This window comes from Lissotriton vulgaris, chromosome 4_1, assembly GCF_964263255.1.
Source record: "Lissotriton vulgaris chromosome 4_1, aLisVul1.2, whole genome shotgun sequence".
NCBI lineage: Eukaryota > Metazoa > Chordata > Amphibia > Caudata > Salamandridae > Lissotriton > Lissotriton vulgaris.
This window is the reverse complement of record NC_141691.1, coordinates 1,866,358,185-1,866,646,542: the sequence shown is the minus strand read 5'-3', so window position 1 is coordinate 1,866,646,542 and position 288,358 is coordinate 1,866,358,185. Positions and strand designations below refer to the sequence as shown.

At 45.1% G+C, this 288,358-nt stretch overlaps 1 protein-coding gene across 1 annotated transcript; it reads right to left on the bottom strand.

Annotated features, from left to right (window-relative positions):
* Positions 1-139,726: 139,726 nt before the first annotated feature.
* NTAQ1 (N-terminal glutamine amidase 1) lies at positions 139,727-287,530 on the bottom strand. The gene is made up of 6 exons (XM_086966185.1): positions 287,369-287,530; positions 247,852-247,951; positions 218,595-218,645; positions 201,120-201,268; positions 157,046-157,170; positions 139,727-142,771 (listed from the first exon to the last, which is right to left on the bottom strand). Exons 1-6 carry the CDS (start codon positions 287,461-287,463, stop codon positions 142,665-142,667), a joined length of 627 nt encoding a protein of 208 aa, XP_086822311.1. The 5' UTR covers positions 287,464-287,530; the 3' UTR covers positions 139,727-142,664.
* Positions 287,531-288,358: the final 828 nt, after the last annotated feature.

Here is a 288,358-nt window from a genome sequence, read left to right as displayed (position 1 = left end):
ATACAAATACCACATACATACATACATACATACACACATGTGGAGGGTAGAGCGTTTCTTCTACATTTTGAGCATCCTAGAGCAACTGAAGGTATCACATCATAATGATGTCAGTAAATGATGTATTGGGGATGCTATATATACGTGTGTGTCCTTCCCAATCTTGATTTCTCTCTGTTATTCATGCCAGTTTCACAAGGCATTTGAGGGGGATGGCCAACCTTCCAAAAAATAATTTCCTCTTTTTGTTGCTAAAACTAATTCAGAGTACAGTGGGTTTGTCGGGCACACAGTGGGAAGGCCCCGAACATTCATCTGCAATTTTATGCCTTCCCTAGTGACACATACCAAGTTGGATGAGTATGGTTCCCTACTTGCAGAGGCACTCTATACAGTCAGTGTAATTGGCTGCAACTTTATTGTTGTGGTGGAACAGATCTTGCTGACTGGAAGGTTACATTAGGACTAAGTGGTGCTTGGTAAAGTTAAAACCCTCATGCTAGGGCCATTTCCCTTTTTTTCTGAGTCTCATTGGTCCTTTTCTCGACTGGAGTATTTCTTTGTACTGAACCCAGACCTCTCCAATGTGGCCTTTGAGTACCTACCTCTATAAATACGAATACATCACACTGGGGTACAAAGAAGTGCACCAGGCACAGAAACACCAGGCCGCTGAGTGATGCTGACTGCTCAAACTATAGGAGTGAAGAAGCAGAGACTTATTTCCATTTCATAACTGGCTTGGTCTAGTCAACCCGTGTGCTCTAGTTGCCATTAAGTCTGTTATTTGTGTGAACGTCCACCTCCAAAATCAGGAAAGTTGCAATGAAAAGATAACAGCCAAACTTGTAAGTGAGCTCCTTCGCTTGAGGCAAGACTTTCCACTCACCAGCGATAAGTCCATGCTCCGTAAAATTGAGGCATGAAAGTGGCACATGTGACTTCAGTAACTTCACAAAGCTTCAACTACACGTTTGATGACAGGGCCAGCAAGCTGATGCACAGGCTATTTTGTGAGCTCCCATTGCAATACCTTGACAGTATTAATTGTACAGTTCTTGAACTCCCTTGAAGGTAAAGGAGTTGACTGAAGGCTTATCTTCTATGCAGTCTGGGAAGACAACTGGACCAGATAGCTTTTCTCTGGAAATGTTCAAGTTTTTAGCTCTATTTCAATAACTCAACTTTGGAACATGATTAACAAAGCTGCCAAGAAAGGAACCCTTTTTGATGACCTTTGTACTGCAGCAACAGCAGTTGTACCAAAGCAGGGACACTGTCCAGATAGATGGGACTCTTTCTAACCCATTTTAATCATTAGTGAAGGCACCAAAGTTCTGGTTAAAGCTCCTGCTGATAGATTATTGGGGGGAGCCACAACAGTGGAACCGATTGATGAAAATGCTTAACAAGAAATTAGAAAATGTCCCCTCCCCCCAGAAAATGTAGTAGGAAATTCGTCCTGCTTGGCTTGCTATTGCAAAATGCCAGATAACTATAAAATGGGCACCCTCTAGATATGGAGATTGGCTCAGGGATATCTCTGAGTGGGCAACAGCGGAGGAAATCTGGATGACACATGTCCGCATGGACAACAAAATATACGATAATTTGAGACCTTGGGCAGCCATGCTATCTGCTCTAAAGGAACCCCCTACGGTTGTATCATCAACTACCTGAGTGAATTGAGAGTGGGAAACAAATACATAAGACACAAATACATAAAAAACTATCCCCTCATAGACAGGCTATGAGACTTACTCTTTTGGAAACAGGGGACCCCTATATATCTAATGAACAAGATATATGGGAAGAAAATGCATTAAATAAAGGTCTATAGCTAGTTTAAATCAAACAATGGACAAAACCTATTCAAAATCTTTCTGTAGAAAGTAACCACTAATACAAAAAATATATATACACTAATAAATCTAGAAAAATATATTTCATTTTATTATTCAATGCAACTTATTATTGTTTTAAATTCTCATATTTTCATTATTTTAAAAAAAAGAATTTGTTCATCTCACAGAATACATGTAACAAAAATCACATAAATAAATTGATTCAATAGATGGATACGATAGACGTGGAGTTGATGGAGGCAATGCGGTAGATGTGGACTACGAGCGTTCGGCATTGCTGCCTTCATCAGGTAACCGTCTATTGCACTAAAATTTGGTGTTTGAGCTGGATTCTTAAAGGGAACCGTAGTTTATATTGACAGCACAGGATGGAATAAACTTCTATGTATAGGTGGACTATAGGGGCAACGATATATTTAGGAATTGATGTCCATGATCATCTTAAAATGGTCCATAAGTGCCACCATTGAAGACCTTTGTATGTGGTTAAAGGCAAGGAGGGATAAAAATGATAGATGGCACAAAGTCAGTCATCCGAATATGGTGGTATATGGACGTGGACACTTTTTTAAAAACAGTATTCAATGTCTGATAGGCATGGAAAATAGTGGACAATATATGTCACGAAGTCTATAATCTTGATGTATAGGTTCATAAACAGGGCCACATTGCAGGCATACACGATTTCCTTAAATGTAGGTTTCTTTCATCTTCGTGTGCATCCCGTATAGAGAAACATGTCCTTATGGTGTCGAGGGCTGCCGAAATGCAAACGGTCTTCACAAACATGATTATTTTAAATCTCCCGAGAGTACGTGCCATGACGTTTTAGCCGTCATGGCACTTACTCTTATCACAACATAAAAGTCTTCAAGTACCAAGCTAGTGCATGCAGAAAGGCTTCTGTGGACCTATGAAGGACTCAGAAATATACAATCATCAATGTCTGAGGTTTAACTGGGAGTTAAATGACAAACCAAAGATGACCAGAAGCTTCAGGTTCACCAGGAAAGCCAATGATCTGAAGCTAAGCAAGAACCTATGAGATGTGAAACTGAGGAGGTGTTTTAATGGCCTAAACATGAGCAGGAACCACAGTGACCTAAAGAGAGCAGGAGCTTTAATCATCAATGTCACTGAGAAGGAAACCCTGGAAACCTTGGCAGTGAGAAGGAGCAGCACACAACACATGGTGAGCAGGAGACACTGGGGCAAGCCAGAGCCTTTGAGAGTGAACAAGGTTTTGAGGAAAAGGCTTTATAAAAGGGTGTCAATTAGCTGACCTTACGCACGATCTAGTCAGGGCCATAGACATTGCCTCTACCTTTCTCTCTTCATTTGGCCACCCTCACTTTGGACGCAACCAAGGCCTTTGATAGGGTGAACTGGCCTTATCTGGCTGCGGTCATGAAAAAACTCAATCTAGAAGACAGTTTCTGTTGAGTTATAGCACTCGTGTATAAGGCCCCAACAGCTAGATTGCTTGTTAACAATGTTTTGCCGGAGGCCTTCAAAATTACAAGGGGCACAAGGCAGGGCTGCCCGCTTTCCCCCCTCCTCTTCAACCTTTATATCGAGCCTTTTGCTCAGGTTCTTAGAGAGGAGTCTAATATTCCCTCTTTTAAATTTGGAGGGTGGGAAAGGCGGGTAGCCCTCTACGCAGATGACATTCTTTTTTTTACATCTGACCCTGATCTAGCATTTCCTACAGTTATTAAGAGGGCGGAGGAGTTCGGCAAGGTCTCGGGTTACGAGTTAAACGCAAATAAAACTGAAATAATGGCCTGGAATATCACTAATACACAACTTGATATGGCTTCCTCCATGCGATATCTTGGAATTAGAATTATCCAGGAGGTTGGCAAAATCGCAGAAAACAATATAGATCTGGTCTCTAAAGAATGTCAGAAACAGTTAAAGTCTTGGGCCTACCTCCCCTTATCCTTCTTGGGGAGGATAAGTTTAGTGAAGATGTCTATTCTCCCTAAATATACATTCCTTTTTAATACCATCCCCTTGGCCTTTGATACTAAACATTTAGATAAATGTCAACGGGAGATTAATTCCTTCATTTGGAAATATAGAGCCACTAGATTAACGGCGGAGAAGTTAAGGCGGAGGAGGGAAAAGGGAGGGCTGGCACTACCTGACCTGCAATATTATGCATGGGCCTTTCAGCTCTTGCACTCTAGAATGCTTTTGAAAATACCCTCTAATACATCGAGAGGAGGAACTTTTTGGGCCATGCTAGAAGGTGCTGATCTACCAACTGACGGTTTCCTGTTTAAGTTCGGGGACCAACATTTTTTTTTAAAAGTTAAAATTAAAAATTCTTCAATCTTTGGCTAGAGCTTGGTAATTAATCAGAAAGAAAATAGGGCTTTGCTACTTTTCAAATCTTGCACCTTTGTGGGACTCCCCAGGTACACCATCTTGTCTTCAGGGCAGTCTGGCGATTCCCGTGAAGGACACCGGGATTTTGAGGTGGGGAGACTTGCTGGCAGGGGGCTTAATGTTGTCTTGGGAAGAGTTACGGGAGAGAGTAGGCCCCGGCCTATCGAGGTTTAAACATTTGCAGCTTAATAGTTGGGTTCTGGCTCTGAGTAGAAAAGGTGTCCCCCCGGGGAAAGATAGTAACTTGGAAAGTCAGCTGGTGGTAAGGTCAGGGGATGGCAAAGTGGTTTCACTTTGGTATTGGATGATTTTGGAGGATATAGATGGGGATTTCAAACTCCCAGATTAGTTGTGGGGAGGTGAGTTGGGCTTTCAATGCAAGCTGTTGTGGATGGATTCATTCACCCTTCTGCATAAAATAGTTAAACCAGCATGGCTGAGGCGCAATCACCTCTTCACGGCACATCGTGCTTATCTCTCTCCCTTAAAACTATCAAAATTCCAGCTAGGGAAAACATGTAACAAATGCGATTTGCCAGAAGCATCTAACATGCATATGTTTGAAGACTGTCCTCCTATTTGTCTTTTTTGGGAAGAAGTGAAGGCGTCGCTGGACTCAATTCTTAATACTTCATTGAATATTACCCTTCCAATAATTATTTTTGGCATTGATGAAAATATTCTCGGCCATGCAAGATCTTTTCTTTTTTAAGCAATCCTCTTGGCAAGAAGACAAATGTGCAAGTTTTGGGTAGACACTGCTGCACCAACACACTCAGGCTGGCTGACGTTCCTATATGAACTATCTAAAGTGGACTTGGCCAGATCTTGCAGCAAAAAAAAAGTAGCATTTTGGGACTTATTGGTACAGTGGAGATAGGATTCCTGGGTTTTTTTTTTTGGTTTTTTTTCCCAGGGTCCTATGATTATGCCTTCTCTACTCCATGGACCTTTGTAACGGATTTCCCATGTCATTATTATGGTCCAACAGGTTGTAAGGTACCTGGATGGAGTAATCTAGCTAGCCCTCCATCTTTCCTTTTGGATGCTTCCTCTGTCAATTAGTCACTCATGTCCTAGTATGAGGAACAACTCAGATTCCTGGATTTGCCAACTTGAGACACGTAAGTTGGTTGGTGTTTCCTAAAAGAGGGTAAAGGCAAACGAGGACAAAAAAAAGGCTTGAAGGAACTGAGAAAGAGCACAAACATCAGATGACCTAAATGAAGCACTGCTCCTGAAACAAATATCTCCCCATTTCGACTGGCAGGATTGAGGGATAATAATTGTTTCAGGAGCATTCCTGTAAGGATTGAGGGTAAGCAGGAGCATCAACGTTCTGTCGGTGACCATGAGCCTCATGACCTTAGGGTGAGCAGAGTTAAAAGGGAACTACACAGAAATATGAGCTTTACAGAATCTCATGGTGAACACTGTCTTCAAGGAACTGAGGTTAAGGAGGGAAATTGGATGACCAGACGATGAGCTGGAATCCAAAGGCACCTGAGAGAGGGCTGCAGACTCAGGTATTTGGGCCTGAGCAGGTTCCTAGGGAATCGAAGAGTAGAAATGGGCTTAAGGGTCCTATTGGTAAGGGGCTAGATTATAGGCCAATAGATGGTGAGTAAGAGCCTCAAGGCCTTAGGACGAGCAGCACCAATGAGTCGTTGAATGTGAACAGAAGCCTACAGACTTGGGATCAAGTGTGAACCACTGGGGTTATACTAGTCAGTGGTAACTGAGATTCCCTAAGAATGACCAGACGTTGTAGGACCTGACAGGGAATTCAGAGATCAGCGGGCTAGGGGATCCAAGAGTGAGCAATGGATTCAGGGACCGCAGGATCGGAAGATTTATTGACCTGAAGGTATGCGTTAGAAGACCTGTAATGGAAGAACGGAGTTTCCATTCTTGGATAATGCAATGGGCCCTAGCACCTCCAAAAAGCTTGATTAACTGCAAATTCCTTGCCAAATTAATGCTCAGATACTAACCATGTGATGTTTCATAAAAGGCTGCGATCCACAAATGTAAGCAACTTTTTCTTTTGCATGCCCGGGTCAATTTTTCATAGCAATCTAAGCTTACCTCCCTCTGACAATAAAGTGCAGTGCACAGCATGAGCAGGCGGATGGCGCTCTTTTGCTTTGGGCACACCCAGGTGAAAGTCAGCCCTTTCTGCTTCTGTGGTCTTCCAGCAATGATGGGTGGTGTGTGCTGCTGGGATGTATCACTAGCAGTACCTACAACCTGCCTCTGACAGCCATTGTTTTAATGGACATTAACACGGGCTACCGCCTACAAGATCAGTGTGCAGCCAAATACATATCCAGGGCCATGGTGTGTAATGAACACTGTCACAAGGGCTTAGCAGAAAGCCCAATTTATACTTTCACGAAAGCTGATCACTTTATGCACACTTGAACAATTCACAAATAAGATGTGAACTCGTGACAATAGTTGCTTTCCCTATTGTCACCATTCCCCATCTCTGAAAAGGCTATTTGCCTGCCAGTCTGTTGCTCATGCCAGCCCGGCCTCTACCCATCGTGCCAGGGCATGCCACTGGCACTTCCAGCTGAACTGCACTGTGAATGCCCGACCTTGTTTCAGAGAGCGCCCGCCACGGGGAGGACTCGGGAAACACGGCCAAACTTCTATTTCAGCAAAACAAAATGGTTCACAAGCTTTCTTTTTTGTTTTTCATTCTCAATGTTTTTCTTATTCTTTTTTTTTTTTTTTTTTTTAAAGACAAGAAATGAGTCGTTCATTGCACGGGTGGTATTGGGAAATATCTTCTTGACAGACCGGAAGATGTCACATACATGCCAGTCAAAGCAGATGTTGTGACGTCACACTATGGTGTTTACTTTGCTGACAGTTCATTACATATAATGCTATGGAAGTGATGCGACATTCTGGCAGCTTCCACGGAGCTTTGGACTTGCAGATGGGCACAGTAGTATATTTATTTCCCTGACATTATAACAAGAATGATGTACTGTCAGACCCACATCCTGCCACTTAACATTTGTCAACAAAGCAAGATGGGCTGCCAGAGGCTTGGCCTGAGAGCCTCACTTCTATGCACAGGTCGGAAATGAAAGCAAAATATTATGTTTGTTTGTTGTTCTCTGTTCATGCGCTTTAACGCGAGTCCAACGAAGCGAGGAGCGTCACTCCCCCTGCCAGCAGCCTCAACAGTTGAAAAATAAAACGATAATAAAACAGGTTTATTAAAGTTTTATTTTTCAACTTCTAAATTGCTACGTTTCCACAGCGGGGCCATTGCGGGGGCAGTGACTGGGGGCGAGTGATGGGCACTCCGATTAGTGCGCATGTAAGTTTGGCCGGCTGTCATGCGCACTGAGCTGTCTCCAACCCGAGCTGCGATGCCGCGTTGCAAAGAGCAGGCACAGGATCCCAGTCTCTCTGGGAGCGTACATCCAGGCTGGTCTAGGCAGTCCTGACGCTGCTCTCATGCTGCTTCTTTTTATGTATAAACAACATTGTCTCAACCGGTATCATTGAAGAAGGCAAGTATATATGCATGTACAAGACATTACAAAGAAAGCGAGAGAGAGAGACTCGTGGCATGTTTTAACAAGCATTTGCAATGCAACAGGTCTCGCATTTACGCGACTTCGAGCAAATGGCATTGTAAATGACAATGCCTTTTAGTTATGGTTTGGTTTTTAAAACATAAATAAAAGGCATTGTCATTTACAATATCAATAGCTCAAAGTCGCGTAAATGCTGGACCTATTGCATTGCAGATGCTTGTTTTTGTTAGGCACAGGGAGACTAAATGATTTGCCCAGAATCACAGAATGTTGAGCATCCCTGCCGAGACTCGAACCCAGTTCCCCAGCTCAAAGATCGACCACCCTAGCCATTAGGCCACAGCACTTACTATATCCTATGCTGAATGTAAAAAAAAAAAAAATACAGTTTAAAAGTATCTTCACTCTATTTCAAGCAATCAATGACTTCCGACACAAACATATTATTTTTCTTTGGGTGGCACATACATATTGGAAATACTAGCACCACAACCACCTCCCAGCATGCGATATTTTTCTACATATAAGAAATATGTCACCCTAAAATGTGCCACAATGAAATTGACACTTTACTTACAAAAAAAATAAATTTCACACTGAAAGAATAGGAATTGAGTAGATTTACGGAAAGCATGAATCAATATAAACTTTAGAACATGGCCACAACTCTTAGTGTGTTAAGGAAGACCGCCTTCTATGGAGCATTTGGCATTGCGTACATCATGAGACACTGCATACCTAAATAATAATTTTAAATACATGACGGGACGGCTCATCCACATTCCTGACTAGTGAAACATGCCTTTCACAAAAAAGAACTAACTATAATATAGCAGTATAAATCAGAATAAAACGAGAAGTATGGATTTGGCAAAACCTGCTGATCAGAACACCTTGGATGCAATTTTTACAAACCCTCTCCTCTCAGAGTAGACCAATATGTGATTTGGAAAAAAAAAGTTGTTTCCACGTGACTTGACACACGTATGTGCGGAGAGCAATGCGTCTCTACAAGCCTAAACTCTCACTAAAAGATTTGCCACATCACTGGTACGTCTTACCACATCCCCTCAGCGTTTGTTTATGCTGTTGCTAGTGGCTGCCGTTCCTTGCACCTACTTTCTTAAGCACGATATCTTGGCACAATTACGTTTACTCAGAGGCGGGAGCAGTTATAAATCCAACAAACAACATACAGCGCATGCGCTCGTACAAAGAAGGGCGAGTTCGCCAGGGAGAGCCCATGGACGAACAATGATTCATGATGCTCATGACCAACTCTGGGCTATAATTATAAACTTACTCTAGTTGTAATGAACAGGCACGAGGACACGATCTATGATATTCTATTCAAAGGGAAAAAATGGGCTCTAGAGCAACGCCCAAAGGTATTATCGATATTAAAAGGAATTATTTTTATACAATGACACAAAGATCTGATTTTGCAGACCAAATGTGGGGATGTTTTCATTAACATTGTTTTTACTTCTAAACTTAAAGCCGCTTTGCTGAGTGCTAGAGGCAAGAGAGCGCAGAATCTAGGCTTTGCAATACACGTAGAGAACTGATTTTTGCCCCACTACATAAAGTGCCATTTTCTCCCACCTTCCGACTTCCATCAGGCACGAGGATTTCTCGGCCTTCCGGTGACACACAAAGTAGCTAGCTAGACGGGCCTTGCTCTACCACAGGCTGTAGTTTGTCAACTTCAAAGAAGAACCTCTCTCACACCAGTAGTCTAAAACAAGTTTTCTCCGCGTTCACATCTCCTGTCCGCGCAGGCACAGCGAGCAGGAGACAGGGAGGGTTAGGAGATGTGCACACGTGCAAGCGGCATCGAATGAAAGTGGGAAAGTGAAATCGTGGACATCGCCTGTCCGGGCGCGTGTGTGCACGCCTGTCTGGGCACTTGCACATCTCCTGTCACCCTTCGCTAGCAAAACCAACGACAATTGTTCTCGCGAAGGCGAGCAGCACATGCGCTGCGTCGCTAGGCGAGACCTAAAAAGTGCTCATGGCATCATGTATTTGAAGATACAAATTATACAGAGCAGTTATATCAGCAATGTGGGCAAAAAAATGCAAAGGCAACCTGAAATGAACTTGGTGCACTAATGTGCTTGTGACAAACAAGGGTGATGGCGCAAGTGACAAGTGTGAGAACAGCAGAAGGCGCATTGTGACAAGGTGAAAAAATATGTACAGAAATATATGGTTCACCAAGGAATATTTACAATAGTGATCATGATTTGGCTAGACATTTTATGTGAACCAAAGTTGAATTTGCGCCGCAGATTGTGCTGAAATGTCGACGGCGTTTCGATCCTATTTATTCAGGATCATCTTCAGGACCGGGTTGACAAGTAAGGGGTGCTGTACAAGGGAGCTAGAAGGGAGAGATTTCAGCCCTTCTTCCCTTTTCCCAACCCTCCCTCTCCACCCCTATACCCCCTCCCCTCCCCGCGAGTCCACACTTATTGTTTGCTTGGTGTGACCCCTTGGGTGCTGCGTCACCTCACCTTCTTGGCCACGCCCCCAGGCACCATGACTCAAGATCACATGACGCTCTGCACCCAGAAGCGCAGCGTCTATTACCACGAGCGGCCAATTCCCCTCAGTTGGACACCGGATTGGCCGCACATGAACGTGGCGGCTCGGCGCTGATCGGAGCGTCCTTTCTGTCCCCGGATTTTCTCCCTGAATCACCTTACAGTAAGCTTCGTGCTTGATCATGCTCCCGGTCATTGTGAATTTTTCAGCTTTTCCCTGACTAAACTAGTCGCCGCCGTGTTTCGCCCTCACTTAGGACTTTAATCATGGATTGTATTCTTCCCGCCTATCCCCACACAGTGGATCGGGGTTCTGACCCTGCTAGATGGGTCCTGACCTCTGATTTATCTCACTGCTAGATAAGTTGCATGTAGCACCAGGCACCCCCTTACACGGTCTCCCACCACTACTTTGCCTAATTTCCCCTTTCAGTTCTAGGAACCACCACTTACCACCGGTAACTTCCACCGCGATGACGCTCCTCGCTGCGGGGTCGCCCGTAGTCCCCAGCTCCCCTATGCTGGATCAATAATGATAGTTTAATTCCATTGGGGAACGCACACTGCCCCTTGGCGCTCGCCTCCTGCTTCCTTCAGGTAGGCTACCCTTGGCCCTTCATGCGCATTCCTCGCTTATCTATGTGCATTGCTTCCCTGTTGCCATCCCTCCCTGATCTCTCCCCTCTTCCTCCCTTGTACAGCACCCCTTACTTGGCAACCCGGTCCTGAAGATGATCCTGAATAAATAGGATCGAAACGCAGTCGATATTTCAGCACAATCTGTGGCGCAAATTCAACTATGATTCACATAAAATGTCTAGCCAAATCATGACCAACAACTATTTTAAATAATCCTTGGTGAACCATATATTTCTGTATATATTTTTTCACCTTGTCACATTGCGCCTTCCACTGTTCTCACACTTGCCACTTGTGCCATCACCCTTGTTTGTTACGAGCACAGTAGTGCACCAAGTTCATTTCAGGTTGCCTTTGCATGTTTTGTCCACGGTGCTGATATAACTGTTCTGTATAATTTGTAACTTCAAATACATGATGCCATGAGCACTTTTTAAAACATGCCACGAGTCTCCCTCTCTTTTTCTTTGTAATGTCTTGTACATGCATATATACTTAAACAACAGGGGGTGGTGATGGACAGAGTTTCTGAATTAAGCAGAATACTCTCACCCAGTCAAGAGATCAGGGCTTAATCCAACACCGTTTTTTAGCTCACTGCACCATCCCAGCTCAGAACCTGGCTATATGCAAATTAGTCTGTCCCTGGCCCAGTGCATCATGGGAACAGGGCAAACCAAACTACCAAGCCAATTCTTTCACTGGGAAGGAAACAAGCTTCCGGGGACCGGTTTCTGGCATTTCAGCCGTCTTCGGAAGGGTATACTCAGACGTGAGTCCCTTGCTCATTGCACCATCAGGATTCAAGCAAGCCGGGCCGAAGACGGCTGAAATGCCAGAAACCGGACTCCGGTAGCTTGTTTCCTTCCCAGTGAAAGAATTGGTTTGGTAGTTTGGTTTGCCCTGTTCCCATGATGCACTGGGCCAGGGACAGACTAATTTGCATATAGCCAGGTTCTGAGCTGGGATGGTGCAGTGAGCTAAAAAACGGTGTTGGATTAAGCCCTGATCTCTTGACTGGGTGAGAGTATTCTGCTTAATTCAGAAACTCTGTCCATCACCACCCCCTGTTGTTTAATCATGCATATATACTTGCCTTCCTCAATGATACCGGTTGAGACATTGTTGTTAGTTTTTGCTTACTTACACAGATCTCAACCTGGTATATGGGTTATACTCCTGTTGTTTTCTACTACTCTTTTTATTTATATTCGTCATCTTCATCCCCCACCCATCCCACCACTCTGGCCTGGCACCAGCCACTACTGACTGTAACCTTGCAGAATGGAATAAACTCCGAAAAGAAGCAGCCACAACAGACATACACCAGGGCCGGACAGGCCTTTTATTGCACCGGGCATTTCCCAAGTGGACTGGAGTCGTCAGAGGCCGGATTTGAAAGCCCACATCTGTTCCCTAGTGCCTCTGTCACTTTCCCCAGCAACAGACATGGGAGACCTCAAGAGAAAGAATGGGATGGAAAGTGGGAGGGAGCTGGAAGGTAGACATACGGAAACCAGTAAGACAGAGGAGAGGTGATGAATGGAAAGAGAGAGATGGTGAGAGGAGGCAAAGAGAGCAGGTCTGATTTAAGCTTTTTTGCCGGCTCACTTGCAACCGCGTCATAAGGCAGATCTTTTAAGCGACTCATTAGTTAAAAATTTGCATCACACTAGGGATGAAGAGTCTTAAATCACTCAAGAGCCCAGATGAGCTTATTAAGGGCATGTTGGATTTGAGGAAGTTCCGTACCTTGGCACAATTCTCCCCGGCAGTTCCCTGAGATTTGACTCACTGAGCTCTGGGTATCTACTTCAAGAGCAGCAACCATAAAGGACCTGAACCGCCTCCTGTTTAAATGTAAAACGCTCATCCCTGTCCTCATAAAGTGTTATCCTCATGCTTGTTGCAGTGGTGTTTGGCATTCCTTGTTTGTATTCCAGTGCCGGCACTTTCTGCCATATGTTATTTTACGTCTAACCCACTGTTAGTCTGCTTATGTGTTAAATTGTTTGAGGGACAGCCTGTCTGTACCTTACATTTTTGTTTCCATGTGGGATGTGTGACTGTATATAGATTTACCAGAATGCACTGCTTTAGAATACAGTCCAACTCATCATTGGACACCACCACACAAGCCACTGAGGTCACCATAGAATGCTCAGGCCGGTCAAGATTGCTTTTTCTGAGGAGAAGGAGGTCACAGTTTCTGGGTCACAAAAGAGCCTGCCCAGGCCATGTGATAGAACAGGCTGTCTTGTCAGGCGATTTTCTGAGGAGACGTTTTCTCAGGGACAATGTATATTCCTTGCATTAAGGTACCAGCCAGGCTTGTTTCATACTTAGCATAGGAGGCGCCTGTTGCACATAGTTCTGGTCTGTTGGAAATGTTGCCCTTTCTGCAGTGTCACCCTGGATTTGATTTGCCTTTTACTGATCCCTGTTTTTGCTGGCTATAGAACCCATGTGCACCTCACCCTGCTTTCCAATGAAGCCTGCTTGGCCTCATCCTTTCAACGTGATGAAACTGGGTTACACCTGATTGGAAGAGTTAACTTGCCTATAAGACCCTAGTATATGGTACCAAGGTGTACCTAGGGTCTGTAGGTTACATGTCACAAGTGCACTGCAGCCCCCATTGTACCATCCACTATCGTCAGAACGTAGAGCAATATTTTACACAGTCCTACACTCTTTGGCAGGTCTAAAGGGTACATGCTAGTGCCGCCTGGAAAACCACATTGAGGGGGGCAGGCATTTTCTTTCTTAAATTAAGGAAAGAAAGTGCATCCCTCCAGGGTCAGAAAAGCAGGCTGAGCTGAGGTTTATTTTATATGACACGGGCAAACTTCAAAGATGCCATCCCTGTCACAGGTAAATGTTAGTTAGATCCCAATAACCTATTTTTGACATTGCAGAATGACATCCTGTTTGCCCTACCTGCTGGGTTTACATATACAATTTGGGGTGCACTTCAAAAGTCGAAGGCAGGATACCAAAACAATCCTTATGAATCTCATGTCCCAGCTATGTTCTACCAGACTTCTGTCTCTGAGGTTTTTGCTGTAGAAGGGACTGCCTTGAACTGGAGTTTCGTGTTAGACGCGAGAGGGCACTAGGATTACCACAGTGTACTCCCTACTCACTTCAACAGCCCTCAGACCCCAAGCTGAGTATGCACAATCACTTTGACCATCTTGAAAATGGATAAAGTAGTGAGGGTTAGCCCTGGGAACCTTTACCCCATTGGTTACGATGTCCTAAGGGGTCATTCCCACTTATTAGCTTGTACCAGGCATAAATGTCTTTCTCCTAGCACTCACTGTAGAACACTCCCAGTCCTGTGGGAGATCAGAAGAGGGCTGAACCTGCTGTCTGAGACCTTTAAGAAGAGTCTAGAAGACTGGACCTGCTCTCTCCCTTGTACCCAGAACAAACAAGTGGACTCCCAGGGGCATAAGGCTGACCTTATGGTAAAGCTACAGGGAAACCGCAAGCTACAAAAGGCCTTTTCCTGCAACTGCCCAGGTCACCGGTGACAACTAGAACTGGACTGGGTTCTCCTGTTGACAGCCTGCCCTTCTATGAGTCTCTAAGTGCCTCCCCTGAGGTCCTGGGGAGCTTTGAAAGTGCACTCCTTTGGTAAATAGGGAATTAAAAGACTAAAGTCAGAAGGTTAAATCTTTGACCAGAATGAACCTGGGTAGTGTATCTGACCTGCACAATATTATGCTGTGTCACATTGCACCTAGGTACTGTTCTACTGCGACCATTGACTTTCAATGGCCCTTTATGCTTCTTAGCACTATATCTACTCAACATTTAAAAAAATCATATCTCTAGTTCCCCTTATTGGATTCTTTTGTAATTTTGTTTAATACATTGTAATCTATTTTTCTAATCAGTTTTGGGATTGTTATTGTTTTACATTTTAACTTCGTTACTGTTTTAGTACTTCATAAATTGTTTACACATTGCCTCTAAGTTAAAACTATGTTCTCTGTGCCATAGATACCAGGAGGCTGAGCTCAGGTTTATTTGGGAGGTTTAGTGGTTCATCCTAACAAGGAATATGGGGCATATTATCAAGGGGGTTTATCTCCGCTTTTTTGGCTTTAAAAGCCAAGAAAGCGGAGATAAAATTATCTCCCTATTACCTAACTGTCGCTAACACCAGTTAGCGACAGCTAGTAGGAGATAGCGCCCATCTTGGGCCCCACTTTGCATGTCAGTGATATTTATCACTAATGACATGCAAAGTGGGCGTGCCAAGATGTTAGCGACTGAAAACAGTCGCTAACATTGCTATCTCCTATTATCAACTTTTGGAGATATTCGCGCTAAGCGCGAATATCTCCAAAAGCTAACACCTGCCCTGAGCAGTTCTTAGCCATGTTATCCAATGGGAGGTGGATAACATGGCTAAGAGCATTAGCTCGGTAATGCATGAATATCGCTGACTTTTCAGCGATATTCATGCATTGCGGCGATTTTTATCGCATTTGCGATAAACCTTGGTAATACCAAGGTTTATTTGCGGTAAAAATGGCCGCAGCTCAGCGGTAAATTTTTGTCTCTCTAACCAAGCAATAGCGATAATTATCGCTATTGCTTGGTAATATGCCCCGTGATTATTAATTCAGGTGGTTACTAACCCCCTCCACTAATAATCCACTTTCTTACAAGACCCAAATAACTAGGCCACTCTTTGGGACAGTGAATTGCCAGTTGAGAGATAACACCTAGAGGCTCAGGCTTCTCGGTGAGTCATCAAGATCATAGTAGGTGCCGCTGTCTCAATGAGCTACTTTGATGGTCAGTGACTAATGTGTGGAAGAAAGCCAAGTGCTACCCTCATGGTATCTGGGACAGGGTTTGGAGAAAGGTCTCCAAACAGTCTCACAAACATTCCATACTGGAGTAAAATGGTCTCTTTGTTTAGTGAACCACCCGAATAAGAGGATCCCATTCGACTGAGCACCTTTATCACACGATGCATTGGGGGTAAAGCTGGAAACTAACAGGGCTCCATAACTCCAAGGAATAGAAAAAGTCAGCCTCACATGCTTGAGAGGTGAGGGAACCCCTACTGGGAGCCAGGAGGGCAATAATTCTTTAAGCAGGTACTCACTGAGGCACAGTGACAAGAACATTGTTAGAAGAATTAATCACAGACTACCTCAAGTGGGTAGTTCACTGGTGGGCTAATACTGGCTTACAAAGAGATAAATTAGCAAGGTTTACGATATTTCATACAATGGACAAATGGCATATCCGATATCCGAATTCAGCTAAATGTGGAAAGTGAAATCCTGTGTTATGGGGCTCTGCTCACATAGGGGTGTCAATGGGAGGGAAATTAACTGGAATCATACATTGTACCAGGGAAACTCTAGCACTTTATGAGAAATACAGACAGCTGCAAGAACATCTACTTGCAAGGTACTCAGTAGAAGAAAAGGAACATGTACCTATGAACTAAAGATTTATCAAATTTGGAAAATATTTTGAAACAGGCGTACTTCTGCCATATACATCATTTGTATACTTATGCAATTAAAACGAAACCAAGTATTGTGTTTCTAACCATAAAAATGGACATTGATTTTGTTAGGTGGGATCAGGGTCCATGACGAAGAACTTTGCTCTTTCTTAAGAATGCTGGTGGAGTGGAGGCACTAGGAGCTATGCAGTTCAATAGACACATTGTTATGGGCGCCACTAGTGGTTCAAACAGGTAAATGCACATATATACTACACTTCTGATATTTGATGTCAGGAAGTAAGATCTGCATACTCAACAAGAGTAGTGATCCACACCATGGTCGGAAAGTGAAACCTTCTCTCCTGTTTGCAGATATGGCATTTAACCCCTTAGAACAATCCACAGACCAAAAGGACACAGAGTCTTACGTTGTAGTTCCCTACAGAATCATCAGAATCTCACCAAGGTTTAGGGATGTGCTGCATCACAGTCACAAATACTGAGGGAGCTATTGAAGACCCAGTCTGCGTCACTGAGTCTTGCACCCCGCAACATGGTGCAAGTGCGATGCAAACCTTTAGTCCGATTTTTTAAGCCACGTTGCGTGGCTATGAATGGCTTAAAAAATCTGGAGTAATGCAACGGAATGCAAATTGCTGCATTACTCTGCGCTAGGGAGGCATTGCATGGGCATTGCATGGGCATTGTGTGGGCATTGCATGGGCGTTGTGTGGGTATTCCCATGCAATTCTCATAGTTTTTAATGCATTCCCAGATTTACCAAACTTGGTAAACCTGGGTATGCGCCAAAATGATATGCCTGCCCAAGAGAGGCGTAACAGGGGGAAAATATATTTATTTCTCTTTGCTGTTTCCTCCTTATGTGTGAGCTGCATTCTGAAGCACACACAGAAAAAGGAAAATACCTCTCAGGATTGCTTTTGTGCAGGAAGGTGCCCCTTCCAGCACAAAAATAATCCTGCCTACAACACAGGCACTCTTGCTCCATTGTGCAAGGGGGCCTACGTTGGCGCTTGGCTGCCAAAATGGCCCCAGCGCAGCGGGAAAAGACAGGAATGCACCGTATTGGATAAATAGAGCCTCCAGTTGAGACCCCGATTAACATCTATGGTGATTCCACCCTGCACGTGCTGCCCCCGCTGACATCTGAGGGGTTTGACCTTCTGGCTCTGCAGGTCAAATCAGGGTCCCCCGCTGATCCACTTACTGCGACTCTCTTTAGGGAGCCGTCGTTTGTGGGACGGGTCGTGGTTCACTCCCTGATTAACATCTCTTTGGAATCAGGCACGGTACCTGCTAGCTGGAAGCGGGCAGTGGTCTCTCCCATTTTGAAGAAGCCGTCTCTGGATCCAGATAAGCCTGAAAACTATCGGCCCATCTCCTTACTCCCATGGCCGACCAAAGTGTTGGAGGCCCATGTCAACAAAGCTCTTTCGGCTCACCTTATCCATGCTAACATCTTGGATCCCACCCAGAATGGGTTCCGTGCTGGACACAGCACGGAGACCGCCCTCCTCTCCATGGCTGAACACCTTCGCACGGTGATGGATGCGGGCCAGACAGCAGCGCTCGTCTTATTAGACTTGAGCGCTGCGTTTGATACTGTCTCGCATCCTATCCTGTTGCATCGCCTGGAGGAGATTGGGCTGGGTGGACCTGCCCTCCAGTGGTTCCGGTCTTTTCTAGACGATCGTTTCTTTAGCGTTGCTGTCCCACCGTTCCAGTCCCAATTCCATCCTTTGAAACAGGGGGTGCCGCAAGGATCCTCGCTGAGTCCCACGTTGTTTAATATCTACGTGAGACCGCTGGCTGAGGTCGTCAAGCAATGGGGCATGACTATGGTCTCATATGCTGACGACACTCAGCTAGCGGTTACGATCAGCGGGGATGCGGACCGGGATGCCCCCAGGTTTCAGAGCGGACTTAGGGCGGTGGCGAGCTGGATGAAGAACAACTGTCTCCAGCTCAACGCTAAGAAAACAGAGATCATGATCGTAGGCAAGAGATCGGAGCTTTGGGGGGACAGATGGTGGCCCACGGAGCTGGGGCCGGCCCCCCTCCCGGTCACGGAATTAAAGAACTTAGGAGTATGGATGGATCCTTCCCTCAGCTACGTTGGCCATACGAAGAAAATTGCGGCCTGTTGCTTTGGTATCATACGGTCGCTTCGCCCGGTTTTGAAGTTCTTTGACCATCGCACCAGGCAGCTGATAGTCCAGGCTACAGTGTTATCCCGCCTGGACTATGCCAGCTCTCTTCTGGTAGGGTCCAACGTGGCTGAGGTTACCCGCCTCCAACGCGTCCAGAACGCTGGGGCGAGAGCCATTGTTGGCCTTCCCCGTACTTGCTCTGCCTCCAGCACTTTGAGATCACTGCACTGGTTGCCTATCAAGGCCAGAATTCAGTTTAAAGTGCTGTGTATGGCGTTCAAGATTTTGAAGGGAACAGGTCCCCCCATTCTTGCGGACCTTCTGTCATGGTATGTGCCTACTCGGCCCCTGAGATCCTTGGGTCATGCACTTACTGTGGTTCCCCGATACAGGCTGTGTCGGGTTGGTGGCCGTTCCTTCCGGGTCAGAGCAGCCGAGCTCTGGAACTCCCTTCCTGTAGAGTTGCGACGGTTAGATGATCTGCTAGTCTTTCGTAAAGCCTTGAAAACCGTTTTGTTTTAATAAATTCACTTTTCTCCCTTCTGTTCTGTTTCCTGTGGTGTTGCATTTTTACCTGCCATGCGCCTGGACGCCCCTTAGCTGGGGCAGCAGTGCGCATTACAAATGTATGTAACATAACATAACATAACATATGACCCTATCCCTGTGAAGCAAGGCAGAGCGGCAAGGTGACTTGCGGAGCTGGCCAGCGCCACAATGTTAATAAATATGCCCCTTAGTATATGAGGTCAACAGTTTATTGTAATCCAAGAAATGGACAGTTACTTTGGAATGGGGAAAATGTGTCCCTCCACATGTGAAAGAGGTGTGGCGCAGTGGCCAGGGCTACTGACTTTGGAACCTGGGGCTTATGGTTCGATCCCCGTGGCCTGTGACAGAGCAGCCCAGCACCAGGTGACTCTGGGCAATAGCTCGCTTAATCTTCCCCCAGCGCCTTGACACCGTTGGGTAATTGTTCGCACTTTACAAACACTGGACATTTACATTTTACACATTAGAATAACAGGGGGATAGTGCAGTATTGCTGATGTAGTTCAGCAGTTCATAGCGCCTCTCTGGAATTGAACTCCACCATTGCTCCCAGGCAGGAGACAAATGGTAACATGAGGCTGCCTGGTAGCAACCTAAAAAAACAGTACTTGGCCAAGAGATCCGAAACAACACGGGTGGTTCTGAAATGGTACACAAAATTTAATGAAAACATTACCTGAGGCAGAACAGATGTCAAGCCAAAGAGGCAAGCTGTCTTCTTCTGCACAAAGAGATCAAATAATAAAAGAGCACTTTAATCCATTTTATGAAATATATTAATGTCTAAAAACGATGGCAACACCCCAAACTGAGACATCTCATTGGATGAATGAAAGATATTTGTATGATGTACATTTAAAGAATTATTTCATGGTTGCATGGAAAATATAATTAAACGTGATGCAACCACAAGGGGGCCTTATTGGCAGATGTCTACATAACCTAGTGTGAGATCCACAGGACAGGTGACCTCAGGTCATCCACCGAGCTTAGAAGACCCATTATCCACCATGAATTAGACAAGCAACGATGCAACTGTTTAAAATCCTACTAGAGGTGACAGAACCAAATACAGTTAAGAGCTCTCCAGATGCTATATTTTACCCCCGTAAATACCTGCTAACAGTCTCCAGTAAGAACAAAACAACCCATGTCAACTGAGAAACCTTCACATTTTCAATCATTTTTCTACCCAAACATCAACCAATCCTCTTAGAATTCTCTTTTTTAAATGTAGCACAAGTACATGAAATTGTCCAACCAAACGACGTGCAACATCAAAGACAGACCTTTGGTCCCTCACAACACAAAACTAACAAACAGGATATCACAAGTTAAAAGCAATTAATTCCTGTCTCTGTGTGCTTCAGTGCTGTGTGGCATCTTCAGGGCTCGACTTTGTCATCCCTCTTATTGAATATTTACATGCAAGGGTTTACTGTGGAAGAGGTGTGGCGCAGCGGCCAGGGTGCATGACTCTGGACCACGGGGTTCACGGTTTAATCCCTGGCACTGGTGGCAGGTCAGCCCAGCACCATGTGACTCTGGGCAATAGCTCGCTTAATCTTCCCGAGGGTCTCAAGTGCTAGGAAACCACTTCGTAGGTAGCTGTGTGCTTTACAAATTCAAGATTATTATTTACATTCCTTGCTTGTAGTGCTGGGTAACTTCCACATGTGCGTGGATGAGACCCAGTTTATTTTCCCCATCTCAGGAGGTCTAGACTGGGATTCGGATATCTTAAACCATCTGGTACACTTCATGCAGTTCTGGATAAAAAATCTAAATGTAAAACAGAGCTGATGCTAGTTAGACCCAGAACGGATTTGCCAAAGCCTGCTTTATTTTATGACCAACTATCTGTAGGGGAACTCCCTGAAATCCTAAAACTTTGATTCCATTAGTGGAATTCCCCACAGGTCACTATGTCCAGGCTCAAGTTGCACCACATTGATGAGGCCCAGCAAGCCTGGAAACTGCCTAGGGTGGCTTGGGTTCCCATTCAGACAATTCTGGTAGCACTGTTCCTATTGGAGTAGGACCAAGGCTGCTTTGCATATTGCTGGTCCTTGAATGTAGTGACAGTGAGCAGAAAATAATGAACCTGAATGTGGCCCAGAGTAATTAACAGGAGCTGAAATGAAATCAGGTGTCACACCCAAGTCAAGCATTGATTCCATAGCCCGTTGTGCATAGGGCTCGGGGTGCACCTCACTGATGAGGCCCAAAAAAGATGAAACTCCTCTGACATGGATTGTGTTCCTGTTGAGAGAGGACTTGGCCTAGCAGTTCAGGCTGAATCTGAAGAAAAGCATTGTTTATCATCTCTCTTAACAAATATACAAGAAAACCACTCCTCGTGCCATATACTTCATATATTAACAAGGTATAAAATATACAGTTTCCTTTTTGGGATTTGGTGTGACCCCAATAAGTTTAGGAGACATGACAGGAAGAATCATTCTATTATCCCCAACTACTTTGCCATCTTGACATTAAATTAATTTCTCCACAAGCAAAATGTAGTGTTCTTCCTATCCCTGTCTGTTGGCCTTCCATTTTTTAACTGATGTTTAACCTGTAGTAAGACATTGTGCTCCTTTACAGCCTGTTACCATTTCTCCTTTTTCATAATGCCCATGCCACTTATGGTCACACCTCCTATTTACCGTCTTCAACTTCTTCCACCTTATCTACTATCATTCGAGAATTAAAATCAGCAACCATATTTTTAACCCCGGGATTTAGGAACATTGGCACAGAAGTTAAGGAAGAACCTTGATATAACTTAATTTAAATTTGTCAAAATTGGTCATTTGATAAAACTTTACACTTATAATGTACTACTACTTACAGTTGAGAGAGGGAAACATTCCGTACTGATATCTGGGGAGGGTTGGTATGTTTAGCGGCTATAAAACAACGTAAAAAAATGAACGTGATGCAATGGCAAATGAGGGAGATGGAGGGAAAAACTCAGGGTAACTCCCAAGGATAGGTACTTGGGGCCAAATATACCCAAATGGATTAAAGATCTATATCAAGTAAATACAGAAATATAGGACACAATTACAAAAGTATTAGAATACAATCAGCAGTTATTATTAAGCTTCTTCAGAAGAGTGAACTATTTAAAGATGATAATGCTCCCCAAGCTCGTATTTCTGTTCAATATGTCCCCATTCATGTTCTCACATCCCTCAGTAACATTTAATGTAAAATAGATAGATTTTAGGGCTAATTGAGGCATACATGTTTCCCACAAAAAGCTTTTTTATTATTTCTCTATAGGTTTAGGGACAGTGTCTGTGGTTTGAAATTTCTGGAACTGTTGTGTCATACTGTATCTACTGCACATTTGTTGTTTAATTTCGGGCCTCCAAAGTTGTTTTAAAAAAATGTGCCACAAGATCCATTTGGGGTTTTACGCTCTGTGGAGTGAGATCAGAAGGGTCTTTCGAACCCCACATTTGTGCAGGATTTCTCAAGGGATGGTGAACTCCGAATTGCCTTTCATGGGAGGATTGGTCTAGACATCAATTCAAGATGGCGTGATAGCCAGGAGCTCCGACGGACAGGGGAGCCTTTCTTCATGTTGGATAAATTACATGTGCCACCTTCAAACTTTTCTCAATGCTTTTTTATTCTTTTTTAGTGCTTTTGGCAAGTCTCTTTATAAGATGACACATTTTTATTTTTTGAAAACCTTTTTTTCTCCTCAATAATTCATCTCTGTGGAACAATTTCTTCAACTCACGACGGATATCTCATTGGCTGTTATCACATGGACACTTGTGACTGATTACTGAATCCTCACCTCAACTATTGACAAGGGAGGTCCACCCTGCGGTTTCCTTTTATATTTCTGGAATGCTCTTTGGTTGCGGTTTTTCTCCTCCATTCTATGTGACTAATTTGCTTTACATTTTTGGGGGTATTGACTTCTGTATATGGCTTGGGCAGTTATTTTACCTCTACATGGGGAGATTGAGAAATCTTGAACTTTCAGTTTCCTCCAAACACATTGCAAACTCGGACTCAGATTCCACTCATAACAACATGGAGGATACATCTCGTCATAAATCTGACCCTACCTCAGGCGCCATTCCAAAAATGCAGCTTTCAAGCACGATGCCCGTGGGAACCTCTAAACGATCAAAAATAGACCCTCTGTCCCCAGTGGACACCTTGTCAGCTTCCATGGATATGATTTTGGAAGAACTTCATGCACTAAAACCCTTCATGGAGGAAAACTACTAAAACTCTGCAACATCAAGATAACAAATAGTCTTATTTGGAATCACGTGTGCTGGTTGTAGAACAGAGGACAGAATCTCTTGAATATACTTGCTCTCGCATCTCTTTTTTGGAATCTGAGATGACTGTTCTTAAAAAGCAAGCTGAGGACTTGAAAAATCGAAACTGCAGAAATACCCTCCGCATTTACGGACGCCCAGACAATATAGTTGTCTTTCAGACTTTTTTGTCCAAGCTTCTGGATATGTCGACTACTGCTCCTCTCAACATACAACGGGCTCATAGACTTGGTCCCAAGGTCTAAACGAAACCACCTTGTGTTATCATGTTTTTTCTGCAATATACTCACCTACTATAAGTCTTGTCGGCTGCCAAATCCCCAAAACAATTTCATTGGGAGGGACATCGATTGTTTTTATCTCAAGATGTTGCTAAAGCCACCGCGGGCGGTCGGAAAAAAATCCTGGATTTTCGTCCTCAGCTAAGAACTATAAATGCCAGATATGGCCTAATCCCCCCTTGCCTCTTTAAAGTCACTTATAAGGAGAAGACTACTACTTTTGATGAGCTAGCTGCATTACAGCAATTTCTTCAACAACATGGAGCAGATGTCATGGATACTCCAAAGTCTACTTGACTGTCACTTTGTTTGTTTTATATGGGTGTTTTTCTTTCTGTATGATTCTTTAATTGTTGTTTCACTCTCGATTCACTTTTAAGCTGTTTATTCAATAATCTCTTTTCTCCTTTTTCTCTTATTTTCATATCTTTTTATAAAATATTACCTCCTACTATCTCCCTTCTTCTTAATACAGATGTATTATCATACTCCATCTCCCAAATGGTCTCCTCTATTGTTGATATCCCTACCCATCCAAGGTTACCCTGAAGTCTGTGGAACTCGAGTGCTCCTGTCACTGTCATCTTCTGGTGTCACCACCCCCATATTGTCTTTGTGTTTTGTAGGTATGTTTTTCAGTCGTCATTCGTATGACTTGTACTGTCTTTTTGTTTCCTGTTTCATTTCCCCTTTGTTCATGCTTTTCTATGTGGCTCGTTTGTATTATCTTCCTCCTTCTATTGTCCACTTCATCATTCCTTCTTCTTCTTTTTCCTACTAAACAAGCGCTCTATTTCTATCTTTTTTCGCTTTCATATCTGTTTTATTCTAATCTTAATCTTGCTATTGCTGGCATATTGATTGTTCATGTTCTTACCATTAAGTTATATTCCGGGTTACTACTTGGAATGTCAAAGGGCTAGGTAACCCTATCAAAAGACAATGGATGTTATCTCATTTACCCAAATTAAAAACTGATATTGCATTGCTGCAAGAGTCACATCTTTATGAGCCTGAAGCTTCCAAATTGAAGATATGTTGGGTTGGTTATGTGTTCAATTCTCCTGCTTTAGGTAGGAAAAATTGGGTTCTGATTCCTTGCCATAAAAAGTTGCATGTTTCGGTTCAATTTGATATTGGAGGTCGGTAGTTTGTTGTTAAACTCCTCATTGATAAGATACCGTTAGTTATTTTCAATGTATATAGTCCAGTTACTGATGATAAGGTTTTCTGGACAAAGATCTCAACAAACTGCTTTTATATGATGATGATTATATTATATTTGGTGGTGACTGTAACCAAATTCATGATCCCATATTGGACAAGCATTCAACAGTTAAGATTGTTCCCAAAAAAATGCACTCACATTTTACTTCCACTATACGCCATAGATCGTTAGTTGATATATGCCGACTCTGGCACCCAGGCCTTCGGGAGCACAGTTTTTATTCAGCTCCACACCACTCACAATCCCGTATTGATTATCTTTTTCTGAGCAAATCATTAGCTTAACATGCTCTTCAAGCTGAGATAGGGTCAATTCTAATATCTGAAAACACTCCAGTGTAGGTGGACTTAGACCTCATTACTTTTTCTCCGCACTATAGCAGAAGGTGCTTTAATAACTCCTTACACTTAGATTCTAAATTTAGCCAACAATTTACTTCCTTTGCCTACGACTTTTTCGCTATCAACTCAATCCCAGAATCATCTTTTGTAAGGATATGGGACTCTTTCATAGCAGCCGTAAGGGGCTTTATGATAAACTTCATCTTACAAAAGAATAAATCCTTAGATGCCCAATCTACCCACCAACTTAATAAAATCAAACCACTTGCATATACTTACTATCACTCCAATGATGAGTCTTCCTTGAAAAATCTTAGCGATGCTAATCTCACTTTTGACAGATTATCTACGGATGCTGCAGCCTCTCATTTATTGAAAAGTAGTACTGTGTACTATGGGGGTCAGAATAAAATGGGGAATTTGCTAGCTAATTATTTAAAAGTAAAAAGTGACAGAACTAGGATCAAATCTTTACAGGGCCCTGCGGAGACTCCTCTTTTTAAAGATAACATTATTTTAAATTAATTTGTTTCTTTCTATAAAAACTTATATTCTCCAGAAGTGTAGCCAGTATAGTCTGATCTATCTGCTTATTTTCAGTCCCTAGCTTCTCCTCCTTCCCATCACATTGATCTTGACTCATTAGAAAAGGATATGTCATTAGCGGAAATTACCCATGCAGTCTCAGTGTTACGTCGAGGGAAAGCCCCTGGTCCTGAAGGTTTTACAATTGAATTTTACGATCATTTTGCAAAATATCCCCTACCCAATCTTTTACTTCTATTCAATTCATTTACTCATAGAGGTATATCTCAAGGGACTTTCCAAGAAGCCATGATTTGCGTAATACTCAAGGATCTCTCTTTCTGTAAGAATTATCGTTCCATCTATTTAGTTAATACTGACTGTAAGATCTTCGCCAAGATTCTAGCATTGCGCATTGACCCCATCTTGCCCGATCTGATAGGTCCTGAAAAATCCAGCTTTGTTAAAGGACAATTAACGTCTGTTAATTCTCGAGTCTTTTTCAATCTCTTAGCAAGGCTCTGCTATATTCACGCCCCACAGCCTCAATTTGTGTTAAATGCAAAACCTCAGATTACTTCCCTTTACTTAGAGGGGTTCGGCAAGGGTGTCCTTTATCACCTCCATTGTTTGTCATCGCGCTGGAATCCTTTCTAAGTAAAATCAGGCAGGATGCTCATATTTCAGGCTTTCAATTTGGTCCTCATCAGGTTATAATGTCTGTTTACGCTGATGACATTCTCTTATATTGCTCTAACCCTCCAACCTCTCTCCCCCCTTTTTTGCAACAAGTTAATACGTTTTCCCAGCTATCAGGTTATCGGCTTAATACTGATAAATGTGAATTTCTACCTTTGAATGTTTCATGCCAAAAATCATCTTTTTAATCACTCTGGCTTCTTTTGGCAACCTTCTAAAATAAAATATCTGGGCCTGTGATTTTCGCCGACAATTCCTGAAATATTAAAATAAAATTTTGATCATATTAGCAAAACCTCAAATGATACTATTACACGTTGGCATCCTCTTTTTCTCTCCTTGTGGGGCCGAATTATGCTCATCCCTCGGATAACATATATTATTTCTATGGTTCTACATCAAATTCCATGATATTATTTAAACAAAATGTATTTCCTCAACCAAATTCTCATGGAAAAACAAACCCCCTCGTATTGCTTTAACTTCTTTAAAAAAGGATGAATCTAACAGAAGTCTTAGATTCCCCAATTTCAAAGCATATCATTCTGCTTTTTCTCTAAAACAAGCTGCCCGGTGGCTCACTTCAGAGCTCCCCACATATCCTCACTTGTGGGTACAAAAAGAGAAATCTCTTATTTCCCTCTTTGATTTTCAGAAGATTATGGCTTTTACTACTAATATATCATTATTACATTCTCCTATTATTTCTCACTCCTGTAAACATGTGGCTCCTCTCCTACCATTATTTTATCTCTCACTAAATTCTTATCAACAACAACCCATTTGGAATAATAAAGCTTTATAAATTAAGAATCGCAATATTTTTGGGAAAAATTAGCATCCTACGGGTTTGCGATGGATGTCTCGACTTCTACTTGATGATCAACCCCTTTCGTTTACTGACCTTCAAACAAAGTTTTCTTTAGCAGCTACTTTTAAATCTCAACATGATCTTTTATGTCCCTCTCTCAACCAATATCTTCTTGCGCTACAGAGTACTTCCAATCCCCCTGCAAAATGTACTACTCTTTCTCCATTATTAAATACCTCCCCTTCTGCTTCCACTATTTACAAGACTTTACAACTACACTCGGACAGACTCAAATCAAAGACCAAACTAACCTTGGAAAAAGATTTATCACAATGGTGGCCAACTGAAATATGGGATAAGCTATTGTCCAAGCTTCCCAAAACCTCTTGAGATGCTCACACCACACAACCCTTTATTTTGTCTACCAACGATTGTTATTTTCTCCAATGACTTTAGCATCTTTTTCAGCAAATACATCTTCTACTTGTTGGCCCTGTCCCGGCTCTAATGCTGATTTAAAACACATAATATTTGAATCCCCCCATATTCATCATTTTTGGCAGTTTGGACCTAAATTAAGAAGTTTTTCCAAGTCAATGTCCCCTTCTCTCTAACTAATTTATTCCTAGCTCTTTGTCTCCGCAATGGTCGCAGTCGCCATCAAGTTTTAAGTTGTTAGACCTATTGTTAGCTGCTGCTTTAAGCGGATAAAGTCTCTTTTAGATCCTGGTGGAACGCTGTATGTTTTCATCATAGATTAGACACTAATTATGTCTCCCCCATACCTCTAGCGCTTAAAAGTGATCTCTTATGGCTTCCATTAACTACGCATTTATCTTTATCTGCCTCTTCTGCTGTTAAAGCCATTACTGTATCAGATGATGTACGGAAGCCACCTTAAACTCACCCTTTGCCTCTCTCCCAGATGATCAGTGGATATTTGGACCCTTACATCCTTACCATGTTTTTTTAATTTTTCTTATTGCTATGCTTACAGTGTAAAATCATTTATTATTCATGTTCTTATTTTTTTTCATAAAGTAATTATATATTGTTTTCCTCCCCATATCCCTTTCCTTTATTGTTTATATAGTATATATATTTTCTTTATATACAGCTTGATAGTTATAGCTTGATAGTTATATCTTTCATATTTTTTTCTCTCCCTTACAATTACTATGTTAAATATGCCTTGTTGTATACATTGCCTTACTGCTCTTCTTCTTGTTCTCAATAAAGTAAAATAAATAAAAAATAAAAAGAATTTCCTTTTATTCAGAATTATCAAAGGCAATAGAAAGCATAGGGAATCTATTTTACTTACATGGCATACTTCACTCTTTTCTACAGCAGTGGATAAAGACGGATCTATAACTGACATTTCTGCTTTATGTGCATCTTAGATCTTTTTTTGTGGCTGGCGAAATAAAAAGATATGTGTAGGAACTGCTTTATTTAATAGATTCCGCTATGGGTCCAAAAGAGTTGTGAGCTATCAAGTGTAGTGATGGTTTAAATTCATGAATGAATCTTCAAAAAAAAGTGTAACTCATTGGCCATACCCGATTATCAATAAATGGGCTTGTTAAAAGTTAAATTTTCTGAAAAAAAGATATGGATAGGTTAGTGTAGTATAAATGTACACAAACTGAGAGTGGGATTACAGCTGTTGGACACAAACAACTGCTTTCCATTAAGCTAGGGTAGTGTTTCCCAAACTGTGGGTCAGAGAGCCAATTTTTTGGTGGGTCCTGACTTTCCAAGCAATACATAAACATGCCTTTTATAACTCTGTACTTACCTTGTCACATTTGTTGCACTTCAAAGACAGAGGTCAAATGTCAAGCTAAGTCTTATGACAAATTGCAGCTTATTTTTAAAACACAGAGATTGGTGCTTATAAACTCCTCTCACTTTACAGTCAGAGAAAGAAAGGTAAAATGAATTATGTGACAATCTGCCTGTAGTACAAAGAGTGTGAGTGGAAAGGCTGTAGGATATTTTTATTTTAAAACACACATTAAAATGTAAATACTTGTAAATAAAGTGTACACATTTAGCAGTTAGGAAAGCAGAAAGTAGGCAATTTTTTTTTGTAATTCCGAAGTGTGATAGTAACAATGTTAATATGATCAGAACAAATCAAGACACTTTACTTGGTGATGCGCAAATTATAACTATTCAATGAAAGCCGGTTTCCACGCATTTTCATATGTGTTCAATATTCTTTTATCAGTAACACTGCATGTCTGTGCAAATTTCGTGGTCATTTCAATAAGAAATGTGCTATCTCTCAATGAGAGTGCACTGCCACATAAGGCTTTAAGGGCCAGATGTAGGACCCACCAATTTGAAACTCCCAAATTGCATCGTATTTGCGACTCACAATTTGCAACACGCAAATTGGGATGTCTAATAGTGTCTCATACACTGTTTGAGATTCCCAATGGGATCACAAAATGCATGCCTCATAAACATTAATGAGGCAGGCACAATTTGCAACCTCATTAGAAATGGCTAGCACTCCCAGGAATGATGATGGCCTGCTGGGGTCAGCAGAGCACCATGTCTGGGACTGCTTTTAAATAAAGCAGTCTTTTTTTTTTAATGCATCCCGTTTTCCCTAAAGGAAAATGGGATGCATTTAAAAAGAAAAATTAAACTTTTCAGTTCCATTTTTTTTTAAGGGCAGCCAGTGGTCCCTCGGACCACTGCATGCCCTTAAAAATATTTTCTCACATACTCACAAAGGGGAAGGGTCCCTTGGGGACCCCTTCCTGTTTGCGAGTGGTTTACCACCTACTTGAAGTAGATGGTAAACGGCAAGTGTTTTACTCCTGCAAATGCAGTCACAAAACAATTGTAGATGGTATGGTGACTCGCTATTAGGAAGGGACGCCCTTACCTAATAGCAGGAGTCACAAATGCTATTTTGCGAGTCAGTGACTCGCAAAATAGTATTTGTACATGCCATTACCGGTTTTTGCAGTGGCAAACGGGAGGATCTCCTATTAGCGGCCTTAAAAAAGGGTCGTACATCTGGCCCTAAATACATTAAAATCGCCTGCCTCATGGCCATTAAACCTAGGTGGGTTGCAAAAGTTTGCTGTTCTAAAAAGTGGGTTGTGGTTCTAAAATGTTTGGTAAGCACTGAGCCAGGATATAAATTAAACACAATCTGTCAGGGAGTAGCTCCTCTTATATTTGTTTCAACATGAGGGGAGTTGGAAATAGTTCATCACCATATGTTTAGCAGCTGTTCTCTGCTCCAAAATGTTTGGGGAGACATTATTGAATACCTTAATGGGACTACCATGCCAATGTCTAATCTATGGGGGAAATGATAGTGCTGACACTGACAGACACTTATGCTTATGTTTACGAAAGGATTTATGGAATCATGAGTAACATTAATGGTTAATGCAGAGATTTATTTTAACTACTTGGTAGAGCTAGAAAACAGAGAGAGATGGATGGACATTTGAAGCACAGAAGTGGGCTGATGAGAGAATGTGTTCTTACACAAGCTTCTCACTAACCTTCAAGACTATGGCTACTGATATCCAAGATGTCCAGTTAGAATATGCCACTTGTGTGTGAGAAAAGGTTGAATACCTTCAGTCTTATGTACAAGGCCAGATCAGTAATTTAGAGTTTTTCGTCTATATGGCCCATACTTAGGTTGTCTTGACCTATGACCCTTATTCTTCTGTTTATGTTACAAAAGAACAAGTCCTGCAACAAAGTGTAACCGTGCTGTTATTTTTTATAATGGCATTTTCACTTGCGCGTAATATTTTTGTAAGCACATGTTTAATCATTTAGGCTTGTGAACTCATGTATACGCCTTGTGAGAGGAAAATTTCTTATTTTTGATTTCTATTTTCATGTAAAAGATTCCCATTCATATGTTACTCCCACCACTTATTTCTGGCAATATCTTGGGAAGCAGGGATTTTGCAACAGTAAGAAACATGTTTTAGTCATCTACACTTTGAAGGGGGTTGTTAAATTGGGACTCCTTTGAAGTACAAAAGAACTAACGCTGATGAACCTATTGACTGAGGAGAATAGAAGGTCTGAGAAGACTGCATAGGAGGAAGTCATGGGGTTCTTTGGAATACAATCCTTAGTACTGAAGTATCATGTGGTTTCAGGGAAACTATTATTCCTCAATTTGAAGAATATATGTTCTATTTAGTTTTCTTCTGTTAACTTGAGCTGTCAATAGTCAATTGATTGCTGTATATATGAATAGTGTATAATAAAAACATATAATGTATAACCTGTGTTCTTTACTAACTTATCTGACCCTGTGGGGGGCTATATGTACAACACCCTGCACACTCTGGCAGGACAGCGGCAGTGTCTATGCTGGCCCACCTTGTATCATAGCCCACAGGCGGGGCCAGTGAGGCACAGTATGTTCCTTCCAATCCACGACCCCACAATATCAAATGAATGTGTAACTATTTGTTTGTGATTGATTAGAACTAAAAAAACAAATCTGTAAATATAATACAGTAAATTAAACATCACTGCCGAATCCTGCCTTTTATTTTCCTTTGATTCTGTCCATATTTATACAGCTGTCGACCCCCTTCATACTCTTTCCCACAGTTAGCACACATGTGACCATTGCTCTCTGCAATCTGTAGAGAGGCCAAGGTTTGGATGTGCATGTAGTCTGCACACCTTTATGACCCACTGATAGGCCCTGAGAGAAGCTTGCACTGCCTTCAGCCTCAGCTCTAGTGCTCTCAATGGTGCCTCATCGGTGAGACCTACCAGCAACGCGACTTCACCCAGACAGCTGGGAGCGACAAAGTTCACTCCATGCACTGGAGTTATATATTGCATTAAAAAAAATACAGAAACCCAGCTGGAAAAAAACGTATAATATGAAATGCACGAAGAGCACGAGAAAGAAAAGAAAACGTGGACAGAATTGCTGACATGTCTTGCCTTAAAGGTGTTGACAGTCATTGTTGAGAAAGCGAACATCATTTTCACCATTAAAGTTAGGGACATGATCCGTTTCCAAGTCAGTTTTTAATTACAACTGGATCTCAGACCAGGCCAGCCCCGGCCCTCTTAGGTCCCTTGTTTCGTATCATTTGCGGTGCTGGAGCAGTTACTGTATGTAGAATTCATGAAGAAGTCTGCAAGCGTGCCCCTGCTGAGCGGTATGGTGCCCAAATGGGAGATTCTGTACCCCCATGTGTCTCTGCTGGTGGGTCACTGCTCTGGTCTTTCTGTGACTACTCCCTTCCCGATTTTTACCTTGTTCATATACATGTAACTTTCACTTCATAGTATGTATGGAATAATATCTCTGTATTAAGCTCTACTGCCAGCAGTTTATGTGGGTGGAGTTCACCTGAATTCTGGTAGTGCATCTATAATGGTTGGAATGTATTTATACCTGTGTTGTGTTTTTACTTATTTCCTTTAGTGTTGGTCAGTTCACATTTCTGGGACTGTAATGCCTTGTAAATACGCTGTTGCCTATACTATTGAGCTGTAAGGTAATTTGCGGTTTTGTTTGCACTTGCACTGTCCTTTGTTTATTTCGCCCCTTATTTTTGTATCCCTGTTGTTCAGAGAAGCTATGTGTGGCTTCTCATGTTTAGTTGGTGTGTGTGTGTCTGATTTAGATGCATTCTTGAGGGAGTGTGGGGTTATCACAGGTTCTATCCTGCTCAGGTGCTGTCTTGTCAGTCATTCGCATGGCTTTTGCTCACCTGTATTTTTTAACATTTGAGCCCCCTGGGTGTGCTGATGGCTTTAAAAAGGGTTAGCAATATTAATTTTTCCCATCATGACTTCTCATCCGTGGCCATTGTACACCATCCTAATGGATTCATTTGATCTTTTGTTTGAATATGGGTTTGAGCATTTGTGATATATGTTGACTTTTTCCATGCAATAAAGTAAGATGATGAAGTCAGATGAAAGCTGTGCTGCAAGAACAAAATATAACCTATGAAACACCTACCAAATTAACATACCTTTTCAGAAACAGAACAGCAAGAAAAGGAAAATAGCCTTCAATGTCAAGACATTCACTGCAGTCTACTACTCATAAGCATCTGAAGATGTAAATGTTTCTCTAAAATTTCCTTTTTACAATATTTTATTGTTGTAACTTTTTACTAAGGAAGTGGTAGAGCCATTTACAGACACATGGCCGGAAAGATAACTTGAGGCTTAAGAAGTCCTCACAATAAAACATGCTTGGCCAACCCAGGTCAACAAAGGAAGGGTTGTGATGGATGCAGAGCGCCTCCCCAATGAAGAGGTACACGTTGAGCAGTATGATTGTAGGCAGCATGTACAGTGTTTGTTCTTTGTATTTTTTGTACAGCAGCTGCACTTGATCTACAGATTACTGTTGAGTAAAAGGCCAGGTGGTGTCAGTTAGACCTGTAGGAATAATTCATTTTGTACATTTTGTGAAAGTTGCCTTGGCAGGCTCTCCTCTGCTTGGAATACCCTGACACTTGGACGAGGGGGCCAAAAGTGCTACAAAGACTCAGTTTAGGAGAGAATGGAACATGGGATGGTGCCAGAGGAACATGTCTCGCGAAGCCGATATTGCAACAGAACTGTCTGCAGATACATTTTCTTCTCTGCAATAGAGAGAAGGGTCTTAATTACGCCCATGAGTGGTCTTCTACTTTTAATCAACGTTTGGCACAGCCTGTGCACAGGTGAAGAACAGACCCAAGATAAACACTAAAAAAGAAAAGAAAATGTTGAGGATAGAATGTTAAAAAGCGTCGAAAGTACTTTTAGCATTTGCAGAGATATTCAACCTACATTTCCATACAGTCTTTTTGTTTTAGGTAGATTTATGTGTGTTGGAGGTTGCTGTTTTGTCTTTTTATGAATTCTGGTTTACCAACCTTAATAAGTGGATAATGGTATTATTTATGTTTGTAGAAGGAAAGTTAACTACTTAATTTATTATGACGTCAATGAAAAACCGTGGAAAGTATGAAACTGTACCTGAAAGGAGTAATCCGCGATTGGATTTAAGTGTGTCATTTAGATGTCAGAGGAATGGTGCATCCACCATAATATTGTGGAAGTAACATTCCATCAAACTTGTGGTTCTCTCGCTCCGTGAATGTATGACATTATAACTAATGTTATTACCACACATCACTTTACCATGCATCCATTGCAACGCAATGCCTTTACCACGCATTGTCTGTACCACGTAAGTCTTTACCACGCTTATGCCTTTACCATGCTGTTAATTTGATCGGTGGACATGTAAGTCTAGTAGTTTGATTGAATAGCATAAACAGTGGCGGCTTCTCTGCTAAGGCGGAGTAGCGTTGCCCCACTGCTTTTCGCAGTGGAAAAAAGGAAAAATAAAATGATAATAACTCTATATTATTATCATTCTATTTTTCCTGCTGCAGCGTCTCAGCAGTGGTGCGGGGCAGCTCAGCTCTGCTCTCAGAGCAGGGGGAGGTTGTTCTTGAAGAGCAAGATAGTTGGCAGAGTCAGTGCATCAACCATGGCACTTGCTGGGCAAGCAATCGATGCCTTCAATAGAGCCGCTACAGTGGCAGCTTCACTGAAGGCAAGAGATTCCCACAAGACATGCAATCTCTCTAAGACTGTGGGCAGTCTCTACTGGGGGGCAATGGTCCCCGTGGAGTGGCATGGATCACTGTTTTTTTTGTAGAGTCTACATGGAGTACTGGTGATCTGCAATCAATGGTCTCCCAGCATCTACATTGTTTAGGAACGGTGTCTGTACGGCAAATGAGGTTATAAAGGTAATGTACTTCATTTAAAAACAGTATTATAGTATTATTTGATAAAGTATGTGAATAATGAACAAGAATTGTTTTATTAATGCATACCTTAAAGTGATGACAAGTAATATTATCACCAAGGTGAAAGTCATTCTGAATAGGACGGTGCACTACACAATTATTATCCACTCCTCCTCTTGTTCTACCCCAGTATTTTAAGTGTAGTGGATGGTAAATATTGCTATAGTGGAAACTGCAACACCTGTGCCATGGGAAGGCACCACACAAAAAAGGACAACTCCCGCAGCACATTACTGAAGGCCGTGCTTGGTGCTGGGTTTGGTGTATATTGGGGGTTGGCCCTCTTGCACTGCTAATTACCCCACATATTACATTACCAATGGCATCTCCTATCAAATAGTTAATAATATCACTGCAACGTTTGCAGTAAAATTATTCATGAGAAAAGGTTGTATGGCTGGGGCATGAGTTATAGTTACCTTAGGGCATGAGTTATAGTTTCCTGAGATAATTATAACTATAAGTGTTGATTTTCTATGGTTTCTAAGCGTGTAAAAGCTACACCTAACTATAACAGTCTTCCTGCTTCAGCCCACTGGGAGTGGACTTACTGTTTGTTCCCATGTGGCGGGAGCTGTAAAAGCTCCCACCAAGTGAGCAGAAACAGGTATGCCCTGGGTGGGCACACTAGAACATAGGAAGACAACCCTAGGCAGTGGCAGTCCCCAGGGCCACTAATGGCTGCAGGAGGGGGGCTGTACAGGTCCTACTGGTGACTGCCTTCAGGTAATACATATATATATATATATATATATATATATATATATATATATATATATATATATATATATATATATATATATATATATATATATTCAATACCAAAAACAAAGGTAACAGGGACATTACAGTTAGGCTCAGATTTCACTCATACAAACCATAAAAAATTAGTAGTTATAGTTACCTGAGCAAGTGGCTGTGTGATTCACTGTATAGGTGAGTGAGTGGGTACGTGAGTGGCTGGATTGGTGGGTGTGTGGGTTTGTGAGTGACTGTATGGGTGAGTGAGTGGGTGTGTGAGTGAGTGTCTATGTGAGTGGCTAAATGGGTGAGTGAGTGTGTATGGCTGCATGGGTGGGTGAGTCAGTGTGTGAGTGGCTGTAGAGTGGGTGAGTGACTGTGTGAGTGACTCTATTGACTGATGAGTGGGTGTGTGAGTGCCTGAATGGCTGACTGAGTTACGTTGTGAATGCTCTGTGGGTGAGTGACTGGGTTTGTAAGTGCGTGTTTGAGTGAGTGAGTATGTATTGCACAGCAAGTGTCTGTGTGAATGGCTTTGTGAATGAGTGGGTGTGTGAGTGCTTGTATGGATGTGTGAATGGATATGAACGAGGTTGTGTGGGCGAATGAATGGGTGTGTGAGCGGCTGTATTGGTGAGTGAGTATTGCTCAGCAAGTGTCTGTGTGAATGGCTTTGTGAATGAGTGGGTGTGTGAGTGCTTGTATGGATGTGTGAATGGATATGAACGAGGTTGTGTGGGCAAATGAATGGGTGTGTGAGCGGCTGTATTGGTGAGTGAGTAGCTCTGTTAGAAGCTAAATGTGTGAGTGAGTAGCTGTATGGGTGAGTGAGTGGTTGTATGGGTCTGTGAATAGGTATGCGAGTGGTTGTGTGGGTGTGTGAGTCAGAGTATGAAGGTTTTATGGGGGTGTGAGTGGTTCTGTAGATGATGCCATCAGTGATATAGATTGAGATGTCATCAGTGATGTCACTGATAATGTCGTGAGTAATGTAATGTGTGAGGTCCTAAGCAGTGCATTGCGGGGGGGTAAGTTATAGTTAGCTAAGGGAACTATAACTGCTGAATTTCTATGGTTTTGTACCTTTGAAATCTGAGACTAACTATAACATCCCTTTAACCCTTGGTTTCTTCAGTGAATTTCTACATTTTGTAAATATTATTTCATAACTTTAACCTCCCCGTAACTTTTGTTTTTCAGTGAATTTCTACTGTTTTTTTAATGTTGATTCCAAACTATAATGTCCCTCCCTGTAAACTTTGTGTTTTTGGGTGAATTTCAAAGTTGTTTTATAATTGTATTCCCCGACTGTAAGCTGTAACCTTTGAGAGTGTGTGTGAGTAGCTGTATAAGTCAGTGAGTAGCTGTATTGGTCTGTGACTAGGGGCCCGATTCACAGAATGAACTTAAGACTCAATCCTAAATTTACTACTATTTTGGTATTCACAGAATGAACTTACTACTTTTGGCATTCACAGAATGCACTTACTACTTTTGGCATTCACAGAATGAACTTACTACTTTTGGTATTCACAGAAGTTAGGATTTTGTCTTAAGTTTGTCTTAAGACAGACTTAAGACAGACTTAAGACAAACTTAAGACAGACTTAAGACAGACTTAAGACAAAATCCTAACTTCTGTGAATACCAAAAGTAGTAAGTTCATTCTGTGAATACCAAAAGTAGTAAGTGCATTCTGTGAATGCCAAAAGTAGTAAGTGCATTCTGTGAATACCAAAATAGTAGTAAGTTTAGTATTGAGTCTTAAGTTCATTCTGTGAATCGGGCCCTGGGTGTGTGAGTGGTTTTGTGGGTGTGAGTGGCTGTATGGGTCTGTGAGTGGGTGTGTGAGGGGCTTCATGGGTCTGTGAGTAGGTGCATGAGTGTCTGGGTGGGTCTGTGAGTTGGTGCATGAGTGTCTGATTGGGTGTATAAGTGTCTGAATGGATGTCTGAGTGGGTGCATGAGTGATTGTCTGAGTAAGTCTGTGAGTGGATGTGAGAGTATCTGAATGGGTTTGTGAGTGGCTCCATGAGTGTGTGAGTCAGTCTGTGAGTTTGTACATAAGTGCCAGGATGAGTCTGTAAGTGGGTGTGTGAGTCACTGAGCGGGTGTGTAAGTCAGTACGGGAGTCTCTGAGTAGGTCTGTGAGTGAGTGTGAGAGAGTATGAATAGTTCTATAAGTAGGTGCATGAATGTCTGAGTGGGTATGTGAGTGGGTGTACATGTCCGAGTGGGTCTGTGAGTGGGTGCATACGTGTCCGAATGGGTCTGTGAGTGGCTGTGAGACTGTCTGAGTGGGTCTGTGAGTGGGTGTCTAAGTGTCTCTGTGGGTGTGTCAGTAGCTGTGTAAATGACTGCTCCACAAAGGAACTGCACCTGCCCCATTATCCAACAAGAGTCCACAGTTTTGCACAAAATAGCTACTCAAGTGAAGAACTTTCTTCTGGTTAATTAGAAACTGCTATCACTTTGGTTAAATGCCCAGTGCATATTCTGCACTTCATCTGTGTAATGGCCGACAAGGAAATGTCTCCAGTGACCTTGTGTGCATTTCGGCAATGTGAATGGTCTTCGTGCGTCTTCATCCAGAAATCTGTGATAAAATGAATCCTGCTATAGAGAGGACAACAAGGTTACAAAGAGGCCAATCTCCACCAAACAAGAGTACTATCTCTTAGCTATATCCAGTAAGTGCTTCTTTGTTTGAGGGAGATGTCCTCATATTCCTCAGCATGAAGGATGCGTCACCAAAATTGGCAGGAAGCGTGCTGGAGGCCCTTTTGGCAAGCTGTCCATCATCCTGGCAAAAGGTAGGTACCTTTTGCATATTACTAAGGCAAATTATTAGAAGGGGAGGGGGCCATGCGGGTCCTCTCCCTGGGATGATTTCTGCCCCCGGGACCCCATCCCTTGGGCCCCCTCCACAAATGAATGGGGAAAGGAGGACCTCTCCATTGTGAATTTGGCCCTGGGGACCACATCTCTCGGCCTTGGTATGCTGGGGGCCCTGGAGCCCACAAAGTCTGCACCATTGGGGACTACGATCCCCGCATCTAGCAGGAGCCGGCATTGCTCCCAAACACATATGCATCTCCCTTTGTACGGGAGCAATCATTTTATCTGTTTCCCTGCCTGCTTGGCAGCGGGCAGAGAAACGGAGGAAAACTTCACTCCCAGCAAGCGGCAGCAGTTTGACAGCTTCCGCTTGCTGGGAGCGGAGTTAGTGTTTGCTCAGACTTGCTGGGAGCTATCAAAGCTCCCATTAAGTAGGAGCAAACAGCTATGTCCTGGGGGTGGGAACCCCAGGACATAGGGAGCCGGCCCTGAGGGGTGGTGGTATCAGGGCCATTTATGGCTCCAGGAGATGGGCCTACGGCTTCCCTCCTTCTTTGTTCTGTGTTCTGCGTCTTAGGCTGGTCCCAGGGAGTTGGTGGGCCCTGGGGACGTATATGGCCCCCTTCCACTTTAAAATCTTATTGAGGTGGTAGTACCAGGAGATTGGGGGTGCTCATTTAATTAGGCCCAGGGAGGCGGTGGTCGCCGGGCTCATTTGAGCCCATGAAGGGGGTACACATGGCCCCCCTCTTAAATTATTAATAATCCCTGGCAAGGTGGTAGTCCTCGGGGATTGGGAGGTCCATTTAGTTAGCCCCAGGGAGGTGGTGGTACCCCGTGCTCATTTGAGCCCATAGAGGGGGTCCACGTGGCCCCTCCTAAATTAATAATAAGCCCTGGGCAGTTGGTGGTCCCTGGGGCTCTCAAGAGCTCAAGGAGAGAGCCCCGTGTGGTCCCTTCCTTTTTTAAAAAAAAAGTCCCCTGAACCTGGCCTACCGAGGGGCTCTTTTCAAAACACGAGGCTCTGCTACAATTTTTGGCACAAACCTTTTTTTAATGGATTTTTGTCCTGGCAGTGTCCCTGCAGGACCCCAGCACCGGCTGAGACCGAGTCCCAAAATGGCTGCCAACACTTCCTAGTTGAAGTGTTGGCAGCCAATCAGATCTCAACTTGAGATCGGGAGGGTACGCGGAGCCCTCGCTTCCCTGTATATACAAATTTGGTTTTATTTAAATATCTCAGAAACTACTGAGCACATTTACACCAGATAACAAAAAGCACTTTTTCTGGATCTAGGGCTAGCCTTCTGCCAAATTTGGAATGATTCCCTCCAGCAGTTCAGGCTGTAGTCGTGTCTTGACCCAAAACTTTCCATGTTCAACTAGAATCACCAGCACACTTTAAAAAAAGAACATTGTGAAGATTTGTCAGACGGCACTAAAGATATAGGCATGTCAAAACAGGCTTTCCTATGGAAACATGGTTGTATCTATAACTACCTACTGGCAACCACCAGTAGGTAGTTATAGATATAAAAACTTACCTGCATACTGGGCCACAGCAGGAGTACACAGCACTTTGCCGCCACCGCCAGGAGTCACCGGACGCGCAGACTCGCGCCGCCGCCCCGGCGCGCTCCATCGACGTCCCACCAGCGCCAGGAGGCGCATTTAAACAGCGCTTTGCCCGGCAGGAGCGGGGGGAAACTTACCTGCATACCGGGCCACAGCAGGAGTACACAGCACTTTGCTCCCACTGCCAACAGTCACCGGACGCCCAGACTCGCGCCGCCGCCCCGGCACTACAATTCCCGGCAGGCTCAGCGGCGGCGCGCTCCATAGACGTCCTACCAGCGCCAGGAGGAGCATTTAAACAGTGCTTTGCCCCGCGTCGTGGGACGAGCCGGGCGAAGCCTGGACCAAGGGCAGGCCCGTTTAAGCCAGTTCAAGACCGAACAAGGACGGGACGGGCCACCCCCATAACATCTACAGTCTCAAAGGTCAGTGTGTCCCTGTATGTCCCTGTATGTTCTGTCAATCAACGTCCAAAGTGTGGTTAGGATCTACATCCATTTATCAAAGAGGACAGTTGTAGTGGGAAACTGTAGGAGAAGTACTGGCGGGTCTCTAATGGGTACTTTAGACAATTTCTTGATAGGAGTTTCTACCGCTCTGGCTAAAGATATCGAACTTACTGAAAAGAGACTATCGCTAGATTCACTCTTTGATAAGCGGTCCTCATTGGGTAGTCTGGCAAGGGCAAGATCGCCCCCTCCCCAAGAGACCTATTTGCATGACCTCCTCCTCTACTGAAGGGACGGAAGGAAGTGTTATTACACTGCAGGAAGCAAGCCCTGAGGCTGGACTTAATCCGAGTAACCCTGCCAATAAGCGGCCTTCTCCCAATATGAAAACCAGGTCAGCCAGATGCGCAAAGGTCGGAGTGGCACAACAGTCCCAATATCCAAAAAGAAATGCACAGGGGTGCAACAGCAAGCGGCAGATGGAAAAGGGAAAAAAGCTAAGGAGGTTGCGCCCAAAGAGAATTTGTTAACAAGTGCATCACACACACCGCCACCTGCAAAGGAAGAGGCAAACACATTGCGATCTAGGGATGGATATGCCCCACTGGTCTCGGATCTCGCCTTTTGGAAAAAATTGGAAAGCACTGTACATAAGCTAACCCTTCCGATACACGATAGACTGGACCGTATTGAAAATAGACTGGTGTGTCTGGAACTTTTGCTCGCATCAGTACAGGCCAGGGGGATTCAGGGGAGGGATCCAATTCGCATGCAGTCAAATGGGGGGGCAAGGCATTGTGGGCACAAGTTCTAATGCTCCAACTAATTCTAATGTATTCCCAAAAGGTAGTCAAAGCCTTGGAGCAAATAACGTATCGGCTCCCAGTGCCACTTTCCCCCTGAGAAACCCTGCAGGGGTACCTCATATAGAACAGGCAAGCAAGGATAAAACGGTGAAGGCTATCAGCCCTTTAGTAAAACCTCAGATAACACACACACCCCCTATAACTCACGCTGTGCAGAGTCAACAAACAATTGATCTCCCCCCAGATTCATCCCCGTACGTGGTAGTACTGACAGGGGTGCCATCGTTAGAACATGGAAAGAGGGAGACCTATAGGGAATTAAAAAATAAGTGTATTTTTTGGTTGAATGCCAACCGGCCTCTACCTAGCTATATATGCCCAGAGATATTATTTGCTAGGAGAGTACACTGGGTGGGAAGACGGGCAAAGTCGACTGAAGGTGATTGTATTATTATTAACTTCATGGACACAAGATGTGCTGAATTAATTTGCAATGGGGCACAACTTGGCTCAAGATCTCGAATCCAATCACTTCCCCTAAAGTTTTTTTATGCCCCTGAACAGAACACAGAATGGGGTACCCCATCAGGAGGTGCGGCCCGAACTACTACAAACCACAGAACTTCAGGTTACAAAATAGGTTTGGGGTCTTGTCAGGGTTGGAAGATTGTGACAGACAGTTAAGCATGGTAGAAGGGGAAACTAGAAGCAGTTTATCACAAGGATTAATAACTGTGGGGAAAGTTATTGAGGGATCTCCGCCAGTCAGGAGATCAGTAAAACTGAGTGAGTGGAACACTGTAGACCTATTGTCATGGAATGTGGCTGGACTTTCAACCAAATTCTATAATAAGGAATGGCTGGACAATGTAAATAAATTTAACGTAATCTGTGCCCAGGAAACATGGGAAGTAGACCCAACAAATTTTAATCTTGAGGGATATAAGCTGTTTGGGACCCCGGCTTTAAGATCTAGGGCAGGCAGATCAAAAGGGGGTCTTGTTTTGTGGGCACGTCTGACTCTAGATGGGACCTGGATGGATCTCAACTGGAAATCAGACTGTATGCTTGCAGTTCAGTTTAAAACCAGGGATCTTAAACTAATTATAGTTAATTTTTATAATGCAGGGGGTTGTAGAGTGAAGGAGTTGGAGGATCAACTGGGAATCCAGAGAGAGAAGATGAATAATGCCCTCGCTCCTTTAATTTTAATTGCAGGGGATTTTAATTGCCATTTATGTCCTCAGCTGATTCCCTTTATGGAAAACTGGGCGTCGTGTAATTTAGTGGAGGGCGCCCATTTTGACCACACAATAGATGGAGCCAAACTCAATACGATGATGAATAAGTTTGATTTGTCTCATTCCATGGATCTTTTATCTCTCAACTGCAACAGTGGGGTTAATCCAACCTTTAAAGGCAGAGGGTGTAGTTCATACATTGATTTTGTTATTGTTATTACTTAAAAAGAGAGTCTTAGCATTTAACATCGACTGTTAATGTTAATGTTAATGTAAGCCAAACTTTTTGAGCGCACGGCTACCCCAAAGGGTGTCCCGGCGCTTTAGCAAAGAGGCCCCTAGAAACAGGAGAAACCAAAGGCAAACACACTACAGTTATCGCGGGTTACTTGGTGAAGAGCAGAGTCTTCAACTCCTTCCTGAAAGCCAGGAGGTTGTTTGCTTTCCGAAGGGAAAGTGGGAGCTCGTTCCACAGGCATGCTGTCACGTGTTGGAAGGAGCGACCTCCCATCCGGACACGTTTGACCACAGGCACCTCCATTTTGGCCAGTTCCGCCGACCGCAAAGACCTCCGTGGCACATAGAAAGCAGTACGCTTCCTCAGATAGTAAGGACCAATCGCATGGAGAGCTTTAAACGCCAAAGTGAGGAGTTTAAATCTAATTCTCCCAGCGATTGGCAGCCAGTGCAGCCTAGCTAAGAGCGCTGAGGCACTGGCTCTCCTGGGCAGGCCATAGATGGCTCTGGCCGCCGAATTCTGTACAATCTGCAGCCTAGATAACAGATACTTAGGTAGGCCCGCAAAGAGCGCATTTGCATAGTCCAGGCGTGATCCCACCAACGCCTGAACTACATTCCTACGGTACTGCAGTGAAAGCAGAGGAAGAAATTTCCTAAGCATCTTGAGGATGCTGAAACATTTCCCTGCTAATCCCAGGATGTGTGGACGAAAAGAGAGGTCATCGTCAAACACCACTCCGAGATTTTTTACCTGAGCAGATGGTGTCTCTGGGGGGAACATGTCCTGGGGCCACCATGTCTTCCAGCCCGGGTCTGGGGCACAGCCGAAGAAGAGCAGCTCAGACTTGTCTGAGTTGCATTTCAGGCTGTGCCGCTGAAACCACGCAAAGACTGCGCTCAGACAGTCCTTGATTCTGCCGCCGTTGAAGACCTCTCCCTTCCTGCAGGTGAACAAGAGCTGGGTGTCATCAGCGTATGAGATGACCCGGGCCCCAAACGCCTCCGCTACCTCCGCTAGAGGGGCCATATATATGTTAAAAATGGTGGGGCTCAAGATAGATCCTTGAGGCACCCCCACCTCCAGCGAAGGCATTTCGGCAGAGAACGGCGGAGCCCAGATCACCTGTCGGCGGTCGGCAAGAAAGGATTGAAACCAGTCCAGCACCGTCCCTCGCAGACCAATCTCCCTGAGTCTTGATAGAAGGCCTACGTGTGGGACGGTGTCGAACGCCGCCGATAGGTCCAACATGACTAACATCGCCTTTCCCCCATGATCGAGTGTCTCCCTGATGGCGTCAGTAACCTCTACCAGAGCGGTCTCCGTGCTGTAGTTTGCACGAAAGCCGGACTGGGAGTCATGCAGCAGATTGTTGTTCTCAATAAAGGTGGATAGAGTATGCTGAACATGTTTCTCCAACACCTTCGCCAGAGCAGGGAGGAGGGAGATCGGACGGTAGTTAGCCCATTGCAGGGGGTCAAGCAGAGGCTTCTTAATCAACGGCAGAATGAGTGCGTGTTTCCACTGTCGTGGGACCACCCCCGAGCTCAATGATAGATTCAGCAGGGGGTTCAGCAAGCTGTTCAACGCTGAGGCCACCCTGCCCAGGCATTTCGCCGGACAGGCATCCAGTGGCGAGCCAGATTTCAGCCGAGATAGCAGCTCCAGCGAAGTTTCGCAGGACAGCTGGGGAAAGACAGATAGTGTGGGCCCTGAGTCAGCCTGAGAGGGATCTAAATAGGTCGGCTTACCCCCTAAAGCGGCGTCGGCCATGCGGGAGTCCACAGATGGAAAGGTGTCCTGAATCTTTAGAATTTTGGCCACAAAAAAGTCGGCCAGCTGTTTGATCCATTCCTCCGTGTGTGAATGGACGGGGGAACCTACAACTGGATTGACAAACTCCTTCACAATTCTAAAGAGTTCCCGGCTGGTATTATCGGCTTTGTCAATTCTCTGTTCGAGATAACTCTTTTTAGCTGCGACAATCTGTTTGTAGTATGCCTTTATCGTGTCGCGGTATTTCGTTTTCTCCACAAGATCATACTTGCGCCGCCAGCGCCTTTCCAACTTCTTGCAGTCTTGTCGCATTATGCGTAGAGTGGAGGAGAACCAAGGAGCAGAGTTAAGGTCAGGGGCTGTTCTAGCAGCCCTCAAAGGGGCCAGCTCCTCGAATCTTGCCTGCATCCAGTTCTGGACCAGGATTAAATCGGCTTCCAGAACCCCGGTCAATTGACACGGGTATTGGCCAAGAGCATCGGAGAGCATATCTGCTGTCACTAGATGGAAAGCTCTGGACTGCCGGGACCCTACCTTCGGAGCCCTTTGGTTAGGTTTAGAGTCAAGCATTAAGGCAAAATTTATCAGATAATGATCTGACCAAAGGACCGGGAGTGGAGGGGACGCCTCAATAGGCATAGAGGAAAAGATTACATCTAACGTGTGGCCTTTCACGTGAGTGGGGCTGTGGATAAAAGGGGCTAGCCCTAACATCGCCATGATATCACGGAGTTTGTCAGCTTCAGCGTCAGTAAGACAGTCCATATGCAGGTTTAAGTCGCCTAATAGCATGCAATGCGCAGAACGCATGCATGGTACTGATAGGGCCGACTGCAGATCCTCAAAAAAGGACCCAATGGGACCAGGGGGTCTGTAGAGGAGAATGCCTGTACAGGTCTGGGACGCCGATAGGTGGAGCGTAAAACCTAAGGCTTCACAGACGGCAATGTTGTCCACCGCAAAGGAGGAACAATCAAAAGCCTTGTCCACTATCAGAGCCACCCCGCCGCCTCTTCCCTCAGTTCTATCCCTCCTTAAGATGGAATAGTTCGGCGGAACGGCACAAGCAATGTCGGGTTCCGAACCCACTCCCAACCAAGTCTCAGTTAAAAATAAACAGGAGATCTTGGACTGCGTGAGAAGATCCCAAATATCCGAGGTGTGACGAGGAAGGGACCTGGTGTTAAGCAACGCGCACTGGCAATACTGGGGAGGGGTAGATGGAACACAGGTAGGTGGTACTGTGGGGTGCCAGTTACACACGGGGCAGCCCTTGCCTAGCCGGCGACCGCCGGGGAAAAGAAGTGGGGAATGCCCGCTGCGCTGACACGGTCAAGAAGAATGTTGTGACCGACCGTGTCAAACGCAGCGGACAAATCGAGGAGAACCAAAGCTTGGGGAGAGTTGGTGTCAGCCTTAGCTTTCAGCTCGTCGAGGACGGCGAGCACCACTGATTCGGTTGAGTGGCCCGAACGGAAACCTGCTTGGTGGGAAGCAAGAAGATGGTTCTGCTCGATATAAGAAGAGAGACAGGAAGTGACGTAGCTTTCAAGAATTTTGGCAAGATAGGGAAGGAGAGAGATAGGTCTGAAATTAGAAGGGAGGGAGGAGTCAAGACCAGGTTTTTTAAGAATGGGGGAAACAATAGCAGATTTAAATGAAGAAGGAACCAATCCAGTAGAAAGAGAAGCCTTAAGAAGGGAAAGAGGGGTGGCAGGGCAAGAAGAAAAGAGAGTTTTCAGGATGCGAGCGGGGGCACAATCGGTAGGAGAGCCAGACTTGATTTTTGTGAGCAGAACTAAGAAGGAGTCCAAGGAAAGAGGCGGGAAAGAGGAAAAGGAAGAATTAGACACAGAGGGGGCAGGATGGAGTGGAGTGAAAGGAGTGATAGAAATGTTGGATTTAATTTTGACGATCTTCTCTATGAAGAAGTCGTTTAAAGAGGAGCAGAGGGCTTGGGAAGGAATAAAATTAGGGCAAGCACGATCAGAGGTGGCCAAGTTGTTAACCAAGGAGAAGATCTCTTTAGATTTGTTAGCAGATAGGGTTACCTGCTCGGAAAAGTACTTGGTCTTGGACACAAGAATTTGTATTTGGCCTTGAGGTCGGGGCAGTAGCTGCGGCGTCAGAGGCGCTCAGAGCGTCTAAGTTCCAGTTTGAGGACCTTAAGCTCAGAGTTGAACCATCGGTGTGCCTCGTGTGGACGAATGGACTTGACTAGCTTAAGGGGGGCGACTAGATCGCAGGCGGAAGATAACAAGTTGCTAACTGCAGCGGCCTGTAAGTCAAGGGGAATGCCATTGAGATCAGGTAAGGAAGAGGCAAGGGAATGAGAAAGAGAGAGCAGGTCAGCGCGATTCCAGCTGCGTGTAAGAACATTCTTGGGACGAGGGGATTTGTGAGGGGAGCCGAGGTTGATAGTAAAGAAAATAAGGGAATGGTCGGACCAGGTGCAAGGAAGGATGCTGGGGGGGAAACTATGTCCTGGGATGACCAGACTTGGTCCAAGATGTGTCCAAGATTATGGGTAGGAGTCGATACATGAGACTTGAGGTTAAGGCACAAGAGAGTGGCCGTGAAGTCCTTGGACGCTAAGTCCTCCCTGGGGTCACCAGGCCAATAATTAAAGTCGCCTAGCAGGAGAACAGAAAAGTTATTAACTACGAGCGTAGCAAGGAGTTCCTGCAGGGAGGCCACAAACAGAGGCATGCTCAGGGGGGGGCGATAGACAAGGACGACTGTGAGAGGTGCAGAAAGATTAGTGGAGCGGGCAACCAGAAAATCCACCCCAGCTATAGAAGGTTGGGAGAGAAGCTGGAATTGGAGACAGGTCCGAGCAATCATGGCTACACCCCCCCCCCCCGGTCTTGCCGTCGGGGCGGTCGGCCCGGAGGGCATAATAAGAATCGGGGAGGATGGCTAGAATGTCAGGGAGAGAGGCCTCAGAGAACCATGTTTCCGTTAAAAACAGAATATCAGGGGAATCTGTGGTTAGGAGGTTGAACAGTTCTAATTGATGCTTGCCTGCCGAGCGAGTGTTGAGAAGGCAGGCAGAGGCAATGTGTGGTGGTGAAGGTGTAGTGGGAGAAAGTCTGGTGTCCTGAGTGGGCAAGGAGAGCGTGGGCCGCGGAGAAGTGATACAATCTGAATGGGGGACATAGATACCTAGAGAGGTAAGGTGCTGCGTGAGAGAATGAGATAGGGCACATCAGCAGTGCAGGAGAGAAGTTGTGCAGGTGTGTATGCCAATGAAGAGGCAGGGGGTGTGGCCCCTGGTCCCGGCCCGTCGCGGACGGGCGCAGACGGGCTTAACTTAGGCGCAACTTCGGCGCGCCTTCGTCGCGCCCGCTGCGCTCGTCCGCTGCGCGGTCAGGATAGAAGTGCCATAAAGTAGGCAACCGGTAGTAGTAGGGGCGTGGCAGGGGGTGGAGGGACAGAGGAGCTGCCCCGCCAACCACAGAGCAGCCCGAGATGGTAGCCACGCCCGTCCCCGCCCTCGTGACCTGCCCGTCAGAGGGGGAGGGAACGCTCAGCGTGGGGCGCTCTGGCGGCGGCAGCCAAGGGAATCCGGTGGCGACGAGGGGTGCGCGATGCCTTACACGCAATAAAGCCCCTGGGATCCCGCTGGACCTTTTCTTAAGTAACATAGAACTATGGGGCCCGTTAGTCACAAGAGTTATAAATGTGGCCATAGCATCGGGCTTACCCCGCTCATGGTCAATGGCTATAATAGTACCAATTTTCAATAAGGGTAGCAGAGATAGCCCCCAATGCTACAGGCCCATCTCTTTAATCGATTTAACAGCTAAAGTAATGGTCAGGGCTATCCTGAACCGCCTAATGGATTGGGAAGCAGAAAACGGCATCCTCACAGAAGTACAGTATGGCTTTCAGGCCGGGAGGTCCACGACAGACCTGTGTTTAAATTTATATTTACTGGTCACCAAATATACTGTTGCCAGACAGGAGTAAGTTTATTTAGCCTTCATGGATCTGGCAGCAGCCTTCGATTGCGTAAATCGATCGAAGCTGTGGACAATATTGTCAGATCTGGGGGTTGATGCTGGCCTCATTTCTATTTTGAGGAACCTTCATCAGAACACTACCGCAAAAGCGAGGTATAACCTGGACGGCGACCAGACAGCGTCCTTTCAATGAACGAGCGGGGTTAGGCAAGGGTGCATACTTGCACCCTTCCTATTTTCCATTTATATCAATGGGCTTGAACATTTTTTATTGAATCTGAAAGCGGACACACCCAGAATAGGAAGTAGATCTGTCCCAGTTCTGCTTTATGCGGACGATGCAGTCCTGCTGGCCTGAACGCCAGTAGGACTGCAACGTCTGATCGACGGGTTTGTGGAGTTTATGTCTAGCCTAGACTTATCTGCCAACATGACAAATTCATATGTAATGGAGCTGGGCCCAAAACATAAAGGTAAACATTTTAACTATAGAATAGGCGCTACAAGTCTGGCAAAAGTGCATACTTTTTTATACCTGGGCATTTTATTTGATAGGAATCTGAATTTCAAAAGAACATGGTAATAAGTTGACAGCGAGCTCAGGAGCGGTTATGAATTTTGGGCGCAGATTGGGCCGCTGGGCCCCTGAACAAATGCTGACCATGCACAACTCGATCACTGTTGCTAAGGTTGTGTACGGGGCAGAGTTATGGGGAATGGCAAATGCAACCAGTCTACAGACCAAGGAAAACAAACACTTAAGGAGACTGCTTAAAGTCCCCCAATCTGTACCGTCATATATAGTACATGAGGAACTTGGCTGTAAGAACCTGGAGGACAGGGTGAGGAATAGACCCCTTATGGCCTGGCGAAAACTTTGGGTTAATCAGGAAGCTAATTTGTCACGGCTGGTCTTTACAGATTGTTTGGGGAGTGAGAAAGGTATGTCTATTCCCTTGCTGAAGTATGTGAAAGGGGCTTTGGAGAGCATTGGATGTGGAAACCTGTTTTCAAACCCACAGAGTATCACAAAACAAGACCAAGCAAGAGTAAATGAGAAGCTCTTCAAACTTACCGCCAGGTCACGAGAATTGAGGGAAAGAAATAAGCACACTGTACAGGCCTACATGACAGTGAAACCCTCTAGTGGGCTGGAGCCCTATCTCTCCCTTGTATACAACCCGCACCATAGGTTTTTATTAACGCGTTTTAGACTCAACCTGTTTCACCACCTCTTAGCTGAACCTGTGGGATTCACTAATGCAGTTGAGTCAAAGGGTCTCTGTGGCTGCGATCCTCGATCTCCACAGGATACCATTCATTTTGTATTACTATGCCCATTTTATCAAGTACCTAGACACTGTTTTTAATACATCTTTTTAAAAAAGCTAATTTAAGATCAGAAAGAGATGACCTTGTTTTTTTAACAGAGTCTAGAGATCCCCTGACATTATTTTGCGTGATAAATGTTTTAAGGAAATCAGAAAGATTAAGGTCACCTAGATGAATTTGATTTTTTGATACCGTTAAGAATGGAGAAAATGAGGATGTAGTTGTATATTATATATTTTATTAGTCTATTCCTGTTTCTCTTTTAATGAAATGTTTGTATAGCTTGAATAATGTACTCTTATGGTGTTGTTGAAATGCCGGATGAAGAAACTTTGAATTTGAATTTGATATAAAACACAGTAGCGATTGCCACTGGGTGGTTATAGCTAAGATTGTGTTTCCATAGGAAATGCATTTATTGTGTTGCTAACAACTTTAGTGCCATTTGAGGAATCTCCGCAAAACTTTCCAAACACGTGCTACCTTTTATGAAAGGTTTTGCAGTAATCCGGCAAGTGGGGGCTGAGAAAAAAGGAGAGTCCGAAAAGGCGTTTTCCCCAATAATTTTTTCATACGATCTTTAGACACAGCTAAAGCCTAAACCGCTGAATAGATTTATACCAAATTAGGCAGAAAGCTAGACTTTGGTCCAGAAAGAGAGCTGTTTGTGTGTTGTATACCTTGGGATGCAGAGCCTCTGTGGATCCTGACAGATCATAAGCTGAGATTGGATTTGCTGACACCACATCAACCTTGAAGTGGTGGCAGCCATCTTAGGATTTGGGACGCAGTCCAGAGTCCTAAAAAAGAATATAGAAGTGAGTAGGGTTGTGTATGGGGGAAAAAGCTATGACCAAAAGAAAAATCTAAAGCCTAGGAGTGCAATTGTGGTCTTGTACTAACTTGTCATGGGCTGCTGCATTTTATTCTGAAGAAAAAGTGATTGTCTTGCAAAGGCAGCAGGATAGAGCCTTATTTATTGAAATAAAAAAATATCCCATCTGGAGCCAGCCCAGGATTGGGGGACCACTGGTGCGCCTGGTTACAGCACACCCACTGTTATGGGTGGGAAGGGAAATTTACCCTTTTCTTTATATAACCCTCATCCACTCTAGTAGTGGCATGCTTCATCATCAGGCTCACACTGCACAAATTAGTCAAAATGTGCACCTTTTTGGAAGGTTTTGTGGAGATTCATCCAATGAGGCCAAGTTATGAGCAACACAAAATGGCATTTCTTATGGAAACGCTGACCTATCTAAAGCTACCCATTGGTGACTGCTACTGGGATATGTTTGCATGTATATATACAAATGAATGTTGAAAAGAGAACTGTTTAATATATATATATTACCTACTGTTGGTCGCCAGTAGGTAGTTATAGTTACGACCTATTTTCCATGGGAAATCCGCAACATTCTATTTGGAATAACTTTGGCGCCGGTTGACGAATCTTCACAAAATTTTCAAAACTGGTGGGGCGCTCTGGTCCACTCCTATCCTGAAAATCTTGGAGTGATTCGTGAAGTGAGGGCTGAGAAAATAGGGGGTCCCAAAACGTGTTTTCCCATGCTATTTTACATAGGAACCGTTCATCACAGCTACAGCCCGAACGGCTGAACGGAATTACACCAAATTTGGCAAAGAGTTAGTCCTTGGCTCAGACTCGTGCCTTTTGCTTAAATGGGGTAAATCCGTTCAGTAGTTCCTGAGAAAATTACAATTAAAGGTACATATATATCTATGGCCTCGTGGATCCGTGCATCTTGCGCGCAATGTAAGCGCACCATCCTGATCACCGCCTGAATGCTAATTGGCTTGCAAGTGATTGTCAACATTCGAAACCAGGAAGTGTTGGCAGCCATTTTGTGCCTCGGTAGAAGCGAGGATCTAGAAATTAGTGGAACAAGTGTTCAAAACGTATAAAGGGTGCAGGTAAGAAATACATACATATATTTTTTTTAAAACAGAGAAATGTGCGCTGGGTGCATGGATCCGCCGTAAAAAAAATAAAAACGAAGCGCGGGCTCCTGTGGTTGTTTAAAAATTAGCTACCTGGGAGGGAAAAATCCGGGGGGGGGGGTCTAAAATATTACATTTGATGGGGGTTCTGAGGGGCCCTGTTGCCCAGGGACTGCCATTCCTCGGTGCTACAAAATAAATGGGTGAGGGAGCTCAAAGGTCTGTCTAAGCCCCGGGGATTACCACCCTCCGGGTTTTTTTTATTTTGGGAGGGGGTTCCGTGTGGTCTGCATTCTGGAGCAGTCGAAAGCCTTGGGGAACACCACCCCTGAGGAGCGGCTCCTGCTGTGTCTTGGGGTTTCTCCCCCGGGACACTGCTGTTTGCTATGGCAGGGCGGGTGTCGAGGTTCCCTCGCTGTCATAGCAGACTTAAGGGCATATTAACAAGTGCCATTTTGCAGCAATTTAATATTCATTTAAAAAATGCTGTGAAAATTATGCCCTATTTACTAGCCGAAGCTAAGATGTATTAACGCATATTAGCAGCCGGTTTGCTAACAGCTGGCCTCGTATCTTCAATGAGATGCAATGTAGGTGTTCCCAGTGGCAAGGTAAGTGTTCCTATGACAATAAAATATGGAAGAGGTAGGTATAACAACAAGGTTAGTATTTACAAGCGGCCCTGGATTTGAGGATCGATAGCAAAACTCTTGGTAATTGCGGTTTATGTCGGATTGTAACATCTGTTCTGAAGTAGACTTAAGCATGTTTATTATGCGAGGTGGATCGATACGTTATGTCCACAGTCTTATATTAACAAGCTTTTCACTTGCAAACATGAATTTTATCATTAAAAAATATATCACTAACTACTAATTTTTATTCTTCCTCGGGATCCCATCCCATGGGCGTATTTTCAACGTTGAGGACTGTGGGTGGAGGCCCAATGTCCCTATGGTGCCAGTCAGCTCCCTGCGTCCTGCGGAAACTACCATCACTTTTCCACACGGAGACCTGCTAATATACAGCTCCCCGTGGGGAAAAGCATTCTGCTTTGCATTTTAAAAGACAGAGTAGGTTTTTGTGTTCTCTCTTTTAAAATGCAAATTAGGTTTGTTATGGAAGGGTGGGAGCCTCGGCTCTCACCCTGCCATAGCAAACAGCAGTGTTGAAAAAATCTTCCAGTAAGAGAACAAAGGATTTTGAAGTCCATTTTCGCCGTTTTAGCTGTAGCTTGCTGCTGTTAAAGTGGCAATAATTTTAACACCGTCCTTGGAAATATGCCCCTAAGTTTTGTAATGTCAACAATCCTGTCTCCCATCTAAATAGGCCCAAAGTATTTAGTGGAGTGGATACTGTGAATCGTGAAGCAACACTGTCTAATTGTGATCGATAAAGAATTGCCCATTGTTGAGTAGAGAGTAGGTAAATTGTACATGGGGTTTTGTAACGTCAGTGGCTATTCCTCCAGCCCTGTCTTGAGGTTAATGCGGAGTTGTGTACTTCTTTTGCTCGTAATGTACATAGGAGCAAATTTACAAGTCCCATGCGCCACTATTGCGTCACTTTTAACATGGGAAAAGTGACGCGAAAGTGGCGCAAGGGGCTTGTAAATCTGCTCCACAGTGTTCTGTCGTCTCAGTTTGCTTTCCCCTCTGTCATGTAGAGGATCCTGGGTAAATATAACGGTTTCTGTACAGCCAGTACCTTTCAACCCTACCCCCAAACTGCTTACTGCCTGTTACCATAGTAACAGTTCATGGAACACTTAAGTGAGCACACAATGTTGTTAATCCAAACAGTAACTGTGCTGGGGTTTTTAAAATTTTACATAGGAACCGTTAATTGCAGCTACAGACTCTGTTAAAGAGCTAGTAAAGAGTTAGTCTCAGTATTATACTTCCAGTTATAAACATCATTTGTACTTTTTATTGTTAAATGTTCTCTAAGCATATGATTATCACACTAAATAATAGGGAAATGTTGTCAGAAAAAGAAGACGTATACACTCATTTTTTTAATTAACTTTTATTACAACAATAATAAATAACTAGAAACGTAACTTTAACATAACAATATAATAAACAAAATGAGATGGATTCCAATGGTAGGATGGTAGGTAACCTGCAAAACAAAAGTGACAATAAGTTTTTAAAATTAGATCGATGTGACTGAATGAGGTCAAAGATCACAAATTAACATAACACTTGGCAATATTGGTTATTCGCATGTGTGCAGTGTGCCTGATACATCCCACCCCTCTCATAGGCTCGCGTTGAAGAGCTGTCTGTAGGGAAGTGCCTACTGGGTCAGATCTACAGTATGGTCCAGCAGGTCTTTAAAATGATTCAGAGATGAGACAGAATTAGGTGAGAGATCCCATCATTATGCGAGACAATATTTGCAACACATTAAATTGGAGACATTGTGTATCTAGGCCGCTCTGCTTACCTTTTGTAAACCCTGTGTTCAACAGAGCTCACAACTTGAATTCTGCTTTGTGTCTACACTGCAAACTGTATTAAATTCAGTCTTGATTTATTTATCTGCACAGTGGACAGCAGTGTCCATAACTTGAAAGGAGAAAGAGAAACAATGTGAGAGAGAAAAAATTACATTGAAAGTGTGAGAGAGAGAAAGTAATGGATGGAGCAGGAGAGGTAGTCTTAATACTGGAAAAAATATTCGTAGCTTACCTTTTTGCCTACGTTGTGTGTCCAAGCACGTGCCGGTTCATAGTGCAGCCTCAAGTTTAGTGATTTGAAAGATAGCATAGAGTTAGTAATAGCAGAGTACATACAACTGCACAAGTATATTTCTGCTTTATGCCTTTGGACACTCGGGATACGGTATTACATCAACTTCCACGGCAAGGTGGTGTCTGTGCGCTCTTTTTCTCCCAGAGTACTATACCCCATGCACTCCCACTGCATAACGTTGAGTTCTTATTACTGCGTACCCAGCCTGTTGCACCCCATTGACTCCCAGAGTCCGGAGGTGAGAGCCTTTTCTTGAGCACCAAGACTATTCCAACCTATCCATTCTCACTACCCGGAGGTAATTGTACATTCCTAGGCAGTCAAGCTGCTGCACACTTTCCACTCTCTCCGCCCACAGGTGACTTCTCGTTGCTTCGGAAACAAGCTTGTTTGCTCACCTTATGCCATTGGCGTGATTCAAAGATGGTCCACAACGTGTTGAAGCAGCCTTCTTATGCATTGTTACGATGGCCAAGCATCATCGCAGAATCCTCAAACGTTGAGCATTGGAGGTGTTGGGGGGGACAACAATTTGTGAAATAGTAAAAGAAAGATGTTATGATTGGTAATTGTCACTATCTTAATGTGGAGTAGAATAACATCGCCCTTTCACACACCTTAACTCCTGCATTAAAAATACAACTATTTGTACAGTTCCAACTTGTTTAATGGGCTTCAATTTATGAAGAATTAGTAGAGTAGTAATGTTTTCCATCCGGTTGTGAAAACAAGTGGTGCGCAGTGATACACGTGGTTTCAATCATCACAAGCGACGGACTTTTGACCAACTATAAAAACTTTCCTGCTTTAGGAGGAAAAAAAATGCAATAAGATACAGTATAAAGGACTGCGTACGCCTAAATCGCTGCGTCGCCTTTTTGTATCCAGTCTGCTGCTCCCCATCTACTCTCTCCGCTTCGCACCCAGGCCCCACTGCTCACCTTTTAGCGGTCAGGGTACGTTCTACATCATGCAGTCCTGCTCTGCCACCAAGAAGTGTCACATTTGGTGCTGAGTCTTGATATCACTATGGAAAAGGACATACTTGTGCGCCTATCTTCATCGCAGGTTCCTCACCCGCTCAGTCCTTGCGGTTCCACTAACTCAGTGACCAAAGAGGCCGCGCACGTTGTGGTGGGCCACTGTTTGGTAGTTCAGGCCTACATGCAGCGTCCGAACCACTAGGACGGGCCATCACAGCGCTTGCGATGGGAGCAACTCTAAAATGGCGTAGAGCATGTGCCCCGTCTTTATTATTGGAAGGGTCACGTGTGTATGGATGCATGTGCTGGATGGGTGTAGTGTGGGTGTATACCAGCCATGAGGGAGAGTGTGTGTGCCGTTCTGACAACTAGACCTGGAAGTAAGAAATCACTAAAATGGAAATCTGGGACATGTAGCGTTGTTGTGTTTTCCTGGTAGCGTAAGTGGAGTGGGCTGAACGGATGTATGCCAGTGCTGCGCGAGGCTGTGAACGATGACTCCGAAGCTATGGGCGTGGTTCCGTCGTGAGCTATATGAGAAATCAACTGATTTGGGTGTCCGTGTTGTAGTGCTGCCGTCACCCGGGTCTTAAAAGCAAATCTGTCATAATGTCTGTTAAGTCCCACAACATGGCAACATGGAAGGTACGCTGTATCACTGACCCAATATTCATCCATAGTTGCACACATAAAAAATGGTGGACATGACGTATTTCTGCGAATATGAATATTTGTTGTACATTCAGTGGAGTGTTGTAGCTGTAGTAATACAGGGCTGTGAAAGCTTTAGGTTGCAGTTTTTGGCAGATGAAGAGAAGTTTATATATATATATGTATGTGGTCATTCAAGTATACTGTCGAACTTGGTGCTGGAAATCAGTGTTCGAGGCGCGTCCACATCCTGTTATTGTAGAGAAATGACGTAATCTACGCCTGCCTGAAAATGTTCTATAAATACGGTGCTCATGTAAATTGCTGATATAGTTTTGGGTTCGACTTTGCGCTATATAAATATGCTTAAAAAGAAAACGAGAAATAGCACACACTTATAAATTTACTATACACTTTCTTTGCAGTATTGTTTGGATACAGTTTGTACGTTCGTATTTGTAGAATGAGCGCGAGAAAGTTGTATAAACTAAGTTTTTGTTACTGGCAGAGGTAAGATGGTTGCATTAGCTGTTTATAGCACAATATAATGTGATAGGGCGCAGAAGCAGCATTTTACAAACATAATAAATACACAGACACAGATAGATGGTTGAAGTGGGTATGGGCACGTGTGTTCGACTCCCTTTTATTACCTTGCTGTTGGTAACAAGAAGAATAGTAATCAAGATATCATGCACAGATATTCAATCATAAACGGTTTATGACTTCTGCTGTACAAATGTAGGAGCACTATATGTGAAATAATACACAGAAGATTCTTTTGTAAAGAGTTCATGAGTTGTGGTGCACTAAGGTAGGGTCAGTTTCTGTGGAACCTGCGATGATGCGTGGTTCAGGCAGACTGCACTAGTAAGAATGTCTTTTGGCTACTGAATTTTGCCTTAATAAAGCCATGTGGTGATTATTTATGATGTACTGAGTTAGTGGTACGTCTGGTGTTTAGCGTGTGCTCACACTGCGATGATGCGTGGTCTGAACTTGCGCACTCAAAGCATTGACTGTTGCATACTGGACTGCATGTACTTTTAGGGGAAAAAAAACCTACCATCGATGGTTATCAATTGTTGTGCAAAATATGTCTACTGATTGCTCCCCTTGACAAATTAAACGATTGCACTTCACACAGTGCATTCTAACGTTCTCAAAATGGGGAAGTATGTCTTGTGCCGACGTTGAAGGTGATGCCCCGATGTACTTGGTATTGCCGGTGGTGGAGGTACATTTTGGCGCAGTGTTCTACATTCTTTGTGAGCATAGTTCACAGGATGCAGGGATTGAATGTGCTTGCATGTAATAGCAGTGCCTCAGGAGTATTTTTTGTCTCTGTCTTAAATTAATCAAGGCTGAATTCCTTACTGTCTGTAGTGTAGATCCAAAGCTGAATTCAAGTTGTGACCTGTGCTGTCCGCAGTGTAGACTGCCATTGAGTGTGCCTTTGCACTTGCCGTGTGAATTTTGTTTTTCAACTAAACCTAGAACTGATATAAAAGAAGTTTTTGAAGGAAGGCTACTAAAGGGGATATTGTATAGGTTTGATAGGTGTTATACTTAGTTTGGTATTGTACTCTGCAAACAATGAATCAACAGCCTATTTAATTGTGAGCTCTGATGACCGCAGTGTAGGCAGGAGGCAGCGTTTAGCAAGAGCCCACGGCCATGTGGGGTTTGACTAGAGCTGAACAGTATTGGCAACTTAGCGTGTGCTCAGCCAGCGATGATAAGTGGTGCACTGAATTTGTGGCACCTGAATTAACAAGGTTCTGTGGAGCCTACGATGATGCGTGGTCCGGGCAGTCTGTACTGATAGTGATGTTTTATGTCTTGTGAATTCTGCCTAAGTAAGGCCATGTGGCGATGATTTTTGGTGCATTGAGTTAGTAGTACCTTTGGCGCTTAGCGTGTACATACCCAGGGATGATGCGTGGTCGGTGTCGGGCGTGGTTGTATATCCAGGCAGAATCCCAATCTCCTCGGAAGCGATGAAAGTATCACTCTCCTTCAGAAAGATACCACCCTCTAAGTGATTCAAGGAACACCAAGGAGAGAGTATCTATCTCACTAAAAGAGAGAGACCAAAAAACATAGGTCTGCCAAGGATGTGGGTAGTGGTGCAGGTAGGGTACAAATCAACTCAGCTCACTCAGCTCACTGCAGTGTGGAGAAAACAAACACATATAACAATATTTAGTGTACTTGCAATAGTTTAACAGACTGAACTAAGACATGACCACTCGTAATGTGCTGTCCCACACTCACCTGACCTGATGACCCAAGATGCATAAAACGATGTTTATCGACTCTTGAAAATAACTTCGAGTAAGGACTTTTTAGATGATCTCTCTTTGAAAAGAAAAACAGGGTAGCCGCTGTAATCTGTAAAAGTGCCAGTAATAGGAAAAAAGCTTCTTCGGCTTTTTTATATCCTTGTGGCCAAAGTAATCACGCAATTGCATTTTAAATATCCTTCTCACTATATCCGGCAGAAAGATGTGTCCTGCATCTTGAAGAAAAGAGGCTTGCACGCCTTTTAACAATGAAACGAAAATAAACGCGTCCTCGCGTTTTGAAATGCAGTGGCTTTGTTCACACAAGCAGGTCTCGGGGAATAAACGCGTCCTTGCGTTTGAGCAATAAGCGGCTTGTTCTTTGGGTGCAGACTCCCGTATGCATGCAACGCGAAACAATGGCTTTTCCCAAGGCTTTCTGATGGCGGCAGACACAGGTGATTCAACAGGCGGCACTAACCACGTAACAACGCTGTTGAAGAGGTCAAGACTGCAGGGTTTGTTCAAATCAATAAAGTTCCCTTGAAAAAAGAAGCAATGCCTCGTGGGGTCAGGTTGTTCTTTAAGAAGCAGGGGAGAGGGGAGAAGGGAGACTTCCGTAACAACACCGACAGTTCCAATACTTTGGAAAAGGAGTTCCAGGGAGGAAGGTGTAACAGAAAGGGAATACACGGTTCTTCTGGCACCAAACACGGGAAACACGGATCACAGGACGAAATACAGGGAGAGGCTTATGAAAGGTCTAAGGAGGGTTGAGCAAGAAAACCCAAGCACCGCCATATTGGTAGAAGAGGCTTATGAACCTCCCTTCAGATTACATGACGGTCTCAATGGCAGTGTGGGGCAGCACACTACCTCCCTCTCTGGTAAGGCATTATGGGACTTGTAGTGCGGGAAGCACTTACATGCTTCTAGTCCTAACAGTCGGGGGAGAGGGGAGGCACAGTAATTGGAGTAATGTATTTTGTTGATTGAATTCTGCATGAATTCTATTTGAAAGTGATAATATGACTCATTGCTGACATAAAACTGTTCTCTCTTCTTTTCGATTATTTATGATGCACTGAGTTGGTAGTATCTTCGGCGCTGAGCTTGCACGTAGCCTACGATTAGACGTGGTCAAGGGGGGCCGCATTTGGACCAATGTCTTTTGTCTATTGAATTCTGCCTGAATACGGCCATGTGGCGATGAATTATGGGGCACTGAGTTAGTAGTAACTTTGGCAGTGAGCATGTACGTAACCTGCGATGATGCATTGTCAGTGCAGGCCGCACTGGGAGCAATAATTTTTGCCTAGTGAATTCTGCCTTAATAATGCCACGGGGAGATGACTTGTGGTGTCGTGAGTTAGTGGTACCTGAAGAACTCAGCGTGTGCGCACCCTGCGAGTATTCGTGGTTCGGGTGGGTCGCACTGGTACAATGTCTCTTGCCTACTGGAATGCGTCATGTGCAATCGCCATTCTACCTGAATCGTGAGCCCTCACAATGTAGATCGAAGGCAGTAGTCAGCACAGACTTTGAGGAATATTTTTTGTCGCATTATTTAACAAAATCTGAGGACATAGAGTACAATTGTCTCTGCCTTAATTAAATCAAGGCTAAATTCAATGCTGTCCGTATTGTAGATCCAAAGCTGAATTCAAGTTGTGAACCCTGCTGTCCTCACTGTTGTTCGAAGGCAGTAGTCAGCACAGACATCAAGAAATTCTTTTTGTCATATCCTTTTACAAAATCTGAGGACATAGAGTACAATTATCTCTGCCTTAAATAAAACAAGGCTGAATATCATGCTGTCCGTAGTGTACATCCAAAGCTGAATTCAAGTTGTGAACCCTGCTGTCCACACTGTAGATGGAAAGCAGTAGTCAGCACAGATATCGACGAATGATTTTTGTCACTTATTTTAATAAAATCTAAATACATACAGTACAATTGTCTCTGCCTTAAATAAATCAAGGCTGAATTTCATACTGTCCGTAGTGTAGATGCAAAGCTTAATTCAAGTTGTGAACCCTGCTGTCTGCAGTGTAGATCGAAGGCAGTAGTTAACACAGACATCGAGGAATGCTTTTTTGTCACATACTTTAACAAAATCTGAGGACACAGTACAATTGTGACTGAATTCAATGTTGTCTGTAGTACTGATGCGCAACTGGTATCAAGTAGTAAGCTCTGTTGATCGTACATTGAAGGCAGTAGTCAGTACAGACATGGAGGAATGTTTTTTGTGGCATCCATTAACAAAGTTGTCTCTGCCTTACATAAATCAAGGCTAACTTCATTGCTGTCCGCAGTGTAGATGCAAAGCTGAATTCAAGTTGTGAACCCTACTGTCCGCAGTGTAGATCTAAGGCAGTAGTCAACACAAACATCGAGGAATGTTTTTTGTCACATACTTTAAGAAAATCTGAGGACTGAGTGCAAATGTCTCTGCCTTAAATAAATCGAGACTGAATTCAATGTTGTCTGTAAGGCTGATGTGAAACTGGTATCAAGTTGTAAACTCTACTGACCGCACTATAGACCGAAGGCAGTAGTCAGCACAGATATCGCTGAAGAATGTTTGTCTCTTATTTTAACAAAGTCTGAGGACATTACAATTGTCTCTGCCTCACGTGTAGATCCAAAGCTGAATTCAAGTTGTGAGGTGGGAGGTGGGAGGGTAAACAGATCGTGTTTGTTGTTGTCTATATCCCCCCGGGACTGCAGGCTACCACTTATGCTGATATTGGCAGGACTCTCCTTGGGCTTCCGGACAGATTGTTGATCCTGGGAGGGGACTTTAATTCTGTAATGTCCGGTGAATGTGATCGACTTCCCCCTAGGGTACTGTTGCAGTCCCAGATGTGGCTTAGTGAGATGGCTGATACTTTTGGCTTGGTAGATGTCTGGCGCTCACTGCACCCCACGCTCCAGCAATACACCTTTCACTCTGGAGCACATGGTAGCCTCTCCCGTATCGATTATTTTCTTATGTTGGCCTCCACTTTGCCCACTGTTCGAGAGATACGTCATCTTCCCCGGGGTATCTCGGACCACTCTCCCTTGCTGATTACGATTTCTGTGGGCGGTCTACTTGGCAACAGGGTCCCCCCGATTCCTCCCTGGCATTTCCGAAATCCCCGGCTCCGCTCAGATTTGGTTAAGGCAATAGATTGCTACTTTGCTGAGAATGTGGGCTCGGTCACTTCCCCTACTGTTCTTTGGGAGGCCTTCAAGGCGGTTATTAGGGGTTCCGCCCTATCATTCATTGCCTCAGAGCGTAGGGTCAAGAGAGAGGCTGTTGTGGCCCTTGAAACCGAAATTACTGCGCTTGAGAGTGAGCTGGGTGGGAATGACACGCCTGCACTGCTGCACACTTTGGAATTGAAGCAGGCAGACTATAAAGCCTGTGTCACAGATGCTGCTAAATTGATGCGGGCGAATCAATTGGGCCGACTGTATGATGTGGGTGACAAGGCTGGCAAGCTCCTTGCGTGGCTGGATAAGACTGAACGTGCGAGTCGTGTTGTTCCTGCCATTGTTCGTGAATCTGGTGAGAATGTCTCTGATCTGGGTGAAATTGTTGATTGCTTTGTGGACCACTTCCGGAAGGTTTACACGCCTGTTAGCGATCGAGATGAGGCCGATTCCAGGCTGCTTCTACGTGACATCGCACTGCCCACTGTGTCGGATCAGGACTGCCTTGCCCTGGAGGCCCCTTTTACTGTCGACGAGATTGCCCTTGCAATCCGATCCCTTCGCTCGGGAAAGGCGATGGGCCCTAATGGACTCCCCATTGAGCTTTACAAACTTTGTCCCGACAAGATGGCCGCCCACCTGCGTCAAATGTTTCTCGAGGCGGTTGAGGCTGGATGCCTCCCCCTTGAGCAGCGCCTCGCTACCATAGTTGTCATTTATAAGGACGGCAAACCTCGTGACCGCTGCGCCTCGTACCGCCCCATTTCCCTTCTTAACGCGGAACCCAAAATCCTCGCTAAGGTACTGGCCAATCGGTTGCTTAAGGTGATTTGCGACCTGATCCACCCGGATCAATCCGGTTTCATCCCCCATAGGAACACTGCCCTCAATCTGCGTAGACTCCATAGCGTTCTCGCGAGAGCTTCGATCCTCGCCGAGCCGGCAGTGGTCGCTTCCCTGGACGCCACAATGGCATTTGACACTATCGAATGGCCCTACCTATGGGCGTCCCTCACTAAATTTGGCTTTGGCCCTAATTTCATCGCATGGGTCAAGCTTCTTTACGAACGGCCACTTGCTCAGGTCGCGGTAAATGGAAGATGCTCGGACCCCTTCCCCTTAGGCCGTGGCACGCGTCAGGGCTGTCCGCTCTCCCCGCTCCTATTTGCATTGGCGCTCGAACCCCTTGCCGCATGGCTCCGGTGGGAACCCTCTATCAAAGGGATCCGATGGTCCCCAGACCTCGAGGATCGTGTCTCCTTATACGCGGATGATATCCTCCTTTATCTTACTTCCCCTCAGAAGTCGCTCAACGTTCTCTTCGACGTTCTCACGTCTTTCGGTAAGAACTCGGGACTTGTCATCAACTGGAACAAGTCCTGTGTCTACGTCATAGCTGGTTCGCTGCCGCCTCTCCCCCGCAGGTTTCCCATTCTGGTAGCGGCCGACGGCTTTAAGTATTTGGGGATCTATGTATCCACGACCTCATCGGTCCGCTACGAGCGAAATTTGTATGCTCCGCTCCGTAGACTGAAGCAAGACGTTCGACGTTGGCGCGATTTGCCTCTATCTCCATTGGGCCGGGCGGCACTCTTTAAAATGATGTCGCTCCCCCGATTTCTTTACGCCCTGCAAAATTTCTTCGACCCTGTTCCAGCTCGCTATTTCCGTGAAGTCGAGAGTTTACAGCGACAACTTATTTGGGATGGCCGGGCCCGCATTGCCCTATCCAAGCTCACGCTCTCCTGGTATGATGGGGGTATCGCGTTGCCGGATATTAGACGGTACTACTGGGCCTCACACCTGAGCGCCATCAACCATGCGACCTATGCCCCGGAGCCCGCTCCCGCCTTTGCCTTGGATAAATTATTGTTGCCTGGTGGCAATTTTAATAGGGCTCTGTATTCAAAGGCACCCTTTCGACTCCTTACGGGCCCGACGAAATGTGCGGTGCGGGCATGGAGGGACGCTACCGTGGCCACGGGCTGGGGTGGTAGGCTGACACGTAAGACGCCACTGTATGATTCGGAGCGGTTGGGCAACCTGTGGAAGACGAAAGGGTTTGAGAAATGGGATATGATTGGGATCAGCACGGTGGAGGACCTGTGGGCAGGGGGCGCGGTTAAGTCCTTTGAGTCCTTGAAATTGGAATACCGGCTCGATGATAGAGAACACTTCCGGTACATGCAGGTGAGGCACGCCTTGTCTTCCGTCTTTCCACCTGGTACCGATATTCCGCAGTCCTCCCCCCTGGAAGATCGAGTTCTAGACGGCCATGTCCCAGATAGTACCATCTCCTTAATCTACAAAAAGCTTATTAACAACAGAGCTGACCAGCTTGAGAAGCTCCGGGCTGCCTGGACGGCTGATGGACTCGAATTAGACGACGAGGACTGGCAGTCAGCTGTTTCCTCCCCTAAGGAGGTGGCTATTCCGGCACGGCTTCGCTTTGTCCAGTTGAAGATCCTCCACCGTGTATATCTGACTGGGGTGCGTCTGGTGCGAATGGGTCTGGTTTCGGATGGACGATGCAGGCGTGGGTGTGGGATGGATGGTACCTTTTTTCATGTTCTGTGGGAATGCCCGATGATTGCAGCGTACTGGTCCAGGGTGCATGATGTTATGGGTCGTGTCACGGGGATCCCACTACTTCCCGAAGCACGTCGTTGTCTGTTGAATGTGTGGGAACCGTCTGATTGTAATGTTGCCCAGACACTTTGGGTTACCCTGGGCAACATGGTCGCGAAGAGAGATATCGCGCAGCTCTGGGGCTCCCCTAGATTACCATTGTTAAGTGCCTGGAAAGAGAACATGGACTGGTCCATGTTCCGAGAGAAGACTGTGTATGAGGCCCGAGGACGTCCAGGGAAGTGGTCCAGAGTTTGGGCTCAGTGGAATACTTATCGCGGAGATATCTGTTCTCCTCCGCTTGATTATGAGGTCCCTTTCCCCTCCTCGCCATGATTTACGTTCCTCTTCTAATTCCACTACGCTTTCTGTTTTCCCGCACGTGTCCCCCCCCCTTGCCAGTATCCTTTTTCCCACATCACTTTCCCCTCCCCCACCTCCAGCAACCCTTGCTATTATGATACCATGTGTTTGTGTGTTGGTGTTCTTTCGACAAAAACACAAAATTAAACCTTTCTTATCCTACTTGTATGATACTATGCTTTCACCGACAATGTGGACTTGATAGATTGCATCAGCAACGTGCTGCCTCGGAATCTATTTTTCATTCAGCCTGTTTATGTCATAGCGGCCGGCCCTGTGGGGTTGTAGGCAGACGCTGTGTATTGTGCATTCGTAAATAAAGGTTTTAAAAAAAAAAAAAAAAAAAAAATACTACATGCCCCAGCATGCATTGGGAGAACTATGTAATCGTAATGGCACACCGGAGGCCAATAAAAGTGATTGAAGTAGCATGCAGAGTGGACATGCAGGCAATGAATCGTGGTTCCTGATGTTAGCCTCTGAAGAGAAGCAGAAAGACTTCAAAACGTGTAAGGCTGAGGATTTGCATGACGAGATGGAAAGCTGGATGCTTTATTAATAAAGTGGTGGTACCGACCTGACAGCGGAGTGCGGCTTCGTATCTGAGCACCTTGGGATTGAAGAATAATCACGGCAGCTCCGGCCGTGGGGGCTACGCACCGCCTGTAAAGCAACTGAAGGTCCGGAAGAAGGATAAAGTTCCTTTCTGTAGCGGCGCTGCAGGGAAAATAATATTAAGCATGCAGAGTTCCATCTGGGGCCCACTGAGGGCTGATAAACGTATCCCGGAACTAATACATAAGAACAAAAAACCCACTGGAGGGTTAAAATATGCAAAATAACTACGGGCCCGATTCACAGAATGAACTTAAGACTCAATCCTAAACTTACTACTATTTTGGTATTCACAGAATGCACTTACTCATTTTGGTATTCACAAAATGCACTTACTCATTTCGGTATTCACAGAAGTTAGTAGTCCTAACTTTAGGACTCCTAAATGCCTTCTGTGAATACCGAAAGTCTTAAATTTAGGATTTTTCTCAGTTTAGTAGTAGTAAAGTTAGGACTCCTAACTTTAGGACTCCTAAATGCCTTCTGTGAATACCGAAAGTCTTAAAATTAGGATTTTTCTCAATTTAGTAGTAGTAAAGTTAGGACTCCTAACTTTAGGACTCCTAAATGCCTTCTGTGAATACCGAAAGTCTTAAAATTAGGATTTTTCTCAGTTTAGTAGTAGTAAAGTTAGGACTCCTATATATATATATATATGTTGCATTTGGCCACATTGCATTTACAAAATTGAGCTCAATAGGCATGAAACGGGATACTGGTTATGTGATCTCCGCATCAATTTTGTGTACTGCATGGTTTTTTTCTATGAAGACCCAAAACTGGTCGTTGGTATTTAACAGAAGGTCTTCTTGGTCTAAATCATCGAAATTGGGGTCATTAGCAGTATTGCATTTATCAGATGCAGTAGCCGTGGTATTTTAACTTTTGGAGGGTCAGCATGGACAATGTTAAATAAGCTGATAATGCCATTTATTTAAAGCACTTCTTTTATGTCCATGCAACACGTGATATGTTTAATACTACATAAGGTGAGCATAATATGGCACCCAGTTTATGTGGAAAAGGCCGGTGCCTTGGTTGAAATGCGTCATATTGGCTAAAGCATTGGAATAAATTCAGTGGTTCAAAGGAATTTGTACCTGTGCTGTGTCAGAGCCTGTTCTACCCATGGACAGGTCGTGGCGGGAATATATGTACACAAAGATGTATACATACCTAAAATAAAAAATTTACTACACACTTATAATTTACATGTTGTAATAAACTAACATATTAACATATTAACATTATATATAACATTATATATATATAAATATATATAGCAATACTGAGCCCTGGAAGGAGAAAGATTGGCATATTTTGCACATGTTCTGTTGTAGACAAAATACTTGACATTTTGCTTCTAATTGCGCATTTTGCGATATTTGCACATATTTAAAAAGACCATCTACAATGTATAGTTATGCACTTGCACTTTACTCTATATATTTCTCGTACGCCCTCATGTTTTTAACCATAGTCAAACTTGTTGTTTTAACATGTATTTTACAGTTATTGTTGTTGCCATGATTAATCTATGCATATTAGCATCCAGTTGTATATATTTATGACGTAGGTTCTAGCTTGGGTATTTTACCAATATTCAATGTGTTCCATATCAAAGCTAATTCTACTGTTTAATAGCGGAAAGTGTTTTTTTCCATGTCCATGCTGATGGAATTCACAGGTGAAACTTATTGTTTATCGTCACTAGCACTTTAAAAGGGCTTTTCTATGATCAAAACGTTGTCATGTGAACAAGGCTCCGTTGAGCCGAAACGTCTTTGACTGTACCTCTGTAATAAAGGAAACAGAAGCCTATCTGGTCCGCGTCCGAGTTTCCTTTGCTGGCTGGCGGAATTCGTTGCAGCGCAATTAGAAAGCGGGATACGTAATATATATATATATATATATATATATATATACACGGAAAACTTTCTTCCCTTTCTATTATTTTTTCACTATTTAAATAAGGTTGAAAAAAATGGTGGTCATGTAACCAAGAGCCCGTGAGCTCGAAACGCGTCTTGTTTATGCCCTGAAATAAACAATTTTTCCGGTACCTGGTGGTGTGGCTTGTCGTCCTTTTCCTGACTCGAAAGGAATCCGTGGATATATATATATATATATATATATATATATATATATATATATATATATATATATATATATATATATATATTAATTCGTTTGACGATCCCAAACTTCGGAAAGAGCCACACGGAGATGAAATGAAAGCTCCAATGTTTTAAAGGCGGCTTGCAAGCAGAGATAACATTCAGGACAGGCAGTTTCTTTCAATTTGCCAAACGCGTTTCAGGAACCTTAATCCTTTCATCAGTGGCTTTTGGAAAGACTCAGCACAGCGTTCTCTTCGTGCATTTTATGTCTCCCGCCCCGATGGGCGTGGCTTAACGGCATTCTGGGAGACGAAGTGCACTTTCATTCAAACCTCAGTGGGTGCTTATTTCCAGTCTTTATGTCCATAAAATAATCTTTTAGCACATATTCATGAAGGTCTCTGCCCCGCTTTGTAGCCGTCATCACTGCTTGAAACAGGCTCCTACCTGCAACGGAGCCTGCTTCACTCCGTTCCATTGTGGCAGCATCAGTATAATGCCGTCACGGACCCGCTGTAACCAGTGGTGAGCTCCTTCCCCGACCCGGGAAGGCCGTCAAAAATTAACTCGTTTGCAGATCCCAAACTTCGGAAAGAGCCACACGGAGATGAAATGAAAGCTCCAATGTTTTAATGGCGGCTTGCAAGCAGAGATAACATTCAGGACAGGCAGTTTCTTTCAATTTGCCAAACGCGTTTCAGGAACCTTAATCCTTTCATCAGTGGCTTTTGGAAAGACTCGGCACAGCGTTCTCTTCGTGCATTTTATGTCTCCCGCCCCGATGGGCGTGGCTTAACGGCATTCTGGGAGACGAAGTGCACTTTCATATATATATATATATATATATATATATATATATATATATATATATATATATTCAACCACAAGGTGCCCAAAAAAGACATCACACCCGCAGGAGTTGACACACAGCACTGCCAGCAGCAACAATAACGGCCTTCCCCACACCTCCATACAGAGTCGCCAGACGCGTTTCAAGCAATGTATTCGCTCTTCCTCAGTGGCTCAAACACAAATGCAGAAACAGCGGTGTTCAGCGGAAATAGTAATTTATTCAAAGTCACGCCCAATGTGAGCGCATGGCATCCTGGTAAGTATAGTCCATAAAATGGCTGCCACGACTTTATCAAATCCTTAATGAACCCCATTGGGTACCGCATGTTCTGCAAACGTGAATTCAATGTTTATCCCCCATTGGGTGGAGTTGAGTGGGGAAAAGCGGTCTTGTTCCCAATAGTATCCCGGCAGTCAGGCCTCCTGCGCTCCTCTTAGTGCCTGCGGTTGCGAGCACCCGGAACCGCCTTTCAAGCGGCGGGACATCTTGGCAGCCGGGCTAGCTGCGAAGTATTCAACCACAAGGTGCCCAAAAAAGACATCACACCCGCAGGAGTTGACACACAGCACTGCCAGCAGCAACAATAACGGCCTTCCCCACACCTCCATACAGAGTCGCCAGACGCGTTTCAAGCAATGTATTCGCTCTTCCTCAGTGGCTCAAACACAAATGCAGAAACAGCGGTATTCAGCTGAAATAGTAAATTATTCAAAGTCACGCCCAATGTGAGCGCATGGCATCCTGGTAAGTATAGTCCATAAAATGGCTGCCCCGACTTTATCAAATCCTTAATGAACCCCATCGGGTACCGCGTGTTCTGCAAACGTGAATTCAATGTTTATCCCCCAGTGGGTGGAGTTGAGTGGGGAAAAGCGGTCTTGTTCCCAATATTATCCCGGCAGTCAGGCCTCCTGCGCTCCTCTTAGTGCCCGCGGTTGCGAGCACCCGGAACCGCCTTTCAAGCGGCGGGACATCTTGGCAGCCAGGCTAGCTCCGAAGTATTCAACCACAAGGTGCCCAAAAAAGACATCACACCCGCAGGAGTTGACACACAGCACTGCCAGCAGCAACAATAACGGCCGTCCCCACACCTCCATACAGAGTCGCCAGACGCGTTTCAAGCAATGTATTTGCTCTTCCTCAGTGGCTCAAACACAAATGCAGAAACAGCGGGGTTCAGCGGAAATAGTAATTTATTCAAAGTCACGCCCAATGTGAGCGCATGGCACCCTGGTAAGTATAGTCCATAAAATGGCTGCCCCAACTTTATCAAATCCTTAATGAACCCCATTGCGTACCGCATGTTATGCAAACGTGAATTCAATGTTTATCCCCCAGTGGGTGGAGTTGAGTGGGGAAAAGCGGTCTTGTTCCCAATAGTATCCCGGCAGTCAGGCCTCCTGCCCTCCTCTTAGTGCCCGCGGTTGCGAGCACCCGGAACCGCCTTTCAAGCGGCGGGACATCTTGGCAGCCAGGCTAGCTGCGAAGTATTCAACCACAAGGTGCCCAAAAAAGACATCACACCCGCAGGAGTTGACACACAGCACTGCCAGCAGCAACAATAACGGCCGTCCCCACACCTCCATACAGAGTTGCCAGACACGTTTCAAGCAATGTATTCGCTCTTCCTCAGTGGCTCAAACACAAATGCAGAAACAGCAGTGTTCAGCGGAAATAGTAGTTTATTCAAAGTCACGCCCAATGTGAGCGCATGGCATCCTGGTAAGTATAGTCCATAAAATGGCTGCCCCGACTTTATCAAATCCTTAATGAACCCCATTGGGTACCCCATGTTATGCAAACGTGAATTCAATGTTTATCCCCCAGTGGGTGGAGTTGAGTGGGGAAAAGCGGTCTTGTTCCCAATAGTATCCCGGCAGTCAGGCCTCCTGCGCTCCTCTTAGTGCCCGCGGTTGCGAGCACCCGGAACCGCCTTTCAAGCGGCGGTACATCTTGGCAGCCAGGCTAGCTGCGAAGTATTCAACCACAAGGTGCCCAAAAAAGACAGCACACCCGCAGGAGTTGACACACAGCACTGCCAGCAGCAATAATAACGGCCTTCCCCACACCTCCATACAGAGTCGCCAGACGCGTTTCAAGCAATGTATTCGCTCTTCCTCAGTGGCTCAAACACAAATGCAGAAACAGCAGTGTTCAGCGGAAATAGTAATTTATTCAAAGTCACGCCCAATGTGAGCGCATGGCATCCTGGTAAGTATAGTCCATAAAATGGCTGCCCCGACTTTATCAAATCCTTAATGAGCCCCATTGGGTACCGCATGTTCTGCAAACGTAAATTCAATTTTTATCCCCCAGTGAGTGGAGTTGAGTGGGGAAAAGCGGTCTTGTTCCCTATAATATCCCGGCAGTCAGGCCACCTGCGCTCCTCTTAGTGCCCGCGGCGGTTGCGAGCACCCGGAACCGCCTTTCAAGCGGCGGGACATCTTGGCAGCCAGGCTAGCTGCGAAGTATTCAACCACAAGGTGCCCAAAAAAGACATCACACCCGCAGGAGTTGACACACAGCACTGCCAGCAGCAACAATAACGGCCTTCCCCACACCTCCATACAGAGTCGCCAGACGCGTTTCAAGCAATGTATTCGCTCTTCCTCAGTGGCTAAAACACAAATGCAGAAACAGCAGTGTTCAGCGGAAATAGTAATTTATTCAAAGTCACGCCCAATGTGAGCGCATGGCATCCTGGTAAGTGTAGTCCATAAAATGGCTGCCCCGACTTTATCAAATCCTTAATGAACCCCATTGGGTACCGCATGTTCTGCAAACGTGAATTCAATGTTTATCCCCCAGTGGGTGGAGTTGAGTGGGGAAAAGCGGTCTTGTTCCCAATAGTATCCCGGCAGTCAGGCCTCCTGTGCTCCTCTTAGTGCCCACGGTTGCGAGCACCCGGAACCGCCTTTCAAGCGGCGGGACATCTTGGCAGCCGGGCGAGCTGCGAAGTATTCAACCACAAGGTGCCCAAAAAAGACATCACACCCGCAGGAGTTGACACACAGCACTGCCAGCAGCAACAATAACGGCCTTCCCCACACCTCCATACAGAGTCGCCAGACGCGTTTCAAGCAATGTATTCGCTCTTCCTCAGTGGCTCAAACACAAATGCAGAAACAGCGGTGTTCAGCGGAAATAGTAATTTATTCAAAGTCACGCCCAATGTGAGCGCATGGCATCCTGGTAAGTATAGTCCATAAAATGGCTGCCCCGACTTTATCAAATCCTTAATGAACCCCATTGGGTACCGCATGTTCTGCAAACGTGAATTCAATGTTTATCCCCCAGTGGGTGGAGTTGAGTGGGGAAAAGCGGTCTTGTTCCCAATAGTATCCCGGCAGTCAGGCCTCCTGCGCTCCTCTTAGTGCCCGCGGTTGCGAGCACCCGGAACCGCCTTTCAAGCAACGTGACATCTTGGCAGCCAGGCTAGCTGCGAAGTATTCAACCACAAGGTGCCCAAAAAAGACATCACACCCGCAGGAGTTGACACACAGCACTGCCAGCAGCAACAATAACGGCCTTCCCCACACCTCCATACAGAGTCGCCAGACCCGTTTCAAGCAATGTATTCGCTCTTCCTCAGTGGCTCAAACACAAATGCAGAAACAGCGGTGTTCAGCGGAAATAGTAATTTATTCAAAGTCACGCCCAATGTGAGCGCATGGCATCCTGGTAAGTATAGTCCATAAAATGGCTGCCCCGACTTTATCAAATCCTTAATGAACCCCATTGGGTACCGCATGTTCTGCAAACGTGAATTCAATGTTTATCCCCCACTGGGTGGAGTTGAGTGGGGAAAAGCGGTCTTGTTCCCAATAGTATCCCGGCAGTCAGGCCTCCTGCGCTCCTCTTAGTGCCCGCGGTTGCGAGCACCCGGAACCGCCTTTCAAGCGGCGGGACATCTTGGCAGCCGGGCTAGCTGCGAAGTATTCAACCACAAGGTGCCCAAAAAAGACATCACACCCGCAGGTGTTGACACACAGCACTGCCAGCAGCAACAATAACGGCCTTCCCACCACCTCCATACAGAGTCGCCAGACGCGTTTCAAACAATGTATTCGCTCTTCCTCAGTGGCTCAAACACAAATGCAGAAACAGCGGTGTTCAGCGGAAATAGTAATTTATTCAAAGTCACGACCAATGTGAGCGCATGGCATCCTGGTAAGTATAGTCCATAAAATGTTTCCGTTACCACCAATGCCTTATTATCAGGGTCGGATTGGGATCACAATTCGGCCCGGGCACTGACGAAAAAAGTGGCCCACATTCAAGAGACGTGGCCCATATTTAAGGGGCGTGGCCCACATTCAAGGGGCGTGCCCTTTCATGAAACACTATTTGCACAGACAAGGAATGAAAGTGGGAGGATACTGTTCTTGCGCAGGACACAGGGCAAAGGTGCCAATGGCCTACATGCTGAGCAACTAAAAAAAATAGCAAGGCCCCTTTCTGTCCCAAAATTATTCCAGCCCTCCAGCACAGGAGCACCTGAAAAGCAGCAAAGCCCCTGCTATTACTAACCTACTTAGCCCTCCCCAGACCTTCAGCTCAGGAGCACATGAACAGAGGTAAGGCCCCTGCAATTAGTAAATTAATCAGCCCTCCAGGCCTCGGGAAAATGTCCTGGCAGCGGAGCACAAAACACAGCTTTCTGGGTCACCGTGTTAGCGTCTTGTTTAGCATTTGAGCCGTCTGTTTTGTTCTGTTTTTGTAAATCATTTGTGCTTGTTTTCTCAGTATTTTCTCCCCGTGTCAGTGTCTTGTTTAGCATTTGTGCCTGTTGTATTTTGGTCACTTTTGCCCGTATTCTCGTTCTCCTTCCTGTCTGCCCGCCTACCTCGCCGCCCTCCGCCTTCCCTCCCCGCTCCCCGCTTCCCGCCACCACCGCTGACCACGCCCCTTTTTCCCTTCTGTTCCCTCCCCGCTCCCGCCTCCCAGCTGCCCCGCCCACCCGCGCACTTCGCCTTAAATGGCGACCGTGCGAACGCGCAGCGGTCACGCGCAGCGGGCGCGCCGATTGTGCGCCGAAGGCGCGCCAAAGGTAAGCCCGTCTACGCCCGTCCGCGCCTGGACCGCGCCCAGTGCCAGGACCCCTGGACCCCGAAGACCCCGACATCGCCATCGCTATCCCAGAGGGCTACAAGATCGTCCGGAGGGACCGCAACGCCAACCAGATGGGAGGAGGCATCGCCATCATCCACAGGAACACCATCCGTCTCACGACCAGCACCGACAACACCCTGACCAGCGCCGAACACCTGCATTTCCAGATTCACACCGACCCGAACACCACCCTCAGAGGCACCCTGATCTACCGACCTCCGGGACCACGCACCCAATTCAGCGAGGACATCGCCGACTTCGTCAGCCCGCACGCCCTCCCCTCCGCTGACTACATCCTCCTGGGGGACCTCAACTTCCACCTGGAGAACAACAACGACCGCAACACCAGCACCCTGCTCGACAACCTCGCCAATCTTGGACTCAAGCAGCTGGTGTCCACCCCCACCCACCTCGCCGGACACACACTCGACGCAGTCTTCTCCTCCAGCACAGACATCGACTTCAGCCACGCCACAGAGCTTCAATGGACGGACCACAGCTGCGTCCACTTCACCTTCAAGAGAACGACGACCCACCACCACCAGCATCAGGCCGCCCGCAGAAGCTGGAACAAGATCACAGCAGACCAGCTCGCCGCTTCCCTGAGCCAGCACCCTCCCGCCAACTCAGCGAACCCCAGCCAGGCCGCCGACAACCTCACGAAGTGGATCAACAACTGCGCGGACGAACTCGCCCCGCTGAGAACCCCGCCCAGCAGATCCGGCAGCAAGAAAGCCCCGTGGTTCACCGACGAACTCAAGAGCTCCAAGAAGAACTGCCGAGCCCTCGAGAAAGTCTGGAGAAGGGAACCTACACCAGACAACAGGACCACCTTCAAGCTGGCCACCCGGAAGCACCACCAGCTGATCCGCGCCGCCAAGAAAACTGCTTTCAAGGACCGGCTGGACAACAACGCACACAACTGCAAAGAACTCTTCAACATCGTGAAAGAGCTATCCAACCCCAGCGCAGGAAACAACGACATCACCCCATCGCAAGACCTCTGCAACTCCCTCGCTTCATACTTCCACAACAAGATCGCGGACATACACAACAGCTTCAACAACCAACCAACGAACACCAAGACCGAACAGCCACCCCCCACCAGCACCCTCCACGCCTGGACCCCGATCAGCACCGAAGACACCATCCGCACGATGAACTCCATCCACTCCGGATCACCGACTGACCCCTGCCCTCACCACATCTTCAACAAGGCTGACGCTGTCATCGCACCCCACCTGCGAGACATCATCAACACATCCTTCGACACCGCCACCTTCCCTGAGAGCTGGAAGCACGCCAAACTCAGCGCTCTTCTCAAGAAACCCACAGCGGACCCCACCGAACTCAAGAACTACCGCCCCATCTCGCTCCTCCCGTTTCCAGCCAAAGTCATCGAGAAGACCGTCAACAAGCAGATGGCCGCCTTCCTCGAGACGAATGGATCCCTCGACCCCTCACAGTCCGGCTTCCGAGCCAATCACAGCACCGAGACCGCCCTCATCGCCGCCACCGATGACATCCGAGCCCTGATGGACAACGGAGAAACAGCGGCCCTCATCCTCCTAGACCTCTCCGCGGCATTCGACACTGTCTGCCACCGCACCCTAGTACAGCGCCTCAGCAACGTCGGAATCCAGGACAAGGCGCTGGAATGGATCATCTCCTTCCTCGACGGAAGAACACAGAGAGTCCGTCTATCACCGTACAAGTCAGAGGCCACCGAAGTCATCTGCGGCGTCCCTCAAGGATCCTCTCTGAGCCCCACCCTCTTCAACGTCTACATGAGCCCCCTCGCGGCCATCACACGCCAGCACAACCTCAACATAATCTCATACGCCGACGACACCCAGCTGATCCTCTCCCTGACCAACGACCCCGCCACCGCCAGAGCCAACCTGCACGAAGGGATGAAAGAGGTAGCCGAGTGGATGACGACCAGCCGCCTGAAACTGAACTCGGACAAGACGGAGGTCCTCATCCTGGGCTCCTCACCCTCCGCCTGGGACGACTCCTGGTGGCCTCCCGCCCTGGGCACCGCACCCAAACCGACAGACCATGCGCGCAACCTGGGCTTCATCATGGACTCCTCCCTCTCCATGACCAGGCAAGTCAACAACGTCTCATCGGCATGCTTCAACATCCTTCGCATGCTACGGAAGATCTTCTGGTGGATCCCCACCGAGACCAGGAAGACCGTCACCCAGGCCCTCGTCACCAGCTGACTGGACTACGGCAACGCCCTCTACGCCGGTACCACCGCCAAGCTCCAGAAGAGACTCCAGCGGATCCAGAACGCCTCAGCCAGACTCATCCTCGACATCCCACGAACCAGCCACATCTCCGGACATCTGAGAGACCTTCACTGGCTCCCCGTCAACAAAAGAATCACCTTCCGCCTCCTCACCCACGCACACAAAGCCCTACACGACCAAGGCCCGAGCTACCTCAACAGCCGAGTCAACTTCTACGCTCCCAAACGCCACCTCCGATCAGCCAACCACGCCCTCGCCGACGTCCCCCGCATCCGAAGAGCGACTACAGGAGGAAGGTCCTTCTCCTACCTGGCCGCCAAGACCTGGAACTCCCTCCCGACCGACCTGCGCCTGACCCAAGACCACCTCTCCTTCAGGAAGAAGCTGAAGACCTGGCTGTTCGAGCAGTAGCGGCACCCCCCCCGGACCCCCCCCCCCCCAGCGCCTTGAGACCCTACGGGTATGTAGCGCGCTCTATAAATGTCTTTGATTGATTGATTGATTGATCCAAGGTAGCCAGGTAGCCAGGGGGGAGGCTGAGGTGAAGCTGGTGCATGGGAAGTGCCTTCCCAGTGTGTTCTGGCAGTTTGAGTGTTTACCATTTACTGTAGTATTACCCTTGTACCTGTGTATGGTACCCTTTTGTAACTTGCACACGTCACTTTTCTCTGGTATCACACTGTATGCTACCTCTCACTTTTGTTTGCTTTAGATACTTGCACAAGTGCCACCATTGCCTATGTAATGTTTGTTCTTGTGCTGGAGTGTCTGCCATTTATTGCAGTATTATACCTCTACTTGTACTTTGTACGCTTTTGTAACCTGCACACATATCACTTTTTCCTCCTGTAATGTACCGATTGCTACCTCATGTATTTTGGTTGCTCACTATTGTCACTTTTGATTCATGTAACTTAACGTTTGCTTTTGTAATTTGTCCACTTGTAATTTTCCTCCTCATGTATTATTGCTGTTCCTGGTGTGAAGCGCTCTGACACCTTCGGGTAAAGTCTGCGCTATATAAAATTGCATAAATAAATAAATAAAATAAAAAAATTCCAACTATCACCTGGCCCCCACAGCAAGACCCATTCTTGCTCGTCCACTATGCCCTGAATGTGAAGGGCTGTGGGCGAGGTGCTAAGACTAACACCGTTTCTGGGCTGCATGGACCCCAGGGGGGCCGAGGTGAAAATGGCTCAAAGGCCTGAGAAACACCTGGCCCCCAGGGAGGCCGATTCTTGCAAAAAATCACCCCTCCCCAGCCCAGCCTCAGCTTGATTGCTTGGCAGGGCAGAGGAGAGGCCACAGCTGACAATCGCTGTCCGGCTGCACAGCGAGGCTGCTTTCATTTTTTCTGTCTGTCTCGTGCCCTCCGTGGGCCGTCTTTTTTTCTCCCCTTTCCTAGCTCACTCTCTGTGGACTGGGACAGGGGAGAAAAAAACGGCCCACAGAGGGCACTGAGGCACCGGCCCTTCGGCCCATTCCCGAATGCCCGCCTTGCCAATCCGCCCCTGCTTATTATAACCAACCACCGGTTCAGTGAAATTTCTATGTTGAAATGATCCGCGCTTTGCGCAGGCGCAGAGGACGCCCGGGGCTCGATTCCACTGCGCACACATGGAACATGGAGCACTTCTGCCTCTTTGGGAAGTATGCATCACCACACCAGCTCTCACAGTTATTGTGATTTAATCCCTGTCCCAGAACTCTGACTCATGGGTCAGGCCCATTTTGTGACCACGGAAACATGTCTATTATTTGGAGCATCATCGGGCACTGTCATGACGAAATGACTCCGCTGCAACCCATTTTACAATCGGGAGACACCCGCCCATTCCTTAACAATGTAATTACCTTTTAAGCACCTATTTAACGCCTTAACCACAGCGTTTTTTCCGCCATGGTGCGGGCGTTCTGAAGAGTGTGCGGGGCTGCATCAGCCTTTTGGCCAATGGCAGCACTAGGGAGGTAGTGCCGCCGTCGGCCAACGGCCGACGGCAGCACGCAAGGGGTTAAGCTGCGCTCACTTCACACGCCATTTATCAGCAGGGAAGCAACGAGGACAGACCATAGGAACATCACGAGGGACGCACCTTGAGGAAGGAAAAGGTTGCATGTACACCTTAGTAGGAAAAATAAACAAAGGAAGAGTGTCCGTCAGTATGGCGTTAATAAAGTGAAAATAGCACGTAAAATATGAGGCCAGCTGTATGTGGTCAAAGGACTGGACCAACTTTCAAGAAAAAATACATGATTTTTTCAGGAAACCCTCACTCACCCTAGTGGTGACATGCTTCATCATCGGGTCCACTAGGGAGATCGAGTACCTCCCCAGTGTGCTGCGACGCCAGGAGACTGCGGAGCAGGTTTGTGAGAGTGAAGAGTGAAAAAGTTAAGTGTGGTTAAAAATGTCAGAGGTTGTACCAAAAAATCATTTATTAGCTGGTCAACCTGACATATTAAAATTAAATTGACTATGTGCAGGGAAACTAACCAAAAGGAATACTGGTGTTTCCCTGTTAGGGGAAGGTCAACATGTTTCTGCCCTTTAAGTGTGTGAATTTACAAGGCTTTCATCAGGACCAGTATGCGAGTGTTGCCTCAACAGGTATGGGCGCGCTAAGGCCCACCCTGCCAAAGGCTGTGAAAGTTAAAAATAGCACTATGTGTAAAAATGGTGCGTTAAAAGTACAAACCAAAAGGCTAGGGGATTTACCTGTGTTGCGAGGAGCCCAGAAGTCTGTAGACAAATGATAGACAGACAGACAAACAACACACAAAACATATAAACAAAAACAAACAATCATTATTGATCATGTTTTATGGCCATTACACTAATATTGTGGCGTAATACGTGCTAACAAACCTATCAATGGCCCTGGCCGAGATGGATGACATTGCAGAATAGAAGTTGTGCCCAAGAACCAAGGTGATGGGCCTCAACTAGAACCAGAGATGAGTAATCTGGCACAAGGCGTTGCACAATTGGTGAAGCAATTTAAATGGAGGCTTGCAGTGCTAAGTCCATCCGTGTGGGAAGCCAGACGGCTGCCCGTAATTATAACACTACCTGTAGTATGGCGGCGGAGAAATAATCCCCGAGGTGTAGCGTAAAAAACAGTGCTACGTTGTGGTTACTCGTAGCCCTGCTGGCCGTGGAATTAGAGAACTAATTAGGCACGCAAAGTAATGAAACATAAAAGTGAAACAATCCTCACTTGTACTCAATGTGAACCACGCCCCATAGATTCAGGGGGGGGTGGGAGCGACAATGGCACACCCTATTAAGGTAAGGGGAAAAAACAAACACAGAACGGAGAGTTTAAGGGATCTGGCAGGATCTCACACACAAACACTTAACTTCAGAGGATGTCCAAAGAGTTGATCTTACGCCCGCAACGCTCAGCACCCACTCGGCACCTAGCTGTCCCCCGCTGGATCTCGTGGATCCCGAGCGAGGGGCAAGCCCAGCGCTAAGAGGGGGAGGCGTCGAGGCGTCCGCCAATGGGAGACGCTGATTTGACAGCGAGGCTTGGGAAGCAAGCCCTGTACTCCCGCGAGCAATGTACTCGAGGCGGCGAGCTCAAAACGAGGCTTGGGATACAAGCTCCTTTCGCATGCGCGCGCAAGACTAGAGGCAAGGATTATTTGGAAACGAGGCTTGACAAGCAAGCCTCAGAGAATCAAGTAATTGGGCTTTAAAACAGAGGTCCGTTTTAGATTTGCAATGCGGACTTTTTTGGCAATAGAAGTTCATGGCTGAAGAATAATTTCTGAAAAATAACTTCTGAAAAATGATTTCAGCAAGTTAAAAAGTAAATGACTAGTTAGGATTACAATGAGTAATGCACCAAGAGTATTATTATTAGAGATGTGGTACATTGTTTTCACATAGTTAAAGCTGCAGTCTAGGTGCTCACAGGCAGGTACCCTCATGTAGAAAAAATCTTATTTTGATCATTGTTACTGTTTCAGAACGCTGGCCCAAGGTATTTGATCATTTAGTCCCTGGATATGTGTATTGAGTCTATAGACCCAACGCTGCTCTTTTTCAAACAGGATGTTCTCTCTGTTCCTGGGGTTATTGACCTGTTCGATCACTGTCCAGGTCATTTCATTGGGGGTATGATTTGCCTGCAGAAAATGTTCGCTGAGTTTGGTGGTTACTTTCTTACAGCGCACATTACTGCGATGTTCGCCAATGCGTGTCTTGACTTTCCGGGTTGTCATGCCCACATATCTCTTGGCACACGGGCAAGTAATCAAATATATAACATTGGTGGAGTTACAGTTAGTATGAGATTTTTGGGTCCATACTTTGCCCGGTTCCAGTTTTAGCTGTTTGGTGTGGGTGGTTAAATGACAGACACTGCAGTCAGTACATGGAAAATGCCCAGTAATGGGGGGTAGGTGCCACGGTTCAGTGACAGATCTGGTAAGTGGTGACGGGCATGTTAAAGGTCTTGTATGAACCAGGGCATCCTTAAGACTCCTGCCCTTTTTAAAGGAAAAAAGTGGTTTTTCCCAATCGCCCATGCTACTGGTGATAATTCTCCAGTTCTTATTTATAGACTTTTTGACATTGTCTGAGAGCGTGCTATAAGTAGTCACACATGTTAGTGGTACATCAGTGTCATTTTTCACATTTTCTTCAAGGAGGGCATCCCGAGGTTGATTCCGGACCCTGGTCTGGCCTTTGTTGAGGATTCCTTGAGGGTAGCCTCTTTGCCTCAGTTTAACAGTTAGGTCCTTTGCCTGTGTTTTGTAGTCTGTAGTGCTGCTGCAGTTTCTTCTCAAGCGGAGGTATTGCCCATAGGGCAGGTTTTCACGCAGTGGCCTTGGATGGAAGCTGCTGAATTGCAGAACATTGTTCCTTGCCGTAGGTTTGTGATGGGTCACAGTAGTGAGAGATGTTCCCTCGATCCTTATCACTACATCCAAGAAAACTATTGATTCTTTGCTGTGATTGTGAGTGAATCTTAGATAAGGGTCAAGGGTATTGACCCAGCTCAGGAACTCAATGAGACTATTTTCAGTACCAGTCCATAGTATGAGAATGTCATCAATGTACCTCCTCCATAATCCTATGGAGGAGGCAAAGGGGTTGGATGTAGGTAGGATATGCTTGGTTTCGAAGTCGTATACGTACAACCCCGCTACGCTAGGAGCGAAGGTGCTGCCCATTGAGGTCCCTGTGCATTGGAGGTACAGTTGTCCCTTGTATTCAAAATAATTTTCTTTAAGTGCCATCCTTGCACATTGTAGGATGAAAGCCTTTGGCGTGGTTTATTCCCAGTTAACTGTGTCAAGTGCTTGTGCCAGTACCCGTAGTGTTTCTTCCTGGGGGATACTGGTGTACAGACTCTCTATGTCCATAGTGACCAGGATGACAGAGTCTGGTGCAAAAGAGATGTCATTCAGTAGCCTGAGAAGGCTTTTTGTGTCCTTCAGGTAAGTGCTGGAATTTTGCACTATCGGTTTTAGGTAGTGGTCGCAGAAAGTGGATAGGGGTTCCAGCACTGAGCCAATGCCAGACACGATGGGGCGACCTGGTGGCGGTAATACATTTTTGTGTGTTTTTGGCAATGTATAAAAATACGGGATCGTTGGACCCCCTGCCATAAGGTATGCCGCCTCGTGAGGTGAGATATGCTCGTTCAGCTCTGCCTCTCGTACAAAAGTGGCTATTCGTGCTTTCATTTCAGCAGTTGGGTCTGTGGTAAGAGGGGTGTAGTTGGTTCTGTCATTCAGAAGTGTCAAGCATACTGTATCGTAATCCGCAGTATCCTGGATGACAATCCCACCGCCCTTGTCGGCTGGTTTTATGACAATGTCTTTGTCATTTTTTAAGTTCTTAAGGGCTTTATGTTCTGCCTACCAGTGAAATGCAGCTGTTATAGTTAGGGAGCTAACTATAACCCACGGCCCCACAAAGCACTGCTTATGACCTCACATATTACATTACTCATAACATGGTCAGTGACATCCCTGATGACCTCTCAAATGACATAACTGATTACATCATCCAGTGACTGAGTGTTTAAAAAAAGTTAATGACTTGAATATATACCAAGGTGTATTGGTGAATCAGTGGATGAATGAGTGCCAGTATGGATGATTCAGTGGGTGCGTGACTGACTGTATAAGTGAGTGGTTAGGTGTCTCAGTAAATGTATGGGTGAGTGACTGGTTGTGTGAATGTCTTTATCAGTCTGCAGGTTGGTATCTAAGTGGCTGTATGGGTGTGAGTGGGTATGTGAGTTTCTGTACGGGTGAGTGATTGGTTGTCTGAGTACCTCTATGTGTGTCTGAGTGTCTGTGAGGGGGTGTGTGACTGCCTTTATGGAAGAGTGAGTCTGTAAGTGAGTGCATGTGTGAGGGGCTATATGGGTGCGTGATTGTGTGAATTGCTGTGTCAGTGAGTGAGTGCATGTGTCAGTGGTATATGGGTGAGTAACTGGTTCTGTGAAAGGCAGTATAGGTGAGTGATGGGGTATGTGAGTGACTATGGGTGAGTGAGTGAATGTGAGAGTTGCTCTATCGATGAGTGTTTGCTTGTGTTAGTGACTATAGGTGAGCGAGTACATGTTAGTATCTGTAAGACTGAATGAGTGTGTGTAACTGTATGGGTGAGTAAGTGGCTGTGTGATTGACTGTATTGGTGAGGGAGTAGCTCTATGGGTGACTGACTCAGTGTGTGAGTTGCTATATAGGGATATGAGTGGATATGTCAGTGGCTGTATTAGTGAGTGAATGGGTGTATGAGTGGCTGTATGGGTGAGTGAGTGGATGTGTGTATTGATCTATGAATCAGTGACTGACTGTACTGGTATGGGTGTGTGAAAGTGTTTGAGAATGTTAGTGTGGACGTTGGAGTGGGTGTATGAAAGGTTATATGGGGTGTGAGTGGGGGCATCAGAGATTCTGTAGATGATGTCATCAATGATGTCATGTGAGATGTCATCAGTGATGTCACTGACCATGTCATGAGTGATGTAATATGTGAGGTCATAAGCAGTGCATTGCAGGGGCACAAGGTATAGTTAGCTCACAACTGTAACAGCTGAATTTGACTGGTGTTGTATGAGTGAAACCTGTGCCTAACTATAATGTCTGTGCAACCTTTGTTTTTTTTAGTACATTTCCAAGTATTTCTACATTCCATTTCTGAACTATAACGTCCCTGTAACCTTGTTTTTTTTCAGTGAACTTCTGTGGTTATTTTAGTAGAAGTCACGTTTAGAGAGTGGTGGAAAAAGGGAGCGGGCCCCCAACCAGCACTCAGGAATCCTGCTAGGTTGGACTTACAGGAGGTACCAGGAGGTCTTCTTGGCCCCCAAGGCCCCTCAGTAGAAAAGTGGACTTTGTCCCCCAACTAGTAGTGTGCCAGTAGTCGAGTTTGCAGATTGGTGGAGAAAGGGGGCGTGGCCTCTGAAGACCTCTTAGCTCCCAAGGACTCTCTGGACCCAAGGGGACATAATCCCCCAACTGGCAGTGTGCCAGGAAGCACGTTTGCAGAGTGGTGGTAAAAGGGGCGTGGCCTCAGGCAACTCGCCAGAAGTTTTTTTTCAAAACTATTTTGTTTCAAAAAATTAAAGGGAGGTGTCTGCATGGCCCCTCTCCAGAGCCGATTTCGGCCCTGGGAAGTCCATTCCCTGAGTCCTAGCCACAATGCTGGGTGCCCTCATTCGGCCCAGGGCACCCAGTTACTCACCACGGAAACAGCGGGCGGAGCCTGAAGGCCCCCGCGGTCCCTGCCGGCTGGCTCCCTGTCTCCTCCAGGAGCTGGAATTGCTTTTGGACAGAGAGAGCTGTCTGTCCAAAAGCAACTCTGCTCTGCTTCATGCAAGCAAGAGCTTTTCACATGCTCTCACATGCACAAAGCAGAGCAGTGTATGCTATGGCTTGGCAAACCATAGCAAACTGCAATGTCTCTGGGGTGGGCACCCCGGGACATTGCTAGAGCCTCCCCTGGGTAGTGGCAATCCCCACCGCCATCTATGGCTCCACAAGGGGGGCCCTCCTCCTTTGTTTTGTATTGCCCCGGTGAGGTGGTGGTCCCCGGGGTCAGGGGTCCACAATGGACTCCCTTCTTTCTTTATCCAAATTTGAACCAGGGAGTTGGCGGTCCCCAGGGCAGCAGGGGAGCCACATGCCCCCCACATAATTTTATACAAGGCCCCAGGGAGATGGGGGTCCCTCGGCCTGGGATTGGTCCGTGCAACCACCCAGTAATTTTTTTACACTGTGCCCCAGGGAGGTGGCAGTCTCTGGGGCAGCCACCTGGCTCTCCTCATATGTTAATTACTGCCCCAGGGAGGTAGTGGGTCCTGGGGCTTCTTTAATCCCAAGGAGCGGGGAACCATGTGCCCCTTTCCTTTTTTTAAAGCCAAACTTGCCCCTGGGATTTTGCCCACCCGGGGTCTAATTGGATTGAAGATGAATGACAACAGTTCCTGGTTGAAGTGTTGGCAGCCAATAACATTTCAGTAGGGTTTTGGGCTACCAGATATGTATACTTTTTAAACTTATATATATCTGAAACTACTGAATGGATTTACACCAAAATACAAAACTACATCTAGCTTTCTGCCAAATTTGGTATAATTCTGTTCAGCGGTTTGGGCTGTAGTCATGTTCAAAATATAAAAAATCCCCATAGACATAACATAGGGAAAACGTGTTTTGGGACCCCCCTTTTTTCTCGGCTTCCGTTTGATGGATCACCCCAAAACTTTCAACACAGCAGCAGCTGAACTAAAAAGGGGAAGCGTTTTGAAAAGGTTGTGAAGATTTGTCAACAGGCCCCAAAGTTATTGGAAAAACAAAAAACGATTTACCTATGGAAACTTTGGTCCTAACTATGTCTACCTGCTGGCAACTTCCTGTTACCTCCAGTAAGCCCCACACAGCAGGATTGCTGAGAAGTTGTCAGAGGCCACACCCCCTTTCTCCACCACTCTACAAACATGCCTCCCGGCACACTACTAGTTGGGGGAGAAAGTCCCCTTGCCTCCAAAGGGAACTTGGGTGCCAAGAAGCCCTCCTGGTACATCCTATAATTCCTACACAGGGGTATTTCTGAGAGCTGCTCGGAGGCTCAGCCCCATTTCTCCACCATTCTAAAAACATGACTGCTAGTTAAAAAACGTAGAAATTCACTAAAAATGGCAAAGTTTACAGCTACATTATAGTTAGGAATTAGCATTTAAAAAACCTTAGAAATTCACTAAAAGAAACAAAGGTTACAACAACGTTGTAGTTAGCAAATACAATTTTTTTTTAAAAGTTAGAAATTCACTAAAAAAAAAGCCAAATGTTACGGGGACGCTATAGTTGAGGGCCGGTTTTTCCTCATACAAAACCAGAGAAATTCAGCCATTATAGGTACCTGAGTTAATAATAACTCGCGCCCCCCAATGCACTGCTTATGACTTCACATATTACATCACTCATGATATGGTCAGTGACATCACTCATGACATCTCAAATGACATCAGTGATGATATCATCCAGTGACTGTTTTTAAAAAGCTTATGAGTGTTAAATATATATACTATGGTGCATTGGTGAATCAGTAGGTGTATGAGTGTCTCTATGGATGACTCAGTGGGTGCATGACTGACTGTATAAGTGAGTGATTAGGTGTCTCAGTGAATGTATAGGTATAGGTGAGTGACTGGTTGTGTAAATGAGTGTATCTGTCAGTCAGTTGATATCTAAGTGGGTGTCTGAGTGTGTTAGTGGGCACATGAATGGCTATATGGGTGATTGATTGGTTGTCTGACTACATAAATGGTTGTCTGGTTGTCTGTGTGTGTGAGTTAGGAAGAGTGTGACTGCCTGTATGGATGATTGAGTGGGTGAGTCAGTAGCTGTATGGGGTACTGTGTGCGTGTCTGAGAAGCTGTATGGGTGAGTGAGTGTCTGTATGGCTGTGTGAGTGCATGTGTCAGTATGGGTGAGTAACTGGGTATGTGAAAGGCAGTATAGGGGAATGGGTGAGTAACTGGGTATGTGAAAGGCAGTATAGGGGAAGGACGGGGTACATGCATGAGTGAGTGAATATGAGAGTGGCTATATGGATGAGTGCATGCTTCTGTCACTAACTGTTTAGGTGAGTGAATATGGGTTACTATTTGTAAGAGTAAGTGGGTGTATGTGTAACTGTTTGGGTGAGGAAGTGGCTATGTGAGTCACTGTATGGGTGAGTGTCTAGGTGTGTGAGTAGTTCTATGGCTGACTCACTCAGTGTGTGAGTGCCTGTATGGGAGTATGAGTGGATATGTCAATGGCTGTATTGGTGAGTGAATGGGTGTATGACTGGCAGTATGGGTGAGTGAGTGGATGTGTGTGTATATCTATGAATCAATGAGTGGGTGTGTAAGTACTGGTATGGTACTGTGAATGGATTTGTGAATGATTGTGTGGGAGTGGACTGGGTGTATAAAAGATTCTATAGGGGTGTGAGTGAATGTCAGAGACGTGATAGATGATGTCATCACTGATGTCATCAGTGATGTAATTTGAGATGTCATCATTGATGTCATCAGTTATGTCACTGACCATGTCATGAGTGATGTAATATGTGAGGTCATAAGCAGTCGTTGCGGGGGTGCAAGTTATAGTTAACTATAATGGCTGAATTTCTCCGGTTTTATATGAGTAAAATCGAACCCTAACTATAACATCAATGTAACCTTTGTTTTTTGTGTGAATATATATATATATATATATATATATATATATATATATATATATATATATTCACTTTAAAAACCATAGGTTTCAGGCCATATATAGTTAGGAGTTAGCATTTAAAAAACCATTGAAATTGCTCCTATATCGTTAGTTGTACTAACTATATTTCGCGCACCCGCAATCCACTGCTGATGATGTCACATATTACATCATTCATGACATGGTCAGTGACATCACTGATGACATCACTGATGACATCTCAAATGACATCACTGATGACATCACTGATGACATCTCATTTGGACATCACTGATGACATCACTGATGACATCATCCAGTGACTGTGTGTTTCTGTAAAGTTTAAATATGTTTTACATATTGAAGAATGAGTGGATGTATAAGTTTCTGGATGGAGGATTTAGTAGGTGCGTGACTGACTGTATGAGTGAGTGATTAAATGTGTCTTACTAAATACATGGGTTAGTGACTAAACTGTCTGAATGTGTGCATCAGTATGTCTGTTGTTGTGTAAGCTGCTGCATGTGTTGATCAGTAGCTATATGAGTGGCTATATGGGTTATTGATTGGTTGCCCAAGTATTGGAATGGGAGACTGAGTGTGTGTGTGGGTGGCTGGGAGGTGTGTGACTCTGTGCATAGATGTGTGAGCAGTTGATTCACTAGGTGTATGCGTTCAAGAGTGCATGTTAAAACAGCTATATGGGCGGCTGACTGTGTGCATGGGTGTGTTGGTGAGTGAATGAATGAATATCTCAGTGCTACATGTGCAAGTAAGTACAATTGTAAAACACAGTGCATGTGAGAGTTGGCATATATAAATGACTATACATGAGAGCCAGTGAATGTGCGAGTGGCTGTATGGATCATTGTGTACTTGTATCAGTGATTGTATAAGAGAGTAAGTATGTGTTAGTATATGTTTGAATAAGTAAGGTGTTGTGTGTATAACTGTATAGTTGAGGAAATGGAAGTGTGATTGATTATTTGCATGACTGACTAGGTGTGTGAGTAACTCCATGGATGAGTGGCAGTGTGTGAGTGTCTGTATAGGTGTATGAGTACATATGATATTGTTGTATTGATGAGTGACTATATGTATGAGTGATTCTATGGGTGAATGAGTGAATGTGTGTGTAGACCTAGGAATCAGTGAGTGCGCATGTAGTAACTGTTATTGGTGTGTCAATGGTTTCAAGAATGGTAGTCTGTATTTAACAGTGGGTGTATCAAAGGTTATATTATGTGAGGAGGTGCATCGTATTATCACATGAATGATATCATCAGTGATGTGATCAGTGATGTCAAATGAGATGTCATCAGTGATGTAATTTGAGATATCATCAGTGCTGTCATCAGTGATGTCACTGGCCATGTCATGAATGATGTAATATGTGACATCATCAGCAGTGGATTGCAGGTGCGCGAAGTATAGTTAGTACAACTAACTATATAGGAGCAATGTCAATGGTTTTTTAAATGCTAATTCCTAACTATATAAGGCCTGAAACCTATGGTTTTTTAAGTGAATTTGCAAGGTTTTTAAAATGAGAATTCCTAACTATATAAGGCCTGAAACCTATGGTTTTTTAAGTGAGTTTGCAAGGTTTTTTAAATGCTAATTCCTAACTATATAATTCCCGAAAACTATGGTTTTTTAAGTGAATTTGCAAGGTTTTTTAAATGCTAATTCCTAACTATAAAAGGCTTGAAACCTATGGTTTTTTCAGTGAATTTGCAAGGTTTTTAAAATGCTAATTCCTAACTATATCAGGCGTAAAACCTATATTTTTTTTCAATAAATTTCAAAGGTTTTGTAAATGATAATTTTTAAATGTATTAATTGTTATATTTTTTATACTGATTTACCACATTATTTTAAATTATTTATTTTTAGATATTTTATTTTTTAAATTACATTACATATTTTTAATATAAATTGAAAAAAAATGTTTTTGCATCTCTCTGCAACGCAGCCCCCTGGCACGTTTGCAGGGGGGAACAAATTCCCCTTGCATACTGGGGGTCCCTGGGGGCCAACTAGCCCACCTGGAACCTGCAGTATGCGCCAGGGTGCTGCATTGCAGAGAGGTGTAATGAGGCTACACCCTTTTTTACACCTCTTCGCAACGCAGCCCCCGGGTGCGTTTACAGAGGGGGAATTAATTCCCCTTGCATACTGGGGGTCCCTGGGAGCCAACTAGTCCACCTGGAACCTCCAGTATGTGCCAGGGGGCTGCATTGCAGATAGGTGTAATGAGGCCACCCCCTTTTTTACACCTCTCTGCAACGCAGACCCCAGGCGCGTTTGCAGAGGGGTAACTAATTCCCCTTGCATACTGGGGGTCCCTGGGGGCCAACTAGCCCACCTGGAACCTCCAGTATGCGCCAGGGGGCTGTGTTGCTTTGCCCTGGGGGACGGCGGTCCAATGGCAGTGTGGGGGGGATTGGGGCCCCCCACACTTCTTTATCATGCCCCCGAGATTTGGTCCCCCAGGGGGTAATTTGAAAAAAAACAGACCAGGTTTAAAAAAAAATAATTGGGGCCTTGGAGGTCCTTGTGGGACCCCCTGAGCAGGCCTAGGGGGTCAGGGTGCTTCTACCCTGCCCCCTTTTTGAGTTCTATACGTTTGTTTTTCTGCTTTCTTGTGCCTCGGTCTACCGAGCACAAGATGGCTGCCAACACTTCCTGGTTTGAAGTGTTGACAGCCAATGAGCATGCAGCTTTCGCGGGAAGGTACGGTACGCACACGGTACGCTTATCCCGCGATTTTTTAAAAAAAAAATTCAAATTGGGGCCTTGGGGGTCCTTGTGGGACCCCCTGATCAGGCCTAGGGGGTCAGGGTGCTTCTACCCTGCCCCCTTTTTGAGTTCTACACGTTTGTTTTTCTGCTTTCTTGTGACTCAGTCTACCGAGGCACAAGATGGCTGCCAACAATTTCTGTTTTGGAGTGTTGACAGACAGTGGCAGCCAAGCAGCATGCAGCTCGTGCACGGGAAGGTACGCGTACTATGCGCGTACGGTACGCGTATGGTACGCGCACGGTACACGTACGGTACGCGTACCGTCCGCGCTTATGGATATATATTTTATTTTCCTTTCGATTTTCTCAGGAACTACTGGAGGGAGTTACACAATTTAAGCAAAAGCGAGATCTGCGAAGCAGACCCTACCATTTTGCCAAATTTCTTGTAATTCCGTTCAGCCATTCGGCCTCTAGCCGTGACTAATCGTCCTATGGAAAATAACATGGGGAAAACACGTTTTGGGAACCCCTTTTTTCTCAGCCCCCACTTGACAAATCCCCCCACAACTTTCAGGGAAGGAGTGGAGTGGAGCGGGCCATCTTCTTTGGGAATTTTGCGAAGATTCATCAACCGGCGCCAAAGTTATTTCCAATAGAATGTTGCGGATTTCCTATGGAAACTAGGTCCTAACTATAACTACCTACTGGCACCCGCCAGTAGGTGATATATATATATATATATATATATATATATATATATTTATATTGCTGCACGCTCGCTTATGTCCAAAGAAAGCAGACGGCACTCCAAGCTGATGATTTTGTGGTTTATTGACAGACCCCCGTTACCCCATCAAAGACAAACGCGTTTCGCCGTGAAACGGCTTCCTCAGTGTCAATGTGCATAACAAAACTTGCCATTTTATCTCCACCTCTTAATGGTTATAAAAAGAGGACTAGGCCAACAATAAGGTAGAATAGTAGCAGACATATTGTAAAGTGCAAATGCATATTAGTTCACCATGAAACACGGAAAAAGTGGCAATTGATAAAGTGCTTGTGCATTTAAAAACAACAAGGGAAGAAATCCCTATGCAATTCATTTGAATATTTTGTGACTTACTCAAGGACAAGAGAGTGTAAACATGTGACCGTAATAAATTCATATATATACACATATACACGCAGTGCAAATGTTACTGTGAATACATAGAAATGTTGAAATATCACAAGTTGGTATCATTGCGAGTCTTCTGCAAAAATTTACATGAAGCACTACATATTCGACTATCGACAGTTATATGTATACTCTACCCTTCATGTTAACAACATTCTATTAATATGCACCGTGTATATTTGGTCCCTCTCTCGTCATATTTGCATATGTGTTGTGTAAGTCAACTTTCTTAATAACGCCCTGGATGGGCATTTTTTTGTTTTGTTTTCGTACGTCTAGCCCTGTATGGGCATGAGACTCCCTAATGTAGATGTACAGATTTCATAATACTTTAAACATTGCGTATGGGGGAGAGTGTGGCAGATGATGGTACCTTATTATAGTTTCAGATGTTACATATCTATTCTTTTACAGTTAGCCCCTTATGTCTCAATCTAGGTGTACCCAGAGTTCTTCGTCATTGTTAAGACCTATCGGCTTCATGGTTTGGAGGTCGATGATATATCTTGACTCCATTGCTCTAAGGGTTCTGATCTTATCCCCACCTCTTTCCTGCCTTTCCAATTTATCTATCAGATAAAAGGACAGTAGATCTCTGTTACTGTTGTGGTGGGTTTCGAAATGGCGTGCCACCGGGTAGTTTTTATCCCTGTTGGTGATGGCACGCATGTGCTCCAGGATACGCTTCTTTGCTGGATTGATTGTACTACCAACATACCTCTTGGAGCACGGGCAGACAAGGCAATAGATAACAAATTCCGAATTACAATTCAGGAACTTGGTGATAGTTCTTGTTGGTCGGGGATCATTTGGCCTACCCTCATATTTGGTCTTCTTCTGACTATATTTGCATGCCTTGCAATGCATGCAGGGGTAAAAACCATGTATGGGTTTGGATCTGGGTGGTTTCGGGGGGTCCCTGTAATGACTCCTAGTGAGATGGTCACCTATTGATTGACAACGCCTATACGTGATCAATGGTCTGGGCGATATTCTGTTCTTTAAGATGTTGTCTGTAGTCAGAATATGCCAATTGTTACTGAAGATTTGAACCAGCTCTTTTGACCTCATGTTATAGGTCGTTATCATTCTTGTTACAGATTCTGTCTCTACTGCTTTGCTTTGGTTTATGTTCACCAGGAGATCTTTTCTGTTTTTCAGTTCCACTTTTTTGGAGGCTTCTAATAGAGATGTTTTAGAATAGCCCCGTTCTTGAAATCTGGATACCGCTGCTTCCTGCGCCTGTAGGAAATCGCTATGTTCAGAGCAAATCCGTTTTATGCGCAACAGTTCACCGTAAGGGATGTTTTTTACCATTGATCTGGGATGGTGACTGGCAGCGTGTAAGACGGCATTTCCTGCCGTCGGTTTGCGGTAGAGTTTGGTTTGGATAATACCTCCTGCCGCAAACACCTCAAGATCTAGATAGTGGACTGACTTCTCACTTATTTCACTGGTGAATCTCAGGTTGAGACTGTTGTCGTTTAGTGTTGCCACAAACCTCTCAGCCGAGGGCCTGTCGCCCCGCCACACGACAAACAGGTCATCAATGTATCTAGTCCAGACCATAATATGGTCTAGGCAGTGTTCGTTGGTCCCCTCCCAGGCCACGTGCTTCTCCCACCAACCCACGAAAAGGTTCGCGTAGCTGGGGGCGAAGCACGTGCCCATGGCGGTCCCCCTGATTTGACGATACAATGTGCCTGAGAATAAAAAGATATTGTTATAAAGAGAGAATTCAGTCATTTTCAATAACATGCGATTATGTTGGTGAAATTGCATGTTTTTCTTTTTCAAAACCAATCAATCAAATCCCCCCAAAACTTTCAGGGAAGGAGCGGAGTGGACCGGGCCATCTTCTTTGGGAATTTTGCGAAGATTCATCAACCGGCGCCAAAGTTATTTCCAATAGAATGTTGCGGATTTCCTATGGAAACTAGGTCCTAACTATAACTACCTACTGGCACCCGCCAGTAGGTGATATATATATATATATTACCTACTGGCGATAGCCAGTAGGTATATATAGTTAGGATTTTTTCCCTATGGGATTTCTGAAAATTCTATGTCTAATAACTTTGGCGTTTGTGGACGGAATCGGCTGAAATTTTCAGGAAAATGGCACATTTTGTTTCTGAGCAGCTCCTAGAAATTTGGGGGGGTTTCGTCAAGGGGGGGCCGAGAAAAAAGGGGGGTCCCAAAACGCGTTTTTCCCATGTTAATTTCCATAGGGCGGTTGGCCTCACTTTTAGCTCGAACGGCTGAATGGATTTGCACGAAACTTGGCAAAATTGTAGGGACTGTTAGCCCGATGTGCCTTTGCTAGGTCTCAATATATGTGCTTCAGTGGATTTTGAGAAATTAACGTTTAAATCAAGATATATATCTGTAACAGCGCTCCGGGCAGCGATCCGGTTCGCGTACTTTTCGCTTATCGGAACTTTGCGATGCGAAGCTGATTGGCTCTCCGGTGTCTGTCAACATTCTAAACAGTCCGGCGCGGCCGCCATCTTGTCTCTCGGTAGGATCGAGAGACAAGAGGAGGCCAAAACAAAGGGGGAAATGAAGGAAAGGGGGCAAGGTAGACCCCTTCTGATCCCCTAGGATTGATGAGGGGATATTATAGAGTCACGCTGGGCCCAAAAAAAAAAAAAAAATCCGATTTTTTCGCCGTAGAGACGTGTCTTGGTACGCGAACCGGGCAGCTAACCGGGAAGCTAACTGGCAGTGTAACGGGAGTCTGACGAGTGGCTGTCAACATTGTAAACAGTCCGGAGCGGCCGCCATCTTGTCTCTCGGTAGGATCGAGAGACAAGAGGAGGCCAAAACAAAGGGGGAAATGAAGGAAAGGGGCAAGGTAGACCCCTTCTGACCCCCTAGGATTGATGAGGGGATATTATAGAGCCACGCTGGGCACAAAAAAAAAAAAAATCCGTTTTTTTCGCCGTAGAGAAGCTGATTGGCTGTTATCATTGTAAACAGTCTGGAGCGGCCGCCATCTTGTCTCTCTGTGGGATCGAGAGACAAGAGGTGGAAAAAAAAAGGTGTAAATGAATGAAAGGGGTAAGGCAAACCCCTCCTGAACCCCTAGGATTGATGAGGGGGCTATTAAAGTTCCCTGGGGGGTGAAAAAAAAATTGCGATTTTTCGCGGTAAAGGTGCTTCCTGGTACGTTAACCGGGCAGCTAACCGGCAGCGTAACGGGAGTCCGACATATTGTGTTTTTTGAACGTTTATGATATGTGCACGTGTGGATTTTGTCTAATTAAGGTTAAAAAAATATATATATATATCTTTAAGCGTGTTCTGGCGCGCTTACGTTTTGGGTTTGGTTTGCGCTGCAGAGACGATACGTCACGGTTATGCGATGCATCCTGAGGCGTCTCACGGGCTACGTGATACGTCACTTAATAAAGAATATATTTTACAGCTATAGATATTAGCTTTTAAAAAACCAATGAAATTCACAGAAAAAACCATAGGTTATAGACCATATATAGTTAGGAATTTGCATTTACAAAACCTTGAAAATTCACTGAAAAAACCATAGGTTATAGACCATATATAGTTAGGGATTAGCATTTAAAAAACCTTATTTTACTTGCACAAAACCATTGAAATTCCATATATAGTTAGATGCACTAACTATATATCGCGGACCCGCAATCCACTGCTAATGATGTCACATATTACATCATTCATGACATGGTCAGTGACATCACTGATGACATCACTGATGACATCTCAAATGACATCACTGATGACATCTCAAATGACATCACTGATGACATCACTGACATCTCATTTGACATTACTGATTACATCACTGATGATATCATTTATGTGATAATACATCTTCAGACTCTAATATAACCTTAGATACACTCAGTGTAAACAGGCACTCACAGACTGTCACACATCCATGGAGTTACCCACACACCTAGTCAGTCATGCAAAGAATCAATCCCACCTCCATTTCCTCAACTATACAGTTATACACACCTTACTTATTCAAACATATACTAACACATATTTACTCTCTTATACAATCCTTGATACAAGTTCACAATGATTCATACAGCCACTCTCACATTCACTGGCTCTTATGTTCAGTTATTTATATATGTCAACTCTCACATGGAGTGTGTTTTACATATGTACTTACTTTAACATGTAGAACTGAGATATCCATTCACTCACCAATATACTCATGCACACAGTCAACTGTCCATACAGCTGTTTCTACATGCACTTTTGAACCCATACACATAGGGAATCAACTGCTCACACATCTATGCACAGAGTTATACACCTCCCAGCCACCCACACACATACTCAGTCTCCCATACAAATACTTGGGCAACCATTCAATAACCCATATAGTTAATGATATAGCTACTGATTTAAACATGCAGCAGTTTACAGAAGAACATAAATAATGATTGCCAAATTAAGACACTTTAATCACTAACCCATGCACTCAGTGAGACACATTTAATCATTCTCTCATACAGTCAGTCATGCACCTACTAAATCCTTCATCCAGACACTTATACATCCACTCATTCTTCAATATGTAAGACATATTTTAACTTTACAGAAACATACAGTCACTGGGTGTTGTCATCAGTGATGTCATCAGTGATGTCATTTGAGATGTCATCAGTGATGTCATCAGTGATGTCACTGACCATGTCATGAATGATGTAATATGTGACATCATTAGCAGTGGATTGCGGGTCCGCGATATATAGTTAGTGCATCTAACTATATATGGAATTTCAATGGTTTTGTGCAAGTAAAATAAGGTTTTTTAAATGCTAATCCCTAACTATATATGGTCTATAACCTATGGTTTTTTCAGTGAATTTTCAAGGTTTTGTAAATGCAAATTCCTAACTATATATGGTCTATAACCTATGGTTTTTTCTGTGAATATATATATACATATATACATACACATATGTATGCATACACATACACATATATACGCATACATATATGTATATATAGTTAGGACCTAGTTACCATAGGAAATTCCGAACATTCTATTGGGAATAACTTTGGCGCCGATTGAGGGATCTGCCTGTAATTTTCCTTAAATTTGCCTCGCTGCGCTCTGCTCCTTCCCTGAAAGTTTCAGTGGCATTCGTCAAGCGGGGCTGAGAAAAAAGGGGGGTCCCAAACCGTGTTTTCCCCATGTTAATTTCCATAGGGACATTCTGACAAGGCTACAGCTCGAACGGCTGAACGGAATTACGCCCAGATTTGGCAAAATGATAGGGACTGGTATGCAGCAGTGCCTTTTGTATGTTTGGTGGAAATCCCTCCAGTAGTTTTTGAGAAAATTGAATTTGAAATTTTTCAAATGGCATTTTCTATGGGACCTTTAGACACGGCTACAGCCGAACGGCTGAACGGAACTACGCCAAACTTGGCAAAATGGTTGGGACAGGTATGCAGAAGTGCCTTTTCTAGATTTGGTGAAAATCCCTCCAGTAGTTGTTGAGAAATTGAATTTGAGCAAATTATATATCTACACGCGCTCAACATTCTATTGGAAATAACTTTGGCGCCGATTGAGGAATCTGTGTGTAATTTTCCAGAATTTTGGCCAGCTCCGCTCCGCTCCTTCCCTGAAAGTTTCGGGGGGATTCGTCAAGCGGGGGCCGAAAGGGGGTTCCAAAACATGTTTTCCCCATCTTAATTTACATAGGGACCTTTAGACACGGCTACAGCCCGAACGGCTGAATGGAATTACTCCAAACTTGGCAAAATGGTAGGGCCTGGTATGCATATGTGCCTTTGCTACGTTTGGTGAAAATCCCTCCAGTAGTTCTTGAGAAAATTGAATTTGAAATTTTTCAAACAGCATTTTCTATGGGACCTTCAGACACGGCTACAGCCCGAACATCTGAACGGAATGACACCAAACTAGGCAAAATGGTAGGGACAGGTATGCAGTAGTGCCTTTTTTATATTTGGTGAAAATCCCTACAGTAGTAGTTGAGAACATTGAATTTGAGCAAATTATATATCTATATGCGCTCACCGTACACGCACCGTACGCCTACGGTACGCGTACGTGCACGTACCCTTACGTGCGCGACCGAGTTTCTGATTGGCTGGCAGTCGACTGTCAACATTCCAAATTGTCCAAACCAGGAAGTGTTGGCTACCATCTTGTTTTTCAGGAGAACTGAGGCACAAGAGAGCCCTAAAACAAGAGTGAAAAACACGAAAAGGGGGCAGGGTAGAGACCCCTCTAGCCCTTCTCAGGGGGTCCCAAAAGGACCCCCAAGGGCAAAAAAAAACCCTAAATTCGAAAAAATCACGGGGTACGCGCACCGTACGTGTACGGTATGCGTACCGTGCACGTACCCAGCGATTTAAACAAAAACATTTTTTTTGCACTTTGTGGTACTTCTGGGACCCCCTGAGAAGGGCTAGGGGGTTTGGGGGTCTCAACACTGCCCCCTTTTCGCGTTTTCCACTCTTGTTTTGTGCTCTCTTGTGCCTCACTTCTCCTGAGAAATAAGATAGCTGCTCAGGTGGTCCCAGAAGGATAATAACATATATAAACCTTATCCGCTAATAGAATTAGCATTTACAAAACCTTTGAAATGTATTGAAAAAAAATATAGGTTTCACGCCTGATTTAGTTCGGAATTAGCATTTAAAAAACCTTGCAAATTCACTGAAAAAACCGTAGGTTTCAAGCCTTATATAGTTAGGAATTAGCATTTAAAAAATCTTCCAAATTCACTTAAAAAACCATAGGTTTCAAGCCTTATATAGTTAGGAATTAGCATTTAAAAAACCTTGCAAATTCACTTAAAAAACCATAGGTTTCAGGCCTTATATAGTTAGGAATTAGCATTTTAAAAACCTTGCAAATTCACTTAAAAAACCATAGGTTTCAGGCCTTATATAGTTAGGAATTAGCATTTAAAAAACCATTGCAATTGCTCCTATATAGTTAGTTGTACTAACTATATTTCACGCACCCGCAATCCACTGCTGATGATGTCACATATTACATCATTCATGACATGGTCAGTGACATCACTGATGACATCACTGATGACATCTCAATTGACATCACTGATGACATCTCAAATGACATCACTGATCACATCACTGATGATATCATTCATGTGATAATACGATGCACCTCCTCACACTCTAATATAACCTTTGATACACCCACTGTTAAATACAGACTACCATTCTTGAAACCATTGACACACCAATACCAGTTACTACATACGCATTCACTGATTCCTAGGTCTACACACACATTCACTCATTCACCCAAAGAATCACTCATATATACAGTCACTCATCAATACAACACTATCATATGCACTCATACACCTATACAGACACTCACACACTGCCACTCATCCATGGAGTTACTCACACACCTAGTCAGTCATGCAAAGAATCAATTACACTTCCATTTCCCCAACTATACAGTTATATACACAGCACCTTACTTATTCAAACATATACTAACACATACTTACTCTCTTATACAATCACTGATACAAGTACACAATGATCCATACAGCCACTCGCACATTCACTGGCTCTCATGTATAGTCATTTATATATGCCAACTTTCACATGCACTGTGTTTTACAAATGTACTTACTTGCACATGTAGCACTGAGATATTCATTCATTCACTCACCAACACACCCATGCACACAGTCAACCGCCCATATAGCTGTTTTAACATGCACTCTTGAACTCATACACCTAGTGAATCAACTGCTCAGACATCTATGCACAGAGTCACACACCTCCCAGCCACCCACACACACACTCAGTCTCCCATTCAAATACTTGGGCAACCAATCAATAACCCATATAGCCACTCATATAGCTACTGATCAACACATGCAGCAGCTTACACAACAACAGACATACTGATGCACACATTCAGACAGTTAAGTCACTAACCCATGCATTTAGTAAGACACATTTAATCACTTACTCATACAGTCAGTCACGCACCTACTAAATCCTTCATCCAGACACTTATACTTCCAATCATTCTTCAATATGTAAAACATATTTAAACTTTACAGAAACACAGTCACTGGATGATGTCATCAGTGATGTCAAATGAGATGTCATCAGTGATGTCATTTCAGATGTCATCAGTGATGTCATCGGTGATGTCACTGACCATGTCATGAATGATGTAATATGTGACATCATCAGCAGTGGATTGCGGGTGCGCGAAATATAGTTAGTACAAATAACTATATAGGAGCAAATTCAATGGTTTTTTAAATGCTAAATCCTAACTATATAGGGCCTGAAACCTATGGTTTTTTAAGTGAATATATATATATATATATATATATATATATATATATATATATATATATATATATATATATATATATATATATGTATACATATATGTGTGTATGTATATATATATATATTTATATATATATATATACATATATATATATATATACACATTATAGAATAAAACCACCTCAAACTACCCTTGCTGTGTCGGACCCTTTCTGAGTGTGAGTGGGTATTAGACTCTATGTTTTAAGGGTCACGTTGTCACCGTTCACCGACGCACCCTCCCGGTCTGGAGCAGCGCGTGTGACGGCAAATCTGGTAGTGTACTAAAATACAACGCTGAGCCCATCCCTGGCATTGTACATCACAGTGTGTGTTCCCGCAGGGTGTAACCCTTACCAGGCCTGCCACGTTCTACCAGCATGCAGGGGAGGTGATGCTGCAACCAGAAAATGAGTGTGCCCACCTCTGCCTAATTGAATATGGGGCGAGCTGCCCCTCCACCCGCTTTTGTCACCCACAGGGGGTGCAGGTGGCACTGCCTGTGTGGTCTGCTGCGGCTTCTGCCACTGGGAGGGAGTTGGATTGGGATCAGGAAGAGAAAAAAGAAGAGGACAGACAGGTAGGACAGGCCAGGAAAATAAAACAAAAGAGTCACAAAAACACACAAAGAAACGTAAATACACACAGGGAACGTCAGACATTAATAAGGATAAGTTTTTGGGAAGTGGGTGACCAGATAGGGTGGATTGGGTTTGTTTTGAATGGGATGTAATTAACAACAGGGAAAAAAGCAGGCAGGGCAGCAGGAGCAGGCAACACAAAATTTCCATGCGCCTGCGCACCATGTGGTGCCGCTCGTGCAGTGCAAGCAGAGTGATGTGCATTTTCCTCCTTTTCATGGAACTCTGCAGGATCTCATTGAGGTTTTTTGTAGCTCTGCAGAATTCCACGGACTGAAAATCCAAGAGTTTCGCCCACCATTAGAAATAGGTGCTAATCGCCCAAAGTAAGTGCTGTTATCCCCCACTGGCAAACACTGGCTCAAATTAAGCACTGCTAGCAGATGTAAATCTATGAATAAAACTCTCAGTCTTGCCTACAGATGTTAAATTATTAAAGTGCTGGATCATAAGCTACCTAAACTCCTGCACTCATAGGAAATGTTTAGTGTCCATAATAGGCAAACTATCCATGCGACTTGTAAGCGCACCTGGCATGGATTACCTCATGGGTTTCTCCTATAGAAGTTTTCTGTAGCACTAAGTGTTACAGACCAGTAAAATACATTGTTCTCCTGCTGATATACCACTTTGAAATCTGGCCTGTCCTTTAATTCTGACCTAGTGATCCTTGTTTATATATAGTGTACCCAAGAGGTTCTTATTAAAAAGTATATAAAAACCATTAACCATCTTAACTCACCTGCATCTTGCTGGGCTTGCGAGAAAGAATGCACTTCAACCACAGGAATAACTCGATTTTTAATGCTGCCACCTGCAAAATGCACCTCTGTGGGATATGTTTCCTTGGAATACGGCACCATGAATCTAATTCAGGGCCTTTCTCTAGCTAGGCAATATTAACCGACAGCAGAGCAGTCATTTCAAGGGTTTGGCACCCAGAGCTGTTGCACTCATTCTGTCACTGCTCATGAACACGCTCACAGGTGGCAATAGGTGACTGCAGCACCGGGGCAGGATGCAATGGAGACTGTAGCCATTGTGGAGAGCAGAAGTTCATGCAGCAGTTCACAACAGCGCCATGAAGGATGCTTGTAGCCGCTGGCAAGCAAAGAGTGCTTTCACAGTGCAGGTATCCTCACGGGGCACTGCCTTCTCTCTCACAGACCAGAGCCAGCACACCTGACACCAATTAGAATCAATGGAATTCCTAAAAAAATGCACAGCCACAGAGGGACAGTGTCTCAACAAATAGCTCTTACATTCCTCCTTTGTCTGTTTTGTTATTGAGACATTTTACTGACCTTGTTCCAGTTCCTGCCTTATTCACCTTCCTCTGTGAGGAGAATTCCATTGAATGTTGTTCCTCCCAATTTTATACCTTTTCTTGCCCCATCCTGTTCTGATCTATTCACTCCTGATCAAAGGAATCCATCCTTGGAAAGTTCCCCCTAAAGGTAGCCAGTCTGCTCTACTTGTGTCAGGTGCTATCTTCATTCATAAGAGGAATTAATTAGTCATAAATTCATAGATGCTACTGCTGGTGATTCAGAATGCACTGCTGCTGATAATCTGACAAACCAACCGAAAGGTCGGACACTGGGGCTTGAGGAATTACTGAGAATATAGACTTCAAACTTTGCCATAAGGACTTCTTACCAATTATTGCTATTGTCTAGTTTCAGCTCCTTTGGTGCCAATGATATGTGCTGCCCTACACTGGAGAGGCCCTCTTATTTTCTAGTGATATACTAGTGAGCAGTGGTCCCTCAGCGGGTAGGAAGTTGTCTCTTCAGCTCCACTCTTGAGATAACATATGCATCTACCCGGCAGAATTAGACTGAAAATGGTTAAAGGGGATAAGATTTGACAGAGGCAGAAAATAGGCTCAGCCATAGAAGTAAAAGTGGCCCTCATTAGTGAATCAGATTGCCAAAAATGTGGCCCACATGTGCAAATCTGCAGTTTTGTAGTTGTAAATACATGCTGTGTAAGAGATTTGCAAGATATGGGAGACTGCGTGGATTTGTGACTGTTGCAGGCAAAGTTTGTGGTAGTATCAGGGAAATCAACAGTAAACAGTATCAGCAAAGTTAATAGGTCTGACGTCGTCCACCGGCCTCTTGGCAATTCTTGTTTTGTTTTGTCATTGTTTTTATGAAACTTTATTGTTTAGGAAGCTGTTGGGCTGTCATCAATCTCAACAAAAGCAATGGATAAAGGCAAAAGTGTTGTTTTGTTCTCAAAAAAGCACACATTGCCATAGTACTGCCTGACACTGAAGGGAACTTGCTTTGCATGTTGAAGTGCTCCTTGTGAATGGGCATAAAAACATAACTCATTGGCTGAAGTCGGCTAACACATTCAGCCACATGCATCAAAGAAAATTGCATTCGCAAACGGTGCGAATCGCAAAATTCGGCCGTTTGCGAATGCAATTTCCATTTTTGGGATGCATTAACATTTCGTAATTTTCCCAATTTAAGAAATCGCAAAATTACGATTTCTTAAATTGCGATTGCATTTAAGGAATCTCAAATTGAGATTCCTTAAATGCAATTCATCAAACTCTGAAAATTTGCGAATTCGCAAATAAGAGGAGCAAATTACCATGAAGTTGACCTTCATGGTAATTTGCGAAAACTTTGAAAAATGGACTAAAGTGCATTTTTCAAAGTTCCATTTTACACACACACATGCCCTTGGGGCATGTGAGTGTGCAAAATGTACTTCTAAGCAGATTTCAGGGGTGCAACAGGCTGTCCTTTGGACACCCCTGCCCCCTTGAAATTGCATTCTTAATTTGCGAATTTCTAATGGTGAATTGCAAATTAAGAATGTCTTTCCATTCATTCCTATGGGCCTCTAGGCCCATAGGAATGGATGGGGAAATATTCCTTAATTGCGACTCTCAATTAGAGAATCGCAATTAAGGAATTTTAAGAAATCGCTATTTTTATAGTGATTTCTTGATGCATTGCAGTTTGCAATTCCTTAATTGCGATTCCTTATTTTTCACAATTAAGGAATCGCAAAATGCAATATTGATGCATGTGCCTGATTGCACCCTTGATGCATGCTGGGATGGGTGGAAGAAAACTGTGAATTACAGAATCACAAACTAACGGACGAAGTCAGGCTGCAAATCACTCTAGGTAACTATGTTATTATACACATAATTTTAGTAAAAACAAGTTCTTGGCTAACACAGATTTAAAAAACCTACCGATCTGACACTGGCCGACAGTCTCTCACCTTTGGGAAAGAAGGCGGAAGGCAAGTAAGAAAGAAGGATCAAGGCAGGAAAGAAAGACGGAGCCAAGCAAGAAAGGAAGAAGGAGGGAGACAAGAAAGAAAGAGAAGGAAGGCAATAAGGAAAGACGGAGGAAGGCAAGAAATAAAGAGGAAGGTGGGAAAGGAAGAAAGAAGGAAAGAAAGAAAGAAAGAAAGAAAGAAAGAAAGAAAGAAAGAAAGAAAGAAAGAAAGAAAGAAAGAAAGAAAGAAAGAAAGAAAGAAAGAAAGAAAGAAAGAAAGAAAGAAAGAAAGAAAGAAAGAAAGAAAGAAAGAAAGAAAGAAAGGAAGAAAGAAAGGAAGAAAGAAAGGAAGAAAGAAAGAAAGAAAGAAAGAAAGAAAGAAAGAAAGAAAGAAAGAAAGAAAGAAAGGAAGAAAGAAAGGAAGAAAGAAAGGAAGAAAGACAGAGAGAAAAAGTAAGAAAGAAAAAGGGAAGAAAGAGAAAGTCAAGAAAAAAGAGGAAACCAGAAGTAAAAGGGAAGAAAGAAGTAATGGAAGAAAAAAAGAAAGAAAGAATCACAGACAATTGGGGTTATAAAAAAAAGAGGGCTCTAATAAGCTTATAGTCAGTGAAGAAGCAGCAGTCAGATGAACAAAATGCTACTTCAAAAGGAATTTACAACATCATTGGCAGGAAACAGGTACGGATAAAGCTGGAATGTGCCCTGTGCTCTCATCTGGTAGAAAGGTTTCTGCTATCACACTAGGCTCTATAAACAAAGACAAAACGAAAGTAAAAATAAAGAAAAAGCAGAAAACATTGGCACTAAAAGGAACAACCTTGTGTGTGGGGTGATCTCATTGAGAAAGGGTTAAATGCAGTCAATTAAAGTGAAGTTAGCCAGTGACTGAAGTAGGCTGACCCTTGCCCCATGCTGTATGCTGTAGTGGGTGGAAGCAAAATGTGGACAACACAAGAGCAAACCAACGGATGAAGAGAGGTGGCTGAAAGCCCCTTTTTGGAAGTATACTATATATATATAATCTTAATAAATCAAAATGTATTGGCTAACGTCAGACCTAAAAACATCTCACCAGACCATAAAACAGGCCCACAAACAGACACACAAATGGCCCATGCACTGACCTGCCAGACAGCCTTTGGGCATTACCTGATTGCCCTAGAGCCAGCCCAATCCTGAAAGGGGGTGTGGCATCCAAGGGAGAATGCACCATTGAAATGTCTGAAAACTTTTGGTGCCCACATAAGATCCTCTTGAAACAACTTTATTGTGAGGAAGGTACTTCTCCCAGCATCTCACACTTTAGCCCATAACAACTGAATCCTCCCCAGCTCCACCCAGTCCCACAACCTTGGCTCACTAAGGGCTTCGATACAAACTTTTCAAAGATCTCCAGACCTCAGTTCTCTGCCAAAGATATTCCTTGGTCCGAAGAGGAATCTTAATGTAAAAACCTATTTGCTAGTAGACTGTTTATACCGATTGTGGTATGATAATTCTTTACTCCCCTTTGATATTTTAACTGTAACTAGTCGGTACATTCTCACTATTTTTGTATTTCCTTTTGTTACAGTAATATTGTCAGTTCTCTCTTGACTGTTTTGCATTGTACTTATATTTTTCTGTTTTCTCAGCATCTCTTGCAAAGTGTATCCTTGAAGCAAAGCTACCAAGCGTAGAGCAAAGTGGGTCTAGGAAAACCTTTGCTTCACCTCTTTGCTGGATGTTTGTAAATTGCACTGAGCTTTTATTTTTCTTTCCACTTCAACCCTGAGGGCACCTTCCTCAGGTATACCTATCAAAATAAAAAAAACTACAGGATAGAAGCCAAACAGGTCTACCTGAGTCTTTCATCCTTTTGGGGGTCAATAGAAAATGAATACTTTTCAACGGGGCAGTCGTAACATTTACAGCATTACAAAGCTGCCAGACTGACAGCAAGCAGGACACAAATAAATTAACTGTGACAACTTTGTCTCTACAAAAAACTGAAGAAGGTATGTGTTGATACGATCCTGAGTGAAGAGACTCTTTTCTTCCAGTAGCATCTTCAAGAACCATGAAATAAGAGGATTTAGGTGAGACCTGGTACGGTTAGTTAGATTAAATTACATTGGTTATATTAGGCTACATTGGTTATGTTAGATTGAATACGTTATTTACCTTCGTTTGCTAAGGTTAGTTTCGGTTATGATGGTAAATGCAGGATAGCTTGGTCTGGTAAGATTAGGTGGGTTGGCTTAATTTGCTTTGGTTAAATTGGGTAGCTTTGGCTTGGTTAGGTTAGATTAGATTAGCTTGGTTGGGTTTGGTTGGATTAAACAGATTCGTTTTGGTTGGCTATGTCTGTGTTGATTAGGTTAGATTCTTCTTTACAGAATTATATAGTGTTTTCACCAGTAGTTGTTTCCTGATGCTGACGCATACACAGTTCAGAGCAAGAAGGATTAAAGTATAAAAGCTGGCATAGAAGCCAAAAATCTACCTGTAAAGAAGGGGGACCCGCTTCAAGGGTTTTCCCCATTTACTCCATAAAGAGGTCCAATTATGGCTAGAATGTCCTCAGGCATTAACTGTTGAATATGTTCTTATTGCTGCCTTTGTATTCATCAAGTGTGTTCGCAGGGAATGATCTCTGTTGCTCAATTATTGGCAAATGCTCACCTGTTGATTAACCTGCCTCTGGGCGGGATTGAAGTGGGTGGCATTTAAAGGATTTGATTTATGTTAGCTGGCACTCTTTCTGGATACCGCTTCCTGAGTACGCCTGCTTGTTCCTGGCGTTGTGGGTACCACCGCATTAATCAGTTCTCACTGAACAGTCCTTTGAACACCGTTCAGAGTCGGAGGGATGGATGGAATCAATAAAACGAACTGGCAGCAGCTCAGAGCTGACACTGTCTACGACAGCAGCCTTTTTTCTGAAATTCTTGAGGTCAGATCAAGTTACGGGGAAAGGATTTTTTCATTGCAGACTATCGCCAAAAGGGTTCAAATAAATGTATTTAGGATGGATGTCCATTTTTTCAAAAGGATTGCATCCATATGAAATGTAATAGAAGGGTGAATGTGAAATGACCAATATTTAGACAAATGTCTTCAAATAACTGTTACTAACTTCATAACATTAGAAGACAATGCCTTCCTGGTGGAAGAGAGGATGCTGATGAGCTAATCCATATTTTCTGGAAGAGTTCGGATCAAATCTCCATCAGTAATTTGATTAAATTGCTGATTTATTTTTTCATAGGGCGCCAAATTAGGGATGAATCTAGCCTAGAAGTGTCACTACAGCTGTAAGTAGGAGAGCAAAACTGACAAATTGCACCTAGGAAATGTTTGCAATTAATAAATAAGACTAGAAACAGAAGGCACCAAAATCAGCGGAACTCCAAGTATTCTGGATAGCTTAGCGCAAAACTGTATTCCCAGAGGCACATTGGTCAGTCAGGTGGTTTGTCCCGCTGTTTACAGAGTACTTGGTTGGGCGCGGGTACACCTCCAGGACAGCTGATGGGAGAGATCCTTCTCTGATGCAGGCTTGAGGATAGGGAATCCTGTTTTGTCTAGCCATTGATGGAGATGATCTGGAGGTAACATTTTTTTAAACATATTTTATTTCCTTCGCTTCACTGCATATTCATTTGTTCACATCTTGGTACATTTCAAGTGAATAATTCACATTATTCTACATGTTTCTTGTATATTCTTAATCCCTACGTACACATCTGCTCTTGCATGTAGCATCTGATTCAACTATTCATGTATTTAACCCCCGCCTCCTCCAAGTTCTACCTAACTCCCCCCTCCCTTCCCCTCACTCCAAGCATTTTAGAGAATAGAGATCACATTTCAGTTAGTTGTCGCTTTTCTCGCTACTCGTTGATCAGTCGTGTAGCTTTCGGATTTTCCTCCCTTTATTCTGCGCCAATCTACCCTCCTTGGTATATTAAGGGTTCGTCTCCCCGGGTTCTAGTTCTATGTCACCTTCTAGGCCCTGTCTTGAAGGACTCCCCTGTCTAGAAAAGGCCGTTGGGGTGGTAGCACTAGATTCCTGGTCATTGCGTCTCATCTCCTCCACCAGTGCTTCTCGCGCCTGAGCTCTTTCGATTTTACCTAGGCCTCATCTCGCATACCTAAGTAAGAGTCTGCTCTCGCAGCCCGCCCACTTGTCCAGCTCCCGCTTCCACCTGGTGATGCTAGGGCCATTCGGTTCCTTCCACCTTCTGGTGATTTCCAGCTTGGCTAAAATAAAGGCCAAGTCCTGAAATGTGGCAGTGACTTTGGTCCTGGCTGTGTGAGGCAACAGGTTAAGCAGGCAATGTGCTGGTGTGCATGGCACCACTCTGTCAGCTATTCGGGTCGTTTCCGTTGTCACCTCCTGCCAGTAGTGTGTCAAGGCCTGGCAGCTGCACATCATGTGTATGAAATTTCCTCACACTTCCCTACACCTTGGGCATTTTGCATCGTCCCTATGAAAGAAACAGTTGATTCGCTCCGGAGTGATGCATGCTCGATGCAGTGTATAGAAGCTAATTCCCATATCATGTGTTTCTGGAAACCTTAGGCACCCTCTGCAATATGTTTTCCCAGTCCTTATCGCCTTCCTAGGTCTTCCACCCGTGGTTTCTCAACTTATCCTGTGGCCTAGCAGAGTCCCTCCCTATCGCCCTATACAGGTATGTGACTGCGTTTATGATGCCCCCAGGTATACCAATGTACTCACATGTGGCATGCAGTGGTGGCTCAAGGGTGTCCATCTTCCAGTGTTGCTGTATCGCCTTCGTAACTGCCCTGTGGAGCAGAAACTGGCCATGTGGAATGCCCCAGTCAGTACCGAATGGGAGAAATTTTTCGGCCCTATACAGGTCCCCCAGTTTTGTTGCCCTTGTCTGTACCCATTCGTCCAGTCACCTCCATTGTCCTCCATGCAGTAGCGCCCTAATCATTATCAGTGGCAATTCCTGTGAGTATGGGTGTTTCATCAGGGTCTTCTTGAGGCATCTGCTCCACAACCGCAGAATCACTCTTTGCCCATTGCTGTGTATGTGGTGTGGCTTTGCGGTTCTCATTAGTGTGCAGAGTAAGTCATCCCTCTCTGGGGTGAAAGGGGGCAACCCCCGATCCGATGTCATCCACCCTGCTATCCATTGCGTGAATCTCTGCAACCTCAAACTCAGGGGGTGCCAATCCCCACTGCGATGGCTGCTTTAGCATGGTCAGAGCCACCCGTCGTCGTCTTGCCCCCCATATGAAGGCCCGAAAGGCACAATTCTAGCTCCCGGAACCATGCCCCGGGAATCCACACGGGCAGTGTGGTGAAGAAATACAGCAGCCGGGGGAGGGCTAGTATTTTTAACAGGGAAATCCTTCCCGCTACAGAGATAGGGAGTTTCCCCCAGAACCCCATGATGTCTTTAATGCCCTTAGTGCCCCCCTAGGTTTCCTTCCTGTACATTGTGGGGTGAGTGAAGATCTTTACAACCAGATAGCAAAAGAATTGGGGCTCCCATTTCAAGTCCAATAATCCCTCAGGTGGATGCTGGTCCACTACCATTGGGAACAGTAGAGACTTCTGCCATTTCACTCGCAGGCCGAGAGACCCCCAAACTACTCCATCATGCTCCTAGCCCCTCACAGTTATTCCCATGAGTCTTTCAGGAACAGCAGGAGGTCGTCAGCATATAACGCTATATGGTGTACTTGTCCTCCCAGTCGCAGCCCCCTGTATCAAAAAAAAAGCTGTGAAGGGTTTATTAAGGATTTCAGAGAATAAGGGCGCTCTGCCTGGAATTCAACGTTAATAGAATAATTGAGATGAGTAAGAAATGGTGCGTAAAGAGCAAACGGAAAAACCCCTTAACCGTTCATACAAAAAACCAGAAGATTTTTTCATTACATGTAAAACAGCAAAGCTCTCGCAACCACAAATAAAGTATAGCTCCAATATACTGTGTGAGAAGACAAAATATTATGACAATAAATAAGCAGATGCAGATCCTTGTGTAAAGTCTTTGTAGGTAGGTTGTTTAATGAGTCCACAACCGTAGCAACGGTCCACAATCAGCCGACACGTGTTTCGTCGTGTTACGTTGAGTCAACACGACTATTCAGGGCTTGTGGTAGGGCCCACAAGTAGGTGGGTCGAGAATGAAAATTAAGGAATTGTTTTTCTGCGGGAAATTCGGTATTCTTAAATTGTAGATATCTAGTTCAATTATTGAAAGTAGGCTCTGAGTCTAGAGCGAAGGAAAATTGTCTCTGTGTATAATCAAGCCTCCGGGTCAATTAGTCGGTAAGCAAGTTAAAACTTAATACGTGTGCGTATTAATCGGTACCGGGAGAGGATCCAAAAACTTGATACAGCTCTGTGGTCAGTTTCGACGTTCACAGTGTTTACGCGAGAAAAAGGTATTCCTCCTCTTGTGATTCCCGGTCGCCGTGTTCCAAAGACGGACGACCGGGCCTGTCCGTGCAGGCCAATGGCTCCACAGCCAGGGCAAACAGCAAGGGGGAGAGGGAACATCCCTGGCGTGTGCCCCTCTCCATCTAGTACTGTCCGGAGATTGTGCAGCCCTTGCGCACTCTAGCCAGTGGGCTAAAGTACAGCAGTCTCACCCAGCATATAAATCCCTGGCCTACTCCCATCTTAGCTAATACAGCATAGAGGAACTCCCACTCTGTGCTGTCAAAGGCCTTCTCTATGTCTATAGTGAAGATCACTCTGTCCCGCTCTGCACTGCTGCCCAATTCTAAGATAGAGAGAAGTCGCCGTATGTTCAGAGTCTTATTTCTACCTGGTGTGAACTCTGCCTGGTCCAGATGGACCAAAGAGGCCATGTGTGGGAGCAGTATTGTCGCCAGTAGTTTACTTAGGATCTTAAAGTCGAGCTTAAGCATTGATAAAGTCCTATAAGCCGTTCAATCAATGGGGGGACTTGTCGCGTTTAAGTAGCGGAATCACTATTGCTTCCCGGGTAGTCTGTGGTAGGATTCCCTCCACCCCGGCTGCTGCTTATAACTCCATCAACCTGGGAGCCACCTCCTCCACATAGGTGGCGTAAAACTCCGCAGGGAGTCCTTCTGTACCTTGGGTTTTGCCTCTCACCAATTCCTTAATGGCTACTCTGATCTCTTGTTCTGAGATGTCAGCCCCCAGTTGGTCTGCCACCTCCTCTGATAGCATATGAAAGGGGAGCTCAGCTAGATACTCCCTTATCTCCTCTTCCCCCTGGGGCCTCGAGCAATTATATAGTAATTTGTAATAGTCTAGAAACCTATTATGTATGTCTGTCTGCTTATACAAGGGGTGTCCAGCTTGGTCAGCTATTTATATGATATTATTCCCTCAGTGGGACGGGTTGGCCAGCCACGACAGCAACCTGCCCGCCTTATCTCTCTCTGCATGAGTCCGGTCCATTAATTTTTTTATAATCGAAGCATCTCAGCCGTTCCTTCTGAGCTGCCACCTCATCCTTTGCCTCCAAGAGTTCCTGCCGGAGCTCCGGATGTTCGGGCGTCTTATCTCAAGCTCCCTCAATTCTCGGTCTGACTTTTCTACGTCCGTAAGTAATGTCCGCCGTACCCCAATAGATGCTGCCATGCACCTGCCCCTGATCACAGCCTTAAAATCCTCCCACTCCGTCAATCTAGAGTCCGTGGAGTAGGCCTTGTCAGTGAAGTAGGAAACAATATGTCCCCAGATCTCATGGCAGAATACCTGGTCCTGGAGTGCTTCCGGTCTGAGGCGGCAAGTAGGGATGCGTTACTGTTGTGCTCCCCAAGGCACTCTAGTCAGGATTGGGATATGGTACTGCGCTCCTCGCATCATGGCATGTATGTCAGGAGAGCAGAGGAATGTGTCCTGCCGTACCTGCAGTTAGTGGGCACGTGAGAGGTGCAAGTACTCTTTGTCTAGTGGATATGCGCGTCTCCGAGTATCCACCAGTCGCTACCAGGTCTGACAGTCTCTAAAGGCCCTGGCTGTTCTATGCACTGGGGAGTTCCAGAGAGGAGGGTGGGAGAGGTCTATGTCCGCAGTTAAAATCTCCCCCCATAGCAGAGCCAATCATATAGGGTGCTAAAATACCAGACATCCTCTCCAGAAAGGCCACTTGGTCAGTGTTCGACCTATATATATTAATTAGTGTCACGTCCTGGCCATCCAGCCTACCTGTGACTATCAAGTATCTACCCTCCGGGTCGACCTTGTGTCCCATGTGTTGGAAAGGGACCCCCTGTGGAATCCAAGAGAGGAGGTATGCTAAGAAGTATTTTTATCCAAATGGTAGATTTATTCTTTGGTTCAGTCAGGACAGGAACATTAGAGGATATGTTGGTTGTAGTAGTTTTGAAAGTAGTATCAGGAGAATCAACCCCACCAGAAGCAGCATCCATGCTGCTCAGTCCACATACATCAACTGACAATTCCACTCAAACATACACACAGGGAATATTCTGTGACATCACTTACACTGGCTGAGCAGCAGAGTACAGAACAAAGAGAAAGGACTAGACAGAGAAGAGAGCAGGATACCACAGCCCCACCCTTATCCAGATGAGCACCCCCTTGCGTCTGCTGGGAACGAGGTGTAATAAGCCTGGCCCCTCCACCTCCGTTGTAGTGCAGCACCCTCCAGGCCAGGGTGTGGGTCTCCTGTAGAATGGCATGGCGATGTAAGCCCCGAGTCTGTTAAGGTATGAAAATATTTATGTCACGAGTGCATGCCCTGGATGTTCCGGAATATCAGGTTATATGTCATTCTGTCATTCATTGTTGTTTATTCTCCCTTTTTCCCGTACTGACCTCATGACTAGGGTCCCCCAGGAGATGAGGCAGGCGGATGCGATCATTACTAGCTACTCTCAGTTCCGATTCTGGCTGCCTTCAGTGTCCCCAACTTAAATATTTATAAACATCCCAATTCCGCCTCACCAGGACAAGTGAGGTACTCCCCCCATCCAAACTGTGCACTCTCCTGCAACTATAGCAATTGTCCAAAGTTCAGGTATTGACGGGACAGACGCCTACTTGTAGAGAAGAGTTACGGCCTCCTGCACCCCCCCCCCCCCAGGAACCTCCCCCACCCGGTGCTTGTAGCATTTGGATATCAGGCAATGATCTCAAGCCCTCTTGCTCGTCTGAGCTCATGTTCAGTTCTCTGGATCTCCCTCATTTCTAACATTCCCTGTACATACTTGTCTCGCAGTGGTCAAATAATATTGTCTGGCGATCTGGGAGTCATCGCTGGGAGATCTTGGATGGACTCCCCCACTGTGTTAGAAATGTGCTCTGAGTCCGAGTCTCTTGGGTCTTCCCCGGGCAGTGATGCGGTGTCTCATCTTCCATGCGCGCTGAGGGATGATATCGCCGCCTCCGCTCTGTCTCTTTCCCGTTGCGTTTCCTCTGCTGTGGGTAGGCTAGCCGGTTTTCCTCCATTTCCTCTGTGTCGGGCCGTGCCTCGGTCGTGTCCCATACTTCCTGTGGTGTGTTGAAGAACTTGGTCCCACCTGCGATCACCAGTCTCAATTTGGCAGGGAACACTATTGAATATTGTATGCTCAGTTGTCATAGCTTCCGTTTGACAGTGACATATGAAGCTCTCTGTTTTTGAACCTCCCAGGAAAAGTCTGCGAAGATTCTATCAATACTGTTGTCCACCTTATGTCATCCTTCCTGTCAGGCCTGCCCCAGCACTTGATCTCTATCCTCATAAAATTGCAAGCGTGCCACCATCGGTCTCTGCGGTCATCCTGGTGGGGGTGCTTTTGCAGGGACCCTGTGCGCTCGCTCCAGAGCAAAGTACTGGGATAGCCATTCTTCTACCACACCAGTGCAGATCCACAGTTCTAGAAAGGCTATCATATTGTTTCCCTTATTTTTCCCGGAAGGCCTACTATGTGTAGATTGTTACGCCGAGCTCTGCTTTCAGCGTCCTCCACCCTGAGTTCCAGCGCATACACTCGCTTCTCCATGTCTGAGAGCCGCTGATTGGATGTGGTTACTTGGGGTTTCAGTTTGCAGACTTCGCCCTCCGTTGCTGAGACTCGCTCTGCCAGTTTCCTATGGTCCACTCTGAGCAATCGCAGATCTTCTCTGAGGGTGTCAAGTTTGGTTTCCACCGCTGTCCTTGATGTCTCAATGGCTCAGAGAATGTCAGAGACTAAGGGGTATTCCAAGGTATCTCTCTCAATATTTCGTATTTGCGCCCCCCCCGGTTTGTCCCCTTGTTGGTCTTGCTGCTCCAGCTCCATTCTATTGGTGATCTTCCCCATGGCGGCCACCGCCTTGGGGCTGAGTCCACCTGGCAGGGCTCTCTTACTTTACGCAAATCGGTGTCCTTCTCTTTGAGGTCCAGTCTCTGGTGTCACTCGTGTCCTGAGTGCCCCCGTTCCTGTTGTCCCAGGGGGAATCTCTTGGTCACCCAGTGGACTTAGAGACTTCTCTCAACCTGTTGGACTCCCCCTGTGCTCCGAGCAGGGAGAATACAAGTAGTTTAGTTTGGTGTCCACTGTGTTATTGGCCTGCTGGTACGTGCTCTGCCTGGAGCCAACTCCTAACTAATCCCAACCCCATGGCCTCTCCCTTACCTTACTGCCTGTCTCATGTTACTGGGATCAAGCCATCGATAATTTACAGGCGTGCTGTGCCCTCTTGAAGTGTCTTCTCCGGTGATCAGCCCCCTCTCCTTTTCGTTCAAGCCCCGCTCGTGTTGGTGCCCTGCTTATTTCTCAAGGGCTTCCACTATCTCATCCAGCGCTCCTGAAGTCTAAGGCTGGCTCTGTCTTCCCCCTGCACGCGGCAGGGAGGGAGAGAAAAAGTGCACCTCCACCTAGGTCTCTGCCCAGGGCGATCTCCGGTATCCCCGCTTACTTGCTCCTGCTGCCACTGTCCCTGCGCACTTTCGGGGCTCTATCTGCCCCCCTCCTGCCCATGCCATTTTGAGGGCTTCAGTTTTCCTGGCAGGCCTCACCACCGGCTCTCCTCTGGCCGTGCTTCAGGGGCTCAGTTAACGTGCATTTGGCTCATTGCTCCGCCGATGGGGCCATCTTGGGTATCCCCACAGCTCTGCCGATTGGGCTTCCGTTGCTGCTTACTGTCGCCGGATTGCCCCGATTCAGCTTGCCCTCCTCCCTGTGCTGGTAGGGCTCACCGCCTGTGTTCTGTGGGTCACCGCTGCCCCTGGGTTCTGCTGCTGAGCTCAGCTCCGTATTGCGGGCACCATTTTGCTTTCCTTCACCGTCTTGCTGTCAGCAGTCCCGTGGTTCGCTCCTGCACCTTATTCTTCCGAATAATGGGTCTCGTTTCCCCTGCATTCCAGAGGTTGGGTGAGCTGTTTTGCTCGTCTTGGGGCCCCCTGTCACAGTCAGGATGGCACCGGATGGGGGATCGCTGGCAGGAGCGCGGATCAAGGCCCCCTACTCCATCGGCGCCTGGCCATGCTCCCCATGATCTGGAGATAACCTGAGTACACACAGAGAGGTAGATACTAGCCAGTGCAACGGGCAGAGGTGTTTTTTCTAATATGACTTCAGATTAAATGAGGAGTTTCCAAGTTTTGTAACCCAAACCTATTATTTATTGGGTACCCTCATCCTTCAGTGTGAACCAGTGCAACTTGCTCCTGAAATTTGTTAATGTCTCATCCTGCTACAATTGATGTGATCAATTGCTATGGTCTGTAAACTGATAAAACCCAATCAAAAATGTCTAATCATCATCAGATAGGTGTCTCCGTCTCTTTGGGGTACATCAAGGGTTAAAAGTCCCAATGATAAGATTTCCATCTTCATGAAGGCCAATAATGAAGGACCCAAGATTGAGATACTATACATATCGCAAGCTTGCTGTGCTAAAGTCACCATCCTCTCATCTATTCAATCAATTGTGTGGCTTTCTGGGAGGTATAAACAAAGGCCAACAGCTAATTACACACAGTCATGTAACTCAGAAACAGGCTCCAAATAGTATATGGCAGAAAAATGACAACTTTCTAAAAGTGAAACCGGTAAAGCTACCTACAAGGGTTTCTTGAAAAAAAAATGTCTTTGTCTATCTACTAAAACGTGACAAGGTATGACGCCATGAAGCAAATCAATCAAGACTTACATGATTCCTTAAGCAAATAAATTACAACTTTCTAAAAGTGGCATTATCAAAACTGTAACGTAAAATCCAACTTTACAATTAACTCCTTAGCTGCTGGGCCTTTCCTCTCCAGTGCAAAGCCCTTTTTTAAAATCTATTTGTGGTAGTTCATGTTTAGGGCTCCATAACCTTTGTCCACATGAGGCGTCCATGGCAAATTTGTGTCCTTTTTGTTGCCAAAATCTTAGGGATTCTAAAAGTACCCAGGGTTTGTGGAATCTGCTGGAGGGGATGAAAAAAATAGTTAAAATATAGTTAAATTTTTGAGTTTTTGGGAAAAATTAGGAAATAAAGTTCTTTTGATAAAAGTGCCTGGTTTTCTTTCTAAAAATGGCATCAAGAAACAGTTTGCTGTGCTAAAGTCACCATCCTCCCAGCTTTTGGGAACATGGAAATCTAAATTAAAAAAAACTTAAACCAGTTTAGGAATTTTTAAAATTGGTAGCCCAGTTTTCCAATTTTGGAGGCACTCTGACTACTTTCAGTTTGTGGTAGAAACCAGTGTGAAACCCAAAGGTGAGCCAGAAAACTATAGTATTCTAAAAAGTAGACAAAATTCAAATTCAGCAAGGGGTAATGTGTCCCTCAAGGTCTCCCCAAAGAAACTAATTGTTGAAATAAAGAAATACTGAAAAGGAGTAGGAAAAATGGTCATTTGTGATCACTTTTTCATCTGTAACTTTTTGTCATAATGGCTGATTTGCAAAAGCAATATTCCATTATATTTGCTAGGCCCTTCTGTTGCAGTGATATATAGGGGTTGTAGGTTTCACAAGAGCCTAAAGTACCCACAGCCAACAACTGAGCTGTACCGTTCAATGGCTTTTCATTGTGTACCGAGTATAGACCAATTCATATGTTGAAATATGTAGAGAGAAAAATGGGTATCAAGGAAACCTATGTGTTTCTGAAATGGGCACTCGATATGGAGTTTAGTAACAGTGGTTATTTGTACATTTCTGAATTTGTGGACACCTGTAATAACATGATTTAGAGGGTATTTTTCAAAATATCTTCTTTCTTACACACTGGCTAACATTTGGAAGGCACAAATGCAGCAGAACCCAATTGGTAAAATTAAATGTTCTATTATTCTATACTCCCACATGTCGTCTGATTCAGTATTTGAAAGCGCAACAATTACCCGAAAGCGTCAAGGCGCTGAGGGTCGTCTGGAAGATTAAGCGAGCTATCGCCCAGAGTCACATGGTGCTGGGCTGACCTGCTGCCGGCACCGGGGATCCAACCGTGAGCCCCCGTGTTCCGGTATCATTCGCCCTGACCGATGGGCCACACCTCTTCCTCGCCCTGGGCGCTAAACAACACCTCTTCCGTCTGATAAAATTGGTTCCTCACTTGTGTGGGAAGGCCAACAACACGTGACAGGAAACGGTTAAAAATTCAACATGTACACATCACATTTTTCAACTTAGGAGTGACCCGTATTTTGTAAAGTGGGTAGCTGTGTAGTATGGGCCCTAGCTCAGCCGGCACCTTGGGAAACCTAGCAAACCTGTATATTATATAACAATAAACAGCTAGGGGAATCTAGGATAGGGTGACTTGCATGGCTTTCACCTGGATGTTTTACCTAGAATCCATTACAAGCATCAAACTTTGACTAAACAAACACATTTTCCTCACGTTTCTATGATAGAAATTTCTGGAATCTGCAGGGAGCCAGAAACGTCCTTCCAACCAGGATTCTCCTAAATCTTCTGACAAAATGGTACCTCACTTGTGTGGCTAGGCCAAGGGACCGCAAGAGGAAATTGCCCAAAATGCAACATGGATACATCACGATTTTCCACTCAAAATGGACCTGGTTTTTGCGAAGTGGGTAGTTGTGGATGTTGGACACTAGCTCAGCTGGCACCTAGGGAAACCTAGAAAACTTGTACATTTTTTTAAACAAGATACCTAGGTTAATCCAGAATGGGGTGACTTGAGTGACCCTTACTGGGTTGTTTAACCAGAATCCTTTGCAAACCTCAAACTTTGACTAAAAAAACGTCCTTCCAGCCAGGATTCCCCTAAGTCTTCCTATAAAAATGGTACCTCTCTTGTGTGGGTAGGCCTAGTGCCTGCAACAGGCCTAAATCCTAAATCTTCTGATAAAATGGTACCTCACTTGTGTGGCTAGGCCAAGGGATCGCAACAGGAAACTGCCCAAAATGCAACATGAATACATCACATTTTTCTACTCAAAACTGACCCGTTTTTTGAAAAGTGGATTTTAGGCCCAATTTCAGCCGGCACCTTGGGAATCCTAGCAAACCTGGAAATCTTTTGAACTAGACACCAAGGGGGATTCAGGATGGGGTTTCTTGAGTGGATTCCATGAGGGTTTTCTTTTACACATGATGCCCTGCAAATCTCAAACTTTGCCTGAAATCACCCATTTTCCTTACATTTCTGTGATGAAACCTTTTGGAATCTGCAGGAATCCACAAAATTCCTGGCAAAATGCTGCTCCGCTCGCGTGACTGGGCCTAGTGATCGCAATAGGAATCAATCAAACCAAGGACAACTGGAGAACTTGCATGGAGCCCAAATAGAAAATGTTTACCTGTTCCCAATTAAAAGTTGGCACTTATTAAATATAATAAGGCAACCCAATGTTGACCCATGGGAGAGGTAAGCCTCACAGTAGTGAGAAATGAATTTAGAAGTTTGTCACGACTAGGACATGTAATACTTAAAAGTACATGTTCAATCTTTCAATTACAATGCATGCACCCTGCCCTATCGGCTACTAAAGGTCTACTATAGGAGTGATATGAAATTAAATTGGGATTTGTACAGCGCACTACTACCCAAGGGTGTCTAGGCGCTAAGATTCGCGGAGGAGAGGGGTAGATAGGAAATGATTGCCTAAGACAGAGGTCTCAGTGCTACTTAGCATGAGGAATCTATTTGTTAAGCAACTAGGTTTTTAACTCTTTCCGGAAAGCTAGCATATTGGGTTTTTTCTTTACCTCGAAATGCAAATTGTTCCAGAGTCTTGTAGTAATAGCAATGAAACTTCTGCCACACCACGTTGCTCTTCAGACTTTAGGGACAGCGAGGTTAGCTAAGGCTGCAGATCGTAAAGATCTTTTTGGGGTGTACCATTGAAAGTACTGCTTCAGCATATAAGGGCTGTCACTATGCAATGCCTTAAAAGCAACGCATAATGACTTGAAATCGATCCGTTTTTTTTACCAGGAGCCAGTGAAGTGCAGGCAAGACATGGGAAACCGATTGATACTTAGGGATTACCTTAACAAGCGAGGCGGCCGTATTTTGAATAATCTGTGTAGGAATTTTTTTGGAGGCTAAGAAATAATGCACCGCAGTAATATAACTTGGAAAAGATGAGAGCCGTAATAACTGATTCTATAGATCTAAGGAGATAAATGGAACCATTTTTCTGAGCTTTTTGAACATACAAAAAGCAGGAGGAAGAGATGGAGTTCACCTGTCCTTCAAAAGACAGTTTGTTATCAAAGTATATTACTAAATGTTTTACTTTGGCAGCCGGTGTGGACAGCATCCCTAGTTCCTGAGGCCACCACTTTGGGGACCAAAAGGAAATATTGGTACCTAAAAGCAAAACCCCAGTTTTTTCTGAGTATAGCTTTAGACAGTTCCTAGCCATCCATCTTCCACCTTCCTGCCTGCATTCATGAAAGCAGGAGGCCACACTGTCCGGCTTCCTGCAATCAACACCACAATCTGTCTGTCATCTCTGTTTTGCTGTTCACCCTATGTGGGATGGGTATGCCCAGACGTGGGTCCCGTGCTCATTAAGCCACTGAAGTCAAGCTATAATGGCTGAAGACGACTGATAGCCAGAAACCGGTCCTAGGATGCTTGATTCCAGTCCAGGGAAGACATAGCTTTGCAGTTCGGGCTGGACTGTTCCCATGGGGCACAGGGTCAAGACTGATTTGCATATGGCCATGTCTGAACTGGGGTGGCTTGGTGAGCAAAATAACAATGGATTAAACCCAGATCTGTGACTGGGGGTGAATGTTTTGCCATTGTACAACATTCCGTCCATCATCTTGTGTGTTTTGCTGTCATCTCTATATGACATCTGTATATGACACTACTGTGATTCCAAAGGATTTGTTCGATTTAGCCAGAGGAGTGACATACAGTTTAAAAAGGGTAGGACTCAGGGTGGACATGTGTAATAGCAGAGGAGTTTAATTTAACCACATCAATGCTAGGCATTTTCCCCTGCTGTGCTGGGGAAGATCCAAAATAATGGTTTCATGACGAGCTCAGCTCGTCATCAGTGTACCAGCAGTACACTTCATGACGAGCTGAGCTCGTCATGAGTGTCGAAGGTGTTAAGGCTCAGCAAGGGAATTATATTGCCAAGTTTAATTGGTAGTTTAAAACTGCTTTCAGGATGCAATGGCAGACCTGGAACATGTGTTAAGTGGCTACTTAAGTAAGTTGCACAATAAGTGCCACATGCCCACGAGTTGCATTTTATTTACAGGTCCTGAATAAATGGTAATGCACGCTACAAGGGACTTATCAGTAAACGAAATATGCAATCAGGTGTAAGCCAATTTAACTATGTTTAAAGGAGGGAACACAAGCATATTAGTTAAGTTCAGTTCAAAAAGCTTTATTTCGGCAATACATAACATAAAAGCAATATAAATCCATAAAAACATAAAAGGTATCAAAAAACATTATACACAAAACCGTAACCAACACAATTTGCATATAATATTTTCACTGAAAGTATTCGACATCATAGCTATGTGAAAACCTGTAAAATTGAATTTTCGTTAAATTAGCAAGTTTAAAAGCTAAAAACTCAACTTTAACCTTATCATCAAATCAAAGAACTTGGCAACAGAGCTTGCATATGGAGGGGACGGATCTGAGCACAGTATTCTCAATGGAACATTTCTGCTTCTGGTGCCCAGATTCTTAGATGTAGGCTTCAGTTATTTTTTCTGTGGGCCAAATTTGCTGGACGGGCAAACAAGATATGAGAGAATGTTTCAATTGTATCTGTGCGAGTAGGACCTTTGTTATCAGTGTTGAGAGACCAATTACAAGTAAAAGATTTTATTGGGCGGGTTCCTATACGAAATTGAAAGTATAGTCTCCTATCAAAAGGCTTGGGTATATGTTATGTTATGTTATGTTATGTTATGTTATGTTATCGTAGGTTTTATTAAGCGGTCAGCAACTCTAGCAGAGTGTCCCGGCGCTAACAGACCAAACACAGCATAACTCATCCATCGAAGGGGAAGTTAGAGGCAGAACAGCCACGTTTTAAGGTCTTTCCTGAAAGATGCCAAATTCTCGCTCTTTCTCAGAGCTAGAGGCAGATCATTCCAGGCCCGTGACGCTAGATGTTGAAAGGATCGGCCCCCAGTCCGTGCACGCCTGATTACAGGGATCTTCACCAGTGACATGGCAGCCGATCGTAAGGCTCTGGTTGGATGGTGGAAGACAACTCTTCCGCAGATAGAGAGCCCCAATGCCATGGAGGGCTTTAAACGCCATGGTAAGGGCCTTGAACTTAATGTGTTTCCTAATTGGAAGCCAGTGGAGGGACTCCAGGAGGCCAATGGCATGAGAACGGCGACCAAGGCCAAAAATGGCCCGAGCCGCCGCGTTCTGCACTACCTGTAACTGTGACAAAAGATATTCAGGCAGGCCGAGGTAGAGTACGTTCACGTAGTCCAACCTCGATCCAATCAGGGCTTGCACCGTTAATTTCCTACGGGCAATAGAGAGAAGGGGGAGGAATTTCCTCAACGTTTTGAGTATTCCAAAACACTGCCCCACCAGGCCAAGAATCTGAGATTTCAATGAAAGGCAGTTGTCCATCTTGATTCCCAGGTTCTTAGCTACCTTGGAGTCAGTAGCAGGGGGAAACATTCCTGCAGGCCACCAGGTCTTCCATCCGGGATCAGGGGGGCAGCCGAAGAAGAGGAGCTCGGACTTGTCGGAGTTGCATTTCAACTGGTTAAGTTGAAACCACGTAAATATTGCGCCCAAGCAGTTCTTGATGCTCTCGCCATCAAAGTCCAAGTTCTTACCACAGGTGAAGAGAAGCTGGGTATCGTCGGCGTACGATATAATCTGGGCGCCAAAAGACTCTGCCAGTGCCGCGAGGGGGGACATATAGATAATAAAAAGAGTGGGGCTCAAAATCGACCCCTGAGGAACTCCCACCTCCAGAGGCGGCACTGTAGCAGAGTACGGTATAATGTCCCAATAAGGCTCATGGAGGGGGGTGGATTTAAATTTCAAAAACCTCCATGTCAATCTGGTACTCCCAATTGGTCTGAGATCATCTGTCATAATCATGTGCTAATAATGATCTTTTCTTTTTCTTTAGAGAGAAACTGTGCCCCAGATGGGTTCTCCCATAAAGACTGCATTCCCATGTTGGTCAATGTTCTTTTGATATTATAAAGCCAGTCGATCCTCTGTGAGCGATCTGCCTCCATAACATCCCTCAGGGCTTCAGCATATTTGACCAGCATAGGGGTGGACCACATTCTACACCAATTTCAGACTGGATGGAGTCTTGCTGTATCTACTGGGGATTTTCGGCCTAGGTGATAAAGCAGGGGTTTGAGAGGTGTACTTTGTGGTAAAAATGTTATATTTTGCACAAACGTGTTCTCTGCTACAGTAAGTGGGACTAAATTAGTAAAGCCCCAAAGTTCTGAACCATAGAGAACTGAACCCACTACTTTGGCTTCATAAATCTGGAAAATTGACTAATTGGCATAGTAATTGAGCTTTTGAATTCTTTAACTAATGTGCCTGCTATTTGGTGATGTTTGAGGGCCATTATTTCGATTTGGGGTTTCCAAGACAAATACGTGGTACCTCCTAAATAGATAAATACATCAGTTTGTTCAAGGGACTCACCATCTAGCTTCACAATGCCCCTTAAAGATTTATGTTGATTAAAAGCCATACATTTCGTTTTGGCAGAATTAATTACTCAACCTCGAATCCTACAGAATTTCTCAAAGCTGAGAAGAGCGCGTTGCTAAGGGTTTTTGAGATTATAAATGTATCATCCGCAAACATTAAGTTGGGAATCTTTGTACCTGTTCCAGTCGGGGCATCTGCTGGGCAGCTAGCCAGAAATTGGGATACACTATTAAAAAAAATTAGTATAGTGTCGGGGCCAAGACACACCCTTGGCGAACCCCCTTCCTTATCGGAAATCAGTCGGTAGTGTCACACTGAGCGCCCCAACTGACCTGGGCATGAAGCCGAATGATTAAAGAAAGCAGGTCCATGGGCATACCCAGGTTCTGTAGTACCAGCCACAGTTTCTTGCATGAGACTAAATAAAATGCTGCCTTATGATCGACAAAAGCGGCATACATACCTACTTTTAGGATCAGCACCGATACAGTAGCAACAAACAAAATACTCGATCAATGGTACTAACACGCTCCCGAAAGCCCGTCTGTAGGGGAGAAAGGATGTCATTTGCAGAAATCCATTTCTGTACCTTGGCCAGTATTAGGCGAGCTACAACCTTTTGTATTGAATGTATTAGGCTTATTGGCCTACAGTTACCTGGTAAAGATCTATTACCTTTTTTTGAAAATGGGTATTAGCTCCGCACCTTGCCAGGGATCCAGTATGGGGCACCACGTACTAGCAGTGATATATAGCTTTTTCAGGTATCTATATAGTGTCAAAAAAGGTCAGCCAGTATACTATCCGAGCCAGGAGCTCTACCCCCAGTGACTGCATCTAAGGCTGCTTTTACTGCTAATTCAGAAGTCAATTCTACCGAGAATGGGGGGATTACAGGCATCTGATCATATAGGTCATCTTCCTCTGCATACTGGTGGGCAAAATAATCTATCCATATGTTTGGAGCTATATGATTTTGCAGGGCCAAAGGTTTGCCCCCTCTTGCCCACTTTACTAACTGCTAAAATATTTCAGAGCATGCCATTTTTAGGTCCTGCCACCCATTGTTGTCCTATTGTCTTTTTGCCATACCCTGGGCGGATTTATATAATTTTCATGCTTGATGAATACATGCTGGAACTTTAGATTTCATATTATTTGCAAGGAACTTACTTGCCTGTATACATTGCTCATTAAACCAATTTTGCTGCACTGGAGGAGGTTTACGGTTTTGGTTAAAAGGAACGTAAACATAAGTTCTTATTTTATCAAACAGTTTGTTATGCACCTCTGTCATAATTTCATGTACCTCCATGCTCTGCGAATGCTCCTTTACTGCAGCTAGTGCAGATATCACGTCCATATTTATGGAAACCAATGTGTCTGGCCTATCCTCTACCTTGGTCCACTTGACGTGTCGCATGTCATTGCAAAGCATCAGATCTATAGTCGAGGTCAAGAAAGGAGGATTAGCTGCCTTTGTCATATTAAAAGATTCAATTACAAGTCACAGTGGAATATGATCACTCTCCACTCTCTCAATAATTTCCATATCGATGAGAGCGGACCACACCCTCAATTTGTGGTACCCAATTCTTTATTTTTAACTCATGGTTCTTTATACTTTGTTGCTAGGTTTAGTCTATATACATGAGATATATATATATGCAATAAGTCATTTATTCCAGAGGAATATCATTGTCAGCGCATTTACTTTATAGGGAGTGTCCATGCCGGTTGCTGTAATCTCACAGGAGTCCACAGTCATAGGTCTGGACCTACAGGTAGCTTTAACTATCTGTTGTCATGGAGATTTTGTCTACAATACATTATACAAAGCCTGGGCTATGAGCTATGGGTCAACTCCTTGCTCATGATTGTTTGGCATCTTGCCTCTCTCACTTCTGTGCTTCTTATGCAATGCCTATTCTATTCCTGTGTTTGTTTCACCACTGGAGCATTTCTGCTTTACTTGTTTCCTTCCACCTGTGATGTGGGGACTACCTTTTCATTTTGCTAGCAGCACTTCGTAGGAGTGCATCACTTTCCTTACTGATTTCCTAACTCCTCTATATTTTCTTATTTATTAACCCATTTTTGACAGGGCTCCAAGTGAGATTTGATAATGTGTCTGTGACCGGTCTCCCTCCCTGTAAGATACCATCAAGTGATTGTGACAGGTTTCCTTAGAGATTTATTTGATCATGAGTTTGCAGCTGGCATCCATGTAGGATTCCATGTTGAATTTCACATTGTGCTTCATGGTAGCACATAAAGCATCCACATCTCTTTGCTTTACAACCTGCCCTGGCTTTTGTCGGCATTTGGACCCCCCTCTTTTGGTACTTTGACTCTTTCGTCCCACCAATTGGACTGGACCCTGACCTCTCCCCTTCGGATAGTGGTTAAAACATTGTCAACTCTTTGCTTCTCAGATAATTGTGCTAGTGTAACTCGGTTGTATGATGGGACAACAACCACCGGAACAACTACAGTCTACAGAACGACTCCTTAACCACTACTTAGTCTAAACCACTAAAGTTTTAACAACAACTATTTATTACAACGACTATACCTTTACCACGATTGCCTTTCCCAGTGGGAAGACTGTGCTTCACTGCAACAGATGTACAACTTAGGGTAAAAACATGTGTCTATTTGTTTCGCTAAAGCATCATTATCTAGCACTGTACTGTATGTTCTGACTGAGGTAGCCCCTAGTCTAGCCTGCACGAGGGAAAGATGCACATGCAATAATTCAGCCTTAACCAGAGCCAGTTATCTTGCACGCATTCAGCGATGGACATACCACACACCACTAGGAATGCTTGACAATGGGATCACAAAATAGATCACGTACAACCTGAACATCACCTGCATCGAGTTGATGATGCACACTTTATTTGAATACCGCCAGAGCTGGAGGGACCACCATGGAGTTAATGAGGAGAGATCCCTGTGGGATGTATGACGTTACAACGCATGCTTTTACCACGCATGCCGTTACAACGCATACCATTACAACGCATAGCGCTTTGGGGTGCTGGATAGTGAATAGTTTAATTTACTATTCCAACTCCAGTCCCCGTGGATAGTAGGGAAGGTGTTGGATAGTCAATTAAATCTAGTCCCTATCCTAGAGCGCCCCCCAGCGCAATGCGTTGTAATGGTTTGCGTTGTAATGGTTGCGTCGTAATGGTAGTGTGTTGTAAAAGTTTTGTTGTAAAGGCTGTTTACCATCCCTGTGGCACCCTTGTTCCAGTAGGTGTAGATAAAGAACGGTTGAACCTGCCTTTATTTCACTGCCTCGATCTGTCTGAAAATAAATCACCCACTTCAGAGCAGAGCCTTGAGTGTTCATAAACAGGCTATGACAGGCCAACTCCCACTCCCCAGTAGATGCTATTGGGCAGCCTCGAGAGGCATTTCATGACATGGGACACTGTGTTTGTGTGATCACTATGCCCTGAGGCCGCTTAAGAAATGTAGTTTGTTTTGTCCAGAATATTTAAACTGTGGAGGAGGTAAGTATGTCTGTGCTTCTTAAAAATACCAAAACCATTGTATCAAAAGTGTTTATATTTTTGTTTGGGTTTTGTGCCAAAAAATGTATTTTTGGCAGTCACTAAATATGGTAAATATGCATTACACGTCAGGGAAAAATGTTAAATTAATGGTATGCTAGCACATTACTGTAGCACAAGCAACGCACTGTATTCAGAGCCAACTGTTGTTTAACTCTACTTCCTCAGTTTAACTCGTGAAACAATTAGAATATTTTCCTAAAGTTTCGTATGGGCAAAATTGCAAACAAACTGAAACGGAAGCAGTGTCTTCTCAGCCACTGGTGTTACTGCTTTCTGTGAACTCAGGTGTGGTCTCCAAAATAGGGTGCTGAAAGGTTCCCCTACTGAAGCATCTAAATATTAACATTGTTTGTAAACAGTCACCATGTGCTCTTGTTTCTATTTAAATTCTCCAGTATATTGCCAGGAGAAATAATTAGTTAAACGCAGTCTATGATTTTACTTTTGGTATCGCTGATGAACGCTGAAAGCAATTGTTGAAGGCTTGTAAATCAAGCAGTGGTGAATGAGCATTGAGGTTTATGAAGATGCCCTTTGACACTTAGTGAGATTATAAGACCACTTCCTGGCCACCTCCAAAACCTGAAGTAAGGGCAGAGGAGACAGGGGATATTCAGTGGAACAGCCTACCCAAACAAATCCGCCAATCCCAATCTCTGATGCAGTCTAGGTCCACCGGTTCCAATCCTATACCTCTCCCACATACCCCAGTTGGTTCTGTTTTTAGTGTGCACCACCTTCTGACCTTGCAGACAGAGTTGCCGTTACCTCAGCCGACTGGCTTTGGGTCCATTCCATGTAGTATGAGACCTGGTACTCCTATTGTACTCCTGTATTGTATATGTCCATATAACCCTTGTATTCTGTTTTGTTGTGAAGACATGTTTTATGTTATGTCCTTTTTCCTATGTTAAGGTACCCTTATTCCATGGCTGTCTTTTTCTTCAACCTGTGCAAGATTGTTTTGATGCCCTACGTAGTATATCCTCTTTGTCCTTTCAAGGAAACTGGATGGCAAAGGTGCGACACCTGGGGAAGGCCACCCTTATCACCCCTCCTACAAGAAGGTTACATTTATGCAATACCAGAACAAAATACTACCCACACAATATTAGCAAGATGCAACATAGTCACCTGGGTGCTGTAGTTGGCTGAACCTCCACGTGCCCCCTCGTCCCTCTTTTGATCCAGGTGGTTCCCCATCCAGAAATAAAGTTATAGCATGAAATGATGAGGCTCAGGAGCAGATTTCCCCCATTATAGTCTAAATGTGGTAAGTCTCTCACAGTTCAGGGTTGGCCTCACTGAGTGAGGCTTGGCTGTTCAGTTTGGGGTGTTTCTGTTATGGTCAGGCATTTGCCCTTCTTGAATTCATGGCTGCTTCCCACTTCTGGGACGGTGCACAAACTGAGACTGGCGAGGTTCCTTCAGGGCTCCGATCCCCAGTGCTGCTGCTGCTGCTTCGTCTTCAGCGAGGGTGCTGCTGCTCGGTGGAAGTGCTGCTGGTATGAACATTAGTCCCTGGCAGAAGTCGGATTACATTCGGAACAGGTGGACAAGTGCTCTGTGTTTGTGGTGACCTGCCAGGGTTGATCTTGATGTAGCCATGTACTATCCAAATTCAGAGGAAGTAAGGCCACTAAAAGGCCCATGGTGACTTGGGCTAGCCATGCATTTCACTAGGCACAACAGCATAACGATCTTCTTTTTAATCACAGAGGTGCACGTCCAGTTTTGTTTTTCTGTTGTGGTCAAGGTGGAGCAGGTTAGGCCAGTTTTTTTTTTTTTTTGGTCATAGTTACACAGGTCAAGCGGCGCTTCTACACTTCCTACCATGAACCACAAATCTGACAATCTGATACACACTGACACCCAGGACACAAAAGATTGCTCTCCTCATCCTTCTCCTCTCCCCGATCCCACCAGCAACACGTTTATGTTGCACCCGGCTTCTCTTAGACAGCCACTCCTTCAGGGTCGGCAGACTCCTTCCCTCTCTCTGCAGACAGGCTGGCTTCTAGGTGCCTCAGGTCAGGTGAACATTTTCTTCCAGTAAGGGTGATGCCCCTCACCTCCAAGAATCTGGGTGTCGGACTGCCACCTGCACAACAGTCCTCTGAGTACTCTAATACGTATTCCTTTCTTAGTAACAGAGAACTTGAACCAGTTCCACTTGCATACAGTCAAAGCAGGCCAGAGATGAGAATCCACTATCTGCACTTTCAGAGTCCACAGAGGGTGGTTATATTATGTTGTATTATTTGGATTTTTAACACGCACAGCTACTCATGAGTGTCCAGGTGCAATGTCTTAAGGGGAGCAAGGAGACTAGCATACAAAAATATATGTTTTCAGATGTTGCTTGAATGCTGTCGGGTCTACAATATTGTGTAATGCCAAGGGAAGTGTGTTTCAAGCAGACGCTGCCCTCCGAGTCAGAGAACTGCCACCCAGCCTCTGGTACTTAAATCGGGGAACCAGTGCGAGACGATGGGATGCCGATCGCAACTGTCTCGAAGGCACACAGAAGGAAAACCACTTCTGCAGATACGATGGGCCAGCGCCATGCAGGGCGCGATGGGCTAGGACCAGCGATTTGAACTTCACCCATTCCACTACGGGAAGCCAGTGAAGGGAACGCAAGTAATGACGCAAGCTGTGTCTGGCGGGGATGCCCAGAAGGAGTCTAGCAGTCGTATTCTGGACTACCTGGAGCTTTTTTATCAGGTAGTCAGGGATGCCAATGTAAAGCGCACTGGCATAATCCAGCCGGGACAGGATAAGAGCACAGGAGAACGTTTCTCTTGCTGCTTGGGGCAGGAGAGGAAAGAACTTTCTTAAAGTCTTAAGGAGACCAAAACAAATGCCGGCCAACTTCTTGATGTGAAATGAGAAGGAGAGACTCTCATCAAACCATACCCCCAGGTTCTTCCCTTCTGAGGTGGGCAGGGGGAACTCAGGTGGCACAAAGCTTCCCGAAACTTGGGAGGGAATTTTCCAAACAGGAGAATCTCTGACTTCTCCTCGTTACATTTTAGTAGTGCAGCCGCTAGCCACTTCAAAATGGATAGAGAGACAGTGATGAGCTTAGGCGACAGAATTGTCATCATTGTCCCAGGTAAAGAGCAGCTGGGTGTCATCGTCGTAGGCCAACACCTTGGCTCCCAGACTCTCAGCCAGATAGACCAAAGGTGTCAAATAAATGTTAAAAAGAAGGGGGCTAAGGGAGGACTCCTGAGGAACTCCCTTAGTCACAGCCTGTAGAAGAGAGGAGGACGTGAAGTATTCACAAATCCTTCTCAGGGGTCTCACTGATACTTAGTCCTTTTAAACCAACAAAGAAGAAATTGGCACAGAAGCTGAAATATAAAAGATCATATTTATTAACCTCAAATGAGGTGAGACTACGTCACAGCCTTAGCAACTGAATGAGGCAGTCTCAGGAGTACAGAAAACTGGGGCTTTATATATGCTTAGAGTTACATAGTAAGCATAAAACCAAGGGGCAGTCCTGGCTCATGTAGGCATGCAAAATGACTAAGATGGGCATACAAGAGCTACTTGCTCAACAAAGTGGGAGGAGGGTTACTTCTCCATACAGCAGCAAAAATAGCCTGACAGTTATACTAGAGAAGCAGGTGCATTCTACTAGCTAGGCCCTTCTGGGCATGTGCGAAGTGGAAGAGACTGAATATAGTTTGTCTCTATGCAGATTTCAAGAGCAGTTAACACTGATGGAGGACAGAGCAAATGGTGAGCACATGGCAAACAAAATGGCTGCCAGAAATACAAAATGGCTTTCACAAAGCGGATAAGATAACTTCTAAATACAGGATGGCTTCAGCAAAATGCTAACCCATTGCTGTCAATTTACGACAGACGGAGGAATCCTGATCTGCTGGGCTCGACCCTATAGAAAGGACCTAAGCCAGTTCGAGGCATTCCCCGACACACCAATCCTGGCTAGTCGTGAGAGGAGAAGAGAGTGTGGGACCATGTCGAACGCCGCCGAGAGGTCAGGGCAAAATCAGTGCTGCCTTCCCGCCGGCGTCCGAGCACTCCTGGATGGCCTCCACTAGCACCGATTCAGTGCTGTGAGCGGCTCAGAACCCTGACTGTGCGGGATGCAACAGACCCTCTCTTTCAAAAAAATCAGTAAGTTGTTTGGTGACAACGTTCTCACACACCTTAGCCAGACCAGGTAATAGAGAAATTGGCCGATAGTTCCCAGGACTGCGAGTGTCTAATGACGGCTTTTTTTAGAAGTGGCAACATCTTGGCCTGTTTCCAGGACACTAGGACATTGGCTGGATGGAGGGACAGATTAACAATGCTATTCACCTCTGAGTTAATCGTCACAGCTGCTGCTGCTAGCAAGCTGGCTCGGCAGGGATCAGAGGGAGAGCCAGACTTTAAGCTCTTCAGAATTTTAAGCGAGTCTGCCAAATCCACCGGCATAAAAGCATCAAGACAATGTGTGGCGCCCACCGGTGAAGGTGATGTCATTGCCTCGATCTTGCTGACACCCGGTAAAAAGACCGCCTGGATCGCGCCAATTCTCCTTTCAAGTGTCCTTTCCAGGCCACGCTACAGACACAGTCTTTGTGTACAGTGATGCTCCTCACAGCAGGGCAGTCTCCAGTCTTGGGCACCCACAACAGAGGTAGGAATTTTTTCTACGTAGCTGTCGTCATCCATACTGAAAGTAATCAGGGCAAAGACAAAACGTTGACCTCATCAAAGGGGTCCCTAAGGCCTTGAACAGAGACTGCAATCCTACCCTTCACCCTCATCATCTACAGAATGAGAGTGCTAAGGAAGTCTTATCAGTAAGCCTTCTCAGGAAAAGATCTAATCGAATTTCTAAAGAAGCTTGTCTCCTCCCTCAAGTTACAGGAATGCCAACAATACACTGCCACTGTCTGGGAAATCAACTTCACCTCCATCATGTGCAGACCAGGGACATCAAATAATTGATCATGTAGGCCTCAATTACTCTAGTTCACTGGAAACCCACCTCAACCAGCATCTTGCATCCTTTCTGGAAGCCTCTGGCCTCTTGGATCATTCGCAGCACGGATTTCGGAAGGGCCACAGCACGGAATCGGCCCTTACCATAGTGCTTGATAACATCCGCACTACAGTAGATAAGGGCACGAGTACCCTCCTGATCCTGTTAGATCTCACGGCTGCGTTTGATACCCTGTCTCCCTTCGTTTTAACATCTCAACTTAGAGAGATAAGGGTGGAAGGGCCAGCCCTTAGTTTGTTAGCCTCCTTCCTGGACCAGAGGGAACAGAGAGTGAAGCTGAGGGAGTTCCTATCTCCATCCCTGCCGGTGAAGTGTGGGGTCACACAGGGGTCGGGGTTAAGTCCGACCTTGTTTAACATCTATGTGACCCCACTGGCCAGGCTTATTAGATCGTTCGGGATGGAGGTAGTCTCCTACGCCGATGACACCCAGATCTTGCGGTCTCTCGCCCAGTCTGTCAGCTCTTCTGCCTCCAATTTTAGACACTGTATGGAGGCAGTTGCTCAATGGATGATTGACAATTCATTGAGGCTGAATGGCGAGAAGACGGAGATCCTTGTGTTCGGCGGGAAGGGTGACATCTGGTCGACGGAATGGTGGCCCTTATCTCTGGGGACTTGCCCTGTACCTACCCTCTTGGCACAAAACTTGGGGGTCATGATTGATCCGGCCCTTACGATGGGTCATCAAGTCAATAGGACAATCTCCACTTGCTGGGGCATCATTAAGATCCTGCGGAAGATCAAGCACTATCTGTCCGTGCAAGCCCGGAAGCAAATCGTGGTTGCATTAATAGCCTCTCGGCTTGATTATTGCAATGCCTTGTATGCTGGAATAAATAAGTGCTTACTACAGCGACTACTAACTGTGCAGAACGCCGCGGCTAAGTTTGTGCTGGACTTGCCTAGGAGGTCATCAGCCACTGTCGCCAGGAAATCCTTGCACTGGCTTCCAATTGAAGCCAGGATCTCTTTCAAGGTTCTCTGTCTGGTTTATTGGGTCTTGACCAAAAAAGAGATGGGAGGAATAAAAGATCTGTTGGTTCCTTATGCTCCTTCCAGAAACCTCCGTTCTTCAAAGAAGCTTCTTCTATCAGTTCCCCGAGTTCGAAGAGCTAAGTGGGGAGGCAGAGCTTTTTCCAGCCTTGCTCCTAGATGGCGGAATACTTTACCCTGTGAAATTAGGTCCCTGCCATCGATGCAAGCTTTTAGAAAGGCCCTGAAGACATGGCTTTTTTCCAAAGCTTACCCTTAGTTTTCGGGATTTGCCTTTTATGATTCTTTTATAGGCGCCTTGATGCCTCCGGGCAAAGTTGTGCGATATAAGTTCTCATTCATTTCATTTCATTTCAAACACACAATGCATGTACTATGAGGCCACAAACACGAAAAGCATACACTTATTGGATGTTAGCAATAGGATCTGTGAAAGAAAATAAGATGTCTCAGCCTATTTGAAGTCTGAAACATGTGAACTATGGAAAAATAAGCAAAAATAGCAATATTGTGGCGCAGAGATACAGAGCGTGGCCCTCCAAAAGCTAGCGAGTATGTAAAGTTAACCCCTCCCATAATCTCCCCACATTTATACTTTTGTTCAGAGAGAAAAAATAATAATGTTTATGTGACAGAAACCAAAACTCAAGGCAGCGAGAGTTTGTAGGTGCACAGCTTTGTCATACTTTCTCATGTGAAGTATGCAAAAAGATCTTGACACTAAGATACCTGGAGGAAGCATCACCCGCCGAGCGAACAGAACTCTGAATTCTCGCTCCAGTGTGCCAGTAATGAAAACAAGCTAGACACATCCAAAGCGGGAAGGCCTAAACAGCAGTATACACTGAAATAGAAAACTGTTGGAAACAAAAGAACATGAATGTTAATAAGGAAATCAATTAATATGAAATAGCAAACATTTTCAAATCTGGATTAGCGCATAGAATCAGAACTTTACATGTGCGGGACAATAGGCCTCCACTCCAATGACACAGATAAACAAGTACTGGCATAGCCAGTAGGGCTCACCTTCGGGACCTTATAAGAGTTTAGCCATGCAGCACATTATCATCTTAGTAATCCGGCTACACAATTTTACACCCTAAGATGTCTAAGGACGTGATCCCTGTGTGTCATGGACAGAAACATGCTTTGCAATGTACCGTGGTAACACTGGGCTGCAGAAATAATTTCCGACTATAAGTCTATGCAGTTCGACCAGTGGAGATGTCTGTTAAAAAAACATATCTTCCACTCATGTGGTAAAATGCAGGCGTGTGCAAATGGTGGCAACACATCATACTGTAAGTACACCAGCGGGAACATGTTAAGTATTCTAGAAGAATGCCCAACCAGGGACCTGTCAAAAGCTTCCCTATTGCTTAATGAGCTGACTTAAGACAGACTTAAGACAAAATCCTAACTTAAGTCTGTCTTTAGTTTGCCTTAAGACAAAATCATAACTTCTGTGAATACCAAAAGTAGTAAGTTTAGGATTTTGTCTTAAGTTAGTTCAGTGAATCGGGCCCAATGACACTGGGATAGGAAGACATTTGCAAAGACAGTAAAACTAGAGGACACTAAGAAGGAAGACAGCGAGCAACAACTTTCAGTGATCTATAGTTAGTCCACTGGATGAAATAATAACTTTTAAGCAATGGAGATGCCATGGGTTTACTCAATGTGTTAAGGCAGGTCGAGCTCAATACAATAAAGTTATCAGCCTTTGGTAAGGACTGTATGATGTTCTTTGCAATAAGGCCAGCTCTGAGCTAAGGTTCCTGGAGGATTAGTAAAACCTGTACAGGGGGATGCATAGACTTCTAGATTTCAGATTTCATTTGGTACTTTCCTTTTTTTCAAGAAAGAAGCCTCCTTCCAAGGTATTGATGAGTCATCTATTCTCAGAACACTGATTTTTGAAAAATGTGTACTTGCTTCACTTACAGGTAATGGAAGGTAGTCACCTTGGTTTCATTCCCTTGCTGCATATGGCCCTGGATAGAGCCCACAGGATCCCATGGCTGGCCTACATCAAGACTATGCTTATGAAACTGGGCTGACCTGAGCTCTTTAATTCTCCAGGATGCATAAAAAGAGAAGACATTAGGGAGATTAAATCTGCCCTGCTAAATTTGTTTACCGCTGAGCGGGAGGAGAAGGAGATGGAAAAACCTTTTGTAAGAAGGAATTATGCACTAATAACTGCCCCTGGGCCTGAACCCTATCTTACTTTGGTTACGAGACCGTACCATCGGTTTCTTTTAACTAGACTCCGTTTTAATTTAATACATTTTATGCTTGGCTCTTTTTCAAACTGGGACACACCAGAAAAGGCTAAACCATGTGATTGCGACAATTTTTCAATACAAGATACGCAACATTTTATGATATTTTGTGATCATTATGCAGAGACTAGGAAAAAATATCTGCTGCCTATTCTGAGGGAGGCGGGTTTTATCCAGGTTAGGCCCGCTCTCTTGTTCTTGCAACTCCTATCCAGCGCACGTGTCACTTTTTACGTAGCAAGTTACTTGGTAGCGTGTGTCCGTATTGATAAGAAGCGTCTTAGCTTACGGGGTATTCCTGTTTAAAATTTAATTACCCTAGCCACATAGTTATTCTTTTTAGAATGAAGAGCATTAAGCTTTAGTACACTTCTTTCTTAGGACAAATCCCTTAGTGGCTTGTGTTCTTTTTTAGCATATGAATTAATTGCATATCGACTGTTTTTAAAAGAAATACTGAGAACATTTTTATATATGTTGTTGTAAATTATGTGAAATTTATATTTATTCTACATTTGTAATCGATGGACTGATGCTGTTTATTTGTTGCAATGTATTTGTATCTGTGTCTTTTTTTGATTTTCAATAATCGAATAAAAGTATTTGACTGACTGACTGGCATTAAAAATGCAACTCAAAAACTAAGCCTCAAAACGTTTAGTACATTTTAATCTCTAAAGCAAAGAGGCTGTCAAAAGGTAACACAACTTTCACATTCTCCATTAGAAACACTGAAGTCAAGAAACACAAGTTTAGGTACACATATAAAATGCAAGCAGTGAGTGAATTAGGTCACTCAAAAATACTCAGGTACGGCCAAATTCTAACTTACAAACAAGTGGTAAGACCCCTTTATTATAATTTAAATAAGGGTCCTGTTTCTGATTCAGGCACCATGATGGGTTCCATTTGAACCCATGTTTTTCAAAGCTGGTGGAAAATGAATTCCTTGATAACAAAAAGGGTCTACAGAAGTTCCTATGTGCGCCCTGACATAGAACAGGGCAGCCTAACAGACCATTAACTTAAATTCCCATTACTTTGGTCAAAAACGTATCTGAACCCAACAGAAATTCATAGAATGTTGGTCACCTCCAGTGCTAGGGGCACAAATCCGAAGAACTCGAGTGGAAAAAGGTTAAAGATTCCCTTATCGGATAACCGATAGTCCCATGTCCTCGTAGAGGAAGGCTGTAAAATATTAACTGAGATATCAGTCAGAAATAAATTCATTCATAGGCATGTCATTTAAGACTCGACAGAAGATAAGCAACTTAGCATAGTAAAAATGTATAAAGGATAAAATAATCAGATGTTAACATCTAAGGATCTGAAGTTATGTGAAACTTTACTTAGGCAACTGAGACCCAGTCAGTTAGGACTGAAAATAAGTTAATTTATAAAATTTAGAAGTACAAAATGATCCTATTTTTTAAGACACTTGAAAGTTTTCAAAGGGATCAGGTTAAGTCGGCGTTGCAAGGTTAACACAGGGGTCACTCACTTCCATCAATTTTGGGAGGCAGGAGTGCTCCAAAGAGGCAACTTATGGGACTGATGACCAAGTCCTAATCTTACAGTGGTTCCGACATCCATCTGGCATCACACGAGTCAAAGGGATGGACAACAATTAGCATCAGGCCAATAGGCGGGAGAGTGGTATTTCCATTAATCAATTAGGGTTAATAGGGGATAAAGGAAACTGCTCGTGATGGGTCGAGTACTCTCACAACATGTTACAGCAGACAATATCCCAGGCGCTTCATGCATCATTCTCACACGGGGCTAGACTTACTTCCCAATGATGGTTCCCAGGGACATTGTGCTTCAGAGGTTTCAGATTCTCTACTCTGAGTTTTATTTTTTGTAGCCACTGGGTACCTAAGACCGGCCAGCAACATGCAGAGTGGGTACTGCGGATTATTTCCTTGAGTTTGGTGTCTCACGATGAAGGAAAGTATTCATTTCATGGAGAAGACATGCAGCGTTATTTAATTCCATTTGTCAGGATTTACAAATGCATTCAAGCTACTTCTTAAAGAAACGACACCTTTACTTATACACAGAAAACATCTTGAAGGCAGCAGGACAGTTCGTAAGAGTATCCAGTTCTCCTTCCTATTGGTGTAACTTCTAATTCGTCTGTGGAAGTCAGACTATAGGATTCTAGCTCAAAATTAACATGCGAGTGCTGCACGAACATATAAGGTCCTTTCCCATTTGCCCATCCACTATTTTAAACCAAAACGAAGAGCATTGTTTATCTGTCCAAAATTTCTCTGTGTGTTACTGATCTGCTTTCCTCAAAATGGGTCAAAAGTGACAATGCAATTACCTGTGTTCCGTCACTTGCTGGAAGTAATTTTTTTTTTTAAAACGTATAACCGGCAAGCTTTATTCGATTTAAAAAATAAATCATAAAAAGCACTTGGTACCAAATTTCTTCATAAGACAGTACTTAAAAAAATGTAAAACATAAAATGACAAAAGTAATCACTGTGAAAGGTAAGTAAGAACTGTAGCAGCAACCCCGTTGAATCAGTGCGACAGTTCGAACAGTTGGCTGGCAACCACGACTTCTGCCTCAGTGGGCCTTTACTAGAACAAACAGTGGGGGTACCTCAGTGTTAGTTAGTTAAAGTGGAGGCATGGGGGACCTTGAATTGACGATAAACCAAATGTATAAAAGTTGTGAAGTTGATATATAAAACCGTGTTCTCTGGGTTCAAGGCAGCTATGATGCCCTGCCTGCAGGTCCGGACTCCCAGTTTGTTCCACTCGGGCATCAGCTTTATTCTGCGCAGGGACAGCAGTGCTGGGCAGAGAGATACATAGAACGTGCTCCAGGGTTTAATCCGATTTGCCGCAGCCTCTACACCCAAAATCGGCTGAGGGGCGCAGCCATGGAGGTAGATGTTTCAATAAAAGCCACTCACCCATCCTAAGGGCCAAGAATCTTTGTTTTAGGTGTAAAGAATAAGAGCAAGACAAGTGTGGAAGGGGAGGGCCCAGCTGGAACAAGTGATTACTTTTCCTTTTAGCTAGGATCTCTCTGTCTAACAGTCTGGAGCATAAATGGGTGCACTTTTTGATGCCCAATTTGAAAGCTTTTTTACTGGGATTGAGAGACCAGAGATCTTCTGCTGAAAGTTTTGAACTGCATTCGTTGAAGTACCAGCTATGTTGCCCGCCGCTGTTATTAGCACTGATGTCCAACCATAACAGGGACTCGAGGGAACCGGCTCTGGCCTGTCTCAGCTTATGACAAAGGTTAAGAACCCATGCTTTGCAAGGTATAGTTTCAAGGAGGCCTAGCTCCAATCGAATATGAGCGGCAGATGAGCTTTTTGGTAGCCGGAGTACACATTTTTATATTTTGATCGTCTGTTGGTTACGTTTGGAACTGAGCTTGCCAAGAGAGATCTCAAAGCCATACGGCAGGGTGGGGCATACCTTGGCTCGCATTACTTCCAACATTGCGACTAAATTTTTAGAGAGCTTAGAAAGGCTGACTAGGAGAGCCGTGTCTTTCATGGCAAATTCGTGGCGATGTTTCATTAGTGTGCCCCTTGGGTCGATATGGAATCCTAGGTACCTGTAAGTTTTGCCAACTGGAATTTGGATGTTGTCGTACGACCAGCCACCGCCTCTGTACTACTTCCTGCCAAGTATGGCCACTTGGGTTTACTTGAGATTTACCGTCCATTGGTTTGTGGTGGTGTACACGTGTAAGGTGTTTAACAGACGTTGCAGGCCGACTTGTGTACGGCTAAAAAGAGCGAGGTCGTCTGCATATAAGAGATTACTGATATGTGCGCCACTGATCCTAAGGGGATGACTATTTATTGTATCCAGATCTGCTGCGAGGTCAGCTACAAAAATATTAAAAAGCAGCAGGGCTAGCACACATCCCTCTGTTTCACTCCCCTTGTTGTCGGGATTTTTCTAGATAAGTGTGATCCAGTGCCGATCTTAACTTGAATCCAGGTGTTAGTATGGAGCTGGATAATTGGCCTCAGTAGTTTGGCTGGGATTCCCCAATTGGATAAGTAAATTCACTTTTCGTGTAATATTTTTCCTGAAATGTAAAAGGTCTAATGCCACTGCTCGAAGTGCCAACATGTTAAAAACAGTTTTTAATTAAAACTAGCTGGAACGCGTTAGTGTTATTTCCTTACATATTTTTTCGGCATTTACTCATTACGTGTAAGTTTGCTATGCTATTATTCTATAACCTATGACATATTTTTTACGATACAGCCAAAGATTTAGTCTAAAGCATGTTGTGCTTAATTATCCAGTCTGTTTTACAAAATCAGAACTTGCAAGTAATTCTTTTTGGGCAACGATTCATCAGTGTATTTGTATTTGAGATTGATGAGATGTTGTCTCACTCACTTTATTTTTCCAATAATGAATAGGATCCTAAAATCACCGTTATTTGAGTATTTTCTTTCATATCTATGATAGATTTCAGACTTTATGTCAAATATATTTGTAACAGGAATGATTCATTATAGCCCATTTATGTATGTTCAATAGCATAATTCTCAATCCAAATCCAAATTGTATTTTGTTAAATTGTGCGTTGACTTGTCTATTGATTTTGCCTGTCATTTATGTTTCTACTGGGCTGTACTTGTTATAAGTTCTTGGGAGTGGCTAAAATCTAGGCTTGACAGGATTAATAGCACAGAAATTGAAGGCACCAGCCAAAAGCAATGACCTCTTCTCGAAAAGCTGATATCGGACACCGCTCTTTAAGACAACGAGAGACAACCACATAAAAAATTTACTTTTTTACAACAATATTTGATTAAAGGGCCATAAAGACATGATGGATCTCAACAAGGCTAGGCATTAAAAGAGAAGAGTTTGTGTCTGAACTAGGTCACTAGAATGTGTCCTGATGTTTGGCTTCTGTATCATACCACCCTTTAGACTTGACACTGCATTATATTAATGAACCCCAAGCACATACTAACAACTAAAAACAAATCAATATTAAAGTGACATAGTTATTACTCACTGTGGCTACGCCAGGCAATGGAATACTTTCTTCGGTCACATTTAGTATCACCACTCAAACAACAATAAAGTAATGGGTCAAAAGCTTAAAACATGCTCCAACCGGATTTCCCCAATGCTTGCAGCGACGTTCAGACGAGCTGCAGCAACAATGCCGGGAGTACACCAGGAAACCTGGGGCTGTCACAGGTTTCCAGGAGTGTTCACATGCTTACAATTTTGTATGAGAAACTTCCACCAGGTGTGATTCAAAAGGGCATTTACACACTTCATTTCTTTCCTCCACAAGTAAATTATTTTTATTCCCAAAAAGGACCTTTCTTTGTGCCCTTCTAGGTATAGGTGGTTCCCTGCCCATTTCCACCCTAGAAATGCACTTGGTTTTGCTTTTGACAGATAAATTCATATGGATTTCTAAGGTGGAATATAACGTACGCATGAGATTTTGGTTTGTCGCTTCTCTTGCAACCTGCCTCTTCTGGAAACCACCAAATCCCTGCCTCTTCTACTACTTATAAAGAAATAAAATCTTCCAACAGGTGGGTTTTCTGTGCTCGTAATTTTACATTTCAACTATATCATCCCATCAGTCTTGATTCTTTGTAACAGGACAGGTAATTTATCTTTGGCAAGTGCGTTTAAGTGAACTTAAGTGACACCTAGATTTGCAAAAAAGTCTGTGAACAAAATACAAGTTCTAATATGGTGAAAAAAAGTCATGTTCACTCTCTCACCCTAGGATGAGAATTTGTTTTTCATCCTGAAAATATGAGCCACATTTCACCACTTAAACAAAATATGGTTTATTACAGGTGCCATTGTGACAGTTCAAGTAATAAAATAGGTTAGAAGAAACAAACATACAACGTCATTAACACCAGAAGGTTTGGTTTGTTAGAATAAAGACTGTTTCAATGGAGTAACTATATGAATATTTTGAAAACAAAAACATGGGTTCATAAAGGTACAAGGTTAAATGAAAGAAATCTAACAATCATACGTGATTTCCTTGACCAGCACAGTCTGGTCACAGGTACTCACACATGTACAATATCATTCAGTTCTAGGAGCTTTCAATATAGCCTTAGAGCATGCAGTAGTATGCTCTACTGGCCATTAAAGGCCTACCCCAGTGTTAAACAAGGTTGCAGGCTTTTAATGGCCAGTAGAGCCCGCTATTGAGAGCTCAAAGGTTATTAGACCATTCCGCCCCTAGAGGGCAGAACGTTCTAATTTGTAATGCAAAGGCCTCACGGAGCCCGATGGGGTTGAAATCCCCTTGGGCTCCGTGAGGCCTTTGTTAAACATTGGAATGTTGATGCTCTGGGTTACTACAGTCCATTAGTAGCCCGGAGCACTCCATTGTTTTCAATGGAGCGCTCAATATTCCAATCTTCTAATAGTATAGAGGTACCTATTTCGCAGACTGCAATGTGGTGGAGCAAAGGAGTGGAGTGGCTTGTGGAAGGAAGAAGGCAAAGGTGCAGTTCTATTGCTGATAATAACCCCTTCGATGCTCATGACGAGCTCAGCTCGCCATCACTGCGCCCGTTTTTATTATGGCCCAGCAGAGGAGAAGTGTATCATCAGCAGGGATGGTGTTAAAGAACACAACAGGGCTGTAAAAGGTTACAACAGAAAAGGGGGATGAGGAAAAAGGACAGCTCCAGAAATTTGAACAGAGCCAGGATGCAAGTGACAGTCATAACATTTCTCAATAAATGGCCAATAAGGCCAGGTTTAAATGAAGTCAGTTCATGGTATATAGAGTGCTGGGTTACGTAGGCGTTACCTAGGTCTGTGAGGTTACCAGATGTGACTATGTCTTTAGAAATACCATTATAGACAACTGGCCTTGCCTTTTACAAGCCAATTATTTCTGATGTGTTAGTCCAAATCGTTGAGTTAAAATTAACCAAAACTGCAATTCCCACAGGGCATACATTTGTTAAAAGAAAATCTGGGACATGAAAATGGTTTCCCTGATGGAACAGAGTAACCTGGTTAACGTATAGTAGTAGCTGGAGTTAATATGGAAGAAGGAATATTTATTTTAAAAAAGGCATGATAGATCATCTTTTTGACAAGAAACTTCCTCAATATTTTCAATGCTGGTGCAGTAATTTAGAATTTATTTTTCACTTAACTTTCAAACTGAAAGATGCAAGCCTGACTACAGAACCCAATGTTGCCGGGATCAAAATATGTCTAAAGTCAGGATTGAAGTTTTCAAATCAAAGAGCTGTAAAAGAATGGGGGATTTTTTTTTTAACATGGATGGAAAAGGGTAATCTGGACAACTCAAGGAAGACTATGACCTCTCAGGGGTGGAATGCTTCTACTATTTCCAGGTTAGGTATTCGGTCCTCCATAATTCAATCAAACTAGCCAGCCCAAGACAGAACTTGAAAAATGGATCTTTAGGAAAGAGGGAGATAAGCTTCTGAGCATCAGAGATACACCCATTCTGTGAGGATGGGAGAGAACAGGACAACAGTACAGAGGAGCTGGGAGGAAGAACCGGACAGAATATTTACAGAAAGAGAGTGGGGAGAGAAGCCGCGATGAAGATCCCCACATAATGGTATAACACTCCAACTAAACTACAAGCATTGGGCTTGTACATCACTGGTAGCTTGGATGTGAGGACGCAGGCACACTAGTGCTCCTACTGTTGTTTTTTTTCCAAACATTATGTGCTATTAGGATGTGGTCCTGGATGCACTAGATATATATTTGCCAATGAAATACCCATATTCCGCCCTCTGCACTCTCCCACATGGAAACAGATGGCATGAGCATTATAGGTCGAGAAGCAAACCTTTGCGGCATTATGGTGAAAGTCCAGGCCAACGTAACAGAGACATGTGTTATATGGGCTGTGGGGCCTCCTTGATATGGAGAACAATTCAATGTCACAAAAGCAGAAGATGTGGGCTCCATTCTTACAATTTCTATTGAATGAATTTATGGAATTACCATCAGTGGCGTAACACAGGCCCCCTCTGCCCCTGCATTGCGGGGCCCGCAAACTCCAAGGGGCCCCCTCAGCACAGTACTCTGCCAGAGAGCTCCTGATTGAGTCCAGAGGCGGTCCCTCCACGTACCTTACAGGGGGCCTCCTTCAAGTTTTGTTACGCCAGTGATTACCATGCGCCAGGCAATTCTGGGTATCATGGATCCTGCAATGCAGGGGAACGGAAGGTGAATAGCGAGGCCTGAGGGGGAGGACACCTGCATGTAGTGACACAGCTTACAGCAGTGATGGGGAATCTCATCCCCTCTCCATGCTGTCCTCGCCACAGTTCAGAGTAAACTAGAGACCTATTGGCGTCTGAAGGTGGGGGGACCCTGCCAGGTCACATGAAGCTGTCCGCCCACTGGTGGAGGTAGGCGGGTGTATGTGTTATCACCAAAATTCCGCATAAACATTTGAGCCATGATGTCAGGATTACAATTCACATTTGAGTAGACGCTCATGTGGCTATAACTTCAAATCAGTCTGAGGTGTTTTTTCGAGTTTATAAGATAGGTAATCATATTCAGTTTAATGCTTCGCTTTCGTTCTCTTTGGGCAGGAAAAAAAAGCAAAGAATGACATCCCCACATTCACAAGGTTTCGATGTAAATCATTTATGAGCACAGACCCCATTAATAAATGATGCCGGAAGTAAGCGGACACTCGGGATTAAATGGCTTCATTCTTCTTTCATAGGACGCCAAAGTTAGCTCACTGTGCCGAACCGCTGTGCAAACTCCGGCAGCGAGTACACCGCGCCCCAGCCCACCTGGGGTCTCATGCTGATGAAGTCACTCAGGTTCATCTTTGAGTCTGAAAAATAAGGCAGAGAGCTTTTGTGATGGCTAGCTTGGGAATAAGAAGGTATGTCAACACAGTAAATGTCCCCTGTTCACAAATGGTACTTCGTATCCATATAGGCACAGCGTTTCGCAGTTTTCTTGTTTTTAACATACACTATTTAAAATTGGCTGGAGTAAACATTCAGTCGCCGGATCTGGTATGACCTGCCCGGATTATTCTATAAGTATTGATTTCAGTGTTTTAATTGCATGAATAAACACCTTGATCATGCAAAAAGGACTCTTTTATTTTTACACATTGATTGTTTTAGCAGGCAAGTAATGCTCCCCATTGCCCACGCCATGATCTTTTAAGGAGTCTTTTATGAATTACTGTCACTACTCACTAGTGTACTTATTGAAAAAGTAGCCGTTAAATGTACACCATCCAGAGTGGTTCTGGCAGAAAGGAAACACTGGGCCTGATTTAAAGTTTCATGAACACGGTATGCAACTGTACCATAGCAAACGTAATGGTATATCCTGCCCACTAAGTCCCCAATCCGCCCGCCTCATTTAGAGATGGGCAGACCTTAAGTATTCTGTGACAGTCCCATTGGCTCCATCGATGGAATACTTGCTTCGATGGCCCAAAGGAGTAGGGACCATGGGAAGAAGGACATTACAATTACCCCCCGAATTAGGGTGAAAAGTTTAAATGTCTTTTTTTTCCCTGTCCCTCACCACCAGGATAAAAAACATTTTATTCGGACAGGAAAAAAAACTTTCATGATGTCCGTACTCGGGAGAAGACTACCATGGCGTGGGGGTTTATTCGTTTTTTGTTTTTCAAATACAAACTGCAGTTCTGGGAGTTTTTAAAAAAAACAAAACAAAAAAAAGTTAGAAGTCTGGTAGACAGCGATCAAAACGCACAGTGGCTGTCCACTAAAGTGTTAGTATATTGAAATGAAGCACTATGACTGTGGTTCCCTTCAATGGACAGGGATGACCACTGGAAAAGCAGTCATCTCAACATATGGAGGGTAGTAGGTAAAGTCTTCTCACGCCCTGACAAACTGTACTCCACCCGCCAAACTATAAATCACCCTCTTTATAAGACCCACCTGAAACATTACAAAACCAACCTTTAAGGCTTAGTCTGAATGTCAGTGTCCTCGTAGACTCCAAACTATTAGCCTACAGGCTATTAAAGGCCCGCTCCCGCGTTAAAGGCCCGAGCCGAAGGCAAAGGACTTTAACAAGGGACAGGACTTTAATAGCCGGTATAGCCCTGCTACAAAGGGCTATTAGAACATTCTGCCACTAGAGGGAAGAATGTTCTAACAAATAAAACAAAGGCCTATATACTGAAATAGTCCATTCTAGATTGTACAAGAGGGATGGTGCACACATTGTGGGAAATCCTAAAAAAGGGGAAATAATTCTTAGTAGTCTCAGCATGTTGAGTTAACAACCTACTCATTTCTACCTATGGAACTAACAGGTTACAATAAGATATCATTCCTATATTCCTGACAGTTTTGAGAGGTGTGAGCGAGTCAAAACATGCCAGAGGGCAATAAAAGGGTGCCTTTAGTGAGATGAGATCCATTACCCACATGTTTCGATTGCTGTTTTCAAGGGAATAGGTTTAAGGTGGTTTGTGTTGTCTAGTTGGTACTTGCAAGGAGTCAAGATCCTGTGGTGCTGCTGGCAGTTTGTGTATGTTCCTTTAATTTTGTTTACATTGTCAGCAAATTTGCAGAATTGTAAATTTGAATGAGAAGATTAGTTTGAATGGAGAAGTAGGTGTTAAAGAGCAGATGTGCCATTGAAGAGCCCTGAAGAAGGGCTGAAGTAATGTGCATCACAGCTGAAGTATAAAAGGCTGGGGGATATTGTGTCTTCTCAGGCTGAAATGAAGTAATACATTCTTAAACCTTTTCTTTGGATACCCATTAGATGTTGTCTGTTGAAGATAGAGACAGTACGAAGGTGAAAGAGTATACAAATATCCCCACCATTCCCATCCATGCTTATCTTCATAGCATGCCAGATGGCAATATGGTCATTTGGCCCGGGCGCAAACCTAGTTGGTAAAAGTGTCTTTGTTTTCAAAGAATTGTGATAGTTGTAGGTAAACCACTCTTCAATTGGGTTTACTAAGTAGTAAGTAAGTAATTAAGCTTCTAAAGCGTGCAGCTACCCCCAATGGAGGTGTCCCGGCGCTGGCGGAGTCGGGAGAGGATGAGGGTGAGTTAGAGTTGCCGAGCCACAAGAGGCTAAGGGAGGCTGAAAGGCCAAGTCTTCAAAGCCTTTCAGAAGGTGGGTTCTGATTCGGTCTTTCTGATGTATTCCGGCATGGAGTTCCACAAAGTCGTCGTTTTGACGGAGAAGGAATGGCCTCCTATTCTGGATCTTGAGAAGCGTGGGATGGCGAGGCGTTCAAGAAGGTTAGATCTTAGGGTTCTAGACTGACGATATCATTGAGTGCCCTAAAGGCTAGCGTCAGTGCCTTGAATTCAGTTCTCCTCAGGCAGCCAATGAGAGAGTCAGGGTGACATAAACACCAGGGCTACACATGGAGGTTAGTGAGCTGCAGATATCTTAGGGGGCAACTGGGTGTTTTATGTCAAAATACTGTCAACAAAAATACCTTCTGACTGAAATATAATGTCCTAAACATTTCTTACACAAAATATCATGCCATTGGCTGTAGCGGGTCTATTATTAACTGCAATGAGGTGATATTTTTGTAAACACAATTTACGACATGATTTTTCTCTCAGATGTTATGTTGGTTGTAGCAATTGGGTAGCAGAGCCCAGGATCATGATCACGCTGTGTCAGCAAAAGTAAAAGTTACTTCCTTTATGTTTTGAGAAAAAAATGACATAGTAATAATCAATCAATTAATTACTCTAACTGCAGTTTTGTTGAGGAGTAGCATCAATTAAAAATCAAACACAGGTAGAAGGAAACCTTATTTCAAACAGTTGCTAGTAAATACACATTTGGTATATATGCCTTAATTTCAGAGGCAGACCTTCACCAGTTTATTGATGAATAATTTGGTCATCATCACAAATCATGTAAATCATTCAATCTCCTAACTTGACCAGTAATAATGCTGTATCGTCAGGCAGACTTTATCACAAAACCACAAATATTCAGTACTATGTAAAGGCCCGACAACAGAGCACCAAGTTAATGAAGAACATAAACATACCCTTGTTGGCCACTTGGTTGCAAATGAGATTGTTTTATCCAAACCACTTAGTTGATGCATAGAGAAAAAAAGGTACTTACTTTGGTAACAATATTTCTGGTGGATGCGTAATCGTGGCACAGATTCCTCACCTTCCGAACTACCCTTCGAGGCTTCAAACTGATCTGGAGAAGCTTTCCCTTAGCAATAGCTCTACAGCGCCACCATATGGCACCATGCAGCTATATCTACAACTTCGCCTCTTGGCATGATTGAGTATATCTGGCTAAGGATAACAACAGGGGGAGGTAGAGTATAGAGATAGGATTCCTACTCCACAGGCACTGATAATTAAACTAGAAGAATCCTACTCCCAGTGTACACCGCAAGGATGGGGGACACTCAGTGTTGTGTAAAATACCCCTCACACACCAACAGGCCCCTTGGTGTCATGCTTCATCATCGGGGTCTTCGCACCCCGCTAGAGGGATGCGGCGTGCTGCGACCTGTGACTACGCGGGAGCACTATCAAAGTTGACTATGTGTGGTGTGTGTTTAGTGCAAGTGAAGGGATAAATGTGAGTGAAGGGTGTGGTGAAAAAATTAAAAAGTACCTGGCTAGTGGGTTGTGTGAAAAAACTTTATTCAGGACCCCTAGCTGGTGCTATTAAAAAGTGTGCAAAATACGAGGTCAGTTGTCTTAATTAGGGACACTACCTCTGGTGTGCGTCGACATGTTTCGGAACTGGTGTTCCTTCTTCAGGACGGGGCACAACTTCCCACCCCTACTCACGTATTTCTACAAAAAAGTGTATTTTTTAGGTAATAAAAAAAAGTGAAATTAATTGCAGAGAGGCTAACAATGTGCCTACAGCGGTATTTTTGGTTCATGCATTTGCATGTCCTAAAAAGAAAAAGAAAACTCGAATTGGTTTGGTTACCACAAAGGATTGGCTCAAACAGGTGCAGTCACCTGGAGCCCCAAACGGTTAAATTAACCTGTAAAGAAAAAGGGGACACACATGACACACAACATAGAAGACACATTTATAGTTTTGAAATTGTCCTGTAAAACATACTCTTAGAGACTGCTGTGTCTAGCATCATGAGCATATCCAGAACGTCAGGGTAGGTAGGTGGATTCACAATCTGTGTGGGTAAAGAGTTGGTTTCAATGTCTTTACTCATTATACTCACTGTTGGACTTCATGCTAAATAGGTGTCTGCAAGTTCTTGTACTTAATACTCACGAAATCTGCCTAATTCGGCCTCCTTCTACCACCCTGCGCTGCTCCGCTGTTAATGTGTTAGCGTTCAGGGCTCTGGTATATATGGAGCATTTCAAGTGCTGTTTGATTTGTTGATTAGCGGAAACAATGAGCGGACCAAATAAGGAGCGTCCGTCCTCCCGCCTATTATAAGCATGTATGTGGTCTTTGAGTAACATGTGTCATTTCCAGCTCTTTTTATTCGTTAATTAGCGGATATTGTTAGCCGACCAAATTAGGCGTATCCGCCTCTCCGCCTATCGTAAATCAGGAACTGGGCTCGGGCTGACATGTACCATTCAGAGCATGTACGGTAAACAAGTGTTTCAAAAGGCTGGCGCATGCGCGTAAATCCCCAGCCCGGCCGTAATCTGACATGTACCGTTCAGAGCATGTACGGTAAACAAGTGTTTCAAGAGGCAGGCGCATGCGCATGCGCGTCAATCCCCAGCCCGGCCGTAGTCTGCTAGTTCTTGGCGCATGGGCAAAGGAATGGTTTATCCTCGTTACTCGCACGTTTCTAGTGCGCTGTTCGTAACATCGCGTTGGGAGGATCCGTTGTTATTCAAACATGTATCATGTACATGCTCTGAACGGTACATGTCAGATTACGGCCGGGCTGGGGATTTACGCGCATGCGCCTGCCTTTTGAAACACTTGTTTACCGTACATGCTCTAAATGGTACATGTCAGCCCAAGCCCAGTTCCTGATTTACGATAGACGGAGAGGCGGATACGCCTAATTTGGTCGGCTAACAATATCGGCTAATTAACTAATAAAAAGAGCTGGAAATGACACATGTTACTCAAAGACCACATACATGCTTATAATAGGCGGGAGGACGGACGCTCCTTATTTGGTCCGCTCATTGTTTCCGCTAATCAACAAATCAAACAGCACTTGAAATGCTCCATATATACCAGAGCCCTGAACGCTAACACAATAACAGCGGAGCAGCGCAGGGTGGTAGAAGGAGGCCGAATTAGGCGGATTTCGTGAGTATTAAGTACAAGAACTTGCAGACACCTATTTAGCATGAAGTCCAACAGTGAGTATAATGAGTAAAGACATTGAAACCAACTCTTTACCCACACAGATTGTAAATCCACCTACCTACCCTGACGTTCTGGATATGCTCATGATGCTAGATACAGCAGTCTCTAAGAGTATGTTTTACAGGACAATTTCAAAACTATAAATGTGTCTTCTATGTTGTGTGTCATGTGTGTCCCCTTTTTCTTTACAGGTTAATTTAACCGTTTGGGGCTCCAGGTGACTGCACCTGTTTGAGCCAATCCTTTGTGGTAACCAAACCAATTCGAGTTTTCTTTTTCTTTTTAGGACATGCAAATGCATGAACCAAAAATACCGCTGTAGGCACATTGTTAGCCTCTCTGCAATTAATTTCACTTTTTTTTATTACCTAAAAAATACACTTTTTTGTAGAAATACGTGAGTAGGGGTGGGAAGTTGTGCCCCGTCCTGAAGAAGGAACACCAGTTCCGAAACATGTCGACGCACACCAGAGGTAGTGTCCCTAATTAAGACAACTGACCTCGTATTTTGCACACTTTTTAATAGCACCAGCTAGGGGTCCTGAATAAAGTTTTTTCACACAACCCACTAGCCAGGTACTTTTTAATTTTTTCACCACACCCTTCACTCACATTTATCCCTTCACTTGCACTAAACACACACCACACATAGTCAACTTTGATAGTGCTCCCGCGTAGTCGCAGGTCGCAGCACGCCGCATCCCTCTAGCGGGGTGCGAAGACCCCGATGATGAAGCATGACACCAAGGGGCCTGTTGGTGTGTGAGGGGTATTTTACACAACACTGAGTGTCCCCCATCCTTGCGGTGTACACTGGGAGTAGGATTCTTCTTGTTTAATTATCAGTGCCTGTGGAGTAGGAATCCTATCTCTATACTCTACCTCCCCCTGTTGGTATCCTTAGTTCTTTGGCAGCGCAGAGCTGCGGGAGACTTTTTCTCCAACCACATATCACACACATAGAGACACACACCATGGCATAACAAAAAGAAGCCAGCGGTCTACTCAAAATGGAAGATGAACACGGCCTCACTTTCGCGGAGGACGAAATTGACAAGATTCTATCAGACAACAACCTCTTCGAGGGCCTGTGTAACCAGGAGACAGGTCCACATACCAATGATTGGAATGAGTTGCTCAATCTAAGACGCAACCAAATAAAAGCAGCCTTACATGGTTTGTTCATGACCCAATATCTTCGTAATAAAATGGCACCACCTGGTCTAATTGTCAAAAATGAACCACTCATCTTTCAAAATGACTTGATCTTTAAGAAGGAGTGGTCATTGATATCCTGGCACTGCTCAAGAGACTGGTTAGTACTTATAATCAAAACGGCTACCAGGATAACTCAGGAACTTAAAATTGAAATAAACAAAATAGAGGTCCAGCTCAAAACGTACATCTCGCCAGAAGAGTTAAAAACCAGACTCGAAGAACTGAACCAACAAATGACTGACTTCGAGTTCACTTTGAAACAGAGTAAAACAAACAAACTTACTAAAGACGTGGCAAAGTTTACCCCCGAAAATGCATACCCATACACAAGAGTGGATTATGTCTCCAAGAGCACCTACAGTGACGCGGATAGCGACATTTCTGACAACGGCTCCTCGGGATCCAATTCAAGTGGCAATAGAGGATCCAGACAACGCAGAGGAGGTTGGAGACAAAGGAGACAGCAATTCCCCAGACAAAGGGGATGGAGAGGTTACCAACCACAAAACCAATACCCACAATTCTTGGGTCCTCCACAATTTAACCCTTTCCAATTTGGACTACTATGGAACCAAGAATACAGCGAAGGCTACTACGGCCAGCAACAACCGTATGGAGGGCAACAACAACCTTTTTTAGGTACACGCCAGAACACACGAGGCAGGAACCGGAAAGGCAACACCGTAGCTTGGGAAGATCAGGACCAGCCCAATGCCCGGACAACCAGGAGCATGACAGGATCCCTACCCAACCAGCCATCGACCAGCAGGAGAGGGACTTAGTTGTCAATCTCACACCACTGACATTAACAACAACACAGATAAGTGTATTAAACAAAGGACTGGGGTTTGTACCGACTCAAAAACCAGATATCTTCCGACTCGACATGGAGTTGCAGGATTTCTTTCGGAAGCTGAAACTACAAGCTTTCTTTAAAGATAAACCATTGCCAGAAGAAACGACAGATACTGGCCTAAAGTTGAAGTCAACCTTCACCCCACCGGACTCTACAATACCCGTAGAAATTCTAACGTTTGAAAAAGTAGTCATTACTGAGGTCAACCAACTCAACACAAAAGAAAGAAACGTTTATTGTAACACGAGTGGTGTTGAACAACAAGCCCTAAGAGAACTAACTAACAACAGTGACCTTGTTATAAAACCAGCGGACAAAGGGGGTGCAATAGTTTTACAAACTATGGAAGCATATGATAAGGAGTGCAAACGTCTACTATCGGATGAACGGAACTACAAAATTCTGCAAGACGATCCAACAGAAAGACTACGCATCCGGATTGGTGGCATGGTAGAGGAAGGTCTAGCCCATGATTGGCTCAGTAAAAAAGAGGCAGAATTCCTACAACAACCATCGCCGAGAACACCATACTTCTACTGCATCCCAAAGATACATAAAAACATCAATACTCCACCAGGAAGACCTATCGTCTCCGGAATTGGGTCGATTCTGGAGCCTTTGTCGAAATATGCGGGCGCATTTCTCCGACCGCTGGTACAATCCACAAACACTTATTTGAAAGATACGAAAGCAGTCTTACAACTACTTGAGGACAAGGAATTCGATCCATCCAAACAGCTCCTACTAAGCCTCGACGTAGAGAGCTTATATACTAGCCTGCCTCATGAGGACACATTACAAATCATAGAAGAAGTACTCTTCAGTAATGCATGGAAATACCAAACCCAGAGGAATCTGGTCCTGAAATGTATCACCATGGCCTTGAAAGAAAAAAGATTCCAATACAATGAGACCCTGTACTTACAGACCCATGGAACAAGCATGGGAAGCACATTTGCTCCAAGTCTAGCTGGACTATACGTTCACCACCTGGAACAACACAAAATCCTACATGAAGACAACCCATATCATTCCCAGATCAATACCTGGAAACGGTATATAGACGATATCTTCATTATTTGGAATGGGGATCTAAATAGTGCTTCGAATTTTGTGGCCTGGCTCAACAACCAAAATAGATTTCTAAAATTCACAAGTACTGTCTCCAGCACGTCTATGATATTTCTGGATCTGAATATATACACTGAGGATGGGAGGCTGAATAGTACCACCCGTTTTAAACCCACCTCCAGGAACTGCTTGTTACGATACGATAGTTTCCATCCCAGACACCTAAGGGAGAATCTACCGTATGGACAATTTCTGCGTCTCAGAAGAAATTGTACAGAATTGAACCAATTTAACAAACAGGCAAAAGATCTAAAAACTAAACTGTTACAGAGACAATACCCTGCCAGAACCATTGAGAAGGCAATGAAACGGGCAAGGAGCAATCACAGGGACGCATTACTTGAGGATAATCCGCAAGAAAAAGGAGCAATAAAAAGACCAATATGTGTTACAACTTACACATCCATATCCAATCAAGTATCCAAAGTTATAAACAAACATTGGGGAATACTGAACTGTGGAAACTTAGACTTTGAGAAACCAATGTATGCACACCGCAGAGGCAGAAACATTAAAGACATACTGGTACATACAAGACCACGACAAAACCCTATTGGCAGACAGAACGCGATTGGGGTTCAAGGGCATTTCCTCTGTGGGGATTGCAGTTGCTGTCATCAAACCCAAAAAAGCAAGATCCTAACTTTCAGGAATGGTACATCATGGGAACAACGTCAATTTTCCAATTGCAATACTAAAAATGTTATCTACATGATAACATGCCCGTGTGGACTAGAGTATATAGGCATGACCACCCGACCTGTAAAAGTAAGGATAGGAGAACATAAAAGCAATATACGCTGCAAAAAAACGACCACCAAGATGGCATCCCACTTCTTGGAACATCAACACTGTATCAATGACCTACGTTGGACCATAATTGAACGCTTGCAATCAGAAACAGGCTTGTTTCAAAAAGAACAACGATGGGTTTTTCGTTTAGGAACCCACATTGAAGGTCTTAATGACGAAATTCCATGGGGCCATTAGACAGGGTGAAAACTGAAAAACCAAAGCGTCACGACCCATGGCCACTCTTTCTTCCTCGAAAAGGAGAAGCACGCATTTAATTGTGAAGTCATAAGTATCCCAATTCTGATATATGTTTGAATAACAACGGATCCCCCAACGCGATGTTACGAACAGTGCACTAGAAACGTGCGAGTAACGAGGATAAACCATTCCTTTGCCCATGCGCCAAGAACTAGCAGACTACGGCCGGGCTGGGGATTGACGCTCATGCGCATGCGCCTGCCTCTTGAAACACTTGTTTACCGTACATGCTCTGAACGGTACATGTCAGATTACGGCCGCGCTGGGGATTTACGCGCATGCGCCTGCCTTTTGAAACACTTGTTTACCGTACATGCTCTGAATGGTACATGTCAGCCTGAGCCCAGTTCCTGATTTACGATAGGCGGAGAGGCGGATACGCCTAATTTGGTCGGCTAACAATATCCGCTAATAGCGAATAAAAAGAGCTGGAAACGACACATGTTACTCAAAGACCACATACATGCTTATAATAGGCGGGAGGACGGACGCTCCTTATTTGGTCCGCTCATTGTTTCCGCTAATCAACAAATCAAACAGCACTTGAAATGCTCCATATATACCAGAGCCCTGAACGCTAACACATTAACAGCGGAGCAGCGCAGGGTGGTAGAAGGAGGCCGAATTAGGCGGATTTCGTGAGTATTAAGTACAAGAACTTGCAGACACCTATTTAGCATGAAGTCCAACAGTGAGTATAATGAGTAAAGACATTGAAACCAACTCTTTACCCACACAGATTGTGAATCCACCTACCTACCCTGACGTTCTGGATATGCTCATGATGCTAGACACAGCAGTCTCTAAGAGTATGTTTTACAGGACAATTTCAAAACTATAAATGTGTCTTCTATGTTGTGTGTCATGTGTGTCCCCTTTTTCTTTACAGGTTAATTTAACCGTTTGGGGCTCCAGGTGACTGCACCTGTTTGAGCCAATCCTTTGTGGTAACCAAACCAATTCGAGTTTTCTTTTTCTTTTTAGGACATGCAAATGCATGAACCAAAAATACCGCTGTAGGCACATTGTTAGCCTCTCTGCAATTAATTTCACTTTTTTTTTATTACCTAAAAAATACACTTTTTTGTAGAAATACGTGAGTAGGGGTGGGAAGTTGTGCCCCGTCCTGAAGAAGGAACACCAGTTCCGAAACATGTCGACGCACACCAGAGGTAGTGTCCCTAAGACAACTGACCTCGTATTTTGCACACTTTTTAATAGCACCAGCTAGGGGTCCTGAATAAAGTTTTTTCACACAACCCACTAGCCAGGTACTTTTTAATTTTTTCACCACACCCTTCACTCACATTTATCCCTTCACTTGCACTAAACACACACCACACATAGTCAACTTTGATAGTGCTCCCGCGTAGTCGCAGGTCGCAGCACGCCGCATCCCTCTAGCGGGGTGCGAAGACCCCGATGATGAAGCATGACACCAAGGGGCCCGTTGGTGTGTGAGGGGTATTATACACAACACTGAGTGTCCCCCATCCTTGCGTTGAGTATATCTGGCACCAGCTGGCATGCTGTTCCTGGTTCTTTATAGGTCGAGCCTGGCGTACGAAGCGCGAAGCGCTGCTGTCGCCAGCGAGGCTCTTGTTGTGTACTTGCCTCGGAAGTGGGACAGGAGATGGACACACACAGACCTTTTTGCGATTTGAGCAGGTGTACGTGCACGTACAGCCATGCGCTGTGCACATCTCCTGTCCCGCTTCTGAGGCAAGTCAGCCTCCTGCAATCGCGCATGAGTGCACACACACACACACACCCACCTGCCCCCCCCTAGCCATGGTACAACTACGTCAGCCTCCTGCAATTGCTTCAGCCTCCTGCAATCGCTCTTGCGCGCGCGCACACACACACACACACAGACAGACACCACCCCCGTACAACTAAGCCCCACTCACCGGGCTACAGGCTCCGTCACGCTCAGGACTCCCCTGGTGTCATCTCTGCCGCATCACCTGGCACACGCGGTGCTTCCCTCACTCATAGGAGCCCCGCACTTGCATTGGCAGCCTCAACCGCCACTTCTGTTCCTCCTTACGTGTGCAGCCACCCCGGGGCTCTCCCTCAGGCATGGGAGCCCCGCATCACCACTGCTGCTCTCCGCCAGGCACTCCGTGGGCGCGGGCTTCCCGCAGAAGGTGGAAGTCCCGCCCCACGACAGGCTTCACGCTTCCGAACCTCCGTTCTTTGGGCCGGCAGGGGTGATACCTAAACTGCTCTTGTTTCCTCTGGGAATGCGTCCATTATAAAGCAGAGGGCTCTGGATTGGGCATGAAGGGGGCGTGTGGGTCAGCGCTGTGAAGCGCTGCTGTCTCTTTGTCACCCGCCTGTCTCGGGCCGCAGTAAACGGCAGCTCTCTGTACTCCAGGCATTCCTGGGGATAGTTTATGTTGTGAATCACCCCGTTCACAGGCAGCGCTCGGAGGTGGGAGTGGCTCTTTCCCGGGGTTTGCTTGCTGTGTGCTCTCGGTGTGTTTGTGTGCCTTTGGTTTCTAAAAATTTTGCTCTCCGCTTCCCAGAAGAGGCACAGGACCCCCAGTCGCGCGGCCTCGCGGGACCGGACGCGTGGGCGCCTCACCTGCGCGCAGTCTGGCAAGGGCTCTGTCTTTATTTCACACTACATTTGTGGCGTGGGTGTCTGTACTCTTTGCTTGTTAGTCTATGAGCAGGCGGATATGTCCTAATATTGCACCGCCAGCCCACTCCTTTTCTCGCCTACTTCAGTTGTGTATTTCCTGATTATGCAAGTGCAACATTAAAGGCTTAATTGTATTTCCTACGTACTATCTCCAGGTCAGTGACACTCGAGAGAAGCTTCTTACCCTTTTTAATGCGACTAGGCCCAAATCAGAAGGGCGAATGGCTGACTTGGTTTATTGACACAATACCTGACCCAACCATGCAGGCGAAGTTGACAAGCGGCCGTTCCCTTCAGCACGCTGCTGATGTTTAATTTGTACAAAAAAATAAAATAAGTGCAGGGACCCAAAGGTCTTCTTGTGATCCTCGTGCAAACGTCCATTGAACCATTCGAAAGTGAGTATTTTATACAGCACACTTTCTGAAGTGAATTTCTTCAAGGTGGTCTTTGATTTAATGCGTAGTTAAAATGAGCCACAGTGATATTTAATAATTTTCCTAGAATCACACAATTTAGTCGACTATGGAAGACAGTCAATATACTATTTTTATGGCAACCAGTTGCTTCCACCTGATAATAACAACAAGCATTTGCAATGCAATAGGTCTCGCAGTTGTTAGAGTTTGAGCCATTGGCATTGTAAATGGCACTGCCTTTTATTTATGTGTTGGTTTTTAAAACGTAAAAAAAGGCATTGTCAATTACAATGCCAATAGGTTAAACTCTCGCAAATGCGAGACCTATTGCATTGCAAATGCTTGTTCTATTTCTTCCTTGAGAACATAGTCATGCTCCTGGGAACGTCTGGAGTCTTGGCAATGTTCTCTGAGGCCAGACTCTTCCGTGTCTTCTCAGATCGGATCCTAACATTGAAAAAGTTTAGAGTGGACTTTCCAGGTCCCTCAACTAACCCCATGCAGGTTGAGGCTTTGTGGCTGGCTATGCTGGATCTGTTGACTGGCTCCTGTAGCTTCTAAGCCTATTGCCATGGTAACGTAGGCGGCCCCAAGGCTGTGCCGTGCGAGCCCCCAGTCATAAGAAGAAGGTAAAGTCTGCCTAGGTGCCATCACCCATTCGGCCGTAAGTAGTCGCCGTCCATGGAGGCAGTTTGGCTTTACCATCAGAACTGTCAAGTGATAAAAAAGCAAATAATTGTGTGAGCAGTGCACTGTATTCTCTTAGTATTTCTTATTACGTTTTATGAATGCACTGTTTTTCGTATGAATAGGATTTACTTGTCCACTAACCAATTTACAAACCATGTTCACTAGAGGGTCTCAACTCTAAGATGGGGCACCTTCTCCTTGATACAATCCTTCATTCAAATTCTAATACAAAAAAAATGAATGCACCTACTCGTAGCTCGATGTAAGTAAGCATTAGTGCATCTTTCATTTCTCTGAAAAATACATTCAATCATAAAATGTGTTGTTATAGGTTAAAAATTAACTTAGTGTACACCTTTTGGGGAGAGATCAATTTCTAGGTAAGCACCTATATTACAGAACTGTCTTAAAATCTTCCATGTCTTAAATTCCCTCTACTGAGACAAATGTGTAGTCAATTAGAGTTTGCAGGGAAGATTAAGATGAGCTCTTATAATAACTTTGTTCTGTTTTTTCTTGCATATAGGGTGACCAAACCCATGCAGGTCATACGGACACTATTTCAAATCTAGGACGTCTGTGTAATAGCAAAATGACTTCACTGTTGAAAGGTTTTTCCTTTCTTTGAAGTAATTAGACTTACATACCTGAAATCAATGATTTGTAAGTGAAATTGTCAGGACTGGAGACAGTGCCCATAATGTCCTGGAGTGAGGCGGTCACCACCCTACATTCCTTCTATTGTCAGTTTACCTGCAGTTTCGATGCACGGATAGTGCGGTGGAGGTTTTGTCCATTTACCGCTTGGCCCTTTCATGTGAGATCGATCAGAAGCAAAGGTTTTCAGATACAAATCAGCTGGAACCACTCTCATCTTTCTACACCAAAGATAAAATGAAAAATGTTCATTTACAATCAGATATGAATAATATGTAGGACATTGCACCAGCAACAGCAAGGGTGAGTCCAGTGCCTAATAATATGGGAGGCTTCTGAACAGCAAGCATTTAAAGCATGTACTACCAAAGGAAAGAGATTTCATTTTTTGTACTCTATGAGTTAAATCTGTATTGATAATTATTTTTTATACTTGTTTAGTTGTTATAAGAGCGTGTGAGCAGAATGAGAGGTTGATTACTTTTCATCAGTGTGTGTGTGTGTGTTTGTGTGTCTGTTTCTATATACTATATCAATCTATCTATCTATTTATCTATAGACTGGTAAACTACATTTAACTGCAGTTACATATTTATGATTACAAATTGAAACCATAAAAGCTACTGAAATTTCGAAGTCATAGTCATCTCCACAATTCCACAATTTATACAGCCATTAAAACCATAGAATCGCAAAATGAAATGCAATCAAAATTATTGCTCAGGTTTGTGGAGCAGGGTTTGGATCTGGAAAGCCAAAATGGATGGCAAAAAGAAACGTCCCTCATACAATCAGAATTGGGTTTTTTCAGATTAAGTCTGTGGATAGCCTTCAAACCTAGGTTTATGGGCCATCTGTGGTCAAACGGATCCAGATATCTCTAACCTTTTAAACATTTCAAACCCACCATTAAACATGAAAATGCACAGATACAATGCCAAATATAGTGCTGGTGTGTGACAGTAGGTGGCAGCTTTAAAATTCTAAATAAAAGTACTGACAAATATGAATGTGTGTGTGTGTGTGTGTGTGTGTGTATAATTAGAATACTAGAATACCATCGGGGGGGCGGAGCTAGCCAGCGCTGATGAAGGACGCGTGGGTGCCGAGCTCCGCTCTATTGCCAACAAAATCCTGTTTAATATCCTGTTTTAACGGAGGAAACACTCCCCGGAGGAACAGGCGCGCATTCTGGAGGTGGAGGGGAACAATCGACAAGCCTTCTGCCGAGACCCGCAGTGATACAGAGCTGCCCGGTCACCCGGGAGATGGCTCGCGGACCAGGCCTTGATCCCCGGTCTTGTCTGAGCAGAGAGTCGCTGTGCGTAACGCTGCGTGCGGCTGGCCGTCACGCACCAGTCCCGTGCCTGACAGGGCAATGGTCGGAGCAGACATCGTGCAGTATTGTGGAGAGAGACGACGCAAGGTGAAGGGGAGAACACTCGATCCACAGCCCAGAGGGGGAGAGAAACGTTACGCAGCACCAAGGGTGGAAGCAGAGAATATAGAAGCCACAGGTACGCATGGTCCCCCACTGGCGTGATGGCGGCGCAGAACTGACGACAGCTCGGACCCGAACCATATGAGCAGCGGACGGCCCTACTGGTGCTGGCACTAATTTGGACACTTTGAAAGTATACATTTGGCGTGGCCGCTCTGTCACTTAGTGCCACGATACTGGAACCAGCAACCCCTCCCCCACCCCGCAGCACGCGCTGCGCAACAGGAAGACCCGGGGGCTGGGGGTGAGGCCCAGTGAGCGGTGACTCCCGAGAAAGAGGGCCGCTCCGGCGGGCCAGGTGAGGCACGCACCCGGAACCGGCCACTAACGTAGAAACAGGGAGGGTTCCCTCTGCCCGGCGGCCAGTTGTGCGGTGGACGGTGCAGGAGCACCACATTAGCACGATGTCCTATGCCAGCTGCTCTGAGACACAGCCAAACAGCTCCCGGGAGTGAAGACGGGCAAGAGCAACCACGAACAACCGAGCAGCGGCCTGCTGGTCCGAACGGAGGACCGCTCCTGGGGACTATAACCGCTGGGATATCTCCGACCCTGCGGTGAGCACAGCTAAGGGCGCGGTGGGGACCCAGATCTGCAAACTTACATGTGACCAAACACCGGGAAGCTGGGGGCACCCAGAGATACACGTGCGGTCCTGGATTGAGACAGCTTCCTCACCCACGCCATCACGCCGGAGTACCTGTCGACTTGTCAAGACAGCGCCTCGGTGAAAGCAGCTGGGAAAGGGATAACAATTCAACGTCTGCGAGAGTAAGGTGCGACTCTGCTCACGCTGGGACGCCTCAGGTTATACGGGAGACACAAGTAGTGCGACCCACATTCATTGAGGATCGCGCTGGAGTGTGGGGGCACGAGGGTCCCACTCTGCGCTAAGGGAGCCAATAAGTGATACTGGTTGTGGCAGCGCGGCTATGCGCCTGGGTGCGATCCCCTGCTGTGTGGCGGACAGCCTTGGACACTGAAGTCTCGACATGGGCAAGAACGACAGAACGCAGACCAAACTGGCCTTCGACCAGAGGCGGTCCAAACCACCGGAGGAGCAGGCGCCCGAGCCATCCCCGTCGAGCAGATGTCAGGAGGGCTCACTATATGCGGATATAAAGAACATGCTGGTAACCATGGAAAAGGTCCTGCAGGACAGTATGTCGTCAATTGGCTCGAAGATAGACGCCCTCTCGTACCGAATGGACCGCATGTCAGAGCGAGTAGACAAGCATGCAGAGAGGCTTGACATGTCCGAGAGACGAATCACCGAAGTGGAAGATGCTCAGTCTGAATGGGATAAAGACCGCAAGCAGTTCACTAGGCTACTTCAAGTCATACAGGACAAGTCTGAGGATTTGGAGGCCCGCTCGAGACGCTCAAACATCCGAATTACGGGGATTGCGGAGACAACGCAAACAGGGAAGATGGAACTCTTTGTAGAGAAACTTTTGACCACGATGCTGGGAGAGGACGTATTCTCTCCGATGTTCATAGTGGAAAGAGCACACCGCACGCTGGGCCCCCGACCGCGCCCGGGCGCGCCTCCGCGGCCGATAATAGCAAAGCTATTGAACTATCGGGATCGAGACGCCGCGTTGAGGGTTGCGAGAGAAAAAGGGAAACTACAATTCGAAGGCATGGAGGTCTCACTTTATCCTGACTTTACGGGGAAGGTGCAGGAGGAGAGGCAACATTTCGCCCCATACAAGAAGCAACTCTGGGACCTAGGTCTGGACTATGCAATGTTGTACCCGGCAAAACTGCGGGTAAACAGACGAGGCCACTCACACTTCTTCACGGACCCAAGAGAACTTCAGAAATCATTAAAGGTATGGTCCAAGGAGCAGAGAAATAGCCCCAGAGGTCAGAATGAGGAGCAAGGGGAACACAGCCAGATGGACGAACAAGAATAATTGGAAAGGCGTTACTCTGACCTGCATACTGCTTGGCATGCTGGTAAATGAAACGCGTTGTCCCTACTGGGACTTGTCCTGGAGCGCTCTATGGAAGTCAAGAAATGCTGAACAGTGGGCACGGAGGGTCCTGCGATGGAAATGCGGATCCACAGATGGGTGAGACCTTTTCAATGTGTTTGGTCCTGATTGCGGGCATGAACGATTAACAGACTATATATGGGCATGGTCTTTACATATACACGGTCCCAAAAGGTAATCGAACGCTGCTAACGGTGTGTGCGCCTCGGGAGGGAGGGGGGGTAATGAAGGGCTAGACCCTTGGAGACGCTAAACTGTTTTGATATACGCCTCCTGTTAACGAACACTTGGAGGGTGATGGAGCCGGGGCAAAGGCGTGAACTGTTGTGCAGATGTACAGCTGTGTGTTTGTGCTGGCTGCCTCTGCCCTAGCGCTTCTGGCTGTAATGGTTCCTATGGAGTTCAGTTTGGGGGACGTTCAGGTTGGCTCCAGGGGGGAGCGGGAGGGAGATGAGATAGGGTACTGCCGAGCCAAGTTGGGGGAGGTCGGCTGTGGGAGGGGAAGTTTGGGGAGGGGTGGGTGGCCTATTTCGGGGAATGGGAAGTAGTTTGTTACGCCAGACGAAACTCTACGCAAGCTCCAGCTCTCAAACTGTAGATCAGAGACCTGACGCCCAGAGATGGGCGACGCCCAGAGATCGGGAATTCCATTTGATGACCAATTTGCCTTCCTTTGCAGATGGCTGAGTGCAGTAGTATGAATGATGAAAGAGCCCCGGAGACACTGAGGGCGCTGTCTTGGAACGTGGCGGGGCTTAATGATTACCGTAAGCTTAGGAAAGTTATGCCGCCATGTAATGTGTTGCCCATTTTTTACTATCGTAGACAGTCCGTATTCAATACCGCTCTACAGAGAATAGCTGGCAGAATAGGCGGTACTCGTTGGTTGCCTATCGATCTCCCCTTTGGGATGGCTGATATAAGCGAAGTGAATGCAATATGTGGTTCAGATACTTTGAATGCGTTGTCGTGGAATGTGAGAGGGCTAAACGATTATCGAAAGCTCAGGAAGGTGTTGAATTATCTAAACAGGCACCATATTGACCTCGCTCTTCTCCAAGAAACCCACCTTCCTCTTACAAGTAAAATGCTAACAGCTAAGGGGTTAAGGGGAAATAGTGTTGCGGCCGGTTTCACTACTCACGCCAGAGGAGTGGTCACATGGGTCAATCCTAAATCAAAATTTAAATTAACACTACTTCTGGCTGACCCGGAGGGCCGCTACTTAATAGCCAGATGTGTCGGCAAGGGGCATGATCTTATAGTGGTGAATGTTTATAGGCCTAACTATGACAACCCTGAGTTTTACGCCGCCCTGGCAACGAATTGCAGATCACATGTTCACTCTAGAATACTGTGGGGGGGAGATTTCAATTTTGTATTTGACCCGAACCTTGATAGATCGGCGGGCCTAGCGCGTCGACCAGCGGCCTCGGCATTACATATGCAAGCGGAATTGGTTAGATTGGACCTTGTTGACATCTGGAGACATAAACACCCCACTAAAGGCGGTTACACACATTACTCAGCCTATCATGATGTCCACACGAGAATAGACTATTGGCTAGCTTCTCAGGTCATGCTCAATAGTTTAAAGAGGTGTGTGAAACTACCGCGTACCCTTTCGGACCACTCCCCTTTACTTCTGGTACTGGCGGTACCAGCTAAGAGAATCCCCCCATTTACGTGGCGGTTCCCTCCTTATTCCCTGTTAGACGATGTGTTCAGGGGAGAATTAGCAGAGGACATCGACACTTTCTTTGAGACAAATCTGGGGTCTGTTGATAGCTTCCAGACAATATGGGACACATTTAAGGTATATATTAGGGGTATGGCTATGTCCAAACATTCGAGTGTTCTTAAAACCATACGACGCAGATTGGGGCAGCTGGAGACCCAATTGTCAGAGTTGGAGGGAAGTTCACAGACCAACCCTGACGCTGATACTACATCGCAAACCAAACGGTTGCTTGCCGAGTATCATGAGGAGGCAGACAGGGAAGTGCAGCACATGGGCAAGTACGCCACGGCGCGCACGTATGGAGAGGGGGAGAGGCCTGGCTCTTTGCTGGCAAGAATGATACGTAGCGACAGACGGCCTCTGGTAATTGACGAACTGATATCATCTACAGGGGATGTGCTTACTGATGAGGAGAAGATCCTCCAAGAGTTTAAAAAGTATTATGCGGGTCTATACAAGTCCAGATCCTCACAAGTCGAGGGGGAAATAGATGATTACCTTAGCTACATTAAAATGCCCTTCTTGCCTAACTCGCAAAGAGAATTTTTGATGGCACCCATACAGGAGGATGAGATCTTAGAGGCTCTGGAGGGGATGCGATCTGGCAGTGCCCCTGGGGCAGATGGGCTGACTGTGGTCTTCTATAAATCATTTAAAGACAAACTGGTCCCACACTTGATAACGCTATTCGACGACATCTGCGAGGAGGGCAGTATGCCCGCCTCTATGAGGGAAGCATTGCTAGTTACCATTTTAAAACCGGGTAAACCTCCTAATGCATGTAGTTCTTATAGACCACTCTCCCTGTTAAATATGGATGCCCAATTGTTCGCTAAGGTGCTAGCTACGCTCCTGGCGCTGCTGGTGCCGGAGCTGGTGGCACCGGAGCAGGCCGGATTCGTCCCTAATAGAAACCTTACGTACAATATCCGTACGGTGCTAGGTACCATGCAACACGTGCGTCAAGAAAATAAAGCGTTGGCAATTTTTCTTGACATGGAGAAAGCCTTTGACTCCGTGGAGTGGCCACTCATGCTCAGAGTTTTATGGAAACTGGGACTGGGAGAGCCTTTTCTACAGATGATAGGGGCTCTGTATTACAAACCCACTGCGAGGCTCAGAATGGGCGACAAAGCCACGGACGCCTTTGAAATTAGTAGGGGACCTCGACAAGGGTGTCCCCTCTCGCCCCTCCCATATGCACTGGTTGCAGAACCACTGGCATGCGCGATCAGGGAATACCATAGCCTGGAGGGTATCAGCTTTCCAACGTACAAAATTGGAATCTCTCCGTACGCTGATGACACTCTGCTGTATGTTCGGGACCCGGAAACCAACCTCTCGTCAGTTTTAAGGGAGGTAGTTCGTTTTGGGGCCCTCTCGGGGTTAAAAGTGAACTGGACCAAGTCAGTCCCCTTCCCATTGACACCTGTAACACTGCCCTTTGAGATGGAATACCCACTGCAATGGTCTGCTGACTCGGTCAGGTACTTGGGGATAGAACTCTACACGGACCCAGATATACTGGTACGGGAGAATTATGGGGTCGCATACACGAAACTGGTGGAGGATGTTGAAGTGTGGTGTAAGCTCCCATTGTCCCTGATGGGCAGAATTGCCATTATGAAGATGGTGGTCCTGCCAAGATTCCTCTTCCTGTTTAATAATATCCCTTTGGTACTCTCCAAGGCCTTTTTTAAACAACTAACTCAGACACTCATTAAGCTGGCCTGGGGTGGCAAGCAACCAAGAGTTCGGTGGAAGGTCTTGATACTTCCCTACGAAATGGGGGGACTAGGTGCTCCAGACATGGAGAGATACTATAGAGTGGCGCAAGCAGCCCACCTGCAAACATGTATACATGGTCGCCCCGATATCCCTCATGTAATTCTTGAACGATTATTTGCGGGCCCCTCCCCCTTACCGGCCACTGTTTGCTTCCCAGTTGACCGTAGCATTGGTAAACTAGACTCAATCAAGGCTACGAATCACGCTTGGCATGCTTTGGTACAGGCGCAGGGCTGTGAACTTCTGTATTCCCCACTCATGCAGATTGACTGGGCGGTATGGCTGGCGCCGCTGAAGGAAAAAGAAGTCACAAGAGCATTGCATGAACTGGGAATCACGAAGATGGAAGACTTATTCATTGACTGGGTGGTTAAATCCTGGGAGCAGATTCCACCAATGCAGACTGAGGCCTCACTTCTATCACGTTTCCAGTTCCACAGGGTTCGAAGTGCGATGCTGGACCTCTTAGGACCGGACATGGCGGAACCACCGGATATTCCGGAGTATACGTACGTGATTAAATCGATATCATCTCGCAAACTCGTCTCCAATCTCAATAAACTAGGAATACAACATAAACTGTTCCAACATTCAAATGCTAGGATGGAATGGCAGAGTGATCTGCAAATCCAAATCGATGACGTAATGTGGAAATATTGCTGCACTAGTACTAGGACATTGTCTCTCAATGGTAGGCACAGACTGGTTCACTTTAAATTTCTGCAACGTGTTTACTATACTCCAGAGAGACTACATAGGTATGGGCTGAGACAGTCAGCGGAGTGTGAACGTTGTCATGTGCAAGTAGCAGACTTTCTCCATATGGCATGGAACTGCCCTGGCGTTAACAAGTTCTGGAAGGAGATTTTTTCGGAGCTTAGCCTAATATTGGACTCGGAGATGTCACCCGACCTGGCACTGGCACTCCTGGGCTTCTCCAAGCTATTGCCAGTTGCACAACGACGGTTGGCTGATATGGCATTGCTGATGGCCAGGAGGGTTGTAGCTAGTTGCTGGATGAGAGGTCCACTGCCAACCAAGAAGAGATGGGCTAGAGACATGTTATATTGTTGCACTCAGTCGGAAAAATATAGTGAATTGCTCCCGCCCAAGGGTCGACCTAAACATTTCTGGGGGCTGTATCAAACATATATACGCTCAGAGGAAGAAGAGGAGACAGAACAGACTGAGGCGATAGATTCACTTGAAGCTCTTTGGGAACATGCTGAACACGAGTAGTGAGGGTCCTTACAAAACGAAGAAAGTGTGCTGAGTACTGTGGAAATGGGAGTGATGTAGTGCTGATGGGGGGGGAATAGAGGATGGGAATACTTCACTTCCCTACGAAATCGAAGGGGGAATTGCACGGAAAAGAGCATTTATCAACTCTACATTCATGACCCTGCAGATTAGAGTTTGGATAAGGGACTACCTTTCTCCCTAGTGGGTGGAAGGAGGGGTTTCTGATAGACAACTACTAGGTATGTAAGTTGGGTGCGTTACTACTGGCGTGTTGTGGGAGGGGGGGCTGTTGGGGTAGGACATTAGGATGGTATTGCATAGGGAAATGCTTGCTGATTCGCGGCTTACTGGCAAAGGCAGGATATCTGTACGTATGTGGTAGTACGCATTGGAGTAGGGTGTTTGAGACACATATAAGTATTTGGTATACACTGTGAGACTGGAGGCTCCCGCCTCACATCATCACTTAACGCCGCCGGGCCTCCGGGATGCCGGCTAAATGGCTGTGTACAAAGTACCCGCACTATGCAGACAAAATGTCGCACACATGATGCCGGCCCCAGGGTTGTAGGCTACAAGCCGTGTAAACTACTTTGCAAGCAAATAAAGGTTTTTGAAAAAAAAAAAAAAAAAAAAATTAGAATACCATCATACAGTGAGAGAAAAGACAGACCGATTAGACTATAGTATGATATATGCCGTTGCTTCAGGTAAGAGACTGTACAAACTATTCATTATGCCTTACTTGTCTTCAATTTCTATGTATCTGTGTCTCTTTATAATGATATGTAATGTTGGCACAGTGTGAGATCTGGAGATTCACTCTCCGATTTAGACTTGGGTGGTAGCTCCTTTGATTCCTGAAGGCAGAGCTAAATCTGGAGCACAATCTACTGGTGTGATTTCCTCCAGCACTGGAAGAGTACATTACAGAACAGTAAATTCTACCAAACGAGGGGTTTCCATTACACCACGCAGCTCTAAATCAGGCTATATAAGGAGTGCTGGTGCACGCATCATTAAACACACTTCAAACGAGTCAAGTGGGCCCTACCAGCCTATATTTATAAATATTATTCACATATATATATATATATATATATATATATATATATTCACTGAAAAAACCATAGGTTTCACACCAGTTATAGTTAGGAATGAGCATTTAAAAAACCTATTAAATTCACTGAAAAAACCATAGGTTTCACACCAGTTATAGTTAGCTGGAAATTTTACTGACATAAAACCATTGAAATTCCCACGTTATAGTTAGTTGGACTCACTATAACTTGCATGTGCAATGCACTGCTGATGACCTCACATATTACATCACTCATGACATGGTCAGTGACATCACTCATGACATCACTGATGACACCATCCAGTGAATGTGTGTCTTTCTGAAAAATAAATATTAGTGAGTAATGTTTAAATTTTTAAATATATGTATTAGTGTTTCACTTTGTGTATAAGTGGCTGCATGGGTTGGTGAGGAGCTACATGTGTATGGATTATTAGATGTTTTTCTTAGTATCAGTATGAGTGTCTATATGGTTTGGTGGGGGTATTACTTAGCACATAGATGCATGATTGACTGACTCTCTGTATGTGTTTTGAAGACAGCATATGTGCAGGACTGTATGAGTGAATGAGTGTGTATAATATGTGTGTGTTACTGAGAGAATGACTGTCTTACTAGTGTCTTTATCAGTAACTACATATGTTTTAATATAGTGTATGTGAATATTGATGTATATAAGTGAGTATATGTGAGAGTAAGAGATTGTAAGAGTTCCTGTTTAATAAGTATGTGTTTCTATAAGGGATTGTTTAAGAGAATAAATATGTTTACATTTCAATAGCAGTAAGGTGGTAGTGTGTGTATAGCTCTATATGCAAATAAACGGATGTTGAATTGTTTATTTGCATTGGGAGTATGTGTGTGAGTAACTTTTGGATGACTGTCGGTGTGTAACAGGATGTATAGGTGTATCACTACATATGATGAGTGAGTATATGTACGAGTGAGTATATTGAACTGTTTGTGAATGAGTAGATGTGTATATAGATGGTGGAATTACTGAATTGGTTGTTGTAACTGATATGGTTATCTCCATTTTTTTATAAATTTTAGTTTCTATTTTTGAATATGTGTTTCAAGGGTTACATTACAGTGAAAGGAGGTCTGTCACTCTGTCACAAGGATGGTGTCATCAGTGATGTCATGAGTGATGTCACTGACCATGTCATGAGTGATGTAATATGTGACGTCATCAGCAGTGCATTGCACGCGCAAGTTATAGTTAGTCCAACTAACTATAACGTGGGAATTTCAATGGTTTTATGTCAGTAAAATTTCCAGATAACTATAACTGGTGTGAAACCTATGGTTTTTTAGTGAATTCAATAGGTTTTTTAAATGCTAATTCCAAACTGTAACTGGTGTGAAACCAATGGTTTTTTCAGTGAATTTCAAAGGTTTTTTAAATGCTAATTCCTAACTATAAGTCTCAGTTTATAAGTAAGACTGTTAGCGCTCTAGTTGTTCTTTAGAACACTCTGGGACATTCTGTCATTGGGCTATATTTGGGCTACATCTGGCTGATATTTGGGCTACATTTGTTTTTTTTTGTCTCTGGTGGCCATCTTTGGGCTACATTGGGCTACATTGGGCTACATTTGGGCTCTAACATATATATAGCCCAATGTAGCCCAATATATATTTTTTCAAAGTTAATTTTCGTAAAAACCACTTGCGCATATATCTTGAGACATAGCAAAGGCACATCGGGCTACCAGTCCCTACAATTTAGCCAATTTTTTTTTTTTGCCTTGGAGCGCTCCCGGTGCGCGCTCCCGGTGCGCACCGGGGAGCGTCCCGTAAGCGCCAATATCGCGAACGAAAACATGATCGTGACGTATCGCGTAGCCGCGACCGCGTGATACGCACGGCGTAAACACACCCGTAAGCACTCAAGCGAATACGATCGCGCAACGTAGGCGTCCGACGTGCTTACGCGACGAGCCCCTGGGCGCGCCCCGGGGCGCGTAGCGTAAGCGCGTCGGGTCATGTGACCTGAAAATAACACTGTTCATTGGTTCATAACAGTTTTGGTTTCATAATGATGAAGCCCCTGGTCATGTGACCTGAAAATAACACTTTTCATTGGTTCAATACATTTTTTTTTTCAAAAGGATGAAAGACCCCACCTTTTTTCCTTATTCTGACTTTGTCCTTTGACTTAGGAAGACCTGTTTGTACCTCTCTGTACCTTTTTGATCTTTATAATGGATTCAGTAGCAGCAGCATTGGTCCCAAGCAAGGAGACAGAGGATAGTTGAAAATAAATATAGACTCAGTCAGTTCTATATTACTGAAGACATGCCCAGCCGGACAGAGGTCTTCAAAGTTTATACTTAATTAAGAGTTTATAACACAACGTAATACCTTCAACAATTCACGTGCGTGGGGCACAAGCCTGTACCCAACCACAACAATACATAGACACAGACAACACATGAAAGGGCTTGCAAGGCAAGAGCAGCAGTTTCTGTAGAATTCCAATCATACAGAGAAATTTTTGTAGGTACCATTACATAGCATTGCATAGAGATTCATTACACAAGTATGAAGTCCTTAGACCTTGAGTACCATATACTTGTGTAATGAATGCAGTTTCCTGCACTGCGCTGACAACTTGCACAATAAACGAAGATTTACCTACCTGCGAGTTGGCTCTTCTAAATGGGGTAACTCTAATGTGTGAAATGTTTACGGCTGATCCCGGTCGGGGAAGAGCCCTTCTGCATAGAAGCGGACCAAACTGCAGCCACCTGGCAAGCAACATGGGCAGGAAGGTCGTGGTGCAAGTTTGGAAAAGCAGCCCAGTGGCAGTGTGACGATCTCCGGACCCACTGTGGATTTATTGACTGTGAACAATGACACTGTTTAAAGGAGCAGCTCACTGGAGCAACACAGAAGAAACTACCAACACCAGCAGGCTCTGCGAGAGCCGACGCCCATTGTGGCAGGTGCAAAGGATTAAAATGCTTGCTCCTGGAAATGTTCACAAAAGCCTTTGAAGAAATGCTCGAGTAGCATGAAACCCGTCAGGCTCATTATTTTATTTGGACTCTGTTTCCTGCACTGCGCTGACAACTTGCACAATAAACGAAGATTTACCTACCTGCGAGTTGGCTCTTCTAAATGGGGTAACTCTAATGTGTGAAATATATATATATAAATATATATATATTACCTACTGGCGGTCGCCAGTAGGTATATATAGTTAGGATTTTTTTTCCTATGGGATTTCTGAAAATTCTATGTCGAATAATTTTGGCGTTTGTGGACGGAATTGGCTGAAATTTTCAGGAAAATGGAACATTTTGTTTCTGAGCAGCCCATGAAAATTTGGGGGGTTTCGTCAAGGGGGGGCCGAGAAAAAAGGGGGTCCAAAAATGCGTTTTTCCCATGCAATTTTCCATAGGGCGGTTGGACTCACTTTTAGCTCGAACGACTGAATGGATTTCCACGAAACTTGGCAAAATTGTAGATATTGTTTGCCTGACGTGCCTTTGCTATGTCTCAATATATGTGCTCCAGTGGATTTTGATAAATTAACGTTAAAAAAATATATATATCTGTGACAGCGCTCCGGTTAGCGCCCCGGTTCGCGTACCTGACGCGTAACGGAACTTCGCGAAGTGAAGCGGATTGGCTCTCCGGTGTCTGTCAACATTCTAAACAGTCCGGAACGGCCGCCATCTTGTCTCTCGGTAGGATCGAGAGACAAGAGGTGGAGAAAAACGAAGGGGGAAATTAATGAAAGGGGGCAAGGTAGACCCCTCCTGACCCCCTAGGAATGATGTGGGGGCTATTAATGGGTCCCGTGGGGCAAAAAATAAAAAATAAATCAAATTTTCGCGCGGTTAGCGCCCGGTTCGCGGACTGGGAAACTAACCGGCAGCGTAACGGGAGTCCGCCATCTTGTGTTTCGGATGATTTTAGACACAAGATGGAGGATAAAGAATGTTGGGATAGGGTATAAGGGGGCACGGGAGACGTATCCTGACCCCCTAGGTTTTCTAAGGGTGGCTGAGGAGGCTCATATATGTCGGGAAAAAAAATTTGAATTTTTCGCGCGGTTAGCTGCTGGTACGCGAACCGGGTAGCACACCGGGAAGCGAACATAAGTGAAAATTAGTGAAAAAAGGTACATTCGAAATTTTTAAATAGTAATCATAGTTAAGGTAGCTCTGAAAAGAGCTTTTGGGTTCTGTGTAAGTTCTAGGTACTTATAAGTAGGTACCAATACACAGTCTTAAATTTTGTATGAAAACTCTGTTTCCCTCATCTGAGAAGTGTACACCATCTCCTCTGTAGATCTCTTGCATGTAGTAACGCAAGTTATTGTTGTAGATGGAGCCCATTCCATGGTCTCTCATGTAAGCTGAAACAGACTTATTTACATGCTTCCTCGCTTTCTCAATTTGTGGACAAAATTGATTGGACCACCTCCATTTCTGTCTTTGGCATATATTTGAATACACCAAGGCAGTTTGAGGAAAAAGTGCCATCAATTGCTCAATGGTGTCCTTTAAAAGCATTTCCAGACCTACCCCAGTCAAAGTGCCTAGGTCATTTCCTCCACAGTGCACTATTAAGAGGTCAGGGTTTGGCAAATGCAAAAAGGTTTTCACCAATGGTATCAATTGGTGACATCTCAATCCTCTCTGCCCAATCCATTTTATTTCCACATTTTGTAAATTGAGGTTGTGTAAATTTCTGTTATCAGCATACCTGTGAGCCCAGTGGATGTAGCTATGTCCAAGAATCCAGACAGAAAACATGGTGAGAGGAGGTTCTGCTGCAGTCAGATGAAGTGTGGGAATGAAATGGCAGTTGAAACAGTAGGAGTTTGTAAAGAAAAAAAACTGTGGAGTTTCAGTGCTAATTATTCACTAGCAGTGATTGGTGGATTTCCATTGCTGAAAACAGAAAGTTAGGGTGCATGGATGTGTTCTTTGAAAGATGTAATTTGAATGGTTAAGAAAAACTGATTTTAAGAAACATTGCAGTGGATTAGCAGGTGTACTGAGAGTTCAGAGTTCATTTGAAACATTGTTGTGTGAACTTGTAAACATGAGAGGTCTGTCAGGAGGTAGTTGCTATGGAAAAAAGGCAGAAAGGGCAGAGGGGGGAAGGGTGTTGATTTGAAAAAAGTGAGGGAAGAGTTTTGATTGGGTGACATGAGAGATATGTGTGATGAATTTCAGCATTTCTGTGCCTTTGTTGGTTGCAGCCTCTGGAGTGCATACCCTTTGCTCTGCTAAAGAAAAATTGGTGTGTTTCTGAGACTGTTTTGAAATTCAAAAAGCATTTGCTAAGGTGAGAAAAGATTCATTTAATTTAGATAGAGACTAGTATAGTTTATGGAGAAAATAAGGAAGCCAGCTGTGCATTTAAAATGTTGTTTTGTGTCAAGTGTTTTCATTATGTTTTCCAAAAAGATTTTGCTTCTTTGACAAATTATAATTAGAGATAATGTGAAGTATGGAAAGTAGGTCTTCCTCTCACAAAGATGAAAGTCAGAGTGAGGAAAAAAGGTGGGAGCTTTCATCATTTGTGAAAAAAAAATGTAATGAACCAATGAAAAGTGTTATTTTCAGGTCACATGACCTGTTACGCTTACGTTACGCGTCCCGTCACGCACCCGGCTCGCTTCCGGGGTGTTGCGTTTCGCGCCTCGGGACGCGGACCTAAACACTTCCCGGTGTGCTAACGCGGCACGTCATAAGACGCATTACGCGGCAACGCGATACGTCGCGCTTACGCGACGCGTCACGATGTTGTGTTGGATCGCGGTAGTTGCGCTAACGGAACATTTCCCGGTGCGCGAATCGGGTCGCGGAACCAAATTGAGCTAACGGGAAGCTACCCGGTGCGCGGACCGGTAGCGAAACAACCAAAAACAATTAAAAAAATTAAAGACAGAAAAAAATTAAATTAGATACATATAAAATATATTTTTCCTTTAAAAGAAGAAAATATTTTACACCATTTGATACTTGCTATTAAAAAACCATTGAAATTCACTGAAAAAAACATAGGTTATAGACCATATATTGTTAGGAATTAGCATTTACAAAACCTTGAAAATTCACTGAAAAACGATAGGTTTGAGACAATATATAGTTAGGAATTAGCATTTACAAAACCTTATTTTACTCACACAAAACCATTGAAATTCGCATATATAGTTAGTTGCACTAACTATATATCGCGCACCCGCAATCCACTGCTGATGATGTCACATATGTGAGAAAAGAGAGGAACATTTGATAATACAACTAGGGAGGGACCAATATGTAAAGCACACAAATCAATTAAAAATATAACAAATCAGATTTATTAATAAAATTACATTCTCCAAAATTTATACAAGAACATATTCATTACAATGTTAAAAAACACACAAAGATATGTATAGCTAAAATAATTGTTACACAATATCACAAGAAATTACTTAAAACATAGGTGGCAAACAATACAATTTGTCGACGCGCGTTTCGGCGTTGTCAAAACGCCTTCATCAGGAGCCACATACAATCTGTAAAACATGTTTTTTTGAGAGAGACAGTTAGAAACATTTCTTAATAAAAAAACTCTTAACCAACAAACAATTGTGAGAAATAACTCTTTGTGCTTACATATCATGGACAGCCCTACACAAGACAGTTACCGTATGTAACTGCAACTGATACAAACTATTTCATTTATATTTATATTTGAGCAGTAATCATCCCCAAACTTTATTTCATAAACCCAGGAGGGGAAAAGCAGGGGGGGGGGGGGCGAAATGGAGTGGGTTTTTGGTGTGGGGGGTGAAAAATAAATAATGAGGTTGGGCCTTGTATACAAGTTCTTACTCACATTAGGTTTTATGTCGTATATTCACTCGCAAGTAGACAATGTGTGCAATTTATCTTTGCAATGGTTATTCAAATCGTTAAAATAGAGGTAGTCTACATATAACTTCTCTATTTATTCTTTCTATTTGATTCTGGGATACTCTTACCTAGTAAACACAGTGTAGGTGATCTCTAATAAATCTGGATACGGTCCAACATCTGATTTCTTAGCCGTAACTGACACTTGGATTAGTTTTGTTCGACTATTATGGTCTGCAAAAAATATACTAATTAATCATGTGTTGTCCTTATATTTAAACGATAGTTTTATTCATGCACCATAGTTTGCCAACTTATTTTTGTGGGTAGGAAACCTTTTAAGGATAATTCTTTTAAAGGATAATTCCTCTTTTACATTTACCACTAAGTATAGTTGCTGCTGAATTTCCGCAAATGGGGGGACACTCCTTTTTAACATTATCAAGGAGGAAAAAAGGGTGTTAAGATTTACTAAAGGATTCGATATGCTTTCAACGATAGCACCTGACAAACTGGGTTTGGCCTATAGTTAAGAATTAAGAATTCAATATGTTGTCTTTAATTGCACCTAACTATCTGCATTTGTCATATACTCACCATATATATTAAAAGGTGTTGCTGACGACGCGATCAAGGCCCCGATTGCCGCTGTAATATCGGTATGTTTACAACATGCTACAAAATAACAATAAAGGTCGTATATCATTGCTGTCGAGCGATTAAAGGTTGCTTTCTCATATCAGTGCAACTTCACATCATGCTTACCTAAAAAGTAAGGGAGAAAGGCCGCTGCGTCAACCTGTCAAGAGCCGATTAAGTCACAAAATGTGCTAATTTCCGTGCGTCTTGCAGCCGTTGGTATTGTTTATATTCTTCCTACGAGGATTTAAAAGTATAGATAAATATTGCGCCGCAGGATGTTGAAACGAGTCTTGACTCTAGTCTATCCACTACGTAGTGTCTCGCCCATTTATTCACTTACCCGAGCTAAAAAGAATTATAAGCCGACAATGCAGCCTTTTGGGTTCCGGAAAGAATTCCGTTTCTTGGGGTCTCCAGCAGCGTATCGCAGCCGTTGATTTGTGTGTGGTACGTCCTAAGATAGATATAGGGCGGCACTCGATTACCAAATAGTACGCCAGCACATCTAAATCAAAGATATTCAAGCGGCAAAGCCTATCTCAACTAATAGCTTACCGAAAAGGATAGAAAGCGTTCCGTATCTTCAACCTGCGGGCGCGGCGCACATGTCCTCAGCCAGCGTCCCGCAGCCGTTGGAAAAGAATAATCGACCGGCCTAATGGGCGGTACCTATTTAAATACCCGGATGTATACGTGAATCTAAATTCTTAAAGGGCAAGAGGCCCATGGCTTGCTCAGGACTACTGATAGCGTAACATCTATTTCGGCGGTAAATACTCGGTGATCATATCTCATCCGAGGAGGCAGGTTACAATTGATAAAATTCTATAATTCTCAATCGACTGGATCAACAATTGTTGGATAATGTGTTGGCTCACAGTACAATTCAAGCAACGTATTTATTGGATACTCATATTTGCTTATACAGAGTCTCAAGGCTGAATATCAAAGAGGCGAGTGGGGCATTTTAAAAAATGGCATTCTCCCACGGCATCTCATTATTCAGACCCTTCTTGAAAGTATCCAAGACAAATATCCAAAAAACCTCACGTTTTTTGCGAATAGCACACCCACCTTTGCTATCTGCAAGTTTGATTTTTTCTAGCACTCTCCATTGGATATCATCTGGTTTGTGTTGAGCCTCTACGAAATGTTTCACTAGAGGTGCATTAAGCTTCTTAGTGTGGATGGCAGATCTGTGCTCTGTGAGGCGTGTCTGAATTGCTCTGCATGTTTCTCCTACGTAGCCCATACCACAAGGGCATTTAATGAAATAGACCACATTAGCGGTCTTGCAATTCCATAAATCATTTGCTGTAAAAGCAGAACCATTATGTGTAAATGATTCCCCTGATATGATGGTTTTTCACGATTTGCAGGTAGAGCAAGGCACTGTGCCCCTAACGGGCAGGTTCGTCAGTATTGCTCTTTGGACACAAGGGGTATTAGACAGTTTGTGGTTGAATTTAGAGTGGACAATTTTGTCCTTTAAATTCCGGTTTCTTCTGTGGGCAAACATGGGCTTCGCCAGGGCAGATGTGGAGGATGGATTACAATTGAGAATGTGCCAGTTTCCGTTGACAATTTGTCTTACACGCTCATTCATCGTCGAGTGAGTAGTCACACAGACGATACGGTCATTTGATTGTTTGTCTTTGGGAGCTAGTAAGGCATCACGGTCGAAGTATCTTGCGCGCTTATAAGAGTCTCTTATTAATCTATGGGGATAACCCCGATCTAAAAATTTCTTGCGCATGATTACAGATTGCCTATCGTAATCAGCTAGATTTGTACAGTTCCTGCGAACCCTCAGGAACTGTGAAAAGGGAATACTCTCGCGTTGGCACTTCGGATGGAAACTGCTGAAATGCAAGAGAGTGTTCCGAGCGGTTTCTTTTACAAAGAGATCTACCTCTAGTTTCTGGTCTTTGGCTCTAATCAACAGATCTAAAAATTCCACCTGGTATTCATCATAATGGGCTGTAAATCTCAAATTCACATTAGTGAGGTTGATCCATTCCAAAAATTCAAGGAGCGTATCTTTCCCATTGGTCCAGATAAAAAAGATGTCATCAATGTATCTGGACCAATGGGAAATTGACTCGAAGAATGGGGCTATCTCGTTATATATAAAGGTCTCTTCAAAGTGAGACATATATATATTGGCTATAGAAGGAGCCACTGATGCTCCCATACTAACACCTCTTAGCTGGCGATAGATGTTGCTACCAAATTCAAAAACGTTCTCAGTGAGAACTACGAAAAGGCAATCTATCAGGAACTGTTTAGGACAAACAATATTCTGAATGTCTATGAACCAGTCCGTGGCCCTGATTGCTTCATCCAGTGGTATGTTATTATAAAGGGATTCGATGTCCATGGTCACCAATATATCTCTCCCTGTTGTAAAATTCAAATTCTCTACAGTATTGATCATATGGCAAGTGTCCTTGATATATGATTTGATCTTGGGTATGTGAGGTCTTAAGAAGTGATCAACAAACTTAGAAAGAGGTTCAGTCGGGGTACCAATCGTTGACACTATTGGTCGATATGGAGGATTTTTTGGGTCCTTATGTATCTTTGGAAGACCGTAGATACATGCCGTCTTCATTTTGTTGGTATTCAAAAATTCATATTCTTTCTTGTTTATATCACCATTGGAGAGGGCACCATCTGTTAAAGTAACGATCTTCTTGATTATGGTACTAGTTGGATTACGATTTATCTTTAGGTAGGTAGAGCTATCACTTAACATTTTTAACATGTTCACTTCATAGTCATTCGAATCAAGGACAACTATACCTCCTCCTTTATCTGCTCCTTTAATAGTAAGGTCTCTATTGTTCGTCAACTCTTTTAATGCTAGAGATTGTTGGTAGTCTAGATTATATTTGGGTTTAGGAATGAATTCTAAAGATTTTTCTAATTTTTTCATCACCACTAGTTCAAATGCTGCGACTTCAGGACCCAGCTGTTCTAGTCCCGGGGTAAAGGTGGAGGTGGGAGAAATCTCATTTCTTTCTTCTATTGTGTCATCTCCAATATTCTCTTTGTCTTGAAAAAACTTTTTTAGTCTTATTTTCCTAAATAGGGAGATAATATCTCTGTGGAGTTCGAAGGTGTTCACAAAGGAGTGGGGTACAAAAGAGAGCCCTTTTGATAATAGAGCTTCAATAGAATCATCAAGTTTATTGGAAGACAGATTAAAGATTGGGATTATATCCCCTGACCCCAATATTGTCTGTTCCGAGTCTCTCTGATGAATTGGGGTTCTTGCTGTTGAAGTTGTTGGTGTTGTTGGTGTTGTTGATGTTGCAAATGTTGCTGATGTTGTATTTGATGTGTGTGTTGGTTTGTCTGAAAATTCCCTCTCGCCTGTCCCTGTTGTTGAAATCTCACCCTGGGTCGGCCACGTCGAGGCCCCCTGTTTGATAAAAAAGGGCGTCGTTGGGGTCTAGAGTTGGGATATGAGAACCCACCATCTGACTCGTAATATGTGTTACCTTGGCCCTCCCCTTCTGAGTCTGAAGAGTCAGTGAAGTTGTTTATTCTCTGTTGGGCATTACCCGACTCATTGGTATAATGGTTCTGTTGATAGAAGTCAGTATGGAGATAGGGATAAGCAACTTCTTCCGAATAAAATCTTTTATCTTTGTTTATTTTATCTGTTTTCCGTTTATTCAAGTAACTACTAAATGATTCTAGATCTCTATTGTATTCTTCTATTTTCCTAATGGCATCATCTACTCCCGTGAGTTGTTTTAATTTTTCTTCTAGTTCGTCTATCTCCTTTTTTATTTCTAGGGCCAGTTCTTTTGAAGTTGCCACTATTAATATCATGAGATCACGTGAACAACGGTTTGCTATAAAACTCCATTTTTCCAAAAATGGTCTATGGTGTACAAAGAGACCTGGTATATTTCGTACCCTTAAGCCATTCGGAATAACTCCTGATTTTAGATAAGCTATCATGAATTCCCCATGGGCCTCCATGCGGATTATTTTTTTCTTTAGGTCTATTAGTTTCTTACCTTCATCTTGACCCCTAACGGATGAGTTGGTATTATTAGTGGGGATCGATGTACCAACTAAAGTTTCGAATTCCTCATCCGTAAATCCGAAAGTTTTCATGTTGGCCATCCCTGCTGAAAATGGAGGGGGGAAGGAGTTTTGATGAGTACTGGAAAGATGAAATCTTACTGCTCAAATATATTACAATCAATTTAAACCACAAATTGGTGACGAACGTCGGCCCTGCACAGACAAGCTGTGGGAAAATCAATGTGAACAACAAGGACCCCCTGTTCAATTACTGGGTTTGTAATGCAGGGAAATAACAATGTGAGAAAAGAGAGGAACATTTGATAATACAACTAGGGAGGGACCAATATGTAAAGCACACAAATCAATTAAAAATATAACAAATCAGATTTATTAATAAAATTACATTCTCCAAAATTTATACAAGAACATATTCATTACAATGTTAAAAAACACACAAAGATATGTATAGCTAAAATAATTGTTACACAATATCACAAGAAATTACTTAAAACATAGGTGGCAAACAATACAATTTGTCGACGCGCGTTTCGGCGTTGTCAAAACGCCTTCATCAGGAGCCACATACAATCTGTAAAACATGTTTTTTTGAGAGAGACAGTTAGAAACATTTCTTAATAAAAAAACTCTTAACCAACAAACAATTGTGAGAAATAACTCTTTGTGCTTACATATCATGGACAGCCCTACACAAGACAGTTACCGTATGTAACTGCAACTGATACAAACTATTTCATTTATATTTATATTTGAGCAGTAATCATCCCCAAACTTTATTTCATAAACCCAGGAGGGGAAAAGCAGGGGGGGGGGGGGGGGCGAAATGGAGTGGGTTTTTGGTGTGGGGGGTGAAAAATAAATAATAAGGTTGGGCCTTGTATACAAGTTCTTACTCACATTAGGTTTTATGTCGTATATTCACTCGCAAGTAGACAATGTGTGCAATTTATCTTTGCAATGGTTATTCAAATCGTTAAAATAGAGGTAGTCTACATATAACTTCTCTATTTATTCTTTCTATTTGATTCTGGGATACTCTTACCTAGTAAACACAGTGTAGGTGATCTCTAATAAATCTGGATACGGTCCAACATCTGATTTCTTAGCCGTAACTGACACTTGGATTAGTTTTGTTCGACTATTATGGTCTGCAAAAAATATACTAATTAATCATGTGTTGTCCTTATATTTAAACGATAGTTTTATTCATGCACCATAGTTTGCCAACTTATTTTTGTGGGTAGGAAACCTTTTAAGGATAATTCTTTTTAAGGATAATTCCTCTTTTACATTTACCACTAAGTATAGTTGCTGCTGAATTTCCGCAAATGGGGGGACACTCCTTTTTAACATTATCAAGGAGGAAAAAAGGGTGTTAAGATTTACTAAAGGATTCAATATGCTTTCAACGATAGCACCTGACAAACTGGGTTTGGCCTATAGTTAAGAATTAAGAATTCAATATGTTGTCTTTAATTGCACCTAACTATCTGCATTTGTCATATACTCACCATATATATTAAAAGGTGTTGCTGACGACGCGATCAAGGCCCCGATTGCCGCTGTAATATCGGTATGTTTACAACATGCTACAAAATAACAATAAAGGTCGTATATCATTGCTGTCGAGCGATTAAAGGTTGCTTTCTCATATCAGTGCAACTTCACATCATGCTTACCTAAAAAGTAAGGGAGAAAGGCCGCTGCGTCAACCTGTCAAGAGCCGATTAAGTCACAAAATGTGCTAATTTCCGTGCGTCTTGCAGCCGTTGGTATTGTTTATATTCTTCCTACGAGGATTTAAAAGTATAGATAAATATTGCGCCGCAGGATGTTGAAACGAGTCTTGACTCTAGTCTATCCACTACGTAGTGTCTCGCCCATTTATTCACTTACCCGAGCTAAAAAGAATTATAAGCCGACAATGCAGCCTTTTGGGTTCCGGAAAGAATTCCGTTTCTTGGGGTCTCCAGCAGCGTATCGCAGCCGTTGATTTGTGTGTGGTACGTCCTAAGATAGATATAGGGCGGCACTCGATTACCAAATAGTACGCCAGCACATCTAAATCAAAGATATTCAAGCGGCAAAGCCTATCTCAACTAATAGCTTACCGAAAAGGATAGAAAGCGGTCCGTATCTTCAACCTGCGGGCGCGGCGCACATGTCCTCAGCCAGCGTCCCGCAGCCGTTGGAAAAGAATAATCGACCGGCCTAATGGGCGGTACCTATTTAAATACCCGGATGTATACGTGAATCTAAATTCTTAAAGGGCAAGAGGCCCATGGCTTGCTCAGGACTACTGATAGCGTAACATCTATCTCGGCGGTAAATACTCGGTGATCATATCTCATCCGAGGAGGCAGGTTACAATTGATAAAATTCTATAATTCTCAATCGACTGGATCAACAATTGTTGGATAATGTGTTGGCTCACAGTACAATTCAAGCAACGTATTTATTGGATACTCATATTTGCTTATACAGAGTCTCAAGGCTGAATATCAAAGAGGCGAGTGGGGCATTTTAAAAAATGGCATTCTCCCACGGCATCTCATTATTCAGACCCTTCTTGAAAGTATCCAAGACAAATATCTAAAAAACCTCACGTTTTTTGCGAATAGCACACCCACCTTTGCTATCTGCAAGTTTGATTTTTTCTAGCACTCTCCATTGGATATCATCTGGTTTGTGTTGAGCCTCTACGAAATGTTTCACTAGAGGTGCATTAAGCTTCTTAGTGTGGATGGCAGATCTGTGCTCTGTGAGGCGTGTCTGAATTGCTCTGCATGTTTCTCCTACGTAGCCCATACCACAAGGGCATTTAATGAAATAGACCACATTAGCGGTCTTGCAATTCCATAAATCATTTGCTGTAAAAGCAGAACCATTATGTGTAAATGATTCCCCTGATATGATGGTTTTGCACGATTTGCAGGTAGAGCAAGGCACTGTGCCCCTAACGGGCAGGTTCGTCAGTATTGCTCTTTGGACACAAGGGGTATTAGACAGTTTGTGGTTGAATTTAGAGTGGACAATTTTGTCCTTTAAATTCCGGTTTCTTCTGTGGGCAAACATGGGCTTCGCAGATAGTTAGGTGCAATTAAAGACAACATATTGAATTCTTAATTCTTAACTATAGGCCAAACCCAGTTTGTCAGGTGCTATCGTTGAAAGCATATCGAATCCTTTAGTAAATCTTAACACCCTTTTTTCCTCCTTGATAATGTTAAAAAGGAGTGTCCCCCCATTTGCGGAAATTCAGCAGCAACTATACTTAGTGGTAAATGTAAAAGAGGAATTATCCTTAAAAAGAATTATCCTTAAAAGGTTTCCTACCCACAAAAATAAGTTGGCAAACTATGGTGCATGAATAAAACTATCGTTTAAATATAAGGACAACACATGATTAATTAGTATATTTTTTGCAGACCATAATAGTCGAACAAAACTAATCCAAGTGTCAGTTACGGCTAAGAAATCAGATGTTGGACCGTATCCAGATTTATTAGAGATCACCTACACTGTGTTTACTAGGTAAGAGTATCCCAGAATCAAATAGAAAGAATAAATAGAGAAGTTATATGTAGACTACCTCTATTTTAACGATTTGAATAACCATTGCAAAGATAAATTGCACACATTGTCTACTTGCGAGTGAATATACGACATAAAACCTAATGTGAGTAAGAACTTGTATACAAGGCCCAACCTTATTATTTATTTTTCACCCCCCACACCAAAAACCCACTACATTTCGCCCCCCCCCCCCTGCTTTTCCCCTCCTGGGTTTATGAAATAAAGTTTGGGGATGATTACTGCTCAAATATAAATATAAATGAAATAGTTTGTATCAGTTGCAGTTACATACGGTAACTGTCTTGTGTAGGGCTGTCCATGATATGTAAGCACAAAGAGTTATTTCTCACAATTGTTTGTTGGTTAAGAGTTTTTTTATTAAGAAATGTTTCTAACTGTCTCTCTCAAAAAAACATGTTTTACAGATTGTATGTGGCTCCTGATGAAGGCGTTTTGACAACGCCGAAACGCGCGTCGACAAATTGTATTGTTTGCCACCTATGTTTTAAGTAATTTCTTGTGATATTGTGTAACAATTATTTTAGCTATACATATCTTTGTGTGTTTTTTAACATTGTAATGAATATGTTCTTGTATACATTTTGGAGAATGTAATTTTATTAATAAATCTGATTTGTTATATTTTTAATTGATTTGTGTGCTTTACATATTGGTCCCTCCCTAGTTGTATTATCAAATGTTCCTCTCTTTTCTCACATTGTTATTTCCCTGCATTACAAACCCAGTAATTGAACAGGGGGTCCTTGTTGTTCACATTGATGATGTCACATATTACATCATTCATGACATGGTCAGTGACATCACTGATGACATCTCAAATGACATCACTGATGACATCACTGATGACATCTCAATTGACATCACTGATCACATCTCATTTGACATCAATAATCACGTCACTGATGATATAATTCATGTGATAATACAATGCACCTCCTCACACTCTAAAATAACCTCTGTTACACCCAGTGTTAAATACAGAGTATCATTTTTGGAACCATTGACACACCAATACCAGTTACTACATACGCTCTCACTGATTCCTACGTCTACACACACATTCACTCAATCACCCATACAATCACTCATACATACAGTCACTCATTATTACAACACTATCATATGCACTCATACACCTATGCAGACACTCACACACTGCCACTCATCCATAGAGTTACTCACACACCTAGTCAGTCCTGTAAAGAATCAATCACACTTCGATTTCCTCATCTATGCAGTTAAACACAGAACACCTTACTTTTTCAAACATATACTAACACATACTTACTCTCCTATACAATTACTGATACAAGTACACATTGATCTGCACAGAGTCACACACCTCCCAGCCAGCCACACACACACTCAGTCTTCCATACAAATACTTGGGCAACCAATCAATAACCGATATAGCCACTCATATAGCTACTGATCAACACATGCAGCAGCTTGCACAACAGACATATTGATGCACACTTTCAGACAGTTTAGTCACTAACCCATGCATTCAGTAAGACACATTTAATCGCTCACTCATACAGTCAGTTCTTCAATATGTAAAACATATTTTAACTTTACAGAAACACACAGTCACTGGATGAGGTCATCAGTGATGTCATCAGTGATGTCATTTGAGATGTCATCAGTGATGTCATCAGTGATGTCACTGACCATGTCATGAATGATGTAATATGTGACATCATCAGCAGTGGATTGCGGGTGCGCGATATATAGTTAGTGCAACTAACTATATATGCAAATTTCAATGGTTTTGTGTGAGTAAAATAAGGTTTTGTAAATGCTAATTCCTAACTATATGTGGTCTCAAACCTATGGTTTTTTCAGTGAATATATATATATATATATATACGAACCAACATGCTTGCAAGCTTAGTCAGCCCCGGAGGGGTGGCCACTAGATGGCGATTATTTTGAAGAGAGCGAAGCTGATTAGTGAACTGTTCAAGCCTGTGTGATGTCGCGGCCCCCTCCCCAGAAGAAGGTCGAAGCACCGACCGAAATGCATTGGGAGAATGTGGATTGTTACCGCGCTGCAGCATGAAATAGAAGCATTTTAACTGACCGGATTTGAGTGCGGCTCAATTACCTTTCAACTGGAGAGGCCATGGTTCATGTTTAGAGGCTGTCCCGCCTCAAGATACGGAACGCCTATAAGAGCGCCGAGGCTGCCCGAGTTTTGGATAATATTTGGGACGTTGCGCAAGCATATAGGGCAGCAGGCAGCCGCCAAGGACCAGATTTTGGTGAGGGCCCCTAGCAACCTGAAAGTGGCAAGCCAGGGGATTCTGTCTTTTCAAACAGCAGCATCCAAGTAGCACATCACCCACTGGAGGGTAATCAACATCGTGCCGATCAGGACACTACAAGAACCAGCATGCTTGCAAGCTTAGTCAGCCCCGGAGGGGTGGCCACTAGATGGCGATTATCTTGAAGAGAGCGAAGCTGATTAGTGAACTGTTCAAGCCTGTGTGATGTCGCGGCCCCCTCCCCTGAAGAAGGTCGAAGCACCGACCGAAATGCATTGGGAGAATGTGGATTGCTACCGCTCTGCAGCATGAAATAAAAGCATTTTAACTGACCGGATTTGAGTGCGGCTCAATTACCTTTCAACTCGAGAGGCCATGGTTCATGTTTAGAGGCTGTCCCGCCTCAACATACGGACCGGCTATAAGAGCGTCAAGGCTGCCCGACTTTTGGACAACATTTGGGACGTTGCGCGAGCATATTGGGCAGCAGGCAGCCGCCAAGGACCAGACTTTGGTGAGGCCCCCTAGCAACCTCAAAGTGGCATGCAAGGGGATTCCGTCATTTCAAACAGCAGCATCCAAGTAGCACATCACCCACTGGAGGGTAATCAACATCGTGCCAATCAGGACACTACAAGAACCAGCATGCTTGCAAGCTTAGTCAGCCTGGAGGGGTGGCCACTAGATGGCGATTATCTTGAAGAGAGCAAAGCGGATTAGTGAACTGTTCAAGCCTGTGTGATGTCGCGGCCCCCTCCCCTGAAGAAAGTAGAAGCACCGACCGAAATGCATTGGGAGAATGTGGATTGTTACCGCGCTGCAGCATGAAATAAAAGCATTTTAACTGACCGGATTTGAGTGCGGCTCAATTACCTTTCAACTCGAGAGGCCATGGTTCATGTTTAGAGGCTGTCCCGCCTCAAGATACGCAACGCCTATAAGAGCGCCGAGACTGCCCGAGTTTTGGACAACATTTGGGACGTTGCGCGAGCATATAGGGCAGCAGGCAGCCGCCAAGGACCAGACTTTAGTGAGGCCCCCTAGCAACCTCAAAGTGGCATGCAAGGGGATTCCGTCATTTCAAACAGCAGCATCCAAGTAGCACATCACCCACTGGAGGGTAATCAACATCGTGCCAATCAGGACACTACAAGAACCAGCATGCTTGCAAGCTTAGTCAGCCCCGGAGGGGTGGCCACTAGATGGCGATTATCTTGAAGAGAGCAAAGCGGATTAGTAAACTGTTCAAGCCTGTGTGATGTTGCGGCCCCCTCCCCTGAAGAAGGTCGAAGCACCGACCGAAATGAATTGGGAGAATGTGGATTGTTACCGCGCTGCAGCATGAAATAAAAGCATTTTAACTGAACGGATTTGAGTGCGGCTTAATTACCTTTCAACTCGAGAGGCCATGGTTCATGTTTAGAGGCTGTCCCGCCTCAAGATACGCAACGCCTATAAGAGCGCCGAGGCTGCCCGAGTTTTGGACAACATTTGGGACGTTGCACGAGCATATATGGCAGCAGGCAGCCGCCAAGGACCAGACTTTGGTGAGGCCCCCTAGCAACCTGAAAGTGGCATGCCAGGGGATTCCGTCTTTTCAAACAGCAGCATCCAAGTAGCACATCACCCACTGGAGGGTAATCAACATCGTGCCGATCAGGACACTACAAGAACTAGCATGCTTGCAAGCTTAGTCAGCCCCGGAGGGGTGGCCACTAGATGGCGATTATTTTGAAGAGAGAGAAGCTGATTAGTGAACTGTTCAAGCCTGTGTGATGTTGCGGCCCCCTCCCCTGAAGAAGATCGAAGCACCAACCGAAATGTATTGGGAGAATGTGGATTGTTACCGCGCTGCAGCATGAAATAAAAGCATTTTAACTGACCGGATTTGAGTGCGGCTCAATTACCTTTCAACTGGAGAGGCCATGGTTCATGTTTAGGGGCTTTCCCGCCTCAAGATACGCACCGCCTATAAGAGCGCCGAGGCTGCCCGACATTTGCACAACATTTGGGACGTTGCACGAGCTTATAGGGCAGCAGGCAGCCGCCAAGGACCAGACTTTGGTGAGGCCCGCTAGCAACCTGAAAGTGGCATGCAAGGGGATTCAGTCATTTCAAACAGCAGCATCCAAGTAGCACATCACCCACTGGAGGGTAATCAACATCGTGCCAATCAGGACACTACAAGAACCAGCATGCTTGCAAGCTTAGGCAGCCCCGGAGGGGTGGCCACTACATAACGATTATCTTGAAGAGAGCAAAGCTGATTAGCGAACTGTTCAAGCCTGTGTGATGTCGCGGCCACCTCCCCAGAAGAAGGTCGAAGCAACGACCAAAATGCATTGGGAGAATGTGGATTGTTACCGCGCTGCAGCATGAAATAAAAGCATTTTAACTGACCCGATTTGATTGTGGCTCAATTACCTTTCAATTCGACAGGCCATGGATCATGTTTAGAGGCTGTCCCGCCTCAAGATACGCAACGCCTATAAGAGCGCCGAGGCTGCCCGAGTTTTGGACAACATTTGGGACGTTGCGCGAGCATATAGGGCAGCAGGCAGCCGCCAAGGATCAGACTTTGGTGAGGCCCCCTAGCAACCTCAAAGTGGCATGCAAGGGGATTCCGTCATTTCAAACAGCAGCATCCAAGTAGCACATCACCCACTGGAGGGTAATCAACATCGTGCCAATCAGGACACTACAAGAACCAGCATGCTTGCAAGCTTAGTCAGCCCCGGAGGGGTGGCCACTAGATGGCGATTATCTTGAAGAGAGCGAAGCTGATTAGTGAACTGTTCAAGCCTGTGTGATGTCGCGGCCCCCTCCCCTGAAGAAGGTCGAAGCACCGACCGAAATGCATTGGGAGAATGTGGATTGTTACCGCTCTGCAGCATGAAATAAAAGCATTTTAACTGACCGGATTTGACTGCGGCTCAATTACCTTTCAACTCGAGAGGCCATGGTTCATGTTTAGAGGCTGTCCCGCCTCAAGATACGCACCGCCTATAAGAGCGCCGAGGCTGCCCGACTTTTGGACAACATTTGGGACGTTGCACGAGCATATAGGGCAGCAGGCAGCCGCCAAGGACCAGACTTTGGTGAGGCCCCCTAGCAACCTGAAAGTGGCATGCAAAGGGATTCCGTCATTTCAAACAGCAGCATCCAAGTAGCACATCACCCACTGGAGAGTAATCAACATCGTGCCGATCAGGACACTACAAGAACCAGCATGCTTGCAAGCTTAGCGGTCGCCAGTAGGTAGTTATAGTTAGGACCTAGTTTCCATAGGAAATCTGCAACATTCTATTTGGAATAACTTTGGCGCCGGTCAACGAATCTTCACGAAATTCTCCAAGAAGTTGGCCCGCTCCGCTCCTCTCCTTCCCCGAATGTTTCGGGGTGATTCGTGAAACAGGGGCTGAGAAAAAAGGGGGGTCCCAAAGTGTGTTTTCCCCATGCAATTTTCCATAGGGACCTTTAAGCGCGTCCACAGCCCGAACTGCTGAACGGAATTACACCAAATTTGGCAAAAAGGTAAGAGTTTGGTTAGCAGATTACGCTTTTTGTTAAATGGTGAAAATCCGTGCAGTAGTTCCTGAGAAAATTAAAAGTAAAATCATAGATATATCTATGGACAAAGTACGGTACGCGTATCCTCCTGAGCACGACCTTTATGCTAATTGGCTGTTAACACTCCAAACCAGGAAGGGTTGGCAGCCATCTTGTGCCTCGGTAGAACTAAGGTGCAAGAAAACAGAAAAAGAAACGCGAAAAACAAGAAAAGGGGGCAGGGTAGAAACACCCTGACCCCCTAGGCCTGCTTAGGGGGTCCCACAAGAAAAAATGTTTTGCTTTTGTTTTTTAAATCGCGGGATGCACGTAGGGTACGCGTATCCTGCCTATCCCAAAAAAAAACCGAAACCCCACTTTAATGTTAATTAGCCCTGGGGGGGGGGGCAAATCCCAGGGGCTTTATAGAAATAAAGTGTGGGGGGCCCAATCCCCCCCACACTGCCCCGGGGCCCGCCACCCCCGGGGGCAGAGTATGTATTCTAGCAGGGGGGCACACAGTCCCCCAGCCCCGGGGACCGCCACCCCCGGGGCTTAAATATATAATGATGGGGGGGGCTCTAAAGCCCCCGAGCCCCGGGGACCGTCACCCCCCGGGGCTTTAACATGATGAATGCGGGGGGCTCACAGCCCCCCACTGCCCCGGGGACCGCCACCCCCATGGCTTCTTTTAAAAAAAATAAAAAATTTAAAACTTGTGTGGGGACTCAAGCCCCCCCAAGCGCCCCGGGGACCACCACCTCTCCGGGGCACTACATATTTAAATTGAGGGGTCCGTGACAGACCCCTCAGCCGCGGGGACCACCACCCCCCAGGGCCGGATCCTGTAGTGTCCCCGGGTGCCCACCCCCGGGACACTGCAGTTTGCTATGGTAGGGCGGGAGCGAGGCTACACTTTTTGCATTCCCTCTAGACAGCCACTAACATAGAATACTTCAGGGCATCTGCATTCATCTGCATACTGATGAGTCTTCCTGGGCCAGAGGGAATGGATACACCTACATTTCAATAGGTAGTGTCCTGTCCTCATACAAAGCACTGATCAACCCCCCACAGTTAGCCTGGAAGACAGGACTGGGCTGAAAGGGGACCTGTGAACTTCAAAGACTTTCCTTTGAAGTCACCTTCATTTCAAAGGCACTTTTGGGTATAAGTACTGGACCTCTGACACCATGTACTCAGTTCACTTATGGGACCTGAGGAGACTCGGTCAGGAAGAGGAGCTGCGGTGAAGGAGGGACTGTCCCTCTGCAAACTGCACTCTTGTGTTGGCCTGCTGCCTGCTGATTGCTGTGAAGGATTGGATCTTCTCTCTACAACCTTTGACACCAAAGGTAACCTCAATGGCTTGCTGACTTTCCCCCTGTTCATGAAGTCTAAGGGTCATCAAATACTTCATCTTCCTATCACTGCTGTTGGACATTGCAACCTGTTAGTTTGCAGCTGATCTCAACAAGGATCAGCGCTTTACTTTAACCAAAATCCGCAATTCATTTTGTCAAATATCGGCGCTTCATGCCTGACCAGCACTAAGATCTTCCTCCTCACATAAGTCTTGGCTACTTTATTTTAACTGTGCTCAGCGGTGAATTTTTAAAAATTATTCTTTTCTGTACCTTACTTTGGGCGACATAAGTCTAGGAGCTGCTATCTTTTTTCTTGCCTAGCAGTCCCCTTACACCTTCGGCAAGCTTTTTCTTACCGGCCTGAAGGTGACTTGTCTTTCTGCCGGCGCCTCGGCTCCCTTTCCCGGTTTTCTCATCTTCACCGCCCAGGTCCGACCCAGGCTCGCCTGATTGAGCGGAGGGCGTGCGAGGAGGCCGAGTAACCACCTGATCTTGGGGGGTGGAGTCTCCGGCAACACGTTCTCCTCGCCTGCCTACATAGCCCACATATCTTACACCACGCGCAGCGGACGCGTGTAAGCGGGACTTCCTCCTCACATAAGTCTTCGCTACTTTATTTTAACTGTGCTCAACAGTGAATTTTTAAAAATTATTATTTTCTGTATCTTACTTTGGGCGACATAAGTCTAGGAGCTCCTATCTTTTTTCTTCCCTAGCAGTCGCCTTACACCTTCTGCAATCATTTTCTTACCGGCCTGAAGGTGACTCATCTTTCTGCAGGTGCCTTGGCTCCCCTTCCCGGTTTTCTCATCTTCACCGCCCCGGTCCGACGCAGGCTCGCCTGATTGAGCGGAGGGCGTGTGAGGAGGCCGAGTAACCACCTGATCTTGGGGGGGGGGGGCAGAGTCTCCGGCAACATGCTCTCCTCGCCTGCCTACATAGCCCACATGCCTTACATCGCGCGCAGCGGACGTGCGCAGCGGGCACGCCGCTGGCGCGCCGAAGGTAAGCCAAAGGTAAGCCCGCCTGCGCCCGTCCGCGACAGGTCGGGACAAGGGGCAAGACACCCTGCTCAATTTTACAGGTATTCCTCCCAAGAACTCTTTGATCTTCAGGGTAATTGGGCGTTCCTGGACCATACCCTTTTAAGAATTCAAGCACTAGGTACTTCAAACGCCAATTTTACCGCATCCTCTCTCCCCTTGTTAGGTCCTCTGTCATGTTCCTCACCCCTTGCTGGACACCCCCCTCCTCTATCACTTTCCTCAAAACAGCCTGCCCCAAAGACCCTGTCAGTTTATCTTCTCAATACTCGATCCCTGGTTAAGCATCAGCTTGAGCTTTTTTGGACCTAGTTAGGACTGACATTTTGTTTTTAACCGAAACATGGCTGTCTCCGGATTCCTCCCCTGATATCCTGGCGGCCGTCCCGGATCCTTATTACATTCTGCGCTCTGACCGGCCAGCTGAGAAATCCGGAGGTGGCGTAGTGATTATTATTAATTAGAAACTCCATTTCTTGCCGGTTTCTTCCGTAGTTATTCCATCAGTAGATTACCTTATTATTAGATCGACCTCCACCATTGCTCCTTTAATTTGTGCCCTTTTTTACCATCCTCCGCAGAATATGCCCCTTTTTACCCATGCAATTGGGGAACTGCTGGCCACCTTAGTTGTTAACAACTCTCGCCTCCTAGTGCTAGGTGACTTCAACTTTTGGCCTTCCAATCCTCGGGAGGATTCTCATTCTAAAGATTTTACTGATCTCCTTTGTAATTTGAATTTTGATCGGCATATACATTCCCCTACCCATATCCATGGTCATATCTTAGACCAGGTTTGGTCGACCAACTTAGACATTTCTACTCCAACTATTAGTTCCTGCCTATGGTCCGACCACCATCTCATCTCCTTTACCCTTGACCTCAAGGAGATGGGTAAATACTCGCTCCCTCTCAACACCTGGGTCCGCAATTGGGGACGTGTGGATAAGTCCCTCCTTTGTTCTTCTCTTCTGTCCTCTCGTCCTGATTTTGCTGGGTTTTCTCTCCATGACCAGGCCACGGCAGTTAACCACTGGCTTTATTCTGCCTGTGACCAGCTGGCGCCCCTTAATTTACTGAAAACTTGACGCCTCCATGATTCTAACAGATGGTTTCATCTGAGTTAAAATTTTAAAAACTGGCTCTAAGGCGAGCGGAACGCCAATGGAGGCTTGGCTACTGCCCTACTTTAAAATGTATTTATCGCACCTTAGTCATTGATTACAAAAAATCTATTCTTTCGGCCAAGTCAGACTACTTCACATCCAAAATTCTCCTTTCATCTAAATCTAAGGACATATTTTCTATTGTTCATGACCTTGCTACATCTACAAGGGCTACCCCTAAACCCTTCCCTTCACAAGCTCTTTGTAATTCCCTCAATGAGTATTTCATTGAGAAAATCACTATTAATGAAGCAAATATTCCCCCTCCCTCTCCCAATTTTGTCTGCCCTGTTCCTCAGCCCAACATCCAATCTGTGGACCAGTTTCCTCACATCTCCAGGGAAAATTGTTCTATTTTGCTTTCTAAAGTTAAATCCGGCTCCCCTACTAATAGTTGTCCAGCTTACCTACTGAAGGAGGTCTTCTCCGCCTGTCCTGATCCCCCCTTTCTTTGCTGAACAACTCTCTCACATTGGGGGTGGTCCCTGACCTTTTCAAATCTGCTAAAGTTATACCCATTTTGAAGAAGACAGGGGCCGACCCCTCCCTCCCTACTAGCTTTCGTCCCATTTCTTTACTTCCCTTTTTGGGGAAGCTTCTAGAGAGCCACGTTACATCCTGTCTAAGCCAGTTTGTTGAGACCTCTAATTTTTTAGACTCTCATCAAGCGGGCTTTCGTCCTGTGCATTCAACTGAGTCCGTCATTCTTACGGTTCTCGATGAACTTAGACGTGGCTCCGACGGGAATTCCTTCCAGGCCTTGGTCCTTCTGGATCTCGCGGCCGCATTTGACACGGTTGACCATGTTATTTTGGTCGACCGTGTCAAGAGTGCTGGCCTACGGGGATCCGCTTTGGATTGGATCTCCTCATTTTTGGAGAACCGTTATCAGGCGGTCCAGTTAGCTGGCTTTTCAGCCACAGCCTGCCCCGTCACTTGTGGTGTCCCTCAGGGTTCTTCTCTTTCTTCCCTACTTTTCAATCTTTATATTCTTCCTCTTATCTTGGCCCTTCACAAACTGGACGTCACTATATTTAATTACGCTGACGATCTCCAGCTCACCTTTAATATCTCATCTTCCCCCTTTCCATTCTTAATTTTCAGTCTGTCATGACCTTTATCAGCGACTGGATGACCATGAACCACCTCAAGCTCAATCCAGATAAGACCGAACTGGTCCTTACCGATGGTGTCCTTAGTCCCTGGTCTTCTACCTTCTGACCCTCCTCCCTTGGTTCTCCCCCTTCCCCTTCTCACACTGTTAAAAGCTTAGGCATCAAAGTCAGCAGTGACGTTTCTATGCAACATCAAGTCAGTGCTGTGGTGTCCTCATGTTTTCTTAATTTGTGCATTATACGCAAGATCTCCCGTTTTTTTTCCATCGAGGCGCTCAAATCGATTTTGCTAGCTCTGGTTATCTCGCGTCTGGATTTCGCGAATGCTCTGTGTGTCGGTATACCCGCAGTCTTCAACTTATTCAAAATCAAGCCACAAGGCTAGTCTTTAAACTTCCTAAATCCCATCACACCACTCCCCTTCTTAAATACCTTCACTGGTTACCCCTCACTGAACGCTCTTTGTTTAAGCTTGGTTGCTTGATCTTTAAGGCATTAGCTGGGGATGTATGATTGAACAACTACTGCCTAAACAACAAATTCCTTAACCATGAAGGCTAAACACCGAACAATGCCAAACAACTACATTTCTAACTTCGAGTTCCTAAACCACGAAATATATTTAAATTGTTCATTACCCATTTTCACCAATATGTTCTTTTTAATCCACATGTTTTGGACATTTAAAAAAAATATATATTAATAGATCATTTTTTAAATAAACAATAGTCAGTTGATAAGCCTTAAATTAGCGTATATTCTAATATAGTCATGTTTTTGAAAACCGAACATACTACATAAAGTCAGTAATTAACGCTAGGAAACACTGACCTTACCAGGCGTTTGCCACCGGTCCTGGTCGCCTGCCGAGTGAGTCATGGGGAGGGGCGGGGGGGGGGGGGGTGTTACGGGGAGGGGGTGATGGGGGGTGGCAATGAGCATGACAGTTTTTATGCGGCGGATGGGAGAGACTCGCAAACGCCTTGTACCCAGTCACCGAACCACCAGCACCAATGCCAGACAATTCCCTACGAAGTTATTCTCCCGATGTGCTGCCAACCTGGAAGGATGTAGTCTGGCTGCAGTCCGCAATGGTCTGTGCCCACATGCCTGTTACCGAATAATTCATGTTTTAGGGGTTGCTGTCGTGGATTAAATCGAGCTGCTAATGATGGAGCCAGGTTGCAGCCCCGCAATAGTCAGAACATGCATGCCAGTTGCTGAGTGAGTCATGCAAGGGGGCAATGAGCATGACAGGTCTTGTGATGCTATTCCACCGACGTGCATCCAAGCTAGAAGGATGAAGTCTGGCTGCAGCCCCGCAATCGTCTAGTCCCACATTGAGAGTGCAGACGTTTTTTTAAATCGAGGTGCTAAGCAGGATGCTATTGCCCCGACGTGGAATGATGAAGTCCGGCTGCAGCCCCGCAATGGTCGGTGCCCGCATGCCTGTTACCGAATAATTCATGTTTTAGGGGGTGCAGTCGTGGATTAAATTGAGCTGCTAAAATGAAGGCCGGTTGCAGCCCTGCAATAGTCATTACACGCATGCCAGTTGCCGAGTGAGTCATACCAGGGGGCAATGAGCATGACAGTTCTTGTGAAGCTATTCCGTGATGTGCGTCCAAGCTGGTAGGATGAAGTCCGGCTGCAGCCCCGCAATCATCTGAGCCCACATTGAGAGTGCAGACATTTTTTAAATCGAGGTACTATACCCCCAACGTGCCTGTGGTTTAAGTAAGTTGTTGTAAATGATGTCGTTGTTAACGGATTGGTCGTTGTTCGGGATTCGTGGTTTAGGTGACTCGGTATTCAAACTTCGTTGTTTAGGATGTTTCCCATTAGCTGGATCTGCCCCTTTATTTGTGTCCTCCAAACTCAAGCCTTACATTCCCACCTGTGATCTTCGTTCCTCTACTAAAAATGTATTGCATGCCACCCGCTTTAAAAGGGAGAAACATGGTGGCCGGTGTTTTTCCTATCTGGCCCCTGCCTTTTGGAACTCCTTACTGTTTACTATGAGAACTACGGCTTATTACATGGAGTTCTGCAAACTGTTGAAAACCTGGCTGTTTTTACAAGCATTCGCTGAGTGAGTAGTTCTCCTCTCACATCTGTCCTTAGCGCCAAGAAACCGCTTGGTCATCGTGCGCTCAATAAATTCCTTTCAATTTCAATTTCAAGGTGGTGTGTGCCGACTGAATTCATTGCCGTATTCCTTCCCAACATGTTGCCTATGTGACACGGAGTTGTGGGTGATGACTGCACTGTATCAGCCTGCCTTCGGGGAAGTGGAATCCAACGCTGTGCACCAACGCAGGCAGCTCGTATGCAACCCCCCGGTGCATCTGCTTTTCTTTTAACCCGGGCAGCTGAGTCTGTCTCAACCCCTCGTGTACAGCCCATCGAGGCCAGTTGCAACACCGCTTTCCTGCCAGGACAGACCACAGCAACGCAGGCCCCGACCACGAGGCAGACAACCCCGCTGCTTCGTCCGAAGAAGGTACTGTGTGTAACAGGACAACAGGCGGCTGAACTAGGGCAGTTCTGGCTTACAGTGCACACCGGGAACACCATGCTTAGAGTTCAACGATGGGGCACATGCCACTCCCACACATCTGAAGCATACATGCAGAGGCTCAACACCACAGGCAGTAGCGGCCAGGGCATTGATACAGTGGTAGGGTTGGGGCATGTCATAGAGGGACGGGGGAGTGTAGACGAACAAGGCGTAAACATTTTTTTAAAAATCACAATCACTTACCTGCATCGCGCCTCTCTCTTCTGCAAGCACAGGCCCTGAGAGTGCACTGTGGCCAATCCTGATTGGCCTGAGTGCCGAGGATGTGCGCTCCCAGTTAGACTAGGAGCCTGTGCCTGCTCTCGTCAACTCTACAATGCAGCTCGGGTTGGAGAGAGCTTCAGTGAGCATGACGGATTGGCTGACCTGAAACGGCCAGCCAAACCATCATGCACAACACTCCCCCTCAGTACCTGTCATCCCCTGGCCCGCCCCAAGACTCCACTGTAGGAGAAAATAAAACGATAATAAACATGGATTATTAATGTTTTCTTTTTCCAGTTTTGCAGCTGTTGGAAGGGGGTGGGTGATGCTCTTCCACCATAGCAGAGTAGCCGCCGCTGACCACAGAGCATGATGAGCAGCCATGCCCAATGAAAAGAATGCATTGGTGCAGGACTGGAAACCAGATGCAGAGCAGCAGCTCCACTTAATTCTAAAGCTCCCTATTCTCTGAACTGCAAATGCTTCGTGCTTCTGGCTGGTACCAAGGCACAGGTGCGTTCCTTCTTTTTATGGTCCCTTAAAGACCTCAATATACCTTGGGTTCCTACTGTCAGCAGTCTCACCATCAGCGTTAAGTCTGTTGTTGATCCAGTGAAAACTACATAAAACATTTATCAGACAGAGGTGTAAGTAATCTTCTGCACACAACTCCACCAGTAACCTGCTCAGTCCACCATCAAATGAACCTCAACAACTGACACCTGGCAGAACCCTTACACCACAACACTCTCTAAGCTATGGACAGCAAGACCACAACACATGTGCAAAATCTTGACAGTTGACAGAACATAACAAACTAGTTTGTAGGACAACCAAACCAACAAAAAAAACAAGGAGACCCACTCTACCTTCAAATCTGCCATCAACGCACACCACCTCCTCCTCCTCAAAACCACAAAGAAAACAGCCCTCCGTGAAGGAATAAATGCCAAAGCACATAACAGCAAAGAACTCTTCGCCATCGTCAAGGAGTTTGTCAGGCCCAACAGCAAGACCACAGATGGTCCTCCCTCCCAAGACCTCTGCAACAAACTCACCACCTTCTTCCACAACAAGATCAGGCAGATCTTCGAAAGGCAGATCATGCCACTTCGCCCACCACCACAGCACACCAACATGCTGCACACCAACAGACTGTGCTCTGCTGGACCACGCTCACAACAGAAGACACACTCAAGACCATGAAGAGCATCCACTCAGGGGCCCTAACGGATCCCTGCCCATACCACATCTTCCAAAGAACAGCCGCTGCCATTGCTCCGCAGCACCATCAAATGCTCCATTGAAACCGCCACCTTCCCCGACGACTGGAAACACGCCGAGATCAACCCCCTGCTGAAGAAGCCATCCTCAGACCCGACTGACCTCAAGAACTTCAGACCCATCTCCCTCCTCCTCTTCCTTGCCAAGGTCATCGAGAAGGCCATCAACGACCAACTCTCTGCGTTCTTAGCTGTAAATCACATCCTGGACACCTCCCAATCCGGCTTCCGAAGCAACCACAGCTTGGAGACTTCATCCTACTGGGCCTCTCAGCTGCCTTTGTCACAGTATCCCACCGCACCCTAATCACAAGACTCCATGATGCCGGCATCCACGACAAGGCACTGGACTGGATCCACTCCTTGCTTGCCGGAGAACCCAGCGAGTCAGACTACCCCCGTTCCTCTCAGAACCCAGAGATCAGCTGTGGAGTGCCCCAGGGCTCCTCTCTGAGCCCCACCCTCTTCAACGTCTGCATGTTCTCCCTCACAGCCATTGTCAGAAGCCACAGACTCAACATTGTCTCCTACGCCGACGACACTCAGCTGATCCTCTCCCACACCAACAAACCTGCAACCACCAGAACCAACGTCCACAGCATAATGAAGGCTGTCGCTACCTGGATGAGTGACAGCTGCCTCAAGCTCAACTCTGACAAGAACAGAGTACTCCTCCTGGGACCCAATCCAGTAAGTAGCACATAATAGACAGTGGAACCAAACCATAAGAAAGTGGTATAAGAACCATTACTTGTGTCAAGAGAGGACATAGAAGTGCTGGGGACCCAAGGAACCACCCAAGGTGAGTAGATAGGGAACCCACGGAGAGCATGTGCAATGTGGGAACACGACTGCATGCTCCATACAACTCTATGCGTAAGTCACGGTTGGAGTTTTAAGAATTAAGGACCCTTCCCAGTGGACTCAGAAGAAACCCTGTGGTAGACAGAAGGTTGGGGAGTCACCCCATCTGTGGATACCCTATTACCCATGTTACCTACACCAGGGATGTCGAGTGCATATGTGTGGAGTGGTGTCGGAAACTGCTATCGAACCCACTGAAGGACTTCAGGAAAGTGCCGCTGTTGAAGAAGGAGAAAGTGTCTGTGGAATCCGAAGGTGGATTCTAGATGAGACATACCTGCAAATAGAGGGGACACAGTGTATGTCACTCAGGATATCAGTATAATTAAATTATTTTTATACATCAGTATAGTACCATGTTGTGTTTGGTCTTATACATTTTGTTGTTTTAAATAGCCTTGTTTGTGCCTTCTTGTTCTGTTTGGCCTGGGTCTATACCTTTATATTGTCACTCAGGAGTGACCAGGAAACTTGGAAGACGAATGCCCTCCGATGTCAGGTGTTGCAGGATGGATGGCGATGACCTTGACTCTGCAGCTGTGAGGACCAGAAGCCGTGCACGAGCTGTCCTACAAAGGATGTTGAGTGCTGAGGGGTCGGTGTCCGGCGGGAGCACCAACAAGCGTTGGCAAGTGCAACCAACAGAGGAATTGAAGAAGGAGCAACATCGGGACCAGCAAGGTCCAGTGGACTCACCAAAAGCTGGGGAGTCGGAGCAGGCCCCGAGCAATCAGGTGAGCCCAAAAGAAACAAGTGTGACCCTCAAATGAACCCACAGGCCGGAGGCACTAAAGTTGCTAGAGGACCTCAAGCAGTTCACCAAAAGATGCCGGCCACGATGCACAAAGATGCAGTGTAGCTGAAGATTGTGGTCTCAAGAGATGCTCGAGGTGGGAGCTACTTGGAACCCGAAGATCTTCTTGGAAAGAAGCCAACAAGCATTTGCAACTGCAAGTTTATGCGGTGCACAGTGGTTTGGTTATTGCAACCCCCACAAGGGATATTGGCCTCAAACTTGGTGAGAGGACAGGGCAGGCCTCAGGAACTGTGGAAAACCACCACCTGTGTTGCAGAACCTTATGGAATCCGGAGGAGCTCAGGATCAGCACATCGGTCAACTAAGCTACGGTGCCTGCGAATGCAGGGGAGTGACTTCTTCACTCCAAGGGAGATTCCTTCAGGTGTTTTTGATGCCCACAGGCCTTGGAAGGTTCCTGTATGGTGCACAGTCACAGACGATGTAGCAGACTGGAAGGGAGACGAAGTTGAGCCCAAACAAAGTCCAGAGAAGTACAGAGTGCCCAGACGGTTGAAGAAGTAGTGGTGTCTGATCGGAATCTTATCCCACCTACACCCAGGTAAGCCCTTAAGTACTCTAGGGAAAGTGGTTGGATGAATCTGGGCACCATCCCAGGAGAGGGTCTGGACAGGTGGGAGGTTACTCCCATGTCATTTGTCCAGTTTTGCGCCAGAGCAGGAGCCAACAGCTCCCAAGACTGGTTTGAACTGGACTATGTACAGGAACACCAAATGTGCCCCTCATGCAGACTTAGAGCACTAGTAAGCACACCATCTCGGTCCCAATACACTAAATCATGTCTTGGAGGTGGTCACACCTCCCTGTGACATGATACCTATTGTCTGTCTTCCCCAGCTCCAGCTTGGCTCAGCAGCATGAGGGCAGAAATGTCTCTGGCCAGCAGCAACTATTTTGTGCTGTCCGGGTCAGGAACACTGAGAGCCTAACGGAGGGCTCTTCTAGTGCTTTCCCACACCGTTTATGGTGTGGGGGCATGATTCCAACATGCTTGACTCCATAGGCTGTAGGGGGGTCCTGCTCATGCAGAGGCACCCTCTCACTTAGAACCAAGCACTCTGCCTTCAGGATTGCAAAGGCCTGCTATAGGGGTGACTTATAGGTTTTAAGTGCAGTGACCCAAGATACAGGAAACCTATATATTTATTAAGTGGTGCTAGCACCAGTTACACAGGCTGCAATGGCAGGCCTGTAGTTTCATTTTGAATGGTCTCTCATGAGTGGCATAATGCATGCTTCAGCCCATGGGGGGGCCTCTAGGGTACCTATGCCAGGGTACCTTAGTACCATATACTAGGGACGTATAAGGGTACCCCAGTATCCAATCTGGTATGTACCCAACTACTGAACACAACAATTTAGGGAGAAAGCAGATAGAATGGGGTCCTGATTAGCAGGATCTCAGTCAGACTAGTAAAATACAGCTTAGCACCAGGCAAAAGGTGGGGGTAACCATAGAAGCAGATCCTACTTTCCTACAGGCTTTCTTCAGAAGACTCACATGACCACTTCAACACCATTAAATGAAGAGTAATCATCTTCCAAACAATTCAGAGTTAAGAATGGAGTCTAAATAAAACTGAACTTGATAAATGTATGGGGGCCGCAATTGCTGTATTTGAGGCCCGGGGTTGCCCCAGGAAACATCATAAGATCTGGGCATGGTGGGCGACCTATCGAGGAATTGACCTGCCCCCTCTGCATGAAGAGGGTCCATGAGTGGCATCCTCCTATCCCTGATGTGTATCACCCAATACTATATCATTTGGTTGTATTATTGCACTGTCCTACTGTATTATTTGAACCGGATGAATCATGTGCTGAATTATTGAGATTAACAAATGTCTGCATAATGTTTGTATTATTGTTTCACATGCTTGTTTGGCAGGTTTTGTTCGTTAGCATAAAAATGGTTATTGATGCGAATGTCATCCTAATGCTCACACAGATCCTTGCAGGGCTTATGTCCGCTACAGTGCAGAATAACCAAATAAAATGTGTTATTAAAAAAAAAAAGAATGGAGTCTAAATGACCAATAGTCATGACACTTCAGTATAAATCCAAGTTCATTTTGATTATTAGGGAGTGCTTTTATTTAAAGAGTAATCAAGGTTAATTTTATTAATGCGCATAACATTATCTGAAGCATAATGTCATTATAAATTACCACCATCCAACTAGTTTTTGTCACAGAATTCCAATTCTCAGCAATGCCTGCTTAATATTGGGAACGAGGGATCAGCGTCCTTAAGTGTGCAGTGCCCGTGATCTCACTGTAGGTTTATTTATTCCCAAGCACAGTTGAACTAGATGTTTTACAATTAATTGAATGTACATCCTTACTTAGTGCAGCACACTAAAGTTTACAGTGTTATGAAGTGGAAACCATTGTCATCACAATAGTTGAGCTGCTGAAAATATAAATAGGCAAGTCAATGTGCAGTAGTCATTGGACCCCTGGCAAGAGGGCCAGCTAGATATGCACTTTGTATGATTTAATCTCTCTGCTTGTGTGGTGCAAACACTTTGAAAGACTCAGTGGTCAATCACCAATAGCTGGACGGATCTTCTCTGATTGGTGAACAACCATAATGGAATATGCGACATCTCTACAACACTCAGCTAGAGCTCAGGAAACAGAGCGATGAACATGTGCTGGCACGAATACTGATGTCAATTCTCAGAGTCAAAGAGAACTCATCAGTTCCAATAGTTTAGTGTTAAGGGCAAATCCAACTTCCAAAGCCCTGCTGCAGATCAGGACATGGAAAGAAAAGTAAAGTGTTGTTGCAAGTCCTTGTGATCTTTGAATCTCCAATTCCACCACTTGTCCTTCCTTAGGACTAACCCAGTAAGCTCCTTGATGCCTCCGGGTTTGCGCTTTATAAATCTCTTTCATTTCATTTCATTTCAAGTAATGGTGTCAGGGTAGAATCGGTATCAGAACTGTTGAGCTTCAACAATGACAGCACCTTAAAAGCAATGCTGACTAATCAGATAAAAGACAAGCTGGCCTTCTCTAAGCTTTTCGCTAACATAATGACTGGTGAGTAATCTTCACAAGCTTAGGTGTAGATCTGAAAATGGATGGATGAGTGAAGTGTTAATCAGATAAGAGTGACAGTATCAGAATTGTATTTGTGTTTACACCTTCTAGGTGCAGTCGTAAAATCAATATATTCTCTCATTTACTTCTATAACCCCGGGATATATGGTCTACCCAACCCAAGACCCACTTGCTTTCCTTCCTAGAATAACTTACATCCTTTGACATCACTGCTATGGTTGCAAACACTCGGTATAGCGAAGTAGTACATAAGCTCTGGTTTGTTTCTGAGCAACGAAAAATTCAGCAATCATAAGATACATACTGTGACTACTCACCTCCTAAACTGCGGGTGGAGAGCGGCATCGGATTTAAAGGCCTCCTTTACGTAGGTGTTAAAGTCACATGGAAATGGTAGCAGTGTATCAAGATCATAGACATAGTTCTGCTCATTGCTTGAAACATGAAGCAGGATTACATGATAATCCTAGAAGAAAAAGATAGCACAGTTAATAAAAATACAACCAACAGTAAAGCAAATGAGGAGGCAAAAAATAAAGCAGGACAGATGTCAAAGCTTTAACTGACTGTGAAAGGAACTTAGACTGCGTTCAAACTAAACTAGTTCCAAAATTCTAAACCGTCTTGGCGTATCATAAACTCTTGAAGAATAACTAACAGTTTTTGGCATCATCAAAACAACAAACATTGAAAGAGCCCAGAGGTGGCAACAGAATCAAAGAAAAGCGTGGAAAATCCATCAGACATGGAGTTCCTGGATTCACCGTCAATGAGTGCAGTGCTAGATCACTTTTGTCAAATAATGTTGGCTTTATATTTGCTAAAGGTCTACATCCGGCACCGAGCTGGCAAAAATATTTGTTTTTGTTTACACGTTTCATATAGCATACACTGTATAAATGATCTGCTTGAAGGTGCTTCTGTCAGTGTGAATTATGAAGAGAAAATTTAGCATCACAGAGAGGATACTGGATGGATGCTAGAGATCACTTTCCACTAAGTTTTGAGGTGGTCCCTTGACACATTATGGAAAAAGAAGCACAGTCATGTCACCGTTACAGCCTATCACCAAACTCATATGGACCGATCACTCCATCATCCACTGCAGCATCTCCACCCCCAGCACCGCAACCCCCAAGACGACAAGAGCCTCAAGTGGGCGTGAAGTAAACTTCATGGGCCAACTGGACAAACGTCCTAAACCTACTCCAACCCTGACCTCAAACAGGGAGTAAATAATTTGAACACCTGGATCACCGAATGTGCCGGCAGCATTGCACCCATCAAGGGCAGCTTCCAGAGAAAACCCTCCAAAAAGGCCAGCTGGTACACTCCCAAACTCGGAACAGCTAAGCAAGGTAGCAAACAGCTGGAGAGGCAGTGGCGCACCTGCATAGTCACCTCCGACAGGGCAGCCTTCAAGATCTCACTCAACCTCTATCACCGCCTGCTGAGAGCAACAAAGAAGGCAGCACTAGCTACATGGACTGAAACCAGCGGCAACAACACCAAAGAACTCTTTAACATTGTGAAGGAATTCTCCAACCCAGGTGCTAATGAAAACATCACACAATCCCAGGAGCCATGCGACAATCTCACCAACTTCTTTCACGACAAGATTGCAACCATATACAGAAAGTTTGAACCCCAACCTACACCAACGAACTTCACCGACAGAGACGCCACCACCACAACCAACACCAACCACAGACTGACCACCTGGAACTTTCCCTCCACCCAGGATACCACCTCCATCATGAAATCCATACACTCTGGAGCCCCCACAGACCCTTGCCCGCACCACATCTTCAAACTCGGAAACCATAAGGATCAGCCAAGAACTAATCACTCTATTCAACACTTTCATCACCACCACAACATTTCCGATAATTGGAAATGTGCCGAAGTCAAATCACTACTCAAAAAGCCTTCTACAGTCCCCAGCATACACAAAAACTAACAGCCAATCTCCCTGCTCTCATTCCCAGCGAAGGCACTGGAAAATATAATTAACAAGCTACTCATGACATACCTGGAGCAGAATCAGCTACGCAACGCTTACCAATCCAGCTTCAACTGCAATCACACCACAGAGACTGCCTTGTCCGCAGCCACTGACAACATCTGAATCTACCCTGACCTAGGAGCAACAGAAGCACTGATCGCCATGACCTCTCGGCAGCCTTCGATACCATATCCTACCACACTGATCAAAAGACTCCACAACATCGGCATCCAAGGGGAAGCACTCAGATGGATCACCTCCTTCCTCTCTGGAAGAACCTAGAAAATACACAAACCTCCTTTCACCTCCAAACCTCAAGATATCACCTGTGGTGTCCCCCAATGATCATTCCTCAGCCCCACCCTTTTCAACGCATAAATGACCCCACTAGCCAACATCGTCAGAGCCCACGTTTTCAACATCATCTCCTATGCAGGCGACACACAACTCATCCTCTCACTCACTGACAACCCCACCCCCACCAAAACCAACTTCCACAGATGTATGACAAGCGTCACTGACTGGTTGAAAGAAAACTGTCTGCTGAACACAGACAAGACTGAAGTTCTAATTTTCGGCAGGAGCAGCAACACATGGAATTACTCCTGGTGGCCTTCAGAACTAGAAACTGCACCCACTTCCTTTGAACAAGCCAGAAACCTTGGAATCATGGACAACAAGCTCACCGTGAAATCACAGATCAATGGTGTCTACTCCGCCTCCTTTTTAGGTTTCGCTGGGGAACGGAGCCTTTAGGCTCCGCCTCCAGAGAAATCTCTTGATTACAGTAAGGACTCTGGAATACGCCCCCCTGTCCCATTGGCTAGCTCCATAAATGGAGGCTAGCCATTGGAACAGAGAGGCGTCCGTCATGGCCGGAGGAGACTCGGGCGCCGAGATTCTTTGGCTTTTGGCGACGTCACGCGACGCCGGGAACGCCCCCGAATCTGGTCCGGCCGGGCCGTGCTTGCTGCTGTCCTGCCTTCTTCCGTGTCCCTCCTCCCGCCGTCCCCCCTCCCCCCTCCTCGCTGTCCTGTGCACGTTTCCCGCCGTCCGTTCCTCTCCCCCGCCTCCCGAGCCGCAGCTGATCCCGATCCGCTCTCCCCACCTCCCTCTCCCCTCCCACAGCAGATCCCCGCCTCCCTCTCCCCTCCCACAGCAGATCCCCGCCTACCGGCTGCTGTGCCGTGCTGTGAGGTCGCCGTGTTCATCGACACGTGTTTGGTGCAGACTGAAGGTTTGTGAGCCTTCCCCGAGCAGAGCGCACTAAAATAACCTGTGTGCAGCTTCACCACCGCGACCCGGGATCAGTAAACCCCCGACGAAGGGCCCCGTACCTTGCTGGTACCAACGCGACCGAAAACGAGCCCGCTGCTCTCCGATTGGACGGGAGAGCCGAGCCCCCTCACCAAACGCCGCGACGGGATTGGCCCGTGTGGCGCAGCGTCACCACTGTTGCCGTGTGGTGATTGGCTAGGGCGAGGAGCGTCATCGCAGGCTTGACCCGGGAGCCGCACTGCCATAGGCTGACTCCCGGGTGCTTTGGAGGCTCGCCCGTTCTGCCGTGTCTGGATTGGCCCGCTCGACTGGAGGAGCCGAGAATTCACCGCGATCACCGCCGGGCCCGGGGAAGACTGACCTGACCTCGCCGAGGGACCTGAAAGAGAGCTCCAGCCCCCGGCCTGCCGTCTCTGCCCCCCGCTGCTCCCTGGAGAACCGAGAGCGGGCGGAGGAGCGTCTTGAGACCGGCCGGGCTGGAGCGCTAGTGAGCGCTCGCCGCGGGGTGCGCCTGGAAGGGAATCCCCCCTCCCAACAGCATTGCGGTGAGACGCGCTAGAGGCGCGAAGGGTCCCTGACGCTAGGGGCCGGGTCCCGTTAGCGGTATAAAACATTGGCATGATTCTTGGCTCATTTTGGGAGCGTTTCTAGCATAAAACATTGGCATGGTTCTTGGCTCATTTTGAAGAGCGTTTTCAATCACATAATATTGGCATATCGTGTGCTGATTAAAGAGACTAGAGACATTTGCTTCAAGAACTTCCTGAAATTTAGAAACACCAATTAAGATTAAGTTCATCATTGCTATACTGAAGTGATTATCGTGCAACTGCTTATTTACATTGCTGCAACCAGATAAAAGTTATTTCTATTTTTATAAAATACTTACCTGTGTGGTCTCAGTTTGTGGTGGATTCAAATTGTGAGCGGCCCGGTAATTCTGTTGAGGCTGTTAACAGCCGTTACTTACCCCAGTGAAATTAGAAGTGTGAGGCAACACTGGAGTTCCACGGTGTTTCACCTCCTGCTCGCGCGCAGAGTCTTAATGCAGCACCTGGGCAAAAGCGTAAAATCGGCACAGTAAACCCGATTTCCGTATGTTGTTTCTCCAAAACTCCGAATTGCTGTTACTTTCCTGTCCCCTAATAACCAGGATCCCAGGCAGGTCATGGTAATTCTGGTGCGGGGAAATAAGGAAATGATCACGGGTCACGAGGTCCTCTCTTCTTTCCCTGGTGATCCTTTCCTGCCTGTCTTCACTCCATCCCCATCCTCTGCCCGCCGTTGGCTCTCTTCTCTCGTCCTCTTTCCTATCTGTCCCTCGCGTCTTTTTCACCCATAAGACTCCCTCCCCAGCTCCTCCCAATTCATCAGTCCCGTTCACACTTTTTTAAATGTCCCCCTACCTTCCCTCTCTTCTGCCCTCACTCACCCCTCTGCCCCAGCCGTCCCCTCTCGCGTTTCCCCTATATTTCCTTGTTGGTACCCCGCTCTGCCTTTCCCTCTCTTTCTTCTCCTCGCACCCTACACAGCTCAACCTCCTCCATTCGCCGTCCCTCCTGCCCGCTCACCGTTGTCCTCACACACTCCTCTCCATTTCGGATGCCCCCTCCTTTCCTTTCTCCCTCCCATCCTCCATTGATACATTGTACTCGCCCTATCTTTCTTTTGCTTTCCTCTTCCAAATGTACCTCTTGCCCTCTCGGCTCATTCCATGACCCGCCGCTACCCCTTTACTCCGTCCCCTTTCCCTCTCTCTCTCTCTCTCTCTCCCTCTCTCTTGTGCTTTCTCCACATCTTTCCCTCTCAGCTTTCTTTCTTCCCTCTTACAGTTTCGGTTTCTCTCGTTCTCTCACTCTCTCTCCCCTCCTGCCGTCTCTTTTCCTCTCACCCCTCCTCTTTCCTCGCTCAATCTGTGCCCCTCGTGTCTGCTCTCTCTGGTCACCAGAAGAGACAGCGCCTCCCACCGCCGCAAAAACGCCCGCCATAGAAAGAGCGCAAGGGACAGGAAACGAATAAACAAGGGAAGGAAAGACACACAACCAAGAGTGGAACACTTAAAGCTGCTCCAGAGAGGGGGAGCCGAGCAGGTCCGCCTGGAAATGTACATGTGTAGAGACACTTCCTCGGGAAGGTCCCCCCTCCCCCCGATCAGACCCTTTCAATTATTCAATAGCTAGAGCAGACCAAGTGACTGCCAGGTGCAATACATCAGGCTTAGGAAGGGCTTTCATTAGATTCGGAGAGATTCACGCTGCTCTCTCCCTCCATCCCTCCGCCCTCACTCCTGTGTGGGTGGCTCTGTGTGTGTGTGGGTGGCTCTGTGTGGGTGGCTCTGTGTGTGTGTGTGTGTGCGTGTGGGTGCAAATGCAATAGGTCTCACATTTGCGACAGATTAAGCTATTGGCATTGTAAATGACAATGCCATTTATTTATCTGTTTTCAAAACCAACACATAAATAAAAAAAATTGTCATTTACAATGACAATAGCTCTAACTTTTACAAAGGCGAAACCGTTGCATTGTAAATGCTTGTTCACGCTGCGCATGCTACGTAAGATCTTCAAGTGGCTACCCCTGAAACGAGACGCACAGTGACACAGGCCCTCATCACCACCTGACTGGACTATGGCAATGCCCTCTACATAGGAATCGCCGCACACTTCCTACAAAGACTTCAGACCATACAGAAAGCCGCAGCCAGACTCATCCTTGACCTTCCCTGATGATCCCATATCACACCACACCTCAGGCAACTCCAATGGCTACCCATGCAGAAGAGAAGCCAATTCAAGCTGCTGACCCCCGCACACAAAGCTCCACACAACCAAGGACCTACCTACATTACCACCACTTGAAATTCCAAGGACCAGCGAGAAGACCATGCTCTGTCTCCTTATCTCTTGCCCACAGTCCTGGCATCCACCTAAGCATCTCTTACTCCTGGCATCCACCTAAGCAGAAGTGGAGGGCGATCCTTCTCCCATATAGCAGCAAAACCTGAAAAAGTCCCCCCACGCATCTCCAGGCCATCACCTCACTTACGGAATTCCATAGGGCTTCAAGACCTGGCTGTTTGACTGAGGCGCCACGACCTGCAAGCGCCTGGATACCCTTGCGGGTGATAAGCCACGCTTTATAAATCCCATTTGACTGATTGATTGAATCACCACAGATGGCACATGGCACAGAAAGGGTGACTCCGAGTTGGGTAGCAGCAAAACTACTATGATTTCTGCATGTCTACATCCGCAGAAGAATCCACATTTTTTCCATCATTGGAATATTGGAATATTTTGAGGGAGGAAATCTTCCCATTGGATTAGCATTAGAATTTGGCATTTCCTTCAAGAATTAGAAGAATTGTATGCCACTAACAATCTCTAAATACCCCAACATGCAATTATCCGGTGGCCTCAAGACCCCAGTTAATCGTACGGTATATGACTTCCTTCTCCTGACACAAAGTGACTTGAATGTATTGCAAAAGTGTTTACTTTGTATATTATTCAGTAACTTGTGAAATGCGATAAAGATATTTTTTTTAAACAATCTCTAAATAGGAACGTTAGTGCTTGGTTAAAAAAAATTATTATTATAGAAGTACAAAAATCCTAAATGAAATATTTAGCTGCTTACTCAAAGGAGTGTTTATCTTCCCAAAATTATTGTAGGCTGACAGTGTTAGAGGAGGCCAGTGTTAAAGGTAAATGAATAATACAACTCAACCATTTTGCAGGAGACGTGTAACTAAGGTGCAAATTACAGACAGAACCGCAAATGAGGCAGCTATGTCAGCCATCAATGCAGTATTTAGCGACTGGGGAATAACTGCAGGTAGCGTTGTTACCGCAAGCCTTTCCACATCTTACCTCTATGAGGGCGCAGGCAAGAGCATCAGAACGGAGGCACCCGCCATACTGCTGGCTGTCTGCCGTGTCATTATCAGACTACTCCCAGCAACGACATTTGTTTTGCAATTAATCAATTTTTTACGTACTTAAAAAATGTGAACTGCTGTAACTGAATTATTTTAGGCATCCATGACCCAGTATGTATTAGGTAATGTATTTATGCCATCTAAGCTTTTTTTGTTAATAATTTTTTCGTGGATGTTCTTGCCGTTTGAAGAAATCCATACTAATATAATAAAGAGAGAGTCCAAACCTTTGAGGCGGGTAATCTCAGGAACCACAGCACCAATCACAACACCCAATACAGCGTTGGAAAGGGCAGTTGCAGCAGAAGGACATAGGCTATGCAGACGCCCACCATATACATTTAAAAGGTAAAAGAACCGTGCCAGCAAAGTAGTCCCTTGTGGGAGTGTCTGCGTTGTGCTGTGGGCATGTGCTGGGGGCGTGACAAACGCCGGGGGCGTGTGGTACGTTCCGCCCTTCATGCCATGTCTCATATTGTGTGCTAATCCCACCCTGCTCCCTTTAAATACACCTGCACCCCATAATCATAACCCACCCTTACTCCTTAAAATACCCCAACACCCTTAAACACTAACCCATCTTAACCCTATAAATATACCCTGTACCCCAAAACCCAAACCTATCCCTAAACCCTAAAAATACCGCTCTACCCCAAAACCCAAACCTAGCCCTGAACCCTATAAATACCCCTGTACCTCAAAACCCAAACCTACCCCTGAACCCTAAAAATACCCCTGTACCCCAAAACCCAAACCTAGCACTGAACCCTAAAAATACCACTGTACCCCAAAACCCAAACCTACCCCTGAACCCTAAAATACCCCTGTACCCCAAAACCCAAACATCGCCCTGAACCCTTAAAATACCCCTGTACCCCAAACCTACCCCTGAACCCTAAAAATACCCCTGTACCCCAAAACCCAAACCTAGCCCTGAACCCTAAAATTAACCCTGTACCCCAAAACCCAAACCTAGCCCTGAACCCTTAAAATACCCCTGTACCCCAAACCTACCCATGAACCCTAAAAATACCCCTGTACCCCAACACCCAAACCTAGCCCTGAACCCTAAAAATACCCCTGTACCCCAAAACCCAAACCTAGCCCTGAACCCTTAAAATACCCCTGTACCCCAAAACCCAAACCTACCCCTGAACCCTAAAAATACCCCTATACCCTAAAACCCAAACCTAGCCCTGAACCCTAAAAATACCCCTGTACCCCAAAACCCATACCTATCCCTAAACCCTAAAACTACCCCTGTACCCCATAACCCAAAACTATATCTGAACCCTTAAAATACCTAAACACCCCAAAACATATACCTCAGTACCCCAAAACATATACCCCTATACCCAAACTTATCTTATCCAAACATTTAAAAAAACATGCTTTTACCATTCATACATTTACAACGAATTTCGTTGTAAATGTATGGGTGGTAAAAGCATATAAAATGTAATGCCATGCGTTATAATGGCATTGCGGAGTCGTGGTACTTTCGTAATGAAAGTATGCCGAGTGATGGCATGCGGAAAGAAAGTTGCGGAATAATGGGTGTTTACCCTCCCCCGGTAAGTACATTGGTGGCACGGCGGCCCACATCTCCAACAACATACTCATATTTTTTCAACACCCATTTGAAAAATGCACAGGTCTTTCTCATTGATGGCCAGCACCGACATACACTTTTAGACACACCTCCCGCCACAAGTTTTAGAATTGCGAACTTTAGAGCTGGGGAGCTACGTTCGAATCTCGGCATCAGCTCAACATCCTGTGATTCCAGGCAAATCGCTTTGTCTCCCCGTGCCTACCACAAATGAATGTGTTCTTCTGTAATGTAAATTGTGCTCATGCCATGTTGCCGAGTTTGCGCTATATAATATTGCAAGAAAAAATAAAGTAGGGAAACTTGCGTTCACACACTACTGAACGCGCACTCTTAAGTGCATCAGCAGTGCACTGTGAATCGGAGAGTTTCACAGGCCTGTCACAGATAAGAAATGCTATCAAAACGAAATCCTACAAAACAATATACTACTGGCCGGCAGCAATTCATACCCGGACAACCTCGGGATGGACTGCTAGTCTATTATAAATAGGACTTATAAAATAAATATTGTATTCTCGCTCTGTTTGTTGTCCAGGGAGGGGCAAAAAAGAAAGCAAAACATTTTCTTAAATTCAGTTCGTTTTTTTTACTGGTACGTCCTTCGTATGACCCTTAAGTGTGTATGAGATTCATGACTGCTCTGTATAACTCATAAAGCTATGAGAACAATTATGTTAAGTTTAATGGTGTAGCAGCCATCTTGCATAGGCCTCAGCAATGCATTAACCGGACGCCCTCACTTCGCAGCTAGATAAGCGGTGCACTTGGCATATCTGAGGCGTCAAAAGTAAAAAAAAACTGCGTAGAGTAATTGAGCAGTCGAACTCCATGTTCAGATACATTTGAAAGACTCTTGCTCCGAGTTTTAGTTTGCCATGATCTCTCATTCTGCCTCCAGGAGCATTGAAACGTATAATCACCCTGCACTATTCTAGAAGTTTCCACGTTGGCTATAAGTGCATGCACTGGTTTGACTCAAGGAGCTCTTCTCCCCGACTGTTTCCCAACGCAGGATGGAAACTAAAGTTACCTGCTACTCTGCAATTTCTTTTTTTTAATGAGCCTTGAACGGCTATTCCTATATAAACGTTTTTACCACAAACGTACACAAAGTATCTGAAAAGAAAGGTGTAGACGTGTAAAACAACGATAAAAGTTTTTAAAGGGAAATAAATGACAAGCTCTACTCCATTTCTCTGCGCGGCATAGATCAGTCACTGATGTGTGAATCAGGACAGATGAACAATAACAAATATCGGGGGATTTCGGTCTTCCATTTGTCTTGACGAGAAGGGTGGGTGATTAGATAGGGAGACACTGACATCTAGTGGGAGAATAGCGTAAGTCTATTTATACAAATAAATGACGTGGCCTTCTCGCCTTAGTCTCATTACACAAGGACACGTACGAATGAATATTTGACGCTATAAACATCTTTCATGTTCATCTTGTTGTGATAATTTACGACCAGTATTTTGGAGAAAGAACTAGAATGCCTACCTTTCATTCACAACAAGAGATGCAGCAAAAGATATGCCCTTGAGAAGCCAGTGGCGGCTCCTCGCCCCACAGCGCAAAAAGGTTAAAAAAATTGACAATAACATATCGTTATTGTCATTTTATTTTTCCTGTTGCATGCAGTCAGTGGCCTGTGTGGGGCGGGGCTGGCCAGAGCAGGGGGGGGGGGAGTGGTTTGCACTCCCAAAGTGCGCATGAACTGTTTAGCCGGCCCTCTTGGGCCAACCAAACAGTCATGCGCACTTTGCACGTTCCCACCAGGCTGCATTACACAACCTTGTGAGGAACATACACAGGCTCCCTGTTCCAGTCTGAGGCGGTTTTAAACCTCAATTTCATGAGGCAATGTTTCCCGCATTAAGGCATATCCTCCATCAATTAGCAGAATAAACAGTTCACTAAGTAATGGGGTCCACTCAATAATTACTTTATAGATCAATGAAAAGTTAAAGGGTTGTGGAACGGACCCTGTCCCTACCTCTATTGGGCGGTGGCTCAGTACTGATTCTCTGGGCTCCGTTGATGGTTCCACCGCGTCCCTGGCAACCCGGCCTACTCCCCTTTCTCTTTCCATGCAGGAATCGAGTACGAGCGACGACAACCCGGAAGCAACTATCGCTGACCCCGGAAGTCCCGCCTACGACCCCGGACCGGAACACGGAAAAGGACGCCGCAGAGAGGGAACTGGGTTCTTGACGGCGGACTCGTGGCAGGAGACAGCAAACCAAGAACTGGAGGCGGTGGACGGAGATTGCAGAGGCCAAGGAGAAGTGAAGACCGGAGGCGAGGAGGAAGAGATCTGGAGCGAGGACTGGTGGAGTCCCCAGGAGGTGGCTAGAGAGCGGCCGCAACTCGGAGAAGAGTTGCGGCGGGGCATGTGAGTACCCTGTCTCCTGAACTGCAGGTCGACTTGTATCATAGTGTATATAAGCAATCCCCTCACTGTATAGCACTCCTAGGAGCACTGTATATACGCGCACTTCCCGAGCCACTGTATATAGAGAATACCGCCACCGGACCCCTCACTACTTTCACCCTTTTCCTTTCCCGCTTGTATTCCCTTCCGTCTTCGACCCTTCCGAACCCTCCTCACTCTCTCCTCTGTCCCATCACAAACCGGGTGTTGGTGTCATCGGTCAGTACTCAACGTCGAGCACTAAACTGCCCTATTTTGTCTCTCTTTAACTCCGAGGGCCACCGGATCCTCAAGTCGGAGAGAAGAAGACGTACCACGCCATCTCATCGCGGATCACTCCTCCCAGACGACTACCTTCCAGGACCTTTCCTCTCCAATCCTTTGGTGCCTCTACCCCTGAAAACTCTATATCTGTGTGTGTTAATAAAAACAGCTAAAGACATAGCTCACTATATACGGCCTCCACGCCTGTTATTCCGGTCCGCCCATCCCCAAAGCCCACAGGTGGTGTCAGAAGTAGGATACACCGGAAGCATGGAGGCTGCAGTAAAGAAGTTGGCCGAGTCCCAGGAGCAGATGGGAAAGCTCATGGAACAATTCCTAAAGACTGCCGAAGAGGATCGTGGGCAATTGCACGATGTCCTGAAAGGTCAAGGTACGGCCCAAGACCAGGCCCTAGGAAAACTCACTGACGTGTTGGGACAACAGAGGCCCGTTACTTCCCTTCCGTCGGTGGTGCTTCAAAAGTATGTTCCAGGCGAAGACCCGGACTTTTTCTTTACAAACTTTGAACGCCTGGCCCACGCTGCTGCTTGGCCAGCCGACCGCTGGGGTCACTATTTGGGTCCTTTGCTTACTGGAGAGTTACAGGCGGCCTACCAGCAGGCCAACGTCCAGGGGCAGACCCCGTATGCTGATATAAAGGCATGCATTCTGGAGCGGCTGGGGATCGACGATGAAACTTATAGGATACGCCTCAGACAAGTGAAGGAAGGGCCACAGGAAAACCCCAGAGCTCTTTCCTTCCGTATCCAGGATTTGGCTAATCGTTGGCTGAAACCCGCCACATCCTCCAAGGACGATATTTTGGCTAAAATATATCTGGAACAATTTTTGGCTTCCTTACATCCCTCCACGCAGAAGTGGGTACGCCAGCATGCCCGTCTAACGCTGGATACGGCGGTGGAAATCGCCAGCGCTTTCAATCGTGCCCAGGAGACTCAGAGGATAAAGGAGGAGCACCCAACCCGAGGTCATCACCCCAATCACATCCGAGCCCAAAGACGTCCACTACCAAGAAAACCTGAACCAACTCCCCTATTTCCTTACCCCATCCTACCACGACCACCGAACCCCGGACCCCAATGCTACCATTGTGGGGGTTATGGGCACATCGCCAGAGTTTGCCCCCAGAGAGAAGAACCCATGGAGGTGGGGCTGGTTAGGAATCTGGTATGTGACACCCCAGAGAGGGAACCCCCTCGTTTTCACTGTCCAGTGAAAATAGACGGTCAACCATTACACGCTCTGGCTGATTCCGGTTGCCGACAAAGTGTGTTGCGCCCTCAGGAACTACCCACTCGCATAGGACCAGTGACCGGTACAGTTGCCATCCAGTGTGTTCACGGCGACACCAGGACTTATCCCACTGCTAGGGTGCGGGTACAACATCATGCAGATCAAGGAAGCCTTCTGAACGTAGGCTTAGTCCCCAATTTACCAGAACAACTAATACTGGGCAGTGACTATAGCGGACTTCCTCATCTCCTCCAGAAAACAACCGATTCCCTTGAGAAGTGGTGGGCAGAAGCACCATTTCCCCAAGCCAGTAATGATGCAACCCTACCGATCAAACCGTACAAAACCAAGAGTCAAAAGAAGAAGGAGAAAAGAAATCACACCACCGCGTATCCCGTTCAAGTGAACGACCATCCTTGGGAATCTGATAGGGAGTTCAGGGCGGCTCAACAAGAAGATCCCATGTTACAGAATGCCTGGAACCGGGCTCTGGACAATGAAGACCCTCTTCAAGTAGGTCCCTACTTCTATAAGCGGAATGGACTATTATACAGGAAGGGCAGCCCTCAGCAAGCTTCGCAGTTGTTAATCCCTGGTCCCTTTCAGGAGAAAGTGTTGTTCCTAGCCCACAGCCACCTACTAGGGGGACATTTTGGTGACGTAAAAACGGGACAATCTATCCTCGACCGGTTCTATTGGCCGGGGGTCTATCAGCAGATAAAACGATACTGTCAAGAATGTCCCGTGTGCCAGAAAAATAGCAGATATCGCCCTCCCCGGGTACCCCTCCAGCCTATGCCCCTCATAGACATTCCTTTTAGTCGGGTTGGCATGGATCTTATCGGTCCTCTGCTTCCTTCCAGAAGTGGGTGTCGGTACGCCCTGGTTCTGGTAGACTATGCCACTCGTTTTCCAGAAGCAGTGGCCTTAAAACAGCCTACCACCCAGAACATTGCAAAAGCACTTATTTCCATATTTTCCCGAGTAGGTTTTCCCCGAGAGATCCTAACGGATCAAGGGACCCCCTTTGTCTCCTCCCTTATGAAACAGGTATGTTCACAGCTTGGTGTAAAACAGATAAGGACCTCGGCTTATCACCCCCAGACCGATGGCCTAGTCGAACGATATAATGCCACCCTAAAGACTACGCTTAAAAAACTGCTGGCCCTCGAAAGCAAAAGGTGGGAAGAGATGCTGCCCCTAGCCTTGTTTGCAATACGATGCAAGGTCCAAAGTAGTACAGGTTACTCCCCCTACGAACTTTTATATGGGAGGGCTCCACGAACCCTGTTGGACATGGCAAAAGAAGCCTGGGAGGCCGAACCTGATCGCACCAAACCCCTCCCAGAATATGTTGCTAACCTAAAAACCCACTTAGCTCAAGTACGAGAGATTGTGCGTCAGAACCTGTTAACAGCACAGCCCTCTCAAAAACGTCAATATGACAAGGGAACCAGGTCACGTTCATTTAACCCAGGTGATTTGGTACTTCTCCTTCTGCCATCCTCAGACCATAAACTACTGGGTCAGTGGCAGGGCCCTTTTGAAGTCCTACGTCAGGTAACCCCTGTGACCTATGAAATTGAGTTGGATTACCAACGAGGGGTTACCCAGATTTACCACATAAATCTTCTAAAACGATGGGAAGGACCCCGTCCTGTTCTGTCCGGTCTTGCTACCCCAACAGTCCTCCCTTATGAGGTCTGTTTTGATCCCGACTTACGGGAGCCCCAAAAAGAAGATCTACGTACTGCCTTGACCTCCCTTCAGCAGGTGTTTTCCTCCTTACCAGGCCATACCTCGGTTATAGAACACTGTATTCGAACCGAACCTGGGAAAACCGTGAGACAACGGCCCTATCGAGTTCCAGAGGCTCGAAGGACGGTGATCAAGGAGGAAACCGACATGATGCTAAAAATGTGCATCATTGAACCGTCCATCAGTCACTGGAACTCCCCTATTGTCTTGGTACCGAAGCCGGATGGCTCGGTACGATTTTGCATAGACTTCCGGGAGGTCAACAAAGTCTCCTGTTTTGATACATACCCGTTACCCAGGGTAGATGAAATGGTAGAACGCATCGGCAAGGCTAAGTTCATCAGTACCCTTGACCTATGTAAAGGCTATTGGCAAATCCCCCTCCGCGCGGAGGACAAAAAGAAAACAGCCTTTTCAACCCCGGATGGCCTGTTTCAATTCAAAGTGATGCCCTTTGGCCTTCACGGTGCCCCCGCCACCTTTCAGAGGGCCATGAATCAGGTCCTCCAACCTCATTCCCAATACGCCGGGGCGTATCTGGATGATATTATCATCTATAGCGACACCTGGACCCAACACCTACATCACTTACAGAAAGTCATTTCCTCGCTGGAAAGCCATGGCTTTACCATCAATCCCTCCAAGACCACACTGGCAGCACAAACCGTAAAATATCTGGGTTTCCTCCTGGGTGAGGGTGTGATCAGACCCCAAAACAAAAAGATAGATGCCATACAGTCCATCCCCTTCCCACAAACACGGAAAGAATTAAGGGCTTTTCTGGGCCTCCTGGGTTACTACAGGAGGTTCATTCCCCGTTTCTCTCAAACAGCTGCTCCCTTAACCGATCTCCTCAAGAAATCCACAAAAGCCGAGGAGGCCCTCTCCCATCCAAACCCGGAGTTGCTACAGGCCTTCAGCCAACTGAAGCAATCTCTGGTTTCCGAACCAGTTCTAATCAGTCCCGACTACACCAAGGCGTTTATCCTTCAAACGGATGCTTCAGACCAAGGTATAGGGGCCGTACTGTCTCAGAAGGACCGGGACGGTAATGAGAGACCAATCCTCTACCTAAGCCGAAAACTCTTTCCCCGGGAGCGGAATTATGCAGTAATCGAAAAGGAGGCCTTGGCTATCAAATGGGCCGTAGAAAGCCTTCGTTATTACCTGGATGGTCGCGAATTCATCTTATATACGGACCATGCGCCATTAGAATGGATGGCCAGAAACAAAGGACACAATGACCGTGTTCTGCGGTGGTTCCTTACTCTTCAACCCTACAGATTTAAAACACTGCACAGAAAAGGGGTGGAGCAGGGAAATGCCGACTACTTGTCTCGTTACCCACCTCCAACAAACTCTAGTAGAAAGACGGCTAGGGGAAAGGGATGTGGAACGGACCCTGTCCCTACCTCTAGTGGGCGGTGGCTCAGTACTGATTCTCTGGGCTCCGTTGATGGTTCCACCGCGTCCCTGGCAACCCGGCCTACTCCCCTTTCTCTTTCCATGCAGGAATCGAGTACGAGCGACGACAACCCGGAAGCAACTATCGCTGACCCCGGAAGTCCCGCCTACGACCCCGGACCGGAACACGGAAAAGGACGCCGCAGAGAGGGAACTGGGTTCTTGACGGCGGACTCGTGGCAGGAGACAGCAAACCAAGAACTGGAGGCGGTGGACGGAGATTGCAGAGGCCAAGGAGAAGTGAAGACCGGAGGCGAGGAGGAAGAGATCTGGAGCGAGGACTGGTGGAGTCCCCAGGAGGTGGCTGGAGAGCGGCCGCAACTCGGAGAAGAGTTGCGGCGGGGCATGTGAGTACCCTGTCTCCTGAACTGCAGGTCGACTTGTATCATAGTGTATATAAGCAATCCCCTCACTGTATAGCACTCCTAGGAGCACTGTATATACGCGCACTTCCCGAGCCACTGTATATAGAGAATACCGCCACCGGACCCCTCACTACTTTCACCCTTTTCCTTTCCCGCTTGTATTCCCTTCCGTCTTCGACCCTTCCGAACCCTCCTCACTCTCTCCTCTGTCCCATCACAAACCGGGTGTTGGTGTCATCGGTCAGTACTCAACGTCGAGCACTAAACTGCCCTATTTTGTCTCTCTTTAACTCCGAGGGCCACCGGATCCTCAAGTCGGAGAGAAGAAGACGTACCACGCCATCTCATCGCGGATCACTCCTCCCAGACGACTACCTTCCAGGACCTTTCCTCTCCAATCCTTTGGTGCCTCTACCCCTGAAAACTCTATATCTGTGTGTGTTAATAAAAACAGCTAAAGACATAGCTCACTATATACGGCCTCCACGCCTGTTATTCCGGTCCGCCCATCCCCAAAGCCCACAAGGGTATTATAAAAAAAAATCAAATAAGGAGTACATTCAATGCCATGAAAGCTCTAAGATGTAAATGTATTTAGAGTATGTAAAACTCAGTCTCAATGGACCGCATCACATAAGAAAATTGCAGAGTATCCTAAATGAATAAGAAAATCTTCTAACTCAACCCAAAATCAAGCGATTTTTATACACAATTTTTTTTGCATAGTATTATTAGGTAAACTGCAAAATCATCGTGGTGTGAACATTTTTTAAATTTCTTGAGCTAATCAGAACACAAGAATAATACATGGCATTACCTAAACACATAAGTACCATCACAATTTGTACCTTTATCCAAAAACCTATATGCTAATGTCACCCACAGAAGTTCGAACAAATATGAAACAATTAGACAATAAGACATCCTTCCAGTGAATTAAACCAGTGAAGAAACAAAATGGAATAGATATGTGTTGCAATCTTACATCCACACCATATAAAAATTCAACCATACATAATCCATTATGTCATCAGCTTAACTGTATGCTCTGTGAAGCCTGTGAGGAAAGAATGTGTGAAAGGGGGATACAGGAGTGAGTGAAAGGGAAAACATCTATTATGTTCAAAATGGAGATTTATACAGACGTGCGGGCTACCTAATATACACTAATAACTTCACTTCTATACATCATATGACTTTCAATTACAATTATATTAATTCAGTCTATATATGTAGGATCATGTGTAAAATGTATATAATCCAAGACAGAGGCCCAATGTTCAGAAGGATGTCTCGTGTTGTAATGAAAGGGTAAATCCCAAATACATTGCTCTATGTTCAATACCATGCAGAAGGGTTTGGTAAAACTGAGCATTGAGTGAAAGGCTAAAAGGAAAGGAAGTGCCATGCCTCACCCAAACCACCGGCTCCTCTCCACGGCATGCCTGCTGCTTCCAAATGGGGACCTGTAGGACACGAACAAGAATGCACAATGATTCCTTGAACAACAACAGCATGGGGCAGTGAAGGTTCCAAGCATGAAGCAGCTCATTATGTCTGGTAGGCGGCCATTGCCTTGCCTGACCATGCAGCTCTGCTTGTGACCCGTGTTATTCATCTTGCACCTTTCTCATCTAGCCCAGACTCTATACATCTGTCTCAGACAATTTCTACTAATGTCCGGCCCTCTCTTTGTATGAGTGTTGTTTATATAATATTGTAAATAGTTTTTAATATGGTATGAAATGTTTTTATCTCTTTGTATGATTTTTAACTAAATCGAATAAAGATATTTTTGACTGACTGACTGACTGAGTGTTGTTTATCTGTCTAGTATCCTATCCTTGGCCCTTGTTTTAATCTCTGACCCCTCTCGCTATAGCCATCTCGCATCTCTGTACTGCTGACCCTTATTTTAATATCTGACCCTGTCGAATCCGCTCTAACTCTGGCTCTTAGTTTTGTCTCTGACCCTCTCTCTGTATTTGTGTTGTATCCTCTTTAACAAGCTCTGACCCTCCTTATAATCTCTGACCCTCTCTTGTTATCTGTGTCGGGCCCTCTCGATCTCCGTCCCTGGATTTAATTTCTGGTCCTGTAAACTTGTCTTGCAGATTCTCCATCTCGTAACCTCTTCCTTTTGAACCTGTTCTGTTTACCTTTGACCCTCCCTACCTGTCTTTGATTCTGGCTGTGTGTGGCCGCTGGTAGGACTGCGTGCTGCTGACTGTCAGTGTGTGGAATCCCTCACTGTGGTAAAACATGTTAATAAAGGTTTCTTTCAATATCCAGTTTACAACAGCATCTAGAATATATCACTTATAAAACAGCTTGTCTCATCTACAAAATCATTCACCTAAAACCCCCTTTTATTTTGCAGAAAAACTGTAAATGGTCTATTAAAAACAGAGAACACAGGAAGATCTGGGGACCATGGACAAGATATTCACTGTAGGTCGAGTTGAGAAGGACCACTGTGGGCAATAACCCCCACCCAAGCCCAGAGGGAAGAGTAAGAAAATGTGGGCACACAGAACTGCCGAATGATGCCTAACTACGCCAATCCCAACTGATTCCACACTGTTAATACCACTGAAAATGCCTGTACTATCCTTTTTGATATAATATCAATAAAAGTAGTTAAAAAACGGAAAATCAAGATTGCTTCCCATAATAAAAGTCCACTGCAAAGTGCATGTCTCAGGAAATATCCTTAAGATTGTAGCACAAGTTACTTACCTTCGGTAACAATATATCTGTAATAAACATTAGTAGTGATAGATTCCTTACCTTAGAATTACCCCCAGGCATCAGACTGGATCCGGAAAGTTTTCGTCAGCAGTACCCCTGCGCGTCAGTGTGCTCCGCGTGCGTCATTGGCGCCAGGATGACGTAGCTGGAGCTACTTACATGCGCCCACGAGGGCTAACGTCAGTTCTGTACACGACTTTCTGCGCCAGGAATGCAGAGCCATGCAAGAAACTGAGCGCTGGTCCCAAGAAACTGGGGCCCTGAAAGGGATAACCTTAACCCTAGAAATCAGTTCGCAGAGCAGGGAGGATGGGTGGGGTGATAAGGAATCTATCACTATTAATGTTTCTTACAGATATATTGTTACCAAAGGTAAGTAACTTGTGCATCTGAAAGAAACAGGTTAGTGTTATATTCCTTACCTTAGAATAGATAACCCAGCAATACCAACCCCGGTGGTGGGTCTGCAAACCAAGATCACACCAGAAAGTCCTGGAGAACAGAACGGCCAAAGAAGCAGTCTCTCCGGACTTGGCTGTTCAGGCAGTAATGCTTGGTAAACGTGTGCAGCGAGGCCCACGTAGCTGCCTGACAGATGTCATGCAAGGGAACTCCCCGTCCCAAAGCAGTTGTGGCTGCCGTCGCCCTTATAGAATACGTGTGCAGCCCCACTGGAGGCACCTTTTTAGTCAAAGAGTAACAAGCTTTTAGGCACAGAACGACCCACCGAGAGATGGTGCGATTGTGCACGGCCCAACCTTTCTTGGCACCCACGTAGCCAACAAAGAGCTGGTCACTCACCTTGAACTGTTGTGTGCAATTCAGGTAGTAGGAAAGCGCATGTTTTGGGTCCAGACGATGGATCCTCTCTTCCTCTTTTGAGGGATGCGGAGGCAGAAAGAAGGTGGGCAAAGTGATGGTCTGTCCACAGTGAAAGGCAGTGACAACCTTTGGCAGAAAAGAAAGACGAGTCCTTAGAACAACTTTGTCTGGATGGACAGAGAGAAAAAGGAGGTTTAGAAGAAAAAACCTGGAGCCCACTCACTCTTCTGGCAGAGGTGATGGCAACCAGGAAAGCAGTCTTTAGAGTGAGAAGACGAAGAGGACAGTTGTGAAGTGGCTCTAAAGGAGCACACATCAGATAAGTCAGAACTAGATTCAAGTCCCACTGAGGCATCACGAAAGGGACAGGAGAGAACATGTGCGTGAGGCCTCTCAAGAATTTATTTACAATAGGGGACTTGAAAAAGGAAGGCTGATCTGGAAGCCGTAAAAAGGCTAAAATGGCCGAGAGATAGCCCTTGATAGTTCCCAGAGCCCTGCTGGGCGAAAGATAGAAGAAAAAGAAGGACCTCTAAAAGAGGGGCAGAAAGGGTATCCACAGCCTTTGCTGTGCACCATGCCAAAAATGTATTCCACATGCAGGCGTATACCGTTTCAGTGGAGGGACGCCTGGCTGCCAAGATAACATCACAGACTTCGGGAGACAGGTCGAAAGACGTCAACTGCCGCCGCTCAATCTCCACACAAGGAGGTGGAGACTGGACAGGTTCGGGTGGAGGACCCTCCCCTGCTGTTGCGACAGCAGATCCTCCCGAACAGGCAGACGGAGTGGGGGATCGATCGCCATACTGAGTAGCTCGGGATACCATACTCTTCGAGCCCAGTCCAGAGCCACAAGGATAACTTGGGCCCGATTGTGCTTGATTTTCTTCAGCACTCTGGGCAGAAGTGGTATAGGTGGAAAGGCGTGTAGTAAACCGCAACTCCACTCGCGACGAAAAGCGTTGCCTAGCGAGAGCCGCCTTGGAAATTCCAACGCACAGAACTGATGACATTGCGCGTTCTCTTTGGAGGCGAATAGAACTAACCGAGGCTCTGAAAGTGAACTGAAAGTGCTTGTGGCCTACCGTGAACCGCAGGTAACGCCGGTGGGCCTGCAGGACGCGGATGTGAAAATAGGCGTCCTGCAAGTCCAAAGCTACCATCCAGTCTTGCGGGTCTAGGGCAGACAAGACCTGAGCAAGTGTGAGCATCTTGAACTTTTCCTTCGGGAGGAAGCAATTGACGTTACGAAGGTCTAAGATAGGACGCAGGCCCTTGTCCTTCTTTGGAACTAGAAAGTAGTGGGACTAACAACCACAACCTACTTCTGGCATCGCAACACGCTCAATGGCCCCCTTGGCCAAAAGGGCCGCAACTTCCCGCTGGAGAAGTGCCAAGTGATCCCCCGACATGCGGTGGTACTGAGGTGGCATGGCTGGAGAGGTTGTCTCGAAAGGAAGAGAGGAGCCCCTTCGGACAATTTGCAGCACCCACTTGCCCGATATGATGTTGCGTCAGTGCAGGAGATGATGGCGAATGCTGCCACCCACTGGCGTATGACTAGGAAGGCTTTGCAGTGGATGCTGCGGGGGTGGAGGTGGACTGTCCCGCCCGCTGGCCCCTGACCGCCTCAACGGTTCCCACATCCGCAGCCATGCTGAAGTTGTTGCTGCTGTGGCCTGTGGCCCTGCGAACGCTACGGGCGCCCCTTCGGTGGCCACGAAAGGAGCGAAAAGCAGAAGGCCGAGGAGGCCGAGTGGCCGACAGGCCCAAGGACCTGGCCGTAGCCCCGGAGTCCTTAAAGAGCTCCAATGCACTGTCTGCTTTATTTTCAAAGAGGCGAATGCCATCAAAGGGCATGTCCATAAGAGTGTTTTGGACATCCCCTGAGAAACCAGTTGTCCTCAACCAGGCGTGGCGCATAAGCGCCACAGTCGTGGAAATCGATCTGCCCAGTGAGTCGACAGTGTTCAGCCCACAACATATGGTGAACTTCGCTGCGTCTCTCCCGGCAGCAGTAGCCTGGGAGAGGACTGCCTGGGCCTCCTCCGGGCAGTTAGGCAGCACCTGCGAAACCGTGTCCCACAGAGAGTGGGAATAACGGCCCCAGAGGCATGCAGTGTTCACCGACCGCAGCCCTAAGCTCGCAGATGAAAACAGCTTCTTGCCAAGCTGCTCCAGCCTCTTGGATTCCCTATCCTGAGGTGCGGAAGGGAACACGCTCTGAGAAGTAGAGGCTAGGACAACCAAGCTCCCTGGGGTGGGGTGTTGGGAGAGAAAGAGGGGGTCGCCCGGAGCCGGGAGATGGCGTTGGGCCACTTTCCTGTCCACAGGAGCCCCTGTGTTGGGCCTGGACCAGGTGCCCAAAAGAACATCACACAGTGCTTCATTAAAGGGCAGCAAGGGCTCCGAAGAGGTTGCCGCAGGCTGGAGCACTTCTGTCAGGAGGTTAGTCCTGACGGCCACTGTAGGGAGTCCGAGGTGGAGGGCCTCGGCTGCCCTACGCAACACTACTGTGTAAATGGCTCCCTCCTCCATAGCCACGGTAGGAGGAGACAGCATGCCAAGGTCAGGAGAGGTGTCAAGGCCACTGGCTTCCCCCAAATCCTCTGCCCAGTCCGGGTCATAAGCACAAACCTGTGCTAGAGAGTCCTCAGAAGCCTCCCAGTCCTCCACTTCCTCTGAAGTCTGTGGAACAGGCTGAAATTAAGGAGGAGGGACATAGAACGAAAATGGCCCCATCGGTATCGGCGCCAGACGGCACCGATCCAGCCCAGTGTCTACACTGAAGCCAATAGAAAAAGTCACCCTGCCAGGAATGATAAATGGAGGTCCCAGATGGGATCCGTTTTTGATTAAGGGGGGAGGAAATGTCAGGAGAGTACCTAGGACCAGAGGGACGAATGGACCACAAAGAGGATCATAGAAAATATATATTTTTTATTTTGTTGATTTAGTGCATTTAGTCATATTAACAAGGTGTTCAGAGATTATACATGCAAAAATTGCTAGAGTCATCGGTGCTGTTCATCATTTTTAAAGATAAATTCATAAAAGATACACAAAAGGAAAACATAGGCAAGATATATGGTGTTCCACTCACTCCGGGAAATAAAACAGGGGGCTCAACAGGCACTCTAGTCTAAAAGTTCATTCATACTCTAACACATTCAATCACTTCATACAGGTAATAAACATAAAGCCTGCAACAAAAACGGGATGGGATTATGGTTGCATGGACGTAGGTACACTCTATGAAAGGCAAGGAGATGGAATATTGTTGCCTTTCCTGATGGCAAACGCCGTAATAATGCCTGAATCTCAGTGTCTAGGCTGAACCTGGGGACGACGTGGTCCTGAAGAGCGGGCGACTTCGTGGTGGTGCTGGGGAGGACGGCGCCGGTAGAGGTGTTATTAGGTCAACCGGCGTCGACCGGGGTCTGATCCTAGATCCCAGGGGGTCCTGCGGCGTCGGGGCCGCAGCCGCTGCTGACACCGGGGCCGGAGCCGCCAGTGATGGAAGGACAGGACGCCCAGTCGGGCCCGCGGGGCCCGCAGTCGCACCTGCTGGGCCAATCGGGCCATGGCAGCAAGAAACTCTTGCAGCTGAGCAGGCGTCGCCGCCGCACCCGGAAAAAGGGGGTAGATTGGCGGTAACGTTGCGGGCTCTGCCAGAGCCGAGGGGGTGGCACCACCCGCACCCTCAGCCGCGTCGTGCGACTGGCAAGGGGAAGTCTGAGAGCGACGATGCTTCTTTGACTTCTTATTTGAATGCTTCGACTTGCCTGACCCCGAGTGCGAAGACTTAGATCCAGAACACTGATGGTGACGGCTCCGCGACCGGTCCCTCGACCTCCCGCGGGAACGGGACCTCGAGCGGCGCGGAGCCAACTGCTGGACTTCCAGCAACTTTCAGGACCGCTCCCGCAAAGTTTTCGGCACCATGGACCGGCAGTCGGGGCATGACTTGGAGTCATGGTCACGCCCCAGGCAGTAGAGACACACGTGGTGGGAGTCCGTCACCAACATCATGCGGTGACAGTCTCCAAAGTTCTAGAAACCAGGCATCCCTACGACACTAGGAGTCGATTTACTCAAAAAGATGAGACAAAAGACCTCAAAAAACTCAGTCAAAAAGTGACTGATGGTACTAGCTCTTTCCGTATCTGCGTTTGATGGTGCGGAAAAAGAAAGAACTGACGTCAGCGCACATGGGCGCATCTAAGTAGCTCCAGCGACGTAATCCCGGCACCAACGACGCACGTGGAGCCGTACGACGACGCCTACCGACGTTCAGGGGTATTGCTGACGAAAAATTTCCGCATCCAGTCTGACGCCTGGGGGTAATTCTGAAGTAAGGAAGGTATCACTACATGTTTCTTACAGATAATGTGCTTGCCATACATGTTGGAGATGGCCCTTTTTGTAGAGTTATCCCTAAACTTTTTGCTTCTTCCTCCTATTTTATCCTGACCTGCTGTTGTTGGTTTTAGGACTCTGGGCACAATATACCAACGCCAATCAGTGCTAAAGTGCATATGCTCTCTGTGTAAAATGTGTTATGGAGGGTGTTTCCATGATTGGCCTATTTGATTTGTGTGTCAGTTCCTAGTAAAGTGCACTGCACGTGCCGGGGCCCATAAATCAAATGCTGTTGGTGGGCTGTAGCTCTGGATTGTGCCACTCACGCAAACAGCCCTTAAAGTGTAACTCTAGCCTGCCATTGCAGAGCCTGTGTGCAGTCTTGGACTGCCTTGTCGACTTGGCAAGTGCACCCACTTGCCAGTCCCTAAACCTTCCCTTTTATACATCTTAGTCACCCCTAAGGTAGGCCCAAGGTACCCCTGTGGGCAGGGTGCATTGTGTGTGAAAGGTAGGACATGCCCTGGTGTGTGTGGCATGTCCTGATAGTGAATTAAAGCCAATTTCGTTTTTCACTATTGCTGTACTTGCCTACCTGTTCCCATAGGCCAGAATGGGTACTTTTATTATAACATCTTATAATCCTAACTGACCCAGGGAACATGTTAGAAAACCTAATTTAGTATGCCTGAACTCAGAATGATAAAATACATCTTTTAGTGAAGTTGGTTTTAACATTCTGTGTTTGAAAATACCACTTTTTGAAAGTAGGTGTTTTCTTGCCTAACCATCCAGCATGCCCCTGCTAGGTTGTATATTGCATGTCTGGTTTGTGAGTGACAGGGGCTGGGGTGGCTCCAGGAGACAGGCTGAGACAGCACAGGGCTGAATAGACCCATCGAAATGTAGAGTGGTGGGAGGGGGCACACCTGGGACCTGAATAGGAATGTACCTGCCTTCCACAATGCTGGCTCCACCTCCTGTGGTGCGTATGATGTCCCTAGCCTACACTGTCAAAGGAAAAGCAGGAGTCTTGTAAACAAAGTGCTCCAAGAATGAACAGAACTCTCTGCCTTAAGAGGACAAAGGATTTGGTGGTATAAATATTGGGGTCCAAACCCCAGGACTTTAGAACTCTTTTGGATCAAGAAGACTGCCAAGAAGAAGAGCTGGAGAAGCAGTGAGGAGGAACTACCACTGTGCTGTGTGCTTTGCTGTGTTGGCCTGCAGTGGCTGCTTCTGTCTTGGGCAGTGAAAGGACTGGACTGAACTTTCTGCACTCTACTTTTGTGAGTTTCTCCAAGGGCTTGAGGTAGAGCTTACCCCCTGTTCAAGAAGTCTCAGGAACAGCAAAGACTTCAAGCTCTTCTGCCCTCAGCACTGGGAACTGCGTGCTTTGTGCTGCAAGAGAAGAAAAGCAACCCGACGACGCTGCCGACTCCGTGTCCTGACGGCATTGCAGAGGGCACCGCCGCAGCGCCGCACCGCGACCCTGGTCTCACCGACAAACACCTGCTGACGCCGCCAACGAGCCACTGCTCGCACCGCGACCTGTTACTAGGGATGAGCGGAAAATCCGTTCCGCTCGCGATCCTCGAACTCCCGCAAATTTACTGAAAATCCGCAAGATCCACGAGCGGCGGATTTGGGGGGCAAAAGTTCAAGCCTGTTGAACTTTTAACTATTTTAGGATGGCGCCGGCAAGCTGCCAGCGCCATCCTAAAATAGTTACTAAGTTAGCTGCAACAGGAAGCACTAATAGATAAAATAAAGCAGGTGCTCGAGCACCTGCTTTATTTTATCTATTAGTGCCCTGATGAAGCTAATTTAGTAACTATTTTAGGATGGCACTGGCAGCTTGCCGGCGCCATCCTAAAATAGTATGTGTGACTGTTTACTGTTTTGTCGAGGCTGGGTAGGTGTGCCTTCTCCCCATATCTATCGTTGAAAATTAGCTTTGCTGCTTGATGGAGGCCTTTGCATATTTGACTTTCACGAGCTCAATCCCTGTGCAGTTCCTGTGACCACGAGCTTTTCTGATCCGTGCCTGTTCTTTTATACACCCAAGAGGCATGTGAACTCGCATATAAGCCCCGTCCGTTTGGCCCCTCCCCACACACTAGTGGTGTGTGCACCGTCTTCACGCCCTTTACCCACTTGATGGACAGGTCACTCGATCGACCCCAGCGCTCTTTGGTGTGATGGCAAAGTTAATCAGCACCCCCAAAAATGTGTGTTTTGTCGAGACTGGGTAGGTATGCGCTCTCCCCATATCTATTGTCGCAAATTAGCTTTGATGCTTGATGGAGGCCTTTGCATAATTGACTTTCACAAGCTCAATCCCTGTGCAGTTCCTGTGACCACGAGCTTCTCTGATCCGTGCCTGTCCTTTTATACACCCAAGAGGCATGTGAACTCGCATATAAGCCCCGTCCGTTTGGCCTCTCCCCACACACTAGTGGTGTGTGCACCATCTTCGCGCCCTTTACCCACTTGATGGACAGGTCACTCGAGGGACACCGGCGCTCTTTGGTGTGATGGCAAACTTAATCAGCACCCCCAAAAATGTGTGTTTTGTCGAGGCTGGGTAGGTGTGCGCTCTCCTCATATCTATTGTTGCAAATTAGTTTTGATGCTTGATGGAGGCCTTTGCATAATTGACTTTCACGAGCTCAATCCCTGTGCAGTTCCTGTGACCACAAGCTTCTCTGATCCGTGCCTGCCCTTATACACACAAGAGGCATGTGAACTAGCATATAAGCCCTGTCCTAACACACACTAGTGGTGTGTGCACTGTCTTCGCGCCCTTTACCCACTTGATGGACAGGTCACTCGAGGGACCCCGGCGCTCTTTGGTGTGATGGCAAAGTTAATCAGCACCCCCAAAAATGTGTGTTTTGTCGAGGCTGGGTAGGTGTGCGCTCTCCCCATATCTATCGTCGCAAATTAGCTTTGATGCTTGATGGAGGCCTTTGCATAATTGACTTTCACGAGCTCAATCCCTGTGCAGTTCCTGTGACCACGAGCTTCTCTGATCCGTGCCTGTCCTTTTATGCACACAAGAGGCATGTGAACTCGCATATAAGCCTCGCCCGTTTGGCCCTGCCCCTCATACTGTTTTCCCACCCGGCCATTACCCACTAAATCCGCAAAATCCGTGAATCCGCAAATTCGCGGATTTTGCGGATTGCGAATTCGCAAATTCGCAAAATTCATGAATTGCGAATTTGCAAAATTCGCACATGCCTACCTGTTACACCACACACCGCCCTCATCCATCACTGCAGCCTTGACCTACCGACGCCGGTGCCATCGACTCCAGTTCGTCAGCCGACGACAGCGCTTCAGCAACGACAACGCTGCTGCTTGCACCGTGACCTGCCAGCACTGTGACGAGCACCGCCTTCATCTCACACTGCAACCCTGGTCTCATTGACTCCGCCATCTGACGCCGCCACCGAGCCGCTGCTCGCACCGCGACCTGAGGGCACTGCATGCCGCACTGCTGCACTTCGCACAGTAGCACCCGACGCCTGCCGACGCCAGCGCTCCTGACTTCACCAGAGAGGAGTTCGATCTGCAACGTGTGTGACTTCGAGGGCCCTGACGACTCCTGCACCGACCTCCGGAAACGACGCCATGTTTTCAGAAGCTCAACCAGAGGTCGCCGACACCCTGCATTTCTAAAAGTTACTGTTTGCGGGTCTTCCCGACACCGTAGCTGGCCTGCGACGCCGCAGTCAGCCAAAACTATTTGGATTTGTTTGCTCACTACGCCGTGATAGCCCCGGATGGAGCTATTGACATTAAGGAACTGTTCTTCAAGGTTATTTTGACAACGGAAGATTTCTAAACACTGTATTGAGGATTTTTATCGTTTGGTCTTGTTTTAAGTATATCAAAATATTGGATATTTTTCTAAACGGGTGAGGTGTCCTTTTGTAGTGCTTACACTGTATTACTGTTAGTTATGTGCAAATGCTTTACACACTGCCTCTAAGATAAGCCTAACTGCTTGTGCCAAGCTACCATGGGGGTGAGCAGGAGTTATTTTAGGAGTGTAACTCCCATATCCTGACCAGGAAGAAGGGTCACTATTTGGACAAAGGTGCAAGCCCTTGCCTACTAGAGACACCCATTTCTAACAATACATATAAATCTTCACTTCAATTTTTCAAATTCAAACTAAAGGATCAGCTATTAACTGACCAAACACGACCCATGCCGTTGTGGCACTAATAATAGCCTGCTGATTAATGGAATATTTTACTGCTACCTTCCAACTGTATTACTGCTCACTACAAATGTATATAATATGTATTTCCACTGTGCATAATGTCATCTCTACCCCAAACACAACTAGTGATGCGCCACAAAAGATAAGTCCCAATCAGATTCCAAAGACTACTTTCTCAATTCTTCTTTTTCATTCTTTCCACATGTAAAAGCATTGAATGATTACAGCACCAAACAGCCAACGCGTTTTAGACAAAGATTGGAATTCTTCAGGGCAAATGGATATGTATTCAATATGTGTCCAGGGCCTGTAACCATTTAAAATCCAACCCACGGTATGAACCATTATTTCCAGGTCCAAAGAAAGCAAATAACCAGAATGGAACTTGCATTAATCAAACTGTCCGGGCCAATCTGCCCCCACAATCGGTGCCGCGTAAAGCACCGAGTAGCCTTGCGAGTCCATCTCTACCGTCATGATCACTGTCAAAAAGTAACTGGCTGTCTTATGCTTTTTTGGGTACAATGTCAGATCTAAATCACTCCCCAGTGGTTCAAGCGGACACCAATCCATCTTCATGTAAAAAATCATATGCACATCCTTATTCACGCAAATACTGCTGCTGTAGTTGCTCAGTGGGCTAATATTGAAGGAAACAGAGTACAAGTCTCTGAGCATGTATATCTGTTATGCACATTTGCAGTCATCAGAAGTACAACATGAAGGCACGTACCTCTCTCTTGCCCTACAACTGAACGATTATTATGTATAAATTAACCGCCTGCAGATATTGTGCGGGGTTTCCTAACCTCTCCATGAACTGTTGTCTTTAAGCACTCCTTCGCATTTCAAGGTCTAGAAGCGCTATGTAAAAACATATATAAGCACATTGTATCATAACACCTTTCTTATTTATCTCTGAATTTCTGTATTTATCCAGAACTTCTTTGCTGTTGAATTTATAGAAGTCTACTTTACAATACACACGAACGCATACATACATGCATGTTACTCCTGCGTTAAAACAAGAGTTCTATATCAGTGCCAAACGTTCAATTTCGGAAACCAAATTCTGTGTTTAAAAGGCAGATTTGAGGGCTTAGTGGAATAGTGGTTTTATGTTGTGTTTGAGTTGCATTCAGTTCAATGAAATATACATCTCTGAAATGAAGAGACACATCAATGTAGAAAGAAACTGCTCAACATTTTAGAAGAGACATTTTCTCCAACTCAAACATTTTAGACCTCATTACAATCCTCTCAAGGTTCAAAGTTTGTTGATGAGATTAATCGAAATATTGAATGCAATGGTTGTGTGTGTGCCCTTAAAAAGCAATCTTTACAATCGTGTAGCAACAACTACTCCTCAAGAAGGTCAGGCAGCAGAATAAGCATCATCAAATTATTCCCAAATATTCTTTAAGCAAATGCACAACCTAACGTCAGAACAAGTTGCTGTACTTGCCTCAGCAGGCCAACACTTTCTAGTTGCCTGCAAACTCGTTTGTTTCTAATTTGACTTGCACCAAGGAAGAAATAAGCTGAAATGCCATCAATTTGTAGCGTTTGCTATTTTCATGGCTGGAGTACTATAACTGGATTTACTTTGTCTATCGCCATGAGCAGTACTGGTGAGTCTTACTCTCATTTCTCATTACTATCTCAAGTTCTAATCTTTTATAATATTCAACGTGCTGATTTCCATCTGCACCCTGAGGAAACCAGTTAGGAATTTTAAGGAAGCATTCTAAGCCCAGAAATGTCAGTGTGATGTGACAGCTATGTGCACCTTTACTGGGCCTACAACATGGGCATGTTCTGCTCCTGTCGGGTTGCCCAGTTATCTTACTATCTCTCTGGATGGCCATCTCCATGACTAATAGCAAATGATAATCACCACTGCTCTAACACTGCTTTTGGCAGTTCTATCACAGATACACGTAGAGTAGGCACCACAAAAGACATGCTGGTGTGGCTCAGCTGCTACTCGGAAGGTGCCACCACAGCCCCATTTTGAAATTACTCAGTAACAAAGTCCTCTGCTCAGCTTATTTTAGCACCACTAATTCGCCAAGCAGGACTAAATGCATAGGCTAGATATAGTATGGTAAATACACAGGTCAGTCTCAACAGGGCCAACAAATCCATGAGTAAGCTTCTCACCTCAGATGTACTCTCTCTGCCTCCAAGCTCAGGGCATTTACTGAGTTCCTTCCATCATAGCACACTCACTCTTTCTTTTCACTGCTGCATCACACCGGCCACTCCTCCTATCAACTTGACACTTCATAGGTTACAAGCTCTACCACTGCACAGTAAGGGTCAAGATGCCTGGGGTGGCAGCTTCCGTCTTGGCAGCCATTTTGTTTGCAATTGCAGATACCAGGGTTGAAGCGATGCTCAGGATGGTTCCTCTGTACTCTTGATGGTTTTCATGTTAAATGTTAAAAGATTTCTAAAGCGCATGGCTGCCCGGGAGCGTCCCAGTGCTGACAGAAGATCAGGCGAGAGCGGGAGAAGAAAGTTACGGGAACAGCCAAGTCTTCAGAAGCTTCCAGAAAGGCAAGAGATTGGGTTGGGCACGGAGGTCGGTAGGGAGAGCATTCCACAATTTGGATGCGTTGTAGGAAAAGCGCCGGCCTCCAGAGCGCGCTTTCTTGATCCTGGGTGTCAGGGTTAGGTGGGTTCATATCTGCCCAAAGAATCTCCACAGTGCATAAAGTGTCCCCCCTGCACCTCCCCCACAGCTGATGACCCTCAGGAAGATGCAGCAAGCGACAGAAGAGAGGGGGCGGCCATACCCCTCAGGTCCATGCTTTGCATTTAAGTCGTACATTTGGGGTGTGAGCAGTGAGCTTACACATGAGCTCTATGTTTGGAATGTAAGTACCAACCACATATGTGAGTTTGAAGTTGTGACTGGATGGTCCGCATTTAGAATGCGAGCAGAGTATTATAGTAAAGTAGTGCACAGGCCAGGTCAGCGGGGCGCGTGTGCACCAGATTACAATAGTGTGCTCTCCTCACCGGAGTCACGGACTCCAGTGTTTGTGCCTTCGACTGGCTCCCCGCAGACATGGAGGCTCACTGAACCCTCTCACAAAAAGCCCCCCTGCTGGGTACACTAACTCTGCACTAATTCCTAGAAGACCCAGTTACTCTTCCTGCCCCTGAATTATTACTGTGAGGGCACAAGAGCAAAAGCGACACCCCCTACAAGTGACTGAGTGTCCCATTGACGCTGTGTAGGTGGTAAAACAGCTACTTCCGATATTGAGTTCCTTAGTTATAATGGTGGATTATACGCCTGTATGATGGACTTTTCACTGACGTAGGGGCAGGAAATGGTGGGGTGGGTCGTGCAAAATGTAATGAAGACCAACAAACTCATGTAAAGCTAATCCCATTGAAGGGATGAGTAGGTGCTTTTCCAGAGTTGGGAAGGTGATGGAACACCAACATATTTCATTGGGGGAAAGGGTTTCCCCACAAAGATTTTGTTTTCTGTAGAGAAAAGAAAGTTAAATGTGCAAATGTAAATTTAAGAGTAATTTGGTCACCAATTAATACCTAGGAAGAGTACTCCTGGAAATATTAGACACATATTTCTTGTTGTTCTTTGTGAACTCAATAACTAAATAATCTGTGGTCTATTAGATTCTTGAGTGCTAAAGAAAGGCGTAAAAAGACTAGATCAAGATGTAGAATAGAAAGTCATCTTAAAGAGTGACTTAAAGAGGAAGAGATCCACTTCAGGATAATTGGTATTCCATCATTACACATAAAGTGCCCAGTGTCATCATCTGGGATTCCAAACAACTCTTGCTCGTCCTTTCTCCATCCAGCAGAGGAACGGTTTGAATGAGTTGTATCCTCTTGTAGGATTTCTTACAGGAGGAAAAATAGCATACGCCTCCAATAGTCGTTGGAATTCCTATATGTAACAGCTTTATTCACCACAACACGACGTATTCAAAGCATAAATACGCCAATGCTCTCCGATATTTTAATATCCAGGGCACGAGGCATACGACTCCACAGATCGTGGAAGTTCTTTGATGTAGTGGGTTTGTTCACCAAACCCCAACTTGTTAAAAATCCAGAGACGCCAGCGTTCTCTGAAATTCTGGTATCCGGGACACGGGGCATACGCCTCCAAGAAATTTTCAGAGTTCAAAGAGGGTCTAGAGATTTGAGAAACATCAACATAAAGGATCATACAGCATGAGCAGTAATCTTCTTCCTCCCCCCCCCAACATGAATATCTGGATGAACTCACTGATCACTACATTTATTTTATGATGGATATTTTCGAATCGCTTGCTCATAGGCAGCTCAAACGGATTTCCAGCAAACATTCAAAACCTTGGTTTAATAGCTCCCTTAATGAGGAACAACGTAAACTAAGGCTTGCTGAAAGATCTTGAAGAAACTAACCTTCCATAACTAGCCTTGAGCAGTTAAGGATGACAAGAAATGCCTTTAACAAACATATCCGTTGCGCCAAAACTGATCACTTTAAGACTCAGCTTGATAAGGCCAAAAACAGACTAATAAAACTGTTCAAAATCATCAAACAACAAGCAAACCAATCAACTTTCCGCACGCCAGGACTCATTCGCAAGTAGTGACAAATTCTCTTCACACTTTATGAAAAAGACAAGCAAGATCGAACTAGAACTGCAACGATTCTTCCCTGACACGCAGAATCCGGCCCAATCCTCTCCAATGCTTTTTCAGGCAAGCTCTCTTCTGGCAGGACCGGTGGTCTACATTCCAAAAAATGATGCTTCATGGAATACCTTCATACTACCGGATGACACGGAACTGCTCAACATCATAACGTCGCTAAAACATTCAAATCACTTCAAGGATCCTTTGCCTGCCAAGTTCTTCAAAGAGCTTTCCTCGTCCAGTTTATCTCTCTGGTCCAAAATTGTACATGAATCTCTCGTGCAAGGCCTGATCCCAGATTGCCTCAAGATCGGACAAGTCACCGCCATCCCAAAGAAGCCAAATGCAGATTTATCTGATCCTAACAACCTCCATCCTATTTCTAATATCATGACTTTAGCCAAACTATTTAAGAAGTGTGTACACACCTAACTCTGCAATCACATTGAACAGTTTCAGCTACTAAACCAATACCAATTGGACTTCAGATCTGGACATAGTACCGAATCTGCTCTAACACACATTGTTGATGATGCCCTTAGACAACTTGACCAAAACAAACTTTACCTACTTATATTGCTTGATCTTTCATCGGCGTTTGACACGGTCAAACATGACAACTTGATTGACCATCTTGAAAAAAGGATGGGACTCTCGGGTCCAGTCTTAAACTGGTTTGCTTAGTTCCTTCAAAATAGAACGCAAATAATCAAAGTCAAACCATGACCTTTCCTACAATAAGCTGGCCTCAATTGGAGTTCCGCAAGGTTCCGCACTTTCACCCGCACTATTCAACTTGTACATGGAACCTCTCACTGAAATTCTGAACTACACAAACATACACTATCACATGTACGCCGATGATACTCAATTGTACTTCAAACTTTCTTCACCAGAAGACATCAACCATCTCGACTCTGCTCTTCTGAAAACTCAACAGTGCCTATCTCACAAGCACCTTATGCTAAATACCCTCTAGACAGAATTCCTCCTGCTGGCCCCCCACAATCATTCTGCCCCCATTCAAGATTGACTTAAACAACTAACAGCCCTCAATAGCACCCCACACATTGTTGACTCAAGTAGATCATTAGGCATAACTTAGGACAAATTCCTGAAAATGCAAGACCACATCGGTGCAACAACAAGAAGACCTAATCACCAACTCTACACTTTAAGGAAAATCTGCCGCCTGCAGATATGAAACTAGCAGCCCAATCCCTAGTTATCTCCCGTTAAGACAACAGAATTGTCTCCCAAGCTGGACTGCCTACTGTGAGAAGTTGGCCTGGCATATGATGTTCATTATTCTAGTGGGCACCTTGCACCAGTCCAAATGACCCTTATTGATGGTAGGTTTAGACAACCTTTATAGAAAGCTATCCAAGTGGTAGCTGTGGAGAGCAGCCTTCAGGCTAAGTCTTGAAGGAATGTAAAGCAGCTTGTTTTACCAGTCTATAATCTCTTGAATGATCAAATGAAAGCAGAACCACACCAGGTATATATATAAAATATATGTATTTGTTCTAAACACAACCCCTCTAGTCTCTTTATGAGGCTAGAGGATAAAGTACAATACAATAACTTAATTAGCACAGTATACATTTTGCACTAGGGGCCTCACAAACCAAATACTAAGAAAGTGGTGTAAAAACCACATGAGGATAGAAGCAAGGCCTAGGGCCTATAGAACCGTTGGGGCAACCAGGAACCACCAAAGTAGGGACGCAGGAGACCCACGGGGAACGCGTGCAGTGTCTAAACACAGCCGCGAATCACCATTGGCTTCTATGGAAGAAATTCAAGTTACGATTTTTAGAGATTAAGGACGCTTAGGAGTGAGCTACGATGAAACCCCTTTAGACTTAGACACTTCAAGAGTCAAGACCCACGGGAGCACCGGAGTACTCATGTTATCGCAGGACCTTGACCTAATCATCCTGACTGAAACGTGGCTAACTGAATCTTCGACACCCATAATGGACATTCTGGTTCCTCCCAACTATCACATTATCAGGCTCGACAGAACAGGCCAAATAGGTGGTGGAATCGCATGCATCTACAGGGACAACCTCTCTGTTCAGAAAGTCAATTCCACATCCCTACCATCCCCAACATCCTGGGAATACATCTGCCTCGACATCATTAGTGAGGGCAAACCGATATGCTCTCTTCACAGCATTTACCACCCACCCAGGGACAATCTCACCTTTTCCCAACAAATCATGGATATGATCTCAACCAATTCCGGACGGCAGCTCACCCAAATATACCTTGGTGACTTCAACCTCCACTGGAATGACCGCAACGACGCGGTGGTAAATAGTCTTAAAAATTTCCTCGATGTCCTTAACCTCACCCAAATATGCAACAGCCCAACACACGAGAAAGGCTCTACCCTCGACCTGATCATCTCCAAAGAGGAATCTATCCAACTCGAATCCATCCAACCCTGTGACTGGTCAGATCATTATATTATCACATTCTTTATCAATGAAAAAGTCAAAGTCAACCCGGCTCAACTCTCCAAGCACAAAGTCTGGAAAAGAGACTTGAAAAAACTCAAACCAGGCTCTTTGCTCCCTAACAGTTGCAATCTCCTACTCCCACCTACAGGCGCCACGGACGTCCAAACTCTGACTGACCACTATATCAATGCTATGACCTCTATAATTAATGAGGTCGCACCTATGCAGCTAAAAAGAGTCTCTACTAAAATCTCTAAACCATGGTACGACGGGAGTCTCAACGAGGATAGACGAGACATGCGAATGGCAGAACGGACCTGGAGATCAGCCCCCTCCGCAATGCACCTAAAAGATCTGAAGAAAAAGAGAAACGCCTACTTCAGGAAAATAAAACGCTCAAAATCGGACTTCTTCAGCCTCCAACTCGACCAAGCAAAAAAACGCCCGAGAAAACTGTTTGAGCTAATCAAGTCACAATCCAAGGAGCAACCACAACCACTCAACACTGGGCGTGAGGCACCCTCCTGTGAAGACTTCGCTGCTTTCTTTATCCAAAAAACCGACAAAATAAAAAGCGATCTCCTCATTGACGCAAGCCTCTACTCCAAACCACAATGCCTAGCACCCACTGAACCAAAAAACAATGCTACATGGTCAACCTTCGGCATATACTCGGAAGAAGAAATTGGCAAACTGCTCAGCACCCTGAAACCATCCAATCACCTCACGGACCCCCTCCCTGACTCCGCAGTAAAAGACTTTACCCCTTTTCTTCTCCCTCTCTGGACTAAAATTATCAACAGCTCTCTCCAACAAGGCAGCATACCTGACTCCCTCAAAGTTGGCCAGGTCACACCTCTACTAAAGAAACCTACAGCCGACCCCTCGGATCTCAACAACTACCGTCCCATCACCAATATCCCCACTCTCGCCAAACTGCTGGAAAAATGCGCACAACTACAATTGTCTAAACACATTGAGCAATTCGATCTCCTCAACCCTCACCAGTCAGGCTTCCGAGCAGGACACAGCACAGAAACTGCTATGACTCACATAATTGACGACGCACTTCAAATGCTAGACCAAAACGACACCTGCCTCCTCATCCTTCTTGATCTCTCCTCAGCATTCGACACCGTTAAACATGAGAATCTACTAGAACTACTAAACACAAGAATGGGCTTATCTGGAACTGTCCTCAAGTGGTTCTCTTCCTTTCTTCACAACAGGTCGCAAAAATTCAAGAGCAACAACCTGATGTCCTCGCCAATACCTGTAACGCTAGGCGTCCCCCAAGGATCTTCTCTATCCCCAACTTTGTTCAACCTAGTTATTGAACCTCTCACCACCTTGCTACAAGCATCCAATGTACACTTTCACATGTACGCTGATGACACCCAACTTTACCTCAAATTACAATCACCCAATGACATCCTGCTCCTGAACTCAACGATCAGTTGCACCCAATCCTGGCTTGCCGATAATCACCTCAAACTCAATGCCCTGAAAACAGAGTTCCTTCTGATCTCACCTCCAGCGAAGATATCCACCACTCAACATTGGCTTAAACTCCTAACCGCACTCAATGTCCAACCCACCATCGTGGACTCAGCAAAATCTTTAGGCATAAAACTCGACACTAATCTCAACATGCAGCAACATATCAGCAAGGCAACAAAGGGAGCGAACTTCCAGATCAATACTCTGAGGAAACTTAAACCCTACCTCCCAGCCAAAGACTTCCAAACTGCAGTACAAGCACTAGTCATCCCACGAATTGAATACGGCAGCACCGCCCTCTGCGGACTCCCCCTAACTACAACCGCACCACTAAAAGCTTCTCTAAATGCTGCAGCGAGACTCAGCACTGGGTCAAAAAAGTACTCCCACATTAGCCCTGACTTGAAATCCCTGAATTGGCTGCCTTTTGAAGCCAGAATACATCTGAAAATCGCCTGCATGACACACAAGGCGGTACACCTAAACTCACCCGGCTACCTCGCTCAGAAGTTGACAATCTCTGGGGGAATTAGAAACACGAGAGGCACAAACAATCTCCTGCTGAAACCTCGAAGATTCCGGAAGGAAAAAACATACAAGCGCTCCTTCTCAGGAATGGCGCCTAGGATCTGGAACTCACTCCCTCCCGAAACCAGGCTTATCTCCTCCACTACACTCTTTAAAAAAGAAGTAAAAGCTATCCTCATGGCTAAATACACTTGAACTACTATCTCGAACCCTATTAACACCCTGCACCGACCTGTATTACATGTCTGACCCCTTTACTTATTTGTATGAGTTGTTTTATCATTCACATGATTGGCTTTGTAGTCACTTAGTTGTACTATTTGTAATGTGACTTATTGATTTACTTGTGTGAATATGTTCCCCCATCCACCCTCTGTGTAAAGCTTGATTTACTTGTTTGACTATGTTCCCTCATGTACCCTTCTATGTAAAGCGCTCTGATATCTGTGAAGATCTTGTTTGCGCTATATAAAACTTTTTAAATAAAAAAAGTTACCTCACCCAGGGAAACCGGATGCACAGGTGTCTTTTCATGTCGGGTTTCGTTGTCGATTACAATGGAAAACTGCAAAGAAGTGCTACAGGCGGCCAGAGGAAAAGTGTCCGGGTGGATCGGAGATGTGAAGAACCTGAAAGCAGAGGGGACAGAGTCTGGGTCACTAGCTAGTGACCAGGATAGCGACAGGAAGATGCCAGCCGATGTCGGGTGCTTTCAAGTGGAGGTGAAGCTTGACTCTTCAGCCACAAGGTCCAGGAGGCGTCGACGACGACCAGGAGCTGGATTCGCGCTGTCCCATGAAGGATGTCGAGTACTGCAGAGTCGGTATCCAGCTTGGACCCAACAAGCCTTGGCAACAGCAACCCACGCAAGATGACAAGATTGGCTTCGGTGCAGACCAGCAAGGTCTGAGGGATACACCCTTTGGAGGGGAGTCAGAGTACATCTGGAGCAACCAGGAAAAACAAAGTAAAAAAGGATTTTCCTTCGTGGGGACCCACTAGCCAACAAACTAGAGATCGTGAAGGAGCCTCGAGCGGAAATGCAGGAAGCGGGCCCACGGAACACTCGTGGAGTGTAGGCCTCTGAGCTTCGGTGCAAAAGGTGCTCGGGCAGGGGCTTCAAATACCCCAATGCACAACTTCGGGAAGTAGGTGCAGTTGCAAACTTACAGGATGTCCAGGAGTTCCGGTCCCACGTCTCTCGTGATAGCCACAGGTCTCAGCTTTTCTGGGGACTCGTGACAGCCTCGGAGATGTCTGGAAGTCCGTGTCCTGTGTCGCAGATTCTTCGGGATCCGGCGGGAGCCTCGAAAATGCAGACCGGCAAGATGCTTTTACGGTGCCTGTTTGAACAGGGAGGACACTCCTTGAGCCCAAGGGAGATTTCTTCTGTCTTCCAGCTGATATGGAATGTCGAAGGTCCAAGATTTCAGCTTCAGAGTTTAATCCAGGGTAATCTAAAGTCCTAGGGACTGGGTTACTATACTTATACTAAGTTTAGGGGTTGGACTAACCTATAAGAGGACCTGGGGAGGGGGTGGTTACACCCCTTCCCCTTTGTCCAGTTTTGCACCAGAGCTGTGGCTGAGAGCCAGAGCAACCGGTTTGAACTGGGAAATGCATGGAGCACATTGTGTGCTCCAGGCAGTGTCTGAAAAGCATTCACTGAATGCAACCCACCCTACCCCAATACACTAAAGCCTGTCTGTCCCTGGACAGGAAACCTATTGTCCAGGCCTCCCCTGCTGGAGTTTTGTCCAGCAGCAGGCGGTCAGACTCGTGTCTGTGGCAGCAGCATCCATTTTGTGATGATGGGGCTCTGTTTAACTTCTATCAGGTTTACCTGTGTGTACATATCTTCTCCCTCTAGAAGGGTGGAATGCTACCCCCGCCGCCAGAACTGGCGGGGGGGCTAGTATTCCAAAGTGTTTTGACACCAAAAAAAAACATGTTTTGATAAAGCGAAATCAAAGTTAGCATTAACCGTGAGGATTGTAATGCACTTAAGAGTATATGTTATGGCTATATCATAGAACAGCTATAAGGAAGGGATTGTGAAAGCTGCAAAGGGGCTCAGCTCATGCTAGGGCACTCTCGCACACAAAACCAAGCATGCTGCCTTCAGGATTGTCAAGGCCTGCCATAGGAGTGACTTATAGGTTAATATATGTCTATATATATAGGTAGATATAGGTATACTATATCTAAGTAAGGGGTGCTTACTCCACCTTACCCAGGCTGCAAGTGCAGACCTGTGGTGCCATTTTGGAAGGCTTCCCAGGGATGGCATAATACATGCTTCAGCTCCTGGTAGGCCTCTGGGGTACCTATGCCCTTGGTACCTAATGTACCATATACTAGGGGCTCACAAGGTAACTCAGTAACCAATCTGGTATGTACCTAAAGTACATGCAATCAATTTAGAGAGAAAACAGCTAGGCTGTGGTCCTGATTAGCAGGGCCACAGCCAGACTAAAGTCGATAAACCAGTGAAACACAGCAAAAAGTGGGGGTAATCATAGGAAGCAGATCCTACTCTCCTCCCCCTCCCAAAGCTAAACTGGCCTTTTTAAGGGCCACTCTGAACTCTGTGGCCAGGCTCATCACGGGATCTAGAAAACATGATCACATCACACCAGATTCAACTCAACTGGCTGTCGCTCAAATGCAAAGATCAGGTACAAGATAGCCTGCCCATATCAGAACAAACCCTTCGACCGCTGCATTTAAAAGAAAAGTCAAAGGATTGCCCCTGAATAGCCACCTGTGACAATATACCTGTAAGCTTACAAGACGCCTGTATTCCCTTCACAGCATTGATAGACTTATCTACCATGCAATGTGCGTCTGTTGTAACTACATTTATCTTTATTATTTTCTGCAATAGGCATGTGATGTATCCTCTTTTGTTTCTAGGATTTGTTTTGTTTTTTCTTTTCCTTTTACCAGCGCAACTTTTTAACTTCAATGTATAGCGCTCTGATACCCTGATGGGTCTTGTTCGCGCTATATAAAATCTTTCAAATAATATAAATAAAATGAATATTGAATGATTGAGGAGCAGCCAGTGGTCTATGAGATTATTATGGGAGGCCATTGTATTTTTGAAGGTTTGAAAGATGATGAGCTGACAATGTGGCTTTCGCCACTGGCTGTACACAAATACACCACCTGGGCCACGAGAGTTATTAAGAATACGAAAAGTGACGGCACTGCTAAGTGTGGATAAATGGTGTTACTTTGGCTTGGTCCATTGACGGTGATCAAGAACTTAAATAGATGGGGATACTGTCATGCATTCTTGCTGGACCAAGGTGAGGAAACGCGCAAAATCCAATTCCCATAAGCGTTAATTTAGGATTTTAGTAGGCCTCTTGAGAAGGTTTGGTTTAAAGTTTGTTGTAAGAGGGTGGTAGGAAGTTTTCCCTTAGCCAGGCTGTGGTTCTCAATGGGTCAGGCGGCATGGTAAAGAGTCAAGTGATTTTCTGAAAACCATTGATGAGCGGGTAAGGTATTTTGGTTATTACTTCAGCAGTTCCCAATGCCTCTGCTGACAATCTGAAAAATGAATGGCTAGTTAACTAATGTTAACTGAGACTTAGGTGTGCACAACTATATGAACTTTCAACACAATCCGTAGAATTTCAACACAACTTCAACATGATTCAAAATGTATTCACAAATCTTTTCGAAATCAAACTAGACACAATTCATGTATTACATTTGCATTTTTTAAATACATCAACTTAATTGCAACATTATTGCTTTACACTATATACAAGAAATTTCTCAAATTAAGATGTTCATAGCCCAATGCATTTCGGGACCAATAATAGTGCCTTCGTTAGGGGCAAAACTGCAATTCAAAAAAAACATATACAGGCACATTAGTGGCGAATTCTTAATAACTCCATCGACTACAAGTTGAATGAGGCATATACCTGGGCAGAGGTATATGCCCAAAGACGCTTTACTCGACGCCCGACAACATCTTCTGAGGAAAGCTTGGCTACAGATAAAGATATAGATTCATCTAGAGCTCCTATGAAAACCATACCTCAAGTGAGAAGTGAAGAACAATCAGAAAAAGGAAACACTGCGAGATCACAAGTGTCTTTTTTGTTACAGGCCACGGAATCAGACCATCCACCAGACGTAGAAACCAGCAAAAAACAAGGAGAGGAAATAGAAAAGGAGAAAGAACAAACCAAAAAAGAATTGAGGAGACAGGGGAAACCCTTGTGATAAATATTTACAAATATACATTGACATCTAAGGAGGAACATTTTTTCAATAAAGGCATGTCATTTGTTCCAACACATAAAGGTTCTCAGTTTGAGGATGAAATTGCGTTTTACAAATTCATGAGGAACCTGAGGTTGCCTAATTTCTTTGAAAATGTCATTCCACAGGAAGATACAACCATAAAAGAGAAAGAGATCTTCAGACCAAAAAGTACCTTCGAATCACCTACCTCTCATAAGACTTTGGATTTATTTGAAGCATCAGTCAATAAAGATTTGAAGAAACTCAATTATAGCAAAAGGAAAAATGCCCATAACAATATCAACAGGGAGGAAAAAAGTATCTTAGTTCAACTAGGACGAAAAACAGAACTGATATTTCAAAAGGCTGACAAAGGTGGGGCCCTAGTTCTCATGGATATGGAATTTTACCAAAGAAAGGTTCAAGATCATGTTGATGATGATAGTACGTATTTATTGTTACAACAAGATCCTACGATGGTAATCACCAAGACACTTCAAACATTGATAGACAAGGCCCTTGAAGCAAATTGGATCTCAAACAGCATGGCAAAGTTCCTCATGACTAAAAATCCAAAAAGACCCAGACTTTACATGCTGCCGAAAGTGCACAAATCGCTTGAAGATCCTCCATTCCGACCTATCGTGTCGGGATGTGATTCGATTTTTGAACCAGCAGGAAAAATCATAGATCATTTTCTTCAACCATTGATACAGCAATGGCATACTTACATACAGGACACCTCGGATTTTATTCTGAAACTAGAGCAAGTGGAAAAATCAATTGGGGTAAACTACATTCTTTGCATTGACGTGGTATCATTATATACCTCTATTGCACATGCTGAAGGTTTGGAGGCACAGGAATGGATGCTGTTAAGACACCCAGAAGTTGAATTGAACCCGACATTTTTGTTGGAATTAACTCACTTCTGTTTACATCATAGTTACTTTAGATGGGCAGACAAGTTCTAAATGCAATTAAATGGCACGTCTATGGGCTTTGCTGGGGCACCAGCGTATGCCAATACCTACATGGCTAAATATGAAGAGGAACATATTTTTGACAACGTTGACTGGACACAGATTTTTTTTTTAAATTGTCGTTTTATTGATGACATCTTTCTCATATGGTCAGGATCAGAAACACAATTATTGAACAACATTGCAGTACTCAATTCTAGAAATCCAAGTATACAAGTAACTCACACACTGAGCAAAACAAGAATAGCATTCCTTGATGTAAATGTGGAAATAGAGGGTGATAAGATTATCACCACACTATACCGGAAACCTACAGATAAAAACAGTTTACTACATTACCGTAGTTTCCATCCTCAAAATTTGCTCACAAACTTACCATATTCACAGTTTTTAAGACTACGGAGAATTGTCACGCAAAAAGAAAGTAGTATAGAAATCATCACAGAGTACAAGAAAAATTATGGAAGAGGATATCCACAGAAACTACTGGATGAGGCCCAACTCAGAGCAATAAATCAAGAACGCAGTACCCTGCTCAAGAAAAAAGAAAAATTGGAAACCAGACGCAATGTGTTTGTATCTAAATATTCCACGAATTCACAAAAAATAAAAAACATCATTAACAATCGATGGGAATTGTTGCAATTGGAAGGAGATTGTAATAACATTTTCTCTGAGAGACCATTATTCGCATATACTAGATCCAAGAACATTAAAGAGATACTCAATAAAAAGGTTGTTGAGAAACAGAAGGATTCAAAAGGCATGCGAAGATGTATGAACTGCGTACATTGCAATAACGCCATAATTGGAAACTCTATTTCACATCCTCATACAGGCAAATCCTCAAATTAAGATTTGAAGGAGATTGCAACACTGATCATGTCATATGCACCATCAAATGCCCATGTGGATTACTATACGTTGGCAAAACTGAAAGGAAGATAAAAATAAGGATATCTGAACATAAAAGCAGAATCAGAAACAAAACTATGTTTTCACCATTAGCTGTGCATTGGCACGAAAAACAACACACCATAGCACATTTGAAGTTCCAAATTTTAGAGGTAGTACTGACCCAAGAAGGTACTAATATGAACAGGAAATTATTAAAAAGAGAAACATATTGGATAAAAACACTTAAAACACTGACCCCTGGAGGTCTTAATGACCGTATTGAATTAAGTAGCTATCTATAAATTCAGCAATACCAAATTATAGAACTTTAATAATAATATAGGACATATAACACATGTTGTAGTCATATTATGGTGTAGAAAATATTTTTAATGTATTTGTTGTTATTTTTAGAATTTCGTTTTTCTCACTGTCCCTTCTTTTTCCTTCTTTAAGTTCACTTCGTTATTGTCACGCATTGAGCAGCATATGAGGTTAAAGTTGGTAACGTTTCTATCAGACAGCAGGGCTTTAAATAAAGTTAGATGGGTTTTTATGGAAGCCGCATTCTCGGGGGTTGTTATGACTACGACATTATACATTGAATGCCGGGCACGTGATGCTGATGTCTTGGTAGAACGATCATGATTGGTTGCCGTTCTTTTAACGCGTCTTATAGGTCCGCAAAGTCATGTGGTTTGTTGAAGAACTTTGGGAAAGAGTATCGAGAGTGGAACAGCTTGGGCTTTGTTACGGATACGCTTAAGCGGCGTTTTATCGCAGTAAGAGCTCTCGGGGATTTATTGTTTACACATAGAGTCGGCAAAGTAGGCTTGGAAGCCTTTGTGACGTTATATTTTTTTAATGCCGGCAGGTATTGGAGTAGTTGAAAATCTTAAGAGAGCTGGATGGTGAAATACGTTCCGCATTGAAGTTAAAGAGGTAAGCGTGGCTGGGTGTTTGTATCCGTGTTTTGAAATGGCATTGAAGTCGTTCTTAGACAATAGTCGAGTGTTTCCTTTTTCGTTGATAACAGATTAAAGCTCCACAGTGGCACCATTCATTGACACCGCGCTTTGGACTTTTTTTTAAGGTATGAGAACTCCATGTGTCATGAGTCACGTCGTTTGTTAATACAGCCATATAGAGCATAGACTAATTTCTTATCGCTTTGATACTAGATAGATTGGAGTTGCTGCCACACGCCATTAGATACAGCTTTTCAGGAGGGTTGGTCCCTCCATAGCATGAGTAAGTTGCTTTACTTTTGCTAAAGCACGCAAACACACGAGGTGTTTTCCGGTGACAGTATTTCTTTCAATTTAATTTACTTTTACTAGAACATGGAGTTATTAAGAATTGGCCACTAATGTGCCTGTATATGTTTTTTTGAATTGCAGTTTTTCCCCTGACGAAGGGACTATTAATGGTCCTGAAATGCATTGGGCTATGAACATCTTCATTTGAGAAATTTGTTGTATATAGTGTAAAGCAATAATGTTGCAATTAAGTTGATCTATTTCAAAAATGCAAATGTAATACATGAATTGTGTCCAGTTTGATTTCGAAAAGATTTGTGAATAAATTTTGAATCATGTTGAAATTGTGTTGAAATTCTACGGATTGTGTTGAAAGTTCATATAGTTGTGCACACCTAAGTCTCAGTTAACATTAGTTAACTAGCCTTTCATCTTTCTTAAACTTAGAGTAATTCATCAGGTATACTCTGAATTAGGTGTAGCACACTGATCAAAATATACAGATTAAAAATAGTATTAAATTATAGAAGCAGGAGTGCTCAGAACACACCATCCTTACTCTGCTGACAATCTGCCACATCTTTGAATTGCTTTTTCCCTTCAAACCACTGGTAACCGCGCAGATAAAGCAGGTACAGGGATTCGCCACTAACTGAAATACTTTACAGAGAGCTATAACTTCTGCTCTGTGAGTAAAGGTTTCTTCCTTTGAGTGGACGATACAGGACTCCAAGGAGCCCTGCATGGACAGAAGACTTGTAAGCTATAGGGATACTTACCGCCATCCTAACATTTGAAGAGAACTCTTACTATATTCTTCAGGTCGAGAGTAATTACAATTCAAACTGGATTAGCTACTTCACCTCTCATTTGAAAAGGTCACAGAGTTAACTGGTCTCCTATTGTATTGTGGGAAAGCTCTTATTGGCAGTTAAGAATGCTCTTTTTTTGGGAACCGAAAAAATATACTTGCAAACATCACGGAAAAAAATATTTCATTCCATGAACAACCATATTCAAAAAGGGGTTAAAATTGAACCTGAGTTTTTGTTTCAAGGTAAATAACATTAAAATCAATGTGCGCCCTTCATATTTATATTTCTAAAATGTGTTGTTTCCACACATTATATGTGGCAGTCCTTGATGGAAAAATACATTTCCTGCCAAATGTTAAACCGAATTTTGAGGTTGATAAACAAATCTTGTTTAACAGCTGGGTCTGGATTCCAGCATTTAAGGAATTACCGCCCAGTGATAACGCTTTTCAAGCTAGTCACTGAACTGCGCAGCACTGTTTTGCATTGCACTTTGCAAAGTAAAACACCCACCCAATATTCCTTTCACAATGTGAGAGTATTGAAGGTTCAAGGGACAGGTACAGCAATGCTGATCTTCAGGAGTGTAAATGCTCCGGAGTCTTTGCAGTTTGCAGATACTAATCCTCCTGATTATAAAGAGCAGTAAACAGCGTAACCGATTGGTGGCACCCCATGTGATGGTGTCACCCGGTGCGGTCCGCACCCCCCGCACCCTCCTAGTGACGCCACTGAATGGAGAGATGATTCTGGTTTGCAGCCCTCCACACGCCTTCACATGTCATCCTGCATCATCCATGTTCACGAGGCATCGCTTCAGCAGCTTCCTGATTTGTGCAAAGTTAGAGCTGCATTTCAAACCAGCTAGCAATGATTACATCAAATCTTTTTTAATTATTTTCTTTTAACAAATTGACAAGAGTGCTTAAAACACATCAGTTTTGAAATTTGTTAGGACAGGGAGTGCTTACATATCTGTCAGAGTCATTGCGGTGTATGTACGAAACATTTTGTAACAAAAAGAGAAGTTATGCCACTTTCCAAACACCGCTTCACTACTAACTTGTGACTAAAACAATTGCGCCAATGATCACTGCATTAACTTACCATTTTGTTGTCATTGGAAATGAACACAGCATAAAAGTCTCCCAGCGGGTAACGGCCACAGTTTCTGATGTACTCGCAAAGCTTCCAAACATTTTCCTCACTGAAATTTCAAAGGTTTCACAATTAGATGCACAGGAAGCAACCGTAACAGAAAAGGATACATCTCTGCATAGCCCAGAGAATTAAGGACAACAACACGCAGATGCATAAGTAGATCGTCGCTGGACAAGAATATATTACATAACTAGGCTGAGAGTTCAAGAAATTTATGGTATTAAAGATGAAGGCAGGACAAATTTTGAAACAGGGTGGCATGAGTGGATTAGGTTAAACCCACAAATATGAATTGCATATGTGAGGTTGTACCTATGGACTGGGTGGAACATGGGACGGTACAACACGCCGGTGCAAGAGAGCGCCGTTTGAATTAGCGGTTGTTAGATAGGTCTGATGGGCTGAAGGGGAAACACCTGAGCTAGACCGCAGGAACTATTTGATACTTGAGAAACAGGATGTATTGGGCAAGTGGAAAACCTGAGGATTACCTGTTTCTCTCTGCATGGTATATCAGGGCATGTTAACCTGGGGAAAGTATTTGTGTTCCACAGTGGGCATCTTGTTATATTCCTGGACCACTGATAGTCTTGCCTTCCTCACGTTGCCGCTCTACTGAGGATGAATGTCCACAAGGCACAGGGCAGTTAGAAATAGAAAGGAAGAAAAGCCAGTTGCTAAACAAACGGGCTAATAAGGCCACCTAACTTGCTAAATAAAATGGGCCAATAAGGCCACGTACCTCCCTTCTCCCTTGTATATGAGGTTTCAGTTATTGTTGTAACAGATTTTAAGCTGTATAGTTTCATGTTTAATTTAAAGAATTGTTTGTTGCCATTTTTAGTCAATATTAATTATAGATGTTATGTTTAGGATCTTTTTATTTTTGCTGACAAACAAGCACCATACAGAGTTACATTGCTGTATATGCCGGCCACATATTTAGGCAGCAAAGTCCCTTAATGTATGATGGACAGGTGCCATAGGGCAATCAGTAAAACAATTGTTAGTGTGAGAGTCTTCGTATCTTGGCACTGCAAAAACTGGGATCAGATCTCAAGAGATGGGTTGCATAAGGCGTCCTTAAGTAGGCGCTCTGCAGCCAGCAAGGTTGACTCTTGGGAGGCAAAAGCATCCGAAATCTCAGTGTCTGAGTTAGGCCTTCAGAGGTCTCCAGATATCTATGTTTAGGATCTTAAATTAGAAGTAGGACCATCATTTATGTCAAAAACCCATGCTAGTAGAATACGTGAATGTCTGATCTTCCTGTTTAAGGGTTTCCATACCTTTTAATGTTCATCACACTGAAGCAAGAAAGAGACAATCATCAACAACATGTACTATATCTCGCATTCCCACGTTTTTGTGATCTGTCAGTCATCATTCAGGGACAGGAACTCTTACTTTTTTTCAAATGTTCCAGAGAACGGGCCTTCGACCACTGTTAACCTCCTATCACATAACTGCAATTGTTTAAAAATCTTTTATTGTCCTGAAGAAGGTGTGTGTACTAATATTGACCAAAACCTTTTAAATTTACGTTGAAAAATGATATCTAAAACATTGTATAACAAATTCTCCAGCACACTATGCTATGCCACTCTGTATGTAACACACCTTGTGTCATTAATCTGATTTATCTTAGATCCTTGTGGATACGTGTACATTTATGAGCAGCCACAAAATATATGTTTGGGCATGTAAGTAAAAAGATTACTGTAAGTACATATAAAAGACTTTCTGCACAAAACTCAACTTTAAATACTTAGAGTTTCCAGTCGGTCATTACCCACAATTTCATCAAGGCCACTGTATGTATTTAGTCCCACATCTGTTAAAGTTCTAAATCCGATAGAAAATGAATTCTTATTTTCCCAACTGAATTACAGCATAAAATTCATAGCATTTTATTAGTGTTTTTTAATCGCTGGAATTTCAGTCATTTTCCAAGGAACTCAGAGGTAAATGCAGGTAAGTCACTACACTGAGAAAGTTCTTCTTGTTTTCAACTCTTCTTCAGACCATATAAGGAACACTCGTCAAGATTTCCATAACTGTGATCCTCTAGACTTTGGCTGACCTAAAGCCATGAACAGGTGAATAAATAAGCTTGCGAGCCACCTTGCAATCTATTTGAGAATATCTTTTTGACTTACTTGCTGCACGAGTTCTCCTTTTAGTCCTGATTTTAACAAAAAACTATTTGTTGACTTCAAGAAACCATGCGAGCTCTTGTGATATCTACTATCAAGTTACTTTAGGATCCAGGCAAATATAACTGGTGGTGCTAGAATGACAGCATAAGCGGATAGTATGAAAACTATGCAATCATGAGTAAGTAGCAATGTATGTTAAGAAAATTCCTTTTTGTTGAAATGAATCAGTGCTTCTTTCAAAAGGCAAAGATAACAGAAAATAATTCAGTCAGCACTCCTATTGGTTGAATAGTTTCACTGATGTTTGATGGAAAGCGTGCATAGGCGAGAAGGGCGCCAGACCTGCCATACTTTCTTAAACACACATCTGATGAAATATGATATTCACATTTAAACTGCACTGATCTCCATTGTTGTGGCACTACAGTGAATTCTCCGATGGTTTACACTCTTGTGCAGATCTGTAAAGGTCATCAACAAAGCTGGAGGGACCATTAGTTGCTGGCCCATGTTGTTGTGTTGGTATTTAGTTGTATGTGGATAGTAGAGAATTTGTAAGGAGTCAGGTTTCAACATTGTTGGCGTCATGGTGAAAATAAAACAAGTTTGGTTTAGGAAGATCCTTGTACTGTATGTGTGGAGAGTACATTGCTCACTGTGCCAAAGGACTTTTCACCATTATGGTGGAAAAGATGCACGGTAAATTACCCATTGCCCTGCCAGATTACATTGCCTTTTTATATCTGCAACACAATTTAAGTTGGTGTCTCATCGTGCAGTCTTGTGCGCATGGAAGTGTGCTATGTTCATGCTAGTTTTATCTGTGTCTGTGCACTACTCATATATGCATTACAATGATAAAATGCAAATAAAACATCGGATTCTAAGACATAACTACCACCATGATTTTTGAACTTTTTTTAGGCATTTTAAGAAAAGTGGTACTAATGTCAGTTGTACTAATCCTGGAACCCATTCCAAGTCCGATCCTAGAACTTCAGTGGAGAAAGAGTTGAAACATTTTTGCATATTTTTAAGTATAATGGTTCTCTGACCTCTACTGATTTCTTCGCTGACGTCAGAGAGGGGGCACTTGGCTTAGACATGCCTGCCATACCCTGACGACGGCTAAGCTTTGCCTCCCAGTGTGCCAACCATGGGACTGTATAAAGGCAGCTGCAATTCAGAAGACTGGACAGTCTGGTAACCCATGAACGCCAAGGACCGAGGGCGCGCCAGTAAAGTAACAGAACCACTAAAATACGAACAAGCATTTACAATGCAATGGTTTCGCCTTTTGAAAAGTTAGAGCTATTGGCATTGTAAATGACAAAATTTGCATTTATGTGTTGGTTTTGAAAACAGATAAATAAATGGCATTGTCATTTATATTGCCATTAGCTTAATCTCTCGCAAATGTGAGACCTATTGCATTTGCACCCACACATACACACAGAGCCACACACACACACAGAGCCAGCCGCACACACACAGAGCCAGCCGCACACACAGCCAGCCGCACACACACACACAGCCAGCCGCGCACACACACACACACAGCCAGTCGCGCACACACACACAGCCAGTCGCGCACGCACACACAGCCAGCCGCGCACACACACACAGCCAGCCGCGCACATACACACAGCCAGCCGCGCACACACACACAGCCAGCCGCGCACACACACACAGCCAGCCGCGCGCACACACACACAGCCAGCCGCGCGCACACACACAGCCAGCCGCGCACACACACACACAGAGCAGGGAATGAAAATGTATCTTTCTCCAGGATGCGTAAAATCTCTTTAATGCGCTCCTGTGGGCTGTGGCCTTATATTCCATATGCTGCAAATGAGCAGTGGTTTCTAATATCTGAGAGCAGACTCTCCCCGGGTAGGTATACGTCCTTACTACCTCGACTGCTCTCCCACTGAACTTCCACTCAAAGCGACTGTAATGTTTCCTTTCCCTAAACGGTACCACTTTTGTTTTAGAGATGTTTACTTTTAGGAAATGAGTTTCAGTATGCCTAAAGAGAGCGTCCATGTTATGCTGAAGACTGATAGGTGTGAGGTCTAAAATGACCACATTGTCAATGTAGATTAGAATATGAATGTTTGCGATGCAATTTTTCAGGGTAATTGTAAAGAAAACAAACGAGGGGCAAGTAAACATGCCTGCTTAAGGCCATTCAGAGTATGAATCTTCTAGGCCAGTCCCTTGTCCCCTCCCATCTGTACTCTGCACCATGCTGATGAGTGGAGAGCTACTATTAATTATAAGAGGGCTTCTGGGACTACTCTTTTCATTAATTTCTTCCACAGGGTGGGTCCATCTAGCCAGTTGAAAAGTCAACAAACACACTATACACCACCTGCGATCTGCTTGTCCCATATTTATCAATTATTGTTTCTGTAAGTGTAATATTATCAGTCACAGAATGCTTCGGGCGGACACTCTGCTCCGCACGACTCCTACTAACACACATCCCACGCATACACAGAACCAGTTCAGGAGGAGGGATATTCTCTTACATCACTCCTAAAGCATGGAATGACCGGTCACCCCCATCAGAGCTTCCTCCTCTCTTCTTGATTTTTGCAAAGACCTGGCTTTTCAAATAACCAACCAAACATAGGTAGGGCTAGGCACGCACACCTGTTCAGTGCCAGGATACCCTTGTGGATGTAGTGCGCTTTACAAATACACATAACTACCTCAATGCTACAGTGAGTAAACTAAATAGCAAAGCAACATCTGCTGTGATGAGTGTTAGCAAAAGCATTCCTTATTCACCGTGCACCATCCACACATCAAGCTCTTTAGTTAGGGATGTGAGAGAGGGTCACACAAGAATAAAAGCACAAGAAGCACCCATTGTTTTTGCAAATGCACAGCCAAAAATGGGCACTTTGTAGCCGACGGTATTCGAAGAGCAAGATCAGAATAATACCAGTCTGAAGCAGTGCCAGCAGTCAGGTAATGGAGTTACCCACTCAAAGGCGTGTCTCAAAGATGTTCAACAATCAAAAATCCGAGTCCTGCTTATGGCTTGTTGAATCTGGGGTGATGTTCCTAATAACTGATGGCAGGGAACGGAGAATGCGTCGGGCATAGCTCAACATTATTTCCATGATGTACTGTTTTTGCAGAAGTAACGTTTTGCTTCGCTGGTTTCTAATGAAAACTGAGAGACATTCGAGGGAATACAGATTTGAAAAAAAGGCGGGTAAGGGTCCCCAAAGATCTTTGAAAGCAACACAGTTGGGATTTAAAAAAATAATCTGTTAAATTGCCCAGGACACTCAATCCAGAGTTTGTGTCCCATATTAATTAAAAACGAATTCATGCTATCAAAAAAACAGCAAAAATCGGCTGTGTCATCGGTCTACCTCTTTGTGCTTCACACAAGTTGTTTTCTGCATTATACATCTTTTAATTTCTGTATTTTTTTATTGAAAAGCGTTACATACACATGGGGAGAAGGAAGAGGGAGGAGAAGAGAAGAAAGGAAAAAGAAAAACGCCCCATGGGGTGGGTTATACATCTTTTAACTGTGTATACAGAAAAACATGTTGTGGGCCGGGGAGTATGCCCCTAACAACAGCGCAGGTGCCATTTGCTAACATTCTGAAAATACTTCCCCAAAAGTGTGTCAGAAGTGGAGCTGCGGGAGTCTTAAGACATCTCATTAATAAAGGATGAGAAACGCTTTCGGAAGATTTCCTGCGTAGAGACAAAATGTGCTAACTCGGTGTCTGGGATACTGGGCGGGCGGGGATAGACGGTTAAATGATACACTACAACAAAAGTCCTCCAGACAGCCTCCGTCTCACGACAAAACCCTCACTCCGTCCCAATTAATGCTGCAATAGTAACAAGCATTTGAAAGTGGTGCGGGAACGGGCACACAGAGAGCGGGAGGGGGGGGCAGGGGCGGGAACGGGCACACGGTGAGCGGGAGGGGGGGCAGTGGCGGGAACGGGCACACGGAGAGCGGGAGGGGGGGAACGGGATAAAAACACAATTTTAAAAAAATGCTGCTTACCTGAGCATTGAGCAGGGGAAACAGTGGTCGACGGGCCCCAGCGCCATCTTTGGCGGAATGAGAAAACACGCCCTGACAGAAAAAAAAAAAAACACGCCCACCGCCGAGATGACGATCAGAAGTGGGTGGAAAGGGAAAAAATCGCAAGAACGCCCCCGAATCTGGTCCGGCCTTGACGGACAGATCTGGCTCCCAATGGCTAGCCTCCATTTATGGAGCTAGCCAATGGGAGCCAGGGGACGTTCCTGAAGCACATATAGTAAACAATAGATTTCACCTGCGCCGAAAAGCTGCGCACGAGTGCGCAGCCTTCGGCCAGGTGAAACCTAAAAAGTAGACAAAGAGAGGTAATGAGAATTCTGCCCCCAAGGAATTCCTAATCCAGGCAGCCATTCAGGATACCCCGGATACATTTGAGGTCCTTGCTGTAGGTGTCCTGGTACTAGATCCACTGAGGAGAAAAGAAAGGCATGTTTTTCATTTTAAAGGTAAATTTGACTCGCTCAATTAAATTGTCAATACGTTAGAGAAACCCTGCGTTCGGGTGAAACATATTATGAGATGTGATCAGATAGAAGCATAGACCACTGAAGCTAACAATACCACGTATTGGCAAAGTCAATAAGTCTGGGTTTAATGTGCCGAGACATGCAGAGTATGCACACAAAAGCCGGCAGAAGAAGTCACATAGGGCCAGAGCTATAAAGTAGTCCCTCATACAGTTTGACACAAGCACTTGAGTGGAGACAAAAGGATACACCAAACAGCCAGTAGCATTAGGTGTAGTATGAAGATACTCGCCTGGGCTGAGCAAAGAAGTGACTGACAAAGTGACTGACAAAGCCTCAAGCTAATGGTTGAATGAGGCATGACGGGAAACGGCCACTACAACGCAGCCGTTTCCACAAAAGCATTAACCACGCATGAATTACAACGCATGTCTGGTTACCACAAAAGCCTTTACCACAAGATACGTAGTACAGGCATGTGTGGTAAAGGGAAAAATTAGAAAAAGGGGGCTTGGGGGGTCTCCCCCCCAAAAATAAAATGTGGGGGGGAAAAGAGGGCTTGGGGGGGGTCTCCCCACCAAAAAAAAAAACTCACCTGAAGTCACATTGAGAAGTACAGGCAATCGGCATCGTTTAAGAGGAAACAGAAAGAAACTTCTGGTTCCTCTTTACGACGTAGGACGTCACCCCGGAAGATGGAGAGGAGACGACGTGAAGAGGTAAGGGGAATTTTAGTATAAAAAATATATATATATATAAAAGGATTAAGGGTTAAGGGCAGGGGTAAATATAAGAAGGATTGGAGATGGGGAGTCATGTAAGGGGTATAACCTTTACCAAGAGTATTCCCTTACCATGCATACATTTCCAACGAAAATCGTTGTAAAGATATGCGTGGTAAAGAAATATTCGTGGTAAAGGTTATGCATTGAAAAAGCATTCCGTTGTAACACATTCGTGGAAAAGGCATGCGTTGCAACGGAATGCGTTGTAACAACATACAACCAGGCTTGACATAGAAAGCTGCGCTGTCAAAACCCAGACCTAAGAAGGAAAAAAAGATGGACAGATTCACTTTGTCCACCTTATGATTAAAACACTTCAAAAAAATACTAAAATCTTTTCAAACTACCAAACAGATCTCCAAATTGTTCGACCAGGCCTAAACATTGAGGCGGACCCACTTTGCCATGAGATATGTTACAGTTTAAAGATTAAGAGGCAGATCTAATAAATAATTTAAAGTTATGTCCTACCTGGCACACTAAAGGCAAGAAGACAAGAAGAAAGAGCTTTCATATGCATTCTCCTTGTACATTAGGTTTCCTGGTTAGAATCGTGAAACAATAAAGAGGAAGAAGAAATTAAGAGACAGTAAGGCGTGGTTTATATACTGAAAGTGTGGGTTCGTTTTTCACAGGAATGCGAAAGAGAACTTCTTTTCCAGGTGAGGGCAGAAAATCTATTTAAACCGAGGAGCTGAAGGATAGTGAACCGCGTGTGAAACAGGTCAGAGTCCTCACTACCAAACATTATAAGGACACAATGTGTTGGAGGAAAAGGATCTGCAACTTAAAAGTGGCTATTGGACATGGTGTTTTAATAATAGGAGTAGTTAAATTATCTTCTATAGATAAAAACCAACTTTCCTCAGTTACCACTATACTCAATGTTTTGCATAAAGAGGACTTGGACTGTGTGCCCAAAAGAAGGTAGGTTTCTGTTCTCTGCCATCAGGTTGTATCAATGGGCTGGGCACACCAGTGGCTTTAAGATGTGGTTTTCCTTTTTGTAAACACCTTCAAATAAAGGCAGATTCGTCTGACAACAATATGCAGCGTTGGGTGTGTCCCTGATTCTGGAAGTGCTATAAAAAGGTGTGAGAATGTAATTATCCATAACACTATTACTGTTCTTGAAATTAATACAAACAATGAAGAAACATGCTTTAGAGTGTGGATGAACAAGGAATACTCAAAAATATCATCTATCCAACACCATGGTGAGGGTTCATATATTTAGCATTCCCAGGTTCTGTAGCGGTGTATTCAGACACAAAAGGGAGAGAGATTTTGAGGAAAGGTCCCTCGACCCCAGAGAGTAACCAGAAAAATAAAATACCCCCCACTTTGACACATGCATGGCACTGAACGAGCAAGCAAAGCAGTGGTGGCCGCCACAACACAAAGTTGAGGAGCATCGAGGAAGGGGGTGAATGGAGAAGGAAAATGATAATTTAATTTTTTTAAACTTACCTTTTCCCTACAGGCTCTGGGTAGGCAGAGGCTGCTCAGCCAATCCTGGCGCTGCTCTCCTGCCAGGATTGGTCTGAGCGGCCTGCTCTGCCGCTCAGACACTGCCTGTGAGCCTGCTGCATTTCTCCAACCCGGCTGTGAACACAGTTGGGTTGGGGAACTAGAAGTGTGTATGTATGTTTGGCTGGCCGTCCTGTATGTATGTTTGGCCGGCCTAGGACGGCCAGCCAAACATACATGCGCACTTCTAAGTGCCACCACCTGCCTGACATGGCCCGGCCCGGCTGCACGCATGTCAGAATTAGTCAAAGAAAAATTAAATTTCAAAATAATTTGTCAAAAGAAGGACAGTTTCATATCAACTAGAATTTCCTTCTTGCATCCTTCTTTTCTTCTTTATTTTTTATTCATTCTTTCCTTTCTTCTTTCCATCTTCTATCTTCCCTTTTATTCTTCACTCATTTTTCGACCTCTTTTTCTATCCTTCTTTATTCTCTCTTTTCCCTTTCGTTGAATGAATCTTTCACTCCTTTCCATTTTCCTCTCACTCCTTTGATAGTTCCTTTTGTCCATTTTTTAGGTCAAGCCTAGGCAGCACATGCGCTGTCTCTTCGAGACATGCTGTATTCACTAGCTTTATATTCATTACTTGGACTGTCCTCGAAAAAGGTTTGCTTGCTAGTGGGTAATCTTTTTTCTTGTGCTCATTTGTTTCCTCCTATGGAGCAGGGACTAACTGCTGGTATTGTCCAACTGTAGTCCTTATCTGTTCATTTCATGCACTATTTTTTTGGTGAGTTTCCTGCTCATGTTCCAAACACTGCTTGTTTTTGTTTGTTTCCTGCTCCTGTTCTGAACTTTGCCTGTTTTTGTTGCTATCCTGCTTGTTTTCAAAGTTGTGCTCTATATTTTGCGCTCCATCAGCGTGCCGCTTTATTTTTCATCACAAGCATTCTCGCTCCGACATTCGATCCATATTTATAAAAAGCCCTGCACTGGATCTGCCTGCTGTCCCCTTTCAAATTCCACAAAGGCACAGATAAATTGCTGTATATCTATTTTGTAAATGGTTGTATAGTCATTGAACTATGTCACATCATGTATGTTTTGATGTAATAATGCAGGGTTACTATTAACAAAGATACGATTAAGATACCAAAGCCTAGCTAGCTTGTACTATTGCTTCCCTATTGGGCACATTGCAGTTCAAACCTGTTCTTTGGACTTACGTTTTTATGTAAAATTGCAGCCAGTTCTCGAGACTAGTAAACCTTAATAGGCTGGTTTTAACAAAGAAACCCACACAGGACTTGAACCCATACAACCCCCTGTTTAGCTTGCACCCCCCATTGCATACTTAGTAAGCAGCAAAATTAGAAAACATATTTGCAAGTAAATCAAGTACCAGTTCTAACAAAAGTTACAAAATTGTTCAACCTCAGCTTCCAAGTGTCGGGACGAGGGCCCCGATGGTCATTCCAAGCACAGAATAAGGAACAGGAATGGCTCCATCCCCTCTGCAATTTGACCACGAGGATGGTTGATCATCCTCCCAAACAAATAAACAATCTAGTCTTTTGCAGAAGACGGGGAAATCATCATACTTAACTTGTATTAAGGATGAGCTATATGAAAAGGACACCCCACAAAAGGTTGATTGTAACTTCCTGAACAAACACGTAGACAATCCACAACTGTAAAGACTTTTACTTTGGGGCAAGAGGGAGTGGCAAGGGTTGTTTTTTCTATCCTTGGTTACTGTTATTATTGTTATGTTGATTCTTAGTTGAAACAGCTATGTAAATGGGCACCAATGCTTCACTTCCCGAAGTGTAGGGTCAAAGGATGTACGGATGGAGTTGCTGATTGCAACCTGTTTTAGGGCCGTTTGGAGTTGTTTCCAATTGCTGCACAACAGCACACACAAATCCCCACTAATCTGAACCTAATCACATGACAGCACACACTAAAATAGAGAAACGCTATTGGTTCCTCTCTAAGAATGTTAACGGGCTCAACTATATGTTTAAGAGGGCAGCAGTCCTTACCATCGCTAAATAGCTGGCCCCAGGCATACTTCTGCTCCAAGAGACTCGTCTGATGGGTAACAGCCACAGTTTCCTGATCAGATACCGATATACACGAGTTTAACATGATGGATATACAAGGGGGTGAGGGATGTCGCTATCCTTCTTAGGTGGTCTCTCCCACTGATCCCATTGAAATCATGCAAAGAACACCTTGGGCATCTTGTGATGCTTAAAGGCATAACAGAGGGTAACACCTGATAAATTGTTTGCGCTTAAATACCTCTAAATTGGGCTGACTCTTTATTAGTCAAGTTATACACTCATTTAAAACTAATGCCAACTGGAAAATTGGTTGGTAGAGGAGACTTCGACACAGTCATGAACCCAGCCCTAGAAGCCTTCAGTGGCTGACAGACACCCAGATCAACGCCTTTTGCAATAAGGGTCCAGTCTATGGCTTTTTGTGACGACTCTATTTCCACCCATCTAGACTGCTACTTCATGCCTGCGGCAGACTTGACAGGAGTGAGGGAGGTGAAAATACTCCCCTGTAAATTAACTGATAACTCCTCAGTGGAGCAACGCTAAACGGTTGACCCATTGGCAGAGACGGGAGGGTGGTGTTTCAACACATGGTGGCTTGGTGACAAACATAGGGGCTGTTGAATTTGCAGTAAACATATGGGCGGCTCTTAAAACAGTGGCCCTCTGTCAGATCAAAGCCTTATAACAGGGGCTAAAACAGAAAACAAGAAAGCAGGTTTGTTGACTAATTAGAGGAATAAATTCCTGAACTTGAGGGCACGGCTACCTGTTTGTGAAATTACCATATCCTTAGACAACCCAATGCCATAATGGAAGAAGTTAAACATCTTTGTGAACTAACCAAGGAATGAAAGTAGAATGGAAAGGAGTGAACGATCCATTTAACAAAGGGAAGAGACAGAAAAAAGAATGACAGAAAAAGGGGTCGAAACATGAATGAAGAATAAAATGTAAGAAAGAAGATGGAGGCAGTTGTCAAGAACCTTAGCCAACATTTTGGTTTCCAGGTTAAGGAGCGAAATGGACCAATAGGATGCGCAGTCCTCTCTGGGCTTCCCTTGTTTGTGCATCATGACTATCGTTGCGCTTTGGAGGTCCCGGGGCAAAGAGCCCTCCTGCTGGGCCCTATTGAACATTGACCTAAGTGGGTCTGGTTTAAGTGATTTTCTGCAGCCCTGATTGTGTCACTTTATTGTCTTTCTTACTATCGAGCCATCAGGGACCCCCACGGGCAGCTCACTGGACACCTGTTGTATGTAGCAGCCAGCTACAGTCCTCATTTTATTGTGCCAACCATCATCGGGGTGGAGTACGGCCTGTTGATATCCTCTGACCCCACTCAGGATCCTACAGTGTCACTGGCGTTCTCCTCTGGGTCTTTTGCCAGAGCTTCCCATTGCTGCCCGACTCCCAGAAACAGTGCAGCTGAATGTCTGCCACCATTTGGCCCTCTCAGTCTACGCCTGGGTTCCGTTCGGGACACCGATGGGTCTACGTACAGCCTCCTTCACTGATGCTGCCACTCTAGCCCGCCGGCCGGTTCACAGGAGTCCAGAAGCGGGTATCGTTTAACGTATAGCTAGACTCACGCATCCGATTTTGTGTGGAAGAAGTGCACATCATCGTGTCGTAGATGCACACCTTCACTGGGAAAAACAGGGAATATTTTAGATTCAGTGTCCGGATGTACCATTTAACTTGCAATGATGTTTCTTGCTGCATCTGGATGGCGGTTGTATAATGTGGACAAATGTTCACAAGGCCCCCCCATCCACCATGAAATTAAGCAACTGTGCTACAATCAACCTGGGGAGAGCCCTCAGTGCTGAGGGCCTACCCGGCATTTATGTGCCCTCTTGAGTATGACCAATTTTGATGCCTTGCCTCCGAGCACCTTGTAAAAATCCAATCCTCCAAGAACAGCTCCAAACTGGGGCCTTCTGATGTCTCTTGGACTCCCACCAACCAGATTCTGTTCCACCTGGGACGCCCTTCAGCGTCCTCCTCCTAGTGCCTCAAGTGGGCAAGTTTGTTTTGGGCACAAATCTTTGCATCTCCCTCCAAGACCATAGGCTCCAGGCAGGTCAGCACACGCTCAGTTTTGATCACTCTCTCTGCTAATTTCTTATGGTCAGTCCGCTGGAGCCTAGATCTGGCCATTTCTTCAGTTTTATTCTCCATTGCGATTTTTATTACTCTAATGGCCGCCAGTATGGTGGATGTGTCGACTCCAGACTATGGTCGGTTTCCCGGGGGTCTTGTCTGAGTGTGTCAGTCATCTGACCCGGAGGATCCACACCTGATCCCATCTTCTGCATCGATGAGCACACCATCCTTCTTGTATCTGGCTAACGCTTTGTTGCACCAGCTGGTATCCAGGAACTAGTGAGGCAGTGTCGCCATATGCAGGGGTCACAGGCCTCCCTGCCCTGGCCAGAATTAACCCCTGGGTCCTCCAGAGGCCGGCTAACCCCCCTTCTGCCTGAAGGGTCCCAGTCAGCACAATTGCCCGCCCCACAGCAATGAGCACCTTCCATCTACCTCTACCCTCCACCCCGACCTGGGGGCGAGATCACTCTTTGGCAGCAGCTCCAGTCTTACTGCGACCCTTTAGGAATCAGGGCCGCCTGCCACTCACTCTTCCCATAGGTTTGGGCGGTGCTCAGGCAAATTGGGTCTCTCCGGCCCTGCCAGTCATGCTCGCCCAGGCCGCTGTAGCATACCCTTCCCTTCATACGGGGTTGCCCGTGTTGCGTTCCTCGGGCCCCTCCCCCGGAACCAATGGGAAAGCCTTCTTATGACCGTGCTGGGGCTCAGTCAACCCACTTACCTTCACTGTTGTGTCGGCTGGGCCAAGTATTGTGGCCTCCAATATCTGCCCCTCAGGTGCTTCGGGCCCCTCCCCCTCCACAGGGTGCTTCGGGCCCCTCCCCCTCCAGAGGGCCACCGGCCCCCATGCCTTTCTCGCTGAGGCCCAGAGCAATGCTGCCTTGCTCCTTTTACTGCAATGCTGCCATATTACTGGGTCTCACCAGTGGAACCCGGCCATTTTTACATCCTGTGTTGAAGCTGCATTTGCTACGGGCCGATTTTGACTGCAATAGGGAACCGACAGCAATATCTTTTTAGATTAACTATATTTTGGTGCTGATGAGTGTTAATAGAGCTAAAATATGGCCGTCTAATAGATCTCTCTTCAATGGGACAATGTATGCCAGTCTTATAGATCTTTCTCCAACACCCTTTAGAGGGGATTAGTCATCTATATAATTGCCAGAAAACAGTCTGTATAGCAACATTAATTTGAAGTAAAGCAAACAAGTGCATGCAACCATGTCACACTGAAGCGCAGTAAATGCATGATTGGACATTGTGTGCTTGTGATTCAGCTCTGTCTTGGCTTGTAAAAAGGGAAATCTATCGCTAAGCACATGGCACACTTCGGGGGTGGATGATAGTGGACCAAATTCCTCACTAATTTTAGAGAGGGGACTCCTTCCCTTTTAGCTCCACGCCAAAGGAGGCTCAAGATGTTACCATTTTTACTGGCAACTTCATAGTCCATAGAAATATATAAAAGAGTTTTATATATTTCAATGGACTATGAAGTCGCACACATCCTGAACTGATGTTTTTGGAGGTGCTCTCAAATCTGATGATAAAGAAAAGGAGACAAGCTGAAATAAGGTAATTACTTAGGATCACAGAGTTTGGTCAAGTGGGGAAGCTGAGATTTATTTATCTCACGTTTTCTGGTTTCATTGTGCAGTTTAACCTTTAGATGGGTACCTCTTTCTCTCTCCCTTTTTACATTAAAGGTTAATGCTTTGTCTTTCATTTTTTGAAGCGCTACATCAGTATACCGCACTAGATAAAGGCATGCATTACATGTTACACCAATCTGAAACAATAAGTCTTCCAGAAAGAAATTGCAAAATTAAAGGGAAGACAGGGTATTCTATTTTAATGTTGATATCACCTGCTTCCCTTGACTTAACAAAAACGCAGATTTCAGAAGAGGCTCAAACGTTCAGTTTAGGTAATTACACACAAAAAAGGTCTGGGAGTGGCCACAGAGTTTGGAAAACTCAAGTCTAGAGCTCAGATACTGTCACTTTCTGTCGTGGAAGTGGCATTTAGGTGGGCTAACAGTCACGATCCTGCAGAGTGATGTAAAAGTACTCAAGAGAAATTGTTTAGCACAACATCCCTCTCCGAGCACTTTCCCTGAACTCTGCGGGGTCTTCACTATCAGCCCATATGCAAATGAGCAAACATCTCCCAACCACCTTGGGTGGATGACACACACCCTCAGGTTTTTATACCCGGCAGTCTCTTATTCAGATCACTCTTCAACCCCCTGGGCAACCATGTTGCTGTGTGGAATTTCACTCCAGCTGGAGTTCTGAGACTATGATACCGCTCTTCCAGACTACTTGCTGAGAGACAGATCAACAGTCAGAGGTCATGGAGGAAAATGTGTTTCATAAGAAAACTTGACCTAACAAATATAAGCAAACACTTGTATTTAAATAGAACTCAGAAAAGAAAATATGTTTTTTGCTGTAAAATAAATTAGGACTATAGCCCCTGAAAATGATTGTTGGCATTGAGGAGAGTACATTCTGCTAATTCGCCAACAAAACTGCTGCAAAATGTTGAGGTATGCATACACGGGGCAGCATGACCTCTGCTGTATGGCTGGTGGGATTTAGTGATTGATGTAAGATGGTGGAAGGCAGGAGTGACTACCCTTGTTTCTGGCTCGTGAATAGAGGTGGGCGGACCACTTCAGGCTTGATCCAGTGGCCTGGCTCTGGTTCAGCTCGAGGTCCTCTTAGACCAGTGAGCCCAAAACAAACCAAGCTTTAATGTGGCTTGTGCCTGTTACCCATGATCAGCCATCATATAACAAGAATTTAAAAAACAAAGTACATAAAGATTTGGTGTTTAAAGGGCGAGGAAGAAGTGGGTGAATTGCATACTGTGAAATTAGAAAACCTGGGACCAGCCCTGGCTTCCGTGCTTGACCAAATGGTGTGATCTTTGTGAAATACTTTATTTTACAGAGCCTCCTTTTTGTTTGTTATCACTTATGTGAGCAAATTCCAATACATTAGTTCAGGGTGTGTGTTCTTCAAAAAATAATTAGATATATTTAGGTGAAAAGCTTCTGCGTGTTAAAGAAATATATATTTTTCTAATTTTAAAGAGATTACATAAATGCCAATAGACCCGAATCAGGTGGGAGACTCCAGATTTTTTACGTTAAAAATGGCTTTATTTTAGCTCTTTCCCGTCTGAAATTGCATCTGCTTCAAAAGAAGTGAATGGAGAAAATCCAATACCCCGTTTTTTTTCAAATTCGCCCACTTTCATGTCCTAAAATGTTGGCATGTATGAGATTATCATTTTTCAACATGATGTTTGAAGCGTCATTTAGATGCCAACTATTTTCAGGGCTCAGTTCGTGTGTGGGCTCTTAGAGCACATCCAGATCCTTGGTTTGACGCTCCCTGTTAATTTGTTGCCACGCCCACTTCCAATGCTGAATGGTACGGTGCAGAACCCATGGAGAGTGAAGTCTACAACAGGACTTTAAGTGAGATGAAAAAAATGGGGAGGTGGGTCCGTGAAAGGGTAGGGCCTATATAATTACGGGTGTGCCTTAAACATGTACACTAACATTTGTGCCCCCCTACCCACACATTTGCATAGAATTACTACTGCAACTGGCATACGTGACCATTTCTAAGTGCGCTTTGCAGAGAGGCCAAAGGATGGATGATCACATATTCTGTGTCAGGACTGGAGGCGATAATTATGCCTTATCTCGATTTTTCCTGCAAAATCAACAGCAGCCAATTACAATAACGTATATGAAAAAACTACAAATCCTATGAACCTCAAGTCCACGCATAGTCACATGCTCCTATCACTGCCAACTCAGTCGTTCAGGAGCAGGAACCCCCATTTTGTAATCCTCTTTCTTTCCTGCTTCGTAGCCAGTTAAGCACCCTTTTTCAATTCAATCTATGTGTATATCGATGATTACTAAATGGGTTGTGATTTATTGTGCTTTGATCATTAATTGACTACTCACAGTCTCCCTCGATTGTGCGGACACTCTTTCTGATTGTTGACGGGTGTGTGTTCTCTTGTTCTCTGAGAACAAGACACCCGTTGTGCGATTATTGGCTATTATTGTTGCTTAATTGTTACTTTTCCTCCGTGGGGGAGCACTAGTGCATCCAGAGTCCTGCGACCCCTGTGAGCTTTAAAATTTGTGGACCCAGGGCTGACGCAGCCATCCGCCCCACCCTGCCCCCCCCCCAACAACTGCAGTCCCCATTCTAGCCTTTCTCAAAGGTGAATGGCAGCGCACAACTTGATCGTATAGCGCTACCTGCCATTTTGACTGGAATTTGCCCTTAATTCAGCTCCCCCACGCACTGGTGCACCACCAGAGTGGGCCCAGGGTTGTAATAATTCCTAGAGGCTCAACCTAGAGTGTTTGCATGCAGCTCCCTCCCCTCTCTAACTTCTGTCTTTGCCTGCTGGGGTATACACTCCCCCTGACTGTAACCTACAGGTACCAAAGACCACACCAAAGAATCCAAATTTCACTAACCCAGAGGTGGAGATCCTTACAGATGAAATCATCAGAGTCGAGCCACATCTGTTTGGCGCATTGGTCAGACAGACCAGCATAGCTGAAAGAACACGCCTGTGGGAGAGGATCGTAGACAGGGTCAATGCTGTTGCACCCATCAAGCGCACCAGGCAGGAATGCCAGGTCAGGTGGTATGATCTGCGGAGGATGGTCAAGAAGAAGGTGGACCAGGACTACGCCTGTGCACACCACACTGGAGGTGGTTGTCCCCGCAGACCTCCACAATTCCATCCCTGGGAGGAGAAAGTCATGGCCCTGCTACCACCGTTGGGAGTTCACGGAATACAAGGAGCTGTTGAGCCTGGTGAGTATACAAACAACTCTTGTAATATGGGGGGACTCCCAACAGCGCCCAACAGTATGGGGGTGGGTGGCCATGAGTCCCAGCAGTACCCAACAGTATGGGGGTGGGTGGCCATGAGTCCCAGCAGTGCCCAACAGTATGGGGGTTGTTGCAAGGGGGAGGGTGAAAGGGTGGAAGGTGTAGGGTAGGAGGCTGCCCTCATCCCATATGTCCCAGGTACACACCCAAGCACCATGCTCAATGCACAGGGAGTGTGAAATTACGGACAAGATAGCAGACAATGGGCCCTGGTGTAGGCAGCACAAGGCCTCCTGTGATCAGTGCAAACACAAACACCAGGACAAGGTCAGACATCCTGTGCAGGAACACACAACCACGATCATGGCAGGATGCTTCATGGGGGCACAGCCAAACCACGAAGGATGGACGCTTGCAAATCACACTCAAACTACTAGCATGGCCTGTCACACACACCCCTTACAGAAATGTATCCCCTGGGGACAGGCAATGGAGTGCAACACTGTCACAATTGTCATGTAGAACAACACAACAATCACTGATATGATTACGCATCCAACTTTAACATGCACAGTGCTGATTCTCAAGTCCATTGTGCTTCTCACACAATGCACATGACCCATCTTATGAACGTTGTGGATACACTTAAGTAGCACCATGGACAAGGGTATTGACAAGGTGATGCGTCTTGGAGAAGTGACACGTTCTAAAGCCATGAGCTAGAAGTGGGTGTACAGGTCCAGGGGGGTTGGCATCGGTTGGCCATCATGGAACAGCAACACCTATCAAAAGTAGCTGAATTGAATCAGAAAAATTCCGCTCTGTCTCTTACATTAACATGCTGCATCTAAACCCTGTGCATGCTTGACGCAGGCATAAGGATTGACACTGTATCGTGAATATTACATCAAACAGAGCACTGTTGTATCTGTGTCATGCCGGCAAAACAAGCCACAGCAATGGCTGGGTCAGTCATTGTCAAGAGAATGGAACACGGCAAATACCCCTGAGCACATGTTAATTGGATCCCACTACATACACAACTGAACAATGACAACAATATAAAGCAGGTGGAACTGTGATGCTGACAATGGATAACCAAAAAATATGTTTCATGATAGTGCATTAACAGTGTCTGTCCCTCACACCCACAGGGCAACATGTGGAAACCACCCCAACCAGGGGGGAGAAGGATCCAAGTCCCAGGCTCAGCAGGACCCTGACCCCACCAACAGTGACGCCTCTCAACACACCATAGATGACCCCAACCAACCTGGCCCCTCTGGATCCCAAACCCCTGCAGCAACTGGATCAGATACATCTGTGCCAACCACCAGACCCATTCCCACCACATCCCAGCAGACAGGTCAGAGCCCTGCCCATGATCCACCAGAGAACCAGTCTGAAAATGAGAGACACCCTTCGCCGGGCACCCTGGAGGTGGCAGACAACATCCACCCTGCCAACACTCGGGGGTCCCGTAGATCCGATGTTCCCACAAGCGCAGGCCGTGCTCATGTGGGTCAGGGTGGTGGGAGTGGCACAAGGCGGAGGCGAGATTCTGGCCAGTCAGCTGCAGGGCCCGGTATGACTGAAGTGAGTACCCTCCTGGAGGCATACCGGCGGGACACCAGGGAGGTCAGCCAGGTAGTAGAGGCCCTCCACGAACTGAAACAACAGCAGGCCGAGCAACATGCCAGGCAAGAACAACATCAGGGACGGGTGGAGGCAACACTGGATGAGCTCTTGACGGTGCACCGGGATATGAGCCAATCACTCCGTCAGATTGCTGGCAACATGCAGCACCCTCCCTGTGTCACCAGGCAACAAACGTCAAGGCAAAGTTCAACACCAGCCACAGGTCGGGAGGAGGAGGAGGAGGAACTGTCTGACGGAGCATCCCATGCATCGTCAAGGCCTGCACGTGAGGGTCCCCCAAGGAAGAAGGGTCATCCACGGCTAAGACGTTGAGAGGCAGTGGGCCATGCACAACTCCCAGGACACCTGACCGGGCATATTGCCCTTGGGTGCAACAGCATCACCTGTTTGACTCTCCCACATGGACTTGCTGGTCACAGTCTGACCAATGAAGCATGTATTATGCCACCCCTGGGAAGCCTTCCAAAATGACACCACATGTCTGCTACTGCAGCCTTGGTAAGGTGGTGCATGCACCCCTTACTGAGATATAGGTTACCTATATCTGCCTTATGTCACTGACACATATAAACCTATAAGTCACTCCTATGGCAGGCCTTGTCAATCCGGAAGGCAGAGTGCTTGGTTTTGTGTGAGAGGGTGCCCATGCAGGAGCCCTCTGCAGCTTTCGGAATCACTTCTCTGTAGCTGTTCTGTGATGCAGCCAAACTATATACTCTTAAGTGCATTATAACCTTGCGGAATGGCTTCATGGAAACATGTTGTGTTTGGTGTTAAACACTTTGGAATCCTATCCCCCCCCCCGCCAGTCCGGGCGGCGGAGGTAGAATTCCACCCTTCTAGAGGGAGAGACATGTACACACTGGTCTAACCAGTAATAGTTTTAAAGAGCCCTGGCATCACAACATGGATGCCACAGACACAGGTCTGACCTCCTGCTGCTGGACGAAACTCCAGCAGGGGAGGCCTGGACAATAGGTTTCCTGTCACAGGGAGGTGTAACCACCTCCCAGACAAGCCTTAGTGTATTGGGGCTGGGTGGGTGCATTCAGAGAATGCTTTTCAGACAGTGCTGGGGGCAATCTTGGTGTCCCTGTGCATATCCCAGTTCAAACCGGTTGCGGGGGCACTCAGGCCCTGCTCTGGCGTGAAAGTGGACAAAGGGGAAGAGGTGTAACCACCCGCTCCCCAGGTCCTCCCATAGGTGGGACCATATAGTTAGTCCAACCCCTAAACTTAGTATAAGTATAGGAACCCTGTTCTTAGGACTTTAGATTACCCTGGACGAAACTCTGCAACATATATCCTGGAACTTCGACATTCTAGTTCAACCAGAAGACAGAAGAATCTCCCTTGGGATCAAGGAGTGACTCCCCTGTTCAAGCAGGCACCAAAGAAGCATCTTGCCGTGTCTGCGTTTCCAAGGCTCCCGCCGGATCCCGACGGATTTGCGACACAGGACTCAGACTTCCAGACTTCTCCGAGGCCGACCCGGGATCCCAGCAAAGCTGAGACTCGCAGCCCTCACGAGTGACACGGAACCGGAACCCCTGGACACCGTGCACATTTGCTAGTGCACCTACTTCTCGAGCTTTACCAAGTTGTACATTTAGCTACTTGTAGTCCAAGCCCTGAGCACCATCTGCACCGAAGACTGTGGGCCTACACTCCACAAGTGTTCCGTGGGCCCGCTTCTAGCATTTCTGCTTGAGGCTCCTTCGTAATCCCTTGTCCGTCGACTGGTGGGTCCCCACGAAGTTAACTCTTCTGTTTCTTGGGCTTTCCTGGTGGCTCCAAACGCGCTCTGACTCCCTTCCAAAGGTCCCTCAGATCTTGCTGGTCAGCACCAAAGCCAATCTTTGCTTTCTGCGTGGGTTGCTGTTGCCAAAGCTTGTTGGGTCCAACCCGGAAACCGATACCGCAGCACTAGACAACCTTCATGGGACAGCTCGAATCCAGATCCTGGTCTTCGTCGACGCCTCCTGGTCCTCGTGGCTGAAGAGTCAAGCTTCACCTTCTTCACCTGGAATCACCCAACATTGGTTGGCATCTTCTCCTCTCCTTCCTGGTCACTGGCTAGTGACCCAGACTCTGTTCCCTCTGCTTTCAGGTTCTTCTCGACTCCGATCCAGGCTTGGATCCATCCGGACACTTTCGACTTGGTCGCCTGCAGCACTTTTCCGCAGCTCTCCATTGGAAACGACTACGAAACCCGACACCAAAAGACACCTATGCAACTGGCTTCCCTGGGTGAGGTAACTCGAGGACTCCGGAGCTCCCATTGGTATTGACTCTAGAACTGCCTAGTTCTAAAGGGGTTTGCTCCAAGTCCTCTTCTAAGTGTCCTTAACTTGTAATTTTCCAACCGCGACTTTCCCAGTAGAAGTTATTGGTGATTTGCGGCTGTGTTTAGACACTGCAAGCATCCACCGTGGGTCCCCTGTGTCACTACCTTGGGTGGTTCCTGGTGGCCCCAGCAGTTCTAAAGGCTCTAGGCTTTGTATCTATGTCAGTAGTGGTTCTTATACCACTTTCTTAGTATATGGTTTGTGAGGCCCCTAGGGCAAAACGTATACTGTGCTAATTTACTGTGTGCTAAATAAGTTTACTTGATGTACTTTTGCCTCTAGCCTCATAAAGAGACTAGAGGAGTGTGTTTAGAATAAATACATATATTTTATATATATACCTGGTGTGGTTCTCCTTTCATTTGGTCATCCATGAGATTAAAGACTGGTAAAACAAGCTGCTTTACATTCCTTCAAGACTTAGCCTGAAGGCTGCGCTCCACAGCTACCACTAGGATAGCTTTCTATATAGGTTGTCTTTAAACCTACCATCAATAAGGGTCGCTTGGACTGGTGCAAGGTGCCCATAGGAATAGTGGACAGCATATGCCAGGCCAACTTCTCACAGCTGGTGGGTAGGATGAGGTTCTCTCTCCAAGGGGGGCTCTGGTCAGAGACAGAGTTTCTCCTCCATATCAACTGCGGGGAACTCCTCGTGGGTTCCTTTGCAATAAAAAGCTGTTCCCTACAAAGGTGGACTGTTGCATATTGATGAGGATGGACAATATATCAGCAGTCCGCTATGTCAACAAATTGGGTGATACAAAATCTCACCTTCTGGCAGAGATTGCCAAAAACGTTAGACATTTTTGACTCCAACATCTCTGTCATTGCGGAGTTTCTTCCCGGACTCAGGAATATAGTGGCAGATTGGCATTCGAGCCATCTTCAGAAGATATTGGAGACTTCACCCAAAGATTTTCTTCAGTCTCAAACACACTTGGGGCTGTTGCACAATAGATAATAATAAATAATAATTCTGAGTTTTTAAAGCGCCTGGTTACACCTGCCGGTGTGTCCCCATGCTATCAAGGACTGAGCAGCAGCTAAGAAAGGTGGTGCAAGACATGCGCCGGTACATTAGGACTTTGGGAACAGGAGAGTTTTCAGCTCTTTCCGGAACAACACCTCAGAGGGCCCTGCACGAAGCTGTTTGTCTCCCATCTTAATCAAAAGATTCCCCTGTTCTTCAGCTGGCGCCCGGATCCGGAGGCGAAGGTAACAGATGCTTTCCTTAAAGATTGGTCTCCCCATATAGGGTATGCTTTTCAACCCTTCAGCATGATTCCCAAGGTCCTGTTTCAAGTGCGGCATCTGAGAGCGGAGATCCTTCTGGTGACTCCGATGTGGAGAGTGCAACCATGGTTCTGATGACACTAGAATTGTCTTGCAATCTCCCGTTTCCGATTCCCTCTCGCCAGAGCCAATTGCCAGACCCAGCAGGCAGCCTCATCCCTTGATTCTCTCAGGTCAGCTCAGGTTCGTGGCACGGAAAATTTCAGGACAAGATGGAGTTTGCCAGGTATTTTTCAACAAGCTTCTTTCTACATCAAGAAAGCCTGGGCTTCCGCAATGCATAAACACTATACTTCAGCATGGAGACGATGGATTAGTAGGTGTAATGAGAGTAATACTAATCCCACTGGATCGGATATCTCCTTGGTGATTAATTTCCTATCCTCCATGGCAAATCCGTGTTTAGCTTACAGGTCCGTTAATAAGTATAGGTCTAACATTTCTGCAGGTCATCTTCCGATTGATGGGAAACCTGTTGGTGAATATCCGGTAGTGTGTAAACTATTGAGGAGCACACAAATGTGCCCCCTCAAACGCAATACTCAACCTTATGGGACGTCAGTATTGTTCTTTACTTTTTGGACAAACAGCCTGATAATAAATATCTTTCACAAAAACTAGTTTCGGCAAAGCTTACCATGCTGTTGTGTTTGAATTCATGTAAGAGAGTTTCAGATGTTTGCGACCTTGATCTCTCTGGCTGAGTTTTTTCTCAGGACAGGGTTGGTAACTCTGACTCCCGATAAGCTTCTTATCCTGCGTTTCTCAATAATGCACGATTATGTGTTGTGCAATGCCACAAAGGGTATAAGGCTGCCACCAGCAAATTCCTTGTAGACCCGGGAGGGCAGGTACTCTCGGTATTGCAAAAACCCTTCAAACCTGTGGCAAGCAGAAGACACCTGCGAGGGTCAACTGGTCAGATCAGGATCCAGAAATCACCCAACGCATCACCAGGAGCATGGCACAGGGAACTACACCGAGCACCAGCAGCGACAATCACTAGTGGTCAATTTGTCCTCTCACCAGCTGACAGACCTCCAGGGACAGATAATTAATAAGGGTCCGGGCTTTGTCCCTACGAATTATCCTGATTTATTTAAATTGCGACAGGATTTGGCCATATTTTTCAGGAATGTGAGATTGAGAGTGTTCTTTGAACAGCAAGACCCTCTTGAGAGACATAGGGGCGACACACCCTTCCGTCCAAAATCATCCTTCACACCACAATTGGCAGCCCTCCCGCCACAGATTGCGGCTTTTGAGACAGCAGTGATCCATGATTTGGAAGCAGCTAATTTGACAAATTTTGGTAATTTTTCCAACCTTTCAAATAAAGAAAAGGATTCTCGCATCCAACAAAAACATCATCCTGAGGCCTGCCGACAAAGGCGGGGCCACCGTAATCATGGATACCGAGGCCTACCGCGGAGAATGTCTACGCTTGCTGGCAGACCCACGAACGTACCAAAAATTAAGACAGGACCCTACAGAGGAGATCACCACAGAGATCGGAATTATGGTAGAGGAAGCAAGGGCTAATGATTGGATCACCCAACAAGAAGCGGAGTTCCTTGTACAAAAATCACCAAGGACTCCATACTTCTACATTTTGCCCAAAATCCATAAAGCAGTGCGACCCCCTCCCGGGAGACCTATCGTTTCCGGGTTGGGGTCCCTGCTTGAACCCCTCTCGGAGTTTTGAGATTTCTACCTGAAACCCATGGTCCAAAAATTACCAACTTATCTGAGGGACACCTTAGATGTCCTCAATCTATTGAAGGAAATTCCGTTCAACCCTGAGGAAGAATTCCTAATAGGGCTTGACATCGAAGCCCTGTATACGAACATTCCGCAGCGGGAAACCCTCAGGGTATTGGAAACATTATTGTTTGAACGTGAGTGGCCGTATGAAACACCGCAGACCTTCATCCTACATTTGGCCGAAATTGCCTTAACTAAGAACTTTTTTTAATTTGAGGGGTCCATCTACCTCCAAACCCATGGGACCTCAATGGGGAGCGTTTTCGCCCCCAGCCTGGCAGGGCTATATGTCGGCGCATTTGAACATCTAACCATATTGGACAGGAATGGACCATGGTGTGACAACCTCCGACTATGGCGTCGTTACATCGATGACGTCCTAATAATCTGGAGGGGGGATAAATCATCAGTAGATCGCTTTTTGGAATGGCTCAATGCCCAAAATCCTTTCTTACATTTCACCTCTACCATCACCACAACACAATTACCCTTCTTAGATCTTATGATTGAAGCTTCGAATGGGACCCTTAAGACAAAGGTGTTTCACAAACCCACGGATAAGAATTCCCTGTTGGAATTTGGGAGCTTCCACCCCCGCTCCCTGCGGGAGAACTTACCCGTGGGACAATTTTTCCGTATTCGGAGAAATTGTTCAGCAATAGAAGATTTCCAATCTGAATCAGAGATTCTGACCAAGAAACTCCAACAAAGAGGATACCCACCCAAAATAATCAAAAAAGCCAAGAAAAGGGCCCTCAACACCAACCGAGAGGCATTACTTGTGAAAACTGTAAAACCGGAAATGAACAAACCAGTTTTCGTGTCAACCTTTAATACGGCCTCACATCACATCAAACGCCTGGTGATGCAAAATTGGAAAATCTTGAACACAGGGGGAATGAATATTCCATCACCTCTTTTTTCATTCAGACGGAGCCAGAATCTAAAGGATTTACTGGTACATACCAGACCCAGGGAGCTGGGGGGAGCAAAGGAGACCAACATACTACCAGGTCTACCTAAACTGACTGGCCACACGAGGTGTGGGTCATGTAGCGTTTGCCACCTCACACGCAATTCCAAAACCATAGATCTAGGCCTTCGCACTCCCTGGGAACAACGTACTCATACCAACTGTAATTCCCAGGGGGTAATATACTTGATCACATGCCCTTGTCATTTAATGTATGTAGGGATGACAAGTAGGAAGGTACGTGTAAGAATCACTGAACACCGCAGTACCATCAGGTGCGGGAAGACCAATACCCGTCTCACAGCCCACTTCCAGGAAAAGGGTCATTGTATAGATGACCTGGAGTGGACTGTTATAGAAAAGATTCAACTGGGGAGATACCAAGTAGAAGACCAGAATCTATTGCTCCGGAGGGAGCAAAGATGGGTGTATCATTTAAAAAGTCACCTGGTAGGACTGAATGATGATATTCCGTGGCAAGCTTAAGTAGGCAATAGCTCAGAATACAGAGATCAAGCTATTCATGTCCCCAGAGTAGAACCTGTCAGTCCCAGCAACATGGCTGGTTTTATTACTAGAGGGGTCTAGATATCCCAGGCAAATCCACATAGGGCTCACTGACTATGTTGATGCGCTCTTTAGAACTGACTGGAGCATCCGCGCTAAGACCTATGTTGAATTCAGAAAGACGAAGAGAGTGTTGAACCTGTCTAATAGGTTCCACCATTGTATGTATTCTCCCTTTTTGGAACCCCTATACAAGTTGATCTAGATGTATATGAGCGGAGGCATGGGACACCACTAAGGGGAGTACACGCAACAACCATAAACTCCTCCTTAGAGACTCACTTGTTAATTATCTGAATGTAACCTGACTTCCTCAGAAGTATTTCGGATTTCCTCTACATTTCTTACGCCATGATTTGGGGAATGTGAATGGCCATCATCACCTTATTTGAGGTAATTCATGCCTTATTACCAAGGGCAAAACTAGGACATTTTTCCTTAAATATTATGCTAGTTGAATGAAATTGCCTTCCTCTGCTCCCATAGCAGCCTCGAACCCGGGGCTCTGTGTGCTATGGGTGTGTGAAACTACACTTCCCATGATCTCCGGGGCACACGCGGGAGACGCGTGGACGCCCGTCGATGTGATCACGTGGGACGCGAGTGCATCCCAGATCAACAAGAAGGCGGGTGCACCACCGCGTACTCCATCTACGCGGTGCCACGGGTTGTACCAGACTTGTGGAGGACAAGCCTGCAGAACGGTATCGTGGGGATCTAACTAGGAGAAAGGGGATTATTGCTATAGGCATAATCGGCTGCTTTTGAACTGATAAGGGCAATCGTGAGTGCACGTGTTTGGATGGGTGAACGCTTCTGACATAAGCGGTTTTTAAGGTGTAACAAGGGCAATTGGAGTGCTGAGTTGCGAGTGGGGATCGCTCCTGGCATAGGCGATTTCTCCACTCACGAATAAGCTGACAATTATACTTGAATAAGAACACGGGAGAGTGTTTGACATATAAGAGGGACATATATTTTCTACCTCATTGTTCCCTCTATATGTATATGGGTGAACGCTTCTGACATAAGCGGTTTTTAAGATTTAACGAGGGCAATTTGAGCACTGAGTTGCGAGTGGGGATCGCTCCTGGCATAGGCGATTTCTCCACTCGTGAATAAGATAACAATTATACTGGAATAAGAACACGAGAGAGTGTCTGACATATAAGAGGGACGTATATTTTCCACCTCATTGTTCCCTCTACATGTTTATTTACAGATTGTATTCTCTGGCATCCTGTCCACTACACACACCAGTGCGAATATTTGTAACACATAAACTCGGTAAGTTAATTGACAGTGTGCTACACCTACAGCGGGGATTTTACAACAGTTTTGGTTGCTGTTGTTTGGAATCGGTTTTTGTACTGTATATAGTGTTTTCTTAGTACTTGGGACTGCTGTCTGTACTAACATAACATGTGTATTTGTAAAGCGCACGTTCACCCTTGGGTATCTTGGCGCTGAATAACAGATGTTTATTGTTACCCAACTCAATGGTACTCATTTTATCGACCTCAGTTGGATGAAAGGCTGAGTGAACCCCCGGGATTTGAACCTGTGACCATGAGGTCGAACACAGGCCCCTGCAATGGACGCATTAGTCCACTGAGCCACCAGACCCGGCTAAGACAGTTAAATGGTTTATTAAAAGGGATGCATGCCTAAAGATCCACAGACTACACAGGGATTCTTAAGGTTGTTTTTAATAGCCTATGCACGACCATGCATCTGGGGCTTTCTAATAATCATCAGACACACCATTTAGTGGCCAAAAAAGTACATTATTGAAAGTTGGAAAGGGTGGATATACATAAGGGTCCTCATCCGCCCCCTTTGTTCTTTTTTCTTTGCCACAGTGATTGTTTTCCCGCACTCAAGGGGATACTCTCCACAGATTACACAGGATTGGTTAGGATCCCTCGGACCTACCTCCCTGTAGGGGTAATAATTTTCCCCCAGATTACGGGGGGACCCCGAGAGTAACCGAATGCGACGGTCCTGACGAAGACCGGAGTGACCATACAGGCGCATCAAGAGCGGTCGAAACATGTTGACTCTGGCAGTGGTAGGAGGGAAGCCTTGAGGTTCCTAAATATCTCCTGAAGGCAATTTCCCATCCTCTGTTTATTCATCTTTTTAATCCTGGTAGAGGTGCCAAGTAACGTTTAATAAAGTTGTTTTTCTAGTTGACACCTTTAACCAGTCTTAAATTCACTCCCTATACTGCACTATTTCTTTGTCGCACTTTTCTGTTTTGAAAACACAAGGTGTTTGCACTATTTTCACCACAGTGGTTGTATTAAGTGTTGTGTCTGTTTAGTTTGTTTGATTATATGTTGTGTTAAGTGGAATTTATTATTTTTCCCCCTCCCTTATGCTCCGTCCTGTGTGGGGTACACCAGGGCGTATTGTAAGGAGGCCCGATGATGAAGCATGTCACATACCTCGGTATGTGAGTGAGGGCAGTTTTTCCAAATAGAGCGATTTGCCCTATTGGGGCTGACTCTATTCTTTACCATATTAGTATATACGGTATTATTATTTACTCTTTCCACCCCTTTCGTGTGTACACTAGTGTTCTCTCGGGGGTCCCGGGGTGGCGGAGTATAAATTGTCTTTAACCCTCGCCCCTTCTTTGTGATTATATTCGCTACTCCAGCCTTTTGGATGCATTAGCTTTTATCAGAGGCTGGTATGGTCACATTAATTTTTGGAGGCGCATTCAGCCGGGGGGGCAATGGCTTCAAAATCTTTTGTTTTGGGTTCTAATCTACATGATGTCCTGGAAGCAGCGGACTGATCTTCTGAGTCGACCTTTAAGACTTTTTATTATAAATCGATTGTAGATGTAGAACACAGCTTTCCAAACTTTTCATGTTGGTGACACGCCATTCTGGAAAATAAAATTTCGGGACACGGTAACGCGAGCGAGCCCGAACCACCCAAGGCGCTTGCCAAGGCCGAGCCTACTGAGTTTGTCAATGCTTGTTTCAATGGCATTCAATCAAGATAGATTGCTGTTGTTTGGCACAAAACCATTTATTTTTCAGCACATGAGTAGGAAGAAACTGAAAATACCCACACGTCGCACCTAAACTCTTATGGCACCAAGCAAATGAAGCAAATCATCATGACCCTCCTTAGAAGATATCTCTTGTCTCTTCCACAGATCTATCCATTCATCCTTTCATCCTACCATTTACCTGCTGATGTCCACCATTTAATCTTTACATTCTGTCGTCTATTCTGTCTTTCATCCATCATTCCGTTTTTCACCATTCCGTCTGTCCACCTTTCATATACAGACCTATCCATCCAACTCAAAACCTATTCATTTATCCTTTCACTCATCCATCTCTTTATCCACCCTTTTGCTCATTCATCAATCCTTTCGCTCATCTGTTCATCAACCCTTTCACTCCTTTATTCCATCCACCCTTTCATTACATCACCCTTTCACTCAATCCCTCCTTTCACTCATTCATCCTCCATCCCTTTCATTCATCCTCCCTCCCTCCCTTTTATTCATCCAGCCAATCTTTCATGTATCCACCCATCATCCGCCCTTTTATCCAATCATCCACCCTCTTTCACCCAGCAATCCATGCTTTCACCCATCCATCCATCTATACATCCACCCTTGCTCACTCATCCATCCACCCACTGAAAATACCCCCACTTCGACCCAAAGCTCTTATTGCACAATGTAAATTAAGCAAATCATCATGACCCTACCCAGAAGATAGCTTGTCTCTTCCATAGATCTACCCATTCATTCTTTCATCCTACCATTTACCTGCTGATGGCCGCCATTTAACCTTTACATTGTGTCGTCTGCTCAGTCTTTCATCCATCATTCAGTTTTCACCATTCCGTCTGTCTATCCTTCATATCCAAACCATCCATCCATCTCCAAACCTATCCATTCATCCTTTCACTCATCCATCTCTTTATCCACTCTTTTGCTCATCTATCCATCAACCCTTTCACTCCTTTATTCCATCCACCCTTTCATTCGATCCACCCTTTCACTCATCCATCATCCACCCTTTCATCCACCCTCCCTCCCTTTCATTCATCCATCCAATGTTTCACTATCCACCCACCATCCGCCCTTTTATCCAATCATCCACCCCCTTTCACCCAGCCATCCATGCTTTCACTCATCCATCCATCTATTCATTCATCCACCCATCCATACACCCTTGTTCACTCATCCATCCATAACATTTACACTATCAATACAACTTTCACTGCCTCATCAGGTTCTACATGAAAGTTGTGACTCGTATCATGCCCTTTTTTTTGACTACTCCCTCAGAAACCTCTGTCATCTGACACTTGTTGGCACAAATGCGCAGGATAGTGTGACTGTGATGACACCACAGGGCCTGGCCGGACCCTGCTCTGTCAAGCACAGCGTGGTGTGAGCACCCGGCAATTATTCCAATGAGCCCGGCTGAATGGCTCAGCTGGGGCTCAGATCAGGATTGCAGAAGCGGCGCCTTGTCTGGCAAACACACATTCCACTCCGGCTCACCATAACAGCCAATGGGCTTGAGTTGCGATTAGGTCTGTTTAATCTCTTCTCGGGAGGTGAGCAATGCTTCCCTTATCTGTCAAATGAATCTCTTTACGAATGCAGCGGGGAGGGGGCAGAGAGGTGTTTGTTGGTGACTAGGAATGTGGGAGGCTGTCTGCAGTGCAAATATCGCTCATTCTCCTCATAAATCTGATAGCGCGACACACCTACGCATGGGGCGCGACACAGTAATGTGTCGCGCCACACAGTTTGGAAAGCTGTGATGTAGAATCAGTGATGGTAGCACAGCTTAAAACAAGCATAATCGGAGCCTCCAGTCCTTACATAGAATTCAAAAAAATTCTAGCTTACACAATAAAACGCTTCGACGCCTCGTATAAATGCAATTACAGTATAATACAATAAGAATTTTCACACCTTTTTGCCCCTGACAGAAACTTTGAGAAACTTGCACTGCCATCAGCGACAACTAAATTGTGCCCCATTATAAAAACCTGGATGCGACTCAATTTCAATTATGTACTGTACAAGAGTAATATGCAACCTGAAAAAAAAAGTAACACAACATCCTGGAAAAAACACACACTCAAAATGAATGCAAGACTGTCAACCATGTGAAATATATGCAGAAACTACATAGATTAATTTAACGTTTTATTACACTCATCGTTCAGAAATTGGTCAGTGTTGTTCCATGAAAAATTAAGGACATGAATACGGAGCCCGAAAGCTCTGGTCAAAGAGTGTTAAATTGCTTACATTGTCTCCTTAAATGCTCGTGTGTAGAATGTAGTGTGGTATCCTCCGCCCTAGGAAGAACCCCTACCCTTTCCCTACCCCCCTCCCTCTAGGCTGACACTTGTTGACACCGCGGTGACATCTTGTAGAATGTCACAGCGGCGAAGGTTCTATTGTGAGCGCCCTGTGTGAGCGGATCGTACTGCGGTCAGCTGTGGCTGGGGTCTCCTTCCTGTTATCTGGTTTCCAATAAATACTTTACTGCCTGCTGTAAACTGTCTCCTGAGTCCTGTTTGATGCCCGATGTCACACTGGCGACAAGGACGGGGCAGGAAGTGGAATAGACCCCAACACGCTGATGTGATTAAAGAAACTACAGTCCTCACACCGTGAGCGGAAGGGATGGTGACAAGAGAATCTACTTTGCGGGCGAGAGTGGCGTCACTGAACTGTCCAGATATGCTCTTCACAGTTATTTGAAGGAGCACACGGGTGCGAATACTGGGGCTTATCCGCCTCCGGTGGTGTGATCCTCCTCACCGTGTACGTTACGGAGCAGCTGCTACAAGATCTTGAAGGGCAGCGGTGATAGTAGCGGTACGAGGACAGCCTTGTGACAGAGAGGCACACTGAAGGTATGCAGCCAGGGCAGTGCGGAGTGGACCGTGGGGTAAGAGAGAGATCCACCTAGAGCGTGGTGCTGAGGGAGACTCTTGTAGAAAGACGCGCATTTTGAGGAACCTTGGGGCTGTGAAGCGGAGCGGTTCCCTGGGCACATGTGATCAGTGGTGATGCGTGAAGAATCTCCGGGCATTCTGTTAGCGGTGACTGGCAGTGGGAGCCAAGGAGGAGCACCTTACAGAATTTAGCCGGGCCTGTCCTGTCAGATGAGTGACGTCAGCGCAGCAGAGATAGTGCGTAGCCGTCGCACGAGAAAGGAAAATACTGTTTAAACCATCTCAGGGTCCGCAGAGACTGGTTTGCCATGGTTGGTGTGACTTGTTGTTTGTTGGCGACTGGAAGACGAGCTGCATTTAAGCATGGGCGGAAAATCCGTTTCGCTCGCGGATTTTGCGGATTTTCGGGAAATTCGCAATCCGCGAGATTCGCGAATCTCCCGCAAAATCCGCGAGCAGCGGATTTTGCTCGCACTGCTCGCACTGTTCGCGTGAGTTCGCGGCTTCCCAGTACAACTTCGCGCCCCGCGAATAAGTGCTAAATTGCAGAAATACGATCTTAGCAAAACTGAAACTACTTACCAGGTTCAAAAGTTCAGGCTCATCATTAGTAGCCATTTCCTGTAGTGCTTCCTGAGGGGCCCCTCCAGAGTTCAGTTGCCAGTTGCAACTATTATGTGACCCTGCTCTGAACCTCAGAATAGTTACACATATGCCACAAAGGTCCTGAATTACAGCTAAGGGAGACAAGCAGGAGCCAGGCTGGAAGTTAAAATCCATTAATCAGCCCCTAATTCATTATTGTCAGTTGGGGCAGGGCAGGTGTTGTAACTAATTTTGCAACAATGAAAGCACTTAGCAAGTGCAAAAGATCACTAATCAGGGCGCACTAAGGAAGCAGGTGCCAGCTAAAAAAATATTCTGTGACACATTAATCAGCCCCAAATTAATTCAGGTCACTTGAGGCAGGGAAGGTGTGCTTTGCTTTGCCGAAAATAATGTACACTGGACAACCAGAGGGTGTGGTGATGAAACAGAGGGTGGCATGGGTGGGCCAGAGGGTGGCATGAGTAGTCAGAGAGTGGCAGTGGTGACAGAGAGTGGCAGTGATGAAGAAGAGTGTCCCAAACAGGCTGGACACGTAGAAACAACAAGTTCGCAAAACTTGCGACCCGACAGGTAAGTTCGCAAATTGCGAAATTGTAAAAACCCTCGCGAACTGGCAGAAACACGGGCGAACACAAAAAAAAAAAAATCTGCAAATTCGCGGAAATTCGCGGATTTTGCGGATTGCGAGTTCGCAAATCCGCAAAATTCGCGAACGCGAGATTCGCAAAATTCGCCCATGCTTAGCTGCATTGTGCCAGCGCAAGGAAACCAAGTAAATGCGCTGCAGCCTATGGGAAAAGTCGCGGTGTTAGTCATTGTGGGTGGCCAATGGAGACGGACTAGACGGCCTGAGTTTCCCCACATGCTCATGTAAACTCACCAAAGTTTGGCTACTAGAGGAACACCCAGATTGCGCGCTAGAGAAACCCTATTTTCTCAGGGAATATTATATAGGATTGTAGCGCCATCTATAGGGGACAAGAGTTGAGCTTTGTTGTATGCTCCCAGTACTTAGTTCTGCCACCTTCTCTTACATTCACTGTTGAACTCTCTATGTTTAGTATTCCTGCTAAGAACGTGATAACATTTTGACATTGAGACTTGGTGGGTTTGTAGTATTTGCCATCCACCAACAGTTGTCCTACAGCCTTCTCTCCCTGCTCACCCGAATTTAGCACAACTATGCAGAATGTAACCCCTCCTCCTTTCTTTTTGCCCACCCCTGGGGAACCAACCCTCAAGTGGAACAAGTGGAAGAAAGTGCTCCAAAACTATGCAGTGGTATGTGGACCAAACTTAGGGCTGGAAAGGAAGGTTGCCCTTCTACTGCATTACCTAGGTGCAGAAGGACAAAAGGTGTTGGAGCATCTTCCAGAGTTGAATGCGAATGATGCGTGGGGGTTGAATGAATTTGAGTTAAGCCTGAAAAAACTAGATATACATTACCTACCGAAGATAAGCACCATTATGGAGCTTTATCATTTTGGGAAGAGAGGGCAAAAAGAAGGTGAGACGATAGAGGATTTTGTCTCTGAACTGCGTAAACTGGCAGCTACTTGCAAGTTTGGGGAAGCTTGTGAAGAGAGAATTTAAGACCAGTCTGTCCTGACGTGTAAGATTGAACGCATAAGGGAGGAGCTATGGCTAAAAGACGACCAGCCCCTGGGGGAGGTGCTCATTGTAGCGAAACAGGTAGAACACATGATGCAATGTGTGAATGAAATAAAACAAGATGGTGAGAGTAAAGTCAAGGTGAATGAAGTGTCAGTGGAAGGTGAGAGTATACTTGCTGTCAAGGAACAAAAAAAGGAGCAGAAAGAGGCAAGAGGGAGTTGGAGCTTCAAAGGAAACTGTTACAGGTGTGGAAAACACGGTCACATGGCGAGTGACAGGGATTGTCCTGCACTAAAGTCTATATCTAATAAGTGTGAGAAGAGGGGACATTTCAGACAATGTTGCAGAAGTATTAGCAATTACAAAAAACAAGGTAGAGAAAGCTCCACTCGAGTTTGTGATGAAATTGTGTTACAAGTACAGGGAGTGTCAGTTTCCAGTCCCAAGGATGTGATAACGGTGGAAGGGACTGGGATTGAAGCAATGTTTGACTCATGTTCCAAGATCACAATTATTTCAGCAGAAGAATTTGAGAGAGTGTCGATAAGTAAAATTAGTCTCAAGAAAATGTAAGACCAGGAGGGTATGGGGGGCAGCCCATAAGCATGAAAGGCTATTTTTGGGGTACAGTTGGCTACAAAGACAGGGTAACGGCTGCTAAAATGTATGTGTCTAGAAAAGGTGATAACATTCTAGGGTGGCAAGCGCAAAAAGAACTAGGGATATACCTCAATCCCAACAAGGATCCCCAGATACTTGTACAGGAAGTGGGGAGAGCCATAGTGGAGATTGAGAAAGAGTTCAAAGAGGTTTTCGCTGAGGAGTTGGGTTGCCTCAGGAATTATTCCCATAGAATAAAGCTCAAGGAGGATGCCAAACCTGTTACAGCCAAGGTCAGAAACCTCCCCATTGCCATACAAGAAGCGGTGAGGGAAGAGTTGGAGAAACTGTGCAGATTAAAGGTGATTGAACCTATAGAAGCTACAGAGTGGCTGGCACCTATAGTCGCAGCTAAGAAGACGGATGGGTCTGTTCTGTTATGCATAGATCTCAGGGTGTTGAACAAAGAAGTCATCGTGGATAAGTTCCCACTCCCAAACATCTCACAAATGATGTGCACGCTGGAGGGAGCAAAAATATTTACCACACTAGACCTGGCCTCAGCCTATCACCAGGTTAGACTCCACCCTGACTCGCAGGAACTCACTGCGTTCATCACGCCCATGGGGGCATTCAAATTTAAGCAGATGCCGTTCGGGCTAGTCTCTGCTGCAGCAGTTTTCCAAAGGATAATGAGCAACTTGCTAAAAGGCATTCCTGGGGTCATGTGCTACCAGGATGATGTGCTAATTTTCGCAGAGAATGAGGAGCAACACGGAGTCAGGCTGAGAAAAGTACTGGAGAGATTCAAAGAACAGGGACTCACAGTAAAGAAAGAAAAATGCAAGATTGGCTGTGCCGAAATAGAGTTCCCGGGTCATAAGGTGACGGCAGAAGGGATTTGTCCCAAGACAGCGCTAGAAAACACTATCGTCAACCTATCTCCGCCCAAGAACAAAGATGAGATAAAATCATTCATGGGGATCATAGAGTTTTATAGCAAGTTTGTACAAAACTTTGCTAGACGCATATTTGCCATACGCATCCTACTGAGGAAAGGAGTAATCTTCGAGTGGAATGAGGAGTGCCGGAAGAAATTTGAAGACACAAAAAGGGCACTGGCAGAAGCTCAAAGTCTCAAATCCTTTATACCAAGGAGGAAGACTGTGCTGACCACAGATGCGAGTTCGAAAGGACTGGGAGCGGTCCTCACACAGATGGGCGAGAAAGGCGAGGAAACAATAGCCTTTGCTCAAGATCACTCCGCAAAGCCGAGGTAAATTATTCGGTGATCGAGAAGGAAGCACTGGCGGTACATTGGGCGATGGGCAAATTCAGAGACTTTGTGTGGTGAACGAGGTTCCATTTGAGGACAGACCATAAGCCCCTGGTCAAAGTATTCAGCAGGAAACGGCTGGACTCCATTTCAAGCAGGATCAGACGTTGGGGTTGTGAATCTCCAAGAGTACACGTTTGATGTTTAATAAATGCCGGGAGTAAGGAACCTAGCAGCCGATTGTCTCTCACGCCTGGTGAGGGAATCGAACGAAGATTTGATTGGCACAGAGGAGGAGAATGAGGTTGAGAGGGAGATGCAGTCGGAAGATGTATGTATTGTTACCGAAGGAGCCTTGAAGAAGCAAGCTGGAAAGAGACTCTAAGAAATTATGTATTACTAAAAGAGGTGTGTTTGAAAACTAAGGAAGGTTGGAAGGACAAAGACAAACAAGAAGAGGCACTAAGACCATTTTGGATGGTCAGAAACGAATTATCTGTCACTGATGAATGTCTGTTCAGCGGCACACGGTTGGTCCCACCTGAAATCTTAAGAAACCGCCTAGTCAACCTGGCCCACGAAGGGCACTTGGGGATAACAAAAACTAAGCAAAGGTTGTGCGCAGACTACTGGTGGCCCAACATGGACATTGAGATCGAAAGGGAAGGAAGAAACTGTATACATTGCTCTACCAGCAACAAAGTTCTTAAACACCACACACCCCCAATGTAGTGCAGGCCACTCACTGTAGGTCCGTGGGTGGATGTGGCGTTGGATATAGTGGGCCCACTAACTAGTGAACATCGGACACCTTACATCCTGGTGTTTGTAGATCTGTACTCAAGGTGGCCGGAACTTAAATTTGTGGCTGAGGTCACAACTAAAGTGGTAATTGTTTTTTACAAGTAGTGTTCCTGGGAGAAAGGTTGCCTGGTAACTTATTAACTGACAATGGCGTGCAACTCTGCTCTAAAGAAATGCAAGATTTCCTACAAAGCAGTGGTATTGCACACAAAAAGTGTGCACTATATCACCCTGAGACCAATGGGATGGTCGAAAGATTTAACAAAACCATCAAGAAAGGGATCCAGTTGGTAAAAGCTAGTGGCCTGAATTGGAAAGATGAGGTAGTGAGACGCCTGGAGGCCTATAGACTTACCCCGCACTAGACCACAGGCGTCACCCCTTTCGAACTATTGAGAGCGAAGAACCCTAACTCAAGACTAGTACCAGGGTGGATGCGGTGGCAAAAAGGTTGGACTGGTCACTGCAGGGAGTCACAGTGGCGGGACAGTGAATTCAAAGCTGTGAGGGACAGGAAAACCAGGTTTGATAGGTTACACTCAGTTAAAGAGATTAAGTTCAAAGAGGGTGATGTGGTCAAGATTAAAGCACCCACTGGCCGGGGGAACTGGTCAGAGTTCTCTAGACCAACAAAGATTGTGAAGTTATTCAAAAATGCTGTGAAAACTCAAGCAGGAAAGATTTGGAATTTGGGGAAGGTGGTGAGGTACACTACTCCCACGACACACATTGACGTCAGACCAAGGAGTGAGAGTGAATCTCACTCTAAGGGAGACCCACCTGAGCCGAGCAGTTCAGGACAGGCCAACCTTACTCGCAGATCGAGCGGCAGGGAGGTTAGCCGCCCTAAGTATTTGGAGCATCACGTCACTAAGTGACTCACACTATGTTGTTTCTGTTTTGTGTAACATCATTCTCATTTGTGTAGGGAGGGGGATGTGTGGTATCCTCCGCCCTATGGAGAACCCCTACCCACCTCCCTCTAGGCTGACACTTAGTTGACACCGCGGTGACATCATGTAGAATGTCACCGCGGCGAAGGTTCTATTGTGAGCGCCCTGTGTGAGCGGATAGTACTGCGGCCAGCTGTGGCTGGGGTCTCCTTTCTGTTATCTGGTTTCCAATAAATACTTTATCGCCTGCTGTAAACTGTCTCCTGAGTCCTGTTTGATGCCCGATGTCACATGTAGGAATGTTATTTTTTAGTTATAGTTAGAAATTGTTTAGTTAGGTATTTTATAGTTTGTATTAAAATGTATTTCCGTATTGTGACGGGGGGATGTGTTGTATTGCTTACATTGTCTCTTTAAATGCTCGTGTGTAGAATGTAGGTATGTTAGGACATGTGTATTATTCTAGCTGTAGCTGTCAGTTGATGAGCTGCCTGAAGACTGGTTACATCGTTCCCTGGCGCTCACCTGTTGTTGTAATTATCTTTACTCTTAAACAAATAAACTACTTTAACTATAATTCCTGCGTGATTCCTACACTACAACGAGAACCTAGAGTCGAGGAGCCAGGTCCAGACATGTCGCTTGAACCTGCGGTGAGTGGCTCGCCCACCTTGAGATCCCAGGAAGTTAAAGTGAGCAGCCCTTCAACGTACTAGAAATGAATGCGCTCAAATGCCCTAGGTATTGAGGACATTGAAAAAAAGCTTTATTTTCGATCACTAGAGACCTCTATACTTTAAGGTAATAGAAATGACTCCCCGCACAGGTATATGCTGTTTACCAGCTGACGCCTACTTTTTTTTATAAATTCCGCAAAGCCATAGTGCTATTTCAGTTCAGGCCCCTCGTTTGTGTCTTTTACTTTCATTTTATAGTAGTCCTCCCTCTGTTTCCTTAGCGTTAGTTCTTTGGTCTATATAGTCCGTCGTCTACACATCTCAATGAAGTAAAGTAGTACGGCAGGCAAATAACGTGATAGCACAAGAATCCCTTACCAGTAGCAGCTGGTGTAGGTGCAGGCGCTCTTAGGGGCGATGGTGATGTGGCCACTAGTCGCAGGTATGGCAAACGAGGGTAGCGAGGCGCTCATGGTCAGCAGAGCCTGCGATACACATGCCCGATCCCGACCAGGAAGCTTTGGTTGTCGTGAATATACGCTGCCACTAGAGGGAGCCAAATGCTCGTGCATGGTTCCTGCCCAGACTTTCCCGTGGACGGCCTGCTACACGAGTTCTTTCGCTATTTTTATGGAGCGCTTCAAAGGTTTCAGAGCGTGCGAGCATTACTAGGCTGCTTTTACTTTACGCCAGAATTTTTTTCTATTTTAAATTCGTCAGTAGTAGGTATTGTATGGCTAGTCCTCAAGATGGCTTAATAGGCATAGTGAAAAGACAGCAGTTGTTGGATTCCTAGCAGCTCAAGCTCAACTGATTAAAATTGGGCGCCATTTTGAACAGGAAATGCTTCCTCTTTGGGATCCAGGAGTAGGGTTTACTTGTTAGTCCACGTATGTCAACAGACACGCTTCACGCGGGAGACTCTCGAATTCTAAACCAAACATGGTTTTATTTTAGTTGTCTCTTGCTTTGCTTTTACTTCAATGGAAATCAATAAGGAAAATTCATTCCCCTTGTTAGTTTTTCAAAATCTCTCTTTCCTGTTCTGTAATGTTGGCTTGCATCAATCCTTATATGTTTGTCATTATAGGTGATACTGTCTTCAGAACTGAGGAAATATCAAGTTATATAAAACAGCTACCACTCTATATTTTTTGGCTTAACTGCAATTACTCATTAACTCATTCACCCTCGGTTGTGGTTCCTCCAGCAGTGGTTTTTCAGGTTGGGGGCCATGGCGGTCACCCTTACAGAAAGAGGTACCATAGCTGCCAAGGTTTCAGATTGCATATGTATGACATTTCCAATAATTAAGTGTACATGTGACATTGTAGTGCAAATGTTTGTTACTGTGAGCAGCACTTTCTC

What these genes read in the sequence shown, in the direction of transcription:
- NTAQ1 (XM_086966185.1), bottom strand. Translation starts at nt 287,463, where the DNA reads ATGAGCGCCTCGCTACCCTCGTTTGCCATACCTGCGACTAGTGGCCAC. An exon ending in ACCTACACCAGCTGCTACTG is followed by an intron (nt 247,952 to 287,368) that starts GTAAGGGATTCT and finishes TTGAAATTTCAG; the next exon opens with TGAGGAAAATGTTTGGAAGC. An exon ending in TTTCCAATGACAACAAAATG is followed by an intron (nt 218,646 to 247,851) that starts GTAAGTTAATGC and finishes CGTGTCCTACAG; the next exon opens with GTCCCCATTTGGAAGCAGCA.